Source organism: Haliotis asinina, chromosome 15 (assembly GCF_037392515.1).
Source record: "Haliotis asinina isolate JCU_RB_2024 chromosome 15, JCU_Hal_asi_v2, whole genome shotgun sequence".
In the NCBI taxonomy this organism is placed as follows: Eukaryota; Metazoa; Mollusca; class Gastropoda; order Lepetellida; family Haliotidae; genus Haliotis; species Haliotis asinina.
The window spans coordinates 17,790,641-18,050,866 of record NC_090294.1 but is presented as its reverse complement, the minus strand read 5'-3'; the positions used below and the strand labels follow the sequence as shown (position 1 = coordinate 18,050,866).

The following is a 260,226-nucleotide window of genomic DNA, read 5'->3' as shown; positions in this document are numbered from 1 at the left end:
ACGGCGGGGGACACCAGAAAATGGGCCTCACACATTGCACCCATGTGGGGAATCGAACACGGGTCTTCGGCGTGACGATCGACCACTTTAACCACTAGGCTACCCCACAGCTCAATAATAATACAAGAGGGCCACAACTGTCAATTGATCTGTATCCACGCTCTAAAAACTATCGCTGTCCCGTTAGAGTGTACACTATCACGTTACTGTTTAGACATTGCTTAGTATTAGTACTAAAATTATCAAGCACTTACTACATTTTCCTACAGGAAATATGCGGAGGTACCTCCGTCAAAGGTAGTTTGTGGGGAGGGGTGCTCACTTTGGGAGGCTTTTGGGGGATTCCCCGATAATCTAGTACTAGCCACCTTCGCCCATGGGATTCTGCACAAGAAGCATTATGCACAATATGTGAGTACCTAACAAAAGCCATAAATCAGACATCCACAATATCAAGATACCATTCGCTGCACTGTAAGTCGTGTTTAGTTAGTCGCTAGTTAAACTTATTCACTAAGGTGGATAACCAAAAGATGTACAAGTTGCCGCTGTATATGGTTTTACCCAAAATATGTGTACACACTGACATACATCTCCATAATTTATCAGCTGTTCAATTTGGGCAAAACTGGAGAGTCCCTTGGAGTCCCTGATCAGTCCGTGGAGGATGTGTTAGGTGAAATAACGCAAAGCATCCTAGCTGGTCCCAGCATGCCCAGTAAGTATTTAAACAATATGTTTATTTTCCAGTTTGCCAGAGACCACTACCCTTTTAAATCTCCGTTAGAGTTTGAACATTATTTATCTCACTACAGTGAGGAAACTAAGAAGAGGAGAAAGCGCTGTAAATAATTCTGAAATATTATGTTTATCCCTTGAACATAAGAGCCATATATGGTATGACAGCACCATATTTACAATTATAAGAAAAGAACTTATCCCAAAGAAAAACAATGGGCATTACATATCTGTTAATTCACTCTTCAATTCTCGAAACACAGAAACCGTTAATAATTTAGCTAAACATATTTTCCATGTATTTAAACTGTTAATTGTAACCTACTTTTAAACTGCTCTGATTGTTTCATGAATATATACAGTATGGTTCAAAATTATTGAGAATAGCTAAAGCATTTCATATTATTAAACGAGAACAAATCAGATAAAATTGAATGTATTGTGAAAGTGAACTGACCTTTTCATGTTGTGTAGGTAACAATTTAATATTTTATCAAGTCTCCTTGAGCTTCACGGCACAGTCTAAGACGGGTAGGCATACTTCCTATCAGAGAGGTTAGTGTCTCGTGAGTTATGCTGACCCAGTATCGGACCACTTCTCTCTTCATGTCTTCAATTTTTGTCAACCCCTTTTGATTCACACATTCCTTCATCATCCCCCAAATGTTCTCAATGGGATTTAAGTCAGGACTATATGCAGGAAATGGTAATGCAGTCACATTTTTCTCCTGAAACCACTGCTTGGCATGTTTTGCGGTGTGTTTAGGATCATTATCTTGCTGCAAAATCCAGTCATTTCCATAAAACACATGTGCACTTGGAAGCAGAAAATTATCTAATATGTTAGTGTAGCGTTGACTTGTCAGATTTCCCTCAAACACACACAGCGGGGTCGTTCCTAATAAGGATATCCCTCCCCATACATGAAACTTTGGGCTGTATTTAGGTCGTCGATACAACGGTGCTGACGCAGACTTTGTCCATATTTTCACATTATTGGGATATACCCATATTGAGCTTTCATCAGTAAAAATCACATTTTCCCAGTCAAAGTTTTCATGTGCCAAACACCACTCAACACGCCTGTTTTTATGTTCTTGTTTCATGAGAGGAGAAAGAATTCCAGTCTTTTTCTCCCATCCAAGATCAATGAAATTTCTTCTAACTGTAGATTTTGATACAACTGTTGATCCCCTTTCTATCATTTCATACCTGATGTTGGAGATGCTTGCCCTTTGCTTTTTAGAGGCTAAAATTCCCAGCCAGACGCGATCTGAGAAGTCCAATTTTCTGGGTCTCCCTGCTCCTTTCTGATGCCCAAAATCTTTTCCCTCTTTAAAATTCCTCCTAATCCTATACACAGTAGAAAGAGGAGTTCCTGTTCTCTCTGCCAGTGTATTTACATCATCAGTTCCTTGATTACACAACTCAAAAATCAACCTTCTTTTATCTTCAGCAGACATTGTTGACAGTGCTGAGGAAAATGACGTCTGCTACAAATTCAGGGGAGGTAACTCTAATTGTACTATACTCAGTAGGCCAAGATGAGTTACCTCCCTTATACCATTACTTAGTTTTAAGTATCAGTGAATCAGTTGAGGTGTTAGGATAGCTCAAAGTAAGAAGAAAAATTCTCAATAATTATGAACCAGACTATACATTGGGTCACATGGCCTTTAATACGAATAAATATCTATCGGTTCAAAAATAACATCAGTGGTGGTTTCACTTTTGTAAGCTAGTGAATTTAGTTGCACGTCCTTTACAATATTCCAGCAATATCATGTCAGGGGACACCAGAATTGGGCTTCACGCATTGTACTCATGTGGGGAATCAAACCTGGGTTTTTGCATGTGATGAGCAAACAACTTAACCCCTGGGCTACCCCACAGCCCTGTTTCGCAAATAGACAACAAAATCAGGTTCATACTTCATATTTCAATATCAGTTATGACAAGTTACAAACACTTCTGTTTATACAAAAGCCTCATGATTACCAACCATAGACATATCAATATCGTATCAAACAAGCAGCATTTTGATGCAGAAAGATGAATGAGATCTGCTTATCATATCACACACATTTTGCTACATATAAGAATTATTTCGAGGATCTGTGATGCACTAGCAACAAAACTGTTCCACCACTATCAAGTGGTACTGAATATGGAAGACTGAGCCTTGAAAACAAGTTAATAAATGATTAATTTTTCTTAAAGTATGTGGAAGATACATGTATTTCTATGGCTTCTGTAACATTATGGGCGTTAGGCCAGTGTATGAAATAAGACCTGTCCAACCGCCCAAGATGGGCTAGATTTCTGATGGATGGTCTAAATCTACAACTAGCCACCCCACCAGTCTGGTGCAAATTTTAGATGTTATATACATCAGAGTGAATTCTTGGCATCTGGTCTGGTTAAATCCATTTGGGGCTGATAACTTTTTTAAGTTACCAGCCTGATTATTGTGAGGCTGGGTTTTGTGCTTATTCCATACACTGTATAAGTATCAATGTCCCATCCCTGGGTCAAAAAACCCAGTGCTGTAGAGACCAATGAATACCACTAACAGAGTCAGGCATCTAATTGTGAGCACAAAAAGTCAGTGCCCTAACCCACTCAGCCACTGTGACTTCCACAAGAAACAAAATGTAAGGGAGCCAGTCAAATCAAGTTTCTAGACACATATTGTTGAGGGTACAACCCCTACCCACACCACGTGGCATCCTGGCACCACTTATTTGTCTTGGCATCCTCTTTAGTTTCAGAGCTCTCGAGTCATGATAATGTACACAGGTGGTGTAAATAAATTAAACTGGATTTCCATATAGAAAGTATAACCATATATGCTCACATCATTTGGGCTAGTTTGTCACAATCATTACAAGAACGGAAAAAAAGAAAACTAATACAATGATATTTTGACATCCGCCTTCCAGAGAAATCCTTCATGGCATCCAATATGCTGCACTATGGCATCGTGTAGACCACAACTGGGATCAGAAAACTGTCTCACTAAAAGAGTGTTGACACTATCATTTTAGTATTACAACACTACAGTGCATGAACAAATGACACAATATATGGTGAAGCAGCTACCATATGACTATAACAATACATCTCCAGCTACTCTTCTGGGTGCTGATCCACAAAGCCTTCTAACCACGGCAACATTTGCAAGTGGATGACTTATTATAGAGTTTTGACAAGTCATAACATTTTGAGTGAGTGAGTTGATTTTAACACTGCTTTTAGCAATATTCCAGAAATATCACAGCGGAGGACACAAGAAATAGACTTCACATGTTGTATTCATGTGATAATCAAACCCAGGGCTTCGGTATGTCGAGTGAACACTTTAATCACTAGGCTGCGTCTATGACCTCATAACATTAGGAATGCTTTATGGACTAAATCCCTGGAAATATATTTTGTAAGAACAAAATCTTTCTCAGTGCATCTTTCTAAATGAAGCAACATTACAACCATTCAATCCTTTAAGGTACAATTACAATTATTACGAAGCCATTGTCTAAACTCATCTTCTTAGGAAATGCTAAACCTTCAGTACCCAAAACAAAATATGAACATCATTGTCAACACCGAATCAATGTAATTTGTACAGTCATGAAACACTAGTCACTGAATGTGACAAGGGCTTAATATAATATTTGTGACAACTGCCACAGACATTAAAGTTTTCATACACACTGAGTATCAATAGTCTCATTTGGTATTCAATACATGTTTATATTTACTTGCTTGAGTCTAGTCTATTGGGTGTCATAACTCTCATTCAATTTTTTATTGTTTGTTTGATGTTTAATGCCATATTGAAAAATATTCCTGTTACATGGTCGACTCGGGACCAGACAATCCAGTGATCAACATCCAAAGCATCAATCTACTCCCTCAGTGACCCTTTAGTCAAATATTTCTTCTTAAAATGTCATCTCAGGTGACCTTTAATACCATGACCTTTGATCTGTATCTGTCACATGAGCTCCAAGAGTGTAACATGTTGGTAAACTCGAACTCCACAATGTACACAATGTAATTACCAATTAGTGAGTTCACATAACTACTATGCTTGCATATGATCAGAAAATTATGATCTTTAATGAGTGAGTGAGTGAGTGACTTTAGTTTTACACTGCTTTTAGCAATGTTCCAGCAATATCACAGCAGGGGACACCAGAAATGGGATTCAGGAATTATAGCCATGTGGGAAATCAAACCCGGGTCTTCGGTATACTGAGCGAAAGCTTTAACCGCTTATGTTACCCTAGCCCCCCCCATGTGATCTTCACCGGAAAACAGGCATTGTGTCCTTCAGTACAGTGTAGTAATACCACGCAATCCTTCAGTGTTTTCATACATATCTGTACATAAGATACTAAACTGTCAACTGGTAAAATGAAACTGGATATTTTAAGCCAATGTTCTACACATTTCCAGTAAAGCACAAATCTGAATAATTGAAATCTGATTGTATACACAGAGAAGCTCTTTTCAAAATATAAGACCCTGTCATGCCAGCAAGACTGAATTTTCCATCAACAAGTAGTTTTCGGCTTCATACAACTCTGTTGATTATTTTTCCAATATCTTCAATTCCACATTCAACAATGTCTCCTCTCTGAAACAGATATAAATACATATACATATATATAGTTGGAGGTATTTAAAACATGGAAAATTGTACTTGTTGCAGTTTTGTATTAGGTTATTTGTGTAGTGTGGATATTACATAAGTAGTTACAATTCTTCACGCTACAAATTGCAAGATCAGCACATCCTTATTCAAGGGACTATACAGCTTTTTCTTAAAATGAAGCATGTAAGGAGAGGTTACCTTAAAAAAATAAAATAAAAAAAATACCATGAAAATAATTCAGGAAACAATTTTTACCCTTGTCAGCTAACTATTAGTTATTCGCTTTTCTGTAAAAGATGTTACCAAATGATTTTCCATCACTTTCATTTTGGTTGGGAAAGGAAAGGACACCCATCTGGTGACAGAATGAGTAAGTTTTAGTTTTACGCCACTTTTAGCATTATCTTGACAGGGAAACTGGAAACGGGCTTCACTTTTTGTACCCATGTGGGGAATCGAACCCAGGTTTTCGGCATGACAAGCGTATGCTTTAACCACTCCCCAATCCCCATTGGGTTAAACACAATGAAGCTTGGACTCATTATTTCCTGATTAACTCCTCATATTGGGTTGGGGGTGGTTTACTACAGGATAATGATGGCTTATCTATGCTTCCATCAAACTGTCAGAATGTCTGCTTTAAACTCTAAAATTCACCATTCCATAAATATAGTTCCACTACAATGATAACACAGCGACTCATCTAGGTCTGTGTCCCAGAATGGCACATACTTGTGATTTAAAGCTGCACTCAACAATATTCCAGCTATATGGCAGAGATCTGTAAATAATCATCCAGACCAGACAATCCCATGATCAACAGCATGAGCATGAGAAAATACTATCTCTACTGATTGCACCAACAGGAAATATTTCTGGTTAATCAACGCTACCTTCAGGAACTCTGGGGGTTTCCTGAACACTCCCACACCAGGGGGAGTTCCTGTTAATATGATGTCTCCTGGTCTGAGCGTCAAGAACCTGGTAACAGATATTTATTTCAAGGGAGTTAACTCATGAACTCATGCAGGGTTGAAGTGGGTTAATTCATTACACTATACAAGACACCACTGATATTTGCAGCATGGCTGAAGAATCATATTGCTTTTGAGGAAAAGAGTGAGTGAGTGAGTGAGTATGGTTTTATGTCACTTTGAACAATATCCCTGCAACATCACTCAGGGGACACCAGAAATGAGCTTTACACAATGTGCCCCTTCAGCCTAAGTTATCAACAGTTCACAGAATACTTCAGATATATTGTATCTACCCCCAAATCGCCAGATCTAAAATTTGACTAAAAAGTAAACTAAGGCTACCAATCTGTAGCTCATCCAATGCATTGCCTATGCATCTAAGCTAGAGTCATCCAAGGCAACACATAACTGAAAAATGATGTCTTGCAAGGAACATGAAGGACCAAGCTTTCACTTCAAGGCAATCATTGGTTCGACACAACAGTGTTCAGCTGTATAGTTTGGTTCTGTATGGGTAGGCTGAGCAATGACACAGCCACATCACAGCTTTATACACAACTGTGAGCATCAAGGTATGACGACAAGTCACCCAGGGTACATGGAAGGCCTATCATCTGTTCATACATGGTCACATTTTCCTGTGCCTTGATGGTTGGTATCATTTAGGAGAGTGAGTGAGTATGGTTTTACACCTCTTTTAGCAATATTACAGCAATATAACAGAAGGGGACACCAGAAATGTGGGGAACCAAACCTAGGTCATCAGTATGATGAGCGAGCACTTTAACCACTAGGCTATCCCACTGCCCCTAGTATCATTTGAGAAAATATTCTAAAATACACATGTATGTTAATTAAAGTGGCATTGTTTTAATTTTTTTAAAAGCTTTGCAAGTTATTGTGAATGAGCTGTATTCAAGTCAAATCACAACATGTCAGTTTACCATTCGAGGACAGTCTGATGTGTTACTGATGTCAGGTATTTACATCTTGGGTGAAGCCTATATGTGAGGCTATGGTGCTGACAAATCCTGAACATACATGGAGAGAAATGGAATTCAAACCTAAACTCAGTTTCTGGTATGTCCATACGATGATCTGTGAACAGGGAATTGTGGTGCCTTAGATGACAGGGCCACCAGTGCCACAAAAACATTTACTTTTGAGTGATTAAATATCTCTAAAACATAAAGTGTTTTGACTAGTTAGTGGAATTGTTTACATTTGTTATATTCTATGCAAAATCTCATCTTATTATGCACAATTTCGACTGTTGTGAAGATATTACAAAACGCTAGTATCCCATTAACAGGTTCAACCATGTGATTCTTCAAAGGCATTTAGAAGTTGGCATAGTAATACAGGACAAATTTTACGGACAGTAACTTCTTGAGTTTATTTTCACGATGTTTCGGGGTTTATCCTAGCCCCCTTATAATTGAAGGGGCTAGGATAAGCCCTGAAACATCTTGAAAATAAACTCAAGAAGTTGCTATCCATAAAATTTGTCCTGTATTAGGTTCAACCATATTTACACCTATTAACAGTATATTCAAACCTTATGGAGAGTTTACTGGAACTGCTGACCTTGACAGAAACACCAACAACTCCTCTGTCTTGTGGACAAGGTTGCTGGTCGTGCTGTCCTGTTTGGTGACCTCATTCACCTTACACCACAATCGCAGATTGTGGGGATCTGGGAATATCAGCATTGTGAGTCACATGTAAAACTGATATACAGAACAACAAAAGACAGGGATCATGTTAGAGCTAGCCTGCTTGGTGACCCCATTCCCCTTACGCCACAGTCACAGATTGTGGGGATCTGGGAATATCAGCATTGGGATAGTGTTGGGAATTGGAGAAAATAAATACAATGATGACTGCTTCATTACAGCCAATCAATCATCAAAAATACTCTGTTAGCGTCTTTTATCAAATTCTCCTGGTTACGGGGGTTAATACACAAAGAACGTAGACAAAACATCTAGTTCTTTGGAGTTTGTTTTTTTCGCAAACTGCACAAATGCATTCACATCATTAAAGGATAACTATGTTAAGAACATGAATTTCCTGGAGTCTGTAAGGTAAATTCAATCATGACAAGGAGCAAGCTTGTAGTGCTTATGAAATGTAAGAGACAAAACCAACCTTGTGAAAAAATGTATTTAATGCAAAAAAGTCTTCCAAAATTGTTTATGTTCGATTATAAAAAAAAAAAAATGATCAATGGCTTGGCCAGTCATTGCAACCAGCCTTTAATTGCTTCAATAAATCGGACCACCACTAGTTTACATGACAGAAATTATTAACCCAGTCGTCAAGGTAACAAAATAAGGATTCTGTAAGGTGAGTCCATGTTTTGCTAGATAATTCCTGATAGTGCAATCTTATATCTGTATAAAATCTTCCCTGTACCAAACAGGGAGGGTTAGGACCTGAAGAGCACTAGAGAACAGACTTTAACAACAGCTGCTCACCTTTGATATCTTCCTTCATGACAACAGCTGGCCCCAGAGGACAGAAACAGTCCATTGTTTTACTCAGAATCCCCTGTCTGCCATTTTTCTTCATCTGCCAGTCTCGTGCACTGACATCGTGCGCCACAGTGAAGCCGAAAACATGACTCATGGCGTCTTCCCTCTGAGGGGAGACAGAACTATATACACTCATGTATATATACACAAATCTAGCCTTGTAAACAGTCATAATAACTCACCACATATTTCTAAAATATATTCTATATTTGGAAGTACTTTATACAGTTGCAGATTCCATGGAAACATTTATTTAAGATCAACTGTTTTGAGAGGCACTACCTCTAACAGAATGGAAATTTATCACACTTGGACCTTGGCATATGAGTTACAAACACACATAATGAGGGAAATAGAAGAGTTTTAACAACTTTCATGATAATAATACAAGTATTCTTGTGAATAGATAATTTGGAAGAATTAGCATATTTAGTTGATTCCTTTATCAACATGGGACATACAATTTTCAAGGATCGTTAAAGTAAGTGGGCAAGTGAATACAGTTTTATGCCTCATTCAGCAGTATTCCTGTAACATCAGAGCAGAGGACACCAGAACCATGTGGGTGAACTCATGTGCGTTTGACCCCCCTACTTCCCTCCTTCAAAATTCATGGATCCACCCATATGTGGATTCGAACCTGTGTCTTCTGCATCATGAGCAAATACTTTAACCAATAGGTCACTGCCCTGTTATAAGTAAGTATGATCTTGTGCTGCTTTTATCAATGTTTCAGCATTATCGCAGCAGGGGACACCAGAAGTGGGCCTCACACATTGCACCCATTTGGAGAATCAAATCCACTTTTGGTTTTTGGTGTGGCAAACCAACACTTTAACCACACTATATCCCGAGCTCAAATCCTAAATATGTAATCACATATTTCTGTAAACAAAATGTATATATATTCCTGTGCCGAGCATTTTGATGAAAGTGATGACTGATACAGGTAAGTGTTAGTACTGTTACCTTAATATGTTTACCAGTCTTCCCAATGACAATTGTCAGCTCCACCTCCCAGTCCAGTTCCTGCAAAAAAAGATGATCAGGAGTACAGTGAGGTTACGCATAGCTGTAAGGTATGGTTACACCCAGAACCCCACCCAACACTCCCAACACCAACAAGCCTTGTCCGTCCTGCACTTGGCTCAGCCAGAGACTGTCTATTATATGGTCTCTGGCTCAACACAAAATAATAGGCTACTTCACACCCAGATAACATTCAGTGTTGGGCCAGCATTGGCAGGCACTGGCCCAATGTTGAGCCAAGGTCTGAATGCTATCTCTGTAGTAATTTAGATCATGTGCCTGTGTTTCATCACTTTACTATAGATCATCCAGAGCCTACCTGTGTTTCATCACAGTACTGTAGATCATCCTGTGCCTACCTGTGTTACATCACAGTACTGTAGATCACCCTGTGCCTACCTGTGTTTCATCACAGTACTGTAGATCACCCTGTGCCTACCTGTGTTTCATCACAGTACTGTAGATCACCCTGTGTTTACCTGTGTTTCATCACAGTACTGTAGATCATCATAGGGTCCAACAATGGCACTGGCAAACTTGCTGAATACCACTGGTTCCACGGGGACAGGGATGTTCTGTTCTTTGCAGTGGTTTATGTAGTTCATTCCAATGCAGATGACCTTCTCAGGTTCTGTAACAGGAGCAAGCAGCCGAACACCATCCCGCTTGATGATGTGGTGCCCACTCTCTACAGCACTGAAATGAAACAGGACTTATTTCGTGGCATAAGTCCTCAATACTTTGTGGCTGAAATTAGCAAAATAGATTGACTTGAATTTGTAAAACAAACAAGCAGAATATCGTCTGCGCCAACAAGTTGCAATATGGGATTTGAAACCTCTTAAATTCTAATATACCATATGGTAATCATGATAATATATGGTCTCTGTTGGAATATTGCTAAAAATGCCATATGTTAAGCGATCCGAAGGTACTCCTATTTTCATCGAAAACGTCAATCAACGTGTAAACGAGTAAACAACGAACGAAGCGCTCATAAAATATTCCCAATTCAAATGACGACAATGTCACCCCTACCTCTTGGCCCTCAACAACTGTGCCTGTCCTCCCGCAATGAATCTTTTCAGATTGTGTGGAATTTCTTTGTCGGCTTCATTTAAGTCGACTATGTCACCTCCATCGGATAATTCCACACCAACCCTCTGTGCACCATTCACTTCAAACTGCACAAATCGCATCTTCTTGCTTGTTCCTGTTGTTTTATTGCGGACAAAATGATGACAACCTCATGAAATACGACCAAAGTACACACGCGCACTCAACATTCTACAACCTTTGACCCCATCGACCTTCCGTACTTCATCCAATGAAAGCTACGCCTCAAGGTCGAAGGTCAAGTTTACGCTCGTCCAACATGGCAGATGCGAGGTAAGGAGGAGGGAGGAACGTAGTTATCAAAACGCGACTCACAGCCATAACAGTGTTGTTACTCTAGTGCCTATATATATGCAATTAACAACTTCAAAATCAAAAACACTTGGTACTTTATGGAGAGACATTGACACTTTTTTTGTGATGTCGTTTATCGCTTATCTGAGGGTGTAAATAGGTGGTAAAAAGTACGTACTTTTGTATCTTGACACTTTAAAGATAATTGTTATTCGGTTCCAGATATATTCCGTATGTCTTTCCAATTACGCATGAAAAATATGTCACTTATGATGAACTAAGTTTGAAACACTTTTGACTACTAAAAATGATTCTCGTGGAAAATAGATGGGAAACTAAACAGGAACAAAATGAAAGTAACGAAACTATGTTGAATGAATGATTCCGAAAGTACATTAATCCAGATAACACAATTTCATTTAGAAAGGGGTCAGATGTAACATATGTTATATTTGGGATTACACTTTCTGAGTAAAGTGCGAATTCTAGGACTTTTTTTAGCTGAGTCCCATCCAGGTTTCAAACTGCACCCACAGAGTCAGCCGCCTAATCGCCAGCCAACCTTGTTCAGCCACCACCGCTTTCATAAAAATGAAAGTCGGCCATCTGGGAGTTCATTGGCAATGCTCCCACATCTGAAAGAAAGTACTAGAAGGTGTTATCCCAAATATATCATATGTTGTAAAACAGTTATTGATTAAAACAAATATACATTTTAATTCTGTAAGGACAACAAATATTGGTCCTATATATATATATATATAGAGAGAGAGAGAGAGAGAGAGAACACAAACAGAAACAATAAATTAAAGAAGAGATTTAACTGCAATGTATCTTTCTCCAATGAACACATGATGAACAAAAAATCAAGTACCCACTTAAGTGGGCAAAAATCATACATTGCTGTTCCAATTATGAACAGCTATGTAGCTGAGCATTTTTCATTTTCATAATTTATAAAGACCATGATTATTGGTCATCAAGAATAAAAGTAAAATGTTTCTTGTGCAATGAAAGTATTTAAGTATTTAACATATAAGCATGCAACATTTGTTCATGTTCATGTGACATGATATCATAAATAACATGCAAATTAAAGCGAAAACATTCTTTTATTAATATATTCATAAATATTCTATTTATTTGATTATGAGTAACAAACTGAATTCATTAAGAGATATGGTACAGTTCACAAAATACAACAAGTGAATTGAAACAGCCTTCATATGGAGGTTACTATAAGTTATTCATGCGAAGGAACCTCATTTGCATATTTATTAGATGATGGATCATTAATGCTATCAAGAATTCTTATTGCTTTTGACTGAAGTACTTGTATGACAGTATCTGTCCATTATGACTATTCAGTGTATGAAACTCCTATAAAATCAGCAAGCTCACAGGGCTGATAACTGAAAAATGTTGCTGGCCCTGTGAACATGCAACCAGCCCTGTATCAAAAAAGGAACTGTGTTAAGGTGTTTAAATAATGTAATTAGTTAATTACTTGTAGTGAGATAAACTTAAACATATCCAAAGTCAAATTTTACAGAGCATAACTTGGTGGTCACCGTTGCATTTGATTCATTAAGAGTCACAGCCATCTGAATGAGGCAAAGTCAGAATGGTCAGTATCTTTGGCAAGAAAGGTCTCTACATGTTCTTCATGCAATGAGCACAAGGGGGTTGTGTTTCTCCTTTTGAAAAGTAAAAATGCACAACAGCAAATGTAGCAAATACAACTTGGTCACCAAAAGCCATCTCTAGACCAATCATGTTTAATAGGCTGATCTGTGGAAGTTACGGTTTGATTGATCGTGAACTATGCATACAGACGTCATCTAGCTACCACAATTGTAAACTGTTTTCGAAGTATCAACCACAGTCAGTGGCATGGTAAAATATATACCCTTGGAAAATGTATTGGCCCACAGGGCTGGCTATATGATAAAGTTGTAAGCCTGCCATGTAACTAACGAAGCAGCGGGTCACCGGGCAGACGCTATTTCATACACAGACTATTCCCAGTATGACTACTCCCAGACTTTTGTCTGCTCAAAACCATAAACATATTTTGGAGCACCAGTACACTATAATTTATTTTACCTGTATACTTAATTACTCCCAGTTTGTCCACTCTGTGAAATATACCTCATTGGGAGACTTTGATGGACCACCCATATTTGAATTATTAGAAGCCAGTGAATCAATTATCTTGATATAATTCCTTGCTTGATATTTGTAAATAACTCTTCTATTCTGATTAAAACTTTGACTATTTATGGGTTGTTTGTTTTGAAAACTGGACGTAATTCTCCCACATTAGAATTCGAGCTAAGATAATCACTCTACTCTGATCAAAGGTGTAGATAATTATCATACATTGATTCTTCTATTTATCATTTCAGTTATACAGAACAGGCAGGATAACTTGTCCTGACTAATTTTTCACTAATCCTGAGTTTATGACACAATGTGTGATGTTAATGTTTACTGGAGTATTCATCGAAGAGTGAAAAATTTCAAAGCACAATAGCTCTACATTACCATTATTGCGAAATGTAATAGCTACATCATGAGCAGATATCCAAGTTTATTTGCAGTTTGAAATCATAAGTGGAAATCATCTAGTAGTCCACGGACAAGTAAGATCCCATTATTTGATTGGCCGAAATGAAAACTGACTTGTCCCAGGCATCGGGCAATGGGATTTTTGAACCTCTGAGAGAACAGAAATTTTTAAAATGACGTCAAAGTGTTTTTACAGTTATGACGTCACAATGCTAATACCTCTGTCGCAATAGTATTAGACCTTGCTTGACTCGCGTAACGCTGGGTATCACCACACTCGTTGAAGTCTTAGGAAAGAAGTACTTTGCTCGATATATTTTGCTAATGTTGGGTGAGTAGTAAAATAAATACAAAACTAAGTCCCGTGTAGCACCATATTTATAAAACTTGTGAATGGTATTGGTATCTAACTCACATTAACATGTTAGATACCAAACCATTCACTCTTTTCATAAATATGGTGTTACACGGGACATAGCTTAGCATTCTCTATATATTAAACATTGAATAATATTGCTTTGAAGTTCTAAATGAGTGAGTGAGTTGAGTTTTACAAAGCAGCAAGCAATATTCCAGTGGTCTGTAAATAATCAAGTCTGGACCAGACAATCCAGTGATCAACAACATGAGCATTTATCTGCGCAACTGGGAACTGATGACATGTGTCAGCCAAATCAGCAAGTCTGACCACCCAATCCCATTAATCACCTCTTATAGTAAGCATGGGTTGCTAAAGGCCCATTCTACCCTAGGCCTTCATAGGCCAGACCAGTTATGTTTCTTGTTTTACAGATTTGTGTCTTCAGGAAACCTAAAGGCAGGAGGGATTTTTTTTTTTTAAATACGCCTGTCAAAGCAAGAATTTCCATGTTATTGTCAACCCTTGTGGTTTGCCTATATCAAAGAAAATAAGTTGAGGAAGTTAGGTTTTGCACTGATTCTAACAGTATTTCATTGTTATCTCATCAGGATTTTATTTTTTGAGCATTTTTTGTCTTATTCTTGATAAAAATAGACCAATGGATCCCTAAAACAAGAAATAAATTTGTCTGACCTAAGCAGACAGGTAGATAGTTTTTATTCAATAGTTGAAGCATAGTGGGCTAAAGTACAGTTGAAATTGGTCAATGACAATTATTGGTCATGTGACATGAGATAATGGTTTTACATGTGATTGAAGAACCCTAAGTAGTAGCTGTTGTCTGATTGGTTAAATCTATTTAACCGCCTCGCGTTTGATTGAATGGTCATAGGTCGCTCAAAGGTTACCAACTACGTGTCGTTGTACCTTGTTACTCAGTGCATCATATTCCTGGGGAATTACAAGATAGGATATCTGTTCATTTGTCAGAAAAACACATCATGTTACTGGGGAATTACAGAGATTAGACACCAAAAGAACCTGTATTCCTGGGGAATGCACTTGGATAGCCTATGTATATGGGATGTACCATTTATATCAGCAGGGAGGACAGGGCTCAGCTGAATTACAGAGACGAACAACCCTGTCAGAATTTGCAATACTTTAATGTACCTGCTGACGTTAAATCTACAGGCCCTGAATAAAGTCAACAGGCCCAGTTTGTTTAAGTCAAACCAATAAAAACAAAATAGACTACCCTGTTTAATTGTGTCATTATATAGAATGACATCAAATCAATGTTGAGAAAATAAATTGCCAGATAATTTACTGAATTCCACAAGGGACTGCAAATATCTCAAACTGCCGGTCCAATGCAATAACAACTGGCCCAGGGCCCCTGGGCCAGTGGTCATTTCAAATGCTGAACCCTACACTTATGTTGTCACTGTGCCCAGGGCCCCTGGGCCAGTGGTCATTTCAAATGCTGAACCCTACACTTATGTTGTCACTGTTTCAGTATGGATTCATGTAACATTGTCAAACAAAATCATATACACTAGAACTTGTTATCCATTAAGAATGTATATAGAGACGTTGGATTTTGTAAACACATGTTCTCTGAATTTGCATTCGATCCAATAAAAATCATCTCAGGGGGGAAGAGATAGTCGATGCCTCGTCTGTCTGTCAGTCCGTCCATCCATCCATAATCATTTTGTTTCCAGAGCATTTTGGTGTTAGTCTAATGGTGGGGTAGGCTTCATTTCCGGAGCAGAACTCAAAGACCATTCAATATTTTTCTGCAAAACTTGGTAGATATGTGTTGCAGATCCCCAAGTAGTGCCTTTTGCTCTTTACAGGTACTTGTGATTTATGATTTTCTCGGTTTCCATAAAAATGTTTTGGACTTCGTCTCAAAATGGAGGGATGGGCTTCATTTCCAGAGCACAACTCAAAAACTTCTAAATATCTTTCTGCAAAACTTCGCAGATATGTAGGGGAGACCCTATAGTGGTGCCTTTTGCTATTTACAGATTTTTGTAATTGATCATTTTCCCAGTTTCCATGGAAACGATCCTGACTTCATCTCAAAATGGAGGGATGGGCTTCGTGCCTTTTACTGTTTACAGATATATGGCATTTATATTTTTCATGACTTCCATGGAAACGATTCAAATATGTGGCGGCCAGGGGGATATGACAGCTCCTGATGACTCGTTTTTCATCACATTTTTCACAACTGTATTGGTTGAATTGGCAATTTTTATGATTTGTTTCGGTAAGTGCATACCAAAAGGTACAAGAATCTGCAAACTTGTGTTTTATGTTGCATGTGACCTTTAATCACTGGGCTAACCCACTGGCTCTGAACAAGGGATGAAACACTTTTGAGAGCAGAATAAATAATTTAATATATTAAATACAATGCCCAAGAATTAGTGATGAGACACTAACAAATGTCAAGAATATTGTCACTATTAAATGGCTAGCCTCTGTAAGGTAACTCTGATTAGTCCTCAGACTAGCTGACTAACATTTCAAATTGTCTGAAGGTGGTCACTTTAAGGTTGAAACATGGGATTAGTATCCTGTCTACCTGCAGTTCAATAATGAACTCTTCTGTGCAGTATAATTGTCACCTGTTTGAGCAAGGACTGTTAGATAGTTGGAGCTGGCAGACCGTGACAGACAGTAGAAAAGCTGGCCGACAACGATGTGAGTTAATAGTTGTCTTTGTAATTAACACTACTCACAGTGTGAGTGATTCCACTTCAGTTGCATTTAAAGTGATTATTGCAGTATATGTTGCATTTTTTATGACACTTTCTTTATAATAATTTGCAGATTTTGGTACATATGGTGGTTAAGTTCCATCTAGTAGTCAGCTGCTTCTGTTGATGTAGTGGTTAGAGTGTTTGCTTGTAGAGCGGAAGGTCATGGATTCGATCCCTGGCTAAGTTGTACCAAGGGACTTGAAAATATGGTACTTGTTGGTCCCTGCTTGGCACTCAGCATTAATGGGTACAATAAGGACTGGACGGCAGAGTCAGTATAATGTGTCTTAGTGGGATATTGGTTTCCACATAAACATTTCAGACTTAGTCTCAAATTAGAGGGATGGGCTTCATTTCTGGAGCAGAACTCAAAAAACGTTCAATATTTCAAAACTTGGTAGATATATCAGTCAGAACCTAAAGTGGTACCTTTTGCTATTAACACATTTTTGTGATTTATGATTTTCTCGGTTTCCATATAAACATTTCGGACTCCAAATGGAGGCATCATTTATTGGGCTTCATTTCCAGAGCACAACACAAAAACTGTTTAATATCTTTCAGCAAAACTTGGCAGATTTTTGAGGCAGACCACAAAGTGGTGCCTTTTGCTGTTTACAAAGTTGGGGCATTTTTATTTTTCCTGGTTTCCACGGAAACAATTCTGACTTCTTCTCAAAATGGAGGAATGGGCCTCGTTTCTGGATCACAACTCAAAAACTATTTAATATCTTACAGCAAAACTTGACAGATATTTGAAGCAGCCCACAGAGTGGTGCCTTTTGCTATTTACAATGTTTTGGTATTTTTATTTTTCCCAGTTTCCATTGAAACAATTCTGACTTAGTCTCAAAAAGTAGGGACAGGCTTCAAAAACCATTTCATATCTTTCAACAGATCTTGGCAGATGTTATCAGACAGATTTTGGAAGTGGTGTGTTTTACTGTTTACAGATATATGGCATTTATATTTTTCATGACTTCCATGGAAACGATTCAAACTCAATCTAAGAAAACATCAAGTAACCTTCGCATGATTTGTCCATTCAAATATGTGGGGGCTGAGGGGATATATCATCTTCTGAGGACTCTCGTTATGCTTGTGTGGCAATATGTTGTATTTCGTGTCCCCGAGAATGCCGACTCCTTATCAGCTCAATGTAACAATGGGTTTTCTCCCACAAATGGTGATATGCTTGTATGATGCAATATTGTGTGACCCTAAAAAGACTCCAAATGTAGCAAAGGCTTTTTTTCAAAGATGATATGGTCTTTTTAATACTTGAAATATTTTGTACCCCTAATAACTCTTTATCAACTTAATGTGACAATGGGGGTTCCTCCCACTTGATATGGAATAACTGAACTTCTGTATTACTATTAGTAGCTGCATATACCATATATTCAGAATAATTATGGTCACAACACAATTCTGTAAATCTAACCATCTAAAATGGAATTTGTGTGTATGTTGTCGGTAAATAAGGCATAGTGCTGGAAGTCTTTATAAATTAAATTGTATGTAGGGCGTATTTTGTTTCAAGCAAATATCACCTGGAAGTGAGGTGTCCAGGTATCTCTGGAAGTGAGGTGTCCAGGTATCTCTGGAAATGAGGTGTCCAGGTATCTCTGGAAATGAGGTGTCCAGGTATCCAGGGTTCAGATAAGTGAGGTGTCTACATTTCAATGGTCAAGATAAGGGAGTTTGTCCACATATCTACAGTCCAGTTTAGTGAAGTGTTTGCATATCTATTCCTGATGTGTGAGGTGCCCACATAAGTCAGGTATCATTGTGTAACAGATTTTTTCTAATATTCTACTTACCACTTGTATCCCAGGCTTCCAACACTTGTCCCCTGCCTGGAGGTCAAGGACCGCCAGTTTGATGGGGTTGTCGTGGTAACAGATTCCATCTCCAAACTGACAGGCAACTTGGAATGTCTCAAAGCCCCTTTGGAGAACTATGGACAGGTAGCACACTATGCATGCTGTTACTTCATTAGTTTTATAATTTCATCTGTGTAAAATTACAGTTCAGGTAGGAATTTGTGTTGATTTCTTTTGAAATCTTGATTACAAAATCCTCATATGAATGTAAGCAGATTTCAAAATTATATCTCAGTTATATTATTTCAGAATAAGAATAACAATTTTTAAACTTATCCTATCTCACGCGATGTATGGCCACCCAGCCTCCCCACTACACAGATTTAGACGTGGGCTCCAAGAAAGAATGATCTCCCTGAGGTAGTCACGTGGGTAGATAGGGGGCATGCTGCATGCTCTGCATGGGACCCATCCTGTAAGGAGAGCAGCCTGGGGAACACGGCCATATGGACAAGAGAGGCCTACAGTAAAGTTCTAATTCGTTCCACTCAGCGTAGAAGCAAGAGAGAGAACTGCAAATCGTGAGATAGGATAAGTGTATAAATATACAATTTATAGTTAAAATTTCCAAGTTCTATTTATTTGAACCAAGTACATGCCATGATATATTTAACACTTTTTACTTTACACTAAAATGGACATATGATTAATTCAAATATCTAATTGATATCATTTACTAGTATCTAATAGTTATCATTTAAAGAGGTGCTTGGATAAGGAGAGGACCAGGGGTGGTGAATATACATGTATGTCTGCTTTATGAGCATTCCTTGCCTTTTCAAACAAATTAGTAATATAAAATGGCAGTTTGTTTTTGTTCTGTTAATTGAAGCTTTTGTATTCTACTATGAATTCTCAAATGTGTTCATTCAACAATTCTCGTATCTGGACTTACTGGCGAACAAGGATAAGTAGTGCACCAACCTGACAATTGACCAATATTTGCATGTATGAGTGCTGCCCACTGGTGCTGGCCATTGTGAGATGTACATTCTGTCTCCACGTACTTAAGAACATTGCATGCCATTTTTCAGGTCTGAGAGTGTATTATCTGATTGTTTTTACCTACCGTTGACATGTTTATTTCTCTCAAAATATCTATCTGTATATCCAAATATTACCGACTTGCTACACCGACCACATGAGAATCTTATCAGCAAGGCATTTGCAGCTACGCACAGAATCAATTTCATTGTCATGCTCTGCATGTGCACTAGCCTACATCTGCTCTCCCTTTCACAAACCCAATGAGTTTGCTCATTGCCGTTCACCACCTTCTTCTTGGAAACACATTCTCTGTACTGGTCCAACTTATCCTTGTTTAACACTATTGATCAATTCTTTGTCATGTTTTCTGAACAATGGTCAGATCTGGTGTCCGTGAACTGTGTATGATGTGTGATGTGTTGTTTCTGTTTCCTGATCAGTTAACAGCTCCGCTTTCTTCTTGAGTCATCTGTTACTGCTTGTTGGTTCTGTTCACCAAATGTGAACATGGTGAACACCATTGCCCTTATGTTGAAGAACAGTGCTGTCTATTGGAGGATTTATTTGCAATGGTCACTTTCTCCCCAGGTGGACAGTGCTTTGGAGAAGGACGTGGTTCTGGTGCAGACAGATGTTGTGCCATCGGGGAGACTGGTAAGATTTTATGCTAATAAATGTTCAGTAGGATCAGTGTATGAAATAGCATCTACCTGGCGGCCCACTGCTTGCTAGTTACCTGGTGGGTTTACAAGTTTATATTATAGCCACCCCTGTGGGCCAATCCATTTTCCATGGGTAGATATTTTACCATGTCTCTGACTACGGGTGATATTTTGAAAATAGTTTACAACTGTGGTAGCTAGACGTCTCTATGCATAGTTCATGATCAATCAAACCGTAACTTCCACAGATCAGCCTACCCTTTTATTTAACACTAAACGTGTTTGGTCTAAAGAGTGCTTTGAGTGACAAAGTCACTTTTGTTAAATTTGCTTTTGCGCATGTTTACTTTTCACAAGGAGAGATACAAACCCCTGTGCTAATTGCATGAAGAACATGTACAGACCATTCTTGCCAAAGATACTGAACATTCTGCCTGTTTGTCTCATTTAGTTGGCAGTGACAGTAAATAAATCAACAGGGACCACCAAGTTATGATTTGTATGCTTTTGCATATATTTAAGTTTACCTCACGCACTATAAGTAATTCTTTCATAAGAGTATTTTAACACCTTACCTCTGTTCCTATTTTTAACACTGGGCTGGTTACATGTTCTGCAACATTTTTAAGCTATCAGCCCGGTGGGCTTCCTGATTTTCTTAGGAGTTTCATACACTGGTAGGATACATGATAATTACGATAATGTTTTGTATGGTATTTGTGAAAGAAAACATTTTTAAACTTAGGCTTCAACATAGAAAGGGGAGAATAATTCTCAGGGGCTGACCCAGAGGTGCGGTGTGGGAGTGGGCATCCCCCTTTCCCCTGAAAAAAGTGTCCCTGAGGAGCATTTTCCCCTAATTGTTGGACTTCATAATTTATGCGCCCTCCCCCCATCTCCAAAATCCTGGTTCTTAAGTACATTTGGGAGAAAGTTTCACAATGAACATCTACAGGTTTTGAGGTTAACACTGGTAATTGAGAGATTTAGTCAATCTATTGATCACAGATTCTTTATTTGCTTGTTACTCCACCATCTCTAATGAAAACAGCTTGTATAATAATCTCCATCATTGACAACTATGTAAGAATTGCAGAGCAATGATATGAAAATGTATATTAGGTTCTATTTTGTTCCAACCGGTGAAGGTCCGTGGTAGAACAGGCTTTCAGTAATCCATGCTTGCCATAAAAGGCGACTATGCTTGTCGTAAGAGGCGACTAATGGGATCGGGTGGTCAGGCTTGTTGACTTGGTTGACACTTCATCAGTTCCCTATTGCGCAGATCGATGTTCAAGTTGTTGATCACTGGATTGTCTGGTCCAGACTCGATTATTTACCGACCACCGCCATACAGCTGGAATATTGCTGAGTATGGCGTAAAACTCACTCACTCACTCACTCACTCACTCACTCACTCACTCACTCACTTACTGGTTTAAACATGCATTGTAGCTTGCAAGATGATGACTCTTGAAAAGTGATGCTTGCAGTACAGACAGTTTAACAGGTTACAAACATACATGCTCAGTGGTTATACTGCTTGAAACAGTGACTCCATGCACTGACGTTAGTGAGACCTCTAACATGTTGTTTCCTGCAGATCTTCTCCCCAACCGGCCCTCTGAACCGTGATCAGGACGATGTGAGGAGCTTTGCTGATGCTACCGTCAAAGGCATCAAAAGGTGAGACAAGGGGGATTTGATTTTCATTGTTTGTTCTAACTTTGTCCCACTGGTCAATGTTTTCCACGACAGCTTCTTGTCTGGATGCATGTTATTTGATCCGCCAGTCAGTCGTAATCCTGGGCATCATGGGAAAATGCCTAATAAAGAAAGGTAATTTCAAAGTGAGTTGTTTTGTGAAGACTTAGTGCTATGTTGTTGTGTGAGTGAATATTGTTTTAGGGTGGCATAATGTTTGATGGAATGTTGTTTTGTGGCAGTGTAATATCTGAGTGAATGTAGTTTTATGGAGGTGTAGCAGCCACAAAATTTCCGGGTCCCGTGCTGGGTTTCACACCACAGACTTTTTCATCAGAAGTTGGATGCCTTGTCCACATGACCAAAGGGGTTAACCCTGTCAGCAAGAGATATCTCAAGAACTGTTCACTGGATTGTCATCATATTCAACACTCAGGGCTCAGTCGATTTTGGTGACCTTCAGTTGATTTTCAAGGTCACAGTGACTTTTTATAGGAGTTTCACACACTTGTCGAGGTCTTAAGTGACTCTTCAAAATATTTTTGTGTTTGAATAACTACTGCGCAAGATATCAAGAGAGTTTGAGAGTAATGTTTTTGTTGACATTTTACTTCATCTTAAGCTGCGACCTTCACTTTCATTTCTCTTTAAGTTTCATTTGATAATATGCGGTGGAAGATTATGTCACCTTAATAACAATGCTTGTTGTAAATGGCAATGAAAAATTGTTACGTGCACAACTAAAAGTGACACAAGAAACATTTCACTTTCCTTTTTTAGCCTTGAGTGTCTTGTTTTCACAGAGCACTGCAAGCAGGATGCAAGGCTCCCCTCCTTGTCAGACCCATGGACGACAGCTTCCCCAGTGCAGACCTTGTTGCAACACTAGGGGCTCTGCAAGCTCTGTATGTGGTGAGTGTTCAGTCTAAGTAAACTTAGTCTCAGTGTATTTCATTACACTCCATCACTGAGTCTAGTAAAACCTAGTAGAAGGTCGCGTAAGGTAACCATTGAGCGACCAATGACGATCCAATCAAACGCGAGACGGTTAAATAGATTTAACCAATCAGACAACGGCTACTATTTAGGGATCGGAGGGACTTTCAAATATTCAGGTCACTGACACAGATCTCTCCACAAACAAAAATCTGCATATAACACAGTTATTTGACCTGCAGTATATACGCTTTGGGGTTTCTGTTGACATGGTTACCATTAGCAAATATTTTCACAAGATGACATCTTTGAATATTGCCCAAACACTATTTTCAGCGACTGTTTACTCACCGTTGTCATGGTTTACATACGCCATGAGCATCACCCGGAAGCGAGCATACTCTAAATAGCATTCGGAATCGTTCGGGAGCTCACTCACTCACTCTTTGGCCCTCTTCATATGTTATTCACTTCTGTGAATAACAGGACTGAGCATGTTCTATGCCTAGATCAGAATGAGTGAGTGAGTATGGTATTATGCCAAACATTCCAGTAATATCACACCAGAAATGGCTTGCCTAGAGAACATAAAAGATAATATTTTTTGCAACCCTGCCTGGTGTTTGTCATGAATGTTATTCCTGTTTTTTCCCAGCTGTTGAATATGAATGGTTGAACAGTCCACAGCTGTGACTACATGTTTTTGTTTCCCTAGCAACTGACTGTCAACAGCTGTTTCGTGTGGTCCATTAGCTTTAACAGGATGGCTTTGAAGACACAATGCATTAAACACTAGATTTCCATCCAGATTCATGACAAGCACCATGCATAAGTTATTTCATGTGTCATTGACCAAATATGATTCACATGCAGCATGAATGTTTGGTAGGATGTGTGGTGATAACAGATAAGCAGAATGGAATACATGTAGATATTGTCTTCATCTACAGGTCATTCATTCATTCATTCATTCATTCATTCATTCATTCATTCATTCATTCAAATAACCTATTCTGATCTATGTGGACTGTCCATGAAAACAACTCACACATTAATGTATTCAGTCAACCATATTGGTTACTGTAAAAAGATGACTTTGGCTGAAAGTATGTATAATTCTTGACCCGTGAAGGAATATTAGCCTTGAGTAACCCATGCTTGTCATAAGAGATGACTAAAGGGATCTGGTGGTCAGGCTTACTAACTTGGTTAACACATGTCATCAGTTCCCACCTGTGCAGATTGATGCTCATGCTGTTGATCACTGGTCCAGATTTGATTATTTACAGACAGCCTCTATATAGTTGGAGTATTGTTGAGTGCGGTGTTAAACATAACCCACTCACTCACTCTTTTTTGTTTTTTTAGGTTAATTAAATGTCTTCTAACATATTAATGAAGTATTATGAGTTAGACTTCAAATGTAGTTCCAGTTTCTGTTGTTTGGTTTGACAGTGCTGAATTACAGCATAAAACTCGCTCACTAATCACTCACTCACTCACTCACTCACTCACTCACTCACGCACTCACTCATCCTAGTATAATACTCAAGTTTTCGATTTTCTTATAAAACACAGTTTAAACTACATTTATTCGGCAATAGAAAAGTTTTATTGTAAGTTGTTTTGTGCCTGAAGGAAATAGAAGGGCATTTAAAAGTGATACACATAAAGACAAAATTTTTTTTGAATGACAACTTATTTATTTTGAAGGGTCATGACGTTTCAAGATATGTTCTTACACCTTCATATATAGTTGTCTGTTCATTTTTTCATTCACCTGATGAAGAAGTAAGAACATAAATTGTAACGTCGTGACCCTTCACAATAAAAAAATTGTCATCCATGAAGTGAAGCAAAGTTTAAACATTATCTTTACTGAGATATATTTATTCACTGATTGCAACCCACAGCCTCTTGAAGTTCGGGAGGGGGTGCCAGCCAAAGCCATCAAGGCGGAGAAGCTTGGGATATGGTGTAATGATGAAGCTCGTGTTAACAAGGGGATCGTCATCAACAATGCCCTGGAGTATGGGAGGTAAATCTGTCTGTCCTGTTTTCACTGTATAGATCACATCAATTGTTTTTTAAAATATTTTAAATTGATTGTGTGTCGTAAGAGGCGACGGGTGCTCAGGCTCACTGACTTGGTTGACACTGCCGAACTGCGCAGATAATGTATTTGACATGCTCACCTGGTTGAATGTCACAAACAGCAGCCTTTCCATCCATTGTTTATCATCCTGTATAACATTTTCATCACTGTCATAAGAGGCAGCTAACAGGAACAGGTGGTCAGACTCACAGAATTTGTTGACACATGTCACCATATCCCATTTGAGTAGATCAATGCTTATGCTGTTGGTCACTGGATTGTATGGTCCAGACTTGATTCTTTCCAGACTGCCATCATATAGGTGGAATATTGCTGACTGTCACATTAAACAACAAACAACAACTACAGCACTTCCAAGAAACATTTGAAGGAATGAATTTGAAACTACATAAACGAGGCTGTCTAATTTGTTGAGTTGTGTCAAATCCTCCAATCTTGGTTAAGTCTTTGTTTACATTTCAAACTGTTGATTACACATCCAGGTGAGCTAAAGTGCAGTGGCAGTTGTTCTGTCTTACCTGTAATTTCCTGTGATTGTGAGAGTGAGCATAAATATTTTACCCCTCCCTAGACTGCTTACACGTGACATCGGAGGATCCGACCCTGAGAGAATGGCAGCTCCTCGAGTGCTGGAATATGTTCAGGAAGCATTTAGAGACACAGATATCAAGGTGAGACTGACCTATGAAGGTTCGGGGAAGAATAGGCCTTCAGCAACCCATGCTTGCCATAAAAGGCAACTATGCTTGTCGTAAGAGGCAACTAACGGGATCAGGTGGTCAGGCACGCTGACTTGGTTGACACAAGTCATTGGTTCCCAGTTGCGCAGATCGATGCTAACGTTGTTGATTACTGGATTGTCTGGTCCAGACTCGATTATTTACCGACCACCGCCATATAGCTGTAATATTGCTGAGTGCAGCGTAAAACTAAACTCACTCACTCACTCACTTGTGATGTTTGATTCTGATACTTTAACCAGCGATGTTTGGTTCAGTTAATGTTACTAGTGATGCTTCAACGTGTTGGTTTTACTGGTGATGTTTGGCTCAGTTGATGTTCTAATTGTTGTTTGATGTTAGTAATGATGCTTCACTAAGTTGTTATTGATGATGCTCGATCCACTTGATGTTAAAGAGTGATCTTTCATACAGATGACGTTACTGCTGATGTTTAATCCACTTGATGTTATACGTGATCAGATCGATGCTCGTGTTGTTGATCACTGGATTGTCTGGTCCAGACTCAATTATGTACAGACTGCCGCCATATAGTGGGAATATTGCTGAGTGCAGCATTAAACTAATTTCACTCTCACTCACTTGAATACTGGAATATATCATAGAAGAATTCAGAAATCTGAAATTCTTGAAATGATGATTTATTCTTTGAAACAGACTATATTATCAAAGTTATGAAGATTTCTTTTACTCTAATCAACAAAGTGTTGAATAGAATAATCATAGAGAATGATTTTTTTATGTCATAGAAAAACACAACTGTGCTTTTTTACACATAACCCAATGAAAAAGAAAGATGAATGAGACTTTCCGAGCTATGAAATCATGATTAACATTGGCAGGTGTCTGTAGTGTCGGACAAGTCGGTCATCGAAAAGGAATACCCACTCATGGCTGCTGTCAACCGATCAGCAAGCTGTAAGTTTATGTTTTTCTTAACTGAAGGGGTATTTGCACGACCATGACTAAAATATTTTCTGACAAAATATATACGGAAGTGTCAGTATGGTGTCCTCTTAATCACCTGTGTGGCTGATTTTGAAAAAATTGAACAAAATAAAATAATGGGTCATTGTTCTGTGAAAGTGACCACTGTGATATTGATGACTTTATCAACAAGGGTAGTATTGAGGACTTTAATGTTTGCTGCAATATTGATAACTGTACAAACCATATTGATATTGATGACTTGACAAACCATGGTAATATTGATGACTTGACAAACCATGGTAAAATTGATAATTTGACAAACCAGGGTAATATTGATGATTTGACAGACGATGCTAAATATTGATGACTTTATGAACCATGTTAATATTGATGACTTTATTGGTTGCCCCAGTTCTTTTGATTTTACAAACCATGTTAATATTGATGACTTTATTGGTTGCCTCAGTTCTCTTGATTTTACAAACCATGTTAATATTGATGACTTTATTGGTTGCCTCAGTTCTCTTGATTTTACAAACCATTTTAATATTGATGACTTTATTGGTTGCCCCAGTTCTTTTGATTTTACAAACCATGTTCATATTGATGACTTTATTGGTTGCCTCAGTTCTCTTGATTTTACAAACCATGTTAATATTGATGACTTTATTGGTTGCCTCAGTTCTCTTGATTTTACAAACCATGTTAATATTGATGACTTTATTGGTTGCCTCGGTTCTTTTGATTTTACAAACCATGTTAATATTGATGACTTTACAAGCCATGTTGATACTGACAACTTTAGTTTTTTGCTTCAATGCTGATAACTTTGCAAACCGTGTTAATTTTGGTGACTTTACAAACCGTGTTAATATTGATGACTTTACAGATTGATGCAATATTGATGTCTTTAGTGGTTGCTGCAGTGTTTATGACAAATCATGTTTACTTTACGCACCATGTGAATATTGATTGCTGGAATACAGATGACAGGTGATATATCTCTAATGTTTGTCTACAGTTGTGGAGCGGCATCAGGCTCGACTCATCTTCTTGGAATATGATGGAGAGGGTGACACAGACAAGACCATCTTCCTTGTTGGCAAGGTACATTATACGCTGTTCACTGGTTATGTGGGGGAGATTGTAAGTTGTTCACTGGTCGCGAGGGGACCATGGGCTCATATACCCTCAAGGGTTTTTTTATGGGCAAGGGGAACATAAACAAACCTCGAGGGACCAGTGAACCACATATTTATCTTACCAAACACCTGAATTTTAATTTTGAACTGTTTGAAGCACTTCTGTTGAACACGAGGCGAATCGCCATTTTGCAGACGTCACAAGGTAAACAGATTTAGAGTTATCTCCCTTCCATTGATTTTCAATTGCAAAACATCGGTTATTTCCATGCTTGATGCGTGATTCAATGTTATTCAAGATAAAAAAGTACTACCGTGAAGCACCAGGAGAGATCGGAATTCCCAGCGGTGTACATTGAAAAAAATACATCGCCTATTGAAAATAATAGAATAGCGCTTAACGAATCAGAAAGCAACGTTCATGTGTGAGGTAAGATAATGATTGATGTACCTTGATGTTGGTTTATGTTCCCTGAGCCCAGAGGGCAAGGGGAACATAAACATAGGGGGTACATCAACCCTTGGGCTCCATATTTATCTTACCAAACACCTCTATGTTAATTTTGAACTATTTGAAGCATGGGTATTAGATCATAATAAGGTGTACCAGAGTTAGGCAAAAGCCCAAATACTACTAACATGCAGAGCCAAATAAATTCCCACTGTTCGCCATAGAAAATGTTACTCGCTTGTAAGTGGGGTACATTGAACTATCCAATCAGAAAACGACATTTATGCGTGAGGTAAGATAAACATTGATGGATTGCTTCAAGTCACACTGTGATTTTAGAAATATTACCTATCAAATAGGTTCCATGAGGTGGCCAGTAACACAATTTATGGATCTGTTTCACCTGTTTCAGACTTGATTGTCTACAGGCAGATGATATCACAGAAATATTTATCATTGTTGTTTAATTGCTTGCTATGAACACACACACTCACTGTGAAACTGTTTTGACAGGGCATCACTTACGACACCGGCGGCGCTGACATAAAGGCTGGGGGTGTTATGGCTGGTATGCACAGAGACAAGTGTGGGGCTGCAGCTGTCGGGGGATTCTTCAAGGTGAGATACTGGAGCTGAAGGGTTTGTTGTTGGCACAGGTACTAGAATTAGAAATGTACCTTTGTCAAATTAATAATAAAGTAACATACCCTGCGACAAGTCCATTCCGTACTGCAGTGTTTTCTTGATCAGAACTGTCTGACTGTTTAAGATTTATTCAATTGTGTTGTGTAAGAAATAGAGGATACTAGGCAGCCTTCCATGAAATACCATTTTTATTAAACTTGTGAAAGATTTAGTATCAAACTCGCTTTCACTCACTTAATGCCAAATCATTAACTATTTTCACTGAAGCGAGTTTTGCATTCTGTTTATTACTCTCCAACATAAATTGCTAGAAACTGTGGCAAAATTGCCCTCAGTGTGAGAGCCCTCAGCTCTTTCAGAGGTGTTAGCATTGTGACATCACAACTGTAAACCAGTAATCGCAGTATTTCACTACCGTAATATTGACCCAAAAAAATATTACACAGCAGTATCTTCCATTGGTGAATAATAAACAAGCATACACAATGACAAATATATTTTCGCAATGCACAGCGTCATTTGAAATCAGACAATAGGGGTCTGGGATTTCAATATGAACTGGCCACGGTTTCGGCTTGAGGTGATAGGATGTTGTTGTCTTACCCCCTGAAAATATGTTTGACAAAAGTGTAACCCATAGATAAGCAAACCCCCTTTGACAGACTGCTATTTTATGGTCCTCAAAATATGGTTTATGTACAGTAACATATGTTTGTTCCTCAATTAGGGTACTTAGTGTTTCTGTATTTGGACTCTGTTCGTATGTCTGTAGTTCCCTGTAGTTCAGTGACACTGTTGTGTATGTAAAACTGTTGTGTTGGCATGCTATTGTTGTTGCAGTTGATTCTATCCAGCTTTAATGGGAAATTCTGACGGTGAATCTTATACAAGTAAACCTGACATAATGCATAAGTATTCAGGAATTTTGTTTGAACCATAAGATGGTTTAAGATTACACAATGCCTTGAGAAAGTGGTCAAAGGTAAGATATGTTATATTTGGGATTACGTTCTCTGGGATTTGAACCCACACCTCAGCCAGACACCTAATCGCCAGCACACAAAGTCAGCTGTCTTACCCATTTAGCCACCATGACTTTCATAAAACGTGGAAGACGGACAACTGGAAGTCTAGACTTTACTAAGGACTTTACATGTGTTACATTTGACCACTTTCTAATTGGCATTGTGTGATCATAGCTTTCAGCCGTGGGAGCTGTGCCAATTTATACTTATCAGAGGGTTACAAAATTTCAGCAGCCAAGATAATACGAAGAAAGTGTAATTCCAAATATAACATGAAGATGGTTCAGATCAGGAATATCACACAAATCTCCTTGTTGATTCTATGTCTGGAGTAAACAGATTCTCAGTTCTTATTGGAGTGTGGTAATTAACTGGAAGCAGGAAGTCCAGTTTCTACAGAATTAGGCTAGAATTTCAGATTAATGTCGATGCTGGACTGATTAGTTTATATATATTTCAGTCACATTGTGCAGTGAAATCAACCTTATGTTGGTAAACAACTTTGTGTTTTTCAAAATCATTCACGTCCTCAATCAGTGCTTTTAATAGATTTGCGTAATTTTGCTACATTACAAGAACATCATCTTTTCATTATGCTAAATGCTTGTTTGATGGAGAGAATGTTAAAAGCATAACAACCTTTGAAACATTAGTAATTTTGTTTTATTGCTCTCTAGATTCTGTCTATCCTGAAGCCAAAGGGTCTGAAAGCTCGGGGTGCGATGGTGATGGTCAGGAACAGCGTGGGATCTGGTCAGTGGAGTCATACTTGTACAGAACTCATAAACGCACTGTGTAGGAAAAATACCACTATTATATCTTAACTATTCATGGAATATATAAGAGGGCATTTCCACCCTGACCATGCCTGAAAGAACCCTAGTTTCTCCACCAAATCCCCACCCACCTATCTTGACCCTTCTTTCCCTTGGCACCCAAATTTTCACCCAGTCCCCACCCAAACCCTCCTTAACCAAAGTATTTCCAGTTAAAACCTTGACCGTCCATATCCACTGCACTGAGCCCCTACCCTGACCACATATCCTGAGGAAGGGTATAGTCCCAACCCGATCTGATATCCTGAGGGTCCAATTTGACTCCACCAGAAACCAACCCTGATCGTCTGTTCCTAAGGGAGTCCATATTGACTTTACCCAAACCTCACCCTGTCCTCCTTTCTTGAGGGGACCCATTTCAACTCCAACCAGGGCCAACCTTTACCCCCACCCTGACCTCCTGTTGGGGGGGAACCATAGGCACACCAAACAGTGGCCACCCTTACATTTCTTTCTGAGGAAATCCCTACTGTATCCTGACAATACCTGGCCTTCCTTACACAAGGGCCTCCACCCTTCAGTCCTCACCCTCCAGTCCTACTGACTTTTTTCCCAAGTAAACCCAAAGGACCCTACCAATCCATCACTATTTCTGTACCCTAACTGTACACCTAGCTACTCAAACCTGTCTCTACCCAGGGTATCTACCCGCAAGTTTCCACCCTACCCAACCCATTCTGATTGGGGGTGTTGGGGTATACATGTGGTGAAAGCACTGGATCATCATGCTGAAAACCCAGGTTTGATTCCCCACATGGGTACAGTGTGTGAAGCCCATTCCTGATGTCCCTCACCATGAGTTTGCTGGAATATTGCTGAAAGTGGCGTAAAACCCAACATACTCACTAACCTGACTGGACCCCAAGAGCAATAGTGTCTATATTGGAAAATGATCACAACTCTTGACTAAACAAATCCTTGTATCCCCCAGAGTGCTATGTGTCTGATGAGATCATCACTTCCCGCGCTGGGGTGAGGGTGAGAGTTGGCAACACAGACGCAGAGGGCAGAATGGTCATGGCTGACGTCCTGTGTAAATTCAAGGAAGATGTAAGTGACTGATATAAAATGTCAAACATCACAGGTAGAAAACTATTCCTACCATCTCATGATCCCAGGATTGGCTTTGTGTTTTGTCAGCTTAATTTGTTCTTTTCAGGCTGTCAAGGCAGTAAACCCACAAATCTTCACCATCGCTACCTTGACTGGCCATGCTATTAGGGCTATGGGACCAGAATATTCTGTGAGTAGAACCAGTTATTTGTTTCTGAGATGTTTCCCTGAATGGAAGCTTGGTCTTAAAGATGCTTTAGGAAACATTTCATTAATTTTCAACACACCTTAATATGCTGCAAATTACTTCATCTCTTAAATATGGCAAAAACCTCCGAATCCAGGTGTGTCCAGATAATGTTTTCAGGGTGTATCAGCTCCATTCACTCTGCATAACATGGATTTCTGCATAGCATGCTTTCCTCACACATCAAGTCAGCATGATGTGATAGTTCTTTTATCTATAAAACACCCACCATGCTTCCTGATGATATTAGGGGAGGTGGGGTGGCCTAGTGGTTAAAGTCTTCACTTGTCCAACCGAAGACCAGGTTTGATTCCCCACATGGGAACAGTATAAGTTGTTCATTGGTCGCGAGGGGGCCATGGGCTCATGTGCCCTTGAGGTGTGTTTATGTAAACAAACCTCAAGGGTACATGAGCCCATGGATCCCAATGGACGAGTGAACAATGTATTTATCTTACGGAACACCTGAATTTTAATTTTGAACTGTTTGAAGCACTTCTGTTGAACGCAAGGCAAATCGCCATTCAGCAGACGACACAAGGTAAACAGATTTAGAGTGATCTCCCTTCCATTCGATTTTCAATCACAAAAGATGGGTAATTTTCGTGCTTGATGCGTGATTCAATGTTTTTTGAGACAAAGAAGTACTACCATGAAGCACCAGAAAAGTTCGGAATTCCCAGCAGTGTACATTGAAAATAGTACATCGCCTGTTAGCGGGGTACATTGAAAATAATACATCACCTGTAAGTGGGGTACATTGAAAATAATACATCACCTGTAAGCGGGGTACATTGAAAATAATACATCGCCTGTAAGCGGGGTACATTGAAAATAATGCATCACCTGTAAGCGGGGTACATTGAAAATAATGCATCACCTGTAAACAGGGTACATTGAAAATAATACATCACTTGTAAGCGGGGTACATTGAAAATAATACATTACCTGTTAGCGGGGTACATTGAAAATAATACATCACCTGTAAGCGGGGTACATTGAAAATAATAGAATAACACTTAACCAGTTGGAAAGCAACATTCATGTGTGAGGTAAGATAAAATGTTTAGTCCATTTCTGGTGTCCCCACCATGCTATTGCTGGAATATTGGTAAAGGTGGCGTAAAACCAAACATATTGTGGAGGGGCCTGGTAATTCAAGCATTTACTCGTCATGCTGAAAACCCTGATTTTCTTTGGTACAGTGTGTGAAGTCTTGCTATGACATTATGGGGAACACCTCACTGTGCCAGCACCTGTGGTTGTAGGTGTAGATGCAGTCGGTACTGTCAGATAGATAAACAATAGGGGGATTAACTATAGTCTGACACAGAAAAGTAGGCAGAGAGTACAACTTTGTTCGTCACTTTTATTCGCATACAGAATAGTACATTATGATAATAGGTATGTCATCATACACCAGTTCGAACTTGCTTCATCACATTTATTCATATATTGCATACATAATAGTATAAAATAATGTTTATTCACATATCAAAGCATATACATTTACATACAGAGAAGCACATAATGAAACATCACTTCATTTCATATAAATATACTTATATATATATTTGTATGTATACATTATATTTGTCTTATTCATGTTAATGATTATTTAGTTCACAAATACAAATCATAAGACACAGCACTATATACATTACATATCACATTATGTCATTGACTTCACATGTCGCATATCCACATCACATCACAGTCCAACCAGATGTGCCACAGCACAGGCATATTCTTGCAGAGTTTCAGTACTTCATTCTTTTTGGAGGCAGTCTGACACCAGACTGGACCTGCAGGATTACTGTCTCTGTGTAGCACTGCTCTTTCTTGATGAGGTCGATGAACTTGTAGATGTTGGGGTGGTTGGGTCCGGACTTGTTTATCTTCACATGACACCCCTCAAGGTGGTTGGTGGTTCTGGAACCGATGGTATGGAAGTGGTTCCAGATGTCACGGCCGTTATTCTCCACCCACTGCTCTATGACATAGTCGGAGAATCTCAGAATTCTGGCGTTGTCGAAGTCTATGTTTTCAATGGCAGCCAGTCAGATATCGTCAACGCCGTTCGGGTAGATGAGGGGCAGGGCAGAAGCATGGCAGATGAGTCTAGTCACTCTGGGGTCGTTGTTGAACAGTGTCTGCAGGCCACACTTCTGAGTATTCCTCCAGATTGCTTGGCGAAAGTGGAACATACATCCTTTCAGCTGGCAGCTGAACACATGTCTGGCAGCATTCTGAGCAGCTGGCTCAAAGTCAGTAAACATGGTCAGTGGCGCCAAATGGATGTTGTTGTCCGCATTGAAATGTAAATTTAACAGGCAAAGTCGTTATCACAAATAATTGATAATATTGATGTAAATTAATTTAATGTTGACATTGAAGTTGAACTTTTAAAACAATAGTAACTCACGTATCAGCTCCTCTTGGTATATTGCTGGAACAGGCGTGCTCTCGTAGTGGACTTTCGACTTCATGTTTGAAAGGAACTCCTGAATTACAGTATCTTTGTTGTCAGCAGAATGATTGTGAATATCACGATAGGTTGTGACCAAGTTGTCAGATGTGTTGATTGTTGCGGGACAGTCCTTTCTACAGCAACGCCAGTGCACGTTGGTGTTTCGTCTGCTCTTAATTCTAAACCATTGTGAACAAGATTCTGTCCTCCATGGGAGTTAGCAGCAAACTGAACATTGACTTATACATTTACCATTTTGCAATGATCATGTTGACCATTTGGAGCATTTATATACATGACCAAATAGCATCTACTACTCAAAACACTCAGTTACAAACAATAACTGAAATCAACAACATTACTCAAAAGTCTTCATCAATCTGAAATTCCTTCTACCTGATATTAATTAAACAGTTTTCACTCTGAGAACAATTCACCAGCGACTCGTGTCTCGGTTGAAACAGGCTATAACCTAAAATGCTGTGACCTGTAACATTTAATCCCTTATAGCAACATGTAGGGTGACGGCACAGTGAGGTTAAACCCATTATGGAACATTGGTAAAAGTGATGTAAAACAAAACTCTCTCTTAATGATGTTGTACCCGTGAAGGTCTCGGGGTAGAATATGCCTTCAGCAACCCATGCTTGCCATAAAAGGTGACTATGCTTGTCGTAAGAGGCGACTAACGGGATCGGGTGGTCAGACTAGCTGACTTGGTTGACACATGTCATCGGTTCCCCATTGCGCAGATCGATGCTCATGTTGTTGATCACTGGATTGTCTGGTCCAGACTCGATTATTTACAGACCGTCGCCATATAGCTGGAATATTGCTAAGTGCGACGTAAAACTAAACTCACTCACTCACTCACTTAATGATGTTGTGTCTCTACTGCAGATAATCCTGGACAATGGCCCAGCCAAACAGCTGAGGACAGCTCAGACCATTCAGGAGAAGGGAGATGAGTATGGGGACCCCTTTGAGATCTCCACCATTCGGAGGGAGGTACATGAATTTTTCTCTCTCTCTCTCTCTCTGTCTCTCTCTCTGTCACTCTCTCTCTCTCTCTCTCTCATATTTTACTAACACAAACTCATGATGATTGTGATCAGATCACACTAAACTGACCTTTTAGGATTTATGTAGATGACAATTCTCTCTTACACACTCCTCTTTTTCTTTCTCTCTCTCCATCTCTCTCTCAATCTCACTCTCACTCTGATGGAATTTTATATGTATTTGTGCAGGACTATGTGTTTGCTTCGGGGAAGTCGGAGTATGAAGACGTCCTCCAATCGAACAACCTCCCATCCAGTGCCACACCCAGAGGACATCAGTTCCCTGCAGCCTTTATGATCATGGCATCTGGTGTTAATAAGGTACCTTTGTCGAACACTGTATTTCCAGGGGCATATGCTGGTGTTAAGACCCCCGGGAACGTTTCTTCTCCAGCATTTGTTGAATTTCTGGTGTCCAGGATCAGATGTGGTCTGACAAGACGCCTGCATTCCTGGTCTTCTTTGATATCTTTAGTCCAGTGGTTGGTTGTGGTGTTCCGATGATTTAAAATAATCAAAGATTGGTCACAGTGACCAAATGACCAAGCAATCAAACACTTGGTGGAGCTTATCTTCAAAGTTTTCAGGGAGAGAAAACATGTTTAATTGTCAGAAAATTCACTTCACTAACTGAATATTAGAATATACCTGACTGAATATTTATTGAAGATACATGATATACTAGTTATCACCTTAAAACTGCAAGTTGCATCATGTTAAACATATCTGCAATAACAACCAGAATAGGAAAATCTGAAAAATGATGCTAGCCAATTTTTTTCAATGACTGATAGGTTGTAATGAACCAATCATCAATTTGAGGATACTAGCACTAGTGGTTTGTAGAGTTATGACGATTAATTGATACGCAAGTTATTGCAATTCAAAAGCTGCACGATACGATACATCGATACGATTGTTGTGTATCGATTCAACACGATACTTACAATTTTTAACTTACCTTACCATAGGTCTTATGCATATTACCTCTAGCTTCGCTAAACGAGATCAGACAGTCGTTGATTCGCCATCCCCTCGATGGCTACCTCATGTAATCTACGAATGTAGTCACGGAAGTGACGTGATCTCTCCACTCGCGCGAGAGCGCAGAATCCAAAATTCACTTTTACCTTTAGCGTTCGTGTGAACGGACGTGTTGGTTTGCAGTTTTTTTTCCTACTGTGTGTAGTTTCAATAAAGTTGCTACTCCTTGGTAGGTATGGTTTGTATCCCCTCATTATGTATCAAAGTCAAGTCATACAAGCATTTAATGTGCTTACCTTGCTACCTCGTGTTGTTCTTTTCTCACTCAGGCTTGGCTTGGCCATGTCGGAGGTGAGAACGACATGGCGTCCATGAGGGTAGTTCATCTTGTTGGTGGTTTGCCCGTCATGTTTCTGCCCATGCTTGGTCATTTTCACTTGTGTTTTCGGTATTTAGCATACTTTTTTCTGCCATGAATTTCAGCGTAGCGAAGGCAGCCATTGTGGTTGTTATTTTTCGCTGCCCCGCACTTACGGGTGTGCCTATTTTTTACGTAGGGGTGCAACTACTTTCTACATTTTTATGTAGGGGGTTTTCCTCCTAGTATTGTATTAACATGTCGTCAAGTCGTGGTTTCTTGTCTGTTACAGTTCTGTGTATGACTCGACACTATTGTACTGTCTGCAAGGGGCAGAAATCAGCCAAGGACCCACATCCCTGGTGTCCGGATTGTGCGTCCGCTGTTTGTTCCATCGATAGTCGGTGCCTACACTGTCAAGCGTTATCTCTCACCGATTTCAAGACCTTTTTGGCGGTTCGGAGGAAACGTTTTACGCAACGTAAGAGAAGAATGTCGTCGCCAGCGTCTTCCTTGGGATCCTTACCTGACGACCAAGATCTACCACCGCCTTCAATACCACTATCAACGCCGAGTGTGGAGCGCTCATCTATTACGCCGGCGCGCTCCTCTCCAGAGCCTACGCGTTCGGACGCCTTTGTAGATTTATCTCACCCGGATGCCTTATCCCATCCTGAAGTTCAGAGGCTTCTGTGATCTCTCTTGACGCCGGGCGCTGCTGTACACCTTTACCAACGACAGCGCCTAGACTTACGCCAGCGCCGTTGCCTGTACCAGCGCCTCTGCTTGTCCCGGCGCCACTGCCTGTCCCGGCGCCTTTGTTTACATCAGCACCGGTGTTTTCGTCAGCGCTTATTCCGACGCCAGCGCCTATTCCGACGCCAGCGCCTGTACCAACGCCAGCGCCAATATTGTTGCCGGACCCTGCTCCTATAACTACGTCTTATCGGATCCCCAGAGTGTCTCATACGCTGACTAAAGAAGAAATGTTACAGCGCCAGCTGGATGAAGAGCGCGCTCGTCGTTTAGAGGCTGAGCGCTCCCGGCGCAGATCTCATTCTAGGTCCCCGAAGGGTCGGCGCTCTCGTTCTCCACACCGTAGCAGGCGCCGGCGCTCCCGGTCGGTTTCCCGCTCTCCAAGGCGCTCCTTAGAGGAAGACTCACGTACCAGAAGTAGACGTAGAGTGCGATCTCGGTCAAGATCACCACGACGTCTCTCTAGATCCCAGCGTTCGCGATCGCCGGAACCACTGCGGACTTCCGGCAAAGAATTTAACACTAAGAACTCTGCTTCCAACTCGAGTCAGCGACGAGAATCAACCTCTATTTCCTGGGAGGAACACGAGGAACAGTTCTTTTGCCCAGACTATGAGGAGGAACCTGGCAATGTTGGTGATAGTGATGGCACCTATCTTCCCTTAACTGCTGTCTTTGAGTGGATTGCCGACAGATTACCGGACTGTCCTTCCCCTTCTTCGGATTCAAACAACCCGGCGTCGATTCACTTGACTCCTGAGTTACTTATTCCACCACACCCTATGGTGGCGGATGCGATTACTTTGTTAGACTCGGACTTTGCGAAGTTATCCTTAAATCCGACCATCAAAGCGTCGAAGTCTAAGAAATCAGATTATAAAGTGCACAGTCTGGATTTTGCCGACAACGGGGCGGCGCTAGACGATTCAATTAAGAGGTTGTCAAGTTCAACTCCGTCATCTTACAGAGTTCAGGATTCAAAGTTAGCAGCTGTTGATACTGAACTGAAACGTATGCTTAAACCTATCTCGGCGCTTGCGTCAGCCACCTCCGCTGCAGCCTTGGATTTGTCAGAGGATAATGCCTCGAGGGTGGATCATTTAACTACCATTTTTGCTTGGCAAGGCAGAGTACTCCATGACCTACTTGGACACTTACGTGCGGCGCTAGCCATGACTACTACTATGCGCCGATCTGGATTTTTAGATGCTTGTTCTTGGCAAGAGGAATTTAAACGTCAACTTCTTCGTGCACCATTTACGTCTAAGTTCCTCTTTGATGAAAAGATACCGTCGGTGTATAAACAACATGCCGAACTTACTAACTCGGAAGTGGCGCTGTCAACTTTCGAGGCCTTGGGCTCTGCATTTCGTGGCCGAGCCAGGGGTAATGCCAAGAAAAGATATGTACCCAGGACAGAGTCGATCCGTTCCTCGTTTGGGAGGGGACGAGGTCGTACCAAAGACTCAGATGTCCAGCGCAAGCCTCAAGAACGTGGCAGGGATGCCCCAGCTACGTCCGGTCGAGGTAGGGGCAAGTGTCTCTACTCCGGCCGCTGAAGCCATGGACTACTACGACTGGGACCTCCCACCCCCAGTCGTACCAGTTCATCCGACCCCTGTAGGTGGGAGACTAGGGATCTTCTGGGCCAACTGGACATTCCTGGAAGACCCGTTTGTTTGCAAGATCCTGAGAGCCGGCTACAAGCTACCACTAGCCAGAGCTCCGCCGTTGACTACCACTCCCCTGTCACGAGGGTACTCAATAGATCAACAGGTACTTATCCTAGAAAACATCAACATTTTATTAACAAAACATGCTATAGAGATAGTGTCAGAACCCCATCTCTCCCCGGGGTTCTATTCACCCATCTTCCTGATACCCAAGAAAGGTTCCACCAAAATGCGGATGATTCACAACATGGCGACTTTCAACAACCTGTATTTAGCCGAGCCCCCGCATTTCCGAATGACATCACTGGATCAGATCCGAGCCAAATTGTCACCCGGAGCTTGGATGGCCAGCCTAGATTTACAGGATGCTTACCTGCACGTTCCTGTATTCCCACGCCACAGGAAGTTCCTGCGTTTCATATTCAACGGAGTACACTACCAGTGGCGAGTGCTGCCGTTTGGAATTTCTACGGCCCCGTGGCTTTTCACTCGGGTCACACTGCCTGTCACCCGGTTTCTGCACCTCCGGGGGATAGACTTCGATCCTTACATCGACGATTGTTTTCTAAATCACTGCAATCCTCAGTTGCTACGCAAACAACTGGACTTCTCCACACGCCTACTTCAACAGTTGGGATGGATTATCAATTTCGAGAAGTCGCAACTGAAACCAACGCAGGAGTTAACGTTCATTGGGGGGTTGTTCCTGACTCGGCTCAATCTAGTCAGGGTCCCTCCCGATCGATGGCAGAAGATTCTCGCCTTTACGGATCGAGCTCTGTCCCTACCTCTCACCCTCAGAGAATGGCAGTCTCTGTTGGGCTTGTTGACGTCGGCGCAGGACCTCACCCTCAGAGGACGGCTTATGCTGCGCCCACTACAGAGGTTCCTATTACCATTCATTCGAGAGAACGACCTCCAGTCGTCATTTCTTCTACCCCCGCACCTGCATCAGTACCTCAGGTGGTGGACGGTAGAGTGGAACGTCTGCGCCGGTGTTTGTTTGACAAACTTCAACCACGACCACGAATTGTTTGTAGACGCATCCCTCTCGGGATGGGGTGCTCATTTGAACGGCCAGACAACCTCAGGGCTGTGGTCAGACGCCGAAAAGGAGTGGCATATCAACAGCCTGGAGATGCAAGCAGTCATCCTAGCGGTTCGCCACTGGCTACCGGTCCTAACAGACTCCAGACTCCTGGTAGCGTCCGACAATTCCACGGTCGTGTGGGTGATTCACAATCAGGGTACAACCAGGTCCAAACAACTTCTGGACCAGATGTTCCTGTTAGCGGATCTGGTAGACAGCAACGGCATCGTGATCGCGGCTCGTCACATTCCCGGCTGCAAAAACATTCTGGCAGACGCCCTGTCGCGCCCCGGCAAACCATCCCCGACGGAGTGGATGCTTCATCCGGACGCATTTCGCCAGATTTGCTGGCAACTCGGGAGACCACTGGTAGATCTTTTTGCCACCAGTTTCAATCACCAGTTACCAACGTACGTATCTCCCGTGCCGGATCCACAGGCGTGGGCAGTCGACGCGATGTCTCTATCATGGGAAGGACTGGACGCATATGCGTTCCCTCCTCCAATTCTTCTCTCGGATGTAATCGCCAAGATCAGACTGACGCAGAACCTCCGACTGCTTTTGGTCGCACCTTGGTGGCCAGCCAGATCGTGGTTTCCCGATCTTCGACGGCTCGCCAGCGGAGACCCTTACAAACTTCCAGAGTGGTTGCATCTGCTTCGACATCCACACAGTCGACAGCTGCATCCGGATCCACGGCGATTCCATCTTCACGCATGGGTCATCTGCAGAGAGCATTAAAGGCTAAGGGCTACTCTGCGCACGTGGCGAACGTTATAGCTCGCGCGCATAGAGTTTCTACCCGTTCTTTATATGACGACAAATGGCGCTCTTTTGAGAATTTTTGCGCACGAAGATCTCAAGATCCCATGGCAGCATCTCCTCAGTTTGTGGCACAGTTCCTTCTCTACCTACGGAACTCTAGACATCTCAAAGGCAGTACCTTAGGCACCTATTTGTCAGCTTTGAATTCTGTCCTTGCTATCAAGTCAGATTCACAGATCTCCAAGATACCGGAACTTATTGCGCTTCTCAAAGCTTTCAAGCTGGAAGACCAGAAGACCAAGTTTCGTCCTCCAGCTTGGGATCTTAATGTTGTCCTTCAACATCTCAGAGGGCCGCCGTACGAGCCATTAGAAGAAGCCTCCTTTGAACATCTTTCCAAGAAGACGGTTTTCTTACTATCATTGGCAACAGCGGCTAGAGTCAGCGAGATCCATGCTCTTGACGTTACTCAGATCCGATTTGAACAGTCAAGACACGGACGTGCTCATTTGGGTTTGCTTTGGGATTTTGTGGCTAAGAACCAGCTTCCCGGGCAGCCTAACAGGTTATTCTCCATCCCTCCTTTGTCTACGATCTTGGGTCATCATGACTTGGAGGAGGAGCTGCTATGTCCAGTCAGGGCTCTCAGATGCTATATTAAAAGGTCAGCCTCTAGGAGACGATCCCGCAAAAGGTTATTCATTCCCTTTGCCGTGTCCTGCAAAGGTGAAGTAAACAGAAATACTATTGCCCTCTGGCTCAGATCGACTATCCTGGCGGCCTATGACGACAAGCACCTGCCTCATCCGGTAGCAAGTAACCCGCACGAGATCAGGGCCTTGGCGTCTACGATGGCCCTCCATCGGAACTGCACAGTACCGCAGATCATGGAGGGCTGTTTCTGGAGGTCATCAACTGTCTTCGCATCCCACTACTTGAGGGACTTGGCAGTTGAAGACGTGGAGGGATTACAGTCATTTGGTCCATTGGTGGTTGCTCAGCAACTTACCCGACCATCCGCCCATTAGGTAACTACACTTCTACTTACCTTTGGTCTTAAGATTAACCTCACCCCCAGGGTGCGTCGGTTTTTCTTTGGAGTTCTATTGGGTTGCTCTTTGTCCTGTTCCAGGTATTATCCTGAGACCGTTGACATTGGCTTTCCCGAGTTCTCCTGATGCATGTGCACTGTTTGCTGAGGGATGGTCCTCTGGAGTCCACACCACCATCCATCTGTCGAAGCCATATGCATAAGACCTATGGTAAGGTAAGTTAAAAATTTATTAAAATCTAAATATTTTAGATATTTAAATACTTACCTTACCATAGGGCGGTGACTCCCTCCCAACGCTGGATGCTCCTCCCCACTTTGGACTCTTCGGACCTTCCGGTTGACGGTAAAAGTGAATTTTGGATTCTGCGCTCTCGCGCGAGTGGAGAGATCACGTCACTTCCGTGACTACATTCGTAGATTACATGAGGTAGCCATCGAGGGGATGGCGAATCAACGACTGTCTGATCTCGTTTAGCGAAGCTAGAGGTAATATGCATAAGACCTATGGTAAGGTAAGTATTTAAATATCTAAAATATTTAGATTTTAATAATACTCAGCAGTCTACGAAAACACCATCTCCCCTTCTATTTAGATTTTCGTGATACGTATCGTATCGTGGCATGGGCGTATCATCACAACTCTAGTGGTTTGTAGTATAGGGTGTATCCTTTGGGTTTCTTGCACACAGTTTACATCATAGTCATACCAAGATCCACAGTTCCTTGTGTGAATTGTACATCTGCCTTGATAATAGTCCTTGAGCACCATATCCATACGGAACTGTTTTTCCAAAGTGGTTGTCTACTTTATCATACATCTTTTTACACTTCAAGGACTAGCCTGAACCACCATGTTATCTCAGACGATTGATTCAAAACAGTGTCAAATTGACCAAGTGTATTATGGCTGACACTAATGGTTGTGACACTGTCAGTTAATGCTATCACAGGGCATAGTGTCATCTACACAAACAGAATGTTAAGAGTTTGCTATCACATGTCACAGAGATTATGTTTCTTGGTTTGTCCTGTTCAAAGTTGCAGTCTGCATCCCATATGAAGCTAAGAGAGAGAGAGGGAGAGAGAGCTAGCTAGCTAGCTCATGGTCTTACAAAAATCGACACCTTGACACAATAACTGCACAGACTGCTAATTCAAGTATTAAACCACAACACAGTATCAGCAACTAATAGCAACAAATGCAATAAAATGTAACCCTACTTTTATCAGTCACAAATTAGTCATCAGATGATGGCCATGACCTATTTTTTAGCTTTAAGAAGAAAAGTTGCCTTTATGCCAGTCAAACGTTTTGAAATTATTTCCTGTTTCCTGAGTGTGAAGATGGGTTTTATTTTGCAGCACGGCAAGGATTCAGACAAGCCGATTCCGTACTCCCACATCGATATTGCTGGATCCAGCGGTCCATTCCCGGGAGTTCCAACAGGGGCCCCAATTGTAGCCCTTGCTGCAACCTTCATCCTGCCCAGATGCTAGAGGCAGAACCAGATATTCAAATTTCCTGACAAACAAACATCCAATTAAATTTTAATGTAGACTATAATGATTGTAGGTGATTTTTTCTACAATTCAATACTTTAGGCCTGATAAGTGGGACCAGTCTTGGTCAGTAGGATTATTGGAACAATGATACATCATCATATTTTCACTTTTAGCTCTTTGTGTTGTGATCATTGATCTGCAAGGTGAAGATTCAGCATTATATTGCTGATTCAGCATTTTTTCTAACAGTGAATTTGTCATTGCAGAATTATATTTTTTACAATGTTTTTGAAATGTATGACTTATTTGATGTAAATTAAAATGAATGTCTATTTTCTTTATTTTCTTTTACAAATTTAAACTAAACATTTTTCTCCTTGTAAGTATCTATAGTCACAACCAAGAGATCTGTGTTCACACAAGAAAGATTTTCAGAGTCACACAGGAAAAAAATGTATGATTTATGCATAAAACAAATTGCTGCTTAAAACCTGTTATTCAGAGTTTTAATATTTTTTCTAGATTGTATCAATAATTTCTATTTATTAATCCTATTCAACCACATGAATTTAAACAGGAAATGATTCCAGTGTTGTATTAGCCTGTAGTTGTTTATTTTTTTGTACTCTGTGCATAAGTGATTAAATCATGATCAAATATTGTACTTCTTGTCATTTGGCATAACATGGAGACATGGGTGGCCTCATCATTCATGCCTAAGTAGAGTTGCATCCCTTAGTTGTTGCAGGCAGTTATATCCCCGTTCTCTCTGACTATGTCTGTTGGTAGGTCAACACAAATTGTGGACTTCAGTGCTTCGCTTAATGCTTTCCTCCCACATCAAGTCCATGTACTGTGGAGGCAGTGGGTTAAATTTTCTTCAAATGGGTACAATTTGTGAAGCTCATTTCTCATGTCCCAGCTGTTATATTGCTGAGGTATTGTTAAAAGGTATTGTTGACATCAAGCCATACACTCACTCACTCAATGACCAAGTTAAACCACACACTCAGCTGTGGTATATCTCAGATACTACTAGCAGCCAAATTAAACCACACACACAGCTGTGGTATATCTCAGACACTACTAACGGCCAAGTTAAACCACACACTCAGCTGATGTGTACCTCAGATGCTACTAACAGCCAAGTTAAACCACACTCTCAACTCCAGTATATCTCAGACACTACTAGCAGCCAAGTTAAACCACACACTCAGCTGTGGTATATCTCAGGTACTACTAAAGGTCAAGTTAAACCACACACTCAGCTGTGGTATATCTCAGATACTACTAGCAGCCAAATTAAACCACACTCTCAGCTGTGGTATATCTCAGATACTACTAGCAGCCAAGTTAAACCACACACAGGTGATGTGTATCTCAGGTACTACTAACGGCCAAGTTAAACCACACACTCAGCTGTGGTATATCTCAGGTACTACTAATGGCCAAGTTAAACCACACACTCGGCTGTGGTATATCTCAGATACTACTAACGGCCAAGTTAAACCACACACTCAGCTGATGTGTATCTCAGATACTACTAACGGCCAAGTTAAACCACACTCTGAACTCCAATATGTCTCAGATACTCCTAACGGCCAAGTTAAACCACACACTCAGCGGTGGTATATCTCAGATACTACTAACGGCCAAGTTAAACCACACACTCAGCTGTGGTATATCTCAGATACTACTAACGGCGAAGTTAAACCACACCCTCAGCTGTGGTATATCTCAGATACTACTAATGACCAAGTTAAACCACACACTCAGCTGTGCTATATCTCAGACACTACTAACGGCCAAGTTAAACCATACACTCAGCTGTGGTATATCTCAGATACTACTAATGACCAAGTTAAACCACACACTCAGCTGTGGTATGTCTCAGATACTACTAATGACCAAGTTAAACCACACACTCAGCTGTGGTATATCTCAGATACTACTAACGGCCAAGTTAAACCACACCCTCAGCTGGGGTATATCTAAGATACTACTAATGGCCAAGTTAAACCACACACTCAGCTGTGGTATATCTCGGATACTACTAATGACCAAGTTAAACCACACCCTCAGCTGTGGTATATCTCAGATACTACCAATGACCAAGTTAAACCACACCCTAAGCTGTGGTATATCTCAGATACTACTAATGACCAAGTTAAACCACACACTCATCTGTGGTATATTTCAGATACTACTAACGGCCAAGTTAAACCACGCCCTCAGCTGTTGTTTATCTCAGATACTACTAACGGCCAAGTCAAACCACACCCTTAACTCAAATATGTCTCAGATACTCCTAACAGACAAGTTAAAGCACACTCTCAGCTGTGGTATATCTCAGATGCTACCCACGGCTGATTTAAACCACACACCCAACGGTGGTATGTATGTGATAATTCTGACTCACTTAACAGTGTTTATCTTTCCGTACTCTTGGATTTCAATAACAAAATTGAAACTCGTCTCCCTCCTGACCCAACCTTACAAGGTTGCACGGGATCGGGTGGTCAGGCTCGTTGACTTGGTTGACACGTGTCATCGGTTCCTAATTGCTCAAATCGATGCTCATGTTGTTGACCACTGGATTGTGTTGGTCAGACTTATTTACAGACCGCCGCCATATAGCTGGAATATTGCTGGTTGTGGCGTAAAACGCAACTCACTCATTATCAGGTTGCACACATATATACAGTTGAATAGATTTTCAAAACTGTGCCTACCAAACTCACTCACTCATCCTGTCAAAGAATAACACGAATGCAAGGTGACCTATATTTAACCCGATGATAGGTATTCATAGCAATATGATATATACACCGACATAGAGGTGAAGAACTGTACTTTGAACTGTGGGTCACAACGTACAATATTAGCTGAAACTGAGATCATTCTATAGCCCATACTTAAGACCTACTATATTGCCTCATGACAATATTTCCACGTTGTCTTTAAAGATGTTAATCTCATGAGTGTGTACACACGTAGCCACATGACTAAATAGACAAGGATAGCTGTGGATATGAGGTCAAGGAGACAAATGCTGAATATTTCGGCCCCCTTTTACAAATGTACATTTATAAGTCTAATGGGGACAAATAACCAGACACTTCACTTTATATTTTGTTTGGTCGTTGTTTAACCGCACTCGGCAATATACAGTTATAAGGCGGGGGAGTGTGTGTGCGTGCGTGCGTGCGTGCGTGTGTAATTTACAGTATAAAAAATGCATAAAAAGTATGTTATTAATCGTATTTTTTATTAAACATAGTATCCAACGAATCTGAGTTCTCGATGGACTCGTGAAGGTCCCGGGGTAGAATGGTCCTTCAACAACCCATGCTTGCTATAAAAGGCGACTCTGCTTGTCGTAAGAGGCGACTAAAGGGATCAGGTGGTCAGGCTTGCTGACTTGGTTGGCACATGTCATCAGTTCCATTTTGCGCAGATCGCTGCTCATGCTGATGATCACTTGATTGTCTGGTCCTGACTCGATTATTTACAGACCGCTGCCATAAAGCTGGAATATTGCTGAGTGCGGTGTAAAACTACCCCCCCCCCCCCTTCACTCACTCACTTCTCGATGACCATTTCTGTTTATTGTTAAATGATCGTGTATAATAGCACGAATACAATTTATTTCAATGTGGTATATATATTAAACCGTATAAGTGTAAGGTGCCCGTGTTGACGATTTACAATGCATTGTTGTAAATGTGTGGAAGTTGTCCTTGACCCGACCAGGTGATAATCAGCAGTCAGTCCATCCCGTCTTCTGTATACAGCAAGGTAGGTATGTGTACCTGGTGTTAGATATGTACATCTTCTCAGTGTACCCTGCAATGTTTCCTAGGTTTATATTTTATGTTTATATATATATAGATAATTTTATATTTTTTTATATTTTCGTCATCATGTGTCTGTGTGTGGGTAAAGTGAGGGAGGGAGGGAGGGAGGAACAGGGTGGGTGGAGAGGAAGGGAGGTAGTTTGAGAGAGAGGAGGGGTGGGTTGGGTCAGGGGAGGGGTCTGGGGCGCGGATGTGGCAAAAAGAGGGAGAGGCAGAGTGAGAGAGAGTGAGAGAGAGAGAAAAGGATGGGGGTGGGGGAGGGGGAAGGGAGGGGAGGAGAGAGTATGTTGCTTGTGTGAACTGAATCCCTGAGTCTTCTATGCCAGATGTTCAAATACCTCCGTACGAATGGTGGAGATCTGATGTCAGCAGTAACATATGTATTTGTTTTTAAAACCGACGATACTCATTAATAATGAATGGAATAAGTGCGAATACTAGTATAATACTGACACAGCGCTTATAACGTTTAGTGTTTCCTTGTCACGGCTCCCGAATACTGACATACTAGCATCCGCACGTTAATTCGAGCGTGATTAGAATAAGAGTTATCTCAACTGTCGAGAGTAGCCATTTTGTTTGCTGCCAATGAAGGTAATGTCGGTTTATCAGTTTTGTGTTATAGCGCTGGTCCAGTAGCATCAAAACAATCACCTCAAGCTATCCCGATTCCAAATCGAAAGTTTAAATTTAACGATGTTGTTTAAAAATCCCATTTCGCACTATCTGTATCTATCCATGATGTTCAATGTTCGATCATAAGGATGGTGTTACAGAATGGGGACTTTTGGTGTTTGACGTTGTGTGGAGTTGATTATTCATGTAGCTCTAATACATGTTCATCACAGGAAGATATTGCTCAAATACACGTTCATGTTTTTGAACACAATACATGTTCACACACATGAACTGATGGCTCAAATGCACGTTCATGTTTATGAACACATTGCTCTATTACGTGTTCACATACATGGACTGATGGCTCAAATACACATTCATTTTTATGAACACATCGCTCTAATACGTTTTCACACACATGGACTGACGGTTCAAATACTAGTACACGTTCGTGTTTATGACACACCACTCTAATACGTGTTCACACACATGGACTGATGACTAATGGCTCAAATACACGCTCAAGTTTATGAACACATCGCTCTATTATGTGTTCACGTACATGGACTGATGGCTCAAATACACATTCATTTTTATGAACACATCGCTCTAATACGTTTTCACACACATGGACTGATGGCTCTAATACATGTTCATTTTTATGAACACATCGCTCTAACACGTGTTCACACAAATGGACTGACGATTCAAATACACGTTCGTGTTTATGACACACCACTCTAATACGTGTTCACACACATGGACTGATGACTAATGGCTCAAATACACGTTCAAGTTTATGAACACATCGCTCTATTATGTGTTCACGTACATGGACTGATGGCTCAAATACACATTCATTTTTATGAACACATCGCTCTAATACGTTTTCACGCACATGGACTGAAGGCTCTAATACATGTTCATTTTTATGAACACATCGCTCTAACACGTGTTCACACAAATGGACTGACGATTCAAATACACGTTCATGTTTATGAACACCACTCTAATACGTGTTCACACACATGGACTGATGACTAATGGCTCAAATACACGTTCATGTTTTTGAACACAATACATGTTCACACACATGAACTGATGGCTCAAATGCACGTTCATGTTTATGAACACATTGCTCTATTACGTGTTCACATACATGGACTGATGGCTCAAATACACATTCATTTTTATGAACACATCGCTCTATTTCGTGTTCACACACATGGACTGATGGCTCTAATACATGTTCATTTTTATGAACACATCGCTCTAACACGTGTTCACACATTTGGACTGACGATTCAAATACACGTTCATGTTTATGAACACCACTCTAATACAAATGGACTGACGATTCAAATACACGTTCATGTTTATGAACACCACTCTAATACGTGTTCACACACATGGACTGATGACGAATGGCTCAAATACACGTTCATGTTTATGAACACATCGCCCTACTCACACACATGGACTGATGGCTCAAATACTTGTTCATGTTTATGAACACATCGCTCTATTTCGTGTTCACACACATGGACTGATGGCTCTAATACATGTTCATTTTTATGAACACATCGCTGTAATATGTGTTCACACAAATGGACTGATGGCTCAAATGCACATTCATGTTTATGAACACATCGCTCTAATACGTGTTCGCACAAATGGACTGATGGCTCAAATACACGCTCATGTTCATGAACACATCGCTCTAATACATGTTCATGCATATGACGATATCGCTCAAGATACTGGCCCACAATGAAAACGCATAACTGAGTTTGATGTAGAATAAAATGACCAAAAAAACGAAGGTTTGGGATGCAAAGTCATTTTCAGTTTATTTCAAAACTAGCAAGCAATATTTTTATCTGGTACAGATAAAATCAAACAAGGTCACCCACCAGTCAGTACTTTTCGTGCCCTCCATTCGCCCTGACTTAGGCATGGGGACGATGGAGCAAAGAGTCACGGAATGTGTATAGGAATGTCCGTCCGCCCTTGCTGCACGGTCAGGGCCAATTCCATTACGAGAAACGTACATAAAGAGTACAAATGATGACTGATAGCATTCACGATCATTCTTCGTATGAGGTGGTCTTCAGCCGACGTTGTTACCCGTGGTCTACCCGTTCTTGGACGGTCTTATCTCTGGCCTGTCTGTTGGCAACTCTGAAGTTGCTGATTGTTGCTTGGCTGCAATTCAAGACTCTTGCAATGTGATATTGTGTGGTCACCAGTTCTACCATACCAAATGCTCTGTCACCATCATCTTGTGAAGGCCTCGGCAATTCTGTGATGTTCTTTTTTTATACTACATGGGTGCACTGTATTTATGCAACAATTGTGCAGGAGTATTTTCAGCAATGTCCATTTATGCTGTTTTGGGAATTTTTCATGCCAGCACGAAATTCACTTAATCAGGGACTTATGCCTTGCTACTAGACCAAAGAATGTGTTTGAGCGAATGTCTTCTGAAAACATTTCATGTTATGGCATATTATGGCGCGGCGGTGGGGTAGCCTAGTGGTTAAAGCGTTCACTCGTCACGCCGGAGACCCGGGTTCGATTTCCCATATGGGTACAATGTGTGAAGCTCATTTTCTGGTGTCTCCCGCCGTGATATTGCTGGAATATTGCCAAAAGCGACGTAACATTAAACTCACTCACTCACTCATATTATGGCAGTGTCTGTCATTGCGAAACCGTTAACGTAACAGTAATTATTTTGCCCATTACTTATGTTTGGATACACCCCCCAAACTCCCAAGTGAGGAGTTACCTATACGTATATTGGATAATGTTTACCAGTATGTGTCCATGTTAGAATGAAATCATTATATTGTTTAATTCTACGTGGAAACAATATACAAGTCGAACTATGGGTGCGGGAGTCAAGTTAGTTAGACTGGTTTGTCTGCTTGTGCTCAGGCAGCCGCAAACAGACGAAAGGCAGGGTACCAGTCTACCACCAACGTATGTCGTAAGTTCCTCATGAAGGTCGACTCTACCATGGAACCAACTATGGTGAATATAATGCTCTTCTTGAATGATCACATTTCTCATAATGTTCCTTTGTGATACATAGGAGTCGTATACGTCAAAAGTGTCCATTATCAGAAGTCATGATAAAGTGGGGTCGTATGCCCACTGCGTTTGAATATACCGGTTACCAAAGTGGTAAACGTCTGAGAACTAAAAACGCCTGTCTTCCCTCTTATAACCCCATAACTATATGTACATGTATATTGGAAATACGACCCAATACGTCCTATCACGCTCTGGAAATCCGGGCTAGCTGAGTCTGTTGACGCATTACATCGTATACAGCCAATTGCCAGTATCGATGATCGTGTCAAACTCTGGATTGATTGGTGCAGGTTTGATTGTATACAAACCACCTTTTTATGTACAGACTGCCGTTTTATGACTGCATGTTTGCAGCACAGCTTTGTCGTCCAATCACTGTTGAGCGGTCTTGCAAATCAGATGGGATTTTCGATAATTCTTTTCGGGTATCAATTACATAAATACAACATGTTGCATACCCGGTAAAATGATATTTCCTTTGCTTTTTTCTGTCGATAGCAAAGCAGAACTGGATGAGCGGTTCGCCATTTCCAGGAATTCAATAACAAACTGAAACTGCCAGTACCAAGAAACCCATTATAATAGGTCTTTTATTGCCACTACAAATCAAAATTGTGATTACGTCGAACCCCCATAACATGGTACAAATCGATATTGTGTTATGTTTATGTACTGTACACCTTGGAGGTCGCTGTGACCCATAACTGTATGCATACAAAGTAACCATAAAACCTTCAATTGTAATGTGTTTTCTGTTACACATTGTATAAATCCTTAAAACCAATGCCGTGAACACCAATAAGCCTCACACCTTGCAATGTGTCCAGAGTCTCACGTGTGTCACTGTGTCCAGTGTCACATGTGTGTGTCCAGTGTTACACGTGTGTCGTGTTACATTTGTGTGTCCAGTGTTACATGTATGTGTCAGGTGTAACATGTGTGTGTGACCTTTGTTACATGTATCCAGTGTTATGTGTGTCCCCAGTGTTACACGAATGTGTCCAGTCTTACATGTGTGTATCCAGTCTTACATGTCTGTATCCAGTGTTACATGTAGCTGTCCAGTGTTAAGTAGGTGTCCAGTGTTACATGTGTGTATCCAGTGTTACATGTGTGTATCCAGTGTTACATGTGTGTACCCAGTGTTACATGCGTGTACCCAGTGTTACATGTGTAACCTAGGGTTGCTACAACCTATAACCTATATTGTTATATGTGTAACTCTCTGTAGTATTGTTCTCACTATCTGCCGATCTAAGTCACACTCTGATTATGGCACAACCCTTCAAGTGGCTGATTAGTTACTGGATAGTTGGACTACAGCCAGGTGTGCCTTTGTCACGAGCAGGAACTAAACCGAGTTTACATTCTCGAGGAATGTTGCATCACCCGTTGTGAAAACCCAGATTCTAAGAAAAGCCTTTTTCCCTTTTTTGTCTTCAATACCGCATGACAACATTAAAGTGAACGTGTCTCATTCGCAGTATGGAGGCCGTCGGTGTAGTCGCGTGTTCCAGTCTCAGTGACACCTCATATGATGGTGTCGTGGTTGTCACAGACGATGTTGAGAAACTAACAGGTGCTCTCCAAGGGTTGCAGGCCCCCATACAAGAGTATGCAGAGGTGAGCAGGTGGGGGTGGAGGGGAGTTGAGTGGAAGCGGCGCTCAGTGCCCTAGAAAAAACTACATCCAATTTCTACAGTAACAGCCCTTTTCCTCCGATATATTTCGGAGTTAAGGCAGTGTGGCTGGAGGGTTTGGTGTGAAAAGTATAAAATATTCTTCAGATTTATTTTTCATGACGTTTCCAGTTATTGTAATTTCGACCAAATTTATGAGAACGACTACAGGAATTGAGAATAATGTTTTGTCCAGTTTTAAGTCCCATGGTGGCTTTCCACAGTATCCTGTGTAGTGCTATCTTGGGTCTAAATTCACTTTCAGTCGAACTCATCTGATAATTTCCATGACAACATCGGGTTAATTTATCAGATTTCTCCAGATCTTTGTAGCCAAAGCGTGTCCTTACTATATTGTCCATTCAACACTACGTAACTGACCTTTCTCCCAATATCTGTGTGCAAATGTAGATCTAATTTAACCGTCTCGAAAGTGAGATGAGATCAAACGCTTGCTGTTGTTGACAGATTAGAAACTATATGTATATTAGTTAACACCGCTACAGAGTGTTAAACACATTTTAACTTGCCTCAGCAATAAGTGTTATTTTTTAGTTTATGTAAAAAAATGTTGATAGATGGAAAACGTAAAATTCACATGACGGAATGCGAATTGCATCAGCCTGCAATCTCAGGATCTGTTCCTTATTCAGCAAATTAAATTGTAATTAATTTACTTCAACACTTGTTCAAATGAATTCATGCTGTAGTTTGAGGCTATCAATACAATTTAGCCATGCATGTTGTGTCTAGTCTGTGTTAGACGCTCTAGATTTAAAACAAAATAATTAACCATTGAGCACCAAATGGCAAAGATTTGGTCACCAAAAATATATAGTACCCAACCTACACACATATGTTAGAAGAAGGAAGAAAAAACATATTTTCAAGTTTCACGAATGTCTTTTTCATTTTGACAAAAATATTTTGTCGTCATTTTACAGCTGGACAAGAACTATGACGACGTGGACGCTGTCCATCTGATCTCCACGGACCGAGTTCCATCACGACGACTTGTATGTATTCACATCAAGGACACACGAGTCAGTTAACCCATTTCACCAGCCTGGTCAAGTCTATTTAGTAATTTATTATTTATTATGAGCTATGTGAACAGCACACTGCCGCAAAAGGAACTCGCGGAACTCGCAGTGCCAGATATGGAACAACACGCTAGATCAATTAAAAGGTGTGATAATCTCACGGTCAAAAGTGGCACTAAATCGAAAGACTGCTTACATGTGTATACTGTTACATTTCACTTGTACTAGACGACTGAAATAACAACGTGAAACTTCAGCTCTGTGTTACGCACATCCACCCTGACATCGCAACCTTTCTTGTAGATCAGCGGTTACTCTCTGAATACCTGATATAATCTGGACAGAGTTAGTGAATGAGTTTAGTTTTACGCCGCACTCAGCAATATTCCAGCAACATGGTGGCGGTCTTAAAATAATCGAGTATGGACCAGACAATCCAGTGATCAACAGTATGAGCATCAGTCTGAGAATCTGGGAACTGATGACATGTGTCAACTAAGTCAGGGAGCCTGACCACCCGATCCAGTTAGTTGCACCTTACACCCCCCCACCCCCCCGCCCCCCCTCCCAGGATCATTTCCCCAAATCCTTTGGACTTAATGATTTAGGTGCATCCGATTTCTCCAAAACCCTGCATCCACCCCATCAGGGACCGTTAGACATGTCTTGTTCCCTGTGTACGTATTGGTGTCAATACACTCACAATCAGCCTTACGGTGGTGCATATACTGGGATTGTATCGCGAACCTCTTAACGGAGTGTTGTGACGTTATTGGGTGTGTTTATATAATTAGTTTTAAACACACTTACGTTTTAGTAGTTTCCCCTCAATATCATGGTGGGGGAACACCAGAAATGGGTTTCATGCATTGTACTCATGTGGGGAATCGAATCCAGGTCTTCGGCGTGACGAGCGAACGCTTTAACCACTAGGCTGTCTCCCCGCCTCTTGTCGTTGTGAGAGGCATGATTACAGACACATCAAATTTTGTCAGAAAGGTGGAAATCGTCATCATATATTCCACAACGACGATGTGATATTGCAACTATTTTATATTCAGGCTATGAACACATAATATATCAGTCACAGCTACAGCCGTAGGTTTCCACGTGAACTGTAACTGAAATATGTCTGCGAGCGACCATGTATTTCAAGTTATAATCTGCATACTTCATTTTGACCCGAGTTTCAATGATCATTTAGCAAAATGTCAGGACCTTCATCCCCCACCCCTCTCTCCCTCTCTGGATCCGCCCATGATTACTCATTTGATTATACCCAGTCAATGCTCATGTTGTCATTGTTTACTTCAGATTTTCGCCCCGACTGGCCCCGTCACGCGGGATTATGATGACGTCAGACGCTACGGGGAGGCGGCTACCAAAGGCATCAAAAGGTATTCAGGTTCTAGCCCACGACCACAGTTATGATGCTGACGAACCGACCAATGTTGTAATGAAATGTACCTCATCGGATCCTGACACATCTAATGGGAATAAAAACAGAACTGCATCCTCTGCAAAAATGGCGGATCGTTCATTAACATATGTATTTCTTTGAAAGTCCTAAAAAATGTTTTACTATTTGTCCATTCATAGTTTCATAAACGTACACATCCCCTGTTTTAATTTATAATGAGTACTGTTTGGGCCTGCAGATGTCTTCAGTGTGGATGTAAGCGTCCGCTTCTAGTATGCACCGGAAACGAGAAATTCCCTGACGCATGCGCTGTGGCTGCTCTTGGGGCTCTTCAGGCTCTCTACGTGGTAGGCTGATAACAAAATCATAGGAACAAAAATGCCATAATATTCTTCGCATATATAACGCATTAAAAATGTTTGTAAAGTTTCAGGATACATACTGTAATACTGACAGTCCTTATTCATTCGAGTTCAGATTAAATATTAAATCCAAACCCATAGCTGTCTACAGGCAGAGACCATATAATAAATATTATTATTAATCTATTATATGGTCTCTGCTACAGGTTTGTAAAAGCATAATTAATTTAGTTGGGTTTTACGCCGTTTTTGCCAGTATTCCATCAATATCACGGCGTGGTCACCAGAATGGGCTTTACACATTGTACCAGAATCAACCCGGACTTCGGCGTGATGAGCGAACGCTTTTACTGCTAGGCTACCCTACCACGCCTGTAACGAGTGAATGGCTTGGGTTTGGACCATGGTCCCCACCATACACATGATCCACGCTCTCTTGCTGCAAGCTGCAGCTTGGGCAGTCAGTCAAAGTAAACCTTAAGACACTTGAATATAAGACATGGGTGGGGGGGGGGGGGGGGGGGGGAAATCCCAAAGTATATTTTCCATTGACAATTATTTTGAGTAGGGGTGGTGTAAAGCGATAATAAGTTAAATCACAAAGTCTAATTTCCATTGACAATCATTTTGAGTAGAGGTGGTGTGAAGCGATAAGAAGTTGCTGATGTCGTAAGACGATGGATCGATGTTGTTTGTGCAGCCTTTGGAGATATGCGAGGGTCGCCCAGACAAGAAGCAGAAGGCGGAGGTGTTGGGGCTATTCTGTGCTGATGGACAAGGGGAGGCAACTGCTACCACTGCTGAAGCAGTTGAGAAGGGCAGGTAAGTTTGGCCCTCGTGTGCCCATAAAATATTGTGGGCAACAGATTTGGTGGACTATTGCGAAATGTTTGAAAATATATAATTAAAATATAAGATACTCCACATCAGTTAAAAAGAGTTTCAGAATTTGAGCCAGGTCTAGATTTGCTTAATTTAGAAACAGAGAGGGTTGCTTGAAGAGATAGTAATGATGCAAGCACTAGGAGTGAGTGTGAGTGTTTAGTTGTCCCTCGTTTTATAACCATCTATTTGTCCGTGCTGAAGTCAGATTGTTCGTTCATGAATGTATTATTTTGTACTTAAATACTTACCAGAACTGTGACCCGTGACATTGGTGGATCTGACCCTGAGCGGATGGCTGCTCCCCGGGTTGAAGAATATGTACGCAAAACCTTTGAAGGGACATGTATTAAGGTAAGCCATATGCCTTGGCTAACAGCAGAGATTATTATATACAGTGACTGTTTCAACAGACTAATACATGTGTTTTGGGGCTATTATATACAAAGGCTACGTTTAAATGAGCTGATATACATGCCTCTATGCCTTGCATATAGCTACATCGTTTAGACGAATAGAATTACTTTCTTAATGCAGCTACATACACACACACATGCGCGCTCGCACGCACACACATTCTTGATGTAGTTACACACACACACACACACACACACACATAAGGAAGCACATTTCAATAGTCACACGTACATTGTGGTATCATAGACATGGGCTACCTTTAAACGAACTGATACCATAATAGTCATGAATATTCATCAGTGGGCGGAGAATTATGTAATGTTTGAATAGACTTAATTGTACGCGTGTCCGTGTGTTTCAGCTGGAAGTTGAGTCGGATCGGGCTGTGTTGGAACGGGATTATCCATGTGTGGCCGCTGTCGACCGAGCCGCCAGATGTCAGTACATAAATGTCTACAGTCTCTCTTACAGTCCCCGAAACACACGATTTTGCCAACTGCCTAGCCCTCCTAGTCTCTCTCACAGTCCCCGAAACACATGATTTTGCCAACTGGCTAGCCCTTCTAGTCTCTCCCACAGTCCCCGAAACACACGATTTTGCCAACTGCTTAGCCCTCCCAGTCTCTCTCACAGTCCCCGAAACACACGATCTTGCCAACTGCCTCGCCTTCCTAGTCTCTCCCACAGTTCCCGAAACACACGATTTTGCCAACTGCCTAGCCCTATCTACAATGCTAATGTGCAAGCCTACATTTCTTCTTGTTCAGGATATCCTATCTCACTGTATATTCCATCCTCGATATCTCCAGGGCATACCTATCGTATACGTACGTATACCCTGGAGATGTCGAGGATGTATATATTCGACCACGTTTATCGGTATGGCGTACACCCGTTTAGTACCATTCCAGCAACACCAGGCTTCACACGTCGAAGCCCAGCCATCCAGGTGACGAGTAGACGCTACCCCACAGCCCATCCTTAACTTTAATACACTTGTTGGTATTGCCGAAGATACTGAATGTACTTTTGGAACTGCCTGTTGGGTGGCCTTGTGGTTACAAAGATTCACGGATCGACGGTGCAATGTAATTGTATTTATAACATATTTCAGTTGTCTCTCGCCACAACGCCCGACTCATCTTCCTGGAGTACAAAGGGGAGGGTGACATCAAGAAAACCATTTTCCTGGTCGGGAAGGTAAGTGTAGGCTTAGGTTTGTTGTCTGTTTCACGCCTCACTCAGCAGTAATCCAGCTATATGGTGGCGGTTGGTAAATAATCGAGTCTGGACCAGACAATCCATTGATCAAAAACATGAGGATGGATCTTCTCATCTTGGATATGATGACATGCAGGTGTCAACCATATCAGCGAGTCTGACCATATAATCCAGTTACTGAAGAGGCTGACCAATTCTAACGCGGTTCTTCACGACAGCCTTGGAACTGTATATAATCTTTGTAAAAAATACCTTGAGTTTAGGTACGAGTAATGAATTCAATTACCTGTAAGCATCAAAGTTATTAAGATAACTAAGAAACACTTTTAGCAGTAGATACATAATTTCCCACGCAACCGTTTTACTAATGTGAACTGTAAACTTTGGGAAAACCCTCAGGACTTCTTAGCAATCTGGTTCGGATGTGGTTTTGCTTACACGTTCTGATATCCATGCTAGATTGCATGTTATTGCAACCCCACCGCTTAACGCTGTTGTATCCCCATAGGGCATCACCTACGACACCGGCGGCGCTGACATCAAAGCCGGCGGTAACATGGCCGGCATGCACAGGGATAAGTGCGGTGCGGCGGCAGTCGCGGGATTCTTCAAGGTGAGTCACGCTGAAGGTCCTGTTTGTTTGTTTGTTTGTTTGTTTGTTTGTTTAACGTTGCACACCCTATTGTCTCAACGCCACCGTGGCCACTTAAACTCACTCGCTCGTGAAGTTTTCATTTTGTTGGTAAATCTGAAAGTGAAATACGGGATGAAAATCAATCAGATATGTACAACCACAACATCTTGAACAATCTACTACATTGTACATGTACATAGTTCTACTTTACTATGATAAGTCTGTCATGGCGACCTCTAAGTAATCGTATCCGAATCAGACAGTCAGTGAGTGATCACAGTGATCACGACGCAGTGGTACGCTGACTCGCTATCAACCCAGTCACTAAGCATGACGATCTATACAATTGGTGACTCCAAGGATATGTTGTTCTGGATCGGTTTTAGAACATTTTTATCAGATTCCCTATTGGAGAACCCTGTGTCTAGCCTGTGGGAACGAGTCTGTGTGCAGGATGAGGTGTGAGGTCAGTGTCATGATGAGTTGGTCAAAGATCGTAGAATGAGTGAGTTTAGGTTTTCGACGCTTTTCGCAACAATAATAACAAAATCACGGCGGAGGACACAAAAAAGAGCACATTTTACCAACGTGAGGAATCGAACCCGTGTCTTCGGCGTTGTCCTTTAGCCGTTAGGCTACCACACTACCCCGGAAGTTCGTAGATGTATACGACCCGGTATGATGTGTACAAACACAAATACTTGGGTGGATGTGGGATTCGAAACACCGTCATTGTCAGTCATCAAGACTCGTCAGACGGCCATATTGAAAAATGATGCAGTGTTTTAAGTAGAATGGTATATACATACAGTACATACATGACCAAAACTAACAAGTGAAACAAGCTTTCGGCAACACATTCTTTTGGTTCAGATTCTGTCGATCCTGAAACCCCCGGGCATCAGGGTGAGGGGTGCGTTGGGCATGGTGAGGAACAGTGTGGGTGCAGGTATGTGCAATCAGGTATTGTTTGTTGTGTTTTTGTTTGTGTATTTATTGTTTATTGTGTTTATTGTGTGCTTTTAGTGTTGTGTTTTTGTTTGTCTGTTTTGTGTTTTTGGTTGTGTGTTTATTGTTTGTTGTGTTTTTTATGCGCTCATTATTTGCTGCGTTTTTGTTTGTGTTCATTGTTTGCTGCGTTTTTGTTTGTGTTTATTGTTTGTTGCGTTTTGTTTGTTTGTTTATTGTTTAACGCCGGACAATATTCCAGCCACGGAACGGCGGTTTGTAACTACTCGAGTCTTCTCAGACAATCCAGTGATTGACACCATGAGCATCGATCTACGCAATCATAAAACGATGACATGTATCATACAAGTCACATCCTGCACACCCGACAAGCATGGTTGCTGAAGACCAGTTCTGAGAGATATCACCCGGATCTTTAACGACCTACCCGTTACACCAGTGGTTACACCATTGGAGTATTACATACTACTGAGAGTGGGTTTCAGCCATGAAGGGTGGAACAGCACAGACTTTCTCTCGCTCACGAGTGTAATCTGATTGGACGGTATTTAGAGCGGCGTACTATTGCTGATTCGAAGCAAAGGAACGGCCTAGGGTTATCTGAGACAACTATCATCTTAGCCATTTCATGATCAGAGACCTTAATTAGAAGACTGTTTCTGTTTCAGAGGGCTATGTGGCTGATGAGATCGTGACGTCACGCGCCGGGGTGAGGGTGAGAGTCGGGAACACTGACGCTGAGGGGAGGATGGTCATGACTGACCTCCTCTGCAAGTTCAAAGAGGAGGTAGGCAACTTAACTTCATGGTCCCTAAGGAGTTCGGGTGAATGGTTGTTCTTACCACAAAAATCGACCCTGTTTTTTAAGATCGATCACGATCACATTTTCCACGGGCGGCGTACGATAAAGTAGTGTACGATTCTCCGACGATTGTTGAGACATCGTGGATGACCGTTGGTTACGACGTTTGCCCTCACATTGTCTACGGGCATCGTCCGGTTTCCTTGGGGACAGACAGAGGACACCCTGTATGGAAGCTGCACAGAAATCACAAGGAGATCGTAAGGGGATCATGTGGAGACCGTGCGGTTTCCGTGCGTCTCCTGAGATACTGCACCGACGTCGTACGGATCGCATGTGGCGTCCGCGCGGAGACTGAGCGGAGATGGTTCACCATGTACATCTTGTTCTCTTGCACTCCTCTCTTGAACTGAGACAAATGAGCGAGTTTAGTGTTACGCCACACTCAGCAATATCCCAGCTATATGGCGGCGGTCTGTAAATAATCGAATCTGGACTAGACCATCCAGTGGTCAACAGCATGATCATCGATCAGAGCAGTTGGGAACCGATGGCATGTGTCATCCAAGTCAGCGAGCCTGACCACCCGATACGCCTCTTGCGACAAGCATAGTCGCCTTTTGTGCCAAGTTTGGGTTGCTGAAGACCTGTTCTACCGCTGATCGTCACGGGTCGAGACAAGTGATAGAACTGCTAGGGATTGTCAATGTATACCCATAGGGAAACTGATCGGCTCAGAGGAAGGCTGTCACATGGCCATCACGTGGCTGCCATGGGATGACCGCACAGTGTCCTTGCGATTTTGCAAGCCCCTCAAGGAGGCCGCTCGATGATCGTGCGGAAGCAGTGCGGGTGTCCACTATCGCCACACGATTTTTTGGGACTAAAATTCGCGTGTTTATCATATGATCACCATGCGGCCTTCGTGCGGTGCCACCTGTGGGATACAGACTTACGACTATTTCAAATTTGTCAAACTTTGCTGCTTGACAAAATCGTAGAGGCTACTGTGACTGCATAGAAATGGGGCTACGGTCAGTTTATAGGCGCCGTTGACCCATCGCAGGCCACATGTAAACCAGGCAATAGTGATATAAGTTATATTGAGCACTTGTAGACCTGTATATTTTAACAGAATAAATCATTTTGTGTTTGTGTTTGTCCAGTTTTATTATTATTACCTCACCATTATTTCAACAAAGTTACTTTATCTCAAATGCATATATGGTATTTTTGAAATTCCTGTGCGTGCAGATAGTTATTATAGTTTTGCTTGTCCAACCACCAGGCGAGCGAACCAGGTGTTGTCGACCCCCATATCTTCACCATCGCCACCCTCACGGGCCACGCCAAGAGGACCTGCGGAGACGCCTACTCGGTGAGTAAATATACTGGGGTTCGTGTTTAGTCTGTGAGGTAGATCAGTTTCGGATGCGCACAACTACTCTTGTCACTCCGTAAAAACTTGCAAGTTACGAAAAGTGACGAATGTGACGAAGACCTCGTTACTGTGGGGCTCTCGACTGCCAAGATTCAGGCACGTAGCAAGCTATTTCTTTTCACGTAAGCCCAATAGGATACAAACTTACTAACGAAGGCTTGTTCGACCTTTCTACCAAGAATCTTGTGTAAGCCCTTGCTTTTTTCTATAATGGTAGCTACGCCCCTGGATAATCGAACGTTAACTCTCATATCGTCAATAGTGGTCCTCAACGAATCCATTTAATTCTTGAAACGTGTTATTTGTTGCTACTGTCTAGCAAAAGCACAAACCTAGAATGTAGAGATCTTAGCGCTAAGAGTGAGTGAGTTGGGTTTTACGCCGCTTTTAGCAATATGCCAATGATATCGCGGCGGGGACACCGGAAATGGGCTTCACAAATTGTACCCATGTGGGAAATCGAACCCGTGTCTTCGACGTGACGAGCGCACGCTTTATCCACTAGACTACCCCAACGCCCCTAAGTGATAAGATTGTCGTAAGCCAGTACATTAACAGTAACAGGTGTCTTAGAACTAAGATTTCCTTGTTGAACGGACCTTTATCTCTAAAGAGAACTGATCAAAGCAGATTCAATTGAGCTCATCGAAACGCCGTAAAGTTGACGATGCCTCTGCACCCATTCCCCCTGGTGTTCCACTCTTTCTTCAGTGTTTTATAGCCCTAAACGAAGCAACTTGAAGTCTAGATTTCCATAGGTTCAGAATTCCCAAATCTCACTGGGGCTCCTTTTATTTTCAGTTGGAATAAAGCTGTTTGTAGCTGCCAAAAGTATATAATTTCAGAGTCTAAAGCGTTAGACAAATGCCTCTGTTGAAGACAAGCGTTCACGTTTAACAACACAGGGAAATTCTGTTGTCATTGCCACGTTCTCGCCCTTACAAGCACAAGCAATAGGTTTCACAGTTACCCATAGTGTGGCAACTGAGCAATGAGAACGCGAAGATGTCCCATCTAGGATTCCATACAATCGAGACTGTAATCGTGTTAAGTTACAGAGGGAACATGGAAATAGTCGCACTGCTGGTTTGGGGGTGATTCGTCGTCGTCGTCGTCGTCATCGTCGTCTTTGTTGTTGTTTTGTTCTCCTCTGAATATCTGAGCTGCAAGTTGGGTTCGCTACGAATGCCACGTGAACGGGGAACAGTGATAGACATACATGTACCTTTCACCACAAACGTTACCCCTATTAAAACTAGGTTCAGACAAACATTGGCGTGACAGTTTTATTTGAAGGGTACTGTACATAACGCAGTTAGAACACAAAACAACAGATCTGTGGGTATAGCTAGAGCCTGGAGAAAAAGCTCATTCTATATTCTCTGGTATCACTAAGCTCATTCTGTGCACAGATTATCATGGACAACGGGCCAGCAGGAGAGGTGGACACGGCACATGCCATACAGCGTTCTGGAGACAGGTTCGGGGACCCCCTTGAAGTGTCAACTGTCAGGAGAGAGGTAGTAGCAACAGAAATGTTTTGTCAGTTTATGCATGACTGAAACCAAGAGTGACACATGTTGTCAAAATATTGCAATTAATCGCATTCTTATTTTGTATTGTTTTTTGAAAATCAAAGAAAAACTAACATCCATGATCACCGCAAATGGCTGAACTTTACAATTTTTGCAAGGGTACCTGTGTATCACTGCATGCTGCTGGAATATTACTTACTGCGGCTTAAAACTCACTCACTCACTCGTACAACAACCCTTCCTAATGTTGCTCACAATACCGATTGTCTAGTCCAGATTGTCATATGCCGATGACCGTAATATAGCTTAAGCATAGTTGGAACACATTGTCGACAAGCAACAAACACACCAAATATTTACATGGTAACCAACTAATGACGCTTTCTATTTCAGTTGCTTTTGTGGCCGTTTTCGTTATCATTTGGTATCATCGTCGTTACGATCATGATAATCACCATCATCGTCGTTACGATCAAGATAATCACCATCATCGTCGTTACGATCATGATAATCACCATCATCGTCGTTACGATCGAGATAATCACCATCATCGTCGTTACGATCAAGATAATCACCATCATCGTCGTTACGATCATGATAATCACCATCATCGTCGTTACGATCATGATAATCACCATCATCGTCGTTACGATCGAGATAATCACCATCATCGTCGTTACGATCGAGATAATCACCATCATCGTCGTTACGATCAAGATAATCACCATCATCGTCGTTACGATCAAGATAATCACCATCATCGTCGTTACGATCAAGATAATCACCATCATCGTCGTTACGATCGAGATAATCACCATCATCGTCGTTGTCAATAATGTCACTATTGCCTTTTTGGTCCTGTCAACATTGTAAGATCATTGGCATCGTCGTGGTAGTCATTGTTACTATGATCATCGTCGTCGTCGTAACAATCATCATCATCATCATCATCATCATCATCATCATCGTAACAATCATCATCGTCGTCGTCGCCATTGTCACAATTATCATTATTGTTTTCATCATCATCATAACAGTCATCATCATCATCGTAACAATCATCATCATCGTCGTCGCCATTGTCACAATTATCATTATTGTTTTCATCATCATCATAACAGTCATCATCATCATCGTAACAATCATCATCATCGTCGTCGCCATTGTCACAATTATCATTATTGTTTTCATCATCATCATAACAGTCATCATCATCATCGTAACAATCATCATCATCGTCGTCGCCATTGTCACAATTATCGTTATTGTTTTCATCATCATCATAACAGTCATCATCATCATCGTAACAATCATCATCGTCGTCGTCGCCATTGTCACAATTATCATTATTGTTTTCATCATCATCATAACAGTCATCATCATCATCGTAACAATCATCATCATCGTCGTCGCCATTGTCACAATTATCGTTATTGTTTTCATCATCATCATAACAGTCATTATCGTCATCTTCGTTCTTTTCACTATTATCATTATTGTCTTCATCATTTTTGAAACAATCATTATCATCATTGTCGCCATCATTGTCGCTATTATAATTATTGTCATCATCATCGTAACAGTCATCATCATTATCATCATGACAGGACTATACCATCCACAAGGGGAAGTCAGAATATGAGGACACCCTACAATGCCAGGTTGGCGTGAGTGCTTCACAGATCAGCAGAGGTCACCAGTCTCCAGCAGCCTACATGATGATGGCAGCAGGGCTTGACAAGGTATGGCAGACATATTTATGCCATTTTGTGTCTCGTGTAGGATTATGGTGTCCACAAACGGAGGACGGAGTATGAGGACACCCTCCAGTGCGTGATTCGTAGTCCCGGTCCTTGGTTGTATAGAGGACATCAGTCCCCAGCTGCTTTCATGATGATAGCTTCTGGCTTGGATCAGGTATATATTGGCGGGTGGCAGTGCATGGACCAGGTGTATATAGGCGGGTGGCAGTGTATGGACCAGGTATATATAGGCGGGTGGCAGTGTATGGACCAGGTATATATAGGTGGATGGTGCATGGACCAGGTATATATAGGCGGGTGGAAGTGCATGAACCAGGTATATATAGGCGGGTGGCAGTGTATGGACCAGGTACATATAGGCGGGTGGCAGTGTATGGACCAGGTATATATAGGCGGGTGGAAGTGCATGAACCAGGTATATATAGGCGGGTAGCAGTGTATGGACCAGGTATATATAGGCGGGTGGCAGTGTATGGACCAGGTATATATATGTGGGTGGTGCATGGACCAGGTATATATAGGCGGGTGGCAGGGTATGGATCAGGTATATATAGGCGGGTGGCAGTGTATGGACCAGGTATATATAGGTGGGTGGTGCATGGACCAGGTATATATAGGCGGGTGGCAGTGCATGGACCAGGTATAAATAGGCGGGTGGTGCATGGACCAGGTATATATAGGTGGATGGCAGTGCATGGACCAGGTATGTATAGTCGAGCGATGCATAGAGCAGGTATATATAGGTAGGTGACGATGCATAGATCAAGTATATATAGGTAGGTGATGATGCATAGAGCAAGTATATATAGGCAGATGGTGATGCGCAGATCAGGTATATATAGGTAAGTGGTGATGCATAGAGCAGATATATATAGGCAGATGGCAATGCATGGACAAGGTATGTATTGGAGAGTGGCAATGCATGGATCAGGTATATTTGGTGAGCGGCAATGCATGGACGTGGTATATTTAGTGAGCGGCCATGCATGGACCAGGTACATTTGGTGAGCGGCCATGCATGGACCAAGTATATATTGGCGAGTGGCCATGCATGGACCAGGTATATTTAGTGAGCGGCCATGCATGGACCAGGTATATTTGGTGAGCGGCCATGCATGGACCAGGTATATATTGGCGAGTGGCAATGCATGGACCAGGTATATTTAGTGAGCGACCATGCATGGACCAGGTATATTTGGTGAGCGGCCATGCATGGACCAGGTATATATTGGTTAGTGGCAATGCCTAGACCTATCATATTTACCAGGATGACTTGACAAGGAATAATATGGTGTACATAGAGTGGCTTGATTTTGCCAAAGCATGCTAAGCCATGCATGGGATAGCAGATTAGTTGCACATTTTGACAGAGCAGCTTGGCATGACAAAATATGATAGGCCTTTCATACAAAGTGAGACAAAATTTTAGTGTATTAAATATTTAGCAAAACCTGTATTTGGACTGAATATACTGATTTGATGTTTATGTATTCAGCATGGAAAAGACTCGGCCACACCCCTGAAATATTCTCACATCGACATTGCTGGCTCAAGTGGTCCCTATCCTGGGGTCCCCACTGCTGCCCCCGTCGTGGCCCTGGCAGCCCAGTTCATCCTGTAGGGATCTCCTGGAAGGACAGGCTGACCGGGCATGTGTATGTCCGTGAAAACGTGTTTCTCAAACTTGACCAAACACTAATATTAAACAGTAAAGGAGAACTTTAGAGTAAGTTAAGCTGAAGTCAAATTTTCGTATCAGGTTGATAATGTGTTTACTGCAATTATAATTATATTTTCGTTACGCTGTGAGAAGTATTGTCGTTGTAATTTTGATAACATCTAAAAAAATTACCGTCAGTAAGTGATGGCGAGTCAATCGAACGGAAAATGTTTTAAACAAATTGTTTTAGTCCGCTTTAATTGTGTGTTTAACGTTTGATTTGAAGTTGATATAGACTAGATTGACCGTATTGGATTAACCCCCTTGTTTATTTTCATATGTCTGCTTATTTCACTTTAACGTTTTAGTTGTTTGAACAATTGCACATTTATGGATTTATCTCCCACTTTGAAATAAAATATTTGTAATTGAAAATGTGTGATTTCATTTTGTACAAATATCCAGTGATAGTAAGAAACTGCTAAGATGAGAGTCTGATGTTTGAATGGCCGTGAGTCATTAAAATGAGGGTTGAGCGGTTTCAGAATGCAGCCTGGATGACTGCGAATCATTGAAAGAGTTTGGGGTGGGTTAAGACTGTAAAGAAGACTGCCTGTGGGTAATGTGGGTAATTTAAATGAGGATCGGGTGGTTTCATTATTCTACCAGGATAGACCCGATGCCAATATCCGTGTGTTGCAGTATGTTACTGTTATCTTGAAATACTGGAAAATACACCCGGAAACAAAGGGCATTAAATGGATGTTAAAGGATGTTAAGTTTCCATTTCCTTTTAAATTACTGTCATTATTTAATTTAATGACGGAAAATCGTTTTCTTTACCAGGTGAACAGCTGATAATCAAATTCATTCTATACTTCATAGTTTGAAAATGACAATACAATAATACAATAAAACGGAATAGCTAGAACATATATTTTAAAGGAGCTGCTCCGTGCCAATATTTATTTGACATCTATTTATTGGATGATTTAAAATATTTTTAAAACAATTATATCAAAGGCTTAATATAGTATTGTCTTCAATTTTGCCATTGTACATTATGTTGACATAAATTGGTATTTTACTAGCAGTATGTTTGAGTGTTTGGTATGAATGTGAGTGACCATTGCAACATCACGGTTGGGGACACCAGAAATCAGTTCACACGTTATATCCATGTGGGGAATCAAACCCGGACTTCGGTGTGACGGGTGAACTACCCCATCGCCCTGCCATCCACGTACTGTGTTCAAACATATGTTTCGGATAACGTGTTTGAGCGTACTAAGAGCAACAGCAACAACTTGAAATGGCAATCACGACAACCCCGGACTGAAAGACATCTGTTTGTTCAGATATTCATTTCTGAAAAAAATAGATATTTGTTCATGGAGACAAATTGACGATGTCGTAGTGGGAAGTCGGTAATCAATGTGCATGATGGTGTCGGTGGATACTTCTGATGGCACACAGATAACTCTGAAATATGAGTTTGTTTTGTGATTTCTGCATAGCGTCCGTACTGAGTAGGGTCTCTTGAACAGATGCTATTTCGGTTTAATTCGTGAGCCCAGCTATGTAACAGAACATAAGGTATCTGTGGGAGATGGTTCAAAATTGATCTTCCATCGACGGCAGTGCATGTATTTGCATGTGTTTAAGTAGCGACTTGGACTGGTCCGGACTTCGGTCTGATTAGAGTGCTAGGGATGATTAGTGCTTGTGGACCGAGGTACCATATCAGAGAGACACGATTAGTGATTTCTGCCTTGTCCTTGTCACATTATCATTATGCCGACCGACATTCTAATGTGTGCGCGCGCGTGTGTGCGTGTGCGTGTGCGTGTGCGTGTGCTTCTCCATCATACACAAACATCATCATCTTCTAGCCATAGAATATGAACGGTCCCTTATCGTAACACATGTCATATTTGGGATTACACTTTCGTGTCTGGAATTTGTTTCCATTTGAAGAAGTGAAATGCTGTTTCCTTTACAGCACATATGAAGTGATTCACGATGATCTCACAGCTTACCTGAGTAGTTAAATCACAGAAAGGTATAGTTATGGTAGTGAGCGAGTATGTTTCTTTTAGCATTTTTCCAGTAATATCCCGGCGGGGAACACAAGACATATGGGCTTCACACATGGTACCCATGTAAGGTATTGAACCCGAATATTCGGCTTGATGAGTAAACGCTTTAACCATTAGGCTAACCAACCGCCCATACAGTTGTGGTAACGTTTCGCGACCAACATACAGTCACAGAAATTGACCCTTTGTCTGTAAAATATAATTATCAATCCAAACAGAAGCAGACCAGTGTTATAGGGTTACACAACCCGGGTTTGCAAAATCATGTCAGACTTGAGCTGAAACCACTTTTTAGCATAGTTTCTATTGCTTGTTATATATGCCATATTTACGAGACTCTCGCCCCAACAACATGAAAATATTGGCTAAATAACTGATTATCAAATATGGACGCAGGTGTTGGCTTCCTGGGGGATTATATGATCTGCTAACTGGCCAAATAGCAAAGGGCGACCAACCGCTTGTTATTTGACCAGAGCAGGGCCAAGTCTATTGAAGTTGATAACGAGGCTTGGCTGGTGTTTATAAACCCTTATCCAATGCTTCGACCTCCATATCGGCGTCATTGACTCACGTCAGTTTAACTGTGACATCACAGCGTTATAGAATGCCAGTGAAGGTCAAACGTTATCTTAATGGGGAAATACAGTATTTATTGCCTATCGGGAGAATATTGTGCTATAAACAATTTTTGAAGAATGTATTTAGTATTCTGCTCTATGCTTTGTGTTTGGCTATAACGCCTTGCCGGAAAGTAGCGTGACAAGCAATGTCGCGATATTATTATCAGTGCAACTAATTAACAGAATGTTCATAGGCCATTCGTGATACGTGCAGAATGTGCTATATTCCTGATAGGAGTTTAAGAGCGTATTCTACCTTGTCTGTGTTTGAGACAATATTATCGATCCTATGGGTGTGTGTGGAGGTATAGTGCATATATTCACTCCCACGCATTAAGGAATTTAAAGGATCCGTGATGGTCCGGGATAGAACAGACTTTCAGCAACCCATGCTAGCCATGGAAGGCGACTACGCTTGTCGTAAGAGGCGACTAGCGGGATCGGGTAGTCAGGCTTGCTGACTTGGTTAGCACATGTCATCGTTGCCCAGTTGCGCTGTCTGGATTGTCTGGTCCAGCCTCGAATATTCACAGACCGCCACCATGAAGCTGGGATATTGCCGAGTGCGACGTAAAACTAAACACACTCTCTAACTAAGGAATTTAAAGCTATGATTCCATATGAATGCACACTATCGTTTTTTCTTATTTGTTTGGACCTTTTGAAAGTCTTAATAGGCTGTCGAACTATAGTTAATTTAATATCGGTTAATCAATTATTAGTTTGTAAAAATCATAAAAGTATTTCTTCACCAAACATCTATAGTGTAGAATACATTACTGTCAACGATTAATAGACCACCTGCATCAAGAAGAGAGACAGTGTTACGGGCATTGACCATTATAACTCGTATTTTGTTCTTACAAACGTTATAGTACAACGTGTTCTTTTTCTTCGCTAGACTGTTTCCGTAAATTTTGTTCGTGACCAACCAATTTGAGTTAATGACCACCTACTTTCAGCTAATGTCAGTCAGTTTTAGGTCATAATCAACCTGTTATTTTTCATTACCAACTTGCTTCAGTTCGAGACTAAGCTCATAGTATTCATGGTCACCCTGGTATATAGTTCATCACCAAAATTGGTACAGTTCATGGTCTGTCTTTTATTAATCATTACCATCCAGCTATAGTTCATGAGCAATTAATTATTGTTCACAACGAACCTGCTATCGTTCATGAACAAAGCAGCATAGTTCACGATCCGCCCTTTATCATTCACAGTCTAAGTAAACTCAGTGTATTTCGTTACACTCCATCACTGAGTCTAACAAAACCTAGTAGAAAGTCGCGTCAGGTAACCTTTGAGCGACCAATGACCGCCCAATCAAACGCAAGACGGTTAAATAGACTTAACCAATCAGACAACGGCTACTATTTAGGGATCGGAGGGACTTTCAAAATATTCAGGTCACTGACACAGATCTCTCCACAAACAAAAATCCGCATACAGCACAACTATTTGACCTGCGGTATATACGCTTTGGGGTTTCTGTTGACATGGTTACCATTAGCTAATATTTCCGCAAGATTTCCTTGAATATAGCCCAAAACACCATTTTCAGCGACTGTTTACTCACCGTTGTCATGATTGTACGCACGCCGTGTGCAATCGGGTACGAACCTTCGGGTACGAACCTTTTCGAGATAAAAAGTTCAAAGGGTATGTGCGATTGTGCACTTTCGCGATTTGGTAAGCTGTGTTCTGATTGGTCAATCTCAAAGGTTATCTGACGCGACCTCCCATAAGGTTTTGTTGGACTCAGTCGTGGATTGTAACGAAAAGTATGGAGGATAAGTTTACTTAGACTGTTATCATTCATGGCCAACCTACTAGAGTACATGAGCAACTACTAGTAATTATTGTTCAACCTGCCATAGTTCATGTTCAACCTTCTGTAGTTCATGTCCAACCTACTAAAGTTCATGACCAACTTATTACTGTCCGTGGCCAATCCTTACAGTGCAAAATTCAGCCGAACAACTTTGGTGTCCGACAGGTCAAAACAAAGTATTAATTAACATCCACGCGAAATAAACTGACATGACTTGCAAAATAATGAGTGGGCCAAAGGATTACAATCCATACATCAATTCCGATGTTGTGTAGCCACCACTGAAGGCATGGTCACGTGTAAGTGTTTGTCCCCACCCATCTACTCACGCCGACGCATGACCCACGTAGCGTCTTCGTATAAATATCAGTTCAAGCACAGCTTCCTGGCTGCATGGATTTCACCGGCAACGTCAGCACCCTCTCTGTCCGTCCATCATCGACCTGAGCGCCACAGTGCCACCCACGCCCACGTTACCAACGCCGTCTGTCGAACAGATTCAGAGAACGTGAGAGACACACCTTTGAAGGAGGCTCTGGCGATAATTATCATCGGAGACGATGACCCACAATGGAGCAAATGGTATCGTCATCATGATCAACACTTGAAGGCAGTTTGTAAACAGACTGAACACGCCCACTATCGACGTCAAGGTTTTGGCGTGAACGTTGTTTATAACTCGAGCGTTGAATCTGTTCCATTCCATGAAACGATAGTTTTTTCAAAACACTCACGGCTTCGAGTGAGATACAAGTATTTATCATCAACCTTCAACCAGTATTAGAAATAGACTCACAGACCCAGACTCAAAAATTTCATTATCAGTGCTGATTCAGAAAGGTATGGACAATGGCTCTCAACGTCATACACGTACTGGTTTTTAGTTTCGCTATGTCTGGATTGGTGAGCGGGTTCCACAAATTCAGGCCAACGAAACTGTTATCATATAGGGTTTCCTGCTGTTTTGTAGATATATTCTGTGATATGTCGTGTGTGGAGAAGGGGGACAGACCTGTAGGGGGATATAACCCTAACAAAAGAGACTGGGGTGCCACTACGAAGAAAACCACCATTGCTCATGATATAGTATTGCTCAGGATTGTGTCGTCATGGCAACGGTCTCTCGGAACCGGTGGCATCCATCATGAGAAATACAAGTAAGTAAGAACACTTATGTTGTCTTTATATCACGTTATTTAACAATACCGTTTTATACGGCCATATATAAACCGAATCAGTGGATTAAAGCAGACCTTTCCGTGTTTTGCTACTGTTAAGATTGAATTCTGTGTAAGCCATAATAGTGCGCGTTAATGTCCTGCATGACCTTGACCTTTTTTCAGACACACACCTCGCATAGGTTACATCAATTGCAAATGCACGTGCGATTCTCAATGCACGTGAACAGCTGTGTTTTGGACAGTTTTGTTACTGAGCTTTATCACTCCCTGAACTCATGACAATGATCTTTTCAATGTTACAAATTTGTTTTACAATACATCAGTTCATGTGTAAACGGTACCATTAAACAGTATGGTATAATTTGCGATAAAATAGCTTGGAACGGTCCGCCAAAGTAAGTTGCTATATTTATACTGGTGAATCTAAACTTTTGATGGGACGTATATCCATTTGTAGGTTTTAAAAAGGACATGCAAAGTGCATGAGTGGTTACATATGCATGTATATACTGGACAAAAATATTTAGGGATATTTGTACAGTTTGAAGTTATGAATAATGATGTATTTATTCATTGACATACTGATAAAATATCAGTCATAAAAATACCATTATCCCTAACTTATTTTATCTAGTATATATGGCCACCATGAAATATTCAGATTCACGTCCACGTGGACCCGCATTTGAAGATATCTTCTGAAACCCTTGCTTGTAATAGGTAACTAATTTCGTTGATCGAAGTTTGTGATGTCAACCACTCGACTACCCGTGTACGACCATTCTGACAATCTGCCGTCATGTAGCTGAAGTACTGGTGGGTTAATCAATACACAAACACACTGAAGAAATGTATTTTCGAAGCTCTCTTAGCGCTAGGATCGTCGTAAGTTAATGTTAATGTATGGCACTTACGACTATCTTAGCGCTAAGAGAGCTTCGAAAATCTAGGCCTTGGTTAGCACATGTCATCGTATCCCAGTTGCGTAGGTCGATTGTCATACAGTAAATCTCTTGATTGTCTGGTCCAGACTCGATTATTTGCAGACAACTGCCGTGTAGCTGAGATATTGCTGAGTGCGGTGTAAAACTCAACTCACTCACTCACTGATATACTTAGTCCAGTGGTTGGTAGTACAGATCGTATCCTTTTGGGTTTCTTTGTAAATAGTGAACGCCATACTTGTACCATTTACCCATACGGTGCTGATGTGGTTTTATCTATCATTCATTGTCATCCTGCATTGCTCTTTCAGATTAGCCAAGGAGGACAAAGTCTGAATCCACAAACACACCTGTTAACCGGAGAGACTTCTTTGGCCATGAAGACAACATGTGGAGATATTTTCCTCCCAGATAAAAATGTGTAATATTAAACAGACGATCACAAAGACGGCATTTGTGATATTGAACAGGTTACGTAATATAGACGCTTTCTACCGTGAATTTTGAAGTACTGATTCTGATTGTTCAATCAGAGGTTATCAAATAGCAATAAGCCCCTTCACATTGAAATAACCGATGTGACAGCTGAATATCATGGAAACTGGTCTTCACAGTACAGTCCTTCTTTCTGTCATTATCGTAGTCATTTTTAAATAATTATATGTGAAATAAATAATACTATTAGAGGATATGAATTTTAATGTGGCGCTTGCATCAATATTGAAGCGATATGTCGTAATACATTTTACGACAGTCTAAGTAAACTTAGTCTTATTACTTTTCGTTACACTATACTACGAAAAGTACGGAGACTAAGTTTACTTAGACTGATTTTGCGCAGAAATAGGAATGTGCAAGGTGAATGTTTGAGGGACAACTAAGAGTTTGGTTCAACGGTACGTCATGACTTTGTGTCACAATACTGTGACAGTGACGCTAAGAGTAGAACTAAACCTTCCTGCTCAGTTTAATGTATTTACAACTGCAATCTTGATAATACCTGTACCAAGTAAGTCTCTGTTCTCAATGCCTAACAGGTGTTAGGGTGGAATATTACGGCAAAAATGAAGTTTGAGAATGTACAGCTGAATGTTTGTCTGTTTGTGTATTTGTTTGTTTGTTTGTTTGCTGTTTACCGCCGCACTGATCAACGTTTCAGCAAAATGGTGGCGATATGTATATATACCCGTGTGTGGGCCCGATAATCCAGTGATCAACAGCATGAGTATGCATCTAGGCAATAAACCAAGTCAGAGAGTCTGACCACCCGATCCCGTCAGTCGACTCTCTTGCTGAATACCAATTCCAACCCGGATCTTTACGGGTGAATATTATTTTGTGAAGGCTGTTGGTGATGATCCCCATTAAAATCACTGGACGTAACCCATGCCGCTTCACACAAGATAATGTCTGAGTCCGGAGTCCTATACTATAGAGATAATCACCAAGCGTAGACCTGGGAGACCTGAAGACCTGACTCTGGAACCGAATGCTCAGTCGTTGGTTAGGGCATAGGCAAACTGTAGCGCAAATGGGTTTGCGCAGCATAGAGAATATGTCAAGTCTTCTTATGTGCGCGCGAAGAGAGCTTCGCTCGCATGTAAGAAGACTTGTCATTCGCGCGCATATAAGAAGACTTGACATATTCTCTATGCTGCGCAACACCATTTGCGCTACATATTGCCCTTGGTTAAAGACCCACATGGGGTAAACGGTTGTATGCGATTGTGACTTTGAATGGCATAAGATATCCAGTCTTAATAGACATGGTTTAAAAGCTGTTAAACTTTTTTATTCTCAGTTCAAATTCTGACATGGAATACTGTATTCAAAAGTCAGCTTTTAAAAATGAAACTAATAGATTCTGACATATGTAGTTTTTGTAACAACCTACAGGAAACAGCATGTTATGCACACTGGAATTGTAATGTAAGAAAACCTTTTTGGTATGAGTTTGAGATCTGGATCCATAAACCCCTCAACAAAGAAAACAAAATAACAAAATATCTGGTTTGCTTTGGAACTTCACAAGTCATCAAAATACAAAACCATGTAATTTTCCATGCAAAGAGACACATCTGTTTATGTAACATTTTGAAAAATAAATTCCCAAATTGTATTAACTATCTGAATTCATTTTTCTTGTAGGAAAAATATTTCCAAAGAAACAATGACGTGGAAATTTTGAAACAAATGGTTTCGTTTAAGCCCATATCTAAATCACTGACAATGTTCAAACACCCTATAGAAGCTGGTTTGTTGTCAATTTATTTTACTTGTATATTGCTTCTGTTACTGGCGGAGTGGTTGAGGTTTTGGCTCGTCAATCCGGAGACCCGGGTTCTGTTCCCCTCATGGGTACTGTGTGGGGGACACGTTTCTGGTGTCCCCTCTCCATGATATTGTTGGAGTGTTTCTAAAAGTGGCGTTAAACTGTACTCATTCACTTCTGATACAATAATATATGATTGTATTTATGTCAGTGAATGAATGAAACTGAATAATAATACCAAACATTGGTTGTATGTACCTTTGCGAATATTGGTTATACTTGCATGTACATGGTTAGCTGGTTAAAACCATGCAAAACACGTCATTATTTGAAAGCATTTATGTATGTGTCGATTGTTATTTTCATACACGAAAAGGGGTTGTATACATGCATATTATGTGCTAGTTGTTGCTTATTTTCAATTCTGAAGATATACAATTAGACATTTTACCTATTTATGTCGACAGAGATAACAAAACATTCTAAGCGAATAAAGAGAAATACATCGTGAATCACTTTCATCTTTCTTATATTTTAAATTTTGATTTTTGTTTAATGCTGTACTTAGCAAGGTTCAAGCTGCGTGGTCGGGAAATCATAGAGTCGAGTCTAGACAATCCAGTGATTGATGCCACGAAGACTCTGAATACGATGACATGCGTCAACCAACTCAGCGGTCCTGACCTCCAGATTATGTTCTTGACTTCTTACGGCCAGCATGGCTCGAGGACGACCAATTCTAACCCGGATATTCTCGAAAGAAAAATTACTAAGGGTGGGTCGACAACCCAGCGCCTTTTAATGCTGGTGAAACGAAACGCAAAAATACGGAACCAATTTATGTGTTCATGCTTGAAGGTGGTAAAGATTTAGTCAAAAATCGGAGAGTAAAGATGCGACGAATGTAGTTTTTGCTACTCCAGGTCGGGTGGTCAGTCACACAAATCACAAAGTGCAGTCAGCCTGGTCTAACATTAGCAAAAGCTCTTACGTCTTAAGTCAGTTCTTATACGTCAAGTATGAATTAAACGCATACAATACTCCACCCTGGAATCCCGATGTACAGTGTTAATGAATAGTGCTAGCAAAGTGTTTTGTGCGTGTTGAGCACACCAGTTTTGAGAAAAACTGTCCAAGCTCTCTTGGCCCATGGCAGTTCGAACTCCAACCCTCATTATTTCACGGTCAGCATGGATATACCTTGGCTCACTTGCACGATCTTTGAGTTACAGTGTTGTACCGCTCCCATTCTCCAACATAGGCTTAAGATAGCCTTAGCCTTAAGATCGCTTTGTGCTTGCGGGCCCAGAGGAAAGTGAGGAAGTGAGGAAAAAAAGTAATTTCGTAAAAGGGGAAAAAAAAAAAAAATCTTGGGTCTGTTCTACGGAATGCTAGAGGGAACATTGTTGCATTATCCGTTTTGAACAACAGTTTATCACAATGTGACATCATCCGTTACGACATCCCATACGTTTTAACGTCCCACGCACTTCTCTGTATAGGCGTTTCTATTTGTAGAGAGAGGATATGTTGTTTTCGAAAGCTTTTCAGGACTACAAATATATCGGGAGTATTTGAACAAGGCAAACGATAGCACTGACGCCAGAATTTAACCTGTGCCAAAGACATCGACTGTAAGATGTGTTTATTGAATTTCATTTTTTTATTATTACCTGGCCTTGTAAATATAACGTCCCAACTCGAGACAAGGCAGACAGTAATATAACTTCTTCCAGGTGAACACATTTGGGCATGATCCATGTATTTTGAAAGCGCAATGGTTATGTTACTCTTTTACTACCGAGGGTGGATGCTGGGAACCGTGTTTCCTCTAATAAGTGGGCATTTATGTTTGTTAGTGGCCCAGAACTTTTGCGCTTACTAGGTGTAGTTGCCGTTATTGTTAGTGAGCTGCTTTATCCTCAGCGCTTATTAGAACTCCGGTCCTTATGAGAGGAAATACGGTACTTAGGTACTTTAGGTTTAGAACTGATTTGCGCCGTATATCACAGATATCAATTAATGTGTTATTGCAGTGAGGGAGGGTAGCCCTGAGTACTGTAGGCTTTAAATGCTTACCACTTTTGTGAAGCGGATATGGTTCGGACAAACAAACATAATATTCTGTACGTCGGAGCGTATCTTGAAATCCCACCTGTGACCATCGGATTCACGTTATGCATAAAACATTAAGGAGACGGAGAAAGTCTACTGTTTAACTCCACACACACAAGCTCCTGTTGAGAGCTTGAGACGGGCACCTGCTTAAGGGAGATAACTCTAATCCTATTTGCACCGATCAAACATGGTGTGGGTCAGAGTTTCAAAGCTACACCGGTCGGTGTTAAGAAACTTTAGCCTATCCCGAAGTTTTAGTGCAACCGCACCTAAAGTAAGTATACTAGAGGAGTAGATATTTATTTACTCCACTGTTGTGCATTTTAAAAGAAGCTGAATGAGACATTCGTTTATATCCCATTTTGAGAACAGACCGTACGGTACACTGTAGCTGTTTGTAATTTCTAAATCCATGGACGCTAAATGTACACAATTGATAGATACATGTAACTGTGTCCCGGCATTAAAGTGAGGTAGACACAATACTTGATGTAAGCATAATTATAAATGTTAGATGTAATAATACAAGTAAAATATTCACTGGTCCTATTGGTTGTTTTGAAAATTATGTGTGTAGAACAGGAGGAAGGGCACTTAAAGCATGGAACAAGCTTATACTGAGTTTTAGTGAACTATTCATTTAACAAGGACAAAGTCAAAACCATCATGAACTCGGGGGTACTTCTAAGTTCACACTATGACCATTAGTGGCTTATCATTGAGGCTATTAAATAGGATGTAATCAACATTGATGACATTGAGTTTTGGGTATAGGTTGTGATACATGTTGTCATCTGTGTGTTGCTACAGCACAGGGGTGTGGTGGTGGGTGTGTACGAGGAAGGTGAAGGGGTCCAGCTCAGTCAAGCAGGGGAGACAATCAACAAGCAATGTGGTGGACAGTTACAGCGACAACTCAAACAGTGAGTGATGTAAAGCAAATACACCATGATGCCTTTGCCAGTAAGGAAAACCAGTTGCTGTTAGTAGTAATTATCCCAAGACAAAAGAGATGTTGGATGGATATATGCAATTACATTGTTTCCATGCAGGATCTACAGATCCATTGACCTTAGTAAAGCCAGACCAATTGTATTTCTTGTTTTACGGATTTAAATTTGTCCTCTGAAAACCAAAAGGCAGGAGGGGAAAAATAAAACAAATTCACCAATGAAAGTAATATTCCTACTAAATCACTCAGAGTAAACAACAATCAAAAACATTTTTTCTCGTAAGTGTACATATTTGGCCACACAATGACTTTATATTTTGAGCAGGGAAAATTAAGGTTTATTTTTTTCTTATTCTTGAAAAAATACAGAAGATGGATCCGTAAAACAAGAAATAAAATTGGTCTGGCCTAATTTGAAAATGGAAAGAAGAAAAATCAAGATAACAATGTTTCTCTCCATGATGCTTACAGTCATGATGGCCTTGACAATAAAAATGTTCAAGATGATTCTACTGTACTGGACATTAGTTCGATGAGTGACCATGTTTGGCACCCTTCTATTTTCAGATCAGTTCGATAATGCATTTTATTTTTGACGCCTGACTATTATTTCCTATGATGTCAGTAGAACAAACCTGGCTATAGGTTGGAGAAAAATCATTTACAGTATTTGTTTGTTGGTTAGAGTTGGTCTTCCGCAAGTGTGAGTCACTGTGTTGGCTGGTCCAGATTCGAGGCTGCCATCATATAGCTGCAGTATTGATTAGTAAGATGATCTGAAATAATCAAACCTGGACAAAGCAATCCAGTGATTGATATTGTAGTCAATGATCTAAAAGACTATATAAGAAAATCCATGATTCAAATCTCCGGGCCTGACCACTCAATCCATATAGTTACATGTAACAATCAGCATAGGTGGCAAGGGTTGGGGGGTGGCGTGTTCTAACCCAGAATCCTTGCAGGGATTAAACAACATTCTCTCTCTCTTAAACTGAATTCAGTCAACCCATGAAGATTGTGGTCTTCAGTAACCCAGGCTTGTTGTAAGGTGTTACTAACTGAATCAAGTGGTCAGGGTTGTTGACTTAGTTGACACATCATTGTGACCCAGTTGTATAGATTGATGCTCATGCTTTTGATCCATGGATTGTCTGGTCCAGACTTGATTATTTACACACAGCCGCTATATAGCATTAACATTGGCGAGTGTTGCGTAAAACTATATTCACTCATATTCACTCCTTTGCTTCTCATTTGTCAGAGCAGGGAGGAAGCTGAAGCCTGGCAAGACCCGAGTGTTGTTTGGACTGGATGAGGCTGGGTTCTCCTCTGTGGCTGTGGTGGGGGTGGGGAAGAAGGGCGTTGGCTTCAACGAGCAGGAGCAGGTGGAAGAGGGCAGGGAGAGGGTCAGGAAGGCTGTGGCAAGTACGTGTCATCCTTTACACCAGCACAGACACTGATATTCATACTTACAATAGTGGTAGGGAATTTGATGATCTGGTGGTTAAAATATGGTAGCGTTCTTTTCCATAGTTAAATGCTGTCACGTGATTGTTAAATTGAGTACTACGGTTAAAGACATTTCTAAGATGCTTCGGTGAAGGATCAAAGGCGCTGACAGTTCTTTATCAAGCTATAATATGCACTTTTTGCATTACGTGACAGTATAACTGACATTATGATGCATGTCAGTTGGCATCGCCTTGTACAACATCCCATAGTAAACTATTCTGTTGCATCCCTTTTCATGGCTTGCTCTTGCGTCACCCAGCTAACATCACTGGTGGAAATATTGGTAGTAGAAATGTGAGGTTCAGATTGACCCATACCATTTACATTCATCACAGATGTAACTAAAATAATTTACAGAAGATATTTGATCTACACCTAAAGGTCACCAAACTGTTTATCGGTTCTTTTTATGGTAACCTTCTTTTTAACAACACCATCGTTTGTTTTCTGTCTTAGATTAATCAAATTATCTGTAGAAAGTGTTAAATTTGGCATGTATAGTGTAGTAAAGCACACTTTCGCCCTGAAGTATTATAACGTTTTAGTACACCATACATGGTGGTAGAGCGAACTGTATTTCTTAAGTTATGTGGTCTTCATTGTACACTTGTCTTTTGCCAGTGTTAAATTTATTCTAGTAGTAATGAGCATCTTTTTGGTGGTGAGTGGGTCTGTGCATAGAGTTCAGGTCACAAATCAGTTGAAGTTAAACAGTGTTGAGCTCGGACAGTCTTTGGATAGGTGACCATATTTGGCAGCTTGACTTAAGGAGTTTCTAGGACTTCAGTCTTGCCCCACAACGAAGCTCATGGTGTCCCCTGCCATGATACTGCTGGAATATTGCTAAAAGTGGCGTAAAACCCAACTCACTCACTCACTCTATCAGGTGCCTGTAAACCACAATCTCCATGTTGCAGATGGAGTGAGGCAGCTGTCGGAGGTCGGGGAGATCAGTGTGGACGTAGATCCATGTGGAGATGCTGAGGGTATGTGTCAATGCTGGCACTGTTTGAGAAGCTGGTAATAGATGAACTAAGCAGTGCCTGTTGATACTGAAGGTTTGGCATGATCCGATGATCAGAACTGTTCAGTTATGAGAATATGTAGATTATGTTATCTGTCTAAGTAAAAAAGGAGTTGAACCCAAGATGAACCAGTGATTGGGCAAGTCAAGATTATTATGGGTCTTATCTGAAATTAAGAACTGTTAAAGGTTAATTTTGGATTGTATTTATGCATTCTGTTTTTATTGTTGTCTATCAAAATTTTAGAAAGAATGAATGTCAGTAAATAAATTCTGTGTTGTGTACTATATAGGCTGTTGATAGATTACCTCCGCTGATTCATCTGGTTACCTCCCTTGTTTAAGCGGCTGCTGAAGGTGCCCTGCTCTCTCTCTTCTCCTATGATGAACTGAAAGCAAAGGATTCTCGCAAACCGCGTGTCCAAACATCGTGCTTCACTGACCACATACAGGGTGACAGGTGAGATGTCATGCCCATAGTATGTTGTACCCACTAAACGTCATATCCTTGATTGAGTTCATAATGGTTCTTCCAGTGATCCATTAATTCATGGTCCATCATACCCATGATCCATTGATTCATGGTCCTCCATATCCTTGATTCATTGACTTATGGTTTGTCTTATCCATGATCCATTGGCTCATGATCCATCACACCCATGATCCGTTAACTCAGGATCAATTATACCCATGATCCATTGACTCATGGTCCTCCATACCTATGATCCTTTGGTCTCATTATCCAATTACTCATAATCCATACTATCCATGATCCATCACACCCATGATCCATTAACTCAGCATCAATCATACCCATGATCCATTGACTCATGGTAGTCCATACCTATGATTCCTTGATCTCATGATCCCATGGTCCATCATATCCAGGATACATTGACCCAGTCCATCATACTCATGATCCATTGTCATGTGACCATGATCCATTGACTCATGACCCATCATACCCATGATCCATTGACTCATAGTCCATCACACCATGATCCATTGACTCATGATAGTCCCTATTCATGATCCATTGACTCACAGGCCATCATATCCACAAACAATTAAATCATGGTCCATCAACCATGATCCATTGACACATGGTCCATCATATCAATGATCCCTTGTCTTTGGTCCATCATATCCATGACCTATTGCCTCTGGTCCATCATATCCATGATCCATTGACTCTGGTCCATCATATCCATGACCTATTGCCTCTGGTCCATCATATCCATGATCCATTGACTCTGGTCCATCATATCCATGATCCATTGACTCTGGTCCATCATATCCATGATCCATTGACTCTGGTCCATCATATCCATGACCTATTGCCTCTGGTCCATCATATCCATGACCTATTGCCTCTGGTCCATCATATCCATGACCTATTGCCTCTGGTCCATCATATCCATGACCCTTTGACTGGTCCATCATATCCATGACCTATTGCCTCTGGTCCATCATATCCATGATCCATTGACTCTGGTCCATCATATCCATGACCTATTGCCTCTGGTCCATCATATCCATGACCTATTGCCTCTGGTCCATCATATCCATGACCTATTGCCTCTGGTCCATCATATCCATGACCCTTTGACTGGTCCATCATATCCATGACCCCATCATATCCATGATCCCTTGACTCTGGTCCATCATATCCATGACCTATTGACTCTGGTCCATCATATCCATGACCCCATCCTATCCATGACCCATTGACTTTGGTCCATCATATCCATGATCCCATCATATCCATGAACCATTGACTTTGGTCCATCCTATCCATGACCCATTGACTCTGGTCCATCATATCCATGATCCCTTGACTCTGGTCCATCATATCCATGACCCATTGACTCTGGTCCATCATATCCATGACCCATTGACTCTGGTCCATCATATCCATGACCCTTTGACTCTGGTCCATCATATCCATGGCCCCATCATATCCATGATCCCTTGACTCTGGTCCATCATATCCATGACCCCATCATATCCATGACCCATTGACTCTGGTCCATCATATCCATGACCCTTTGACTCTGGTCCATCATATCCATGGCCCCATCATATCCATGATCCCTTGACTCTGGTCCATCATATCCATGACCCCATCATATCCATGACCCATTGACTCTGGTCCATCATATCCATGACCCCATCATATCCATGACCCATTGACTCTGGTCCATCATATCCATGACCCATTGACTTTGGTCCATCATATCCATGACCCATTGACTTTGGTCCATCATATCCATGATCCCTTGACTCTGGTCCATCATATCCATGGCCCCATCATATCCATGATCCATTGACTCTGGTCCATCATATCCATGACCCATTGACTCTGGTCCATCATATCCATGACCCATTGACTCTGGTCCATCATATCCATGACCCTTTGACTCTGGTCCATCATATCCATGGCCCCATCACATCCATGACCCTTTGACTCTGGTCCATCATATCCATGACCCCATCCTATCCATGACCCTTTGACTCTGGTCCATCATATCCATGACCCATTGACTCTGGTCCATCATATCCATGACCTTTTGACTCTGGTCCATCATATCCATGGCCCCATCATATCCATGATCCCTTGACTCTGGTCCATCATATCCATGGCCCCATCATATCCATGACCCTTTGACTCTGGTCCATCATATCCATGACCCCATCCTATCCATGACCCATTGACTCTGGTCCATCATATCCATGACCCTTTGACTCTGGTCAATCATATCCATGGCCCCATCATATCCATGACCCATTGGCTTTGGTCCATCATATCCATGACCCATTGACTCTGGTCCATCATATCCATGACCCCATCATATCCATGACCCATTGACTCTGGTCCATCATATCCATGACCCATTGACTTTGGTCCATCATATCCATGACCCATTGACTCTGGTCCATCATATCCATGATCCCTTAACTCTGGTCCATCATATCCATGACCCCATCATATCCATGACCCATTGACTTTGGTCCATCATATCCATGACCCATTGACTCTGGTCCATCATATCCATGACCCATTGACTTTGGTCCATCATATCCATGACCCATTGACTTTGGTCCATCATATCCATGATCCCTTGACTCTGGTCCATCATATCCATGATCCCTTGACTCTGGTCCATCACATCCATGACCCATTGACTTTGGTCCATCATATCCATGACCCATTGACTCTGGTCCATCATATCCATGACCCATTGACTCTGGTCCATCATATCCATGACCTATTGCCTCTGGTCCATCATATCCATGACCCCATCCTATCCATGACCCATTGACTCTGGTCCATCATATCCATGACCCATTGACTCTGGTCCATCATATCCATGACCCATTGACTTTGGTCCATCATATCCATGACCCATTGACTTTGGTCCATCATATCCATGATCCCTTGACTCTGGTCCATCATATCCATGATCCCTTGACTCTGGTCCATCATATCCATGACCCATTGACTCTGGTCCATCATATCCATGACCCATTGACTCTGGTCCATCATATCCATGACCCATTGACTCTGGTCCATCATATCCATGACCCCATCCTATCCATGACCCATTGACTCTGGTCCATCATATCCATGATCCCTTGACTCTGGTCCATCATATCCATGGCCCCATCATATCCATGATCCCTTGACTCTGGTCCATCATATCCATGACCCCATCCTATCCATGACCCATTGACTTTGGTCCATCATATCCATGACCCATTGACTTTGGTCCATCATATCCATGACCCATTGACTCTGGTCCATCATATCCATGACCCCATCCTATCCATGACCCATTGACTCTGGTCCATCATATCCATGATCCCTTGACTCTGGTCCATCATATCCATGGCCCCATCATATCCATGACCCTTTGACTTTGGTCCATCATATCCATGACCCCATCCTATCCATGACCCATTGACTTTGGTCCATCATATCCATGATCCCTTGACTCTGGTCCATCATATCCATGACCCATTGACTCTGGTCCATCATATCCATGACCCCATCCTATCCATGACCCATTGACTCTGGTCCATCATATCCATGATCCCTTGACTTTGGTCCATCATATCCATGACCCATTGACTTTGGTCCATCATATCAATGATCCCTTGACTCTGGTCCATCATATCCATGACCCATTGACTTTGGTCCATCATATCCATGACCCCATCCTATCCATGACCCATTGACTCTGGTCCGTCATATCCATGACCCATTGACTTTGGTCCATCCTATCCATGACCCATTGACTCTGGTCCATCATATCCATGACCCATTGACTTTGGTCCATCCTATCCATGACCCATTGACTTTGGTCCATCATATCCATGACCCATTGACTTTGGTCCATCATATCCATGACCCATTGACTCTGGTCCATCATATCCATGATCCCTTGACTCTGGTCCATCATATCCATGATCCCTTGACTCTGGTCCATCATATCCATGATCCCTTGACTCTGGTCCATCATATCAATGATCCCTTGACTCTGGTCCATCATATCCATGACCCCATCCTATCCATGACCTATTGACTCTGGTCCATCATATCCATGACCCATTGACTCTGGTCCATCATATCAATGATCCCTTGACTCTGGTCCATCATATCCATGACCTATTGACTTTGGTCCATCATATCCATGACCCCATCCTATCCATGACCCATTGACTCTGGTCCATCATATCAATGATCCCTTGACTTTGGTCCATCATATCCATGACCGATTGACTCTGGTCCATCATATCCATGACCCATTGACTCTGGTCCATCATATCCATGACCCATTGACTCTGGTCCATCATATCCATGACCCATTGACTCTGGTCCATCATATCAATGATCCCTTGACTCTGGTCCATCATATCCATGACCTATTGACTTTGGTCCATCATATCCATGACCCCATCCTATCCATGACCCATTGACTCTGGTCCATCATATCCATGATCCCTTGACTCTGGTCCATCATATCCATGATCCCTTGACTCTGGTCCATCATATCAATGATCCCTTGACTCTGGTCCATCATATCCATGACCCCATCCTATCCATGACCCATTGACTCTGGTCCATCATATCCATGACCCATTGACTCTGGTCCATCATATCCATGACCCATTGACTCTGGTCCATCATATCAATGATCCCTTGACTCTGGTCCATCATATCCATGACCTATTGACTTTGGTCCATCATATCCATGACCCCATCCTATCCATGACCCATTGACTTTGGTCCACCATATCCATGATCCCTCATCCATCAACCATGAACCGTTGACTCTGGTAAATCATATCCATGATTCCTCATTCATCAACCCGTGATGTCTCATACCCAAGATCCAATAGACCAATGGACCATATATCAGCCCAGATGTGAGCGAGACAGAGCTGTATAGTGAGACACTGTTGTATACTTTACCCAATATTTTAGCACGTCAACAAGAGAGTCATGGCAGCGTGGTGTGACACTGGCGGAAGGACAGAACCTGGCGCGGTACCTGATGGAAGCACCCTCCAACCACATGACCCCCAGTATATTTGCCAGGCTGGCCCAGGACAAGCTAGGTCAGAGCCAGCAGTGTACAGTCACTGTCAGGTAGGCAGACAGGCAGGGGGCCCAGTAATCTGAGTAATGTAAGTCTGAAATCATGGGTTCAAATCTCATGTCCCTCTGTTATTGTTTTACATGGTTTGTGTGCACTATACCCATTCAGATTAGTTTTACCAAAATGGTAACAGTCAAAGATATGCATCAATTTGTATCACATAACTGAAATACAGTTCACAACTTGACTCCCTCCCTCTCCTCTTCTCATCAGGGACAAGACTTGGGCTGAAGAGAAAAAGATGGAGTCCTTCCTGTCAGTAGCCAAAGGCTCAGCAGAACAGCCTCTCTTCCTGGAGATTGACTATCAGGGAGGGACACCAGGGGACACGCCCATCGCTCTGGTAGGCAAGGGCATCACGTTTGACAGTGGAGGCATTTCGCTGAAGCCTGGGGCTGACATGGACAAAATGAGAGCAGATATGGGTGGTGCAGCATGCGTGGTGGGGACACTGTTAGCGACGTCGAGGCTCAGGCTGCCCGTAAACATTAAAGGTAATCATATGTATTTTTGTTGTGATCATGTTTGTTATATGTTTTGGTAACTGCCACAAAATGTCTGAGAGCCATGAATGGATTGGAACTCTGGACCTTTTGACCCAAACTAAGATTCCTTGTTCACATGGCCAAAGACAAGATGACTCTACATTACATTTTGTTCCACTTAGGTTCTTGGGTAGGATGAAAGGCTCCACGAACCCCATGGTTGTTTTAGGTGAGCTTCTGAAGGAATATAATGGTCAAACTATTCACTAAAAAATAAAATGGTTTGTCTGGTCCAGTTTCTGTCTGGTAACAATGTCATGGGCCATAAGGGATGTTTTGGTGGCCCTGTGATTAAATTATTTACTGTCATTTCAAAGACCCATGGTTGATATGACCTCTCATTTGTGAAGCATATATATTTGGTGTCCTGTCATGACTTGATTGCAGTCTTACTCTCACTTTAGCCATCCTCTTAGTTATCTGCTATTTGAATCATTTTCAGCCTTCTTCCCTCTATGGGATGGTGGGGTAGTCTTGTAGTGTAAACATTGGCTTGTCATGCCATAGGGTTCAACTCCCCACATGGGTTTAGTGCGTGAAGCCCATGTCTGGTGTCTCACTGTGATATTGATGGAACATTGCTGAAAGCAACATCACTCACTCACTCACTCACTCACTTTTTCCTATATGTTAGAATGTCACCTGTAATACATAGGTTCAGCAGAAATGATCTCAGATTATCTTAGTCTGATGTTGATGTTGTACAGTCTCTCTTTGCCACAGTCTGTGTTCTTTATGTGACTGATTTTGTACGCTGGTTCTGTGTTACCATTTGCAATCTCTCTTTATCTAGGTTTTATTCCCCTGTGTGAGAATATGCCCAGTAGCCGAGCCCTAAAACCTGGTGATGTTGTCCTAGCTATGAACGGCAAAACTATACAGGTACAAATCTCTCTTTCATTACTTGCCCATGGAAAATACTGCAGTGTAATATTTTTACGGCAATTTTACACTAGTGTAATACCGCTAGACATATTTCATCATAATGCTTCACAGTTATGATGTCACAATGCTAATGCAGGTGTCGCAATGATACTAGACCTTGCTTGACTTGCTGGAAGCTGCGAGTCATCACACTGCAGGCAATTTTGCTGCAGTTTCTATCAATTTATGGTGGAGAATAATAAACAGAATACTAAACTCGCTTCTGTGAAATACCATTTTTAAAAAATTCATGAAAGATTTAGTATTGAGCTTGCTTTCACTCGTTTGCTACCAGAACATTAAATCGTTTAATAAAAATGGTATTTCACGGAAAGTCGTTGAGAATCCTCTGTGAACATCAGAATTCTTCCCAGTGTATTACAGGCCCCCACAGTAATTGAAGGAATTACAGCAAATTTGAAGGAATTGCAGCTCAAATGTAAACAAACGCAGCCCACTCGGGAAACAATTGCAGCGATATCGGTAGTTCCTTCAATTACTTAGGGGGGCCTGCATTTTTGAGTGAGTGAATGAATCATTAAAGCATTGAGAAATAACAGATTACATGTTTGCAGGGAAAGAGATATACTGATTAAGGAAATTTCTATGTTCCTGCAGGTCGACAACACAGATGCCGAGGGCAGACTGATTCTAGCTGATGCGCTCTGTTATGCAGAATCCTTTAAACCCAGCCTCATCCTTGACCTCGCAACACTCACTGGTCAGTTACCTCCTCTTGGATTCAGGGGACCTAACTCCTTCCCAACATCTGACATCTTCACTCAGATATCAGATAATCTGGTTGAGAATAGCCTTACATGAAAATCTGTCTAATATCACAGTATTGTATATTCGTTTCAAATCATTGCACACCGAAGGATGTGTGGAATTGTTGAGATACAGCATAGTGGATCATAGTGGGTGTTATTAGACACATGGTTTATGTTATTTGACACATGATTGATGTTATTAGACACATGGTTGATGTTATTAGACACATGGTTGATGGTATTAGACACATGATTGATGTTATTAGACACACTCACTCACCCTTCATGTCTTACAGGGGCTGTAGCTGTGGCTCTTGGCAGCGGTGCTACGGCAGTGTACACCAACTCCACCCCCATGTGGGATGTCATCCAGAAGGTATGGGTTTAAGTTGTTACATTTATTGATACGTGGAATCAGTTTGTGTTGAACTTACCTGGGAGTTCCTTGATGCTGCAGCCACAGATCAAACCTATTGTTATTTACTTAAATTAATATTATGTAGGTCATGAAGGTTACAATAAATTTACTAACATATTAATGTTTTACTCGTAAAATCGTTCATGTTAGTTTATGCTTCACAACAGACAATGTTTTGAAGAGTATTTGTTAACTGTAAGCAGTTGTGATTTAGAAAGTGATCAGATGAATCTTATGTTATATATGTTTATGTTTCTCAGTAAAGTATTACCTGTAAAGATCTGGGCCTAGATTTTCAAAGCTCTCTGAGCGGTATGATAGTCGTAAGTGCCATACGTTACCACTAACTTACGACTATCTTAGTGCTAAGAGAGGTTAGAAAATCTAGGCCCTGGTTTAGAATAGGTCCTCAGTAACTCGTACCTTGGCAGCCATGTCATTGTATTCTAATTGAATAGGTCAGTGCTCATGATGTTGACCACAGGACTGTCTAGTCCAAACTCTGTTATTCACAGAGTCTGACTGCAGCCATGTAGCTGGAATGTTGTTTAATTCACTCACTAAAAGTGTAAATTCTATTACTTTTGTAAGGTCGATGCAGGATTTGAACCCATTCGGCACACTTAGTCAGTGACCTAACCTACTCCATGTAATAAAGTCATTACATGCTTGATGTGCAAAATCATTATATTCTTGATGTGCAAAAGATAATAGCTCTGGATCATTGCTTTTGTTTTTCTCTTAATTTCTTTTATTAAAAACCTTGATTTCCATCTTCACTAGTAAGAAATATTTGTAGCCGTACATGCATTGCATTTTCATGTACCAGATCACTGACATGGGTCTGACTAAACTAAACCTGTTGTTATCTCAGGCAGGTACCTGGACAGGAGATCGGGTTTGGCGTATGCCTTTATTCAAGCACTACACAAATCAGGTGACTCACTGTGACCTTGCGGACCTCAACAACATCGGCAAATACTCACGTGAAGGTGGCTCCTGTACTGCTGCAGCATTCTTAAAGGTGAAGGTCACATGGTACTCTACAGCAACATAGTATCCAGTGCTTGCTTTAGAGACTAAGTTGGTGGTCACAGATTTTTGCACTTTAAATGCAAAAGTAATTTGAGAAGCAGTTTGTGTTTGTGTTTTTGTTGACAATTCAGTAGCTGGTTTTGTTACATGTTGTTTCTTGTGCCATTACATCTCATATTTGAGAGAATTTGCCCCCAAGTATTAGTTTTTCAAGCTTTGACTTGGTTTCAGGAGTTTGTGACAAACAAGCGGTGGCTCCACCTGGACATAGCTGGCGTGATGATGAACAAGGACGAGGTGCCGTACCTCGGCAAGGGGATGGCAGGTACTAGTGGCCCCATGCAGGCTCATGTGTAGACATACGATATCAAATAATGTAATTCTTCTTTCTTGTGCTGGGGGCAGTGGGGGAGTCTGGTGGTTAAATGTTTGCTCATCACAACAAAGACACTGGTTCAATACCCCACATGGGTCATATGTATACAGCCCATTTCTTTTGTTCCTCTCTGTGAATAATGCTAAAAGTGGCTTAAAACTGAACTCACTCATTTTTTATGATGACTCAACCTGTGAAGGTTCGGGGTAGCATAGGCCTTCACCAACCCATGCTTGCTTTGAAAGGCGACTATGCTTGTTGTAACAGGATCGGGTGGTCAGACTTGCTGACTTTTGACACGTCATCAGTTCCCACTTGAACAGATCAACAGTAGAGGTATGAATATGTGTGCTGGTATTATTACAAACATAAGAGACTTCAGAGACAAACAGACTTTTACATGTGATGTTGTCAGGGCGGCCAACCAGGACTCTCGTGGAGTTTCTCAACACCCTGAGCAGACGAAAGCTGGATTGAGATCTGATGAATGCAAAGTGCTTCACTACAAGTAGGGCAGCCATTGCACCTGGTCAAAATATGATCCTCAACATCCCTTGTCTGGTTCTCTGGTTTGGAGGGAGCTGCCATATGCAGCAGCATAATGGTGGAGCTCATATACTACTCAAAGTTTTTGATATGGTCAACCAAATGTTATTTTAATGTATTCACCATATATATATTGAGATGCAGTTATGTCATGTAAAGACAAAGAAATCATACCTTTCCAAAGTGGTCACAATTATTTAGTCAAATGTTCTGCTCAAAATTTTCTAAAACTGTCTTTGTCAAGGGATGAATTTATAAGAACAGATGCTTTATACCGTGGGAGGTGGGGTTGTGGTTAACATGTTGGTGACAGGCAAAGGTCCAGGGTAGAATAGGCCTTCAGCAATCCATGCTTGCCATGAAAGGCGACTATGCTTGTCGTAAGAGAGCCCGGGTGGTCAGGCTTGTTGACATAGTTGACAATTGCGCAGACCGATGCTCATGCTGTTGATTACTGGATTGTCTAGTCCAGATTGGATTATTTACAGACCGCTGCCATATAGCTGGAACATTGCGGAGTGCGGCATAAAACTAAACTCGCTCACATGTTGGCTGTGAAGACCATTTCTGGCATCTCCATAGTGCTGGAATATGGTGTTAAACCATACTGCCTCACCTTTCACTGGGATACAGTCGCTGAGTATTTTACAAAACTACCTCCATCTATAGTCCATTTGTCTCCAAATCAGACTGATGAATTGCAAAGTTACTCAGTATTGGAAATAGCCTAGAAAATTTCAGTATGGTACATAGCAGTCAGTACCCTGTACCCATCAATATATGTTTGTAATTTGCATATACATAACTTGAGAAAGATGTTTAAGAAACTATAACATCGTTATGTGTACTAATAGACATCTTACAAGAATGGTTCACAAGAGTGTTGAGGAATAGAAATGTACTCTACATGCAGGGAATGAGGGGTTGCCTCATAACTTGACAAGTGCTAGTTCATGTCACAGCTATCTTTATGCTTGTGTCACTGTTACTCATCTTTTGCAACTCATCGTTTTCATTTTGAGATAAAAGTTTTTCAGAATGCTTGATACAGCGATGAGGGATCTAATAATTATTCAGGGATGGCAATTTTCCACGAATCCACAGATTTAAATGCAAATCAGCTGATTCTGGAACCCAGACACCCAGCTGATTTTCAGCTGAAATGACTTTCACCTGTTGCTGTCCCTGATGATAACATTGTGTGCACTTAGAAAATATTTAATAAGTAGATGTGGATGTGAGAGTCCTGTTGAAGAAAGCATCAGAGCAAAACATGGGTGTGCTGTGTGCAAGTTCTTCAATGTAACAAATATATATTACAGTGATTGATACATGTTTGTCCTTTCCTTTGCGAACTTGTGTTTGCATTTTATGAGCTACACCTTTGAGAACACTGCTTATATATTTTTAGAATAGGTGTCCAAAAGGGATCAGGTGCTCAGATTATGTGATTTCTGAATTATATCTGTGCTCATGCTGATGCTAAACACTGACAAAGCGTGATAGAGCTGGACAGAATACTTGACGTATGAGTTGCTGCATAAGAGCGGCCCTAGAAAAGGGCAAATTATTTCTAAACATTGCAAAAAGTCAGTTTATTCATATCGCATCACATTTTGTTTACATATTGCCATATTTCAAGTGCATGGCAATGTTTTCACTTTTAAGATAAAATTCGAAATTAAATCCTCTTGCTTATAGATATGTTTGTGGACTGCTCCATCTTGCCCATGTCGCTAAGATATAAGAATCTCCAACTGCTGAGGATGCAAGCAGCTGGGGAGCAAAGATAATGAAGCACTAGTAAAATATAACAACTTACCACAGTGAAGCTGATACAGTTTTATTACACTGTAACAACAGTTAACCTACACTCTATGTATTGAACAATATACAGTCCAATGTACATACAACTAGTAACAATGTTTACATGTTTGATTATATGGAATACAACCTCCAGCCACTGTGGGCTTGTGCTCCTTCATGTTGTGGCAGCAAGACCATTGGACACATGAGGCAATGGCTTAACATAATGACACATATGAACAAAGAATCGGTTCTAATAAAATAGTCTGCCACAAATGCTTGCTGGGTATGTAGGTGATAAGTGGAAGAAGCAAGTCAATATCCCTAGCCTCTTGAGTGAACTTGGTACACATTTTCTCTAGGATGGGGCACTGTTTTTAAAAAGTTTAATTCAAAATACAGTCAACTCTCGTCTATCCGACACTCAATGATCCGACATGCACGTTAATCCGACGATCCACTGACAGCCAGATCGATACATATGATAACTGGATGTAGTGTTTCAGATATGATGTAACAGAATGACAATCATGACCTTTAGTAAACACTGATATGACACAAATACATTAATCCGACACACTCCTTAATCCGACATATTTCTTTGCACCCACAAGTGTCGGCTAAACGAAAACTGACTGTAATATGAAAAGCAACTGCTCTGTCATCGAAGCAGAGGACATCCTATCCATTGTGATATTGCACTACAAGTCAGCTACTGGTGACTGAGAATGTGGAAAGGTGCAGTCTAGTAGTTAAATGGTTTGATTTTCATACCACATTATTGTTTGAATCCCTTGTGTGCTACCAGTTCTTTGTTCTCCCTACTGTCACACTGCTGTAATACAGCTCAAAGCTGTGTACAACATCCATCGCAGCAACTATTGTGAATGACCTTGACCTTCAGGAGTCCTCTGAGTAGATGCTTGACGTGTTCTCCTTGTCTTCGTCCCCACCGACGTCCTCCATCACCTGGCTGTCCTCTGCTCTTGGCTCCGATTGACTCTCAGTTTGGGACTTGTCAATTTCTCCTTCCCCGTGGGTGATATCTTCCTCATCGTCTTCATCTTCTTCCTCCTCCGCATCCATGAGGAAGATCCTCACCCGACGTTTGGAGGAAAACAGCTGCAATGGAAAGTCAAAAGTCAGGTGTACATTTTCACAAACAAACATTAACTTGGGTATTCATTACAAAGATGGACGTAAAATGAAACACATTTTGGAGTTGAATGACTTTCATAGGTTCATAAGGTGACTGCATGTAAACCAACAGAAGGTAATACTGTTGCCAGTGGGAAAAATATCCTTGTACTGTGACACCTGGTATGGTTAAAATTGCTTGTCACAGGATGATTACGCTGGATCAGGAGTAAGGCTTCATGAAGTGCATGTCTCTGCTCCCCAAACAACTATGGTGGCAACAGTTCACCCAGACCTCAATTCAATTTGATTTTCAATATTGAACTCATTTTCGATTCAACATCAAATTTCATTTAACTGTCAGAGTTTATTTAACAAAACATATCACTCTGAAAACGTTTTCCAAGATTTGAGTAGGTTCATAAATCATGTAACCTTTTTCAAACAAGTATAGTATGATGGTTAAACACAGAACACTGGGGTTCAAAAATCCCATCACCAGACACCTGGAACAAGTTAGTTTTCATTTTGGGCAATCAAGTAATGATATCTCACTTGTCTCTGGGCTGGTAGATAATTTCCACTTATGGTTTCAAATTACAAATACAAATTTCATATCTGCTCAAACTGTAGCCATTAAATTTTGCAATGATAATATAGTACAGTTGTCTTTCTTTACTTTTTTTCACTTTCAATAAATAGTCCAGAAAATGTTAACATCAAATGTTGATTTATTCTTTCATAATTACATCATCATGATTATGTAATAAAATCAGGACAAGTGGAAAATTAGTCTGGACAAGTTACTTTCTTAAATTTACTTGCCCTGTGGTAATTGGCTCATAAAATAATTGTAGAACCTCCAAGAACAGCACTCAAATATCAAATCAAAACAATGAAATGGTTCTTGAAAATCAAAAATGAGTTGACAGGTTCAATTTTCGATAAATCAAACTGAATTGTTGCAGTGCTACACGCCACTGAAATACTGGTGACTACTGCATCCAACAACACCTTCCATCACTAAAGCGGTCCCCTACTAACCAGAGTGGTCCTCTACAATAATGGAGTAGTCTTCTACTCACAACCCTACTTACTACAGCGGCCTCTTGGAAACAACAGTCCGCTACTTACGACATCCATCCCCTTCTTTCAGTAGTGGTCCCCTAACTTACTAGAGAGGTCCGCTACTTACAACATCCATCCCCTTCTTTCAGTAGTGGTCCCCTAACTTACTAGAGAGGTCCGCTACTTACAACATCCATCCCCTTCTTTCAGTAGTGGTCCCCTAACTTACTAGAGAGGTCCGCTACTTACGACATCCATCCCCTTCTTTCAGTAGTGGTCCCCTAACTTACTAGAGAGGTCCGCTACTTACGACATCCATCCCCTTCTTTCAGTAGTGGTCCCCTAACTTACTAGAGAGGTCCGCTACTTACAACATCCATCCCCTTCTTTCAGTAGATATCCCCTAACTTACTAGAGAGGTCCGCTACTTACAACATCCATCCCCTTCTTTCAGTAGTGGTCCCCTAACTTACTAGAGAGGTCCGCTACTTACAACATCCATCCCCTTCTTTTAGTAGATGTCCCCTAACTTACTAGAGAGGTCCTCTCCTTACAACATCCATCCCCTTCTTTCAGTAGTGGTCCCTAACTTACTAGAGAGGTCCGCTACTTACAACATCCATCCCCTTCTTTCAGTAGTGGTCCCTTTACTTACTAGAGAGGTCCTCTCCTTACAACATCCATCCCCTTCTTTCAGTAGTGGTCCCCTAACTTACTAGAGAGGTCCTCTCCTTACAAACAACCATCCCCTTCTTTTAGTAGATGTCCCCTAACTTACTAGAGAGGTCCTCTCCTTACAACATCCATCCCCTTCTTTCAGTAGTGGTCCCCTAACTTACTAGAGAGGTCCTCTCCTTACAACATCCATCCCCTTCTTTCAGTAGTGGTCCCCTAACTTACTAGAGAGGTCCTCTCCTTACAACATCCATCCCCTTCTTTCAGTAGTGGTCCCCTAACTTACTAGAGAGGTCCTCTCCTTACAACATCCATCCCCTTCTTTCAGTAGTGGTCCCCTAACTTACTAGAGAGGTCCTCTCCTTACAACCATCCATCCCCTTCTTTCAGTAGTGGTCCCGTAACTTACTAGAGAGGTCCTCTCCTTACAACATCCATCACCTTCTTTCAGTAGTGGTCCCCTAACTTACTAGAGAGGTCCTCTCCTTACAACATCCATCCCCTTCTTTCAACAGCAGTCCTCTACTCACAGAAGCAGTCTTCTACGAACAACTGTGGTACTCTACTTACAAAAATGGTCCTCTACTGACAACAGTCTTCTACTTAAAAGTGGCCTTCTACAGACAATGGAGGCCCGCTACTTACAACAACTGTCGTCTATTCACAACAGCGGTCCTCTACTTGTAAGTACCTACAACAATGGTCTTCTCATAACAGTGGTCTTCTATTACAAAATATGTCCTCTTCTAACAACTGTGGTCATCTACTACAAAACTTGTCCACTACAAACAACTGTGGGCTTCTAAAAATTTGACAACTACTTACAACAGTGTTCTTCTACTATAAAATTTGTCCTCAACTAACAACCGTGGCGCTCTACTAACAGTGGTCTTCTACTACAAAATCTGTCCTCTGCTACCAACAGTGGTCCTCTACTCAGAACAACGGTCCTCTACTTACTACAGTGGCTGTCTTCCGGGTACCGCTGACAGCGAAAGAGTGAGCCTTCATGTTCTCAAGATGGCGGTAGGAGTGCTCACTGACCAGATTGCCGATATCCAGCTCATTGCTGAAATGGCAAGCATATTCACTGAACATTCTTCACAAAGGCACTTGGAAGTTGAAAAATACTCATTCAGGGCCCCGTTTCACAAAAGTCTCGTAAGCCTAAGGTCTCGTAACTTTTTTCTCATAGCCTTTGCACCTCTTATGTTACAGTATGCCAGGTACAAATGCTACGAGAAAAGTTACGAGACCTTAGGCTTATGAGAGTTTTGTAAAATGGGGCCCAGATCTACACTGATTTGGAGTCTGAACAAGCTACTAAGAAATACAGTGCTCCCTTGTCTACTTTGGAATGGCTTGGGACTGACCGAAAAGTCCAAATTAGACAGCAGTCCGAGTAACACAATAATTTCTTATATCAATGCCTGAAGGCTCGGACCATAAGTTCAGTCCAGGGCCCCGCTTCACAAAACTCTTGTAAGCCTAAGGTCTCGTAAGTTTTCTCATCGCTTTCGTATCTCCAATGCTACTGTATAGGAGGTACAAATACTATTAGAAAAGTTAGGAGATCATAGGCTTATGAGAGCTTTGTGAAACGGGGCCCAGATTATACAGCAATCCGAGAAAGACAGAGTCCCGAGTCCGACAGTGCACTGTATTTGTCTGTTATGAACAGTAACTTTCCTTTAAAAAACGGTCACTAACATCTGATTTCGTTAACGTGTTGTTTAGGGCAACAAATATAAACAGAATCTGTTGGAGTCATACAAGGATAAATAAGCATTATGAAAGGAAAGGTCAATGAGAATAAGTGGTCTGGATATGATATCTCTACTAATACAGTCAGACTTTTCTGTTATGAACTACAATATTGTAAGCCTCAGATAACAGGTAAAACAATGATTAATACATTCTATAAGAGCAGTGTGGTTGCCTGGAGGTAAAAGACTGGGTGCGTGGAGGCCATTTCTTGTATGCCTCTGCCATGTTATTGTTGGAATATTGCTAAAACCTCCCTCCCTCACTCACTCTATGAACATAATCTAGTCCATTATCATCAAATAAAACAAGCAGGCAAGATTTGTAAATCAGATACAGAGTACAGAGCCGATGATGCTTCATCCCCTACCCCAGCGTAATTGTGTCAGTTGTTCAATTCCACACTTGCCAATATGACAGCTGTATGATGGCACTTGGTAAACAATCATGCCTGGGCCAGATGATCCAGTGATCTACATCATGCACATCCTGTTGATGTATAGTGGCAAAGTGCCATATGATGGCATGCATGAACAAAGTCAGCCAGCATGACCACCATATCCCATTATTTACCCATTATGACAGGAATCGGTTGCTGAAAACCAGTTTCATCCCTTATCATCACAGATGAACCCTTGTATGGACAGTAGTTGTAACTCTATAAGAATATTACCCCTCGCCAGCGATAATATAACAGAAAGGATCCGTGCCCTTATTCAAAATAAATGAATTTGTTGTCAGGCATTATTACACTGTGATGCTTGAAACAGGATACATATCAACAGAGGACAAATGTGTCCCTAGGTTATTTAGCTACAACCATGAGGATATAAACATGTTTTGAAAAAAAACATGACATTATTGAAAATCCAATAAACTGATGGTAAATTTACCATAAGTATCTATGAGAGCCATGGGCTAGAGTTTTACATACAAGGTGATCAAATAATATTCTATGTCAATTTCCCATGAATCTCAAAATATACAAAGAAACCATTTTCTCCCATCACCTGAAGCACCATGAACACCATTCCAATTTACTTTTATCAACAGTGTTCCGCTGATAAACATTTCTAATTGAACGTCAGCACACTGTAATGTACCCCAAGCTGGCAAGCACTGCCCAACACTGTCATCCGTAGCTTAATCCCCTCAGGCCATGGGGGGGAGGGAACTCCTTGGACCTTTTTGGGGGGCCAGCTGTCATAGATGAGGTGATAATCACACCCTTTTTTGTCCACAAACTTAGTTGATAAATTGACATTGAAATGACTAATTATGGGGTTACCCCAACCAGTAACAGAGTTTCGGTGATGGAATGGGGTAGCTGTTTACCTCCATTGTTTAAATGAAGTCAAGGAGAGTTGTAATAGTTTCGGAGGTTCACGCCGTTGGGGATCGAAGGAACATGAAGTTGTAATTATGAATGTTTTGGAGATTTTCCGGTTACAATAGTTGATCAATGCCAAATTACCCCGCTCTTGACACACTTGACGGAGGTGATAATCTTGCTCTGTCGTAAGTTCAGGTTCAGGACAAACGTCTGTTGTGTTGAGAGTTATGTTTCCACAAATTACAAGGACTGGGGTGTTTTTTCAAGGACAAGTGGCCACAGGCTGACCTTGAATTAATGAAAGCTGGTTATCCACAAAATTGTTTTTTAAGATCAACACCATATCTTCATAGAGACAAAGCACACACAGTCAAGAAACTCTGGTTTGCATAGAACTTTCTTTCATATTACTACAAGTTCAAATTGAGGACAGAACATTTAAATGTCAATTATCATTCATTTTGAGGCAAATAAGACATCTTAATACTACCTTTTACAGATGTTCTCAAAATTTATTAAAAGGAAAACATTGGACAGCATGCCAATCAGTGGGAAGTGCCCTGAATTAACGTTTGCCATTTTGACTGATAATGAAGTTGAAGTGAAACCATAAATGTTCACATCCTTGCATGTGTCTAACTTCGTTCTGCAACTTATCAATAGCCTCTGGTAGTGACATTTAATAAATGTTGTGTGACTAGACCTGCACGAGCAGCATCTAATGCCACCTGATCTATCATTGTAACACTATTGTTAAGGTAGTTTGCTAATTTGGGTTTTTCTTTGTTTATTTGTTGTTTACTGTGTCACTCAGCAATATTCCAGCTATAAGGCAATAGTCTGTAAATAATTTGATCTGAACTAGACAATCCAGTGATCAACAGCATGAGCAATTGACCAACACATTTGAATATCAACCAAGACAGACATATCAGCAGATGCTCATGATATCAACCACTGGACTGTCGGGTCATGACTGGATTACTTACAGACCGTCATCATATAGCTAGAATATTGCTGAGCCATCAATTCAACAACAAACAAAACAAAGATACATGAGCCTGAATAGATACCGATAACTTTCCCCACTAATAAAAAGAACCTATGTGATTAAAGTAGGATGTCCCAATAGTGCCAGTAAAATTGAAAGCCATTAATGGATAATTGCAGCTGGCTTTTTAGATTTCGTATATACAGTTTTCTGTAGCTCTAACAAACTCAAGAGACCAGTTGTTTTAATATGTTTGTTATATACCCATCAACGAAAATACATAGCAAGTGGCTGAAAGAAACTGAAGTATACACTGTACTTCATTGTATCTGTCAGTTTGTTATAAACACAGTCTATATTATCTACATAGTATTATGGTAACTATGACAGCTAACCAATTAACTTGACTGACAACTGCTCAAATATCCTTGTCATTTTAGAGTGAGTGAGTGAGTTAAGTTTTACGCCGCTTTTAGCAATATTCCAGCAATATCACGGCTGGGGACACCAGAAAATGGGCTTTACACATTATACCCATGTGGGGAATTGAACCCAGGTCTTCGGTGTGACGAGCGAACACCTTAACCACTACGCTAACCCACCGCCCCGTCATTTTAGATAATCCAACAAATTCAAATATGTATCATAAAAAACTTTGGCGTTTGATGCAATAACATCAGTACTAAGTATGTCATGATTGAAAAAGACCATCTTGGGTTGAATAACCAAACCTTTAGCAGCTGATCTGGTCAAAGCATCTGCTTGTCATGTGGATGATAATGTTCGATTCCCCACATGGGTACAATGTGTGAATTTCTGGTTTTACCCATAGTGATATTGCTGGAGTATTGCTAAAAATGGTGTAAAACCATATTCACTCACTTAGTCTTACATTATGACTATGAAAATAAAGGCCTGGTGTAATTGGCCTTTTTGAAACTAATTCCTCTTGACTCCAGGGTTAATCTAGTACCATGTAAGGGTGTAAGTCAAAAGGTTCAACATGAACCACGAGCACAGATGACAATGACAGACATCAAAGCCGTACATCTCCATCTGGCCACACTCCCACAGTCAACCTGCCACTCAATCCACCCCTGACTACATTCAAGGAGTCACATATATTTCATAAAGATTGACACAGTTTTTATCTGATTGGATGATTAGCTGTACTGAAGGTCAGAGGTCGGAGGACATCTGTGGAACATCTTTGTTCCTACTTCAGCTGAAGACTCATCAGCATTTCCCCATGACCCTAGTCTTTCTAGGGGGCGCAAGGATCACCACTGATGCCTGGACCTCCACCCCTAAAGACACACGCCTTTCCTACCTGACTACACCCACCATAGAAACAAGGAGGGGTGAGTCCCTTGAAGGAGATAAGGGGATGACAAGGTGGCTTCTGCTCTCTTTGATGAGAAGGACATTAGAGGTGACCTGGGTTGCTCCCCCTGCCCCGTGGACAATAGGATGACCCAGCGAGTGTTGAGGAGGACACTGGTATTGTGCCCACCAGGATCAAGGTTGGATCAGGCGATGAGAGTTAACGGATGCCGTCTCTTGGGACAATGGGAGTAACGCGGCAGAAGCTGTTGTTGGTTAGCAAGGGTGTTTTAGTTATTCACAGTCATGGTTATGTGATGATATTTTGATTCATGGAGATTTTTCCGAAAATGAAGTTTTTCTGACACAGGAAATATTCTTTGAAATAGGAGAATCTGTTTTCCTAACTAGGATCAAATCTAAATATTGACATAGGATACAGTTCCAAAAGTGGGGACGGTCTGACAAGACGCTGAGGAAACAGTTCCAGATACAATGATGTCTCAAATCTAGCTATAGGCTTCTTATACCACAACCTTTTTTCCCTTTGTGGTGACAGTCAATCACAAGAATACCACCCAGGGATAAACCTAGGCTTTTTTGTGGCTGGTTAGATATGGGTCAGTTTTTTGGTTTTAAGTGGGCTAAATGCACCACTCAACTTACATGTTATTGAGAGAAGCAATGTTCTCCGTTGTGGCCAGCTTAGTGAACTTGCTTGAGTTCAGAATGGACATAGAGAGTTGAAGCAACACTGGTCGGCCATCTTCCCCTTCCTCCTGCAGCAGCAGGGACAGCGACGTTGGGTCGTAGTAGGCGATGTCCAATACAGTGTGTTGGCTGCATCTGTAACAGAAGGGACATGGTCAGAGGAGAATGTTCAGGGATAAAAACTACATAAGTGGTGGATTTATGCTGCAGTCTGCAGTATTCAAGCTATACTGTGATAACAAAACACAAGGCAAGATCATACATGACACTGGAAGCTTGAGGTGTATGAGAGCTACCAAGCACCTTGTAAGGAAGGTAAAGGTAGACATGAGAAACGACTCAGTACTATGTATGTACGGGAAAACTGAATAGTTCATGAGAACTTATAGGCGGCCTTATAGGAGGATGAAGGTGCAATTGCGAACTATCAAGCACTATGTTTGAAAGATGTACACAGACAACCCACCAATGGATGGATGATGGTGTTCACAAGGGACCCACCAAGCACTTAGCATGGAAGGATGGTGTACACAGACAACCCTACCACTGAAGGATGATGGAGTTCACAAGGGACCCCTCCAGCACTTAGCAAGGAAGGATGGTGTACACAGACAACCCAACCACTGAAGGATGATGGTGTTCACAAGGGACCCCTCCAGCACTTAGCAAGGAAGGATGGTGTACACAGACAACCCAACCAACCATGAAATTTTCATGAGGGACACACACACACCCCCCCCCACCCCCCCGTGCCTTGAACTGAAGGCAGAAGGTGTATATGGGAGATCCCTTTATCCCCTTCTGTGTCCTAGGTTTGATCCTCCCCAAGCAGCATCATGCCACCTCAAAAATGGCTGCAAGCTCAATCCTTCCCCTGTCATCATTGCTCATGGTGAGGCTTCTTAATTAACACAGGATGGATACCAATGATGCTGATGTATAACACAGCATGCAAAATCAACTATGTGACAAATCTTTCACAAGACCTTGTCAAAAGCATCTGCTAGCTCCTAATACATAATTGCCTTGACCAACTTAACACAAAACTCTTTGCAAAGGTTTTCATAGAAACATTTAAAGACTCTGTCCCTCTGAGCTACGTTTTTTTCAAAGGATAATGATCTGTCTTGGTGGATGCTATCATTACCAAACTCCTGTGGAGACGCACAATTGCCCAGATATACACCATACCCCGGGTTCACAGGAACCTCAAGCCTCTCCAATTCATGTACAGTATGGTTTATTGTCAAAAATGCCCAGACAGATTAGCTGGAACGAAGCTCAGAGAATTAACAAGACTTTAAGAAACTTGTAACGCTACATCAAACCCTGTACTTAAACCCCAATTAGGACATGAAACCGAGGATTTTCATCAGACCCCTAATATCAGGGGATCCAGACCAGACTAAGTGGAAGACATATGGTTTGGCTGAACCAATAAATAGTAGAGTATTTTGTCCTGAAGGAATAGTTTTGTTGTCAGGTTTCTTTTTAAAAAAATTCAATCTCATGTGACACTTTAAATCATGTATTGCCAAACTGTGAAAACAACTTTCATGTTTCTCTTTATTTTAAAGAATATAAAGAAATGATTTGAAAATGAAAAGTGAATTTTCATTATTGACAAGTGATTGAAAACTTTTATTCAAGCATGCAATATGACTTTGGATTCAAACTCAAACACTATTATTGTTTGCAATCAGGTCTCAATACCTGACATACCAATATCTATTCCCAACGATCATTATTAAAGCGTGTCATATGAATAAAATAATGCATAAGAATTCAGTGTTGTTGTGTTCTTCATACCACAGAATTACCTTCCTAAGTTATCTCATTTGTAAGAACATGATGTGGTTTGTATTCTCACAATATGGGTGTGATATGATTCATATCCTCATAATATGAGTTTTACATTATTAATGTCCTCACAGTATGGTGTGATATGATTCATATCCTCATAATATGAGTTTTACATTCTTAATGTTCTCACAGTATGGTGTGATATGATTCATATCCTCATAATATGAGTTTTACATTCTTAATGTCCTCACAGTATGGTGTGATATGATTCATATCCTCATAATATGAGTTTTACATTCTTAATGTCCTCACAGTATGGTGTGATATGATTCATATCCTGATATTGGTGTGATATTATTCGATCCTTATTATATGAGTGTGATAATGATTTGTATCCTGATACAGTACTTTATGACAGTTCATATTCCCTCCGATTTTACAGCTAAATGACACCTCTGAATAATTTGTTTCCAAATTTCACAAATATGGGATATCGTAAATGAGAAATATAAATGCTTGGAGGAACTGTACATATTCTGATAAAAACATCCAAACATGAGAATCTCCATACACTGCTTCTTGACAGTGTCTGCTACTCATGTTGTTACATCAGTTCAGCTCATAATATACTGAGGGACAAAAATAAGGGATCACATGCAAGCAACAGTGTTCCTTTATTTTTCCCCAAGGTTTTCGATAGAACATCTGTACTGGTGTAACAATATGGCACTACAGCATTGAATCACAATAGGAGTCTGACGAACCATTGATTTATTATTTCCCTCAGTATATAACAATTTGTATGTATTGTAGTACAGGAATCATAAATCAATGGTTTGTCAGACTCCTATTGTGATTCAATGCTGTACTGCCATATTGTTACACCAGTAGTGTTGTGACCAATATTTACTCTGTACGGGTGTTCTAACCTTTATATTTTTGCATGCAAATCTCCAACCTGTAACAGTGCTGTGTTGCCAGATCATTACAACAGTACTAGTCAATACTAGTGACCAATACTTTAATATAATACTCTACCCAGGTGTTTTAACCATAAAACAGTCAAGTCTTACATAAAAGGGAAAGACAAAAAATAAACTGTTTCTTTATTGTGAGTGATCTAGGGAAATATTTTGTCTGTAACAATGATCACAGGCTGCCCTCTTAAAGTTAAATGCCCATCCCAAAATTACTTGTGACAAATAAGGATCTCATCCAGGATATGGGTTCACCTTACACCTGCTTTTGTCGCATGTAATTACTATCCTATGTAATTACTGATAATATAAGAGCTTGGCTACACTGAAGCCTGGAGTGGCAGTCACTTAATACCAGCAGCAAAGAAGCTGGAATGTAAGACATTGTCATGTCTTCAGTGAATCTGACATTTGGTAAATAATGACGTGAGCCTGCAAATATTCAAATTATCAGGTAGACAATCAGGCCAGTGGGTAAAGAATCAATCAACTGATGTATAATGAGACAAGCAGGTAAATAATCAAGTCAACTGATATATAGTGAGATGAGCAGGTAAATATTCAAATCATCAGGTAGACAATCAGGTCAGAGGGTAAAGAATCAATCAACTGATGTATAATGAGACAAGCAGGTAAATAATCAAGTCAACTGATATATAGTGAGATGAGCAGGTAAATATTCAAATCATCAGGTAGACAATCAGGTCAGAGGGTAAAGAATCAATCAACTGATGTATAATGAGACAAGCAGGTAAATAATCAAGTGAGCAGGTAGACAATCAGGTCAGAGGGTAAAGAATCAATCAACTAATGTATGACCCAAGCAGGTAAACAATCAAGTGAACAGGTAGATAATCAGGTCAGTGGGTAAATAACCAAAAAAGAGTTATCAAAAGATGACATCATCTGACACTTACCAGATATACTTTTAGACTAAATTCAAATCATTTTCATGGAAAAAATGAAAACTATAATTGCCAATTATATGTCAACAGCAAAAAGCACCACTTCAAGATCTGCCTCATGTATTTGCCAAGTTCTGTTGAAAGATTTCCCTTTGAGACAAAGTATGAATCGTATATATTGACACCGGGAAAAATAAACATACCCAAAATCTGCAAATAGCAGACGGCACCACTTTGGAGCCTGCCTCACATATGTGCCAAGTTTTGCTGAAAGATATTAAGAAGTTTTTGAATAGTGCTCCGGAAAAGAAACACACCCATCACTTTTGAGACAAAGTTAGAATCGTTTCCATGAACTGAGAAAACAATAAATCACAAAAGCCTGTAAATAGCAAAAGGCAACACTTTAGGTTCTGATTGATATATCCACCAAGTTTTGCTGAAAAATATTCAATGGTTTCAGAGTTATGCTCTGGAAATGAAGCACAACTCTCCCATTTGACTAAGTCCTAAACATTTCCATGGAAGCCAAGAAAAATGAAAATGCAAAAAAATTGTAAAATTTGTAAACAGTAGCAAAAGGCACAACTTCAGCTGTGTTGTTATATCTAACAATTGTGGTCTAAAAATATTGAACAGTTTTTGAGTTATGCCCTGGAAACAAATGAATTTGGGTGGATGGATGGACAGACGGACAAGGCAATGACTATTTCCCCCCGAATTACATGCCAAGGGATAAAAAGCAGGTAAACGATCAGGTCAACAGATAAATAATCAAGTCAGCAGGTAAATACTCATGTTAGCAGGTATACAACAAGGAGAACAGGTTCATAAATCAAGTCAGCACACAAAATCAGCAGTCTAACCCACTCAGCCACTGCAACTTTGACAAAAGTGGAAGCTGGACAATTGGTATTCTAGACTGGGGACATTGCGTACTCTTCTGATAGGTGTAAATTGACAAAGCCATTACGATCAAAAGCTACAAATATACACATAGTGTCTCTTAGAAAGTGACCAAATGAAACAGGGATATAATAGGGGTGAAACGGTATGATCATACCACGGTATGGTATGTATTGTGGTACGAGGCTTCGATTCACTCCATTTCAGTTTGGTATATGAGAACTTAGTTCTGGGAAAATAGCATTCGTCTAGCAAAGAAATGCAGAGGTTTTAACAGAATGATTTGATTTCTAGACATTTTTGAATGTCTGAAGTTGAGTATTTGATATCAAATACTCAAGACTAATCATTAAAGTTTAAAACTGAGGGCAAGTTTCTGAATCTCAAACTATTCAGGTCTCTGTCACATAATGTAAAAAGACATATGATTGGTGAGATGGTGAGATTCTGTATCACTATATTAAAGGACAGGAGAATGATACGAAACTGCTTAAAACATAACAAAAATGTTAAAAATAACAAAAAAGAAGACTGCTTACAGCATACTGACAAATTCAGTGTTGCATTGGGATTAATTCATTTTTCACATAAGTATCACTGAAAGTTAATTCTTGTTTCACTTAAAACAACAAACTGCCCGACAAGATATTGTTCATAGACACTGATATTTAATGTTGAAGTTAATCAGATCACTTGACACCAGACCTGTAAGACCTGTCATTTAACAATATCACTTCACCTGAAGAAGAGACTAGAATCTGTCTCGAAACGTTGTGACCTTGTATAATAAAGAAGTTGAACCATAAAGCACTTTTAGTTTGATTACTCCATGCTTGAACATTCTAGGCAAGCATAGGACACTGGTGAGTTGAGCTAAAATAATATCTGGCTAATGACTGGGAATATATGTCGTGAAAGGGAATAACGTTCCTTTAGAGTGACAGGGCGATTTGACCGTCACGCTTTGTGTTCTAGAAAGAGCAGTAAATTAAAGTAGTTGTCACATGACCACATCGGCAGGTGGCTCTAGATAAACAATACAGTCGGGTGGATGGGAATGCTGGCCCTTGAGGAGGAGGCAGGTGCCCATGATAGGGGTGGAGGACAGGGTGAATATGTGTAACTGGGTGTGTGAGTGATCCAAAGCGCTTGTGAGCCAGTGTTTGAGTTGAGCTGGCCAGTGAGCAAGTGAGTGAGACAGGGTGAGACAGGGTGAGTGAGTGACAGGTTATGTCATGATGCAGAGCACAGCACTGTAACCCCTGATAAATTCATCATAACTTCAAAATGATTGACATAACAACTATCTTTAAGATATAGTCATAATGACATTAAAATCTAAAATTAAGCAAATTCAGGATTTAAACATAAAATAACATCATGCTCAATGCTAAACTGATGTTGGAAGAAATGTTTATGATGGATAATGATAAACACATGAGAACAGCAAAGCACAAAAACCACTAAAAAATTAGACGGGGGTCTTTGGGGTCTTTTACTGCAGAATTACCTCGATCTAGAAAATGTTCAAAACGAAACAAAAAACCCGGAAACCTGCCTCTATGTCTATGTACTCACGTGATGCCCAGATCATATTCTAGACAACTCTACAATAGTAGCCATTTTTTGCGTCTAGACAATATTTATTCAGGCATTATACAAAGCCTTAAGATGACCCTACCCATTCTTCCATCAAAACAGCCTTGTGATAAAATATACAGATAACCTTCATCTCGTACTGGCGAAAAAACTATTTTAATGGGATTTGACATAACTGCACAAATTGGCACACGCGTCGCTTAATGCCCGCGACAGAAGTACATGCAGCAGGTGCAAGTGGTGTTTGTTATAAATTTCATCCAATCAAATCTTGACTCAAGGCTGAGCCTCAGTCTGATGTCAGCAAATTGGAATCACACACAAGCGACATGACACTTTGTGAGCTTGTAATTGGAACAATTATGAGTTGGCAGATTCAGCAGTTTACCAGTACAGGTATTTCATTGTCAGGTACCATGTTATGATACAGAGCTGCTGGAGATGTGCTGGAAAAATGAAGTTTATGAGATAAAGTATGGTTACAAATGAAAATGAGAATTTAAATAACTATTTAAACCAATTACTGTTAATATTAATTCAGTATTCTTACAAACTTCAAGATTCCAGTACTTGTTGATTAAAGGGACAAATAAAATAACAAGATGTATCTCGTAAAAAAGTTAAATTTTAATGAAAGGACTAGTGTCCCTTTGTGATGCCAGGATCTACTCATTGAGGACAATAATCCCAGATTCATCAGTTATGAGTTGCTCAGTGTTTTCTTTCATGGATAATTGGTGCCCACTGGTTAAATAATGTTTTGTAGAGTGAGTTTAGTTTAGTTTTATGTGGCTTTTAGCAATATTCCAGCAATATCACTGCAGGGGACACCAGAAATGAGCCTCACACATTGTAACCATTTGGGGAATCAAACGCAGGTCTTCAGCATGATGTGCAAAGGCTTTAAGGCTAGCCCACTGCCCCTTGTTATGTGGAAGATCTGAATTTGACTCTCCATGTGGACAGAATGTTGAGATGACTTCTGATTCTCTCCTCCCTTCTCCCAAACATCATAATGTCTCAAAAAAAGATACAAAAATAACCTCGCTCATTCACACTGTCAGCACCATCACAACTGATTGAGCGTTGACTGAAGTTGTTGCATACACAGCATAATTTTTGGATAACAAGTACTTGTGTAAGGAACTACACTCAAAAACTTGCTTAGCAATAAAACTGACTAACTATCTTTGTCCATAAATCTACATCATACTCTTTTCAAAGGGAATGAATTGTACAACATTCTCCTAACAGGAGACAATACAATGTTTTAATGTCATGCCTTGAGGATTTTTTAAACACTCAACCAATGTCCTCCAATAATGAACAAACCTACCAAAGCTCACTTGTACGAGGTTCTCCTATTCAAATACCAGTATCATCATAGTCATTGTGTTCCAATGTGTTTTACATCATTTAAATCATTTTCAACAGACTGAAATAAGAAGATGTTTATAGGAGTGGGGAAATGAAGTGTAAGACATTGAAAATGAAAACCGCTTAAAAGCCTCATTGTGATCATCGTTTATGTTTGCAAAGTTTGTAAAAGTACAATAACATTGGTCCCTCAATTGATGTACAATAACTGGCAGGATTTCACCCGGCAAAGAAGACGGCTTGATGTGGACTAACCATATATTCAAGGCTCCATTAATCTGCCATTAGAGATGCTAACAACACCTCTGAGTCTTTTGTGAAAGGATTACTATATTCAAGAGGATACCTCAAATTGATGCCATTAGATGTAATTCTGTCAAAACATCAAGATTTCAAATTGTCTTTTAAGTGTGATCAGTTGAGGACGTAAGTCCTGTGAACTGGCGATTGTAAATGATAATCTTACAAAGTAGCCTATGCCCATTACTTTAAAGTTAACAAAAAACAGAAAGGTTAATATGAGGGAATTATACCGCTGGCTCAATATCTAAAATATATACCAGCACATCAGTGTATGTCACAAGCTGTAATGGGCCCCTGTGTATAACAATATGAAACATCTCTCACAAACCGCCCCCAATTTCATTCCTCCCTTTAGAAACCTTCAAGATCAATGCAATTTATATTCCCTGTTTATAATGAGATCCTGAAAGAAGAAATCTGGAGAAGGTAAAAGGTTGTAAATGCTTCAAAAAACAAATTACGTTTCCATTTCTTCATTCAATGCACTGTCACACAAACATGTGGGTAGGTTTGTGTTTGGTTGGAGAGTCAGTTTGATTTCTTTGAGAGGCATCAAAAAGTTGGAATAGTAAGGAAAGGTAAAAAATATTTCGATGAACAACTTCCTTGTTGCTGTGAGAGAGATGTTTTGGTGAAGGTTTTGACACCATTATGACTTGCTTGATAGGTGTTAGAACCTGTGCTGAAATGTTGCTTTCACTGTAAGGCTAAGTAAAAAAGTGAAATGTTTCTTGGGCATCGGTGCACCACTTTTATTTGTGTGTGTAACAATTGTTTCATTTCCATGTACAACTAATGTTGACTTTGCTGTGTCCCAGTCATTATTATTTTATTTATTATTGGATATTTATATAGCGCACATATCCATGCAACTATTGTTTGCTCAAGTCGCTGGTATTTGTTTCCCTCCCAATCATTGGATGTCCGTCTCAGTGTCACATCGTATTATCAGTCTCAACTCCCTGGGGAGTGTACAACTCTTGCTGCCACTAGGCGCACTGAGTTTATTGTGGCTTTCTCATCCTAACAAGGTACCCAGTTCACAGCTGGTTGGACTGGGACACATAGTCACAGTACTTTGTCCATGTTCACTGCACGTTGCTGTACCCACAGCTAGGTGTATGCACATATTCATGTGGCCACCATCTGGTCGTATACCAATGGATATGTGGGTTCTTTTAACATGTTTAAGTGCACAGGGTTGTGTACTGCACACTAGGGGTTGTGACAACACGGAAAGAGTCTGCACACAAAGTTGACTCTAACGTTTTTGAATACTCCCAGTCACAGGTGGGCTCGATCCCTAGTGAACAACCTCGCCCACCTCACTCCCGACAGTTGGGTCTATTTGTCCACTACAAGTGTCTGTAAGTACAAGTGTGATTGAATCTACAACTCATTACTCATTAACATGTGATAAACTTTCCAAGCCGTATTTCTTAGAGAAAAAATTAGACATGTGTTCCTCCCTCGTCACTTTTTTTCTATGAAAAATTTTTTTAAAAAGTCCTACCTCCCTTGTCACTTTCAGAAAAAATGTGCCCAAGAAACATTTAATTTGTTATGCACCCTGATCAAAAAGTTATTCATCCATATATTGTTATCATTTTTAGAGTTACTTTGGTTTAACTCTGATGTGAGTGAGTGAGTGAGTGAGTGAGTGAGTGAGTGAGTAATCATGTTGCTTCTAGCAATTCCAGCAATATCATGGCAGGAGACACCAAAAGAGAGCTTCACATATTACACCATGTGCAGAATCACACCATGATCTTCAGCATGATGAACAGATGATTCAACCACTAACCTACCACACCACCTCAACTTTGCTTTGAAATGTCTGCAGTTGTATCACAAAGTGGCTTGATGCAGGCCTAAACTTAAGCAGGTGCTAGATGCTTGTCTCATTGCAGAAACTTTCACTATGAGGCAGTATATACTTTCAAAGTGATGTTACTTTGAAACTACAATGTTCGGATATGATAATCAGCCCCCCAGAAAGGTTGATACAGACTGAAACTAAAAAGGAACACTGAAAGATTTCAACTTTGATAAGCCAGTCAAAAGTAGGTCTGGTTAATCTTGTACAAATGACTGGAATTTTCCCCTTCCTCCAAAGCGCTATCATGATATAAAAAAAAATAACCAACCCACTTCAATCACTTCGAAGGTTAGCCATGTTTCAAATTTACATCTGAGGATAAATAATGATATTTCACACCCCACTGTAAAAGAAATTTCCATTTTTCAAAGAACACGATTACATCAAAGATTCCTCAGTCAAAACCCACAGAAAACAGTAAAAGGGGGCATGCCCATGAACCATATCCGTCTGGAGACACAAAAGCCATGTCCACAACCCCTAAGGCACAACAGGGAGCCCCTCATCACTTTACTTGTATAGATCTACTATTTATAAGAATTCTGGGACATCCGCTGTACATGCAAGACAACAATCACCTACATTCAAGATGCACAAAGTGATAACATCGACAGGAGCAGTGCGCGCATCTGCAGATATATGTAAACAATAGCGGCACCACGCGCCACCCGGCATCGCTGCTCGCACGCGACACAGCACACATCAGTGGTTATTGCCACAGAGGAGAATACGAGAGTGTCAAGGTTGTTTAGGGTTTAAGTAAAGAAATGGGAGATAAAGTAAGATAACGTACTTCCTGTAATAAAGTACACCTTCAGAAAGAAATACACTGATATATCTGGTATCTTTACCTGACATGAAGACAAGGTTTACCAATGGATTTTGACTTTTTTCCATTTATTATAAAATTTTGACATTTCAGCTAAAAATTGGATCACCAAAGCATGACACTAAAGGAATTAAAAAAGTTGAAATGTAAGTCATGTGCCCAAAGTGACATGGAGTAAAAAAATCAATCCAGACTTCAAAATCTAACAAGTTTTTCTTTCTACTCAACAAAGTCTTGTTTTAACTCCTGTGTCATACAAGGGTCAAACCAACTCTGGTTACTATGGTAATACAGATGGTTTCATCTGTAGTCCTGTCACTGATGCTCACATTAACAAGAGAAATTTTATCATCTGTGGAGCTATATCAATTCTGTGTTTTTATTGTACTTTTTGTTTAACACAACATTCAGCAATATTCTGGCTATGTGAGGTGTCAGGACCAGGGATTATCAACTATATATATATATATAACCTACAACTGATTTACACAACTCGGAAACAATATCTTATATCAACAGAGTCATAAAACTTGACAACCTAATTAGTCGCCTCTTCCTACAATTTGTTTGTTGTTTAATGCCAAACTGAGCAATATTTCTGATAATATGGCAGATTTCAGTAAATATTTGAGTCTGGACAAACCAGAGATCAACATTATGAGCATCGACCAACACAGCTAGGGTACAATGATATGTATCAACCAAGTCAGCAAGCCAGACCACCCAATCCCATCAGCCACCTCATATGACAAGCATGGGTTGCTGATGGCCAATTCTAACCCAGATCTTCACACGTCTCTTCCTATGGGTATGGGTTGCAAACACCAGTGTCATGAACCCTGCACCTAAGTTCTTGAAGCAAACAATATACTTTATGATCATGAAGTCTCACAAATTCAAACTTTATCACCATTCGGACATCTACCGTATATTACTGTGTATAAACCGAATCCTGATGGTGAAAAAGAAGCAGCCTGTAGAAGCAGGTTGAGATACAATTTCATGAAAGTCTTTTTCAGGTCATCAATGCCCTGTCATGATGATGTGACAGGGCAGTGGTACACCTGCCTGGAAGGTTACGACAAATTACAGCCACTTTGTTATAAATGAATAGTAAAATACATATCAAAGTATACAGCATGGGGAAGTGCTATCTAGCATTTTGTCTACACTGACTGTACTTACTTCCCTTGATTCTCCAGCTGGGAACAAGCCCATTTCTGGTGCTCCCTGCTAAGGAAACAAAAATGTTTCTACTTTTTTAGCAATTTCATACCATTCTAAACTACAATAAAATGCAAAGCATTGCATAGCAATCAAATACTTATAATCTATATTTATGTCTATTAGTTCTACAAGATATTTAATTAAATGTTTTAACTTTCAAAATGATAAAAATACAATTATTTTTGTCAAATAACAAAAAATATCTCTGTTATAATATCTCTGTTGGAGATGATCTGCATTGTCAAAGATAGAAAGGGTAAGAACTTTTTTATATCAATTGCTGTACCACACCTGTATAACACCTGTCTTGACTGTAAAGCAATTAAACCATTCAGGCATAAAAAGTTCTTTCTGATGAGCTTGAGATCTATGCTCACTCGAAACTATTTTTTATGGCAAATCAGTATAACATTGTTTTTGTCATCATTCTTTCCTCAGATCGAATAAGCATGGCCTTTTTATACCGTACATGTAAAAAAATCATGAAAAAAGAATGTCGCTGAGACAGCTATGACACACTACCTGTACCGAAAGTATTGATCATTATTATCATTTCAAACCAGATGAAAGAGACAGTCATCCAATAAAATCACAACATGACCCTCTGTCAAATCTCTTAACAATGACTGTCAGATCCCTAGCATTGAAATAATATTCATAAATTTGTATAGCCTAGTTTTGAGGAAATATGGTATTAATAATTTCCATACAGGTGCTGCTCTAAATAAAGCTCAACAGTATGGGTCATAAACATGATTATATCATTGTACGTAGAGGCTGGGTAATGATGCGGGCCCTTACGGCCAATGGTGGTGGATGGTAATGGGCTTACACACGTCTCCTCGTCAGACCCTAAATTGTGCATTATTTTCTTCTTGGATGAGGGTAATACAAAGGCAATCTGTTTGTAGGCACTGAAAGAGATGTCTTATTGGTTATCAAGCCCATTATTAGACCCGTTCACCTTGCAGGTGGGAGACTTGCTGTGACGTCTCGTTGTCAACATGTCACTATCAAATCTACTGTATAATACACAGGAAGGATTTCAGTTTAACGGAATTAGGTGAATAGAAGCCTTAAAGTCCAACTGGTCTGAATGGGAGGCTTTATCTTAGTTTTCTATGACTTAGACATGACAAGACACTGGTGTGCCTGATTTGCATTCTTCAAAAGTGTTTTTTTCAAAATCTAGAATAAAACAAAATTTCACTGAAATGGAAGGACAGTGAGTGAGTGAGTGAGTGAGTGAGTGAGTGAGTGAGTGAGTGAGTGAGTGAGTGAGTGAGTGAGTGAGTCTTTTATGGAACCTTAAACCCATTCCATCTAACTTAATGAGAGGGGTATCCTGTCCCAGCAAGTTCCAAACCATATTATCTCTGAATCCTTATTTAAACGGAAAGGGTCTAAATTCCATAGCAGTGCAACAAAACAGCAATCAAATAGACAATACATATACTATTGCACAAGTCATGACCAGATGTGCCAGAATAGGAAAACAGCCACAGACTGATTAAAAAAAAAGAAAATTATGAATAAATCAAATACAACCACTTAGATGACAATCACATCAGTTTCACTAGCCATGGCGTCTGATGAAGCCTTTACAGCCCTCCAGTCTAGGTAAGAGAAGTTAACGTCACACGACGAAGTAAGTAAGAAATAGGAACGTTGTATTATCCTACATCGCAACAAGATGATATCCTCATAGCCACAGTTTAAGTCATGTTTCCATGGAAACTGCAAAAAAAAAAAATTCATATCTGGGTCTTAACCCCAAAAGGCATATCTAGAGATCGTGCTTGACACATATACCAAGTTTGGTTAAGCTATCACAAATAGTTTAAGAGATCTGCTTCGAATGCAAGGATGGAACTTGTTTCTATAATAAAGGTCTTTATGCATCACCTGTCATATTGAAGTCCATGAACATATCCACTATGTAAAAAATGACAAACCATTTGCTACCTCTTCTCTAGATTATATTACGTTTGATAATACATATATGTAGTTCACTGCTCAATTATACAGTATATATACATTTAACAATTTACTTGTTCATAATTTCTTATCCGGGATATACAGTAAGAATTCATTTGTTATTTCTTTTCAAACTGTTCATTTGGATGTCCTTTGTTATTTCATATAAAAGTATATACAACAACAATATATATGATATTCCTTATCCAGAATGGAAAAATTAACAAATATATCCCGCATATGAAAGATCCCAATCCATTTGTTAGCAGCTGCTTTGGTATATTTTTTACACCTTGTCCACCAACTGATTTCAGGGTAATAAAAAGGAGACTGGCCTTTCATGTTAGCTTCACAACTGAGCATGACTCCCTCCCATTACAAAAGGAACAGTAAGGCATAAAAGATTACAGGGAAAAAGCCATAAAAACAACCACATCCCTTTGTGAACACTATTGGATACACATAAAACATCTGGACATAAGCATCAATAATTGCACTGATATCAGCAAGAAACATAAATTTTTGTTTTATTATTTTCAAATTATAAATGTATTTCAGCGCCCTATATGTTTCCAATATTGTGAGCAACCTTAATATCTGGGCGTTACTTTTCAATAAACCCACTCAGTTGTTCATAATGTGAACACACGCTAACCCTGAACATTTTATGTTATTGAGTCTTATAATGGCTACACGGGACGGACATGTTTATTTACCTTACAGTCTGAAGTATGACTGCAAGCACCTGCTAACAGTGCTGAAATCTGTGATAGAATGTCACCTCATCCCCTGCATTATTGATAGCATCAACCAATCAAATTACATGCTAGACTGAAATCAGCCAATTGGAGATAAGAGATATTGAAACAGGTGGTGTAGCAAGGTTGTTATCTTAGACCTTGATTATTACTGTAAAGCTTTAAAGATAAGCTCTGACAAATCACAACAGTATCTGAACTTCTTTGCATGGTGCCTGTTTGTAGCAGAGATGACGTAGCTGTTACAGTTTCACCTGTATGAGATTCTTCCCATAAAGTGATTTAATCAATTCAGGGGAGAAGATAATTGTAAAAAATATTGAGTACATTAGGAGATTAATGGCATTTGCTAATGGACCACAACCTTGTGAAAATACCTATTTTTATAGAAGCATTAAAACATTTTACAATCAACTGATTTCTATGAAGCCTGACTATGACACTTTCAAAACATTATATATTTATCACTTTTTCAACAGTATTGTTCCACATTCGAAACAGTAAAGGGAGGCAATTGCCAGTGGCTACAGGCTCTGCAAGTTTTGTGTTCATGATATAAGGTATTGTTCCACACTGGAAACTATGGCATCCAGTAATTAAGGTAATGATAAGTCAATCAAATAAGCTTTATCTTAAAAGTTAGAAGACAAATGAAGACAGATAAACTAAGATTTGAGTCACCTGAACAAGTGGGAAAAAATTTAAGCTGTTAGGAATGGTGAATATGAAAGGCAAATGCCACCAGTCCTATGTATTACCAGGCTTCATCAAACTTCTAAAATAATACTATAAAACTTTGAGTGTTTTGAGAACATATATATCCTTAACTTACTTTCTCATCCTACTCTTGTCAAATGATTATTTTGTCATAGTCCTCCTGTTGATTTGAAACCTCAAAATCATTTATTGTAAATCATGGTCCAGTTATAATAGTCCTATTGATTTCAAACCTTCAATCATTAATTCAAAATCATGGTCTAGCTATATGCTGTTGATGATTTGAAACCTTAAATGATGACTTAACATGTATGGTCATGTGACTAGCCTATAGGTGCTGTGCATTGTAACCTTTAAATCATCCATTGGTCATGCTAATGCCTCGTAACAATAAATGCAGGCAATAAAATCTGTACAACATGTCCTACCTGAATTATTACCATCACAACTGATCAAAAGTAAGTAGAGGCCTGACACAATGGTTATATGAAAGATTTGGGTGATCCTTAAGTTATTTTGAGTAGCACATGTATTTATAATATGAACTGCAACTTCTTCATTACAATAACCGATACTTCAGTGTTAATTTTATCACTTTAAATGAATAAAATGACTTAGCACCCAAGTGAAAATGTAGTAATAATACACCACATACTTTCAAGACAAGGAAGTGTGGATAACAGCAGAGTTGCAGTTTGGGGCACCTGTTGCACAGGGGAGATCAGTTCACACTCAAATAACACTCATTACATCCAAAAATGTTTCAAATTCATAAAAATATTTAGGCAATCCACACATGTTTTCTTTACCTGATATAGATACAGCTATATGTTTAAAACACAAACTCATTCAAAGATATATACTGAAAAAGGGACAATTCATTAAACCTTCAAATCTGAACCTGTGGGTTAAACATCTGTTACCCTACAAAGGTTTGGCCTTACCGTCAAAGAAGGACGGTGGGGTAGTCTAGTGGTAAAAGTGTTCACTCGTCAAGCTGTAGACCTGGGTTCGTTTTCCCACATAATTACAATATATGAAGCTCATATCTGGTGTCCCCTGCTGTGATATTACTGGAATGTTGCGAAAAGCGGTGTAAAACTAAACTCACTCTGTTACTGTCAGTGACAAACTGACCCAACAAATAAAGTCAAATTTATCACTGTAAAAAGTTGAAATGATATGTTGTAAGTAAGTGAGTCAGTTTTATGCTGTTTTCAGCAATATTCCAGTATTAGCACCATGGGAGATACCAGAAATGTGCTTCACACATTCTACCCATGAGGGGAATCAAACCCAGGTCTTTGGCCCTAATATGTTGCGAGTTAGTGATGATGTTATGGTGTTTTAAAAAATTTCAAAATGGCTGTATAGCAAGAGGGATGAAATCAATCATCCAACAGACAACTGTCCTTTATGTCAAACACACTATTCACATAGCTCCAAGCCTTTTGGGTTTACATCTCTCAACTTTCGAAGCACAATCAAGCATGCTCCTTTTACCATGATTTCAAAGAGCATTATTTGACTCCTGTTCAAAAGTTGCTCTATCCAGGTTACAACAATCCAGATCTCTCTAATACTTTTAAAACGTGTTATGGTAGATATGAAGAGGAAGTTTCAAAATTTGGTACATCAGTGACAGAAAAGACATCTGTTGCAATTCCCTTTTTGTAAATGTTTTCAGGTGAACAACTGACTAACCTTCGCATGTGTTTGTGATGGTGGCCACAGTGAGCCAGGGTATTCTAGTCTTTCACAAACACATGGTGTCAATGCAATTGTTCTTCTTTTCGTATACTTTTCTTAAAATTTATCTTTTGAATTTTATATTTTCTTGCAGAATCCCTGTTATAGCTGAGGCCATGGGGCTAGGGAATTCCTTGCCCTCTTTGAGTAAACGATAAGGAAGCATTCAGGTGGTGTTATCGCAATTTGATAGGGAGTCATAGATCCATGCTCTTAATCAACTGTGCCCTTGGATACTTATTTTAGTTGCATCTAACAAGCTTGGGGTACAGAGTCACATTCTGCCCTGAGATCCCCATTTTAATCCCTAACTAACAAGCTTGGTGTAAGGCGTCAGATTCTGCCCCGAGATCCCTTAGTCTCATCTAAAAAGCTTGGAGTAAGACGTCAGACTCTGCCCCAAGATCCCTTAGTCTCATCTAACAAGCTTGGTGTAAGGCGTCAGACTCTGCCCCAAGATCCCTTAGTCTCATGTAACAAGCTTGGTGTAAGGCGTCAGACTCTGCCCCGAGATCCCTTAGTCTCATCTAACAAGCTTGGGGTAAGGCGTCAGACTCTGCCCCAAGATCCCTTAATCTCATCCAACAAGCCTGGCGTAAGGCGTCAGACTCTACCCCCAGATCCCTTAGTCTCATCTAACAAGCTTGGGGTAAGGCGTCAGACTCTGCCCCCAGATCCCTTAGTCACATCTAACAAGCTTGGGGTAAGGCGTCAGACTCTGCCCCGAGATCCCTTAGTCTCATCTAACAAGCTTGGGGTAAGGCGTCAGACTCTGCACCGAGATCCCTTAGTCTCATCTAACAAGCTTGGGGTACAGCATCAGAATAACTTGAGATCCCCAGCTTAGTCCCATCTAACAGGCACTGGGTACAAGAATTTGCTTACATTGAGGTAAAGAAAATCTTCTGTGTTTGAATATTTTCCAAAGACATATCTCTGCAGCTCTTTCAAGCTTTCCAATTATTCCGTCAACACCATTTCCATGGTCACTTGACCCTTTGTCCATATATATTGACACAACAAGTTTGTCTTCAACCATTAGCGCATATCACATAATTACAACAAGACGCCCTACAACTCTCAACCTAAGCAAACAGAAATCTGTTGACTGAATTTCAGAAGTATTTACAGACTCACAAACCAAGTGACAATGTGACATTTCAACTCTGAGGGTAACTGCAGACCTGCCACTCTTTTTTCACAAAACGTAAAGAAATTTTTCTTTTTATTTCGCAAAAGATTTCGATCAGGAAGTTCGCGCAATGTTTGAAGATCCCAAATGGATGCCCTGAGTCTGGTCCAACTCGTGTTGAAGAAAAAGATTCTGAAAGGACTGCTTGTTTAAATAGAATTAATTATGCATTGACAAAGCCTAAACATTTTGAGCCCACTCGGATACCACACTTCTATCACAACCCTGTGAGCATGGGGATCATCTCGGGACAGGTGAGCCAGTGCTTGGCACGTGGCAGTTATGTGTTTTTATCTGCATCACGCTTTTCAGAAAGGTCACACCCATCTGTATGCTTCACAGCTCCCAACACCCTGATTCTTTCAAAAGACATACATCAGACATAACACTCAAAGGTGAGGTCAAGGCAGACTTGCTCGCATGTCTTAAATATATTTCTGATGATGTACATGTCCGGTTAAACTACTTCATACTGAGGGCCTTTATGTCAAGTCATTCAATGTGGAGACTGAAGTTGTCAAACTCATGCTAAGTACTGATTTTGTCTATTTTAAAGTTTTAACACTATTAAATATTTGAATATATGTGAAATATTTGAAATATAGGATATCCCTATCATATGACAGTAATATTTTCAAAATCCGTCACTCAGGGTTAAAAAGAATAACTTTTATTATCATTTTTTGTTAAAGTAACAAATACTAATTGCAGGACAACTTATTACAAATGTAAAGGCGTTAGCTTGCTGAGCTTGATATTTTACATTTAACAGATATGACCAACTTATCTACCCATTCCACCCCAGTTGTAATTTGTACAAAATGTCACACTGATAAGTTTTACATTTGATGGAGTGAGTTTTACATAGCAATATTCAAGCAATATCAAAGCGGGCAGGTAGTTAATCGAACCCGTGTCTTCAGCGTTACAAGTGATCACATTAACCACTAGATTACACTGAGATTACACTCATTACACTAGACAGCCCACTGCTCAAAAATCTGATGGATGACAGTGATTGGTATAGGATTCACTCACTCACCCACCCAACCACTCACTCAATCACATCCTACAAGAAAACATAAATAAAACAATAGAACATTCACATAAATGTAATAAAAGACAAAAATCATAAAAATCATTTGTGAACCAGGATTCACTTGCTGTTTTCAACATGCTTTTTTAATAAATAACACTTCCACTAAACTAAATCAATGTGCAAAATTATAGACAACTCATACATCTACTAATTCTGAGATTAAACGCAAACACATTCTCATCTTTCCTCCATAAAAACATTATTTGAATCCAAATATACCATCAAAAAGAAAAGTAAGAAAAATGCAAATGATGAAGGCAAGGTGCTGACAAATGATGAAGGCACTGTGCTAACAAATGATGAAGACAAGGTGCTAACAAATGATGAAGGCGAAATGTAGGACATGTTTCATCTGCATGGATATATATTACTTTTTCCCATATGCATTGGCATTAACTAGTGGTATGCTTGCAAAATGGACTATAGCCTACTTTTTTTTAATGATATACATGCCTTGGCACTGTTGATAATAACTGTTCTCAAATGGACCACCACGTTGAATCATCAGCATAATAAAAAAAAAACCTCTTGAAATATTTCAACACTGAATTTCCACTGAATGATGTTGGACATTACAGTAAAAACATGAACGGTGTACTGGATATTGACAAGGGTAACATTCCCTATTCAATCAAATTACAAAGTAAGCTCTTAAATGTTTGAAAGTCTGAATCTTAGTCCAGTGAAATTAACATTTCTGAACACCCACTGTTTTGCTATTGCAGAGACTTGTTTATGCAGCTGCTGACAAATTCAAGCCAACAGTGTACTTGTTTATCGTAATCACTCTAAAAGACCAGGCCTCAAATACAGAAATTTAACAAAAAATTCAATTAGAATCCTAACAGAAGACGAAAACAAAGTTTTTAAACAGCAAATCATCAAACTACACCTTACAAAATAGTGTGTCATCTGTATTTCTATATTCTTAAAAAACATACATAACATCTGTCAACACATATAATCAACCACTAAAACAGTTTGTAATTTTCTTAAGAGTTTCCCAGTTATTTGGTGAATTCTATACTGAACAAAAAAATATAAGGAAATAGTTTTGAAGAAGACAGAGAACACATTCATTAACAAGACAAAATTGTGTCCAGGGACACGGATGCCTCCACTACTGTAAGAAGTGTTCCCCCACATTGAGTGTGCTCTGGTAATTAATTTCTACTAAACAAGTTTGATATTCATCTATGCAGCTACGAGATGCATACCTCTCGAGTCCCAATGAAACCTATGAATTAGTGTAATCCACTCTGTTGAGCAGTTTTTGAGGAGAAGTGGACAGACTTAATCCCCTATTTCACTATCAGGGAGAAATTCTACAAATTTTATCAAAGTTCAAATGTCTCTAAACATATAAAAGACTATAAATTATAAAAGCAAACTATGAGAAGCACACCTTCAGAGTCTCTATAAAAGACATGTAAACTAAGTGAGTTTTGTGCAGAGGTTTTTGAGGAGAAGTGGATAACAATTACACCCCATGTTGTTTGGGATGTACAGGATGAATAGAACCAAATTCAGCTAAGTTGTAACGTGTAGAAGTGACAAATTAAGAAACTGGGTGAACAAGGTATGAGAGTCTCAATGAAACATGTGTAGAAACTCAATCAACTCTGCTGAGCTGCTTTTGTGGAGAAAGGATATAACACCATATTCAGAGAAAAATTCAACAAAATTTTATGTAAGTTCAAACGGCACTAAAATTGAAAAAATATATAAAATACAAACTAAAAATATCAGATTCACACCTTTAGTGTCCCTATAAAGCACACGTGTAAACTAAATGAATTCCATAGTGTAGTTTTTAAGAAGTGGATACCACACACCCCACTTTGTCCCCGATTTACGCTATCATCATAGAAAACTTTTGCAAGATGTACCTAAGTTCAAAAACAAAATAAAAAACTAAATGTGAGATGCACACCATTAGATTCCCAAGAAAACCCATGTATAAGTTTGTTGAATTCCATGAAACAGTTTTAGGGAAGTGGATAGATTAAATTCCCTGTTTTGTAGGTATGGACTGACAGACACAGAGGGTAACCCTATATGCCTGCCTGAAAAACACTGATAATCCCCAAACTTTCTTTGCTCAGTATAGATATATCTTTATATAATAAACAAGTGATTAATCTTCATTTACAGATTAGTTATGGTATTACATTCTCATGCCGTAAATTCAACGAATCTACAATAACTCTCAAGTGGGTATGAGAGAGGACGGTCTCAAGTGGGTATGACAGAGGACATTATCAAGTGGGTATGACAGAGGACACTCTCAAGTGGGTGTGACAGAGGAAACTTTTAAGTGGGTATGATAGAGGACACTCTCAAGTGGGTGTGACAGAGGACATTATCAAGTGGGTATGACAGAGGACATTATCAAGTGGGTATGACAGAGGACACTCTCAAGTGGGTGAGACAGAGGACATTATCAAGTGGGTATGACAGAGGACACTCTCAAGTGGGTGTGACAGAGGAAACTTTTAAGTGGGTATGATAGAGGACACTCTCAAGTGGGTATGACAGAGGACATTATCAAGTGGGTATGACAGAGGACATTATCAAGTGGGTATGACAGAGGACATTATCAAGTGGGTATGACAGAGGACACTCTCAAGTGGGTGTGACAGAGGAAACTTTTAAGTGGGTATGATAGAGGACACTCTCAAGTGGGTGTGACAGAGGACATTATCAAGTGGGTATGACAGAGGACATTATCAAGTGGGTATGACAGAGGACACTCTCAAGTGGGTGAGACAGAGGACATTATCAAGTGGGTATGACAGAGGACACTCTCAAGTGGGTGTGACAGAGGAAACTTTTAAGTGGGTATGATAGAGGACACTCTCAAGTGGGTATGACAGAGGACATTATCAAGTGGGTATGACAGAGGACATTATCAAGTGGGTATGACAGAGGACATTATCAAGTGGGTATGACAGAGGACACTCTCAAGTGGGTGTGACAGAGGAAACTTTTAAGTGGGTATGATAGAGGACACTCTCAAGTGGGTATGACAGAGGACATTATCAAGTGGGTATGACAGAGGACATTATCAAGTGGGTATGACAGAGGACATTATCAAGTGGGTATGACAGAGGACACTCTCAAGTGGGTGTGACAGAGGAAACTTTTAAGTGGGTATGACAGAGGACACTCTCAAGTGGGTGTGACAGAGGACATTATCAAGTGGGTATGACAGAGGACTTTATCAAGTGGGTGTGACAGAGGACACTCTCAAGTGGGTATGATAGAGGACATTATCAAGTGGGTATGACAGAGGACACTCTCAAGTGGGTATGACAGAGGACATTATCAAGTGGGTATGACAGAGGACACTCTCAAGTGGGTGTGACAGAGGACACTCTCAAGTGGGTATGACAGAGGACTTTATCAAGTGGGTGTGACAGAGGACACTCTCAAGTGGGTATGATAGAGGACACTCTCAAGTGGGTATGACAGAGGACATTATCAAGTGGGTATGACAGAGGACACTCTCAAGCGGGTGTGACAGAGGACACTCTCAAGTGGGTGAGACAGAGGACTTTATCAAGTGGGTGTGACAGAGGACACTCTCAAGTGGGTATGATAGAGGACACTCTCAAGTGGGTATGACAGAGGACATTATCAAGTGGGTATGACAGAGGACACTCTCAAGTGGGTGTGATAGAGGACACTCTCAAGTGGGTGTGACAGAGGACACTCTCAAGTGGGTGTGACAGAGGACACTCTCAAGTGGGTATGACAGAGGACACTCTCAAGTGGGTGTGACAGAGGACTTTATCAAGTGGGTATGACAGAGGACATTATCAAGTGGGTATGACAGAGGACACTCTCAAGTGGGTATGATAGAGGACACTCTCAAGTGGGTATGACAGAGGACTTTATCAAGTGGGTGTGACAGAGGACACTCTCAAGTGGGTGAGACAGAGGACACTCTCAAGTGGGTATGACAGAGGACACTCTCAAGTGGGTATGACAGAGGACATTATCAAGTGGGTATGACAGAGGACACTCTCAAGCGGGTATGATAGAGGACACTCTCAAGTGGGTGTGACAGAGGACACTCTCAAGTGGGTATGACAGAGGACACTCTCAAGTGGGTGTGACAGAGGACACTCTCAAGTGGGTATGATAGAGGACACTCTCAAGTGGGTGTGACAGAGGACACTCTCAAGTGGGTATGACAGAGGACACTCTCAAGTGGGTGTGACAGAGGACACTCTCAAGTGGGTATGACAGAGGACATTATCAAGTGGGTATGACAGAGGACACTCTCAAGCGGGTGTGACAGAGGACACTCTCAAGTGGGTATGATAGAGGACACTCTCAAGTGGGTATGACAGAGGACGACCACACTTAGAGACCACTCAGACCGAGCGTCTTCAACAACTTACTGTCACGCTAAGCAAACAAGCACATGTTCTGTGAAAACATATCTGTAACCTCATGATTCATGGGAATATTTTTATGAAAAGGTTTGGTTCATGTGAACCTTGTTCTTCCATGTATATTAACAGTATATCCTTTAAAGGGTATCGGTATGTTATCCTGTTTACTTATATTTTGCAATTATCAACTATAAATATTTCTTGTTCCTGTAATTTTGATTCAAGTTCAATTGTAAATAGAGTTTATTTTACACCTTTTTTCAAGAGCAATATTCCAGCAATATCACAGCGTGGGACGCCAGAAATGGGCTTCACACATTGCACCCATTGTGGGAAACAGAAACCAGGTGTTCGACATACATGACTAGGGGACCTCCACTGGCCTTGAATCCTCAAGGGTGCTCATGTGGTTTGGACGCATAGATTCTAATCTACATAATTCTATAAAGTACCTTGAAACTGAAACATAGAGACAAACAATAAATTTTAACATGATTCAAGATTGTACTGAAAATTTCACACGCAGGCCCCCATAAGTAATTGAAGGAATTACAGCATATTTGAAGGAATTGCATCTCAAATGTAAACAAACGCAGCCCACTCGCGAAACAATTGCAGCGATATCGGTAGTTTACCGGTAATAACAGAAACACATCGGCCCTATCGGAAGCAATGTCGGTAATACTGGAAACACTCTATCTTCGGAGATTTTTCGGTCGCGAGCGGAAACTCACGCAGCAAAACATGGCGTCGTTCGAAGAAACACCCATCTCGGTGAGTTCTGCAGTGACAATCTTTTCCTAAAAACATAAGCTATTGCCCCGACAACACCTCATACCTAAACGCATTCAACACGGGTGGTCAAAGATGGATAAGTATAAAAATGTAATAGTAGGAACTAAAAACACAACTCACCGAGATTGGTGTTTCTTCGAACGACGCCATGTTTTGCTGCGTGAGTTTCCGCTCGCGACCGAAAAATCTCCGAAGATGGCCGAGAGTGTTTCCAGTATTACCGACATTGCTTCTGATAGGGCCGATGTGTTTCTGTTATTACCGGTAAACTACCGATATCGCTGCAATTGTTTCGCGAGTGGGCTGCGTTTGTTTACATTTGAGATGCAATTCCTTCAAATATGCTGTAATTCCTTCAATTACTTAGGGGGGGCCTGACACGCAAAAGATTTGGACCACATATTTTAATTTTATTTCTGCACGCACTCTTACAAAACCTAGTGCAACCACTGAAGAAGTCTTCCCTTTCTTAGCTCTACCATCCAAAATGTCTTCCCTTTCTTAGCTCTACCATCCAAGATATCTTCCCTTTCTTAGCTCTACCATCCAAGACGTCTTCCCTTTCTTAGCTCTACCATCCAAGATGTCTTCCCTTTCTTAGCTCTACCATCCAAGATATCTTCCCTTTCTTAGCTCTACCATCCAAGATGTCTTCCCTTTCTTAGCTCTACCATCCAAGATGTCTTCCCTTTCTTAGCTCTACCATCCAAGATGTCTTCCCTTTCTTAGCTCTACCATCCAAGATGTCTTCCCTTTCTTAGCTCTACCATCCAAGACATCTTCCTTTTCTTAGCTCTACCATCCAAGATGTCTTCCCTTTCTTAGCTCTACCATCCAAGATGTCTTCCCTTTCTTAGCTCTACCATCCAAGATGTCTTCCCTTTCTTAGCTCTACCATCCAAGACGTCTTCCCTTTCTTAGCTCTACCATCCAAGACGTCTTCCCTTTCTTAGCTCTACCATCCAAGATATCTTCCTTTTCTTAGCTCTACCATCCAAGATGTCTTCCCTTTCTTAGCTCTACCATCCAAGATGTCTTCCCTTTCTTAGCTCTACCATCCAAGATATCTTCCTTTTCTTAGCTCTACCATCCAAGACGTCTTCCCTTTCTTAGCTCTACCATCCAAGATATCTTCCTTTTCTCAGCTCTACCTCTTGTGATGTGTCTATTCAAGATGTCTGAGTTCTACCAGTCCATATTTATCCACTAAGACTTCTTTACAAACACAGTTTCCTTAACAGTCAATGGTTCTTTAACTTTCATAAACTATTTTTATTAAATCTAAGGCATAACTCTATATTGGGCCAGTCAAAGAGTACACAAGAAACTGCTAATGGAACCTGATCGGGCAGTGTGTTACCAACACAGTAAAGATTTATCCTTTGAAGGATCAAAATTGGTTTCAGCTTCATTTTGGTGACCCCCGGAAACCTGGAAGAATGGATCTTTGAGCCAGGATTATGCACATCCCCTCCTGAACTGTATCCTAGTGTGTGTAAGCAACACGGTGCAAGGGATGCTTCTATACAGAGTACCCTGACGCTGGACAACCATCATTATCATAACAATAAACATTTACCTCGCCATGTTTATTTTGCCAAATATTGCAACAGACCATCAAATCCAAAGCTTTACCGGAAATTGGGTTTAGAAAAGTAGGGATTTCCTCAATTCAGACCAAGGAATATCAAATAAACAGAAATGCAAATTTCCTCATGGTATGTCCAGGTTTAAACCCGAATAAATTACATACAAGACTAAACCTCATTTGTTATAACTTGGCCCAGTGAAAAGAGCAAATCTGATGAAACCAGATTCACGTGACTTGCACATACTTCACTCCAAGCTTGCTGAAATGATCCTGGCTTGCGTTCAAAAGAGTGCCAGGCACGTGGCATACTGTTAAGTTTTAACATAGCGGTATTTGATTGGTCGGTGATGACCGAAAGCAGCTGAAGACCACGTGTAGGATATTGAGAATCTCACACTGCAGTGTCACTGAAGACACACCCTGCTTCATCACGACTGTAGTCTACCCGCTTGTGTTCTGGACCACTGATCTTTAATGGAGAGTCCCCAACCGTCTTCAAAACACCTATCATTGACATACCGGAGTCTCGCTACAATGAGCCCATTTGAAAGAAACCCAAGGGCTTAGATGGACTTTCTGGGTCATTGCCTGGCGCGCCTCCCCTCGTTCAGCACCCCTGCTAACACCTCCCTTTTCTGTCTGCTTGAGCTGAGTTATTACTCTGCGTGTAGATCAAAGCTTGGTTGGCATCATTCTACCCACTCTACTAATGATTTTGCATGTAATAAAATATAACATAGAAAAGCTTGGTTTTCTTCCATCGGGGTTCATAGATAAAAGTTTTGTGACTAGAATGAAACTTTTGTGGTATGTATGAAGTGTCGAAGTAACATCTGGCCCAGTTGTCTGATGTGCTGTGGTTTCCTGTGCAAAGCTGTTTCTCTTGAACACCAACTAGTTCTCAGCATTGGTTGCAAATCCTCCATGAACAAGACTTCAGTGTTTCCTATTAGGCCTGCACAGTATTTACAGTGCATCACAAAACACCTTTCACATGATACGTATTGCAATGCTTTCTCCTCAGAACCTGTATACAGGATGAAAACGTACATGAAGTTTTGTAATTATCTCTGTGGTTCAAATTAAATCCTTGCAGACTGTCCCTTCACACTCAAGTTTTACATTATAATCGATTGACAAATGGCATACTGGTGCCTTACACACTATATAAAACAGGAAAATTGAATCCCTGAAAATCAAACCAAAATTCAAGATTTCTGTGATCACATCCATATTTATTTTCAGGGATTTAGTATGTAGAAAATAGGCTCTACATTAACAACTAATTTCACTCACCGTCCAACACCGAGGCTTACGATATATCAAAACATGATTTAAAAAAAAGTAGGAGATATTGGATTTACAAGACTGACACATGCATATGGTGGAGCCAAAGAGGAAATGATAGAGAGATATTAAAGGAAAATGTGACAATTTATTTAATTTCTTTAAAAACGACTCATCAATGTGGATATATACTACTTTTTCCTATATGTATGATAGCATTGGCTGATGGTATTTCTGCAAAATAGAATATCCCCTACCTTTTTAATGGTATACATATTGGAATATGGGTCCCACAGTGACAACATATTGCAATGAAACCTGCCCATACACAGCCTGTTTCTTATTGTTACAATGTCTCCAGTCTGAAGTAAGCATTGGAACATTAAGAACTGGTTCAGACACATAGACCTCAACTTCTTGTCAACTAGGATGACTGTCACCGAATGTTAGTTAATTGTTTAACACATCACTCAGCAATATTCTTACAATATGGTAGCAGTCTGTAAATAATAAACTCCAGACAATCCAATCATGAACATCAATTAACAGGACAAGCACTGATCTACACTAGTGGGATACAATGACATATTTCAACCAAGTCAGTGAGCCTGACCCCCATTCCCTATGTCGCCGCTTATGACAAAAGCATGGGTTGCTAAATGACAATTCTAACACTGATTTTTAACTAACCTGAGCTAAATTTATCTGTCCTACCTTTTACACAATTTCAAGGACTACACAGGAATATCCAGATTTTACAGAATCTACAATTCTTCGTGCCATTATTACTATTATTATGCCCATTTTCCGCTATAACACAGATTTACCCAACCCTTATTTTAAAGAACTGCAACCCTGATACGCCACATCAACACAAAGAAACAATTGCCAAGATACTTAAAAGCGATACTTTACTTCAAGAAGCATGGACTGCATTACCATCCAAAAACATCAACTCAGAACCTGCTTCATTCAATCAACTCGCTTCAGTAAAAAGTACCATAACAAATTGTACAAGCCTATTCATGACTCTCTACAATTACAAGACTGAAAGACAGATGAACCGTGTGTAATCTGCTGCAGAAGGAACGTCTGGAGGCGTGTGAGAAAGTAATCTCGCCCAGGTGACATGTCTGATCTTCCATACACCATACCTACATGCTACACTAAACCCCCAAAACTCCAGACACATCCTCCCTGACCATCTTCCTCTCCAAAACAATTCTAGCTCCACTAATCTCCGACAGGGAACAATGAACTTTTCATACACTTTCCACAACATACCACAATGAACAACCGTACAAATTCATTGCCCGGCAAAGACCCAATATTCACTGTAATCACCCAGCGAACCATATCAGCATCTGCCCAATTTCCACACATTCTCACCCCTGATTTCATTCCACTCAAGGACATCCTGAACTTACTGAAAATCCCCTAAAATCATTATCCCAGTGCAGTGAAGAGAAAAACATATCAATCGGGTAAAGCTGGACAAGCTACCTACCAAGATTGCGGAAATGACAGCTTCTTTGCTTCTTATGATTATCGTAATGAAAAGCTACGGAAGGAAAGGAATATGGTTGGTTTAAATACGTGCAAATGATTTGGTTAATGGTGCGATTATTTTCAGAGGCTCTTGAAAGAAGGAGAAAGTTTACTCAAGTCTATCAAGATAATGGCATCAATTGAAGTGCCAGATTCAATGAATCCACAGATCCTGTGGTGTCAATCTGCCATTAAGATGGAAAATTAGGAGAGAATGAGACAGGGAGCTGGATAGAACTTCAGCAATGGCTGTCAGTGAACATCAGGAGAATAGTAAAATATTTCCTCTTGAGTAACTCCTGATGGCTGAGCTCCAAAACACCTTTAGCAGCATATGTATCACGTTCTCCCTGTAAGCAGATGGGGAATGACGAGGAAACAATTCTTGTCATATTCAACACTCATTGTTTCCATGGGTGGGCTTTCGATGTCCTGCAAGAATTGGAATTTCCAATGTTATCATCTGAATCTTCACTACTTAAATTACATTCGATTTTGAAGCTGGTTAAGAAATTTTTCTTATAACCAATAGAAGCTAAAGTAAAATTATGTGTATATTACTCCCATAAACATATTGGAAGTTTTGATGACTCCAACTGAGGCCAAAGGTTTGGAACACTGTTTTTCAAGAATATTGCTCTCACACAGTGAATGAGCAAGCTTAGTCCTATACTGCTTTTTAGCAATATTCCAGCAATATCACAGCAGAAGACAGTTTGCTCTTGTGATTGAGATAACAGAAAATACTTCCATGACACATGACATTGACTCCTAGGCCAACAATCTATGTTTCATCCCTGTGATGACAAATACCAGGACAAATGAAGTATCGTGTTTTACCACACTTTGGGTACCACACAACTAAAACCACAAACAATTGGCTCTCCCCTTAGGTACTCTTTCCCTTTGAACAGTGAAATTTGGGTATTATGCTCCTTAAAATATGTTGGGTTTCGGTGTCATCACTGCCTTGATATTTTTTTTAGCTCCAGTTGTGAAAATCAACTTAAAACAACGCTGTCAACAATGTGAGCAATTTTAATTATTAATTAATAATCACATTTTGACAAATGGCTCAAGTTTATCTTTGGAACAAAATAATGATTGGTTAGCCTAAAACTGAAATGAACTAAATCCATCAAGTATTTTTAACTTTAACTCAAGGTCAACAAATATCTGTTTGACCTATTAAGACCTCATCGCCATGACAACAGAGTAAGAAGAAGCCATTATGAAAAAAAAATATCTGTAGTGATTGTCTGACACCCTCTATCAAAACTGACACGCATTTAGTAAAAATACCATGACAAAACACATTCTCTAATGGTCATCACGTCTGAAAAAAAGCCACTTCAACCCTGCCCTGTCCTGCACAGTGTCTCAACACGAGGGGACGACCTATGGGGGTAATTACGGGGCCTCTAAAAGGGTCTGACTCAGAAGCCAGCGGATGGGTCACAATTAGATGGTCTAAAGGGATCATTATGTAGCTTTTCCTGTCAATTTCTTAACTTTCCATTTCCAAAAGTCAGCTGGATTGTCAACAGAGTTCTAAAGAGGGGTCAAAGATTAAGAAACATTTGTCGTCTCTGGTAGATATATGTGAGCACCTGTCATGAAGTTAGAGATGTCGTGGGGATACAGATGATGCTGTTATTTAGGATGGAACAAAATACAAAGAAGGGCGGGGAAGCAATGTCTTAATAACATAAACACTGGTGTGATGGCTGTCAACACAAGAGCATCCTCCAGATGTAAAACTTGTTGGGTGTCCTTCATCTCAATGGTGGAACTACAATCTTGCTCTTAACAAGAACCAAGAGTGGCATACAACATCTTGCTGTCTCTTAAGAGCTCTACAGGAGGAGTCAAAGTAAGAAAATTATTTCAAGTTGGGGATGGAAGTGTTTTCAAAATGACAAGAAAAAGATGATGTCTGTCAAATGTTGATGTTTAAGTGCCAAGCCTTGTTTGGCCATGGTATAATGTTTGAAATAAATACAGAATGCTCTCCAATAAAAATTTCACCTTCACGCATTCTGATTTAGGGTCATGTCCTTTCCTTTAGAGCTTTTCTTCTTTTGTACAATATTAAATCAAAATTAGCCCAAATAATAAAATCTCAAATATTTGAAATGAATGATCAGGCACATGTTTGATTATTACATACAGACATTTCTTTAGAAAGATAAAAAAGAATGTTCATTTAAACCCCTGAGATAATGGAGACTTCCAAGAAATGGACGTTTGAAGGGACATGTCAAAGTGGTAGACCAAATCTTGTTCAATTTACCTAGATGTGTTGTTTGAATTAATAATTTGCACCTTTATAACCAGTGTTGCATCCCTACAATACATATGTTGCAAATACTTGAATCTCTTTAAACCTGATTCCACATCATTTCAGTCCATATTCATTAAAACAGAAACTGAATTTAGGAAATTTCAAAGAACAATCATCCATATATTATATCAAGCACTGTTAATTAATGGTCATTCAAGGAGTGTCTAAAGTATTTTCAGTGTACAGGAGAATTTGTACAAAATAACGTTAATTTTATACACAGCAGTCATTCAAGTAATATCTAGAATAATGTCAGTGGTTTGCTACAAATGTAACTGTCAGTGCCATGATGGTATCGCCAAGAAAGGCAGCTGTACGACACACAATCAACCAACCAGTGATTTTCTCCCAGTAACTGTCTCTCGGTGACTTTCTCGGCACTCCTGACCCACTCTCAAAAGCCATCAATCACTTCCCCTCCCACACCTGTCATTAACTTCCGATTGCATTTCTCTGTGATTTCTCTTGCTGACACAGGTGATTACAAAGACAGGAACCTTTACCTGGAAAAATTACAGGAAAGCCCCATGATTAGCACATGCAAAAAGGGGAGATAATTAGAGACGGCTATGATGACAGCCGGTTGCATGTTGCAAGGAGATACTAGTTAGAGTACAACTAGTTCTCATGATGATTGTCAGAAGTATAATTACATGTTTTGTCAAGGGGCGGGTATCTGTGACTCAATGCACGCAACATGGGTGAATGGCTATCAGAGAATTCAGATCTCATATGAATTGTTTGTTGATTCTCAGCTATAATTACTGTTTTCATAAAAAACAATTGCATGTTTCGTTTCAAAACACCGATCATGGCTGAACAAACTTGAGTCCAAACAGACAGATTCCCACAACAATTTCAGCTTTCAACATTCCTGAAGTTTTACTTCTGAAACATTCAGCATAATGAGAATGTTCGTAACAATGTTTCTATGAATGACATGACTCCGTGCAATCAACCTTTTCTAGATTTTTTCAAGCATTTAACAGTTGACAATCCAGATAGCATTCAGATGTTGGCAATGGGTGGCAAAACCATTGCCAATGCTGGGCCAATGTCTGAATGCTATCTGGGATATTATCAAACAGGCATTATGACATCACAGCTGCCAGTATACACAATACAAGAGGAGAAGTCACCAATGTTTATAGTGCTGCTATGTCGACTATCAATGACCGGTGACATGTATTCATTATTATCTACCTACCCTCGTCAAGTCTACCTGACAAGAATACATCTACACAATAATTTACCCAGCTTTCTATTTCTTTGTTCATGTGCCCACTGCCTTCCACTTGCATACTCATGGAAACGAATAAGGGAAAACATGAAGGCATTGTTTCCCGATTTTCACCTAAAGTCAATATAAAGCATGTCAAGAAAACCCATAAAGGACAAATGCGACACCTTCATTTTTGTTATCTTTCTTTTCCATTTTTTTTTTGACATGACACATGACAGAGTAATAAGCAGTAGGAAATATTTAATTGTTTGCTTTTACTTTTATATTTACATATGTAGTTGAACTTCATCCTTCAGTTGCAATGTATCCATGTACTGTGATATAAAATGTGCAAGGAAATGTGAATAAAAATGAGAAAAAAAGAACCCCCAAACAAGACGCGTAGCCTGACAACATGGTGCCTAGTATCACACAGTACCGACTCACCAACAGACACCATTACTGCCTTGTCTGATGAGCTCTAAATTAAACCAACTGTCACCACATCCAGCCATAACTTTCACCCAACAGTCTGAAAGTGTAAAGGAAAGTCGCCCCCTGGTGGGAAATAATTAGAGCAGCCGTCAATGTGGGTATTTTGCAGTGTTACACATTTACATGCCTCGCCAGTTCTGCAGGCAACTTCAAACAGACCAACTGAATAAAGAAATGGCCAGGTATTGTCCAGCAGAGATATCCCTTGGTCAGTTACAACAGATCTTGACCGCCAGAAGTTGCCACTAATCATGAATACAATGTAACTCTCAGTAGGGCTTTCCTCACAACACTTTGTAAGGAAGTGTTTTCCGATGGGCCCTTTATAGAATATCATCTATCACAACTCCTCCTGTTCTGTTCTTGATACACAGCAAGATGTTGAGAGGGTGCTCATGTTTCAACACCAGCCATTTGCTCCATAGCTCACCTGCTTCACAGTGAGTGAGTTAGGTTTTATGCTGCTTTTAGCAATATCTCCATGTTTTAGTTTCAGTTATCCGACTCCAAAATTTATGTGAAACCCTCTTTCGCCAATTTTTTTATTTTTTATCTACACGAAAGATCTTAAAAAGATCAATCATTTGGTTCAAATTTGAAGTATGCTTAAGTTCTTTCACCTCCTTTAATTGTTTTACCAATAAGGACAAAGTTTATTACCATTCAATTAATAACAATATACAAATCAATCTGTAATATTTTAAGTGAGTGAATGAGTGAGTTCAGTTTTACGTCACTATAAGCAATATTCCAAGACACACCAGACAAGGCCTTAACACATTGTACCCATGTGGGGAATCAAACCCAGATCTTCAGTGTGATGACTGAATGCTTTCACCACCTGGCTACCTCAGTGCCCCAATACATAAGACTGTTACGTGAAATTTTTAGGAACATCATGCCATAAACACCTCTTCATCTTGCAATTGAACAAAGATGTAACAGTCGTGGATGAATCATAAAATAACACTACACTATGAATCACCGTAAAACTCTCCACATATTTCAGCAGCTGTATCCTCCTAAACAAATCCCAATTGTCGGAATGCACATCATGCTGTTTTTCATACTACAATATCCTAAAATATAAATAAAACGAACATAAATTTGAAAATTTCAAACAACCATGATCCAAAACTATTTTTCCAGACGAATGCCTCAGTTTATGCTAATCAGGTGACAGAAGAATTTGTCGTACGCAGACAACACAAAATAACAAATTTGACATGTGCAGAGTCAGTTGGTATCTTCTGGTTTTATGAAGCTGCTCAAGTTCCGTGAACCAATAAAAACTCTTCAACCAGCTGGGCCAGTACAAAGAGTGACTTTTAATTACTTTCCACATGATCTGAACTTCACAAATTTATCTTGCTATGGTGTAGGCCAAATCTGATGTGAGTCAGTGAGCACAATGTGCTTCACATTAATGCGCCGATAAAGATATGAGAAACAAGTTCACCTGCACTCTTCAGTAAATGTGTGTGTAGGTAGGTTTTGTTTTATGCTGCTTTTTATCAATATTTCAGGAATATCACGGTGAGGAATACCAGAATGTGCTTAACACATTGAACCTGTATAGGAAAACAAACCCTGATCTTCAGTGCGATGAAGGAATGCTTTAACCACTAGGCTACCCCTCCAACTCCACACAGTAAATGAGACATAAGCATGAGGCATTGACTGCCAGCAGCCACACTCGCACAAAGATCCTCTCATTGCCCCTTATTCCATAGTCAGCCCTTTACAATCAGCACTGATGATGTTAATTAAAATAGTATCCCATTAACCCAAAACATATAAGCCTAAAAAAGAAAAACATGTTAATTTTTTTTAACAGTATAAATGAAATAAGATTTCCGACACCATTGTTCTTTCCCAGCACTTACAGACATTGGTTAGTCTGATAGAAAAAGTCGACCTGATGGGCGCAAGCTTGATTGAATAAACAAATACACATTGATAAATGTGTTATTAGTTTGCACTTCACTTCTTAAAAAAAAAAAAAATTAAAAAACCTACCTACCTACCTACCTACCTACCCACCTACCTACCCTTAATTTTAAAGAGGTGTAATTGTAATTACATTGTTTTTATTTTGGCTCAGTCCAGTGCAAGCAAAGTAGTGGTTGATGGAATGACCACTTCCTCTATGAAGATTCTTGAGAGTTGTTAACACAACTTTTAGCAAATATTCCACCAATATCATGGCAGCACACCAGAAATGGGCCTCACACATTGTACCCATGTGGGATTCGAACCTGGCTCTTCAGTGTAACAAGTGAATGTTTTTAACCACTAAACCACTCTACTGCTACATTCAGGTTAAAATAAGCATTTGGGATAGCAAGATATGTCGTTAAGTCAGCAAGCCTGACCATCTGATCCAGTCGATTGTTTCATTTGACAAGCATGGGTTGCTGAATACCAATTCTAATCCAGAGCTAAATTTACAGGGTAGGTACATCTTTGATGCTTACCACTTTGCGTGAAACCACAAAATGTGGATGTGATGTTGCAATACATAAACATAATTTACTATTTGCAAATCAAAACCCACAATGAGAAGATTCTGCCATGTATAAGGGACACAACTAAGACCAAACAAACACCACCTTGACAAAAAACACAGACCTCATCAGAAGAAATCGGATAGACAAACACTAATCTGATGGACGACTCAGCTTTCATATTGAATTCTAGGTTTAAAATAGCCACGGTACAAGTACTGAAGTACACCACTGAACGTGACCAATAAGCCAAGTCACAGATCCCTACCACCTCTGCCACTGATGTTGACCAATATTATGTACAAGGGTATTAACACGACAAAGGCATCCGTCACCCGAGATGACCAGACATCAACTGCTCACACCAAGACGCGAACACAAGTGACAGGTGCTTGTCTCCAGTAGGCCCAATCTCAAACACAAACACGAGCAGATGATCGTAATGGTAAGCCTTTGAAATTATGAACGGGAATCCATGATGAATGATAATCTTACAGTCAACAAGGGTAAAATCAAAGACAACAAAATTTGAAACAGACTACAGGACCTTTCCTGCGATTTATTTGGGATTCCTAACAAAGTGTCATGGGCAGAAAAATTGACTAAAAAGGTCAATTGTTATTTCATATTTGAAATTATGATACAGGTCTTTCACCCTTCCCTTAAGTGTGAGTTCTGCCAATAAGGACAATTAATACCTATATACAAATCAGTCTTCAATGTGATAACTGAGTTAGTTTTGGTTTTATACACTTTTTAGCAATATTCCAACAAAATCACTACTGGGGCACCAAAATGGGCTCCACACATTGTGCTCATGTTAAGTGAACACCTTAACCACTAGGCTACTCCACTCTCCCGTTAACACTATAAAAACAAACATAATGATACAAGTCTGAATTAGGAATGTTAAGCTGTTGGAGCTCTAACTGCTGTACATTTAGCCAAATCACCAGCCTATGTAAAATTGAATAAATCCTATTTGCCTGCAATAATACAGCTAACATGTTCTCTTACTTTTCAAATGATGTTTCTTCAATCAATTTACAATTCATCACAATTTCTACAAGTTCGTATCAAAATATGAGCAAAGTTATGCAAAAAGATTTTAAATGAGGTTTCACTTTCTCTATATTTTGCATTGCAACATACTAAGTCCCCTTTACAAACTATTATTGATATCTAAAATCAAAGGAGTGAACGATAAACAATACTCCAAAAATATATACAACACAAAATTTCCTTCTGAGATAGCGATATGTCATACTCTTTCAAGTTATTCAGTTATTTGCATTTAAACTGAAAGGAAGTAGAACCCTGATGTTACTGAAGACTATTTGTCTGACAACTCCCAGCAGTGAGAAATATACAGACAGTTTCAGAATGCCCAGAATATCCCTATCAATATTTACATGATACAGTTCTTTGAGATAAGTGCCATAAATTCATCCAAGTCTTCAAAATGACCATGACTGGTATACCTTACAGTCTTGCTATCATAAAATCATCAACAATCAGATGATACAATCGGATGTATCTGATACAATCTCTGCAAATTGAATAATGATACAAAACGGCCATTTTGCCTCCAACAGAAAATAAAGAAGGTAGCTTGAGCATAACAAACGACCAATGATTTGAGCAAATGAATAGATCAGAATCTTCCAGCAACCATTCAGGTGACCTATTGATCCAAGACTGTACAAATCTGTTCTGGTTCATCTCTGATTGAAAGATAAAGCAGCCATTGAGGGTTTTCCATGCATCTACCGATGCAGACAAAAGCGGCAAACATCAAAGCCTTGATACAGCCTCCCAGATTTATTGTCTGCTAGAAGCAAGGATCAAAGATTATTTAGATAACGGCCTTTAGTGTCCAAAACATTGAAAGTGTGATAGAAAAATGACTGGACGCAGCCTCAATGTACATCTGATGGACCTTACATGGTGTTTATGTTCTCTGGTTTAATGCAGTTGTGTAAGAGGTAAAGGAAGACTGACGCCAACTACTCCATTTTGAGTATAATGCCTTAGATTAATGTAAGTGTTATCTGTTCTGAAAGCGTGTTGAAAACAGAAAGTGAATCCTGGTTTAGAATTATGGACAAACATGTTATGATTTTTATGGTACTGATTTACATGTATGTTGTGTTTCATAGCAAGATATTTGACTAAGTGAGTGCATCTGGCATACAGACATTGAAAGAAATATATCCAAGAAAGCCCATGCCAGTTAGGAATATCTGGCAAGTCTAGATTTCCATGGTCTCTGAAAATAAAGAAAGTCTCAGGGCTCCTTTTCATTAGATTTTTTTTTATCATTACGAATGGTTTTATTTGTAAGATGTTCATTTCAAAGACTAGTTGTTAGCCTACTTGAGTGAGTGAGAAAGTTTAGTTTTACGTTGCACCTAGCAATATTCCAGCAACATGGAGGCGGTCTGTAAATAATAGAGTCTGGACCAGAAAATCTAGTGATCAGCAGCATGAGCATCAATCTGTGCAATTGTGAAGCGATGACATGTGTCAACCAAGTCAGCCAGAATGACTACCCGATCCTGTTAGTCGCCTCTTAAGACAAGCATAGTCGCCTTTTATGTCAAGCATGGGTGGCTGAAGGCTTATTGTACCTCAGACCTTCATAGGTCCTACTATTTGAGTATAATGACTTAAATTATTGTAAGTCTTCATGAAAAGCATGTTCAAAACAACAACTGCATCCTGGTTCAGAATCAAGGACAACAATTTGATGATATTTATCTTACAGATTTACATATATGTAATTGCAGGATATTTGCCCTTGAGTGGGCACGTCAATGAAGTTAGCTGGGTTAACATTCTGAATAGTTACGTGACTGACTAGGCAAGCCTTGAGTGACAAGCATCTCTGACATTTACCAACAAGTACATGTAGAGGAAAATTCTGAGTTTTGAACCAACCATCATATGGTTCTTTAAACAGCAAAGGGACACAACTCTGTGGTGCTTTAGAAGGCCAGGCAACCTGTGGTGCCCACAGGGAAGGTGATGGGGTCAAGAGGGTGCTTCTGGAACAACATTAACACCAATATCCCAGAGCTAGGTCCTCTACTGATCTTTCATTCTGCAAAAGATCAAAAACAGCCAAAAGGCACAGACACCACCATCATAAAAACTACATCTCCCTTTCTTCAACAAATATTTACAACAACTGATTTAACGCCCTAAACTTTTAATTTCTGTTTACATATAATTAAATTCAAAAGGTTCAGGGGACGAATGAAACAGATGTCAACAAAAGCAGAAAGGATGCAGCAGTCATCTGTCAAAATAGGCAAATATCACCTGAGGCCAAAAAACAAGATGGCCGTGTTTTCAGGAAACAACTTCATGATACACAGAAATTCCTTGTCAAGCAGCACAGAGGAGGGAAATACAAGATAAAATGACTGTTTTAATATTTATTATCTTAAATAGTACTGCCTTACTATCTCAAATAGTACTGCCTTATCCTTCCCTATGTAATTTTTGTTTCAATAAACTACACTACCCAAAAGAAATTGTGGAATACCCGATAACATATTTCATAGAACTTATTACTCTGTCATAGGATCAGGTGTTCTTTAACTATTTTGAGTATTATGTATAACTCAATGAAACTCATTTTCTCAAGGAGTACTGCCCTATTCTTCCCTGTAATGTTATAATTCACTATACTACTAAATGAAACTTTAAAAAAAAAATAAATAAATAAAAAATAAAAAATTATATATTTTTATAACTTATAACTTAACTGCTTATTACTGTGTCATAGGTTTGGGTGTTATTTAACATCTATTGAGCATAATATATATAACAATAAAGCTTTCTTCATGCATTTGTATACTCATGGAAACAAATACCCACAAAAGAGCAGGTGTTCCTACATCCTTTTCCGGGTTTCTTGTCATGCATGAAGGCATACTTGTACTTTAATGTTTTCCCCTTTTGTTTCCATGAGTATATCGTGCCAGTCCTGATTGTAACTATTTGTTCCATTGTTCTTGTTACACAATTAGCCATTTATAACATCAAAGAATCATTATGGAAAATACTTGTGTCCCACAGCCTTTTTTTGACAGTTATCATGATATTTTGTTGTTCATATGTCCTTCCATCTCACTCTTGAAAAAACTTTGAACAGAATATGTGACACTGAAAGGTTAATATTCTTTCCATACAAAAATGAGGCCAAGATGATCATGTTGAAAAGCCTGTTTGACAATATCTAAGGACACATCATTGCTGAAGAAGACGTGTATGAAGCATCTCATTCAGTGTCCACCTGTGATGGATGACCTTGGCCTTAGGCTGAGATGCAGAAGGAGACATCACTGATGAAGCAGACGTGCAGGGAGCAGACGTCATCTCACCTGATGCCTGTCTGTTGTAGATGACCTCTGCCTGGGGCTGAGATTCAATGAAGGATGAATCCCTCTCTTTGTCTGATGAACACAAGATACTGGCACTATTAACAAGTTATTAATGCCAAATTAACCCAGCAAATGTCCAATAAAATCAAAACAAACCTTAGGAAAGGTGAGTTGACTTACAAAATATCAACACATGAAGTGACTAAGGGCTGTCAACACATCTGCCACAGGGCATCTGCTTAAAAAACCTGACCTTTTCTTAAGATGGCTAGAATATCTTTTCGTAACCTTTCAGTCACTTTTCAAAATCTTTCCTATACACTATTCAACTCCTACATAATTCCATGAAGAGATCAAGGGTGCTTTCTTTGTTAGAAGATAACATGCTGTGACTCAAAATGACTGTCAAATTGCCATCGGATACTATTAGTAAGGTTTGAATAAGAAAGTCAGCATGAATGTTTTTCAGCTGATGCTCTATCTATCATGTATCAGAGTGTTCTGAGCCCAGTTTCTTGTTATTCTTTGTATGAAGCTTGTGTTTTATGACTCCTGGTCATCAGAAGGAGACAGAGATAAAAGACACTTCAGATTTCTTTTTAAGAATCGACTTTGCTACTTTTTGGTGGTTATAGAAGCATAGACTTGCCAGAGTGCACGCGAGATTATGAAAGTACGCCAACCCGTAAATACCCAGTAAGACAAAAAATGTACTGGGATTAATTCTTACAAGACATGTCAAGAATTACACTGCTGAGACTGTTTATGTAATCATCAGTTGTAATCAGTTTGAGCCAAATTTTGGACAATAAGAAAGCATTCAGTAATATTGGAATTCCAATCCTACCTGTTCTAAGCCAAAGAGTCTGCTGATGGTCGTCATGCAAATGTCGACTTGAAACACAAACAAGATTAATTGCTTAGTTAGTCTGATACCATAGAATTGATTAACGACAAATCTTTGTGATAAAATTCTTTCGTAAGTTTGTACAATGTTCTGCTGTTTGTGTGATTATTTCAGAAAACCCTGAATATTGTTTAAGCATCTGAACACCCATAATACAAAGATATGTACAATGAACACTTACTGTTGCTAAAACCATGCTGAATTTTGCTACTTCAACAACACGAGCAAAACAGCAGATTTGTTCATATGCTCTTTCTGATGATGTGAAGATGTGTAGATCGCTGGGGAATGTTTTAATGGTAGCCACAGATTACCTTGTAGCTTAACTGAAACTGTGGTATTACAAAGGGCGTTACTTGAGAGATGACTATTTTTCAAAAAGTAATTTGAATATAAAACTATTAACATGAATGGAATGGTGGTGATGAAAAATTTCATTTGTAAAACAAAGAGTCAGCTGATGAGGTGGGGACAAGGAGCCAGGAGTTATTGGCCCTCGTGGAGGAAAACATATTATGAAGGACTCGGATTTCTGAAGCAATATGCAAGTGTCAAATGCACATGGATACCACAAAATTAACAGTGATAATAAGCTGCTGGTGTGAATACACACATTCATATCAAGCAAAGCTTAGATAGATTTTTTTACAACTTTCATTCATACATGTACACTTGACCAACAAATATGGCAGATATACCAACCATCATAAGATAACATTATGAAAGACCAACATGGCTGGACTTGGACTTGAATTGCTAACATACTTTCAGGGTAATATAACATTCAGTAAAGTACATATCTTCTGGAGCTGTGAGATGATACAGTCAGGATTTAAAGACATCTGTCAGTAATTTAATCCAGATGAGAGTACATCCCATATCAATGCTGTCTAGTGTCTACAAACATCTACACTCCCTAAGAAAATGATGTGAGGCGAACATTCAGCTTAAAGGCTTTGTAATTGTGAATATCTAATGGCAATCTGTCTTTAAGCATGAGTGTCTTTTATGGGTTTCATTTGTGATGAATTTGTAAGGCTAGCATTTTTATATCCCTTAATAACATAGATATGATATAACAGACAATTTTTTCTGAATACACTTTATAATTTGGGGATTAATACTTCTTGTGTTGAAACTTACCATGTGAAAATAACATTAATTGCCTATGCTATACCATTACAATAGCATTGAATTGGTCTTCAGCAAGCCATGTTTGATGTAACAGGTGACCGGAGTTAGTCAGCATGTCTGACTTGAATGACGTTTGTCATCAGATCTAATATATCGGGAGATATATTTATGTCAGTCACTGGATAGTCTTACCCATTTGATCATTTACAGACAGCAGGTCCCAGTTGTGTGTATTTGTGCGTGTTATGTCAATCACTTAATTGTCTGGTCCATTTTATACCTTAAAGTGAATGTGAGTGAGACCATTCTTTAAAACCGTATACATCTCATTTAGTGGCTACCAACTGTGTCAGGCTTAATACATGACCAGAGCTGCACTTTTACACATTTGACTGATGCCTGTGTAAGGTTGGAATGTCTGATTATCTAAGGTAACCAGTGTGTTTATGCTTGGAGTATGTGAGTGAGCATGGTTTTACAGTTTTAGCAATATTCCAGCAATATCAAGGTGGAGGAGATACAAGAAATGGACTTCCCACATTATACCAACAGAGAAATTGAACTCAAGTCTTCAGCATGATGAGCAAACACTTTACCAACTAGGCCACACTAGCACCCTCTGATTACTTAGAGATAGGTGTCATATACCTGGAAAACTGATGATTGTAGTGTCCATCACTATGGGATTTCTTCCCAGATCAAGTTGACACCTATATTCAACCACCCTACCCAGGTGTATATTGACCAGCTCAGTTATCCTTTAAAAGACTAAAAACATTATTGTTGTGATCCTGATTAATACTTCAAATATTTTATTCTTTACCCTCCACTTGAATCAGAACAAAAGCCATCATGTTATCCCTCCCAGTGAAAGATACTTCAGGCTCACGTCTGTATCGTGCTCGGAAACTGCTACTTCAACTCTGAATAAACAACAGCTTATTAAAATCTCTTTTCATTACTGAAATAACCAAACTGAACCCAAGTTAATCAAACAGGCAAAATAGGCAAATAGTATTTCTGGGGTTCAAGAAAATACCCAACACAAACATATTTCAAGCGTGAATATGAAAACTAAACAACTCTCTTCCTGCACTTTTGACCTAAAATATTTGAAAAGGTGAAAGAAGTACAATCATATCCCCTACAATCCCCTAACCCCTCTCAATCCCTAACCCAAGCATCTTGTGAGGTGCAAGTTTAGGTCTATTATATTCTAATTGCCTTGTATTTGCTCTTGAAATCCACACATTTCCTGATCAGATTTCTGTTGGTGGCAGACGGACTCAACCTACAGTCCTGTTGACACAGGCTCCCTACTCCAGGTGAGAAGTCTGTGTCTCCAACCTGGCCCTCTCCTCCTCTTAATTGATTGTAATTATTTGATTTTCGCCTTAAAGAATTTCAACCATGTTGGAAAAGAACTGACCAGAGGGCAGTCTCAGACTGTCCATGACTTCAACTTCTTCATCCTGACTGTGTCCTTCTGATGGATCATCTGCCACTGTTTGGCCAAGGGATTTACTCCACATGCATTTAAAGGATGCTTTTTGCCTCGCTGATCATTATTGTTGACCTGTGCTGTGCGTCCCTCATTATTTCCTAGGTCTTCACCCCATTGGTCAGGTCCCTCCTTGGGCGAAACATCATAATGTTGTCAAAGACTACATGACAATGACAGCTATTCCTGTTGGTTTGTCTACAGAAACATGCCCGCTTGCTGCACTTATGGCAGCTATTGTGTATGATATTGTCTGGTCTGTTGTTCGAGGTATCGTCAGTACATGTAGATGTGCCTGAAAACACAATTACCTCCCGGAAATACAGCTGATAGCTTTCAGGACAAGACTTGGTAAATATACTTCCATCTTGCCGACAGAGGTTGACAATTGAACACTCAAATGACTTTTGTGGATACAGAACCTTACAATGAATGCGATGACAAAGAATTCGATGCCCAATCAAAGTGCCTCTCAAACCAGCCTAGGGATCTAAAATTCAAACTTTCTGTAAGATAGGGGTGAGTTATGCTAGAAGAACTTTGGAGATAGCTATTAAAAAATACATTTGAAATACTTTAGGGTATTGTTTGTCACTTAAAAGACAATCCAGTGATTAATATTGCAAGCATTATTTACACCATTGGAGTACTAGGACACCTGCTATCGAGCAAGTCACTGAGCAGGACCATATTTAGTTTAGTTTAGTTTAGTTTAGTTTAGTTTAGTTTAGTTTAACAAAAATAAAACTATTTAACCACAAGCAAAAATCACTGAGAAACATCCAAAAGATCAGCGAACCATAAGTTTGCAGTAGATGGATAGATGGACAGACTGATGAACAAAAACATGGAAGGATGGACTGATGAAGGGACAGAAGAATGAAAGGATTGATGGATGGATAGAAGGATGAATGAATGTAAAAAGAGACTGAGGAAGACTGAAAGTTAAGGGGAGATATTACAACATCAAAATACAAAAGACACAGAGTAAGAAATTCTGAAGGACCCCTCTAATGACCATCATAAGTAGTTGGGAGTTGACTCTCATCTGTATGGTCCAAGAGTATTTGACCAGCATTACAGCATGTCATCTCATACAGCCATGGTTTAGTTTGTTTGTTGTTTGACACCACGCTCAGCAATATTCCAACTATATGGAAGACATATGTTAATAATAGTCTGGACCAGGCAATCCAGTGATCAATAGCATGAGCATGATCCCCTGATGCTGTTAGTCGCCTTTTACAACAAGCATGGGTTACTGAAAGCCAGTTCTAACCCAGATCTTCATGGTGTAAATACAGCCATGAGTGACATACTCTGAAAACTGATAGAGGTGGAACATGTGAACCCTATGTCCACTGTGCCACCCCATAGTGTTCTCATAAACTCCAACGCATGACCTACACATTGCAATCCGAACAGCTTAATTTATTCAGCAGGTATTAGAAAGCAATCTTCCATTCTGAAAAAAAATGTTATCTTGCTATCCCATTTAACATCACTCCTGGGCCCTTCAAAAGAATCGTTTTATCATTTTAATCCTTGTTTGACTTGCCAGAATGTCAAAGCTTTATGGCTGTTTAAATCTGTCCCCACCATTACTGAAACTTGATCTATTGATATGATAGAGAAGCTGGTGTTGGCTCCATGGCAGTGTTTGTGTCCTTGCATGGTTTATGAAGATAAGAGGTGCAGGATTTCATGTAATACATATAACATTATTGTAATAAGGCAACATAATATCATTTTCTGTTCAATTTGCAAATTGATTGTTTGTTTTTTGGTTTAACAAGATGGGGGAGCCTTTGAATTGGTCTTTATTAGAAGACGCACCTTGGACATCTGTGTTATATTACAAGCTCGTTTATTTGCGTTTTGATTAACGTTGCACTCGTATGAAAGAAGCCTGTAAGTAATCTGATCTGGACTCGACAATCCAGTGATTGATAGTGTAAGCAATGGTAGAAGAGAGATTTAGTGAGTGAGGGTTCTGTTCTATAAAACAATTTCCCCACGAACAAAATGACAAACATACAAAGATGTCAATAAACTATAAGTTTACAATAGAACGATGGATGTGACAGATAGATGAACAGGATAGATGGATGAATAGCCAGACTGAGTGATGGATGAATTGATGGATTTACAAATGTTAAAGCACATAAAAGAAAAAACCCAAACAGGTGATTATGATTATACAACAAAGGCCATGCGGATTGACTATCTCACCATGAGCTTGTATGTCCCTGACCTGGCCTGATATCCACTTATGTATGATACTGGCCCTTAAATGTTTCAAGCACTACACTGACAAATGATTTACTACAATTGTACAAAAACATGATTCATCAAACAAAGACTTTACTTGTGTGAGACCAATCACTTGTCATCAGTATCAATATTTATGGACACGTAACAAGTCCTTAGTCAGAGAAAACATCTGCAGATCTTCATGGTCACATGAGAACACCACAAAATCGGAAGAGGTTACATGGTGGTGAAGTGGAGGATGTGACGTGCACTAACCAAAATTTATAACATGTTCAGTTTAGAGTTCATTAGCAGCAGAGTGAGGGAGTGATTTGATAGTGGTTCTAACAATAATACAGCAGTACCATTATGTGAGTGAGTGAGTGAGTGAGTGAGTGAGTGAGTGAGTGAGCTAGCTTAATCTTATACTGCTTTTAGAAATAATCCAGCAACATCACAACAGGGGGAAGCTGTGCTGCACACATTGTACCCATCTGCAGAATCAAACCCGGGGTGTGGGTAATCAAACCAAGGGCATGGCGAGCAAATGCTTTAACCACTAGGCTACCCCACCACCCCTATTGCAACAAGAGGCATCAAGATACATTCAGGTGAGCTATGTCTGGAGGTCATACTTAAGTTACAAGTGAGTGAGTAAGCAAGCGAGCCAGGCCTTTATGCACATATACTACAGTACCTGACTGTCAATGTGTCACTTACTGTGTAAAGATCTCCAAAAGCATGACCATTCTATCAAAAACCAACCAGCATGTTTATGATGCTGTTAAACTAATAATCAAACTATATTCAAAAGAGATCCCAGATCTAAAACAATAACTAGGAGATCCTAGCACAAGTAAGAGATGCAACTCTGTTTAGATAATTGTACAGTTCATGCCCTGTTTACCACAAAATGATAACTGTAACTAAAGGATTGGCCCCTTGCATAAATCATGACACAAGATCAGTAGTATTTCTTCAGCTAGCTGTCTGTCTGTCTTGCTGTCTGTTGCTGACATCATCTCAGACACCTCAGCACCAATGGCAGTTATCTGACATACTAGATGTTCTGGCTTCTTGTCCATTGTCACATCTGTTGTCTTTGCAGAATATTATTGAGCATTGTTGAGAGCTTTGTTTGAGCATAATGTCAGGCTGAACTTCAAAAACTAGTCCTCAGTTACATTATGGAAAGCTACTGTTTCAGCCCATCTGTAGACAACCTGACAAGACAGACTGCCATAATATATCGACCGTATATCATCACTATCCTAATGCAAGGAAAGGACTCCTGCATTTTTCAAATTATTTCCATGCATTCATTTATTCCATGCCTAGAACTATGCAAATGCCTTATCATTATGAATAACAGCTCTCTCCATGGCAACATGTTCTCTCCAGGAACAGTTTGTAGAGACATGTACAGGAAGTCATAAAAATGCCAACAATATTCAGACACATAACACCTGAATATGACTTGAAGGTTTTTTACCTGTTTTAAAGCAGCATTAACCGAATCTTTATAATATATATGTTAAAACTACTTAATACCTCTTACATCAAAAAGTGCATTATTCATATCATCCATGACTTCAAAGTTGTATTAATATGATAAATCCTTTACAACCTTATCCACCATTTTGATGGAATAAATATCTCATGCATGCTCAATAAGAGAAGCTGAGGTTACATTTAGTACGGCCAGGCCAATTTTCTTTCTTTTTTACAAATTTTTGTCTTCAGAAAACAAAGGAAGAAGGGAATTTTTTTTAAAATAAATCATCAGTCAAATATACTCATGAGTTTCCATGTCAATCTTTTTTCATTTGTTATTTTGGTTTTTCAACTGTAAATAGGTGAGTATAGTGAGAATAGGTTCCAAACTGATTTCAAGAGAATTTCACTTATATCACATAAACACTACTATTTTATTTTTTGAGCAGGGGAAATGATTTCTTTCTTCTAATTTATGACAAGCAGATCTGTAAAACAAGAAATAGATACGATCTGGCCTAAGCACCAAGTGTATTCTGTATTTACCTTCCTTGCACTGATAGCAGTATTTTGAGCGTGCCTTGTGTGCATACATTTCACGGAGCATCACACGCACACCTAAGTGACCTGGTGTGGATTATTTAAAGCATAAGCATATCTTTACATTGAATAATTTAAGCATGTTTTGAGTGGACTATTCTGAGCATAATGAAAATCATGAATATACCTTGTGTGGAACATTGTAAGCACATGGTAATAGGATGAAAATGCTTTATGAAGATTACAGTACCTATCAAATGAACAAGTAATTTTATCTTACCTTCATGTAAAATACTTTAATTCATTTGTCAATGACGCTTTAATAAGTTTCTGTGTCACACCTCCGAGCAGGATGATAACTGGAAAAATTCTTACCTGCTGCCATGCTAACTGCCAAACTCTCCCCCGAGAAGTGCATTTCTAACAATCGTATGATGTCATAATATGATGCATTTAGTGCCTGGAGTTAATAAAATGTTCGCTATGTACACACTTCCACTGCTTTATTTAAACTATTTTATATACTGAAACAACATTTTTACAACAGTTGTCAGAATATGTTTCACTGGTTTTATAAATCCAGTAGAGAGGCCGATGCCATTTTGTTGACATGTCATGCAGTTGGTAGCAATCTTCGAAAATAAAAATAAATTGATATTTTGTACATTAAACAAGGCGGCTCAAGTGACATTGCTACATAGGGGTATACAGCAGACTGTATTATCCCCGAGAGAAGCATACAGCCTATATGTATATTCCTTGTTATTACTGATCCAGGATATCGTCTTTCCGTACATGACTGGAACTACCATGATCCAGACATCCGCTGCACATGATCACCAGTTCAGAAAAAACATCCAAACAATCAGGGCCTTGTTCTTCAAAGCCATTGTATCACTATGACACTCTTAAGTCTATGTTAAAGTATGGAACTTACGACGGTCACAGTGCTACAATTGCTTTGAAGAACGGGGCTCAAAATGCTGGATCTAGGAGCCAGAAGGATGCTGTTTCACATCATAATACTACGACAGTCCTAAGTCTATGCTAAAGTATGGGTGTTACGATCAGCTTTGCACTATTATCGTTTTGAGGAAAGTGCAAAGACAACATTACCAAAACTTTCAAATGAGTTTAAAAATAGCCGTGAAACAGTCAGATGATGACCCTTTCTTAATTAGGTGTCCCCTGCTGACAGCTGGACGGAAAGACCCATCACAGTCTTCGCTGGCCATTGTCCCCGCAGACATGAACACACCTTCTGTTCACACCTCTACAAACTTTCAGACATTGCATCATCGCACAAATGCCAACAAGTTGGGCAACAATTCCATGAATGATCTCCACTGACCTTGTGATGGTTATCATTAGTTTAATCAGGTAATCGTGGCACTCTGAATACAACATGGAAGGTTTTACAAGGAATGAGTGAATGAGTGAGTGAGTGAGTGAGTGAGTGAGTGAGTTAGTTTAGTTTTACGCCGCACTCCTCAATATTCCAGATATATGGCAGCGGTCTGTAAATAATCAAGTCTGGACCAGACAATTCAGTAACCATCAACATGAGTACCGATCTGCGCAACTGGGAACCGATGACGTGTCAACCAAGTCAGCAAGCATGACCACCCGATCCCGTTAGTCACCTCTTATGACAAGCATAGTCACCTTTTATGAAGGCCTGTTCTACCCCGGGACCTTCATGGGTCGGAGACCCGTGAAGGTCCCGGGGTAGAATAGGCCTTCAGCAACCCATGCTTGCCATAAAAGGCGACTATGCTTGTCGTAAGAGGCGACTAACGGGATCGAGTGGTCAGGCTCGCTGACTTGGTTGACACATGTCATCGGTTCCCAATTGCGCAGATCGATGCTCATGATGTTGATCACTGGATTGTCTGGTCCAGACTCGATTATTTACAGACCGTCGCCATATAGCTGGAATATTGCTGAGTGCGGCGTAAAACTAAACTCACTCACTCACTCACTCATGGGTCGGTCTTACAAGGGATGAGACTAGTGTTAATACAGTGAGACTTAAGGCTGTCATGCTGGAGGCAGAGTGAGTGAGTTCATGCATGCATGCAAGTAAACACCCCAGCTTTATCACAACAGAAACATCAGAAATGTCAGTCATGCTGGAGAGAGATCCTAGAACACAGGATAACCCTTTGAATGAGACACCTGCTAAAAACTCTTCTCCCCATGCGACTCAGCATGAGTAAAGATTACATGTCAGTATATGATTTATGAATGCTTACACGATACGCAGAAATTCAAAGGCGTGAATAAATGCACTGTGATACTGCACACAGGTTTTTGCATAAACTTGTTTCACCTTGAGTGTCAATTACAGAATGTCTTAATTCATAGACAATTGTTCACAGAGCTACAGTAAACTATATTGTAACTGATCGATTGATGGATTGTTGCAGCCAGCAATATTCCAGCTTTATGGTGTCAGTCTATAAATAATTCAGTCTGGATCAGACAATCCACTGATCAACGTCATGAGCACAGACATACACAAATGGAATATGATGACATGGGTCAACCAAGTCAGAGTCTGACCACCCAATCCTGTTCGTCACCTCTTATGACAAGCATGGGTTGATGAAAAACAATTCTAGGCTGGATTTTCACAGGTCTTCACTGTAATTTCTTACGTTTTACTTTAACAAAAATATACCGTAAGTGACAGGGCCTAAACATTAAAAGCATCAGTTCATGAAAGCAAGTTTGTTGTAATAATGGCTGGCAATTACTACTGCAAATAGAATTATGTAATAAAACACGAAACCAAACATAAGCCATTACAAATAACCCTGAAACCTTAGTCACCTTCTCAATGGTTAAGACTCAAAACTGACAGTCATCAGTGGAACTGCTTCTGTCCAAACACCTCTACAATCAATCACCTTTACGTGCCAAGCACACTAAGCAAAATTCCAGCTATATGATGGCAGTCTGTAAACAACTGAATCCTGACTAGATAGTCCAGTGTCACCACCAGTCCATCAACAGTATGAACAAAGATCTAGTCAGTAAATACACAATGACTCGCCTCCACCAAGCCTAACCACTCAATCCTGTCAGTCACTTCTTATTGCAGGCATGGGTTGCACAACACCTAATCCCTCCACCTTTAATGATAACAATACTTACAACAAGCGAAAGCCTATTGATAAATAAACTCTCATCTGCTGAGACAATGAATGAGCAAATTTGCAACAAGCCAGAACATCTAATACCGAAAACATATTGCCATTGGTGCCTAAGTCTCTGTGATGATGTCAGCAGTAGACAGCAAGACAGACAACAGACAAGACAGACAACAGATAGCAAAACAGACAACAGACAGCAAGACAGACAACAGATGGCAAAACAGACAATAGACAGCAAGATATACACAGAAAGCAAGACAGACAACAGCAAAACAAACAAGTCAGCAAGACAAACAACAGACAGCAAAACAGACAACAGCCAGCAAGACAAGACAACAGACAGCACGACTGATAACAGAGCAAAACAGAAAACAGACAGGAAGACATACACAGACAGCAAGACAGACAACAGGTAGCAAGACAGACATCAAGACTGACAACAGATAGCAAGACTGATAACAGAGCAAAACAGAAAACAGACAGGTAGACATACACAGACAGCAAGACAGACAACAGGTAGCAAAACAGACAACAGCCAGCAAGACAGACAGCAAGACTGACAACAGATAGCAAAACAGACAACAGCCAGCAAGACATACACTGACAGCAAGACGGACAACAGATGGCAAAACAGACAACAGACAGCAAGACAGACAGCAAGACTGACAACGGATAGCAAAACAGACAACAGCCAGCAAGACATACACAGACAGCAAGACAGACAACAGATGGCAAAACAGACAACAGACAGCAAGACAGACAGCAAGACTGACAACAGATAGCAAAACAGACAACAGCCAGCAAGACATACACAGACAGCAAGACAGACAACAGACAGTCCAAGTAATGACTTCCAGTTGGGACGGCTGAAAAGATGGGTCCCCATCATGACATTGCTAGAACAATAAAGGCCTTCAAACACTAGCAATTAATGTGCTGATCAATAAAAGCTTGATGTGTACATATTTTATCTGAAAGAACACTTTCAGCCTGATGATAAACACAAACATAGCCCTAAACAATGGTTGTTGTTTCATTAGTAAAACTGTATTGCCATTAATTACACTAGCTTCCAGCTGTTACCAGTAACCAGAACTTCCCGTTGGATCAGATCTCCAAATCTGGATGTATCGCTGCCTTCAACACAAGTATTAGATGGTCACTCTGACATACATATGTCGCCCTCAGATTTATGAGATGTTGAAACGCAATAAACTGATAAACAATGTTGTCTAACAATGGTGGTAAGCGTGCTACGTCACCTGATACTGTCTCCTGACTCCTTCATTCATTCGAGGCAGAAGGCCATTCACACATTGTAATGCATCAGGATAAATACCATTTCTTATCTTCACACCTGCTGCGAAGACAAAACCAGTTAAACTGGCAAAAGTTTACTTAAATGTAGGATATTTGATAGCAGTGAAATTTAAAAAACACATTTTTCATGTGTGGGTTTGTTTAAACAAATGTCATTTGAAGGCTTGGGTTATGTCAAATAGGGCTGACATAATCCATTATGAGATGAATATTTGTTTGTTAACGCTTCCCTCAGCGATATTCTAGGTATATGTAGAGATCTGAGTCTAAACCTGACAGTTTAGTGATCAACATAAGGAGCAACAATCTTGAGGACATGGTGACACATAATCCACCAATCACAAAGTCTGACCAGTGATCATAAAGTCACACCAATCAGGGTTTTACACGAATGTGTTTACTGTGCTTTCAGTATCCACAAATGTTAAGAATGGATACAAAAAAATTCACTGTGTCCACAGGGACGCACAATATTATTTATTGTACCCACAACTAGGGCTGCGACAACACACTATGTGGCAAATATGACACGTATCACTTAATACTGGGAAATGAATATGAATAATTATTCACAAATACAATATTGTAGTTAAGTGATTGATGCACTATATGGAACGCCCATGCTGACAATGTTAATCTGTCAACCAGTGATCTCATGGCGCTGAAATTTGGTATGTAATAGTTACTGTCAACAGTACCATGTGCAGCCTTGGCAAACTAACATGATACATGCTGCTGCAGAGCTAGAATGATTGAGTTTAGTTTTACGCCGCTTTTAGCAATATTCAAGCAATATTAAGGTGGGGGACACCAGAAAATGGGCTTCACACATTGTACCCACGTGGGGAATCAAACCCGGGTTGTCGGCATGACGAGCGAACGCTTTAACCACTAGGCTACCCCACCGCCCTTGCAGAGCTAGAACAATACTACACAGGGCACCACTACATATTCCATTCTTGCATATCTCACTTTGGAAAAGGATATAAGCATTTAGGTTAAACATGCCTTATAAAAAAAAAAATTAACAAAAACCATGAATATTCATTAACATTTGGTTCTGGTGACCAATGTTAACCAATTGAATTCATGAAGTGCTATGGTTCGATTCACTGAATACGTGAGTAAATCATAACAGAGATAACAGAGTTACCAAAACACATTTATGATTTGCTAAGTTTAGTTGTTTCTTTCAAAGCAGTTACTTGCATTACTTTACCCACCTGTACACTGATCAATGATTCATTTCAGACTGTAAAGAAATCATAACGTTCTCTAAACCATCACTTCACAGGACTACTTAAAACCTGAAAGTCCTACAGTAGTTATCATATTACATCTAGTCTGTCATAACAACTCTCACAAAAATATAACCAAAAAGCTTGTACAACCATATAATTTTACAACAGTCTAGAAATTAAAATTAAATTCTCAGCTAATCAGTATATATTTTATGAAGATTATCTAAAAATATATTTTGTCTGTAAAATGCATTCATTTCGGTGACTACACAGTCTAGACAGACAGGAAACACTAGATAATTTATATGACATCCTTAAACTGCAAAGATCTTATTAACAGCTTGTAACAAATCAGTTTACATAAATCACAGTTTTCAATTCAAACAGTTCATTATTAATACCAATCTGAAAGAAACAACCCTGAAAGCAAGTGATCATCAAAGTAAGGTCCTCCCTGCCTGCCTATTAACTATTACAGAAATCTTTTTCACCGCCGCATGGAACCGCCAATAAACCTCAAATTACAAAATCGAAAGCCGACAATATTGTAAATCAAGTGAACAAGACTACATCCATTTATCTGACCATAAATCTGACTACAATTTTCAAATAAATCAGCCCTCTTTGGCCAGAAAGTTACAATAACCGGTCAAGAAAAAGATTGATACCTGATTCTTGTTTTATAGCTCCGAGATGAAGGTCATCTCCCATAATGCTCCAGTGTCCATCCGACACCTTGTATGGATGTCAGCAGGGGTAGTATCCACACCTTCCCTGGGATTTACACCTCCAATAAACCGACCAGCAGTAGGTCTGAGGGGGAGATGGTTTATGGTGCAATTCAGACCTCCAACGGTTTATTGTTAACAAACACTTTGAAATTTTATTAGAATTTGGGATATAAAATGTTGCCTTTGCCATGGGGTCAGGTTTTAGGGAATCATATTGCAACATACAAGCTTTGTGAATACCAAGTAAGGCTGAATGGACACAATAAGTAGATCTATTGAGAAGGCTTGATAGTGATGAATTATCTGTGCACTGCCTCAGTAAACATCTTTTCATGATTACCACCTGTCTTAGAAGAATTTAAGAAGATCCAAATAAAACTTACCAAAGTTGTTCTTGGCCTCATTTAGGTGAAAGAACATCATTAGCCAATTCTTGAAAAATTCCCTTCCTTGCAAGTTCTTAAGGAATCAAGTTCCTAATTAAACAAATCAAAGTTGTTTTGGGGAACAGTGAGGTGAAAGAACAGCATTTTCAAATTCTTCAAACAACCGTTCTTTGCATGCTAAGGTAGTTTTGTAGTGCAATATAGAATATTTCAGAAACAAGAATTTAGTTCTTTAGAGTGTGAAAATATCTGTAGGTCTTCACAGCCACAGGAGAATGTCACAAAATCTGACAAGGTACAGTGGTTCATTAACAACAGTGAGGGGGGGAGAGATTTGTAACTGCATCTAGCTTTGAAATCATGTCTTTCATCTTGTTTCAAGTCAACTGACATTTTACCAAGTGATCTGTGTTTAACTAAGTAGCAGCTATACGTAGGTACACAACGTAATGTTCCCAGCATTCAACATGTTCTGAGTGAGTGAGTGAGTGAGACTGAGCCAGCCAAACCAAAGATGTTCAAAGATGTATTTTCAAAGATGTACTTAACAAATATTCAAACATTAATTCCCATTGTCAAGCCATCACTTCATGCTGTCCAACATCATACAGCTGGCACTAGCTAGAGTAGCAGTTAATAAATGATGAAAGTGTGAATGTTACTGTTGCTGTGTTAGGTGCTTGAGGGAGCAGTTAACAATGTGGTTGCATGGTGTTGAAAGAGGTGTGTAGCATAGTGATATTATACATCATGCGATGTAGAGCGCATGTGAGTGATATGGCGGATGCTCTGGCACTTGGGAAGTAATGGCTGTATCGTCAGTTGTATCGTCTCTCCTCCTGGGAACATAGTGAAGACCCGAACCCATAGAACACTACAAGGTGGTATGTGCAAGTGTTTAAATAAGTTTGTAGAGATAGATGATTCAGTGGATGATTGACAGAATGTGGTTGAATGAATTTGTGAGGTGATGGTAGGGAGAGGTTAATAACTGAAAGAATGGTTGTTGTATGAATGGTTGAGGTGGTTAAGTGAATGACTGACAGAATGGTTCAGTGAATGGTTGAATGAGGTAGATCAGTGAATGATTGACAGAAAGGTTCAGTGAATGGTTGAATGATGTGCATAAGTGAATGATTGACAGAGCTGTTCACTGAGCGGTTCAATAAGGTGAAGTGAATGATTGACAGAATGGTTCAGCAAGTGGCTGAATAAGGTAGTTAAGTGAATGATTGACAGAATGGTTAAACAAGTGGTTGAATGAGGTAGATAAGTGAATGATTGACAGAAAGGTTCAGTGAATGGTTGAATGATGTGCATAAGTGAATGATTGACAGAATGGTTCAGTGAGTGGCTGAATGAATGGCTAAGGTGTTTACGAGAGGTGATAACTGAACAGTTTTGTGAGAGTGAGTGAGTTGAGCTGCTGCACCCAGCAATGTTCCAGCTATATGGCAGCAGGCTGCAAATAGAGTCTGGACCAGACAACCAAGTGATCAATGACATGAGCATCAATCTGTGCAATTAGAAACCGATGATATGACACTGGCAACCATGTCAGTTAGCCTGACCAACCGATCCCATTACTCGCCTTTTACTACAAGCATAATCGTCTTGTGCAGCAATCATGGGTTGCTGAAGACCCATTCTACCTCAGATCTTCACGGGTCTGTATCACTGTCGAGTGAATGTTTCAAGAGAGTAGTTGAGAGAGTAAAGAAAGAGTGTTTGGTTGAATGAAATGGTTGAATGAGTGACAGATGTTCATCTCCAGTTCAGATGCCGCAGGCATGGCCAAGAGACAAAACTCTTCATTAAATTGTAATGTAAGTGCAAATTACATCACTTGACCTTTCTCATCTACCCACTAGTATACAAAACAAAGAGAACAATCTAAAGCCACTTCCTTAAGTTCATTCACTACAATAAAGGAGTTGTCTATCCATAAAACGTGTTCTCTGTAATCTAAAGCCACTAAAACAAACAGAATGGCTCAGTCCATCCATAACAACTGAAGCCTATTGTTTTCTTAATAGTAAACAAATTTACCTGTACAGGTGAATCAAAACAACAACAGTCCCGCTGACACCACCTGCCAGGTAAACACAACAATGCACCCCTGTAGCCCTATTACAGGTGATAATTGATAATTACCCACTGACAACTCAAACAGTTAAGAAAGCACACACACCTACTGATGTTACACAGTGTATGAAGCATGACCATCAGAATCACCTTGGATACGAACTGATTGGACATGAATGAACTCTTAGTCTTGTAGTGAAAACACTCCATTGTTTTTCCTTAACTGCTTTTGAGGTGGACAACAAACCACTTTACACCAATAGAATATCATGTCTCACAATTGTATTGGTCAGGATGTAAGACAAACATGCATAATAAAATGTGTTAGCATAAGTTTCTAAAACAGTGTACAGGCCAAGTATTTTTCCATTAAACACAACATTTAAAATTCAAATTTCCCCCAAGATTAATAGTAGAATTGTGTAAGTAAGGATTATCAACAAAAATAAAATAAGCTGTCCAGTATTTTTCAATATCCTTAAAGAAAAAATTCACTTTTGTAGTTTTGCAACAACAAGCCTTGTCCTCATTTCCAACTTAATCATGACCGAATGACTTGGTTGGGTTTTAAGAAGCTTTTATCAATATTCCAGCAATGTCAAGGCAGGGGAACTCCAGAAATGAGCTTCACACACTGTATCATGTTTTTAATCAAACCCGTGCCCTCGGCATGACAAGCAAACACTTTAACTCTTGGACTGTGTTAATTTAAGTATGAAAGCACTGAAAATATTATTGAAAGGCAATCATTTACTAGACAGATCTGAACTGCAAGTTTCCTCAAATGAATATTCAACGGTTAAGGAGTTCTGCTCCATGAAACAGAAAAGTCACCAGTGATTACCCTTATCGCAATAAATCTGTATCCCCATTTTTCAAGTGAAGGACATGTACTATTTTACGTCTAAAAATGGAATTTTGTGCTCTATTTGATTATATGTTTGTGGATATCATAAGTTGTTGGAAGGCAATATTCACATAGACACGGAAAATACTCGATTGGTGGCTTTCACCTGATGAAGAGGCAAGACGTAGCCCAAAAACGTGTTGTAAATATCAAAGAAGTTATAAATCCATACCACTCGTCACGTTACCTTCCAACTTCTAAATGCCAATAAAGCATCTGGTGACTTGGTGTTTCACATAAAGTTGTCTTTCATAAGTTAATGAGATGTTTCAAAGTTGTTCATATGATTAGTGAATAAAAATATTTCTCAAACGTCTGATAAACCAAAACATGAGGATATTTCCCGGCAGGAAATAAAGTGGTTGTTTGACAGTCGTGTTGGCCACATACTGTGATATTACAAACTATAATAAGAAACTGTTCATACATAGCATAATCTGCATTATCCCACCCAACCTCCAGACGCCAAACAAAGGCTAATGGGAGATTTGACAAAACATGTCAATGACGGGCTGTTTATCCAGTCACTTGTAATGCATTGTTTCCATTAGTTACTGTTGCAGGTCACCGTGTGTCACACACGGGGCAGACAGGGTGGGCTGGGTCACAGTCAGATAAAGACTACTGTGTACATATCACGACCACACAAACATGGTGCTCAAATGCTGCAGTGAGTAAGTGAGTGAGTGAGTGAGTGGGTGGGTTTAGTAACTGAGTTTTGGTGAGGGAGCGCAGGGGTTGTGATGAGAGACTGGATGGGTGTGAGTGGGTGAGTAGGTGCGTGGGAGGGTTTGGTTGAGTGAGTGGATGGGTGTGAATGGGTGAGTGGTAGGGGTGAGTTGGGGATGGGTGGGTTTGGTTGAGTGAGTGGATGGGTGTGAGTAGGTGAGTGGGGGGTGGGTTTGGTTGAGAGAGTGGATGGGTGTGAGTGGATGAGTGGGGGTGGGTGGGTTTGGTTGAGTGAGTGGATGGGTTTGAATAAGTGACTGATTGAGTGTAGTTTTATACATTCCTGCAATATGACATCAGGGGACACCAGAGATGAGTTTAACACATTGTACCCATGTGGGGAATCAAACGCAGGTTTTCAGGGTGAGGGGCAAACACTTGATCCACTAGACTATCCAACCACCCTGAGGCAGGCAAGAAGTAATCTTATGACCACTACTGTCGTTCATATGACATCAGTATGACAGTAATGTTGAACCAGCAAAGGTTACATGTTTACTATCAATGATAATAATTACTTACAACATATTCCATCCCAGAATCAAAATTTGTACATGGAATACTTTTAAAGCAGGAAGAAAAGAAATAAGGCACAGATCTCACATTGAAAAGTAAAATGGCATGTTGGGAAGCAAAATGGATTCCTAACCGGAATGCTACATCAGTGTGGAATATGGGTTAATGAGTCAATAACACCTTCTTGTATCTCAAAATACATCTTCCTTGAGATAAAACATGAACATTTCAAATTCCTTCCTGACAAAAGTTATTATTTCATCCAAAACATCCCCATCCATCAAACCTGGATTGCCCTTAAAGAACATCAGTGTCAGAGCTTTTTAACCTCCGTAACAAGAACAGTGTTTCTATCAAAGCTATCTTTCATGAAACAAATACCTAACTCGACAGGTGCAGAGTCTATAACTGAAGCAGCCCTTACAGACAACACGGAAAAAAATAATCCCTGCAAGAACTAGACTAATGCCAAGTCTCTGGAAATATTTGATTTTTGTAGAAAATAGCAATGACATTCTCATCAAAACTGAGACCATTTGGAACATATGGAAAATCTAGACTTGCTTCATTTGGGACTATTGCATTAGAGTAAGGGCTCGGGGGGAAAATAGTTTGATTAGAAGACTGATCAGTGTACCATCCCAGAAATACTGTCGATACAAATGAGAATTTACCATAGGGACCCAATTACTATCAATTACTTCACTTAAAGACCTGTGAAGGTCCCTGGGTAGAATTAAGGCCTTCAGCAACCCATGCTTGCCATAAAAGGCAACTATGCTTGTCATCAGACTCTGGCGACTAATGGGATCCGGTGGTCAGACTCGCTGACTTGCTTGACACATGTCATCGGTTCCCAATTGCACAGATGATGCTCATGCTGTTGATCACTGGGTTGTCTGGTCCAGACTTGATTATTTAGAGACCGCCACCATATAGCTGGAATATTGCTGAGTGCGGCATAAAGCTAAACTCACTGACTTCACTTCACTTAAGAGCTCAGAGGCATTGAAAATGATCTTATTTGAAGACCGTGCACAAGAAATGTTGTCGTCAGTAAACATGTCACAGATGCCAATGCCATAATTTTGTGTTGCTTTTAGCAATACTTCAGTAATATTCCAACAAGGGACACCAGAAACGGGCTTCACACATTTTACCCATGTGGGGAACTGAACCCAGGTGTTCAGTGTGATGAGCAACCACTTGGCTCAGCCCCAACACCCCTGCTGATGTATTATACTCTGCCAGTCTTCATGCCATCAACCACTGGTTTATTTATGAACATGCTGGGATGACAATAGCTTCAGCACTGATGAATGTGGCCTCCAAATCCCTCTTACTTACTGCTGAATCAACTAGCTATTTACATACACTCACTCATGTCGGATGTCTTGTGACAGGAGGCCTGTTCTCAACAACACCATACTTCCAAACTTACTCTCTCACTTATCCATACACCTCAACCCATTCAAATTGATTTTGCATATTTCTTGCCGAGATCCTTTCTCAACCACTCATCCACCCACTCACTCACCCACCCGCCCACTCAATCACTCGCTCACCCACCCTCCCATTCATCCAAACCCCTTACTCAGTCATCTAAACTCACTTTCTCACTCACCCACCCAAACTGACTCATTCACTCACTCAGCCATCCATCCACCCACTGTGTTGGGCTTAGTGACTTCTTTGACTTGCATGACTTCATACCCTGGTGGCCAAGACTGATCACTTAAGTTTCCGAGCCTGGCTCAGTTACAGAACAACATCATTTTGCAGCAAATTTCTGTTTTTGACAAGAAAACAAAAGAAAACTCTTAAAAAACAAATGACATTTGGCTCTGTGACATGAACTGTTGTTGATTAGATAGACGAATCCCTGAATTTACCATATGAACAAAAGAAAACTTTTGTCTATCAATTACTTCACTCAAACAAATCTTTATTTCATTAGCATGACAGGCCAGTCTGTGCCTGCAAACTATCAATCTGACACCTTAATTTTTTACCTGTTCTCGTAACACCCACATGCAAAATATTGCTTCAAGTTTGGCAGACTTTTCAAACATACAAACAAAAGTCATTCAGCATTTCATATGGTAAACCAACATTCACATAAAATATGCATGTATTATCACTTCAAACGTCTTGATTTTTTAAAAAGTTTTTAGAAGTATTTATTTTGATTGTCAAAGTCAATTCTGCACAAGCCCAGTCCTGCACAGACATCAAAAGTGGTTTTCAATGATCTAATTTGCATTTTATGAACAAAGTCCCATGTGTTAGTTCAACACAATAACTTTAGTACAAACGATACAGCCAAGACCTACATTTGTTGGACAGCAGCCAAGGCGAACGCCAGTGAATGTATTTTGTGCATTGACACTGTTAAAAGCCAAGCGTGTGTTTAGACCCATATGTAGGAGATAACCTCTATTCGAGTTTGGTTGGCACACGCCAACTTTGGGTGGCTAGCGTTTTTATTGTCGACTACGATACTGGCACGGTTCTGCTCCCAAAGCACACAGTCCCCAACCCATGAAACTCCGCCCCTTTCACAAAGCTATCACGCTATTGGCTGACCTGGCCAAAAGCTTTGAAGCTGAAGTTTGCATAACGAGAGGTCTCATTCACGAGGCTGTGGGTTAGTGTGTGTGCAGACACTGTACAAACTCTGGTTGCATCCCAGTGCACCACCATGTGCACTCGCAGTCAGCAGACGTGAACTTGCAGACGTGATCCTTTCCTCAAAGTTGCCAGAAAACTTGGTCAACATATTGGGCACACAGAGTCCTAAAACCACCCTTATCATCCTTCAAGCAGACTGCAGCCCTGACCTCCCATCTACCTGTCTCCAGCCTTCTCGAGCAGCTAATCTTAGTGATACGCTGACTATCACACTGTCCCAACATTGATTGAAGAAGCAGGACCTTATCTGTACCCCGGGGCCGTTGGACAAAGACTGGCTGTGGTCGGGAAGGGGTGTGACAACCGGGAGTGATTGGCGAGTGGCCTCATCAACAGTTCTGCTTCAGTGACCGTGTGGTGTCACCCACGTGCCGCTCAACTCTCAGTCATATGGACTAAGTGTCTACACCAATACACACTGGTCAAACCAACAGTGACTCAATGTACATCTAGATCACGAATCCACCATGTTGGGATACATTCTACTTCATCTCCTCATCCTGGGTGTGCTTCAAGCAAGCACTGAACCGGTAAGGAATTCAAATTTCATTTTAGCTTGTGCAATCTTCATTCATCGTTCTCTTTGGGCGCATCTGTGGAATTTTAGGTTTTAAAGCAGCTCAGCTTTAAAAACTCAACATGGTAAACTTTAGAAACTATCACTCTTCAGAAACTAGTTACTAACTAATTACTCTCAGCCTTTGTCTGACGCAACTAAAAAATGTCTCAGGAGAAATGCTAAATTTTAAAATTATTTGTACATTTTTTAACTAGTGAATAACTTAAGGATCAGAGGCTCAGCTATCATTATATTAATACTCATACATGTGAAAAAATTAATTAATTCAAATTAATACTTCAAGAAGCTACAAATGTATTTCAATCTAGATCCAGGGATTAAAATGAAATTTAATATGAAATCAGATTAGGCTTGAAACTTCCATTCAAACATGTAATGCTTCATCATGATAAGAGAAAGGTGGTGAAACTGTATCTACCTGTAGTGTGAAACTGTATCTACCTGTATTCACCTGTATTTAACTGTAACGAGTAAGACAAGTGCTCATTGACACAGTTATCCACAATGATTACAGCCAGGACATTAAGCAGCTACCATCTCTACCTGCTAAGTCTGGGCCTCAAGGCACGGATAATGTTGCATGGACCATCTCCAGACTTTGAAACAAGACAATAGGGTTCCACATGTCATGTCTTATTGTCATCTGGTGACAGGATATCTAATCCAATTAAACATTGTTCAAAGATCAAACATGCTGATTAGGATTTGAAAAGATGCTAAACTCTTAGCCTATAGCGATGTAGATGAATCATTTGTTCGAACAGTTAAACACCATAGCCCCTGGTCCTACCTATTTGTGGATTAAAAGAGGAAAAAATACAACAACATGCTTGAAGGTGTATGTGTGATAAACATATTCAGTGACACAATTTTTAGCTTTAATATAAATACATCCAACAGCAGTGTAAACACAACAAAGTAGACAAATTAAGGAATGTTATGTCCCTGCAGTAGAAAAATTAATGAATATTTTATCCCTCCCACGTTTTCAACACAATTTTCACCATGTAGCATAATGAAATCAGAACAGGTTCATAAAACATTTAGGAAAAAGGTAATCACAGGATAGAATAATTCAAAAAGCAGACATTCAGTGTTGTGGTAATAGCAGTACCAACATTGGCACAGGAGTCTGAGACAAAGGAAATCAATATTTTAACCTGGGCAATAACTCCATTGGCGGTAGGTGCTCTTGTTCACACCAAACCAAGCTAAACTCACCCAAATCCACTAAGTCTTTTATTCATCACTGAGTCACTAATTACATTAATAAAACATATGAGGTGGTTAAGATGAGTAATTGTGGCTTCACAGAATTATTTATGATAATTTATGCAAGGCAGACATCTCCAAGCCAAAGAACATAAAATACAAAGCACACTTTAAAAATATCCGTTTTTCGGTGAATTTGAGACAAGATGGAGTAGAAAGAAAAATTAAGAATATACGCACATTCAATTTAAATGAATAACTGTGCAAGAACAACTGAAATGATACTACCCTATTCTGACTCACAAAGGCTTCAGTTTGAAATCACATGTGGATACTTCAATAAAAACTAATATATTTTGAGGAAAAAACAACCTAAACTATAATTACCATTTTGAAAACACATTAATATATTTCACAAGGATCTTACCATTGGTCCAAACACCTCATTGAAACTGTAAAACACATCAATACTTATCACCATTAACCTGAATGCCACACCAACAAAAGCCTCTCACAAAACTACACTCGTAACTCATCTCTTAACATAAACCCTGAGATTTGAGCAATATTTGTAGTCAAAGAGTGGGGAATCGTTTTTATTCCATATCCCGCTGTCTTAGAAGCAGGATGACACCGGGGTTGAGTCGCAGTTGAAGGCTGAAAGTGTCTGTGCGTGAAACTCAGTAAGCTTTTATTATCACTGAGCTATAACAAAAGGCAGTCATAAGTTTAGAACAAGATCCTGTGGCGCATTATCTCTCTCACGAACATTCAAAGCCTCTTCTTAACAGCTGATAGTGAAAATAACTGTGAAGCGGAATATATGCATGTGTAACTGATACAAGCTGAAAGTTCAACATACTTATTTAACGCCGAGGCTGGTACGGCAGTTATTCACCGAGTGACAATAACAAACATGTCATCGTCTAAATGTAACGATGGGTACACAAAACTTCCCTGTACAACTCGTGGCTGGACTGTATTGGAGAAGCTCTCATTTTCAATCTCACCAATTACTGACAGGGCGTCACATCATCCAGTATGCCTATCTCTGAACACGGTACGACAATTTGAATTGAGTCGAGTACTACTGGTTTTGTGAACACAACTCAAAATTGCCGGCATATTTCTTCCTTTCTTGTCTCTCCTTTCTATACATGTAGGGCAAGCAGTGAGGAGTTGTGTGTGTTGATCAAATATATATCGGGTGGCGGTATGACAGGCCACGACCCAGGGTTTACGTAATATACAGCAAGGTTTGTGTCCCGCGATTGTATTTTACGTTTGGCTCGTGCAAGAAGCTAGTCAAGCGTGGCTTAAGCCATCCATACCTTGCTGCTTTCACTCTGTGCATTCATTGTGCAATGGTCACAATAGAATCCTGAAGGGTAACAGTTTATGTGCGAGATCGTGGTTTTGTTTGCTACCGTGCCAGCGCACAGCCAGTGGCCACAGACAGTAAGTCTGCCCTATAAATCACAAGCGCAAAGCACTATCTGAACTTAGGTTTGTTCCAGTTTGTATACATATTCCAAATTGGGAGGCTGGGTGAATGAAAAGCCTGAAAACAGCACAATGGCGAGTCTCACTCACGCTTAACTGCTGGTAGCGAAGCATTCACATTTGTCATAGTAGTTTATAGAAACATCCAGGTCAGCTTTCATCTGTCTTTGTAAACTATACAAACATATTTAATATTCAATCATGTGTTCCATCTTGTTTCAAGTCGACTGACATTTGACTTTACAGTCATCTGTGTCAGTAGCAGTTGTGTGTAGGAACATAGCGTAATGCTGCCAGCATTCAACATATTCTGAGTGAGTGAGTGAGTGAGTGAGTGAGTGAGTGAGTGAGTGAGTGAGTGAGTCATAATCTGTCTCAAATGTTCTGAATCAGTACTGAACATCTTTCATAAATACCCTACAACAAAACTATAACAAAATGCCATGCAAATCTAACATACTATAGTTGTGAAGATTTCTTCAGTATCTGAACATGGAAAAGTTTTCTGGACTCCTTCCTCAACTGTATACCACTCAAAAGAAGTTAAGGACCATCTGAGTCTGTCCTACTGCAGAAGGAAATGGGGGCATGGGAGTAATGATATGGATGTATGCACAGAAAGTATTATGAAAGCATGTATTTTCCAGACTATACTGAACAGCAAAAGAAACACACAAAAATATGGTATCTCAAAGAAAGCATTCATCTTTATGACTTCTATTTAAAATCTTGTCCAAAAAACAAAGTTATGTCTCTTTTGCTGTTCAGCACATAAAGTCCACTTAACTGGTAAAAATATCACACAAGTACTCCAGAAAAGTCCATCCTAATCTAACAATCTGACCACCCCAAGCAACTCACTGACAGCTACAACTGTGAAAGACCAAAACCTAAAATTTGCCTGCCATAACCCAAAGTAACATCATTCTTACAAAGACTCCACAAACGTGATACATTCCATAAATCGCCACCGAGACCACATACAATGAAGTCCACCAAGGCTGCCAATTACTTGCTAACCTTTTCAATGGTATATAATGTCAACTAAATAGGAAAGTGTTGTGGTGGTTACATGTCAGGGAGGTGAAAATTGCCGTTCCCCTTCTCAAACCAGCTTGTGTACAGTTTCCATGACACATTAGAATATTGTTTGCTAATTGCTGAATATACTTAACACCCTGACTCACCCTCAATCCCCTTTCCTGAAGTTTTCAAAAACCTAATTGACCTAGACAGAGGAAATGACTACAAATCTTAATCTCCCTCCCCGGCAATACAGAAATCCCATCACATGTTTCCATAGTGAATGTAAGTCAAGTTTACAGGTACGCCTACCTGAGATTAACTGTAGTGACAAAGGAGAAACAATTACTCTTCAGAGACAGGTTGTGATTAGCAATCAATGTTATTTACCTGGGAACAAAGACTCGTTAGTATCAGGTGTGGTTTCAATCTCACACCTTGATAGGAAAATTATTCCCTTAACTTATGCAAGAACATGGCTGATTAGAATACTCTAACAATCAAGAGATATTTGTTCCAAGAGATTAGAGGTCTTAACTCTATCTTTTTCAGCTGAGTTGTTTAATGCTGTGTTAAGATAAGAAAATCAATTTCAATAAATCAGAGATCCGGCTTGAAGTCAAGTAGTTTTCTTCTATGCTTGCGGAAACAGCTGTTCATTTTTGGATTGAACTTTAAAGGGCCAGATGGTGGTTGTTATTTAGACAATACTTAAACAGTCATTATCATACTAATAAATAAACAGATTATCATACATTACATGCAGCCTATCATAAATCACACAAAAGACGGCGCACCAGCCAGGTCATTGTCAACAGTAATACAATCCTTTGAAATGAAATTTTAATACTTTAAGAGTCATTTAATAAGTTAAGAATAAACCGGTTTAGAACTGCCTCTTAAGGCCAGACTATCACCATTGTGTAAGGATACAGGCATGGAAATGGGATGACTTCAAAGTAGGAAATGCCATAAAGTTATATAACAGGTCAAACTATAAAACACTTCTTCCACAAAGAGGGACACCAAAGTAATATTAGTTTCACATCAGATTCTCACAAGGGAAGCTTTACGATGCAATATCCCACGGTGGGTGTTGTATCCCTATGAATGTAACACTTGTGAGATTCCACTGAGGAAAAGCAGCTCTTGACTGACACAATACAGGGAACCTTTAAAAGGGGTTAATACCGAGTGATGACCAGGAACAGCTGATCCAGCAGGGGGAGGGGGTGTAGACTAAGCTGGGTGAAGACTCTCTGGGGTGAGGACAGAGGTTGTGGTGCTTGATACGTATGGGAAGATAAATGAAAAGTAGGGGGTGGGGACCAGATTGGGGTGGGTGAGCACAAAGGGGTGAAGACATAGTGAGGTGATGGATAGACATCTGTAGATAAAATACAGGGGGTGGGTGAAGTGTAGATAAAAGTATGGGGCAGACAGAGAGGAGACTGGGGTCTGATGACTGACAAAGATGGGTGTGAAGGCAGAGAGGTGTTAGTGATGCACAGTAACTTCAGCTTACAGGATACAAAACAATCCCACACCATTTCTGAACAGACAAATGGGGGTGGGATGACTTTGGCTCAAATCCTGAACTCCTTTATTACAATCCCTGTGAAGCCAGGCCACACTTTGTCTTTCTGCTCTCCTACAAGGAAGAGGTCAGGTCTTTTCAGCCCCAGTAGCTCATCTTCATCACCCTCCTATTCAACCCCTGACCCTGACTGTCCCCGTGGGAACATCCCTGGCCTATATCCAGCCCTTCCTGTCAGTCCTCGGCAACATAACAATCACTGTCCCTTCCCCAGGGAGCATCTCTGTCACAATCTCCCTTGGTCTATACAAGTCACCTTCCTGACACACAGCAGTGTCCAGTTGAGCATAAATCACGATGACCTTTTCCTTTAATTACCCACAGTAACAAGAGACAGTCACGATTCTGCTGTCCATCGTTTTGACCAGTGTGGGGCATCTGCTGGACATATCGCGTGAATCTTCTAATCGTAATTCTTTAGGCAAACACTGTGCTATCTCTATCGCTGAACGTAACTGGATCATCTTTAATCCCAGCTATTAATTCTTCATTAGTCTAAGAATCATGTCACTTCTATCCATTGCTACAATAGCACAACCGACAACAGAACCTCCTGCCTCCCCCACCTATACCATCTCCCTGACAGCTAATTTCCTGTGGGACACAACAGTTGGAGAAATATGGTGATTAAGTGATCTTTAATTGAATTCTTTATGCTACAACAAAATAACCAATCTTGCATAAACCTTTTAACAATGAATCATCCACATAAAGAAGAATCGAACTCCATAAGAGAAATTCTATTTGAAACCAAGAACTGAGACCCATTTCAAACAGAACTGACAACAAATGACTTCCATGATATTCATCTCAATCAGCTCTTTCAGAATGTTACAAGTTTAACCCATGAAAATCTTCCCGAAATACTTCAAAATGTTTGAGCACAGAGGTAAGACAACACAAAATGGTGGGAGAACAAAGACATTGCCCAATCTAGCGGCTAATAAAAAAGTCAAATATTGACGACACGGTGTGAAACATAATGAGAACAGCATTAACCGAGTAGTCGTGTACCGTAAGCTTCCACACCAAACTGCCCCACACCGTCAACTCCGGCACAATCCCAAGTACACAACCTTCTCAAACACTACCACAATGTCTTAAGACCTCAATGATGACACAAGACTTTCTCGCAGTAAACTATCAGTCGGACCGACTCAACTTCCTGTCACCTCCAGAGTTGAGACTTTAGGCTCCATTTGCCAGACACACAAAGCTTTCTCAGGACTAAGGCTATGACAAGCCTATTCTGTTGTATTGACTTACGACTTAAGCCAATCATAATTATAACTTCATTTGGTGATGGAGGGCACATATATGATTATTGACTGAATACGGGATGAAGTCTTGACTGTGATTATTACAACAATTGAACTAATTGCATTAATTAGATAAAAAATATCTGCTGAAGATACCATAATTCCACTTTTGGTAGAGGGCCTATTTCCGATTATAAATGAATACAGGAATGAAATCCTAACTGTCACCAGAACAATATTTAAATTAGATTAGATCAAAAGATCAGATGATATTCAATTTTTTAATCTTCCTTTGTTTAGCCTTACATCCACTACACCAGACTGATAGTTCTGGGATATGTGCGCATTTGGCCAAGATCCAAGATCCCAGATATTCCATTAACTAAATATGTCCCCTATCCTTCCACTGCCAATATCTACAACAAAGGCACAGTGAACACCTTCCACTTAAGTGTCACTCTTCACTGGAACAACAATACCTTGCCCATCAAGAACATGGAGGTGTTGGGCACCTCATGTACTCAGGTAGATGGTGTTTATGTTATTTTCTATAAAATGGCTTTTTGTTGTTAAGCTATCACATTTCACAACACCTTTATTCTTTATCGTGTTAAAAGATAATTAATTCCCTTTTAAATACAGCAGGAACAGTAAAACATGAAATGATTAAATTTAGAAAAAAAACCTGCGAAAAATATAAGACAGTATTACCGAAATAAAAATAAAAATTACATTTCAACATATTTTTTCCCCTCCATTTACCCTTGACATTGATAGGAATTTGACAGATACATCATGAACCTTGTTTAAAAAAACCTGTTACATTAGAACATTTAGTAGGATAATGATAAATGCTCCGTGTGAATTAACAGTAAACTTTCTGTACCCTCCAGGCCCAATAAATGCTTCATAAGTGGTCCACCCATTTATCTATCTTTTCCACACGTCATAAATGTCTTCAGATGATCAATCAGTAACAGCAGTGTTAGAGTGATGAGAAGTGTAGCCATCTTCAGTCACGACATAATGACCCTGTCAAGTTGTACCCCAAAGCAGGACATGGGAGTTAAAACACACATTGTTTGGCATTTGGGTAATGTAAGTTACTGTTGTATAATAAAATAACGAAAACTAATAATCTGAATGGGATCATTCTTTCATCGCAGGGCTCACATTTTTGTGTCAATGATGTTTTGTACAAGTTTGCCAAGTGAGGGTCCACTTTCATGGATAATTGGTGGTTTAGATGCTCGACTGGCATTTTGGAAGATGCTATTTGATGAACAGAAAGATTTTTTGGGGTTGCATAAAAAGAATAAAAAATAAAGAAAGAATAAAACAACTATGTAACCCAGAATAATTAGTACTTGTTTGGGGAGTCTGATATGTTTCCATAAACCAGGTTTACAGGTTTCTGCTTATTCAAAGGTTCGGCATAAGGCACATTTGTACGTCACACCCAAGCCTGGGCATGTTAATAGCAGAACACAAGCACATAACCTACTGGGAAGCACAGCATTCAAAGCACAATTTATATGGCAGTTTGCCCTTCAGATTTAGGTTAAATTGTTTTGGGCTTGCAAATTGTTCCACAGGGATAATTGCAAACACATAATGAGTTGAATTCTGGATCAGGACATGCAAATGACTGACCTGTTTGGAATGATCAAAGTATGTACTCGTCAATGAGAAGCTCCAAGCATATACAGGGAGGTGGGGTTGCCTAGTGAGTGAATGAGTGAGTTTAGTTTCACACCACACTCAGCAATATTCCAGCTATGTGGTGGCGGTCTTTAAAACTTGACTCTGGACCAGAAAATCCAGTGATCAACAACATGAGCATCGATCTGCGCAATTGGGAACCGATGACATGTGTGAAAACAAGTCAGCAAGCCTGTCCACCCGATCCTGCTAGTCACCTATTATGACAAGCACAATCACCTTTTATGGCAAGCATGGGTTGCTGAAGGCCTGTTCTACCCTTTGACCTTCACGGGTTGGGGTAGCCTAGAGGTTAAAGCATCTGCTCATCACCCTGTGTTTGATTCCTACATTGGTACAATGTGTGAAGCCCAGTTCTGGTGTCCCCTGTAGTGACATTGCTGGAATTTTGCGGAAAGCTGCATAACACCATATTCACTCATTCTCTCCAATCATGCACAGGTTACTACAGATACCAAATTAGACTTTCCAAGCATATACATGAATCAATCAAATGTGTGAAAGTGCAGCTCTTGTCAAGATCAAACCTGAAATAGTTGATAGCCATTGTACGTCATGTACTGCGCTTTAGGGAGAGAACATTTTAAGGTGTTGATAGTGTGCAGAAAGGTTTTGGTTGAGGTGTTTTTACAGGTCCAGCTAAAGGTCTCGGCTTTTATCTTGAAGTCTCGGCTTATGTAAATTCCAGAATGAGGTCCAGCAAGATGTGTTCTGACAAATCTATTCTGAAGTTAATCTCAAAGTCTAGAGAAAGGCTTTGGTTTATCTTGAAACACAACATTGATCGAGCAATAGGTTCTTTAGATGCCTTGGCTAAGGTTCATCTTAAGATTTTGCATATTATCAACAGGCTTAAGTACTTCATAATAACACTATTTCTAGTGTAAAATGATGAAAATCAAGGACACTTATGTTACCAAAGGTAGATTCACCACAGAGCTCTTAAAATAGTTGAGAGTTTCAAAGACTTTCTAAGTATTCATCTCAAAGGAAAAAATTGTGTTCATGTCCTGGCTTCTTAATATTCAACCAAATGAATACAAGCGTCTTTTGTTTCAATGTGTATTCTTGTTGATGACAACGCTGTTGATGTGCTGTTGCTGCTGCTGCACAACAAACAAGGTGCACCATTTCTCGTAACGAAATACAATGACAAATTCCAGTCATGTGACATCAAAGTGTGTCTCGTCCTCTTCAAACAATCAATGTTTCGCAACGTGCCTCCTGGTCACCCTCGTGAATGAGAGTCATGCGTCGCACTGCCGTACATCCCCAAACAACCACCCCCTCACTCTTACTACATCTGTATCTAGCTTTACCGTACAGCACCACATTATCCCCCACTACCTGTTCCCTTCCCTAATAGTTTGCTTTACCGTACAGTCCAAAACAACTATCCCCTCACTTTTATATCCCTCTTCAGCTTGTTTTACCATAAACCCACTAATTAACCCCCATTCCCTCTCCCCATCCCCGCTATTTGGCTTATCATGCCCATCCAAACAACCCCTCACTCTTCTAATCCCTTTGTAGCTTGCTTTACTGTACAACCCCAAATAACTCTCCACCACCAACCCATCACTCTTTACTTGTTTTCACCATACAGCACCAAATAAAGATTTGATGTGAGTGTATGCCATCAACCCCATTTTTATGTTTAAATGCTGTTTCACTTAGCATTTCCGCTCTTATTTATACCCTGGATCTTATGAGTGAGTGATTCAAAAGTCATCTCCACCACATTACCTGTCTCTTACCTGTCCTCAAAGGACAGTAGAATACCTCGCCTATCACAGGTATATACTTAAAACTAGCATATAACCATATAAAACTATTTCTGTCTTGAACAAGACAATACATGTATAAAATTGGCCCCGGATCTAAATGTAAAGGAATACATAGATGTGTGCTAAAACACAGGATGCCTGTGATTGTGTTACCATTTCAGTTCCTTGTACTTTTGACCTCAGAGATACATTACGGTATGACATGGCAAACCTCCCTGTTTACAAGTAAACATCAACGGGGCTTGAGTACAATACAATCTAACAAAAACATTTGACATGGAAATTTGACCCAGACTTCTCATTGCAATAAACACCATGCCAATGGCTCTTTGTATCTTTCACTGAAACCAAACTCTAAAATTCGTCAGTCAACTGCAAAGTCTCCATAAACTCCATAAACAATAAAAACTCATGTTAAATTCAAAGCATGAATGAACTTGATAATGCTGACAACATCAATATTCAAATTTAAATATTTTTGATTACTTGCAACAAAAAATCCACTGAACTACCTAACTCAGCTCATAAAAGAAATACTACTTTTTTTCATAGATGTCACTGAATTGTTGACTGTCAACAGTCGGTGGGGTTTAAATTTAAACATTACATGCATAAACGTCTCATATCGACCGGAGATAATGCAAATAATATCCCAGGAGGCAAAGTCACGTGGAGAGGCAATTTCGCTTGAAACTGTACCTAACTTTCTGACCTCCAGTTCAGGAGAGTCGGCACTGACATAGGCCCCTGGTGGGCGGACTACATACCATCAGGATGTACATCACATCCAGCATGTAGCACTATCAATTAAATGTCTCCACCCTTGATGCATGTTTTCAAATACCTTTCTACTTCTCTTTCACACGTGGGTGAACATCACTCAAGACAAATGGGTTCAGCACAGGACATGTTTGAATTTTTAGATAAGGAGCCTTCAGAAAGTCTTGCATTATATAAGATTATATTTATGTTTATTTTATACTTTCTATTAAATGCTTTCCTTTGATGTTTAATACATTTTTCTTCATTTTTGAACTCAGTGATGAACACAATGAATTTCCAGGATTATTTATCTAAACTTCTCAAAGTTTTATGGGTCACTCTGTACATTAAAATTCAGTTGAATATAAATTATTTTCCTTGTTTAGTGCAGATAAAAAATGTCTTTTTCCGACTTCATGACTGATGAGGCCAGATTTAAATGTCACCCCAATCCAAGTTATTCTGAATACATTTCCGTCACGTGACCCATAATTACACACTAATGACCCCATCCAGACACAGATTTATAACATTGTCCCAACATTTCTATCAGATCAAACACAGATAATCCACCACATAACACCAACCACAAAACCAGAGTTACTAAAGAATTTAATTACGATTTTTCAAAAGTCCCTCCCTGAGGGTAACTCCGCCTTTTCTCTTATGGCCAGGATAAGGCCTGTCAACATGGTAGCCCATGATAACATACGTCTCTAACCCAGGTCGAAGGTTGTCTCACCTCACATAGAACCCAACTCCTGAGTCGGCTATGCCCAGATTTTGTCAAATCCTTTACGATATTGGATAGCCTGGGGCATTATGGGAGGTTTTGTTGATACTGACATGGGGTCAAGATGTCCCAACGTTTCTGTCTCTTATTCACACGGACAGAAAATAATTGATGGAAAATTATTTTTTGTCAGTTGGTTCTCCAAGATATATATCTAAGCCTTTCTAGGCACCATCTGTCACATGCTATGTTCAAGTTTTGATTTCAACCACAACCTTAGTGTTTGGCTGTCCTGATACCTTAGTGAGTGCATTATAAGGCAGTGTTTTAATCTTTAACAGTACACACTTGCAAAGTAAACAAGATGGCTGATTCTATGAAAACAGAACCAACATGCAGAGTAAACCAACACTCGCACGCATGCTGGCAAAACACATGTCATTTGTCCAACCATAAGAGATTAATTTTTAAAAATATTATGTTCACTGATCGCCAATAAAAAGATAGTGAGCAAAAATATTACTTCAACTTTCTCAGGTTCCAAGCCAGGAGAACAGGGTAGTTGGTCCAATAAAAGAATGTTTATGTTGTAAACAACATTCCATAATAGAACATGCCACCAATATGTATGCAACAAAAAAACCCAGTTGATCTTTTTTTAAATTTTTGTTGCATAAATGCTTATTTACAAAGCAGCCCTGTTCAAAGCTACCATTGTTATATGTCCACCAGCAGGACAGTTTATAACGGTATAAAGCATTTTGATTATTACAATTTTTTGGGATAAAATAAAAAGATTGGTTTGATATTTCATTACAGTGAATTGTTTTGGAAAGATTTAAAAAGTATTTTTTTTTTTTCTGTACAGGTAGTTTATGTTTAATAGCTGTTTGACAGTGTTTTAGATGTCATGTGATCCTTCTGTGACGGCCATGTTCCTAGCGGGGACATCATAGCACAGCAACATGTCCACCTCTATCTGCCATCACATAGCTCATATGTCTTCGTGACAATCTGAACACACATTTCGCCCTTGTACAACAAACTAAATATATTCATTTATTCTGACGAATCCTCTTTAGTTTGTCAAAACTTCTTACTTAATGTCAACTTCTATCAGTAACTGGACAATTTTATAACATGTCTCTTTTGATACTCTGCTGTAAAGGAAGGCTTGTTTCATGTTTTATTCATTCCAATAGAGAAATTAGCATTTATGACAGGTGTGTCTAAAACAGCCTTTCCACAAACCGTAGTCTTTGTGAAATATTACCACAAACACATGAAATTTCTTCCAAATTTCTTCCACATTTTAGCACCATGAAATAATAAGCACCTTTTTCTAAAGTAATCAAAAGATCCAAATTTTTAATAAACCACCTGGGTTCACTAACCTCTTACATTCAAATATGGCTTAAACCGACATCACTTAATCAAGAAGATTAGTTTTAATATTTATCTGAAGTTGAAAGCCCTATTGTTGAAGTAGTGTAGTCAAATCAAAGTGAAACCAAGCCATTGACATCAATCACAGATGATGAGGATTCAAGATGGCTCTCACGTTTTCCCCAGTGTATGAAACCTACTTAATAATACATTACTCATACAAAGTCTGAGTGACACTGAGATGTGATAGCAGTGAGTACCTGTTGAAGCTCTTCATTTACAAAACATGTTTACAACCAGTCTATGATACCACCGAATTTGACCAGCGGTCAGCCATGCAGAATAGTCCAAACTTAACCTTGACCACACTCAACCATTGCCCCGAGGGGTTGGCATTATACACACAATTTGCACCACCACTCACAGCGTCCACTTCAACGATTTCCCCAAATGTCAAAATAACACATGCATCCGGCTTCACGTTGTGTGTCTGTGTTTTATGGCATGTGTTGAAGGTTGGTGTGAAGGTGAAATATATCCTCTCAGGTCACTTGATCAGTCCCTGTCAATGTCATGTTTGGCCTGTAGCTTCAATGGTATCATTCCCTAAGCTATCTACTTATCAACATAAGTGTTCCCTGATCTGTCCCCTTGGGGCCAGTGGCAGACCTACTCTCGGACATGCAAATATACCAGAACAAAGACCAAACGCTGTGGTTTAATGGCCATTTAATGATCTCTGAGAAACTTGACGTCAATAGGAAGTGTGACGTGAATAAGAGACTCAATGTTTCCATTTCCTTTCCGAAAACTTTCAGAGGATTTGTGGTTTAATGGACAGAGGACACATCACAATAAATGATTTTCATGCCCTCAAGTTTTGTTTTCTTGCATATGTTGACCAGGATTGGAAGCCATGTTAACTCTCACTAAGATGTAGTAAAAAATGAGTTCACGAAAGTTGAAATGTTTGTGATGAATGCAGCCTGAGTAATCTCCCTACGCTTAATGGTATATCACTGTAGAGCAGTTCTCCCTCAAAACATAGCTCACAAAAGGCCCCTGAGGTTAAAATGTGAAATATGTAGAATTCGCTATAAAAGAAGTTTGTATTTGATGTTCTTGTGTTTTCCTAACTGTTGAAGGATTGTGTCTTCGTTGCGAGTGACACAGTAATATGTCACATGACCTAGCTCATGATTCTCAGGGCCTTTGCCAGTATGGAGTAGACGTGGGCATGCCAAGATAGACAGGCCTGTCCTGTTTAACCCTTAATCTATCCCCTAGTGCGAGATAGAGGTCAGAAGTAGGTCTAAGTTCCCCCAACATTTTCATAAACCATAATCTGAACATATTCGTATGAAAACACATTTTGTTCTCTCTACAACAACATCTTATTTGCAGGTGTTTTCATCGGTTTAATAATCAAAATATTTTACTGCGGAGGGGTTAAGGAATTTCCTCACCGACAGTTGTCTTAATACTGTACATTTGGACACAGTGGGAGACGACATACCTCTCAAGATAACATTTTTCAAACACTGACTCATTTAACTTCACTGACATTGAAGACTTGTTTGACAAATATCATGTGACATTTTATTGAATAAAGCCACATAAAAATCTGATTTCCGATAAGATTGTTACAAGCCATATCAATATTGCTACATGTCATGTGAGACTAGTATTCAGGTCATGACTTGCAGTCCTGTTATTAATGCGTCCATTGTTCTCTGTGAGGACACATGATACTAATACAAGAATGATAAGAATTAATTACTGCATACACAACAAAACAAGCTTATCCTATTCAAACATGGCATACAACAATGCATTTTTTTAAGTTAAAGGTCAAACCAACCCTTCCTTCATACAAGACTATTCATGTGTGTGTTTATTTAAACTGCATTTGTAGTGAGTTTAGTTTTATGCCGCACTCTGCAATATTCCAGCTATATGGCGTCAGTAAATAATGGAGTCTGGACCAGACAATCCTGTGATTGACAGCATAAACAGTATTTACAGCTGCATGTGAAATTAACCAGGGATTTAATAACCAGAAAAGAACATTTTTTGATTAACCAGGGATTTAATAACCAGAAAAAAATATTGTTTTTTTTAAATTTTTTTTGTTTGCTGGTAAGCTGCTATCTAATGCTGCACTTAGCAACATTTCCAATGTATGATCTGCACCAGATAATCAAGTGATTGACATCATGACCACTTACTGGTACAGCTGAGATAAGATGACATATAGTCAATGCCGCCACTGAGCCAGACCATCCATCCAATAAGCATAGGTTGTAGGGAATGTCTTCTGGTATAAATAATTCACAAAGTTCACAAGAACAAGATTACATAAACCATGACTGGTAAGTACGATCAGTATCCAACCATTATCACTCTTCCTCAAATTCCGTAATGAACCATAACTTCAATTAATACTTTCATTTTTTTTCTTTCCAGATACAGCTTCCATCTTTTGCGAAACTTCAAGCCAATTATCCCGGATACTGGAATTTCGGGGGACGCCTCCACAATCATCATCTGCTCACGATGATCGGAACCCATAGCAACCTTCTTCTTCACGACACTAGTGCCTTACGCCTATCCTATGCACTAAACAAAGTCAGTGGAGTTCACTCCCTTGGAAAAAATACCATCCGTTTATCCAAATATGGAACGGACAGCGTTCCTGGTAAAGATGGCCTGCAGTATATATACCACCCAATAGCATATGGACCTTTCATGGCAGATAAATACGGATATCCAACCGTGTCAAAATTACATCAAATGGACCCTATTGATACAAAGAAGAACTTCTGGGGGAAACAGGGTATTCTTCGAGTGATAACATACACGAAGAAGCTGAATCGGCCAAAAGGTCATGTTGCATTATGGGACTGTAACCATTTCCACCAATCAAAAGATTGGATTGCTGGGCATAGTCTAATCACTGTGGAATTCTGGGAATCACCAGGTAAATTATTTTTATCACATATTAAAAATCCATACCAACATTACTAATATAACATTACCTATTGAAGTATTATTTCTAGAATATTAACTCCAGTCTAAAACTTTGATCGCCAAACGTTGATATATTTTATATCAAAGGAAAAGCTTGCAAAATCTCCAATTATTTTCAGTTTGAAGCAGAAACAACATACTTGAGGTTAAAATGTTAAGCCACGCAGTTCCAAAGGGCCTTGCAATATAATTTTCAATTGTGACATCATAATACACTTATGATGTCAAAATGCTCACATCATCAGTATGAAATATTTGACTAAAGCAATATCTCCTATCTTGGCCAATTTTATTTACCATGCATGATTTGTTCTGTTTCAGATTCCAACTGTACCAATATGGAGAGTAAATTTTCGTCAGACTACCTTGGGAAGCCTGAACTGGCAACACTTCCTCCAAACTTCACAACGTTATTAAAGCACAAATCATGGAGAAAAAAGTTCATCAAAAAGTTTTTCCTGGAGAAAACTAAAGATGGAAAAGCTTATTACTGGTGAACCTACATTCCAACTTTGTTGAAAAATCACGCTGCCATTTTAAGACCTGAATCTGCAAAGATGGACAATTTCTGGTCGCTATTTATGAAACTACAGCTATGCCGCCTTCAAATCTTCCACACACTGCGCCAACCAAAAGCATTTATGAATAATGGCCACTGATTCCGGTGGCATTTACACACAGGATGACTGATGTCAAGTAACTGCTTGAATAACAGGAAAAGAATGTCCGGGTGAGGACATACTAAGCAAATGGGATTTTTTTTGCAATTCAGCAAGTTTTAATCCTTTCCTGACATTCCCATTTCAACAATAATCTATGAGAGAAAACTAAACATGACGCCATCTTTCAAAAAGAAGAGATTCTCATGACTGAAAGAACATTGAGCAAAATGTTTTGGCCAATTCAACAGGTTATATTTCGTTCCTGACATACCAGTATGTCAACAATTGTCTACATGGGTGGAAATTTTCAGGTCATGAAACTCACTCTCCCCCAAATCATTAAACCAGACTGTTAAGACTGAAGGAAGTGTTCTCTGGTTTTGAACCATGCACTTTTCCTGATCACCACAGACAAAGTGCCTTTACCTTACTACTTTCAACATCTATGCAAGATGTTCATCGTAATTGAGGAATTCTTGAGAATGAAGTCGACTGTGAATTAGAAATAACACTGATGTGACGTGTCCAGATTTGACTGGAATTTCACCAAATGTTGCTGATTGCAGGCTGCTCTTGACAAAGTCATATGTGTTCCAAGAATTATGTGTGGATTAATTTAGCTTTAAATATTGCAGATTTTAGGAAAAGACTGCTTTTTGTCATACATGTGGCCTAATGCCAAATCGTTGTTGTATACAGTATTAATTTATAAGAATCAGTGTGTTGATTTGTGTATTGTGTGTTGAGGACAACATGTCCTGTGTATTGTTATGTCTGTGTGAATGAAATTATGTGAGAAATGAGGAATTCTGGGATATTCCAAAGATCAAAATAGAACGGCTGTCATAAAAGCATTCACCTTGGATAAAGTTAAAAGAAATATCTCAAGAAAATTATTTAACAGTATTCATGAACAATCTTTTAAGTTTAAACAAACACAAAGCAAATAATTACACAATACAGACAGACTTGTTTGCGTATGCTTTTGATGTCATATGACGTGACTGTGACTGAGTCTTCGTGTCGAGAAATGAATTTGAAATAAATGTTTTAAATGATTGGTGCTAATTATATCACTTCCCCTTCAAAGTCTCTCACTAATTTCTTTACCTTTACAACATAACTGCAAGTTGAAAATGCTAATAATGAATTATACCAAATCTGTTCAAATTAATTGAATAAAGGATTCATCTTTCAAAAGAGGGGACATCTGATATAACATGTACATCACTAATCATATGTATATATATAAACTGATTATGCAGCTGTTTTGTGCCTAGATTGAACATCCAACAAATAAAAACAAATTTTTAAACACATCAAAGTCTGAACAAAACCACCATTCCTCTCCAAGGTTTAACATTAGAAACACAAATCATATTTTCATGAGTTATCATTTTCAATATTTTTTTTCCAAAATTAATTCTACACCAACATCGCTATATGGTATTTATTCATCATGTACTCTTATGGTCAGTATCTCAAACCACTTCATGATTCTGAAGTACATCACAGGATAGGTTCATCACATTACATCTGAATATCAAACCTGAATCTTGCTATTACTAATATAAAATAAACAAATCACCTCCAACAAACAATTAACAGTAAAGACACACAAAATCTTCTAATCAAGCTGGTAACAGTATTTTCCATGGTATTCAACCCCTCAGATTTCTTTATCTAAGTTAAGTTTTGTACCCGGCAACACAAGTGGTTAGATCCTGACGACCCAGTTATGTTGATAACAGAAACCCAAACAAGGTCATTCCATAGATGTTGTGTCCTCCCCACCCTGCTATACAAATTCTGGTTTACCCATACAGTCTATGGCATACATTTTACATTGCCACACAGAGTGATCAGCAGGTATGCTTATACAACCTAAGCTACACATGCTGATGCAATATTTACAGCGCTGTTAGGACCACCAGATCCTCATGCTAACCAAAATAGCTGGGGCAGTGGGGTGGCCCACTGGTCAAAGCGTTAGCTCATCAAGCCTGAAACCCATGTTTGATTCCCCACATGTGTGAATGTACAATGTGTGAAGCCCATTTCTGGTGTCCAAGGCCATGATATTTCTGGAATATTGCTAAAAGCGGTGTAAAACCATACTCATTCACTTTCAATAATAATTCAAGGACGCACACAAGATTCTTCCCATTGAAAAACTTCATCTGCGATGGATTTTTAAACACTTAAAGAAAACAGGATTCTTTTAATTACAAAAGCTAATCTGTCATGGAAAACTTCATTTCTTATGAGTATTAAAATTCAAACTGCCAAACACATACATTATTGCTTTAGGTGTGATACTGGAATTGTTGTACAAATTTCAAAATGTAATTGTCAAATGTTTGCACCTTTTTAATGCTTTTATAATTTTCTATACAGGTAGAATATTTTTCAAAGGGTTTGAAAATATAATCTTATTTGAAAATGATATTTTGATACAATTGAATTTTGAATGTCAGTTTTAATGTCAGATGTAGTTTGAATATAAAAAATAATGAATACAATTTTTTTTCAAATTGTAATTAACCAATGACAACAGATGATATGAATAAGTAAAAACGAAACTGAATTAGGACATATTTTAGTTTTCACTTTTGCATATATTTTCATTCCAAAACAAGCGTTCCATGATTGGAATACTGCTGGCATTACAACATGCTTAAACTGTATGTACAAAACATGTTGAAATCAGTTGTGTGTATTGTGTGGACAAGCTCCACTCAGCTGTATTAAATACAGACCAAATCAACGGACATGGCGAACAACGCTACCTGTACCAAATTTAAAATTAACAGAAAAAAAAATCATCCAGATTCACAAGCTGACTTTTGTGATTTTGGCTCCTTTTCCTTGTTGACCATGGCAACAGCTGTGGTGATGAGGGCAAATACTGCGACTCAATCGCTTGACTTGGATGACAATTAAATCACAGGTACGTCGCCATGTCCCTCATGTTGTAATTATAAATGGCATAATGATAGTCATGTATATAGCATGATTCTACAGGTGAGAGAACAATGATTACACAGAAATAAATCAAATGAAATAAAAATCTTAAAAATCATTTTAGTTTTTGTTGTTGGTCTGCTGAATAATGAGGGATAGTTTTGCAGATAGTGCTTAGAGTGGTGCGAGTGAACTCGATGAGGGCTAGGAACAATGCGCAGACAATGCTATGATGTCATGAACTTGATGACATCACAATGTTATGACATCACTGAACTGCAAATCTGATAGCAGAGTCTTGTTCAGAGATGTACATTTATAACTGAAAAGTAATGAGGAGTGATCTTTTATGATAGAATCTCACTCTCATGTCATCTGATATCAAATATATCAACACTCATTGATAAAGGTAAAAATATCCTCTGCAAGCCTTGGATATTTGTAACTTTAACAAATCATGGTGATATATTTTAAATGAAAAGACACTTGGGTGAGATTCTCTATCTATGGGATTGAGGTTGGCAGATGAGAAGAGGGAGTGGGGTGTTAGGATGGATAATCAGATTGATAGAAGGATGTGACGGATTATGGAAAGAAGGAAAGAAGGATGGATTGGTGAAAGAGGGGATGGGATAAAGGAAGGATGGTCAGATTGGATGATGGATGGATGGAAGATGAGTAAAAGGACAGAAGCTACAAAAGGGAGATAACAGGAAAAAAAGTTACGTATTGGACGAAAAAGTTGAATGGAAAGTGGAGAGATTGCAGATGCATGCGAATGGGAAGATGGGTAGATGGATGGGTGGCAAATGGATGGCAGTCAGTGAGTTAAGCCACTAGTCTGATCCCAGTGTCTGGTGAAGTTTCTTTTCATTCAAGACAGTAAAATGGTAGAAGTGATGGTAAAATGAAGCTAGTTTGTGCAAGTGAACTTATGAGCTTTGGGCACTAATCAGGTGGATGGATGGATAAGTGGGTTAATGGATGGACAGATGGATGGACGGATGGATGGACGGATGGATGGATGAATGGATGGATGGGTAAGTAGAAAGGGACAGTGTAGTGGCAATACCATTCATTTTGGACATCACTGGACTTTGTTCTCCAAGTGGAAAGGAGATGACACACAAATGTTTTATTTGGCCCTTCAAGCTACTTGTGAGACTTTGTTTTCCAAGTGAAAGGAGATAACACACTAATGTTTCATTTGGCCCATCAAGCTACTTGTGAGTGTGTAGATCAGAACATTAAACTACACGTATCTAGTGTGTATTTCAACCAAGATCAAGAGGGTTGAGGAGTAAGGCAGTTGTGAGTTACTACGTTTCATGCGTAAGGTACATTCAAACAAACACCAGAGCTCATGGAAGCATCTAGGTCACTACTGAATAAGTGAGTGAAGTGTTCAACACAGGAACAATGTATGGGAACACTCAGGCCATTCAAAGCCGACCTTTCAACACTTGCAAACACACTGGTACAGCTGACAACCCTAAAACTACCCTGCAATTGCTCTTGCAGACTTTCTGTGGGACAGACATGGTTAACTGTGGAATAACACAGTTAACTGTGGGATAACATGGTTAACTGTGGGACAGACATGGTTACATGTGGGATAACATGGTTAATTGTGAGATAAACACAGTTAACTGTGGGATAACATGGTTAACTGTGGGATAGACATGGTTAAATGTACATAAACATGGTTAATTGTGGAATAGACATGGTTAATTGTGGGATAACACAGTTAACTGTGGGATAACATGGTTAACTGTGGGATAGACATGGTTAATTGTACATAAACATGGTTAATTGTGGAATAGACATGGTTAATTGTGGGATAACACAGTTAACTGTGGGATAACATGGTTAACTGTGGGACAGACATGGTTAAATGTGGGATAACACGGTTAATTGCAAGATAAACACAGTTAACTGTGGGATAACAAGGTAAACTGTGAGATAGGCATGGTTAACTGTGGGATAGGCATGGTTAACTATGGGATAGAGAAGGAAGCTACCTTGGTTAAACGTGACAGCATGTGAGCTAGCGCTGTATGACACTACATACTCTGATAACTCACTTAAATACCATCTTACAATGTCACAACGCACTCTCTCACACTGTCCTCCTTCCGTTCCACTGGGACATCATTTGAACCAACATCCACGGAGTGAGTGGGTCAGTGAGTGAGGGAGTGAAACAAGGGGGAAGAAGGCAAGTGAGCATGCAAGTTTGTGGTAATGTCCCCCTGAACTTTGGTTGTGTATTTCATGGTGATATGGTGTATCTGCTTGTTGACATTTATCAAACGTCTGTGCAAAAATCCACATAATTGCATAGTAATTAGCCTACTTGTGGTACACTTTGTTACTGTAGGCTGATTTTACTAGACAAAGCTATCTATCCAACACAGGCTTTGATCTTGTATAGCACCAACAGACTTAACATTATCAATTTCAAGTCAAAGCAAATTCTGGAATTTGAAATTTGATCTTGACAATATTAAGAGACCAAGCTATGTGCAGTGAATGAATGTGTGTGTCTTAATGTGTGCCTCCCTCTTAATGTGTGCCTTTGTTATTTTCTCTGTGTCTGTTTTGATGTGTGTGATTCACTGAATATATGTTTGACTATGTGTGTGCACGTGACCGACTGAATATATCAGAACACATTTGACTGAATGTGTGTGTGTGTGTGTGTGTGTGTGTGTGTGAGAGAGAGAGAGAGAGAGAGAGAGAGAGTGAAAGTGAGATAGAGACTGAATGTATGTGTGTTTTGGATGGAATGTGTGAGTGTGTCTGTGTGCATGTGCGTTTGTGTGTTTGATTGAATGCATGTCATATAGTAACAACCAATCAGCAGACACCATCTTGATTTACAGGCATTCCATTAAATTTCATACGAGAAGAATTTAGGCTGCATTATGTAACCACATATTCATAAGATCACATCAAAGTGCACTTTTACATAAATAACTTGGAACAAGTGATCCGAACAAGGTCGAAGTCCATTAGAAGCCTTGACAAAGCCAACAAGTCCAGACAATGAGCCATGTCTCTACATACACAAGAAAGTTGATATACAGTGAGTGGTTCACTGCTCTGCGTCCTGGTTGTGATTCACTGTAATAATGGTAATTAGCTTGAGAAGGAATGTGACACAGGGCTGTATTGTACACAGCTGCCTTGTTGCAGAATGCACAGATTTACATAAGCCAACCATCTGCTATATTCATATGTCTCTGATAAATCATTTTCATATTCTGTTTTGAGGAAAACAACCTGGTTTTTAATAGTTTATAAAAGATGTGTTTTAAGAAAGAATGCGTTCATTAAGACTGCAGGTGCTTGGTGGATAGCATGCCATGCATGATGACACAAACTGTATGGCAACATGGAGTGACGCTGTTATCGACAGATGCTGAACACAGAGGTTCATCGCAGGTGCTGATGTGATTTTATGAACGCTTCAAATGCAAAGATGCACCATACAGTGCATCTCTCATAAATAATGGGACTGATTATCGTTGATTGGTTGGCTGTTGTTTAATGACACACTCAGCAATATTCCAGCTATATGGCAGTGCTCTGTAAATAATCAAGTCTGGAAAAGACAATCCAGTGATCAACAACATATTGTGCATGTGTCAACCAAGTCAGCGAGTCTGACCGTTAGTCCCGTTAGTCGCCTCTTACGACAAGCACGGGTCCTTTATTTTTCATGGCCTCTTCAGTAATGTAACTACTTATAACTGTATATAAAAATTGGTGAAAATTAAAGAACACAATTAGCATTAAGAACATGCAATTTGCACTAAACAGGCTACATGCTACCTCTGCCACTTGCATGGTACCCAAATTGCTCATGATGACATTCACAGGAATTATCTGGTCCAGATTTGATCATTATTATTATAAATTCATTTTGTAACTGATATCACTACAGTGGAAGCTGTCTACACCAGCAGGATTGATGGTACAGCTGAACCTGAGCTGACTAGAACTGAACCACCTTTGTCACACTCATATACAGTAGAAACCTTAAAGGGCTTTTGTCTGTGGGGTTTTGGTCCTGCGGGACTTCGTCAGGCAATCTCACAAACTGCAGAGTCCTGTGAAAATCTGTGTATGGTGACACCATCACCTGACCCCTTGGAGCAATTGACAGTAACACAAAGATTCGGCATGTCTTTGTTCACGACAACAAATAAGCAAATTTATGAGCTTGATACACATTTTACACACAACTATCTGAAAATCCTCCCTATTCGCTGCAGAGCTCTGGCGACAGAGTTACATAACCACTCTGTGGTTTTAATTTGTTGGTGGGCGAGAGACAAGCAAACAGCTTTTTAGCATCTATTAATTGCTCGTTATTAATTAACCACAAGTCTTTGAAGAATGATTTTGGTGTTCCGCTTAAGACTAGTCATGAGTCTTTCATATGTAATGGTTAAAAGAGGACAAAAACCAAAGTGTATTTGATCTTATATATCCCTCGTGAGTGACATGCAACTCAGTAATTACATGTATATAACATATTAAACTAATATTACAGTGTCATTATTGAAAAATATGTTGCATCAAGGCAGGATTAACTTGGTGACAATACACATTCGTCCGACTCCTCGCCACATGCCAGATTAGACAGTAGTGATTAGTATATAAACACATATTTGGCCAGCTCATTTCAAGCCCAGATCTCCAGAGTTTCCAAGTTGATAGCTGCCAGATTGCAGAGCTTTTATATGATGTTAAATGTACTACTGTCATAGATGTCTGTGTTGACAACTTGCCGGATTGGACAACTGCCAGTTTCAACAGCTTCCACTGTATATTATCTCTGGGTTTTCTTTTTGCATGTTACAAAACGTTTGTAAAATCATACATGGCCTCACTGGAAGCATGAGCATCGCAGTGACATGCACCAGTTGAATCACCATTCCATGTAAACTAGTGAAGCATTTATCGAGTTTGTAATGAGTGAATGAGTGAGTTTAGTTATATGCCGCACTCAGCAATATTCCAGCTGTATTGCAGCAGTCTGTGAATGATCGAGTCTGGGCCAGACAATCCAGTGATCAACAGCATGAGTATCAATCTGTGCAAAAGGGAACCAATGACATGTGTCGACCAAGTCAGCTAGCCTGACCACTCGATCCCGTAAGCCTCTCACGCTTTGGGGGGCAAGCATGGGTTGCTTAAGTCCTGTTCTACTCCATACCTTCCTGTGTCTATCATGTTTGTAACAGTATCTTGATTCGAGAGCTGGTTTTAGTCTCATGACTTTCACACTGTTCTCAAATCAAAGCCGAGGCATTTACCACCAAGGTATGAGGATTCACTACAGTGGATGTGAGTGATAGAGAGTGAACATTATGCAGTTTGGCAATGATATCAATAGCTCATGAGAGTGAATGAATGAATGAATGAATGCAAGAGAGATTGAATATTTTCACCATTTTGCACAGTTTGGTTTCATATTACACATGTGACCTCACCTTAGGCAAGTGAGTGTTTTCAAACTGCTCCTGTTCACCCACCAGATAATGGGTACCCGGTGGTAGAAGTCATGTGACTATAACCTTCTAGCGCCTAACTAGCAGCTTGGGTTATCCAGGGTAATAATAAGCCTGCTTTGAATGTCAGCACTATGAGCATTCACTTCGTGCAATATAAATACCCATATTATTTATATATAAATATGACCGGTTAGGGGCACACACATCAATAATTATGATAGTGTGAATTGAAATGAAACTCCATCATATTCTGTGAGCCAAGACTCACAATTCTGCACATGGATTCTGAGCCTATCACCAGTGTGCCAATATGTGTCACAAGGCCCCAGACATACATGGTAAACTGAGACATGTGACAGAAGAAATAGAATCCTACCTTTCTTGGTCAGATGTGGCACTACTGTTGGGGTTGGAGGATGCCAGTGTTCCAATGGATACAGTCAGGATACCGCTTTCTGTGTCAGTCCTAATGTGTAATTTTGGAAATGTACATCATTTCTAAGACTCATTATTCCTAAAATGACATATAAGTAAAGAAATAACATAAATAGCATCAAAATTCCATGGAACAATCCTAAAAGTAGTAACAGTGGAGGCACTGCACGAAAGCTGATTATTACATGAAGCACTAGTAAAATATTTCAATACTGTCTGGGGCAAGAGGGATATGGACAAGGGGAAATAACTCTTCACAGTTTTCTGTAACTGGTTTTGGCCCAAGTTGCTTTCCTGACCAACAGCAACAAGAATGAATGATGTTAAACCTATCTGGGGATTTTCTAAATGAACGTTTACACATGCAGGGATTCAATTCAACATTCACCCAGTTGTCAATCTTGTATGTATTTACAGCCAATAAAACAAAATTTAAATAGGAATTACCACTTCATTTCATGTGCATATACAATTATGGATCTGCGATGAGCATGCTACCTGTTGGGGTCTGTGGGTTGTTGCAGCACAAGGAACTTGTCACATGGCAGGAAGTCTGCTGTGAAGACCGTGTAGCACCTTTGTCTCTCAACATCTGTGAACCTGCAGGAAATACAAAGTTACTTCTGTGTAGGCATCAGCTCACCAACACAAACATGTATCAACTTGTTACCACCACCATAACGTCTGACCTGACTACTATGTACCTGACCATACATTCATCAGGAGACATCACCGCACACCTTGACCCTAGATATCACCGTCCACCGTGAACTCTTTCCTTTAGTCACCCCAACTTGGTTCTCAAGCACATTTACCCTGTCTCCTTTCCCAGTAAACTACTACCCATCCAACTGAAGCCATCCACAACTAACTCTGACTACATACTCTAGTAACCACCTCCCATCTTGACCCTAGATATCACCGCCCACCCTGAACTCGTTCCTTTACTCGCCCCAACTTGGTTCTCAAACACATTTACCCTGTCTCCTTTCCCAGTAAACTACTACCCATCCGACAGAAACCATCCACAACTAACTCTGACTACATACTCTAGTAACCACCTCCCATCTTGACCCTAGATATCACCGCCCACCCTGAACTCGTTCCTTTACTCGCCCCAACTTGGTTCTCAAGCACATTTACCCTGTCTCCTTTCCCAGTAAACTACTACCCATCCGACAGAAACCATCCACAACTAACTCTGACTACATACTCTAGTAACCACCTCCCATCTTGACCCTAGATATCACCGCCCACCCTGAACTCGTTCCTTTACTCGCCCCAACTTGGTTCTCAAGCACATTTACCCTGTCTCCTTTCCCAGTAAACTACTACCCATCCGACAGAAACCATCCACAACTAACTCTGACTACATACTCTAGTAACCACCTCCCATCTTGACCCTAGATATCACCGCCCACCCTGAACTCGTTCCTTTACTCGCCCCAACTTGGTTCTCAAGCACATTTACCCTGTCTCCTTTCCCAGTAAACTACTACCCACCCGACAGAAACCATCCACAACTAACTCTGACTACATACTCTAGTAACCACCTCCCATCTTGACCCTAGATATCACCGCCCACCCTGAACTCGTTCCTTTACTCGCCCCAACTTGGTTCTCAAGCACATTTACCCTGTCTCCTTTCCCAGTAAACTACTACCCATCCGACAGAAACCATCCACAACTAACTCTGACTACATACTCTAGTAACCACCTCCCATCTTGACCCTAGATATCACCGCCCACCCTGAACTCGTTCCTTTACTCGCCCCAACTTGGTTCTCAAGCACATTTACCCTGTCTCCTTTCCCAGTAAACTACTACCCATCCGACAGAAACCATCCACAACTAACTCTGACTACATACTCTAGTAACCACCTCCCATCTTGACCCTAGATATCATCACCCACCCTGAACTCGTTTAGCAAGAATTGTTCGTACAACTTACTGACAGAAGACTGGCTTCCTTGGAGTGGAATCTTCAGGTCTATGTAAAGGAAACGAAGAGCATTAGTTTCATCTGATGTTATCCTTTAGAAAACTTCTAGGGGACTGGAGTAAGTTCGTGGGCAAAGTGTTCATTTGTCATGCCGAAGGCTCAGGTTCGATTCCCAACATGGGTATAATGTGTCAGGCCCATTTCTGGTGTCTCCTCACCGTAATATTGCTGGAATATTGCTAAAAGCTGCATAAAAGGAAACTCACTCTTTTACTCAGATGATGTTCTACACCATTATTAAGGCAGACCACAAAAACCATGGCAGCCTGACTGTTTGTTGCATAACATGTCACTCTGCGATACTGCAGCTTTTGATTGTAGCCAATCCATTGTCAGCACTGGGAAACAAGAGTCATCAGAAGATGATATATCCCCCCGGCCCCCACATATTTGAAAGGACAAATCATCTGACAGTTACTTCTTGTGTTCTTAGACCAAGTCTGAATTGTTTCCATGGAATTCATGAAAAATATAAATGCCATATATCTGTAATCAGAAAAAGTCACCACTTCAAGATCTGTCTCATATATCTGCCAAGATCTTTTGAAAGATATGAAATGGTTTTCAAGTTGTGCTCCAGAAACAAAGTCAGCAACGTGTTCATGGAACCAAGAAAATAATACATCATAAAAACCTGTAAATAGCAAAAGGCACCACTTTGGGGTCTACCACATATATCTACCAAGTAACACTGACAGATATTAAGAAGATTTTGAGTTCAGCTCCGGAAACAGAACACACCTCTCACTTTTGAAAGTAAGTCAGAAACGTTTCCATGGAAACCAATAAAATAATAAATCACAAGATCCTGTACATAGCAAAAGGCACCTCTATAGGTTCAGATTGATATATCTACCAAGTTTTGCAGAAAAATATTGAATGGTTTTTGAGTTCTGCTCTGGAAACGAAGCCCATCCCGCCATTTTGAGACAATGTCCGAAACGTTTACATGGAAACTGATAAAATAATCAATCACAAAAACCTGTAAATACCAAAAGGCACCACTTCAGCTTCTGACTGATATATCTACCAAGTTTTGCAGAAAAATATTGAACGGCTTTTGAGTTCTGCTCCGGAAACAAAACACACCTCTCACTTTTGAGACTATGTCCGAAACGTTTCCATGGAAACCGAGAAAATAATCAATCACAAAAACCTGTATATAGCAAAAGGCACCGCTTTAGGTTCTGATTGATATATCTACCAAGTTTTGCAGAAAAATATTGAACGGTTTTTGAGTTCTGCTCCGGAAACGAAGCCCACCCAACCATAAAACTAACACCAAAATGTTCCATGGAAAAACAAAAAAAATATAAATGCCAAAAATTTGTACACAGCAAAAGGCACAACCATGGGCTGAGATTACAATATCTATCAAGTTTGGTCTAAAAGTATTGAATGGTTTCTGAGTTGTGCTCCAGAAACAAAATGATTACAGACGGACGGACAGACGGATGAGGCGTCAAATAAAAACAGGATTGCCTGCATGATCAACTTTCCTCTCGGTCAAGGCACAATCAGTGGACACAAGGTCTGACCACACATTCCCATTATTCGCTTCAAACCAAACCTTCAATTGCCACACCCTTGTCTTGTATGAAATATTCACAAGGTCTTATATAATAAACTAGAAACTTAAGAACAGGTGTTGTTTTTTTTCTTATGCAAAAACAAAATCAGCTCCATCTTAAATGCCCTAAACCTTTCCAACCAGAATTCTCGCAAACATGTATCATGACGAATTCTGACTTTACCACAGCATTCCCCAGCATTACATACCTTGTCAGAGTGAAGAGGTGGTTGGTGCACACACAGTGGAGGGACTGGCCTATCACAACCTGAAAAACACAACACTGCATGTCATCTATATACCCAGAAAAGGGTGAGTGAGGGAGTTGAGTTTTACACTGCACTCAGCAAAATTCCAGGCTCTAGATTTTCGAGCTCTCATGGCGCTAAGATAGTCATAAGTGCCATACATTAACAATAACTTATGACTATCTTAGCTCTAAGAGGGCTTCGAAAATCTAGACCCATCTATATAGCAGCAGAGTGTAAATAATAGAGTCTGGACCAGACAATCCAGTGATCAACAACACGAGCATTGATGTTGCAACCAAGTCAGGAAGCCTGATCACCTGATCCCATTAGTTGCCTCTTACAACAAGCATAGTCGCCTTTCATGGCAAGCATGAGTTGATGAAGGCTTATTCTAATCTGGGCCTTCTCGGGTCAGAAAAGTTAAAGACTAATTGATTCTTTAATATTATACTTAATCCGTCATGCCTGAAAATTACCTCACTCGTTCAATAAAATTAAAACTAGAGAAAGTTTTGTACCATAGCACCATAATTAAGTGCTGCAGGTTAGCTAGATGTGGGCACAAATATGCTGTAGCTGACTAACTACGATACCCATCATTAACGGTTGCTGTCATGCTTTGAGTGAGCTTTACACCAATTTTAGCAATATTCCAGCAATAACACTGCAGGATACACCAGAAACATGTGGCTATGTGTGGAATTAAACCCAGTTCTTCAGTGTGACAAGTGACGTTTTAACCATTAGACTACCCTACCACCCAGTGTACTTTGAGATGCAGCCTTGCACAGTACATTGCAGTACCTCATATCTGCTTGAGGTTATACTTTCAAATATGGTAGAACTGACCGCTGGTTTATGGAACACTGTGGTGTTCATCAGCTCAACCAGCTGCTCTTGGAGCTGGACAAGAGAGTGATTGCTATCTACTGGATACAGCACAGGACTGTCTGCAACACACACAATATCACACTACATCAATCTGTGGAACACTGTTGTGATCATCAGCTCATCCAGCTGCTCTTGGGGCTGTACACAAGAGTGGTTGCTGTCTAGAGAGTACAGGACAGGGCTGTCTGCAATATAATCAACACAATATCACACAATATCAATCTATGGAACGCTGGTGTAGCTATCTACTTCACCTGGAGCTATACATGAAAATGGGTGCTGTCTACAGGGCACAACACAGGACTCTGCAACAGAAACAATATCACACTTTATCAATCTATGGAACACTGTTGTGGTCATCAGCTCATCCAGCTGCTCTTGGGGCTGTACACAAGAGTGGTTGCTGTCTAGAGAGTACAGCACAGGGCTGTCTGCAAAATAATCAACACAATATCGATCTATGGAACACTGTTGTGGTCATCTACTTCACCTGGAGCTATACATGAAAATGGGTGCTGTCTACAGGGTACAGTACAGGACTGTCTGCAAAAGACACAACATCACACTATATCAATCTATGGAACACTGTTGTGGGCATCAGCTAATCTAGCTGCTCTCGTAGCTTTACATGAAAGTGGTTGCTGTCTATTGGGTACAGCAAAGGACTGTCTGTAATAATTACAACACAATGTTGTTCCATTACAACTATGGAGCATTTCCAAGTCTGTAACAATTTCAAAATGGCACAAAGTAAATGCAAAATTGAAACCTTAGGTAACAATAATAAAGAATATTGTGCCATATAAAACCGCTAACAGCCTTTATGGCACTGGCATACAAGTGTCACTGAGAAACTGTGAAAGATCATTAGGAATGAAATACTATTGCCAATGAAAGTTTCTCTACTGCATCAAAAGGACTCCCAATGAATGTGGTAGTGACTTTGAGATATCATGTGTATCTTCTTTATGATTTGCTCACATTCTGATACTCTGCCTTACCTGCATGGAATGTACTGGCATTGAGGTACTGTTGCCATGGGTTGTTTGATGTGTCAGGAGGAGAAGACAGATTTTCTTTCTTTAAATACTGCAATACAGTACGATGAAAGGTATTAGATTACCTCCCTTGGACCATAATGGAGTTTCACAATACAGCTGCCACTTACTCTGTTGTTTACACTGCACTCAAGAACAATTATTCTACTAAAAAGCAGTCTATAAATAAGAAAGTCTAAACAAGACAATCCAGTGATTTATACCATGAACACTAACCTACATAATTGGGATTCTACATGCATCAACCAAATTAATAAGTATAACATTTTAGTCTCGTTGAATGGATGCACCAAATTAGATATGTTGATATGAATGCCCGACATAATCATATCTAGATTTTGGAAACCTACACACTGAAAGACATTGCAAAATATTTTTACCTGACATGAACTACCTGGGAGATGTGCCCTGGCCATCACACAGAAAATATATCAGAGATTAATAATTGATTTTAACAAAATCTTCCATGTCTCCCATAAACCTTTAACACCGTGTACCTGCCCAACTTTTTCCAGTTTAAATCCTGACTTTTTACCGGAATCTGATTCACCAAACAGGTTGTTTGCTTCCTGAAATAAACACCAATGCAAGAGTCAACTCAAGTCACACAAAAGATTTTATGGGCTCTTCTGATAACCACACCATATGCTCTACACTTGAGCTTTTGGGAATGTTTCAAGTAATTTATCCAAACAGAGTGGAAATTAAGTCAGATGAAATAACATATGCCAAAGATGATATCGAACTTCACCAAAATTTGTTTGTTTGCTGTTTAATGCCCCACTCAAAATATAAAAAAAAAAGGTCAAATGTCTAAAACATTCCTTAACATGACCACATCATTTCCTGTGACTTTCACACTCTGCAATATTCCACAAACTGGCATCAGTATGTAACCAATGGAGTCTGGGCCAAATAAACCAGTCATCAACAAGACAAGCAATGACCAAGATCTTTATGGATAAGTTTTCTTTTTAATTCTTTCAAACACAATGTTTCGGGGTCATTTCAGGCCGCTGAATCAGATGAACTGACAGTTGATGCTATGACGACATTCGGGGGTCATTTCAGACCCCTTCAGCAGATGAACTGTCAGTTGATGCTATGACAACATTCGTGGGTCATTTCAGACCCCTTCAGCAGATGAACTGTCAGTTGATACGATGACGACATTCGGGGGTCATTTCAGACCCTTTCAGCAGATGAACTGTCAGTTGATGCTATGACGACATTCGGGGGTCATTTCAGACCCCTTCAGCAGATGAACTGTCAGTTGATGCTATAACAGACAGACTATAATAGATGTTATAATAGCATCAACTGTCAGTTAACCTGATGAAGGGGTCTGAAATGACCCCGGAACGTTGTGTTTCAAAGAATTAAAAAAAGACTTATCCATTAAGATCTTGGTCATATATAAAACTTCTAAATGTTACTGAAAGACTGGATAAGCATTGATCTATACAATTGGAATACACTGACGTGTCAGGCTGACTAATTGTTTCTGTTAATCGCCTCCTTCAACAAGCATAATAGCTGCTTGGATATTCAAAGCTCTCTCAGCACTAGGGCAGCCATAAGTGCCATACATTTACATTAATTAAAACCATCATAGAGCTAGGAGAGCTTTGTAAAACTAGGCCTAGAGTCCCAACGAGAAGTGACTTGGGTTTCAATCCAAGTTTTTGTAAGCACACACATGCAGAAAACGTAAAAGTGTATTTTGGGGGGGACAATTCATGAAGTGAATATGGTGCAAAAACAATCTAAAAGATATTTTCCTTATGTATATTTTTTGGCCAATAAAAACATTGAGACTCTATAATTTGAGCGGGAAAATGTTTTTAGAATTTTCTCATTCTTTAAAAAAAATAAGGGCAGCAGATCGATATAACAAGAAAGAAAATTGGTCTGGCCTTACTAAGAATCTATATAAACATCTATATAACATAAGACAACATTTCTTACTGGGGAAAACTGTGTGAAGTTATCCCGGAGAAACTCTGCTACAAAGTTCACATCATGTTGTGTCATCTGCAAATAAAAAGACAAGGTCAAATCTGCAAAAAACATACATGAAGTCAATCTGTTGATCAATCAACCAGATCCATCAGTGCAGCAATGTGGCATAATATTTCTATACTTAAACTGACCAAAATTGGAGAGCAGCAAAAATACATGTTTAATAACCAGAAAGTGAAATATCATATTTCATGTTTCATACTAGTTTTTGCACAATTCCAGCAAATCACAGCGAATGACACTTAGAATGAGCTGCATACCTTCCACATACAGAACAGAAACAAGGACTTCTGTACGACAAGCTAACACTTTAACCACTGGGTTTTCTCAACGCACCTTAACTGATGTTTCAAACCTACAGCCTAGTCTTACCTTGCTTAGTTCTGCTGGAGGTTGCTCATTTGAAAGACGCAAAATCACTGCAAATATAAAAACAGTTACATTAAGAAAACATGATCTGTATGTACCCGTAATAACTAAATAATGACATCATATAAGGGGTGTGGGGTGTGGGGTGTGGGTAAGGAGTGATCATGACTCTCTGGTGTCATGAGAGGGAGTCGTGGACATGGTATTGAGAGTCAAATACACATTTTCTGCATCATGAGCTAATAATCTTGATAATGACTCAAAACAGAATCTTGCCCTGGTGTCTTCTGATATCAAATATATCACATTTCTTGACTGGTTAAAATTTCATTTGTCATGCCATGGTGATGTTGGGTTTGAATCTAATGTTAAATCCTCTCATCCCTGGTTTGTCTCAACCATACCAATATTCATTTGTTTCGCCACATTAGGAAGACTTCCATCTTATTGGCTTGCCCTCTGTGAAGATACTGATATTGATCCTATGATTGTGTTGACGTTTTATGTAGGCCTCTGGTAAATCAATGAACGCTGACGAACAATTTTGGCATATTACCTAAATCATCTTCTCATATTGGAGTCTGGACTTTTATACATGGAGCAGTGTATATGATGACAATAACAAGAAGACCAAGTCATCAATATCCACCACAATGGCAAAATACTGTTCATGAATATGTCTTGTAAACTACATTGGAAGGAGACTACACTAAAGTTTTACAGTTCTGCTCCTGAAAAGAACACTAACACGAAATTCAGTTGAGGTCGAGCTTGTTGTCATGGAAATGAGAAAATTTTTTTATTCAGATATCCAATCCTATAAAAAGGCACCACGATACCACCAGACCTATCTATGTGCCAAGTTTGGTGACGTAATAGTGAACGGTTTTAAAGTCCTGCTAAAACCCTAAAACTCATTATCCTGCAAGCCAAGTCCAGAGACGCCAACCCTGAATCAAATGAAAGCTGAGTCATGCCTTGCTAAAAGCATGGTGCATGTTGGGGGTTGACCATGAGAGGGGGCTTGGGCCCCTTTTGATGGTGGGGGTCTGGGGGGGCTCCCCTATGAAAATCTTTAGATTTTGCTTGAAAGTATGCAATTTCTGGGCATACTTAACCAGATAACAGTCTCTGAAATGTACATATTAAATGGCTATTAACTAAAAGTCTTTCAAACATTCTAAATTTATACACATACATGTATTTTCTAAACAGAGTTTTTTATGGAGAAATCAGAGCGTAGATTTTATTTTTGAAAATAGGAGTAACTCCTCCAAAATCAGGAAGGTTGGCATTTCTGCAAGTCTCATGCTGACACAACTGAAAGGTGAAAGAAACATGGCTTATATTTAGTCTATTAAGTGTGTAACAACTAGCAAAACATCTTACCTACATACAGCCATCTGAAAAATGCCTTGAAATTCTTGATGCTTCCATCAATAACCCTAAAATAGAAAACAGCATCAGTTATCTCCCCTTGGCCATAGTGATGTTTGGTGGCTATGTACTCCCATCTAAAACAAAATCAGTTATCTCCCCTTGGCCATGGCGATGTATAAGCGGCTATGTACTCCCATGTATTAGCTCATCTGATAATACCTATTCTTACTCCCACAAAATGTAATCTATGACATTCATTTCTTTGGCATAGTTTAAAGAAAGCATTGACAAAATGTAAAGTTTTTACAAACCACAACTTCAGCTTCAACTGTTCTCAAGTAAAGCAGATAATTATTTCTTAAACATTTTCACCCATGACTTCTTTCAAATATTGAGAAACAAAACAACATAATGAACCATTGATGATAATAGTTACCTCACTTGAACTGCACGCAGCCAACAAGTACCTTTCCACCAATATTAGCTTGCATTACTTTCTGACAACAATTACCAATTTCACCAGTGGGAGCCAATGTTACACAGCAAACAATTGCCAATTCCACCAATATGAGTATATACTACTGAGTGAAGAATTAACAATTCCACCAATGGGAGCCTGTTATACTTACTGCTGTAGTTGACTGGTGTTGAGTACAAAGCTTCCTGCAAGTTGCACAGCCTTCTGTAGATCGGTGGTGTCGAGACCTAACACCCCAAACTTGTCGTACCACAATGACATGCCCCGCAGCTCACTGAGATGGTACACCAAGGCTTGACTTACACTGTGGGGATAAGCACTCATAAAATCTCAACACCACCTCCATGAACACATTGAAAATGACTCTGAACATCACATAATGAATGGCATCTCATAAATTATTGAAATGATATATGAATTAACATTGATGAAACTTGCATTAACAAATAATGGGGGTTACATAAATATTCAGAAACTGAACAAATAGGGGGATTAAAGATACTAATAGTTTTAAAAATATATATTTTTTATTAATCTGAATTTTGTCGTTTTAAATGACACTCTTGAATGAAATGAACTAACCATTTAATTTGACGAATATTCAGAAAACAAAAAATGGAAGAAAAACCCTTGGAATTGGTGATTACATTAAAAATGTATATATTTTGATTGTAATCTATAGTCAGTCACAATTAATATTGGATTTGGTATCTGATTCCCAACATGAATTAACAAGGAATGTCTCCAAGTGCAATATTTAGTGTTGCCATAGTGATAACCTACAGTTACTTACTACATGAAAAGGGAGTGTCTTTATCACCTAACCAGCAACTTCTGTAGGCTGACAATTTCTTATTTGTTGATGCAAATATGCCATGACATGCAACTAGTGTGCATGTTTGACTAACTCTGTGACATAAAGAAGAATGACAGAATGTTTGTGAATAGTCCTCAAGGAGTTGAAACTGCAATTAAGTAAGCGAGCATTGTTTTATGTCCCTTTAAGCAATATTCCAGCAATATCACACCAGGGGACACCAGAAAGGGGTTACACAAATTCTAACCATGTGGGAATCAAACTCGGATCTTTGACATGATGAGGGAATGTTTTAACCACAAGGCTACCCCATTTTGCTACAGTTGAAGCAGCCTCACAAAGACATCACAGACGACTGGAATACTGTGTCGCCAAAATACCTTTTGTAAGTTGCCTTTTATGATTATTATCTTCAAATTATCAGCAACAAAATATTATTCTTACCTCTGTAAATGTTTCACAACCAGTTTCTGGATGTTGGAATATGATGTCTCTATGGAATGACCTAATTTCTTCAAACCCTGGAATGAAATACACAGATTAAACATAGCTGCATTTTTAAATTTTTCATTGTTTGTCAAATGTTTGTGAGTCCTAAGGTCTTGCAGCAGTAATACTGGTGAGTCCAAGGGAGGAAAAGCAGGGTGGCTCTTACATCACAGTTTGATCAACCAGTGTTCAATTATCTACTGTCCTACAGTAATATATTCTTATTACTATTCTGACCGATAAGCTGAAAATCTCAGAAAATTTGTTCTTCATTTAATGCACATGAATATGATGAAGTTAATCAATAAAATGTTAAAAGTCCATCCTCAAAAGTGGTGGTTATCTATTTGTTTAAATTTATTTATTTGAAAACCTCATCATATAAAGATGTTAACCATACACAAGAGGTGGATGAGACATTCTGTATCTTGCTTACCTTTTCAGTGAGTTCATGCTGCAAGAACTGTTCTAGTTCCTCACTGGAAATGTAAGACCACAATTTAAATTGTAAATAGTCCCAAAGTGGAACTGCCTTCCTCAAAACATCTGACAGTTTCATGTAATCATGTTGCTACAACACTGCTCATGTAAAGACATATTTTCAGTTTCATTACAACTTCAAACCATCCTTATACCCTGTGCAGTAAAATGTCGTATTCCCCAAACATTTGATAAACTTGCGTATATCATTTTCAGTGCCAGGAAATATGGAATGGTTTGGTAAAAATGGAGATTTGTTATGTGAGAGAAGCAGTCATAAAATATCTATAAGTTGACCAGTGCTGAAAAGTGAAAGCTGTGCAGCAGTTATGGAGGAAACATCAGACATTGCCAAAAGCATGATGTCTTTTGGAATTGTTTTGCTTTCTAATACACTGAAGAAATTAACTTAACAAATTCAGCAGACTGTAGCAAGATTTGATGAAATAATCTTTAAATGTAAGTTCAGCTAAAATATAGTCAGGACCATAATTTTGGGCTGGAAAGTTAAAATGTTTACACACAGACAGCTCAACAACATTAGGACCATTTTGTGGTGTATATGAAATCAAACTTATTCAGAACATGATCACTGATGGGTGCCATCACTGACAATGTGACAATTTTGTGGACATCTGAAGGCACAAGAAGAAGACAAAGTCATTAATATCCCCCGCAATGGCAAAATACTCTTCATTAATATGTCTACAAGTTATGATTATGTTAACTGTTTCGGCGTGTATATAGCAAAGTGGGAAGTGAGTACTGAAAGGTTTTTAAATTCTGATCCATAAAGAAGCAACACCACCAACTTCAGTTGAAACCGACCTTGTTGTCAGGGAAACACACTAATATTTCAATCAGAATTCCAAAACTACAAAAAGGCACCTGTTCACCACTAGATATGCATATGTATGAAATTTGGTGAAGAAACAGCGAATGGTTTAAAGGTTCTGCTCCAGAAAAGAGCACTACCACCGATTTGAGTTGAAGTCAAACTTGTTGCAATGGAAACGCCAAAAATATTTAATTCAGACTTCAAAAACAACAAAAAGCCACAAGCACACCACCACACCTATCTATGTGCCAAGTTTGGTGAAGAAATACTGAATGTTTGTAAAGATCTGCTCCGGAAAATACAAATGTACAAGAATGCATGCATGCATGCACACATGGACAGACACACAGACATTTTAATACCCTCCCTGCAAAAGACATTGCAGGGGATGATGAAAATATTCCATAACACTAGAATTCCTATCTTTCTTTTCACATAAATGGTGATCATTAGGTTAATGTGTTTCTGTTCCCCAAATGATGTAGACAAATAAGGAACTACTTAAAATTTCTGTAGGATTTTGCCATTGTATTGCAGACATGGATAATTGCTTGGCACTGGAGTTGTTTAGCACTATACAGTGAGCTTTACTCAAACATTGCTATCATGTAACTTCTTTACAATTTCTAAACTTTTCCAGAATGAAATCTAGTCTAAACATCCATTATATGAATGACTTTATTAGGAGATCATCACACTGTTCTTATGTATCACAACTATCAGGCTCACATAATGCAATTAATAATGTCAGGTTCATCAGATAAATTCACTGGAGCAAGAACACAAGCTTCTGAGTGAGTGAGTGAGTGAGTGAGTGAGTGAGTGAGTGAGTGAGTGAGTGAGTGAGTGAGTGAGTGAGTGAGTGAGTGAGTGAGTGAGTGAGTGAGTGAGTGAGTGAGTGAGTGAGTGAGTGAGTGAGTGAGTGAGTGAGTGAGTGAGTGAGTGAGTGAGTGAGTGAGTGAGTGAGTGAGTGAGTGAGTGAGTGAGTGGCGAGCGAGTAAATGTTGCAATCAGCTATTCATTGCTGACCTTTATGTGATGAATCTACTTCTAAATTAATGTTTAAAAACAATGATTTTATGCATTCTAGTGTTGCAGTAGATTATATCAAATAAAGGTTATTTGGTTTGTAGTGGGCAAGTATTGTTTTACGCCACTTTTAGGATTATTTCAGCAATATCATAGTGAGGGGGCACAAGAAATGGACTTCACACATTGTACTCGTGGGAAATTGAACCCAGGTCTTCATGACCAGCAAATGCTTTATCCAATAGGCTACCACACTGCCTTTATATGACTGAGAATGTCTATGAAAATGACCCCTGACCTATAGGTCAAGACAGCCAGATGCCGTCTGCCCTACCTGGGTGTACCGAACAGAAGTAGTTCCAGGAAGTCATTACTGACGCTGCTGCTCTGACCACTCTGAGCTTTCTGAAAACAAAACCACTGACACATCAACATCAGAGACACAAATAACATGTGGTGATGAGACACAAGAGACACAGGCCTGCACAGCGAATGGTTGTTAAGCTCAGACAGCATGGGCAACATCACTTCTTGAAATACAAGCAGAAGGGAAGGGGAGGTTTGGGGTCACAGGAAATGTCAGTGTGAACAGTTGTAGTAACATGGTAATGTTAAGGAATGTATTAGACATTTTCAAATGGCTGTCATGAAGCCCTTTAAAAAATTCATCTTTCTTGCAGAAAATGAAATCTTCTTTCATAAGACAGCAATCTCACTCTTCACTGTCAATTCTGAAGCTTGGGAATGGGGTTTAAAACAGCTTTCAATAGCACTCCTGTATGATATGGAATGACCGCTTAATGTCCACAGTGACACAGTGTCACCGTTCTGTTGAAACCCATAAGCATGATTTGAGTTCGTTATTACTTTTCCACCACTTGCAGCAATATTCCTGCAATTCCTGGGACACCACAAATGGGCTTCAAACATTGTACCAATGTGGGGAATCGAACCCAGGTCTTCGGCATGATAAGCTTACGAGTTTTTATCCATTGGTTACCCCCATCACCTCTAGCATCATATGTTTTTGGTATGCATAGAGGACATGACACCAATAGCAGTGCATAAGATGTCAGAGCAGTCTCTCTCACAGTCTCTGAACCACAATATTTTCCTGACTGCCTAGCCCTCCTTGCAATGCTAAAAGCCCTAAATGAGCCAAATCTAGATTTCCTCAGGTTCTGAACCTCTTAATTCACTGGGGATCCTTCTCAATTTGAAATGAATTGTTTGATTATACGTATTCAGATACTAAATGTCAGTGTAATGTCTGGGCCCCTGTCAGCTCTGTGTACAATTCGAACTGTAACCAAAACAGAGTACCACTTAGAGGGTTTAATGTAAAAACCCTTGTGTGGTCAGAAAGAGCACAGAAATAAAACATGTATTTTTGAATGGCAATATGTCAAAGTGTTACTTATAAGCCATTTTTTCCATTTAGAAGATATAGATATATACAGCAAAATGCAGATCCTTATATATCAGAGCTACCTGTGTCCTTGTCACCTCTCTAAATTTGTGTATGTTTCTCACTGTGATCAGAACAGTTTGTTGCTCTGAGGATCTAGGCCTTTGGATAGCCTAGTGGAGTAAGTGCTTGCTTGTCACACCAAAACCTGTCTTCAGTTCCCCACATGGCAAAAATTTATGAAGGCCATTTCTGGTGTCTCCCCCTCTTGATACTGCTGGGATATGGCTTAAAGTTTTGTCATGTCCGTTGTGTGAAAACTGTGAAGACAGGGTTGAAACCTCACTCACTCATTCACTCACAGTCGACGTTTATGTTGAACTATGTCCCTGGAATATTGCTAAATGAGGTGTAAAACCAAACTCACTCAAAGAATCGATTTTTATTTAAAAAGTTATTTAACCAGGAAGTCTCCTCTGAAGGCCTCTGTTTAATTTCCAAATGAGCACAATTCTGGTCAGCAAATAAACCAAATTCTCTACTACTGTCTATATGAAAACCGTCCCGAAAAACCCATGATGGCCCCCTGCATTATCAAAGCATATCTCCTCGATCTCATTTTAACATTATGTGATCCAGGAACAGCTTGTCATATAGATAAGACACTTACTTACACAATTTTATCACACTTTCGGTATGAACCTATTCTTCTTAATCTGTCAATCACACACACAGAGCTTAAAATCTTACTGCGGAAACAATTAAACAGTTACCTCCTTGTCATTACTTAAAACTTGCCATTCACTTACAATGAAACAAAGATATCAAAATTATCTCTATCAGTTAAATACCAGTGCCCTGTAATCTTCAGTTTCATTACACACAGGTTCTCTAACAGTCAAACACCTTCCCCTTTAATCAAAGTGGGCCAACCCATGACTTAATGTCCAGTATTAATCTTCAATAATTAACATAACGCCTCATACAAACCTATGAAAAAACATTTGGAAATAATTCAGTGTTGGGGGTCACTTAAACAAACATCAAAGACACAGGTTAATCCATATCTTCCAAGTCTCAAAGCTATCTGTTTAATCTTTAAGCTGCTGCAAAAATGTTATCAGACAGACAAAAGGATGCTGGTCCTGCTAATTAGCAAATGAGAGAGTACAGCGGGGGTTCTTTAGAAAATGACAGTTCAAGAAATAATATTATCCATTCTATTGAGACATGATACAACTGATACTCATGGCTGAACAATGCCATTGTTACTACGCTCATTAAAACTAGCCCTGGGGTGGTTGGACAGGAAACTGCACTCCTCAGGTAGATGTACCTGTGGTAGATTGCCCTTAGGGGTGGGGGAGAGATCAGTGTAGGGGGACTGGGGTGTGAGCATGTGTGTGACAAATTTACAGAGATTGATACAAAGTTATGTACATGTCCAAGTTTAATACAAAATATATCTGTAAAACATATGTTGTGATTTGAGAAAAAAAAAAAAAATGATAGGTGTATTTTTGAACGACAGGTAGACAAGGTATGTGCACGTGTCTGAGACTAAAGGGGGGGGGGGAGTGCATATGATTACATGAGTGTGTGCACATTTGAGTGCATGAATGCATACTGACCCTAACATAAAGTTATTCAAAAGTGTTACGGAGGTTATGGGTGCCAGTGCATGCGTGTGTGCATGTTTTGAGTATGTGCACGTCTTTGACCAGCTTACTGATGCTAAGATAAAGTCATTTCACAGTGTTCATGAGGTCAGGTGTGAGTGTGGGTATGTGGGTGCTTCAGTGCGTATATATTAATTCCACAATGAAACCATGAATATTAAAGCTACCCTCAAATCCCTCATCTTGTGGACCCAGGGTTAAGCTAGAGCTGGAAAAAGGATGAGAACTGAACAGAGGTTGTTTTATTAATACATACTACAGGTTCAGTAAGGATGATGCTCTGTGATAAACATGGGGAGTGAGGCTTAAATCAGATGAATGAGTGAGAAAAAGAAAATGAAGGAAAATGGGGGGGGAGAGAAAAGGAGAGAGGGGGAGAGAAAAAGAGAGAAGGAAGAAGAGAAGGAGATGGAGGGGAAAGAGATGAAAGGAAACAGGAGAAAGAAAAATAAGAAGGAAAAATAGAAGGTGGGCAAGATGCGAGGGAAAAGGGAATGAGAGAAAGAGGAAAAGTGAGAGAGTGGGAGCAAGGTGGCAGCAAGGGAGAAAGAGGGAGGGGTTAGTGGGAGAGTGAAGGGAAAAGTAGAGAGAGGAATGAAAGAGGAGCAACAGCAAGAGAGAGAGAGAGAAAGAGAGCATAAAAGATGAATAGGGAGGGAAAGACAAACAGACAGTGGTGTTAGGAATCGGTGAGAGGGTGTGACGGACAAGCAACCATGTTAAATATCCCCTCCTGTTACAACAGTGTAGCTGCACACACATTCCACTGAGAGGGCAATGTCACACCCAGGTCACACTGACCATCAACATTTCATGCCCTGAGTCTAATGACATTTTAGTAATAAACCATATAAGGTCCACTTAGCATGGCCATTAATCCAGTGAAAACTGAAACGGTACTTTGGCCTTGAGATTGCCCATAAAGATGCCACAGGCTTAATATGTTGAAAAGAAAAGATCTCATAAGAAGTGCTGTGGGGACACTGTGGTGTTAGTCTTTGAAGCTGTAGAGAAGTGTTAATCCCCACTAAACCACCAGTCTTAATGGAGGAGTTAATGTGCCAGATTTATCTGATATCTTGGTGGGTGTGTTGGAGGGATGGAAAATATGGCCACTGACAGCATCCTCCTGTCAACTACACTGACATCTTCAGTAACAGCTACACTGACATCTTCCATGACAACTGCACTGACAACATCCTCTCCAACAACTACACTGACAACCTTTCTGACAACTACACTGATATCTTCAGTAACAGCTACACTGACAACATCCTCCCTGACAACTACACTGATATCTTCAGTAACAGCTACACTGACAACATCCTCCCTGACAACTACACTGACAACATCCTCCCTGACAACTACACTGACATCTTCAGTAACAGCTACACTGACAACATCCTCCCTGACAACTACACTGACAACATCCTCCCTGACAACTACACTGACAACATCCTCCCTGACAACTACACTGACATCTTCAGTAACAGCTACACTGACAACATCCTCCCTGACAACTACACTGACAACATCCTCTCTGACAACTACACTGATATCTTCAGTAACAGCTACACTGACAACATCCTCCCTGACAACTACACTGACAACATCCTCTCTGACAACTACACTGATATCTTCAGTAACAGCTACACTGACAACATCCTCCCTGACAACTACACTGACAACATCCTCTCTGACAACTACACTGACATCTTCCCTGACAACTGCACTGACACCCTCTCCAACAACTACACTGACATCTTCAGTAACAGCTACACTGACAACATCCTCACTGACAACTACACTGACATCTTCCCTGACAACTAGACTGACATCTTCCCTGATGACTACACTGACGGCATAATCCCTGACAACTAAATCCTGACAACTACACCAACAGCATCTTCCCTGACAGCTGCACTGACATCTCCCCTGACAACAAATTGACAGTATCTTCCCTAACAAACACCAACTTCTTCTTCAGTGACAACTAGTTCTGAGAGAAACACAGACAACTACTTATCAGAATGGTTTCCTTGCAAGACTTATAATGGATTATTATATAAGCATTGAACAAGTATATGCACTTGTACAAGCAACCTGGTGCACTCTCAGCAATATTCCAATTACATGCTAGCAGCTGGCAAATAATCTGGTCAGGACCAGACAATCCAGTGATCAACATCATGGGCACTGATCCAAGGCAATTGGGAGGGAGTCAGTTCTTGAAATTGGATCAGAGACTTAGGATGTTGTGTGTGAAAGACGTGTTTCTTATTGTTTACTGCTAATAACACAATATACTGACTCTAAAATGACTAGTACCTGTTTCATCTATACACACCAAGTATATGACAGGGCAAGAAGAGCCATCTTTGGCCATCTTGCAATAGGCTGCATCCACAGATGGGACATGTCGGCAGGGTGTCTGAGGTGGACTAACAGCACACAGTCAAGGTCACCTAAACACACATAGGACATATTTGCCATGCCAGCTAGAACTGAGTAGGTTTGTTTGTCAATTTAGTTAGGAGGTGGCCATCACACGAGAGGGTTCGAATGAATTCCTCAGTGACACTCCATCAGTCTGACATCATGGTATGAATGTGTGAGCATCAAAGAAAGTGGAGATGAATCAGTCAACACCCAGTTCTCTTCTTCCAAACACATCAGCAGCAGCAGCAGCAGCAGCAACAACAACAACAATAGTATCAGTGGCAGCAAGATCTTCTATCGGTGTGACTGATGGGAGATTCAGAAATCAAGATTTGGTTTATTAGATCTTTAGCACTGCAGAAAGGGCACAGCAAAAGCAACGTAACATGGTGCAGGGATTGGAAGACAGACTATCTTTCCATGCTACTGTTGTCTGCAAGAAGTCTGCAATATCAGGTCTAGAAGAGGAAACTTTACCATTGTGCAGAAAAAAAACACTGAATAGTCCACATTATCTTTTTTAAATAAATATCATAACTCACAGCTGAAACTGTAAAAACTGTAACTTGAAATCTCTAAACCTGGATAAAAAACTGAAGAGCCTGCTACTTTGATTTTGCACATGTGACCATGGAAGAGAAAGTCTTAACAGCACGTTGACATTTTCCAGCTTGGACAAATGTTACATTCTCTTTTTTTTCTGTTGTGTTATTTGGTATTTATCATCATGATACTTGTGTGTGTATTTGTTTACTTTACTTTCCATTTGCATGAAACGATTGATAGAAATTATTTCAAGTTCAATACTATGTGAGGTGAAATGGGTGCTCAGAAATTTGAAAAAAGGGCAGATCATAAAGCGCATGCACAGAAGAGGTTGCAGTTTCATCGTCTTTGTCACTGTTTTCACTGCACAGTGGGAAAGTTAATATATTCAAGCAAATATGGATGTGGAGCAAGATTTTAATCATGGGGGACGGGGGGGAAGGGGGTTGGGGTGTGTGTGAAAATACTTGATTGGTCTAGAAGTTGGTCAGAGGAGTTTACTGGAGCGGGTCACTTATGGTAAACATCAGATTAAATTTCAAATAAACATCAAACCCATTTCAAAAAGAAAATCAAGTACAATGAACCATAACTGCCTGCCTGTCGACCCAGGTTGATATATATGATACAGACCGTAACAACAACTGACACAGCCCCTGGGTGACAGACTGGACAACAATGTCCCTGCAGGGGGTCAGGGTAGGACCTTTCTACCCACCCACCCCCACCCCTCTCCCCAACCCCTAGCTGAATCACATGTCAGGGTAACTGTTGGTAACATGGAGGTCACTAAAATCCACTTAACATTTTCCCCTGCCAATTATAAAGAAGAAAAAGATCAACAACCCAAGAGGTGAGATTTATTGAGCTACTGGCCTATTTAGCCTGTTTACAAACACCCATAAAACTGATCCTCGCCATTTTAGCCCTAATGAGATTCGACCAGTCTTTTGTGAGATTCTATACCAGGAAGTTTGGATTAATTAATGATGAATTGTACAGTGCATTATAAGGTAATCTAGCAGTCAGTGTCACCTATAATCACTGCTCACATTCATCTACAACACTGCAATCAATGGCTGTCAACTTGTTCTTGTTAAAGTTTTATGTTTCAAGGTCAATGGTGTTACTAAATTCTGCTAGAATTGTTCTTGTATTCTTTACAGGACTTTCTAAAGATTAATGTTTATTCAATACTGAACAAACTTTATTGATAACAACTTCTATATTTTGTGAGTGCGTCGTTTCGAGACAAATTCTTGTACCGTTGTCAAGCAAGAATTAAAGAAGTCATTATCCATAAAGTTTTCACAATATTGTATGTCCCAACTTCTAAAATACTACTCAAACAAGTTAATGTTACTGTGCTGAACTTTCAACTCTTACTTCATATATTTCTGTATCCTTCATAAATATTTTGTTTTAATCATCATTTTATGCACTCTTTTATCAAAATATTACAGATAATCCTTTTGACATGAAAAGAGTGTTATCTATTTTTAAATGAAATAGTGCGGAATCAACACAATTTCGTACTGCTGATGTTTGGTTTTTTTTATTAATTTCATGCGCTGAAACAATCATACATAGAGACAGTGTTGTGATATTTTAGTAGAAAAATCAGTAACAAAAATAGTATTACTGGAATTCTTCAGCTTATACAAGGAGGAAATTACACTGAATATTGTTTGGGTTTTAATTTGTTTCTACATGTTTTTACCAACAATTTCATACCCAATTCCAGCATAGTTTTGATTACCAGCAATCCCTTACACCGCAGGTATTTCCGAGCTGCCATCCACTGACACCTTGGTCAGGCTGTGATTGTCCCTCCCTTGGGCCCACCTGGCCATAGCTCACATCCCACATAATAAAGACTTCCTCCCTCACCTGGGTCTCTGGGGGGCACCTGTTGTCATCACAGTCTCCCAGGACAGGACAGGTCTATAGTCTACCTACATCAGGGGATATGGATCCATAGCGCCCAGTCTTCTAGGGATACCCAACATACTGGCTGTTACTTTGTTACATCAATGTCAGCCACAACCAACAATTAGATTACTGACAGCTAGATTTGAATAGGACTGTTGCTATCCAGGTCATCCCAACCTCTTTCTTCCTGACCATCTTTCTTAGGAATACCTGTACCACATCTCCTTCCCTTTCACAGATCACATGCTGACAAGAACAGAGGCCATATCATGACAAGGATAGATACAAGGACTGAAAAAAGGACAAACAACAACAAAAACTACAAACCAGTAAGAACAGGGAAAACACAAAGACAATAACTGATCATATTGTCATGAACAGACCAAGAACAGACAAGAACACAGGTGAGGAACAGGCAAGAACAATGTCCAGGGATAGAGACCAGGGACAGAGAAGACAAGGAGCAGGCAAGAATAGAGATGAGAACAGGCAAGAGCATAGATGAGAAACAGACAAGAACAGAAACCAGGACAAGAGCATGGATGAGGAAAACACAGATCAAAGCCCATGAACAGACAAGAACAGAGACAAGGAACAGGCAAAATTATAGATGAGGAACAGACAAGATTAGAGACCACGAACATTTAAGAACATACCGTTAGGTGAAGAACAGGCAAGAATATAGATGAGGAGATGGCAGCAGAATATAGGAACAGGCAAGAACAGAGACCAGAACATACAAACACAGAAACCAGGAACAGGCAAGAACATAGACAAGAACATACAAACACAGAAACCAGGAACAGGCAAGAACAGAAACCAGAACATACAAACACAGAAACCAGGAACAGACAAGAACAGAGACCAGAAAATACAAACACAGAAACCAGGAACAGACAAGAACAGAGATGAGGAACAAGCAAAAGAGACTAATGCCTCCACTCACGAGGCAACCATTGCTAAGGTTAACCTCCTGTTTTAATTGAGGATAATGTTGATACCCTCTGGTAACATATTTTTCCTATATTTGAAGATTAATCTGGTGTGAATTTACTATATAAAATTTCATTTAACAAGAATATGTTATCATAAAAATCTTATTTTCATTGATGAATCAATATTCAACATCACACCCCACACCCCACCTCTGACTCCCACAGAGCCTGTAATGTGGGGGGGATACAGTTGACGCCTTGTCTGTAATCATTTTGTCTACAGAGCATAACTCAAAACCTGTTCAACATTTTTCTGCAAAAGTTGGTAGATATATAAAACAGAACCTAATGTGATGCCGTTTGCTATTTTATTTCCAGAACACAACTCGAAAACTTCTTAATAGTTTTCAGCAAAACTTGCCAGATATGTGAGCTAGATCCAAAAACAGTGCCTTTAGCTATCTGCAAATTTTTGGCATTTACATTTTTCCCAGTTTTCATGAAAATAATTCAGACTTGGTCTCAAAAGGGAGGTGTGTCTTTCCATCGCAAAAGTATCAATGTTGTTTCATATTATAAATAACTGGGTCTTTTATATTCCAGCCGATTAAATTGGTCCATGGTCCATTTTAAACTCTTTAAGGCTAATACGTTTATTTCATTTGACTCTGCTTGCTTTGACTCAATTTTGTTACATGGATCTGAAATAGGGGGAACAAACTATTTTGAAACCATTGAAAACGTGCATGCGTCATTTTTTTATAAATTTCTTACTGTCGGTAAATTTGCTTCCAATAAAGTTGTACCTGGCGATACAGGACGTTATAACATGCATTTTTAGAGCCAAATGAGAGTTATTAGATACTGGATTAAACTTATAAAAATGCCTCATCATCGCTACCCCCATCAAAGCTAACAATTATTGTTATCACTAGATAAACATGCAAAGTATTCTTGGGCTTCAGATGTTAGACACATATTATTTTCAACCAGGTTTTCTTATGTTTGGCTTAAGCAAGTTGTTGGTGATATAAAAATATTTTCGTCAGCATTTAAACAACGAATAAAAGATATATATATTCAAAATTGGTACGCATCAGTGAAGTTTTCACATTTTCTTAGTCATTATTCACATTGTAAATCAATGTTCAGACCTGAAAAATATATTAGTGTCCTTAATAGTAAGTCCTTTTTAAGACATTTTTGTAAAATTAAAATCTCTCTACATGCCTTAAAAATATGTTTCAGAAAAGATACCAATACAATACACTGGAGCATTTATCATGTTCTTACTGTTCTTCTGGTAAAATTAAAGGTCACATATTGTGAGGCTTTCTCTGTCTGCCGAAAGAAGTATCTAAAATGCTCTAATGATGCCCCCCAAATGATATATAAGGTACTTAATTCTAATAATGATGACACTATTAAATCAGTTGCCATTTTCATAAAACACCTGATGTCCATATGTAAATCATGTGAAAAACCTTAATTTCACGTCATGTGACCATTACTTGTTATAGAGAAACCTCAATTGTGCTATGGGCCACTGGGCATAAATTGCTGAATAAAACCTTTCTGTCTGTCTGTCTGTCTGACTGTCTGTCTGTGGGCTTCATTTTCAGAGCACAACTTGAAAACCTTTAAATATCTTTCAAGAACTTAGCCAATTTATGGGGCAGATCTTGAAGTGGTGCCTTCTGCTGCTTACAAATTTTTGGCATTTATATTATTCACAATTTGCATGGAAACGAATAACATCAAGTTGGACTTAAAGTAGCTGTAAGATGATTTGGGGGTTGGAGAGATGTGTCATCTTCTGACTATATACTCAATTTAATTAATTTGTCAGATCCTATAAAATTGATTTTCCTGCTATATTTCATAACAATACTGAAATATCTTTAATAAGAAAACACTAATTGAATAATAAAAGTAAACAATTTACTTTCAAGAGAACTTTTATTGACATGCTACTTTTTACAGATGGTGCTACAAGGGGGCGCCACTAGTCAAACAAACGCTGTGGTGACTTGATGTTTTTATCACATAATTAGATTTGGGACATATTTTTCTACAAAGTGATACCAAATTTGTATATATGTGGACACTTTGAAATTTTAGTTTGTATGAAACCTCCCTAATGCTTTGTGAAGTGAGACCCTGAAACTTCATGAAACAAATTTGACATTTAATGTTAAAACGTTACATTCCATGATTCTTTTCACCAGAAATATATGAAAACTGACAAGTTTATGTGGAAGATCCTTTATGGATTGAAAGGATTTGAAAACAATCAATGAAGTAGCTGGCCAAGATTATTAAATGTCAACACTATATCCTACAAAATATTCCATTAAAAGAATCCTCTCTCCGCCTGGTGTCAGTACAACAAAATCTATTTCAGATCAAGTTATCAGAAACTGAATCGGTACTTAAATAAATGTTCAAATTTCTACCTGAACATCATAATTATCTTTGACCAAGACAAGATGTCTCTGTGATAAGTTTCAATCTGAGGGCAGAACGAGATTTAACAAGGATTTAGCGTGATGGAAACAATTTTCAACCTATTTACCCAGCAGACATTGGAGGGCAGTCTGTGGCAACATGCCAAGGCTACTGATGCAGACAATGAACGTTATGTTCTGGGAAATCACCAGGCACAGAGCATCAAAACAAGATACCCAAATGTGCTTGCAGCTCCTTTTTTCATAGATTTGTTCGCCAATAATAAGCAGCTATCTAATGTAACTCAGTGAGGTGTGACGAATATATTCCCGATATGGTCACGCATTAGTTCCTTGTTTGTCTAGGGAGAGTTTATTGTGTTTTGTGTTACGGTAACAAAGGTGTGTACATAAAGGTAATGTATACCGAACATAATACTTTAGGTATCACAGATATTATAAGAGACATACCTTGGCAGTGATGCTCATGGAATTTATAGAATATTGTCAGTTTTTACATGGTATGTTTGTGCAATAAAAATATCTTGTATCTTGAAGTTTGAAACCCTGACACACACAATTGTTTAAAAATATCCCCGGATGTTTATTATTCCGTACTATGAATTACACATGTGTAGCGATGAAAACAAATAGGAAAAGAACAAAAATGAAGTATTATCATTCTCGAACATGTATAATAATTGTCCTTGAATATATTAATCTTCTTTACTCAATATTTGCTTAAGGAAGACATGTAATGAAAAGACATGTAAATAACTCATATATACTGCTTGTCTGTCCACCTCATGTCCATTTGTCAAAAAGGTCTATTTTCACTGGACAGATGTGTTTGTTTTCAGTGAGTGAGTGAGTGAGATTTTAGCAAGATTCCAACAATATCATGGCTAGGGACACCGGAAATGGGCTTCACACATTTTACCCATGTGGGGAATTCAGGTCTTCTGCGTGACGAGCAAATGCTATGACCACTTGGCCACCCCATCGACTCTCTGTTTCCAGTATGAGAACTGATTAGAACTGTGGATAGTGTGTTCGCTTTACACACCTAATACAGATGATCAATTCTCATAATTCATATTCACCTATAATGTTAAATGTTTAATTTGTATTGCACACTTTGCATCAGAAACCAGTTCTTGAGGATTGTAGGGTTTGATGTCAAATCCTAGCAAAATAAGCCAGATAAATCTTTCTCAAAGAACAAACAAAATGTCCACAGGATCTTATATTTTTTCAACAGTATTATTGTTGATTTTATCAAAAGAAAATGTATGATGACAACTTCATGTTAAAGAGACAGCACCTATTGAAAATTTAAATGTGAACTGCAACTGCAACAAAAATACAAAAATGAATAACGAGTATCAGCCATGCATTCACTTGAACATTACTATTTTCCTTGGGGTTTTTTCATAACTTTACTTTGTCTAATAAAAAAAAGTCTTAAAGAATTCTTTTTTACATTACTCATACATGAATACCAACTGCAATATGCCCCCCAACCTTACCATTACATCCATCTCAATTTCGGTTTTTCTTTTTATAATCTTTTAAATTGGTCCTGCCATATTTAAATACACATCACAGATTTCAGTTAGAAAATACCATATATCATGCAGAAAACAGAAACTGGGAATTTCATGATTAATGTTTTTGTGTGCATGTTTTTAATAAAGAGATCAAAATGGGAACCACAACCTTCAAAAATACTAATAAATCAAATGAAATCACCAGTATCTGACAATGCTGACCTCAGTTTCATGGTTTATCATATTTTTGTCATAATTCACTTCAGCTTCCTGTAAGCCAAAAACTCATTGTGTTAATACACAAATTGTGAGCACAATGAGAGTATATCCACTGAGTGCAACACAATAAACACAATACAAGCCCTACACATAGGGTACACTCAAATAAAGGCCTAGAGCACTCTCTAACCAATATTGGCTGTATTCCCAGACTGTCATCAACTGGAACATCCTGTTGTCAACATCTTGACCATCAGTCAACTGTATGAAGACAGCGAGCACATTGCCTTTCTTGCAACAATATATGCAAATTTATAATAATCCATTCTCCTCAGCACCTGTCTGAAACTAAATCAGATTTATGCATGCATAAACCCTCTACCAGTAAATAATCTACAGTTCCAGCTTAATATGTCTTTTGTATTTTATTACTGACAGATCACGTAGAGTTAGAGATAAGGATCCTTTATAACACTTTCCATGCATATCTGTGTGCAAAGAATTCAAACTTAAATTGTTTGCTAATATATTTGTTGTATTACGCTACACTCAGCAATATTCCCACTATATGGCGGCAATCTGTAAATAATTGAGTCTGGACTAGACAATCCAGTGATCAAAAATATGAGCATCGATCTACGCATTTAGGATACAATGACATATGTCAACCAAGCCAGTGAGTCTGACCACCAAATCCTGTTACTTACCTCTTATGACAAGCATGGTTTGATGAAGGTCAATTCTAACCTGGATGTTCATAGGTACAAATTCTTATGTATTTGCATATTTAATGCAAACATACAAATAAATAACAATTCCTAATTATTTGCATATAAATATGCATGAAAAGTATCAAAACAAAATAAAACAATGCACAGTTATGCAATGAATCCTTTTCAACTTCAGTCAAAAAATTTACTTCAAGACCTACATTTAATGCACAGCACTATACACAAGATGTCATCCATTGATATGTCTATGGGCATTGAGCCCATGACCTTGAATCCAATTTATTAACCATCAAGACAGTCTATCAAGTCTTGAAAACAGAAAACAAAAGTGCATGCCTGATATCAGACGTTTTGTTTTCCATCACAATTAATACACGTTTGTGATGTGAGACAATTTTTGTCAAGAACGGAAATCCTCTTGTTCAAAGAAATGCCTTTCCAGTGCTCCAGAGTATGACAGGAGATTAAAGTGGATGCCAGTTTTTTCATCTTTCCCTCAAGATGACAACATTCAACAACTGGTAACAAGCCAACAAATCCAACATTAAACAATATAATATTCAACAGTAGCTATCAATAATAGAATAAACACCTTTCCAAACTTCCAGGTGTAACAGACACACTACCACTGCTTGACAGGTGTGATGAGAGGTGATTGACAGATAGTAATTACTGGTCAGGTGTGATAAGGCCAGTTGGTGGCCCTCTGACAGGAGACCCCTGTGGTGGAGACAGTCTCCCAGTTTCAGACTGGTTATAGCAGGACATGTAATCCTCAAGGTGATGAGGCTGATTAAGCCCTTCATTGAATGCTACTGTTCAAATTTACACACATGCCATGAGAACACAACAATTGGTTATGTTGCAATAATAGAAAGATTTTTTGAGATGTCAAAATCTTGTTACACATTTTTTAGCAGACAATACAATGGATGAGAATGAAGAGTTGTATCTAAGAAACAAGTTTCTGTGGGAAAAATGTGAGACAAATTTGTGAGACAGGTTTTTAATTCAGTAGAAGCTAATGTCATTTAGAAGTGATACACATAACATAATGAACCTACTAGCATATGAACCTACTAGTATATATTTTGAGGAACATGATGCTTTAAGATGTTTTCTTATGTCTTCACTACCTTCCCAATTTTTTTTTCAGATATGTATTATGCAACAAAAAAAGTGTCTATTACTCTCTGACAGTGTTTAAATTTGCACTGGCCCCACTAACCCATGGCTAGTAAAAATCCAGTCCGGCTATATATATCACTCTCTCCAAAACATCACTCTCTCCAAAACATCATACACCATTGAATCATGAAAGATTACTTCATGATAAAAATGTTTATCATATCAGCAGCTTAATGATGAAACCCATGTCTACATTCAAATTTCAGGCTAATAATTATTTAGCAAGCTAGTAAATTTCAGTCATTGTTAGCCCCACTGGCTAATAAAATATGGAACCTATTTTGCACAATGCTGTCTAACAATGTTTTCTGCAACAGTTGGAAGCATAATTACTATTTTAAGCAGTTTGCAGGACAGTATCACCAGAGAAGCTGCTACCAGTCACGCCAATAAAGCAATAAAGTATGCATGTCAATTACATGCAAACTGTCATGTCCATATAGCAGTTCATTATCACACAGCCACTAATTGCAGCCATAAACCCCAATGATGCCTCACACCAGATGAAGCCAATTAGCATCTCATGCCTACAGTCTGTACCTCTCCTGTCAGCCTTGGTCAATGGCTTTACTACCAGAAAAAAACATATTATTTTGCACACTGAGTCTTTGTATTAACCAACTCCAGTCTGCAGATGGGGAGGTAGAAAAGGGGATAGATAGGGAGAAATGGTAGAAAAAGGATGGAGAGACAAGATGTGGAAAGAGAGAGAGGTGTCTGGGAAAAAGAAAGGAAGGAAGTAGGATGAACAAATGAAAGGAAGCTGTGGAAGGAAGGAGAAGGGAGGGAAATAGGAAGGAAGGAAGGAAGCAGGATGATAAGAGTCTGTATTTGTTGAGTAATGCCGCACTTAGCCATATTACAGCTATATGGAAGTGGTATGTAAATAATCAATTCTGGACCAGACAATCCAGTGATCAACAGCATAAGCATCTATCTAAAGAATTGGGATTTGATGATGTGTCAACTAAATCCGCAAGACTGACCACCCAATCTTGTACGTCACCTCTTACAATAAGCATGGGTTGATGAAGACCAATATTTTAACCCAGATGTTGACGAATGAGAAGCCAAAGTAAGTCTATGAGGCAGGAGAGAGGGGAGGTAGGAAGGAAGGAAGGTAAAAGAGTGTGTAAGATGAGAGGAAGCTGCAAAATGAAGGAGGCAGGAACATAGGAACGAAGAAAGATTGTGAGGTAAAGGAAGGAAGAAAGAAGAATATGGAAGATGATAGTGCAGGTGGGAGGGAAAACAAGCATGGAAAGGAAGGAAGAAAGTAGAATGTGGAAAGAGGGTGGAATATAAAGGGGAAGGTAGGAAGAAAGAAGAATGTGGAAGATGACAGTGCAGGTGGGAGGGATAACAAGCATGGAAAGGAAGGAAGAAAGTAGAATGTGGAAAGAGGGTGGAATATAAAGGGGAAGGTAGGAAGAAAGAAGAATATGGAAGATGATAGTGCAGGTGGGAGGGAAAACAAGCATGGAAAGGAAGGAAGAAAGTAGAATGTGGAAAGAGGGTGGAATATAAAGGGGAAGGTAGGAAGAAAGAAGAATGTGGAAGATGACAGTGCAGATGGGAGGGATAACAAGCATGGAAAGGAAGGAAGAAAGTAGAATATGAGCAGATGGTAGAAGGAGGTAAAGTTGGGGGAGGTGGGGAAGGTAGGAGGGAAGACAAAATTAATGAAAGTTGGGGGAAAAAGAAAGATGTGACAGCTGGGAGAGAAGAGGCAAGGTTCACATGAGGAACATTGTAAGATGGAGGCACTGAGCACTGTCAAAACCAAGCATGATTACTCCACCTACATAATACATAATAGAAATGTAGGTACTCCTAAGCTTGAAGCCTGCTTGCAATAAAAAAGTTTCATGTCTCTCAGACATCCCATGCCTGGGGTGTTTTATGCCCTACTGGATGCAAGCAAATGTATAATGCGTCTAGCACATCACAAGTACATCACAAGCAGATGAGGGCATTTTTAGAGGATATAATTAAACAAAGATGACAAAAAATCTTGGCTCAATTCTGTTAATCCTTTCAGTCTGCTTCTTGGCATGTCCCCAGGGTAAATGGCAGACATATTTATTGTTGAAACATGTTCAGTGAAGGCTGATTACTGTTTAGGTCCATCATGTCAATAAATCGCATGTTTTTACTTCAAAATCTGAAATATCCTTTGACAACGCACAAAATTTCCATATAATCACTTCAGTGTAAATACAATAATATGGAATAGAAATAAAAAGTAAAGCAGTGAAGTGATATGACGTGAGTGATATATAGTAATATTACTCATTTTCGCCCACGCTTATTTTCACACAGCCATTTTCAATCCCGAAATCTATAAGAATTTATAACATGTGACATCACCTGGATCTTGTTTACAAACAAGCATCATACTGCTTCTTCTCAAGCAGCAAAATGCTGAGGGTCAATGTACAAAAGTTGAGTTATCAAAACAATTTGCAAAATGTAAGATTTTTTAACAGAGATCATTAAAACATAAACTGTTGCAAACTAAGCATTGAAACAGTGTTAGATGAGTCAAATTTCCAAGTGACAGTTCGTCTGCCACCTCAATTCAAGGTTATTAATTTCACATTGTGATAGGGTATTCCCCAACAGTATGTTGTGCACGACATGAATAGCTAATCAATAAGGTGAATGAAGATAAGTGACGTCTCTCTAAAGTATCATGGCAGCTTTGAGTCCTCCAAAATGAATGGAATCAACTTTCTTTACATTTTCCAACACAATAATCAATGATAAGGAAATAAATACATCATATTAACTAGTAGGTATAATCAAATGCTCATTCTCTTATTGGTCTTCATTTCATAAGCACTTGTTCCTTATCTGAGCAAAAAACAGTAAACCCAGGATATTTCATAAAAGAAACTTGTACATTATCAAACATCAGCAGAAGTCAATACATTCCATCAGAAGTCAATACATCCATTATAAGTCAATACATCCATTATAAGTTAATACATTCATCATAAGTCAATACATCCCACTGTAAGTCAATACATCCAGCACAAGTCAATACATCCCAGCATAAGTCAATACATCCAGCATAAGTCAATACATCCCATTGTAAGTCAATACATTCCATCATAAGCCAATACATCCCAGCATAAGTCAATACATCCAACATAAGTCAATACATTCCATCATAAATCAATACATTCCATCATAAGTCAATACATCCCACTGTAAGTCAATACATTCCATCATAAATCAATACATCCAGCATAAGTCAATACATCCCACTGTAACCAATACATCCCATCATAAGTCAATACATCCAGCATAAGTCAATATATCCCACTGTAAGTCAATACATTCCAACATAAGCCAATACATCCCAGCATAAGTCAATACATCCATCATAAGTCAATACATCCCACTGTAAGTCAATACATTCCAACATAAGCCAAAACATCCAGCATAAGCCAAAACATCCTAACATAAGTCAATACTTCACTTCATAAGTCAATACTTCACGGCATAAGTCAATACATCCCATTGTAACGAAGTCAATACACCCTAGCATAAAGCCCGGAGTAATTCAGTTTATTCCTATATACATTAACATGTCCTATCATGTCAATACATCCCATCATAGCACAACAAATCCCAGTCAATGCCTCCAGCCTAAGTCAATAGATCTCAGCTTGACTTGTACATCCAGGCATATGTCAATACGTCAAATCCCATATAGCCCACGCTAGTAATGTGAATGCTTGAAAATATAGTAAATACATTTCTTGATCACAATGCACCCAAAATTGTTAACAGTAGACTGAACTTTCAGAATTCAAGAAATTTTACGTTAAAACAAATTCAACATATGCAAAGAAAAAACTCCATGCCACTAAAAGCCGAATAGTCAAGAGTTTAACCTTTATTGCTGAGTTCATGTGTATTGATCGTAACCCTGACAACTGTCAAACTGTTGGCATTCAAGGGTGTGGACTGTCAGAGTAGGATTAGGTCCCAACAACACAAAACAACACTTACAGTAGCAGCAGATGTTGTTTACATAAGAACTCACACTGACACCTCACAATGTGTTGTTGCAGCAAACATATGGTTAGCTGAATGCCCGGAACACATGGTGTTCTAAAACACACACACCCGATCAAGGGTGAGGTGCTACCACCTGATGTATTGCAATAAACATTGATTAACTGAGTTTATATACTAGGACATGAATAACATGTTTATTACTTGTTTGCATAAAAGTCCCTCAAACTGGGAAAACGAATAACAATTAACTAGTCATAACTGACAAAGAGTGAGTTTTGATGAAATTCCTACCACTCTCCTTCACTGTTCCACAACCTCGCCCCAAAATGGTCCAAAGAACATAGTATTGATACAGCAGCTATCACAAAACAATCCATCTTCACTACGTCCAATAACAACTATCCGCATACCACAACACCCTTCACAATAATTATTACCTTTTTAATGAGTTTTTAAGAACATTTTGGAATCGAAAATTTGTAAAACAGTGAGTGAGGATGTTTAGTCTTATGCTGCATTTAGCAATATTCCAGCAATTTTACAGCTGGGAACATCAGATATGGGCTTCATAAATTGTCCCTGTGTGAGGAATTGCATGCATATTGTCAGTGTTAAAGAGCTTTAAGCGCTACTCAATGTAAAACAAGAAAAGGAAGGAGACTTTGTTACAAGCAAGAAACGTTAAAGTCTTCTGTATTCTGGTCATTCAAATAAAACACCCTAACTGATGGGTGGAAGGTACATCTGCCAAGACAAATAAACATTTCAACCTGCTGCATTGGTAACTGTATTGACAAAAATCATCAAGGTTAACTTTTCACAGATACACCAAACCAAACAAACTATGCAGTTTTTGTGTTCCCCAACAGGCTGCAGATATGGGGTAGCAGTGTTGATTGTTCCCATTGTTCTAGGTGTGGGAGATTACAGGTGTGGACACAGATCACTGCCAGGCAGGTATGGGGGTAATTAGTGGGTGTTGATCTCTGACACTTGCTGGGTGGGAGGGGGGTTATCTGTGGGGAAACAATCTGCCACTGGCACACTTCAGGAGTGTGGTGTGGTGTGGTGTGGTGTGTGGTGTGGTGTGGTGTGGTGTGGTGTGGTGTGGTGTGGTGTGGTGTGGTGTGGTGTGGTGTGGTGTGGTGTGTGGGGGTATGTGGCGTAGGTGTGGTGTGGCAAATATTTTTGAAACACTACTGTCACTAGTATCTGTCTTCATCAAAGATGTATCTGGACTTGCTCAATCAAAAACATTTCGGCCAAAGTCTGCCAAAAATGTCTGTGAAAAGTCCCATGTAATACATTTCATAAAATAAAATTTCATGGAAATACCTGAATGCAATCAAATAGTGCAGTGTTAAAGTACCTCTACAAATGAAGACAGTAAGAAGAAATAAATCAAATAATCCTTTTTCTTGAATCTGATAAATGCATCCTCTGTGAGGTGGAATGCAGACTGGGACCAATTAAACCATAGACTGACACAAAATTACATACTACAAACTCCACTGGCCTGCTGTGAAAGGAGTTATTACACACATGTGAAGATACTGTATAACCTTGTTTGAAACAGCCTCGACAACATTCTTCTGATTAATTAAGTCACATCCTGCAACCTTCGCCACCCATATGCTCCATCTCTTAAAAAAATCCATCAACACACTAATTTGCAAATTGATTAAACTGATTGAAGGAATCTGCAATAAACTCCATGAACAGCTTTCAATTTTCAGATTCCTCAAGATCTAACAAAGTCCGGCCATATAACATGGATGAAATCACTTAATCCTATGACAGGGTATGACACAACACCAGACCTAGAAGAGCAGACAATCCAATGATCAATAATATGAACATCGATCTGCGCTATTGGGAACTGATGAGATGTGTCAACCAAGTCAACAAGCCTGACAACCCGATCTCGTTAGTCACCTCTAACGAAATGCACAGTCGCCTTTCATGGCAAGCATGGGTTGCTGAGGGCCTGTTCTACCCTGGACCTTCACGGGTCGCTGAAACAAGGAAGAAACATAGGTTTTAATTGCTATATTTACAGACCACAACTTCCTGCATACCAAGTATTGCCTGAAAGTAGAGTTTTGATGAGTTAAAAACATATGAACTGCCTTAAACCCTTTTCCAATCAGTGACTTCGTTTAAAATTGTATAAGCAATTATTTCTTAAACTATACGACAATAATCGTTTACACTGTACAAATTTGTTTTATAATGCAGCAGCTAGTTCATGTGTAAAGAATACTGTCCAATAGCAAGGAATATTCTGCAAAATTTAGTTTAGAACAGTTGCCTGAATTAAGTGGCTATACTTGCAATAGTCAGTCTAAACTTTTCATTGGAAGTATATATAAGCATAATGTTTATTAAAGAACATCATTCATCATTGACTTACTCTTTCTGATCCTTGAGTCTTTTGCTGTCTTCTACATTTTCTTCTCTGAAAATATATGTCTGTGTTATCACAACAACCAAATAATGAATATAAATAATACAATGTCTGGTTGCCCTCACAACCAGATCATACATCATACATCGCCTGGTCACCATCACGAATAGGAATATGCATCACCTCGTTGCCATCACAACAAGCTTATACATTACCAGGTTGTCATCACAGTCAGATCATACATCACCTGGTTGCCATAACAACCAGATGATACATTACCTGGTTGCCATGAAACCACATCATACATCACCACGTCGCCATCACAACCACATCATATATCACCTGGTCCCAATGACAACCAGACCATACATCACCTGGTTGCCATGACAACCAGATCGCACATCACCTGGCTGCCATGAAAACCAAATCATACATCACCTTGTTGCCATCACAATCACATACATCACCTGGTCTCACACGAATATCATACATTAAAATATCAATACTTTGTTAATTTGCTGTTCCATGACACACTCAGCAATATTCCAGCAAAACGTAAGTGGTCTGTAAAAAATTTAATTTGTCAAACATCACGCAAGTCACGGCCTTCATAAGTATAAGTATAATGTACTTACTGTTGTCCTTTAGATAATGTCCCATAGCTGAAAAATATTACACTTGCATTTATTATTGCTGATAAAAATCTTTCCAATACTGAATTATCAATGAACCCATCTAAGTGAGGAAAATGTGACCAAATGGATTAAGCTACGCAATCAGAGGCTAAAGTCGCCAAGCTATGGAGCTGCTTTTCAAACCAATAGAAAAATATCCAGGCTTTTCATTCCCACACAGAAACATCCTTTGAAAAACGTGCAAAGTATGTCAATTTCATTGCCTGGCTAAAGGACATTTGACAGATTTGATATAAAGAATGAGTGAGTGAGTATGGTTTTGCCAACAGATATCAAAAGACCAATGACAATCTATGTGTTCATTTACCTAGCAACTGTATGAATCACCTTTTGTTAAGTGGTTGTAATTTGGGCAGGTAATCTGCAGAACTGTCCTCGGGGTAGGGTTCTGCTGTCCATTCTGCTCCGTCTGTAAACACCTGCGATATCCAGGTCATACTGGTTACCTCCCCTTCCACTGTCATCGTGTGAAGGACTTCTGCGTTCTCCACGTCACACAGCTTCAGCTGGCCAGACTTGTACCCAACTGCCAACACTGCAAAGACATACTCCAGTACAGAATAGATGAACTTACAGTTTGACAGCACATCTTTGGAGTTCTGCAATATTCAGCAAAATGCTCACTAAAAGTTTTTTTGTTTGGTACTTAACCATCAGACAGCAAATAGTCCAGCTATAATGTAGCAGTCTGTAAATGATCGAGAGTGGACCAGACAATCCAGTGATGGACATCATAAGCAATGATCTACACAGTTGTTTTACAATAATGTGTCAAATGAAGTCAGCGACCTTGACCAACTGATCCCGTTTGTCACCTTTTACAACAAGCATAGGTTGGTGACGACCAGTTCTACCCTGGATCTTTATTGGTCTGACATAGAAAATTCAACATCAAGCTGACAGTCCTTATCATGTGTATCCGCCAACAAATCATGTGCATGCATGTGACTACATATATTTTTATGGTTTGAATACACTTATCACATTTCAAAACCAGGCCTGACCTTTGCCATCTGGTCTCCATGCAAGTCCTCCAATTGTTTCCCCCTCACCAGGGGGTGCTAATGTCCACACTTTCTGCCATGAAAGCCGATGCAGAATCACCTGAACAGTAAAACATTTTCATAAACACTCTTGACAACACTTTGACAAGAAATATTGTGATTCCAACGCATTCCTTTGGATTACAAGAGAAAACAGTAATATGTTATCAAAATTCCATCAGTATTAGTTTTACCAGAGACTCTTCTGCTCACCTCCCCTTGAATATTAGCAAGTGCCACCAGGTCAATACGAGGAGACCAGACCATGTGACAGATTTCGTTAGACACATGCTTCTCATCTACTTGACGAAAGGCTTCTTCAGACATGTTGTAATGATTGTTATTAATCTGAAATAAATAAAAACTAAAAGAAATAAACATAGGGATCAGGCCTATGTGAGTGAGAGTTGTTTTTCATGCCTTTTTTAGCAAGGGCAACACCTGTTATGGGGTTCTTGTATTAAAGACTTATATCAAAAATACATGACTTAAATCTATGCCAGTCTTTCATTAGTTACAGACACCTATTCACACAGAAGCATCCAACAGCATTGTCGGTTGTCATGGAAATGTTTTCTGCTGTGATGTGTTATGTTTGTATCCACGAAAAATGTATTTGAGTTTCACTGTCTGTCTTGAGTGAGTGAGGGACGCCCCATTTAGCAATATTCCAGCAATATCACGGTGGGAAACACCAGAAACAGGATTCACACTATGTACCCATGTGGGGAATCAAACCCGGATCTTCAGCATAATGAGCCAACACTTTAACTACTAGGCTACCCCACCATCTCCTCTCTGTCTTAAATTCCAAATTCCTGCCCTGCACACATATATTACTAAATTTATGTTGACTGATTTTAGAGAAAGGTTGTGATATCTCCACAAACGCTAATTTCCTATTTAACATTCAATCAGTTTTATATTTTAGGGAGAGCAAGCTCATCACGCCGAATGCCCAGGTTCAATTCCCTATATGGGTATATCGTGTGAAGCCATTTCTGGTGCCCCTGCTGTGATGTTGCTGGAACACTGCTAAAAGCAGCACTCAATCAACTGTATGATATCAAACATAGATGTTTAAAGTGTTCTTTCATCACTCCCAAAACCTGAGTTTGATTCCCCATATGGGTATTATGTCATGTGTTTCACATCTTGTGCCCAACACAGTAATCTTCTTGGAATATGGCTGAAAGCAACTAAACCCAATTAAATCCCATATTCCCACTCCTCTACATAGTCAGAAAATCAATATATCCAGCTTCATTTCATTGGTCACAACATTTGTGGTGTTTTTTTTCAAGTGAAATATTGGAAATATTTGTAACAATCATCATTTTTTTCATTCTTGTAAGACCTTCATATTTTTAATGAAACACAATTCCAAAACGCAAAGCATGCTAGATAGCATTTACACAAACCTTGGATAAATTCTAAACTGCTACAACCTACACCATTGCTTGCTAGAAACACAAAATGAAAAGTATTTTAATCATGTGGTCCACCCATAGCCGTATTACTGGTAATAAATGTTCCCAAAAGGCTAAGTATTAAGCAGATTGAGGCTGATTATGTCAATCACAAGATTGTCTGGTCAAGGCTTGTCTCTTTATTCGTAACAAGATAATTTGCATATTGCATAAATATGGCTTCATTTGGTATGCAACATGCAGACACAAACCATTACTCTTTGTCCACTATGCAGGGCCAGAAACATTTATACCAATACCCACCAACAAAAATCTAGAATATGTAACAAGTCTAGATTACCACAGTTTCTTCAAATGAAGAAAGACTCTGAGCTCCATTAATTACACTTCATGATAAATTATTATTAGAAACCATTATTTAGAAATTGTTGGGGTTTTTTTCTGAAACTGTATTTTTTTCTGTAAAATATATTCATTTCAGAGGCTTTACCATTTTCAAAACCAAACATTCATTCAAAGCAAACCACCTGTACTGAAACCAAATTTATTTCAAACTGTCCTCAATTACATTTCATTCATCAATGATACACTTCAGTTTGAGACTAAGGATTGCATGAAGTTTCTGCACAATGCCAATATTTCACAGGCATCATCACCCAAGGCAATCAAAGGACAGCAGGACCACTCCCTGAAACTATGGACAACAAATCTACCATGTCCAGACCAATCTATCTCTCCTTACTGTATCAGAATAATGGCTATTTGCATTCAGCTATGTACCAATATTGCATTGAAAGAGAAAGTGCCCTTTATATCTGAATCAGTCTGCACTATGAAGTGACCGGATCCAGAGATAAATGGCCATTAACACTCAGATTAAAACATTCAGGGAACAGAAAGCATTTATCACCAACGTGGTTTAATTGCGGGGAAATGTTCAGAATGTCTTACCCTCCATTTCCACCAAACAGATGGGGGTAGTGTGGACATATGGTCCCTTTAGTCATTTGTACACTGCGTGAGTGAGAGAGCTGGGTGAGTGAGTGAGTGAGTGAATGAGTGAGTGGGGTTTGACACTAGCTTGAACAGTATTCCTATGATGTCACAGGAATGTAGCATCACTTGATCCTGGTGGCATCTGTTCACTAACTAACAATCACTATCAATCATTGTATGGCTGCAGTATTGCAAATGCAATGTAAAATGTTAACTCACTCACTCACAAACCAACATAGTGCATTGTGGTAAAGGGAGATCAGTTTATTATTACTTTATGTGGAGGGATTAACCTTGAGTCTTGTACTTGAAGGTCCCTCAGACTCCTGCTTTTAATTTCAGGGGCCCTGACTACAAAATTTGGGTCCCAGCCACTTAAATATTACTATTAATACTATGTTGTGATATTGTTGTAATTCACTTAGTGTTATTGCATTGTCTGTCATGGTCATCACATTGTGAGAGTGATTGAAATGCAAATGATACCACAGACCAGCTAGCAGCACACTCAGTGTTAACTTATTTTTTATAAAATGTATTTGAACTCTCTGCTTCCTTGTGGATGCACTTATCAATTTTGTTGCATTTGTTGCCATTTTTTGTGCACATAGGATGCAGGAATTCCCCTAAATACCTGTAAGGGTATAGTGATATCCCAGCCCAGACTTGCTGTGGCCAGTCATATATATGCTTGTTCAGTTAGACACCATCCTGCAGTTTTAGCTCCTCACTCAAATACAACCAACCTGTCTCCTAACTCCATGCACCTAACATGACAACGACAATGACCAAATCAAGTTTTCGGGCGGTTTAGAAATATTCCTTCAACATCATTGCGGAGGATGCAAGAATTGGGCACACACTGGTCTACCCATTAGAAGAACTGAACCCAGGACTTTGGTGTGTTGACTGAATACAATAACCATGACACTACCCTCCCACTCCTGTTACTGTTAAATGAGTGAGTGATTTAGTTTAGTTTTATGTCGAACTCAGCAATATTCCAGCTATATGGCAGTGGTCTCTAAATAATCGAGTCTGGACCACACAATCCAGTAATCAACAGCATGAGCATCGATCTGCGCGGAACCAATGACGTGTCAACCAAGTCAGTGAGCCTTAATGATTTGGTATTTGATACTAAATCTTTCACAAGTTTAATGAAAATGGTATTTCACGGAAGAAAGTTTAGAATTCTGTTTACTACTCTCCAACACAAATTGATAGAAACTGTGGATACACTACCTGCAGTGTGTGGACTCTCAGCTTTCTGCGAGTCAAGCAAGGTCTAGTAAAATTGCGAGTGTGAATCATTATGACTTCTCATGTCTAACGGTATTACACTAGTGTAATATTGCTGTAAAAATATTACACTGTAGTATCTTCCACTGGCATGTAATAAAAACATTTTGTACATAGGCATAAGGACTTTTAAAATTAAAAATTAGACAAAACTTTCATAATCACTAAATTTCAATTTCAACATAAGATTGGAAAAAAACACAAAACATTCCATCTGTAAAACCGTTTCACGAGAAAGTGGTATCTCTGCAAAGAAAAGTTAACAAACAAGATACCTTTGTAAACTAAGTCATCATTATAAATTGGACACTTCGGACAAAGTACACAACACAAACTTTACAATTAAAGGTTTCACTGAAAATACATAGTTCAATAAAATCATTTACTGATATGTATCTAATTCAAAGTAATCACTTCCAAAACTATATATACAGTGACCTCCAGATTAACTCAACAAGTCAAAAAAAAGAAGAAAGATGGTCTCTTAAATCAATGTACTTTAACCTATTACATTGCTTGCTCTTACTATTAAATGGGGGCTACACAGTACAGAACCCTGCACTTATTTCAAAATGTTTGTAAATGCTAGCCCATAAACTAGACTGAATCTAATGACATCGAGCCTGACACTATCACAAAAATGGATTCCAAAATGTGAGAAAAATAACTAAATGTCCACCATTTGCATTCAGTGGCCTGCCAATAAAAAAATAAAACTGTTACCTTTCTTACAGAAAATAACAAGTCCCGACAAAATATTCCAGCATTTAAACTGACTCAAACTGAACCCTGAAAAAATTATGGCCTCATTAAGAACATAAAGAGCAAAGCATTACCAACAGTAATCATGTTCACCATCTTAAAGAGACACATTTTGAATCATCATTTTCATCAGAACAGCCAACAATGGCAAATAATGGCATAGGATTTGCCCGTAATGGCCAGCAAGTTGGGATGATTTCAAACGGCCAGTCCAAAGACATTACATCCACTATCACGCTTGAATCAAAACCAGACATTCTTATTTACCTTTTCCAAACACATCACAGAAAACTGAAATGAATCGGCTTCATAATAGAAGGCAGAAAATCAGGAAGTTCTATTCACTTCATTAAAAGCCCTCAATTGCTTTGATGACCAAAGGGGGAAGATTTTACAGCTACAGTCACATGACTAGGAGGAGCTGGACTTAATCCTGGTCAGTTCTACATGTCTTTGATCAGCTGATGTAATGGTCACTATCTGGTCCTGATTTCAAACACTGCTCACTTTTCAATGGGCTATTATTTTCTCCCAAATGGATGACAAAAATAAGCTGGCATCATAAACATTTATGTCCTGTGTTAAGCCTGAGCTGGTCAGCGTAAGAATCAGGTTGCACAATATTATGTACAGTTTATTGGTTTATAGAGAGCAGTGAGTGGATGGCCAACACATTTTCAGTTTGTAATTCACAGTTGGAAAAGTGGTAAAAGTCACGAAATGACATTCTGGAAAGAACCATCAACTGATTTGCTACCTGATCACATAAACTTAAACGCCAGCGAGCAGATTACATAACTTGAATGAGCAGAAGCTAATATTGAGTTTCAGAGGAGGATGGAGCTGATGTCCATGACTATAGACGCAGGGAAATAAATATACATCATTAGAGTAACTGGCCTCTATAAAACATTTATGTGTAGCTACTAAAATATACAGTTAATTAACAGTCATCTGGCTCTCATTCAGACTTAGCTGTTCTGGGGCAAGGGTATTGCAGTATGTTTCATAATAGAAATAGGTTGTATTGTGATAAACCTTGGAATTTCAAAAAGAATTGATCATTAAGACAAATGCCATATTTTATGCCCAAAGATCTGTGGGACTAATATTCTTCAATGCAAAAAAGTATTTCAGGAAATACACGGCTTAAAACAGAACATTCTTGACAAGTCATGACATCTTTATTTTTTTCATCTTTAATATTTTTTTTGTTTATATAATTTAATTTGTAAACAAACTGTTCAAATTAAGAAAAATGATGATGTTGTTGTATTAAATTCTTACTTTGGAAATTACTGCGAGATAATAGGTTGTATTACTGGAATGGGAGATCAAAGAAATACATCATAAAACCAAAGGGCCAAAAATGATAGTCCTTATTCAAATCCTCATTTTCCTTAATACAACAGACCTGCCTACCCATTTGCCTTCAAACTGTATTCATGGTTTCCAAAAAGTGTATTTGGGGTTGTAAAATGTGTACAATCTCAAAAGGAATACAATCTGGCTCCTCCCGGCACATCTCCCGAATGCGCAATACTAATATCTGCATGGCAATACAGGTCGCATACTTAGCTCCTTTAGTTGACCTGCTTATTCCGGGGATGTAAGTGTATTTATCAATTAACTATTGATCGAAGGATAATATCTGGATTTTCAAATATGGGGGTTTGTCAAATGGCTTGATCAGCTATGCTGTTGCCATTCATAAGCAATTGGAATATATTGGTATGCATGATGATGGCACAGATAAACAATACTGGAACAGAAAAGGATGGACTCAATGATGGTTAATACTAAAAGTGTGGAAGAAGACTATTTTTTGATGAATATAACTCAATTGGCGAACAATCTATGTGGGCATATAATTGTGTTCAATTATACAAAATAATACAAATACACCAAGTAGGCAGGTGTGTTAATATATGAACACACCACTACCTGACTATTTACTTCATATCTGGAACAGTGAAGACTTGTCCAACACCTCATAAAGGAGGGATTAAATTTTTGACCTCTGCACAGATAAAATGTCTGACATTTCACAAATTACATAAAACTTTTTCACTAACACTACGTAAGATAGAAAAATGCTCAAAATGTGTGAAAACCACTAAAAGTGAGGAATACCTGAGAATTGGTGACAAAAGTCATTTGATCTGCCAAACATTTGGGTTATGCAACTTCCTGCGGACAATTGCTGTGTGAAATACCATACATTCTCCTTCACCATTCCACAACCTTCGCTCCAACCTGACCCATAGAACATACTGTTGATTCAACAGTGATCGGAAAACAATCCACCCTCAGTACTTCCCATCAGCCTACCACCCCCTCCCACAGAACTCTGTTTATGTAGTGATCTATCTTCACCATACATCAGCATTAAAGCATGGAGTGAGTGAGTGAGTGAGTGAGTGAGTGAGAGAGAGTGCATTTTAGGAAATATTTCGCCAATATAAGAGTCTGACAGACAAAAAAAGGGTTCAACATATTGTACTGTTATTATGCTAACATTTGTATACCCATTAATCTGTTCAATATCCTCTTCAACTGCTCAAAAGCGCTTTGATTTTCCTTCGATCAATGAATGTCCATCACAACGGTACATTATATTTTCAATCTCAACTCCCTGGGAAACATACAACTCTTGAAGCCGATTGGGCCCACCGAGTTAATATGGCTTTCCCATCCTTACAAGGTACCCACTCACCATGAAGATCTAGGGCAGAATAGGTCTTCAGCAACCTATGCTTGCCACAAAAGGTTACTATGCTTGTTGTAAAAGGCAACTAACAGGATCAGCTAGAATATTGCAGAGTGCAGTGTAAAATTAAACTCACTTGATAGTTTTTCATCTCTAACCTAGATTAATTTCTATCAGAGACTCAACAATTGCAATCGATCAATAGTTCAATACAAGTGTTTGTGCATGGAAGAAATGAGTGAGTGGCTTGGTTTGGGTAGGTGAGTTATGGTTCAATGCTGTTCAGGCACTTTTCGAGCAATTACACAATAATCCACAAACAAACCACACAAGGGGAAAGCACTATCATCCCTCACCCACTAACCCCTATCTCATTGTCATTCAGTCCTGTTTGGAAGGCAGCTATGGCATACTCAAGGAATTGTGCTGATGTCCCTCAGCACAGTCTCACTCCTGCCTGGAAACAATACTGTGTTTATACAGTAGCCTGATGAGAACAAGCTTGACCATGTCCTATCATCTGTCATCCCGTTCTCAAACACTGAGGAGAAAGCCACAGATCCCCTACTTCAACCCTGTGTCAGGAAAGCCATTAACAGAATAGATCAAGGATGGTACTATTTGGAAAACTTCAAATTAGACACTAATGAGTTTGAATGAGAAAACAGTTTTTCCATGTACTTCCTGTTCTACAGACTCAACACAAATCGGAAGATGAGCAAATGACATTTGCTTGATAACGGTGCTAGCATCTGCACCAAAATGTTACATCTATTCCTACATAGATGTCTATTCACCAAAAATACACATAACAGTCAGGACCTTTTGGAGTCTATGCAGCCAAAAGTCATCATAAAATTTTAGTTAACATACACACAAAATAGGATTTGAAAGCCTTGGCCAGGGTTAGTTTCCCTTTGGTGAGTGAGTTAGAGGGTTTACGCTGCTTTAAACAATATTCCAGTTATATCATTGAGGGTATCATTCTAACGAAGGAGGACATGCTGCTGTGTCTTTTTGTAAAAAAAATTTCTAGCACTATGATTTGGGGTGGGTATTGCAGAAAACATGTATTTCAATATTTTGCAAAAAGTTATTTCTAAAACAAAAAATATTCATAATCGATTTATGCCTGAATATAAAGCAAAAACGCAAGAAATTCGCAATACTTGATGAAGCTTTAATAAAAACTTTAATGACAAAAAATAAAACATGAACTTTTTTAACCCAACATACTGCCACGCGGAGCCTTTTCCCTTATATTCACAAAATTGTTCATTGTTTGAGGGGGGGCACCATTTTACAACAAACACATGACTTGCGCTGTGAAAAATGGAAATATCTGAAGATATCCAAGTGTTAAAAAGTTTTCCTAATACATGTCAAAATACCAGTTTTTGAACTGGGTATCACAATTTATATTGTTTTCATGGCTGAACCAGGAAATACTAGTATACCAGTTATATCGCACATCCCTCAAAACTCCTATATCTAACATAGACTTAAGACCATCTTAGTGCTAAAATCATTCTATGCAAGCGACCCCTTATCCAAGAAGTTACCATTTCAGGGAAACTCACAAGCACAGGTAACCAACGCATCCTGGTCATCTATCAACCATCAAGAATTGGAACAGAGGTAACATCACTAATGCCTTTTTCTGAAAAGGCCAGCTAAAACCATGCAGGACGAATGTCATGAATTTCAAAAACATTTGCCCAAACAAGCTTTTGAATTTTTACCACTCCTAAACACTCAAGATGTCCCGAGTATGCCAACTTCTCAAAACAAAGGCCATTAGTGATGGTGCCAGGCTATGTTTGGGCTGTGTGAGGTATGGCTGAATGACCACACTGTTGACTCTGTGTCAGACTACTGTCAGGATCTTTAACTGTGAGCATCACTCAACCCCAGCCTCCATAGTAACGACTTAAACACTCATGTCCCTGTACCAGGATGAAGTATTTATTTGCTTCAAGATATGAAGCACTTAACTGTAATCCTCCTTCAGTTTCATGCATCTTCCATGGGAAGAGGTCTGGTGATACAGAAACTTCATGATACAATATGCATGGCAATATCTTGGAATGGTACCATTCAATCTGATCCATATCATGAACATTTTACAATACGATACACATCGGGATGTAAAGGAATGATACAATTCAGTTTTATGCAGATCACGGAATGCTATCTTTTGTTAGTTTCCTGAAGATGCTATATTTTGATTCCACATACTAGAGCAGAATTTTGACATAACCGTCAATTTCTCATAGATATCACAATACAAAAATATAGTATGGCTATATCTTTTGTTAGATAAAGTATCATGATTATCGATAATACGATATGTCATCACAGCTCTAGGCGTTATGGTTTACAATTCCAGCTAAATATATGTGCAGCTATGTTAACACGATTACTTAACACTGTGGAAGCAGAAAAAAACGCGTTACTGACAACAAAGATTGAAGTGAACATTTTGTGTCCATATATTTTATGAGTTCTTTGAAAAACATTAAGAAGTGATGAACATAAATCATAGATGTTTGGGATATCAGCTATATTATTTGCTAAACATGACTTTCCAACGTCATTGCTTACTCCTTCCACTGCACATCTTCATTTGAAGAAATAATAACAATATATGCCAAGTCTGTACCTCAAACTAGTTCACAGAAACTATCTGGGTTTTTTCAAAAATATATTATCTTCAGAATTTTCCCTGGTCTCAAACAAATGGTTCTCATTTCTAACTTTGAAGAAACACTCAAACTTTTCTTGAAGTACATGAATTGAAGAAATACCTTTATCAGCATCTTTCAAAATTTTAAATATATATTCTATGGCAGGATGAAATTTATGTGCACATCAGCATCCCCCACCCATCCTCACAATATGACAGGTCATGCCCTGGGGGGTAGTGCTTTATGGGACATCCAGCTAGGCCCACTGTTCTTATCTGTCAGTAACACTATGCTACTTGTGTTGAGAGACCAGACATAGCTCTAGGTCAGGACTAATACCATCAACTTCCATAAAAGCTAATTATGAATGGTCAAACTATGGCATTATGTCCATCATAAATGCTAACATGTGCACTGATGAATTGGTTTACAAGCATAAAGTTTTTCCAATCTTTGAAACTCTCCTTCAGTCACAGTTCCAGGAAGGGCAATAATACAAATAAGAAAAACATTTATAAAAGGTTTCATAAAATATATGAAAATTGTAAGATTGAATGAAAAGGTAACATTTCATGGTTTCCTGTCTGATTGTGACTAGAGATACCATGGATTTCCAAACAAACCTTTCAAGTTGAATATACTGAAATTTGATACAACCACTAAGGGTTCAATGTTATTTTAAAATACTTTCTCATCTATTTCACATTTTGGTTGGTTTTAATACTGGCAAAGTATTTTAAATTTTACTTCCATTTGTAAAGAAGGAAAATATTTTACTATGTCAGACAGACTATGACATGTTAAGAGTGAGACATCAACTGTCAGACTTCAACTAACTTGTCAGTGCCTTGCCAATCAGGACATACAGACAGCACCCTCCACATAGTGTCCACACACATAAACATTCCTCACCATCCCCTTTCTATAAACATCATTAACCTTGTCAAGAAAGCACATGATTTCCCTAAATACATCTCAATGCAAACTGCACCTAATCCTTCCCATGCACAGCTAATTCCATCAACTTAAAACATAACTAGCTTGGATCAGTTCTGGTGATCTGATCAGGATAATCAGCAAAGAAAACAGAAAGGGTTAAAACTTTAATTAGTGTTGTAGTGCTCCTATGTGGCTGCCAGTAGTTGTGTCTGCAGACCTAAGTCCAGATTCAATCCTTAATTCCAATCCCCTGGTTTATGCATGCAAGCTGGTCAATGTCTACTGGATACAATCTAAACATAGGCAGGTCATCAAATTTGGGTACATTCAGACTGAACAAGCCATGCAGTGCTAGACATGCTAAAATTACACATTTATGACCCATGGCTTGCCAAGCAATCTTTATGGCAATTGTCATGTTCAATTTATGTTGGTATTGTGAATGTCTGGCAACAATAAAATTTCTTAATCTGTAAGCATTAAACAAGGGTGAACATAGATGCTCAATAAGATAAAATAAAACAAAACAGAGAAGGCATAGGCAAACATGAACACTCTCTTGTTGATAGCAGTTACAAGTCACAGTCAAGACATTTCCAAATATTATATTCAAACAATCATATTTCCTTGAGTGACCCTTTATGTTTCTAGAAGTTATGAAGTATAGTATTGCAAACTTATGGATCTTTTCGTGAGTACAATTTTGACGCAAATACAGTTGGTGGGGGTGTTAATCATAGATAATATATAACGACTATACAATATGAGTCCAACACATTTACAGACACAACAATTCACATAAATACCAGGTGGGACTTGTGTTGGTTTTATGTGCTGATAAATAGATAGTGCTGGTGTGAATAAATGATTTGGTATAGTTTCCAGTGTTTATTTCAACTTGCAAGTTCAAACTATCACTTCTTACATGATGTACTGGCAAAACTTCAGTCACGAGATGACAATTAATGATTCTGTATACATTTCTCTCTGTGTAATAGGACTAAACACAGGAATATAGAAGTATTCCATTTCCGTTTCATTAAACATTTGCAGGATACAGCCAGTGATGAAGAACCATCAAAGACTATCAATGATGTGTTCAAACACAATCACATACACCATACTGTAAATGGTTGAAATGTTCAATCTGTCTGGTATGTAAGACTGTCTCACATGTCCTGCAATAAATTACCTTCTACATATGTTGGTTGGATCATGCAACATGTGTTATAGATCAATAAACTAAGAAAAGATTACTCCTGATAGTTGTAATGAGAACCAGACAAGCAATTACATCAGCAAAATTTGTTTCTGAAGAAAGTATGTGGTGCAAGATGTACAGTTGAAACAGAAAATATCACTGTTGTTATGTCAGTTTGGTTTTCATATCAGGGTATAACATATCATACAATCTCTGTAGGAAAAGAAAGTTTTGAATGCATGTCAATACCAGTATTATCTTCATCCACTGCAGGGAATATTGCATATATAATATTGTTGTGCAAAGGATGAAATTATCCATGGAAGTTTATGACAGTAACCAATATTTAAATTACATTGTAACTTGTAATGAAACTAGGTAGGGTGACACCTTCAGTATCCATCCAGATTCAGACGTAACCAACAGGTCTATGTATAGACATAAATAAAGATCACTAAACTGTCAACATTATGTCACTGTCAGCAGTTGACAGTGCTAAATATTGCTTCACACTTGCATCATTGTCTGAGTTACGAGTGAATGAAAGGGAAATACGGTGGTCTGACTCCACTGTCTGACCTAATTAGACACCACACAAATCGTGTTGAGCTATTGTTTGCATATCTACCTAAACAATTCTAAGTCTTACTCTATTATCGCACTCGATCACCATTCAAAACATCAAGACTTTCCCACATGGAACTAACATCCGGTAACGCATGGGCAGTGGAGTGGTTTCCGTCAACCAATTAAATCGCGTCTTTCAAAGCGAACGCCCAATCGTCGAGCTTGTTTGCAATTGAACAATAGATGGAGGACTGCGGCGGCTGTTTTGACTTGAGAAGGAGAGAGAACATAAAATTCTCCCATCCTGACTCGCCTCAGACATCGCAACTGAACTCAATCGCAACACATGTATCTCCACTATTTGTGGACTACCAATCTGACGAGATACATACTTTAGATCAGGATATATACGAAACAACATTAGGTGAGTGAGAGACCCATACTGCCATATTTTAATGTGGAGATCCAATTCCCGAGTGACAGCTCATTGCCGTGAAGCGTATTTGTTCTGTTCGCAATTATATGGATATCTGGATACAGAGCTTATGCAGAGAAGGATCTACAACCTGCAGATTATTGGATATACCATGCTCCTTACGATCTTCAGCATCTGAGTCGATAAATTTGGCTTATAGAAGCATCCGGTTGAATATTTACAGAAGTAGACCTACCGCTTGTCTCCAGTGTTTATTGGATTTTGTCTTCTGTCACGGTAAATCGGTTGATCAAGAATTTCAGGTTCCTAGCATTTTGACAAAGAAATATCTTTCTGAGTCCTAAACAGCCTTTATCCCCCAAATTTGATGAAATGTTGATATATTAATGTTCATTTTTTAAATCATCCAGTTAAACTTGAAAATGTCAAAACAAAAAAGCCCAGTGGATTCATACTGTGACAGGTGACATGTCATATTTGTAGTCAGATCATTTCCATTTTCATCCTTTTTTGTTATCATGTAAATCCTCATAAATGACAACAGCTGTTGCAGTTTGTAGCAAGACAATGTGCAGCTTTTCATATATTACAAAAAACGTATCTCAGACCTAGTAATGTTATATCCTTTGTGCTAAAAGGTTCAGTGGCTGGTGTTGATTTTCATAGAATTTTATTTGCTAAATAATTGTTGCTGATAAATTAATCTGCAGTATTAAGTTGATATTAGATATAAAGTCTGTTTTTCATAATTTCAGTATCAGTGATCACACCATTGTCCCTCACCCTTTATTATGTGGGTATTAAATGCTGTAACAGATGATTTTGATTTAATCCTTGTGGTCCTAATTTTCTTGGTCAGTAAATGATGGACATAAATTTTATAACAGTTATCCAGGTGTCAGGGCTGACTGGAACCTAATTGGCTCCCTGCTGGTCAGTGTAGGTCTGTTATCTAACTGTGTTGGCCAGTGAGCTGGTTAGATGTGTGGCCAGAGGCTGGTGGTTCACATCTGCAATTACTCAAGGCAATCAAGCTTAACTGGTTACATGGAGAGAGAGGAAGGGAGGCTGAACTCAAATTTAAGAAGCACTTTTCTGTTTCATACCTGGTATTCTTACATCCACTACTATTTTAAAGTTTTAAAGAAAGAAATTCGAACACTTTGAACAAAATGCATTTGAGCATTGTTTCTGTTTTTGAAACTGTGACCTAGGTGTACTCATGCATGAATTTCAGTTGTAATTGAATAAATAAATGTCTGTATTTCACAGCTATAAAATAAAAACCAGTCATCAGTAACGGTCATAAAAGTCTGTTCTGGCCAACTAAATTACATCTTCCATCATGGTCACTATACCCATCGGAGACTAAGTATTTTTAAATCCACATTTATTGATCATGGTGGTTAGGTCTTAAGATTTCTACAAACCTTTGATCTCAGCCATATCCTTTTACAATGCTTTCATTCAGCTGTGCAAGCAAGGCATTTCCTCCCTACTCCCTATTTATGGTCAGACATCTGAATGCCTAACATGGCCTGTGCCCTTTTCATCCTTGCTCTACCCTCCCTCATCCACCCACCCTTTCTAACATGGATCCACAGTGTTCTTCCTCCTGGATAATAAAGATTTCTCACTGTCTCGGGTAGAGCCCCTATTACATGTGGTCAGTAAACCTGCTTTATTACTGGATCTTCGCTACTTTGAACTTGGGTGGCTTTAAATTCAGGGTTTTGGTGGCAAATCTTCAGGATTGATGTATATGCCATGCAAATGTTGATCTGGCCTTGGGATCAGGAGATTCCCTCTGATGTTTTGATTGCAGATTGATGAGTTGGTTGCCAGGTAAAGTGTCCATGTGAATTGCTCCTAGTTGGATCTGTTTGTGTATTTTATTGCTGTATTGTTAACGGATGGTTGTTGAATTGTTTGGTGGTGTGGATGGTTATTATTTGGGAAAGTCCTTGTTTTTTAGATTAATCTTGTGAAAGAGAATTGTTCTGCTAATGTTAAATGCTCAGTCTGATCCATGTGCTTTGCATGTATTTTTGTCATTTTGTTCAATCATGTAAAACACCTTTGTTATTTTTGGTGCAACAGACAGATTATTTAACGAACACATGCACTTCTTGGAATAAAATATTATTAAAGAGTGTAATTTGTATACACTACACATAAATCCATATGATTTTTTTGCCTAAAAGTGCAGCTCCTGTAGCAGTAATTAAAAAGCTTTTCACAAGTTTATACTATTGACATGATGTGAGAGACGGGCATCAACATGAGTCTGATGTCGATTGCACTTTGTTAGTTTCACTTGAGCTGTAGGCTGTTTCACTCATTCAAGTGTCAGTGGCTGAAATCAACACAGGTCCTGCCAGCTTTGTTTATAGGTCCCCCTGCTATCATTCTCTAACTAATTGCAGTTCCAAGCAAATTGGGATATTCGCAATTAGTGCAGTGTAAACAATTAAAATGCTCCTGTGGCCTCATACTTCAGAATGTTTTTATTTACGTATTGCATGTAATGATAGGAAAACATTTAGAAGGAATGATACTCAGACAGTTAGCAGTGGCTGCCAGATATGCTGGCAACAATTAACAACTGGCCTCTTTAAATGTAATCAAGACTTAAGATAGAAATTGATGTTATGAAAATTACAAGCAAGTATCTTATAGCATGTCTAGATAGTGTGAATGATATTTGTGATTTTGAATTCTGCACATGATGAATGTATCGGATATTTAAAAGCCTCATGTTTCAAGGTCTCCTTGAATTGGTTCTATTTACCTATTGAAGACATAACTGTTTTATTGAACAATTTCAATTCATAGAGCAATATGCCTTAGAGTAATTGTTGGGGTAATTGTCTGTGTGCCTTTTTTACTTTTCGAAAGTTTTCATAAAACTGATTACCCTTAGAAATAGACATGATGAAAAAACCACCTGTCTTTCATGTCCATGAATCATATTGATATATGCAACCCATAAGAAATGTTTATTCTGCCTAATCCCTATCTCTTTGGTCAGCCCCTAAGGAGTCACAATACTACAGTCCCAGTAAGGGTACAGCTAATTTGGGGATTACCCAGTTCACTGAGACAATACCACTATGTCACAGTGGATCAATAAGAGCATTACTTTCTGTATTGTTTTCGGACCTATGATTGTAAAGAACACATCATCTCTGTCAGCAGCCCCTTTGATGATTCATTAATCCACACAGTATAAACTCTGCCACACCTATCTGGTATAAAGCTTGGCCATCCCCTCCAGCTCTCAGTCATGTCCACAGCTTCAGGGAAGATGTTTAAGATGCTGAGGCAGGCTACTGTAAACCATCAAAGTAAGACAAGGAGTTATATAACCATGCCAGTTTCAAATCAAAACCATGCTCATAGCTGTGTGTAGGTTGGCCTGTGGTCATCTGCAAACTGACCAGTGTGGGAAACAGGGACCCTCAAGCTAGGCTGTTTGGATAAGGGCTAACCCTAGTCTGCTTATTTAAATTCAGTGCCCTGCTCTAGTGTAAAGGCTGGTGGTCTCCTGTCAGGTATTGTCCTTTTAGGCCATTAATGCTATCAATGCCAATCATTCCCAATGTCACTTTTCTCCCTTTATTTGAAATGGTGAAAACGGTGTATCTTTTGGAATGAATGTGCCTCTTAAATTTAGAATCACTGAGTTTGAGAATAGGCTTTTTTCAATGTGCCTGACCTGAGGTACAGCCCATTAAGAAATAATGGAATTATTTTTTAGAATGATTGTGTAGACATAGGGTCTGGGATTCTATGTGAATGCAAGAGACCATGAGTGATCTTGTGGATTTAATCATGCTGATTTGAAATACTGTTTATTCTGGTGGCAGTTATGAATCTGTTTTGCCTCAGGATGTTTGATATATGACCGCTCCTTTAACCACTGATACAATACACTTGTCATCAGCATCATCACCCTCCTCAACACAAACAAATAGGTTATAGATAGCTTCTTCAGCTTTAGAAATCCATGAACTTCATTTTAGTGAGAGCATGTCCATGGATATAATGTACCTAACACAAAGACACCAAAATGGACATTGGTGTTTCTTGTGGCCTGTTATTGACAACTGATGTCTTTTTCAGCCATGTCTCTGACGATGTCAACAGTTAGGCGTCGCCAGACAGAGGCAGAGAAGAACTTGAATCGACTGCGCAGTGTCCGCCCTGAGAAACTGTCCGCAATGTGCAAGATGCACCTGTCATTCCTCCTTGACCTTGATGGTGCCAAGCTGGAGGAACTTAGCAGTGAAACCACGGACAATAACAAGCCTGATAAAAAAAGGGGATGCTCCACTCCATTCTCCAAGAAAAAAGGTAAAGAGAATATCGATACAAGTTCTTAATTCTGATTTGAACATTCAAATAAAGCCTTCTTCATGTGAGTTATCAAAAACAACTTCCATACCTTTCTCAAAGATAAAAAAACAATGCTGAAGTTTATGGCCAGTTCAAGAGACTGATAAACTTTTAGATCTCCCTGCAGATGCTACAAGTTTTGAAAAATTTAACTGCTTGAATTTTCATGGGTAAGCTTTGCAGTCAGTTTTGCCCATAAAGTTGTGAAGTCCAGTTTTCCTGTATTCATAGTCATATATTGCCAGACCGTCACTTATTTCAATAATTTGAAGCTTTTGAAGTATCCAGCTTTCCAACAAGTTTAAGGTCAAAACCCTTTGAAGTCCACTTGACTGCTTCTCATGAATATAGGATGTCCACTGAACCATATGTTGATGAGAACCTTGTGTTAGATGCATTAGCTCATAAAGGTTGGGTCTATGGTCAGTTGGATGCAAATCTGATCTACAGCATGTGTTTCTGATTTCCCCTCAGAATTAACTGCAAGTCTTTGCTGTCTCAGTTCAAGATCATCCCCAGTATCACTGGCCAGCCTGGTGTCTGGCAGATGGATTTACAATCTGAAATTGACATCAGCCCCATAAACTGTTGGGATGTTTTCACAAGGGGTATGCAAGCATATAAACCCCAGTTGTAACACCTGTTATTGTTTAGGATTTCTGCAGTCAACACATTTACCCAACATCTGTTAGATAACAGGTTATTTGCATCCTATATTTCAAATATCACATGTTCATTTCATCAGCAAATAGCCTTGATGTAAGACAGGTGTATGACATCATAGTAGGCAGATGTAGCTTAGAGCCAGTTTCCTGCCATTGTGGTTAATTTCCCTTCAGGTGACCATTAATTATTTATTAGTACATTTCAAAATTTGCATATCATTTATACTTGATGTCTATTGCCTGTCATGCTCACATGATTGATGGCTTGTCATGTTGTGAAATGGGCATAGCTTGTACAGGATGTTAGCTTGGTTCAAAAAGGACACTAGAGGCTTGACATTAATCCTGCCCGTGTTTCCACTTAAATGGATGATTGGCTTTAATCCAGAAATAAATTTAATGGTTACATGATTCTGTTGGTGTATCAATTCTCCCTGTCAACAGCAAAGCAAGCAGGATCTGTCTCATCGACAAGCATGATATGATTAAGGGGATTATGTTTTTCGTCATTGTTGGCATGTCTTTGACAGTTCGCAATGTCAACATAGATTATATAATTTCCTTGGCCTTGCATAGCATTGATGAACTTGGCAAACACCCTCCACTATAATGGATCTCTACAGTCAACACAATGTTGATAGTGTCAAGAGAAGATGGGAACACCCCAGCAACTCAACCCTATTCCCACCTTCCAAGATTCACCTGCAAAGAAACTCTTAATCTTCAGCAAGACCACTCAGCTGACCACAAGGGTCCATTCACCAAACACTGCTGGTCACTGATGCAGAAAGGCACCTCTGCCAAATCAATCAGCCCTAACGTCCATTTTTGATGTCCTGTCAGTCTCAAAAGGCATAACGCCCTAGTTCCTTCCCCATGCTGTCCATGTTAAAACGAACCTGCTTTTGATTTACTGGGACATTTAGTTCCTATTATGCATTGTTAGGAGACCTTTATCAATTTTATGCCTGTAGTTGCCCAAGAGCAAGAAGGAAGCCTTGAGGGAGATATGGTCAATTGATAAGGCGTTAGATCTCACTGTAGTCCCTCCTTTGATATATGCTGCTATCTACCCTGGCCTAAGATCTCCCCATATCCTGGGGGCAAACTGTCTGCTTCCTCCTCCATTCCTTTGATATTTGCTGCTATCTACCCTGACCTACATCTCTCTGTATCCTGGGGAAAGTTTTCTTCTTCCTCATCCCCAAGGCTATATTGTGTCAGAGATATTACCTGTGGTGCAATATATGTGAATTTGTATCATATGTACATGGCTTAGGCAGCAAGTGCCAGATGGTCAGTCATTGCAAAACCACTGGGTCTGCTGATCTTGAGAACTGAATGTCTTTGACTGGTTTTACCTTGCATGCAGAAGAAGGTGGTTGTTTTGATCCCAAACACATAACCAGCATTTCAGATATTGTCATTAGTGTAAGGAAGCGTGGATGTTTTGGCCAAAAGCATGTATTGTCTGCATAGACATACCATCTTTGCTTTCAGTCTTCAAAATGTTTGCATCTGTTGATGACTAAGATGGGATGACAATATTAAAAGGAGGTTGACCAGTTGCATTTAATAGCTAATTCTGAACCAATGCTTCAAATTAGCTTCAAACTGGAACCAAATTAAAGTGATAGAAAATGTAAATTCAGGAAACATTTTGACTTCAAAAAGTAGTCTAAGGCTGAACTTGTGAATACTTCTGTTGAACTGTAGACATTACTTGTGATCAAGTACACAGTGAAACAACAGGTTCACACCTCCATACCATCATAGAATTCCACCGTTTCTTAGAACCAGAATTGTGTTTCTCCAATTGTCATCTTCTTTGTCTGTAATTGTGTTATGATACCCTTGTGGGGACTGTAACACTTGAGTGTAAGTTCTTCTGCTAAGTTCTTATTCAAAGAAGACTATTTGAAACAGTAGCAGATCTTTTGTACCAGACACCATGAGGCTCAGACACTATAATGCAATCCACATTTCTTTGAGTGATGTAGCATGTCACTTCTAAGCCTGCACTTGAAACCCCTTTCATTCAACCTTTTCATTCCCATGTTTCATTATTGCTGCGTAAGCTGTCCCACCTTATCATAGAATTCTACACCCTGTCAGTCTAATGATGTGGTCACTCAATCTGCTTGAACTTGGCCAACTTGCACCTCTGCCCTATGCCTTCCATCACAGGATGTGACTATTCTTCCCCTCTCCACCCAGCCATCCCACACCCCAGTCCTCTAAAATTACACATACCCAATCTTCCTAATGACTTCCTCCATGCACTGCTTCCATTGTCTCTTGCTAATCCCGTCCCCACCCTCCTGGCCCTGCCTTGCCCTCAAGCAACGACCCGCCTCCACCCCTTTCTAGCCTGTTTCTGCAACAGAAGACTGCATACAGTCACCATTCCTAATGACCCTATGCCATTCATTGCATTATATCACATCTCCAAGCCTTCATCATCTTCACCATCATCTGATTCAGTCTGCCATCCAGTTCTCCCTCACTACCCTCCAGGTTTTAAATGCATCTCCCTTGTTTCCCCTTCCTCATGTAATCAAGGCTTCTGGGGCCACAAAAGACTTGCTCTAATATTTGTTCTCACTGTAATCACCTGCCCTTGATCTCCTGTGCTAATAGGTCTTTGAAAGATCTACCCTTTAACTTAAAATGTCATTAATGATGCCCGCTTCTATAGATTGGATTTTGGTGTAAAAAGACTTTTTCATAACTCTCTTTACTGAGGACACTGATTTGACCAAATGTGATTGATCCTCTTGTGTAGTTGTTCATGTTGTTAAGATACTTTCATATCATGTTCTTCATTGATGCCAAGACATGCATTATTCACAATGCAACCATTCCAGTATTGTTATAGCATGAAACCTATTTAGTCTTGATGAATTATCTATTAGGGAAAGTATTTATTTAAAGCCAGGTCATGGTTGGGGACCTTTTATGTTTTAATATCACCTGACCTTTGTACTGAAAAAAATTGATTTGATTAAATATTCTCAAAGATCACATATGACTGTCATTGAGCTTTACACAGACTGACACTGTCCTGTTAATTATTCATACAACTTACACTATGAGTAAGAGCCCACATGATTTATGACTCTCTCACTGACTTTTGTTTGTCAAACTTGAGTACCATGGTTGGTTAAGCTGATCATTTATTCAGCCATCTTTTGTCAAAGAGCTTTGTTCTGATACGTGTCAGGGAGTAAAATCGATGTTAATTTAGGTTGTGGCATTATCTTCACTAAAAATACACTTTACATAATCAATAAATGAAAATCCTTTGTTTATGTCGATTTTGAAAGAACAGGCAACAAATGCAACTCGATCCATTGTTTCTGGGCAAACAATTTTAAGGATAGATTTAGATGAACATTTACAATACTCCTTTCTTTGATAATTGTAAAAATTGTATTTTTTTTTCCAGGAAAGGGTCTCTTTGGATCTCCAGTGAGCGAGGAGAATGTGGCCCAAGTGTACCAGTTGATTGAGTTCCTCGGAAGACCTGAGAGTAAGTTTCTGAATATAGTCCATGTGATCATGGCAGGTGTTATTTGTAAAGGATCCATACCAGTACATGTGATGTTCAACAGTTGCCTGATAAAGCTGACATGTTAAGTCTTGACTGACTAAGACAGAGACAAGACAGATGGCTGGAGAGATTCAATACCAACATATCTGGACTGTCCATTTCAATGTGTGACCCCCTGACCTTCAGCATCCTCCACAATGATCACAAGACAATGGTCCAAGTGGAAGTGTGTCTTTCACCAGTGAGACAAAACAGTTGGACACTGAGAAAACAATGATGCAACTGAACCGTTTTCTCAGTGATATAACCCCTTGACCACCATCACTCTGATTGTCTGGTGATGTTGGTGGTCAAAATATCCTGTACCAGTGATGTCATTAGCAATCATTGCCACTTACTCTTGCTTGTCAGAGACCAGTTTTGGGTAGACACACTGATGTAATGTCAATGTTGATCTGATATAACTGTGTTGAAGAAAAGGCTCCAGTTGCAACCAGTCATCCATGGAGGGAGACTGCTTTGATGTCCCCCTTTGATATAGAAGCTTGCTCTTGGGCAAGAAAAGGTTCTGGATAATCCTGTACACTGGTCAAGTATCACACTTGGACCACTTGGACATAGAAAAGTATTCAAGGAATGAAATGCCCAGCATGCGACTGAACTTTGTATTGTATGCAATCTTGATTGTCATAATATTAATGAACGGCTTGACCCAGCTAGCAAGCAGTTGGCTAGACTACTACAAAAAATACACAGTCCAAGCTTGAATTGCAGCATTTGAAGTGAAAAGATCAAAGGCAGACGGCAGACTTGACCACTTAAATTCAGAGTGGAGTTTAAGGTTCTCAAGCAAAGAAACTGCAAATGACCTGAATGATCTCAGATCCTTTCTGTGAAACATGAATAGGGAATAAGATTTGAAAAGACAAAATGGCTGAATGGCAGGTTGTTAAAACCTGGAAATGACATGAACTCAACCTTGGTCTAATTGGTCCAAGGGGGTTTTGTAGTTCCTTTGTGAGACAGGATTTATCAAATTTGTTCCAAAGAGAACACAATCATTTTCAAATTTAAATTTAATCCCCTCCATCTGTGTTTAAACTGATCTGCCATAATTCACTGACCTGTGGTTGTTGTAATTGGAAACCTGAAACTAATTGAAATGTCCTTACAGATATTGCCAAGGAAGGCCTGTTCAGAAAGAATGGAAACATCTGCCGACAGCGCATCCTGAAAGAGCTGCTGGAGCAGGGCCACAACAATCTCTGTCTGGATGATGGCACCTTCACCGCTCATGACGTTGCTGCAGTCCTCAAGCACTACCTTGCCGAGCTCCCTGAGCAGCTTCTGACGGAGAAACATGCAGAGGCACACAAGCAAATATTTGGTAAGTAAATTACAATGATGTGCATGTACAGCAAGCCTCTTGATATTTACTCATGAAAATATTCGAAAGTTCTCAATACTAAACTACCCTGGATTTGTAGAGTAACTACAAGTATTATAATTTATGGAATCTACGAGAAGGTACTGATAAAAACGACAGATCAATTACCTTTGGCTTATTGGATGACATCCTTTGTTAAACCAGATCTTCAAACTGAAAGCGTTTGCTGGCAACCTTGGTAGGGCAAGGTGCAATGCCTGGTATTTGCACAGGTGTCATTTAATGATGATATGCTAATTTCATCGTAGACATGGGTCGTGATGTGTCCGAGAGTGACCGTGCCAGGATCAAGGACAAACAGCTCAAGGCTCTACAGCTGCTGTTCCATCTTCTGCCTAGAGAGAATGCTCTTCTATTGGAGTGTGTTCTTGACCTTCTGCACAAAGTTGCCAAGGTCTCGGAGAACAGGATGACATCACAGGCCCTTGGAACGATCTTCACTCCTCATCTGTTCTGTTCAAGAAAGGTAAATATTTCATTGTTCATATTCATTTTTAAGTTGTTTAATTTAAGTTATTCCAGCTACATTATAATGCTCTGTGATTGTCTAGACTTAATAATAAAAGTCAAATGGTTGTTGTTTGAGCATCAAACTACACATTGATGATATGATGACATACTAATTATTATTCATATTATGTCAGTAATATCAATAACAACAATAAAGATAATATGTTGTTATTATTGCTTCATCTGATTATATTTCATTCCTCTCTTGTCCCCAGCTGACTCCTGCAGAGCTCCATACAGCTTCCATGAGCTCAGCCAAGGCAGTCAGCTTCTTAGTTGACAATGCCCAAACACTGTTCAAGGTGAGACACCTTACAACGCTTCAATTCATTCAGACCATTTAAATTTTATAAATTTTGTATTACTGTTGTACGAGTTAAAGATATGTTATTTATGGTTCTTATTTATCCGGTCGCTATAGTCAGTGTAGTAAGTCCGATGTTTGTCTGTCACAGATCCCTCGAGAGCTGGCAGTCGATGTGTCCAACTTTTGGCGTGAAATGGAAGACCCAAATTACAACAGTAACAGACCCGATTCCTCCGAGAAGAACAACAACATCACCAGACCCAAGGTGAGTAACAGATGACATCTTTATTTACACAGTACATCAACATCAATTTCCGAGACATTCAGGAATTGGTCCAATATAATTCTGGATATTGGATAATATAATTCTGTTCTGAGGCAATGGATTCAGTAGTTTAGGCTCAGTGGTTTTGCACCCCAGTGGTAGTAATCAATCTTTTGATCATCTTGTTCAGGCATTTATAGCAGGTATGGTAGCTGGTTTGCTGAGCTCTACGTTGTACAACCATATATACACATCTAATGACATCCATCTCCTGACCTTGTACCCTTATACTCAAATTCTTTTTGATCTTGCAGAAATGGGGAAGTGGCCCAGCCTTGAACACACTAGTGTGCTACATTGACCGACCTGTCTGCCAGCAAGCAGACACTGCCAGTGACACCCAGGTGGCTCTAGCGAAGCTTTACGCACACGTCCAGGCCATGCCAGAGTCAGCCAAGAAGAAGAAACTACTCAAGCAGGTATGCCGACATCTCTCTCTGATAAGTGTAAGGTCTCACATGTCCCTTTTCTGTCTACGAGAGTTTAGGACATTTCTTTCTCAATGTGATAATGAGAAATGACTAATTATCTTTGAGATGTTATTGTCTGTTCATGCAATTCTGCTTTTGTTTCCAGTTCAACCGTGCAAGTGGTAACACACAGCCCAAGAACAAGCACACAAGAAGTCGAACATTTGGTGAATCACTTAAGGTTAGTTCAGGATTCATTAACAGTTGACAGCTCCTTTTATTGAACTATTCAAGCAAACAAGTAAAGCATCTTGCTGAAAATTTCCAAAGCTTTATCAAGTCTTTGATTTGGTCTGCTTCATTCAGTTGACAATCTGTTTAGTCATTTATTGCAGTGTGTATTTTCTCTCCCATCAGAAACACTTCCCAGTTCTCCACAAACACAAGCGCCGTGGCTCAAACGACCCTGCCCAGCTGACTGAGAACTTGAACTGGGGACTGACCAAACCCATCCTGATTGAAGAAGTCGATGATGACAAGGTGACGATTATCAAGTGTGGCAACTCGCCACCCACACCCAACAACAACAAGGAGCCCAAGGCTAAAGTGGTAAGTAGCTTTCAGTCTGGTAATGTACACTCAGTTTTGAGAATCATTGCCCTCGATATCTGTGTTCAATATTAACTAAGCATTTATGAAAGATCACTAAAACTGATGGTTTACTGTTTTAAGAGACGGAATCAGGATTAATGTTATGTTCAAGATTATCGAACTATTATTGCAGTATGCATTAGGTATGTGAGTCAGAATGTATTTGTTCGTACCAAAGTTTAATTGTGCTATCCTGAAATATGATGCAACAGATGCATCATAAAGACAACAAGCCAACTACGTATTCTTTTGTCCCATGAATGCCTAGCCACAGGCAGTATGACAAGGAGTACCATCTTTCATCAATGTTGGTATAACATATCTAGGGTTCAAACCAGTGACCTTCAGCTTTCTGTCCTTCTCTTGTTTTGTGACTATTTTCAAAGGCGATTGTCATCTCACCTTTGTGACATTTGTGAATTGTCATTCTGATAGTTGGGTTCATTGTTTTCTGTTGCCACTTCTGTGATGACGTGACTAATTCCACGATTATCTTTCAGGCCTCCAGCCCAGCTGTACATATTGTAGACATGAGGGACCACAACACACACAAGACTAACACACGTAAACGACGCAGCAATGAAGACATGGACAGGAATGTCCCCTTCAAGAAAGACAACCAGGAAAACATCAGTACCCAGAAACATCCTTCTGCCGAGAATGAGATCAACTACATGAATGTCAACATGAATGTCAGGAAAACACTGTACTTCACACCCGAAAGAAACAAACCCATCGCAATGGTTTCACCCATCACTCAGTCTATGTGCAAGGCATCCAAATCTGTGCAGGTAATTACAGTCTTATCAATTTTCAAAAATCATTTTCATTAATAATTTAACTTTTTAAATATCTCAAAATCTTATGATTGTTTCAATTTTTGGAGACCACGGCCATATAGCTGGAATATGAGTATAGACAACACACATTTTCCAGAAAGATTAGAGAGTCAATGTAAGCTGTCTTTCAGCATAGTTATGTGCTGTTAGAACTTACAACAAACCACTGGAAATAACAGTGACGTAAAACTAAACCCACTCACTAATAAACCAAATACTGCCATACCAGCGGCTGAAGTGCTTGCACGACAGTCAATTGCTTTTATTGCTTTAATGTTTTTAGGTCATTCTTTATAATTGTGTTATCCTTTGTTTCAGAAACAAGTGCTGACCCCTCGGTCTAGAAAAGCTATGTCCCTCGTCCAGTCACCCGTGGACTATGAGAGTTCCATGTAGTGCTACAACAAACACTCTCCACAACTTTCTTACCTCTTTCCTTCGCTCTTTCTTTCCATTCTTCCATCTGTCAGATTTGTAAATAACTTATAATGTAAAAATACTTAGTGCAAAAGCCGAACAGAAAGTGCTAAATATTTGGGTACTCCCCGGAAACTATTGTGATGTGATGTGTTTGTGAATTGTCGCTGAAAGATGAAGCCCATCAGCCAAGCTGAAGTGGATGCAGCATAGAAATATTTGATTCTCGAGTGAATATGATGTGATTGCCAATAATTGTACAGTTGTGCACTGCACATATGCATGTAAATCTGCACAGCCATGTAAAGATGCACGACGAGTTGTACAGACGATATGTGTATGACAAATATTGTTTGAATCATGAATGGCAGAATGGTGTGATAATCACCAAGTGCTCGTTACAATTATCATTACTGTGAAGTGTATCATATTTCAAATATTTTACTACCTGCTGACACTACTGGGAACATTTAAACAACATTCAATACTTTACTCTTCTCTCAAGGTTGGAGTATTGTGTGTGGTTTAAATAGGTAGGCCCTCAATAGTACAGAAATCAGCTTTGTCTCACCCCTGTACTATTTTGGTTACCATGTTCATTATTTATTTCGTAACATTCTTTCAAAATTGTTTGATTTTAGCAGTTTCCGTTTTATTTGCTTGTTATTGAAGTTAGTTTTTCTCACTCCTATTGCCAAAAACTTTAGTAGGAAGTTGCAACAAGCTTTAATTTTAACTTAACTGAAGCTTAAGTTTCAAAGGGAAACTCTGCATTTTAGAGTAGAAGCTGCATCAGATTTTATATTTCCTACTGCAATGTTTGAAATGCTAAATGGTTGCTCAGCAACATGATTGGAGCATTTTCGTGTGTGTTAAGTGTGTGCTTTAAGTGCTAAATAATCTAAATAGTGTTTTAATATTCTGTCATTCTGTGAGTGGGCACAGACAGCAATGATGATGCCACTCATGACATGTAATTAAAATAAAGATATATATAAATACACAATAGTTTGGTATTTTATTCTCATGTCTGGAGACATGTGATGATGTGTGTTTGTCAACTGGAACAGGGTTAAACATGTATACTAGCCCAGCTGTATTGAGGCTAGTCACAAGGCTGCACATTGACTGGTATAATCTAGTTTCATATGGAACACACCAGCGGGTTAGTGGGATTTGCGTAATTGTGTCCACCCTAAGGTCAGAGGTCATACCTGTCCACTGATCTGTCTCTATATCCTATTTGGATGGTGATGTCAAAGCACAAAATTTGGATTCAGGTGGCCATGTTGATTTTTTTTGCATCCTGGACACCCATTTTGAGGTTGGAAACAATGCTTACACAGTGTCACTATAGACAGACATGATTTTCCATAGATTCGTGGATTTCTGGAATTTTTGTTTCATTTTGAATGTTTTTGGGTTTTTTTTAGACTGGTGTATTTTGCTAGTGGAGGTTTTCTTGAGTTGAGTATTTCCATTACAAAGTATCGTATAGTCGAGGATAGGTCTCAAAACACACTTCAGTATTGTCAAGTTCATTTTTTGGGACGTCACCCCATCTCTCCCTCTTATTATTTTCAGAGATTTTTGTCCTTTGCTGTTGTCATGTCTGCTCATGCCACCACAGGGTGGGCATGGGGAGAGGGACCTATCATGCTTGTGGTGAAAAGTCACAAAATGCCCAGTTGAACCCAGAAAACATGTATATTGTGATATGAGGTTTCTTGGGAAGTACATGAGACATGAGAGGGTTTTTGGCAATCTAAGACGGTTGGATTCTTAATTCACAAACTATGCAGGACATCCAATGCAATGCAACAATGCAACTGAATCACAATGTCATACAGACCATTATGACTTTGGTTACTATGACACTACAATCAAATGACATCACAAGTCTCTGTCACAGAAGCTGTTAGCTGTACTTTTACTAACACAAATACAATTTACAAACAGAAAAGTTGTTGAAAAATCAGCTGCCCCTTTGTCTTTGAATTCCAAATATATCACTTTACATTGAAATACTGAGTATTTAATACCAAAATACCTTCAAAGTGACATTCTCTTTGTCAGTCTCTGGACTCAGTTTCAAACCAGGCTCTAATTGCCATGTCTTTACCTATAACTGTCAATGGGCAGCAGAGCATGGACCCCTTCTTACCCCTTTATCCCTGTATTTTATCTCGACACCTTTTAATAGCCACAGGGTGAATGAGTTTTAACAATTGAACTTGGTCCTGTATCTCCAATCAGAATCATTAAAAAAATGACAAAGGAGTTATAACTTACGCTCGGGTAAATATAATAGAATAAAAATATAACAAAAATCATTAGTTTATTAAACCGTGTATGAAACTACTCTTTCAGGACAGCTGGAAGCATGTCTAAAAACGAACACCAATTGAAAGTCAACCAAGACAGGAACTCAACATGTACAAAACTACAAAGAATAATCAATATCATGAAAAAGCATTTCTCCCAAACAAAATTTGTCCAGATCGTCAAGAACTTCCTGGAGCAATCCAAGCATGATTAGTAGATCCCTGCAGGGGTGCAACTTAATAGCACCACACTCCTCCCCTCCGTAATGGGCAGGTGGGTCCACCATTGCTGACCACTGCTAATTGCCAAGGGGACACATAAATTTCTTTTGACACTTCCCTATCCTAGTGTCCATTTAGCCATTGTTACATGTGACCCCATTTAGCAGTTGCTTTTTCAAGAGTGTCATCGGAATAAAAGTTTCTGGAGGTGATAACAACTTGGTGAGAGGGATTTGAGTTTATGTGCCACTTTCTGTACAGGTCAAGTTGTGCAAGATACTCTCATTAATCTATTTCACAGCGAGGTACGTGGTTCCTGTCTAGAGAGTATCAGGGGTTGAAAGTTAAGTGGTGTGAGTCCGTGGCAGGTGCTGCCAAAAGCACAGACCATATCAGGCTTCACTTCTTGGGCATTGGAGAATATTTAATCTGTCTCACAGTCATGAATCGCATTATTTTCCCTTTCCCCCAGCCCCTTTATGCAGTACAAAAGCCCTCCTGTAATTGAACCAACGTGAGATTTCCCAGAATCTCCAAACACACTGGGACCCTTTTTCGGTTGAAAAGAACTGATTTGTTTATGTTAAAAGTACATATATTCAGAAACAACGCTTTAGGCTGGAGAACATTCTACCTCAGAGAAATCAATCACATATCTTGGCATAAAAAAAGCATCCTGTTCATTACTAATAAACGTCCGGGAACATACTAATGGGTCATCTTTTGTATTTTGGTGGGAAAAGAGGACCTAATTTTTTTATACAAGAAACCTGGGGAGATAAAATCGCCCAATAAAATTAGAATCGTGTTACTCTACCTTAGACTTTCAATACTTCACTCGGAGTTCTTGTCTTCAATGGCCCTAAATTTTGAAATAATAAGCCTATTTCTAACTCAGTTTGCCCCACCACTGTGGAAATGTTTGCGCTGATGAGTTTGAAAACACCCCTACCCTTTCACACTCCAAAAAAGCAACACACACACACACACCAAAACAACAACAAAAAACACGAAAAAACCCAGGTTGATCTTTCTTATCCATGTTTATTTTGAACATTCGATCGGCACTATATATTTATTTGAAGCCTATTCCAAAGTGAGTTGTTAATATCTTAATATATTTTAATATTTATTACACACTGAGTGTAAAACATTACATTTTTCTTGTCTTTATATTTATTATTTCCGTTCGTCCCTGGGCTCACTTGCACAAAGCGATCATAGCGCTACAACTGTAGTAACTCCCATTGTTTAACCTAGACTTAACATAGTCGTAGGGATATGATCGCTTTGTGCAAGCGGGCCCTGTTTTGGCAACCATTTCAGGTTGGAGACAAGAATCAATTGAAAAAGTAAAGATGCCGGAATACATCTCATCTCGAACAAAATCTCTGAATGAGAAGGTTTATTATATTACGTCATAATATTCTCCCCCAAACAAAATCGTTAGTTTCAATAACAAATCTGAATTACTATCCTCAGTCATCCGACTCCTGATTGAGTTTATTTTAACTATTCAGAGACTGAATGACAAAAAGGACCACTGGGATTTTACCACATCATTAAATACAGATAATGAGTTTGTGAGTAGTGTGTAGGAATGTAGCACATCTTCTGATTGGTAGTGTCACCCTGAAGACTAAATATCTCATGAGCATTAACACTACACCACCCTGACATGTACCACTCACACATCATGTTATCTTCTCCACAGATGGTCAAGTTAACATGTACATGAGAATTTACTTCCAACAAGTAATTATTTTGAGCATGACAACTTGGTGTAGAGTTGATCAAGATATTATAATATCACTATGGCGGTGTTTGTTTTAGCAACGTTTGGAAAATGGGGTCCTTGGTAAGATCTCCTGTTACCCAATCATTAAATCAAACAGGATTTCAAAGGTGTATTCTTTGTTTCTGTTGTATGAATTTATACGTGATTTTCAACAGGATTGCGATTCTTTTTGTACAAAGAACGTTTGACTAGAGAGAGGTCAGTCAGTGGTTCGATCCTCGGCGACGTTTCACCAAAATACGGTACATATTATTTCACTGTCTGGAGCTTAACCTCGTGGGGATAAAACAAACGCTGGACTGTTCAGTACTCATGTTAAACTGAGGCATATAGTCTATGTGGGATAGGGGCTGTAGGGTAGCCTAGTGGTTAAAGCGTTGGCTCGTGACGCTGAAGATCGGGGCTCGATTCCCAACATAGACACAATGTGTGAATTGAATTTCTGGTGTCTACCACCGTGGCATTGCTGGAATATTGCTAAAAGTGGCGTAAAACCATACTCACTGAGTGAGCTGGCACAACTGGCATTGGTTTGGTCTAGTACAAGCTCGCACGCCTACAGACTGTACGTGCAGTAATCCTGAACACGACCTTTAACTCCAGTGCACGCAACCTCACCTCTGACCCCTACGTACAGCTTGTAAAAAAGTGAACGGCCAAACAGAAGTAAACACATACACCTGCTCGTGTGAAGAACATCCTGCACCTAAAACAGGATTAACATTTATCTGTCTCTACAAAGGCCAACAACATAGAGACCAGCCATTTATTATCCCAAGAGTCAGTATTTTTGTGTGCTCCGTCATATAGCAGAAAATAATGACCCTACTCTTGTGCTTATCATAATCCTCCCCTGGCGATTGGTACGTGGAGACCCTCCTTTGTATGTACAGACCCCCTAAACTAACGGTGTCTTCGATAATTTCATGCAAATTATATAAAAAAGTTTTCATTTGAACGACATATTGATTTTTTAAACCTTCCTAATGTAAATGGTCAGCCGAACATATGTAATCAAACATGAAACGAAACGTGCACCAGTACACCATCTTGTGGTATGACCGAGTTTGAAGCCTGGATTTGCTCTGATAGTGAGTGTTTATCTGTGAGCACCACATCTATGGCCGTGGCTTCAGCTATTACTTCAGTTTATATCCGACATTAAACTGTCAACAGAAGAACTGGCTTATACCCATTCCACTCACTCACTCGAGACGTCCTGTTGTTACTCCCCACCTATGGGTTCCATCATAACTCACTCGCGGACAATGTTTGTCTGACAACCTTCCCCATTCATTCGTTGGTGTTAACAGGGCATTCACTTCCCTCGAGATATTTGTCTGTCTGTCTTCTCCATCAGTTTCGTCACACGCTCACCTATTCACTCGCTCATTCTCAGCTATCAATAGACTAACACTTTATATAATTTTGAATGTATATAATTTTTTTTATAGTGACAAATAAATTTAATAAACTGAAAAGGAGTGAGGTGGGAAGTCCCGAGTCCGACCCCGAGAAAATCTAGACTTGTTTCATTCAGTGCTTTAGCATTGCTGGGAAAGTTAGACA

General features: G+C 39.5%; 7 protein-coding genes across 12 annotated transcripts; 5 read left to right on the top strand and 2 right to left on the bottom strand.

The window, feature by feature from the left end:
- Positions 1-2,662: 2,662 nt before the first annotated feature.
- On the bottom strand, positions 2,663-11,225 carry LOC137266412 (oxaloacetate tautomerase fahd2, mitochondrial-like). Of its 2 annotated transcripts, none has more exons than XR_010954980.1 (7): positions 10,980-11,143; positions 10,421-10,637; positions 9,882-9,941; positions 8,856-9,018; positions 7,934-8,071; positions 6,292-6,379; positions 2,663-5,380 (listed from the first exon to the last, which is right to left on the bottom strand). XR_010954980.1 is itself a non-coding variant. In XM_067801906.1 (7 exons), exons 1-7 carry the CDS (start codon positions 11,138-11,140, stop codon positions 5,318-5,320), a joined length of 861 nt encoding a protein of 286 aa, XP_067658007.1. In that variant the 5' UTR covers positions 11,141-11,225; the 3' UTR covers positions 2,663-5,317. The 2 variants fall into 2 exon arrangements, 1 of the variants encoding a protein (XP_067658007.1); XM_067801906.1 differs by having other exon boundaries at positions 7,963-8,071; positions 10,980-11,225.
- Positions 11,220-44,791, top strand: LOC137266410 (putative aminopeptidase W07G4.4). Of its 2 annotated transcripts, none has more exons than XM_067801904.1 (16): positions 11,220-11,330; positions 18,898-19,030; positions 20,522-20,587; positions 22,199-22,281; positions 23,103-23,211; positions 25,149-25,273; positions 25,923-26,022; positions 26,934-27,009; positions 28,043-28,128; positions 29,128-29,232; positions 30,962-31,037; positions 32,052-32,170; positions 32,280-32,363; positions 35,791-35,898; positions 36,141-36,272; positions 43,994-44,791. In XM_067801904.1, the coding sequence occupies exons 1-16, from the start codon at positions 11,269-11,271 to the stop codon at positions 44,126-44,128; spliced, it is 1,599 nt and encodes a 532-aa protein (XP_067658005.1). In that variant the 5' UTR covers positions 11,220-11,268; the 3' UTR covers positions 44,129-44,791. The 2 variants fall into 2 exon arrangements, with proteins under 2 accessions (XP_067658005.1, XP_067658006.1); XM_067801905.1 differs by lacking the exon at positions 11,220-11,330 and adding an exon at positions 16,910-17,001.
- Positions 44,792-47,870: 3,079 nt separating this feature from the next.
- LOC137266362 (putative aminopeptidase W07G4.4) lies at positions 47,871-67,972 on the top strand. 3 transcript variants are annotated; one of them, XM_067801851.1, is made up of 16 exons: positions 47,871-47,932; positions 53,193-53,331; positions 54,332-54,403; positions 55,745-55,827; positions 56,089-56,197; positions 56,913-57,034; positions 57,349-57,448; positions 57,873-57,948; positions 58,626-58,711; positions 59,241-59,345; positions 60,240-60,315; positions 61,004-61,122; positions 62,426-62,515; positions 63,991-64,098; positions 65,721-65,855; positions 67,372-67,972. In XM_067801851.1, exons 2-16 carry the CDS (start codon positions 53,194-53,196, stop codon positions 67,495-67,497), a joined length of 1,545 nt encoding a protein of 514 aa, XP_067657952.1. In that variant the 5' UTR covers positions 47,871-47,932; position 53,193; the 3' UTR covers positions 67,498-67,972. The 3 variants fall into 3 exon arrangements, with proteins under 3 accessions (XP_067657952.1, XP_067657953.1, XP_067657951.1); XM_067801852.1 differs by lacking the exon at positions 47,871-47,932 and adding an exon at positions 48,530-48,585; XM_067801850.1 differs by lacking the exon at positions 47,871-47,932 and having other exon boundaries at positions 52,970-53,331.
- Positions 67,973-78,756: 10,784 nt separating this feature from the next.
- Positions 78,757-94,339, top strand: LOC137266361 (cytosol aminopeptidase-like). Its single transcript, XM_067801849.1, has 13 exons — positions 78,757-78,881; positions 79,418-79,530; positions 80,824-80,987; positions 81,992-82,060; positions 82,444-82,558; positions 87,587-87,751; positions 87,975-88,255; positions 89,100-89,188; positions 89,849-89,951; positions 90,297-90,376; positions 91,293-91,442; positions 91,685-91,778; positions 92,245-94,339. Exons 1-13 carry the CDS (start codon positions 78,795-78,797, stop codon positions 92,304-92,306), a joined length of 1,572 nt encoding a protein of 523 aa, XP_067657950.1. The 5' UTR covers positions 78,757-78,794; the 3' UTR covers positions 92,307-94,339.
- LOC137266359 (anaphase-promoting complex subunit 4-like) lies at positions 94,203-240,516 on the bottom strand. Of its 2 annotated transcripts, XM_067801846.1 has the most exons (23): positions 240,438-240,516; positions 227,975-228,109; positions 227,723-227,822; positions 227,046-227,253; positions 226,659-226,685; positions 226,065-226,074; positions 204,845-204,915; positions 202,600-202,642; positions 202,119-202,195; positions 201,009-201,161; positions 200,389-200,444; positions 199,003-199,049; positions 198,577-198,642; positions 197,106-197,177; positions 196,552-196,639; positions 195,509-195,609; positions 194,618-194,676; positions 192,788-192,826; positions 191,335-191,436; positions 190,778-190,867; positions 103,139-103,318; positions 98,022-98,130; positions 94,203-95,303 (listed from the first exon to the last, which is right to left on the bottom strand). In XM_067801846.1, the coding sequence occupies exons 1-23, from the start codon at positions 240,459-240,461 to the stop codon at positions 95,082-95,084; spliced, it is 2,079 nt and encodes a 692-aa protein (XP_067657947.1). In that variant the 5' UTR covers positions 240,462-240,516; the 3' UTR covers positions 94,203-95,081. The 2 variants fall into 2 exon arrangements, with proteins under 2 accessions (XP_067657947.1, XP_067657948.1); XM_067801847.1 differs by lacking the exon at positions 204,845-204,915 and having other exon boundaries at positions 226,030-226,074; positions 240,438-240,509.
- On the top strand, positions 164,567-184,994 carry LOC137266364 (uncharacterized). Its single transcript, XM_067801853.1, has 3 exons — positions 164,567-165,186; positions 180,687-181,200; positions 181,572-184,994. The coding sequence occupies exons 1-3, from the start codon at positions 165,124-165,126 to the stop codon at positions 181,745-181,747; spliced, it is 753 nt and encodes a 250-aa protein (XP_067657954.1). The 5' UTR covers positions 164,567-165,123; the 3' UTR covers positions 181,748-184,994.
- A 67-nt stretch (positions 240,517-240,583) lies between the features above and the next one.
- Positions 240,584-255,319, top strand: LOC137266360 (rho GTPase-activating protein 19-like). The gene is made up of 12 exons (XM_067801848.1): positions 240,584-240,779; positions 244,917-245,147; positions 249,303-249,386; positions 250,582-250,794; positions 251,103-251,320; positions 251,580-251,666; positions 251,820-251,936; positions 252,251-252,415; positions 252,573-252,647; positions 252,824-253,015; positions 253,558-253,848; positions 254,215-255,319. Exons 1-12 carry the CDS (start codon positions 240,599-240,601, stop codon positions 254,290-254,292), a joined length of 1,932 nt encoding a protein of 643 aa, XP_067657949.1. The 5' UTR covers positions 240,584-240,598; the 3' UTR covers positions 254,293-255,319.
- The last annotated feature ends 4,907 nt before the right edge of the window (positions 255,320-260,226 follow it).

Bases quoted from the DNA above. Each gene is read 5' to 3' on its own strand.
- LOC137266412 (XM_067801906.1), bottom strand. From the start codon at position 11,140: ATGCGATTTGTGCAGTTTGAAGTGAATGGTGCACAGAGGGTTGGTGTG. The intron at 8,072-8,855 runs GTGAGCAGCTGT...TGATATTCCCAG, and splicing joins CATGAAGGAAGATATCAAAG to ATCCCCACAATCTGCGATTG. The intron at 5,381-6,291 runs GTAGCGTTGATT...TATCTGTTTCAG, and splicing joins AACCCCCAGAGTTCCTGAAG to AGAGGAGACATTGTTGAATG.
- LOC137266410 (XM_067801904.1), top strand. From the start codon at position 11,269: ATGAAAGCTACGCCTCAAGGTCGAAGGTCAAGTTTACGCTCGTCCAAC. The intron at 28,129-29,127 runs GTACATTATACG...CTGTTTTGACAG, and splicing joins CCATCTTCCTTGTTGGCAAG to GGCATCACTTACGACACCGG. The intron at 32,364-35,790 runs GTGAGTAGAACC...TCTCTACTGCAG, and splicing joins CTATGGGACCAGAATATTCT to ATAATCCTGGACAATGGCCC.
- LOC137266362 (XM_067801851.1), top strand. From the start codon at position 53,194: ATGGAGGCCGTCGGTGTAGTCGCGTGTTCCAGTCTCAGTGACACCTCA. The intron at 53,332-54,331 runs GTGAGCAGGTGG...GTCATTTTACAG, and splicing joins CCATACAAGAGTATGCAGAG to CTGGACAAGAACTATGACGA. The intron at 65,856-67,371 runs GTATGGCAGACA...TTATGTATTCAG, and splicing joins TGGCAGCAGGGCTTGACAAG to CATGGAAAAGACTCGGCCAC.
- LOC137266361 (XM_067801849.1), top strand. From the start codon at position 78,795: ATGGTGTGGGTCAGAGTTTCAAAGCTACACCGGTCGGTGTTAAGAAAC. The intron at 78,882-79,417 runs GTAAGTATACTA...GTGTTGCTACAG, and splicing joins TTAGTGCAACCGCACCTAAA to CACAGGGGTGTGGTGGTGGG. The intron at 82,061-82,443 runs GTATGTGTCAAT...CCCTTGTTTAAG, and splicing joins TCCATGTGGAGATGCTGAGG to CGGCTGCTGAAGGTGCCCTG.
- LOC137266364 (XM_067801853.1), top strand. From the start codon at position 165,124: ATGTTGGGATACATTCTACTTCATCTCCTCATCCTGGGTGTGCTTCAA. The intron at 165,187-180,686 runs GTAAGGAATTCA...TTTTCTTTCCAG, and splicing joins TTCAAGCAAGCACTGAACCG to ATACAGCTTCCATCTTTTGC. The intron at 181,201-181,571 runs GTAAATTATTTT...GTTCTGTTTCAG, and splicing joins GGAATTCTGGGAATCACCAG to ATTCCAACTGTACCAATATG.
- LOC137266359 (XM_067801846.1), bottom strand. From the start codon at position 240,461: ATGGTGATCGAGTGCGATAATAGA. The intron at 194,677-195,508 runs GTCAGTTCTACC...TGTGTTTTTCAG, and splicing joins CAGTGTTCCATAAACCAGCG to GTTGTGATAGGCCAGTCCCT. The intron at 191,437-192,787 runs GTAAGTTGTACG...TATTTCCTGCAG, and splicing joins AGGAAGCCAGTCTTCTGTCA to GTTCACAGATGTTGAGAGAC.
- LOC137266360 (XM_067801848.1), top strand. From the start codon at position 240,599: ATGGAGGACTGCGGCGGCTGTTTTGACTTGAGAAGGAGAGAGAACATA. The intron at 251,321-251,579 runs GTAAATATTTCA...TCTTGTCCCCAG, and splicing joins ATCTGTTCTGTTCAAGAAAG to CTGACTCCTGCAGAGCTCCA. The intron at 252,416-252,572 runs GTATGCCGACAT...TTTTGTTTCCAG, and splicing joins AGAAGAAACTACTCAAGCAG to TTCAACCGTGCAAGTGGTAA.